Here is a 263,162-nt window from a genome sequence, read left to right on the forward strand (position 1 = left end):
TGGGAAAGGAGTGAGACAGGGTTGTAGCCTCTCCCCGATGTTATTCAATCTGTATATTGAGCAAGCAGTAAAGGAAACAAAAGAAAAATTCGGAGTAGGTATTAAAATTCATGGAGAAGAAGTAAAAACTTTGAGGTTCGCCGATGACATTGTAATTCTGTCAGAGACAGCAAAGGAGGATATAAGATGAACATCAACAAAAGCAAAACGAGGATAATGGAATGTAGTCAGATTAATTCGGGTGATGCTGAGGGGATTAGATTAGGAAATGAGACACTTAAAATAGTAAAGGAGTTTTGCTATTTAGGGAGTAAAATAACTGATGATGGTCGAAGTAGAGAGGATATAAAATGTAGACTGGCAATGGCAAGGAAAGCGTTTCTGAAGAAGAGAAATTTGTTAACATCGAGTATAGATTTAAGTGTCAGGAAGTCGTTTCTGAAAGTATTTGTATGGAGTGTAGCCATGTATGGAAGTGAAACATGGACGATAACCAGTTTGGACAAGAAGAGAATAGAAGCTTTCGAAATGTGGTGCTACAGAAGAATGCTGAAGATAAGGTGGGTAGATCACGTAACTAATGAGGAGGTATTGAATAGGATTGGGGAGAAGAGAAGTTTGTGGCACAACTTGACTAGAAGAAGGGATCGGTTGGTAGGACATGTTTTGAGGCATCAAGGGATCACAAATTTAGCATTGGAGGGCAGCGTGGAGGGTAAAAATCGTAGAGGGAGACCAAGAGATGAATACACTAAGCAGATTCAGAAGGATGTAGGTTGCAGTAGGTACTGGGAGATGAAGAAGCTTGCACAGGATAGAGTAGCATGGAGAGCTGCATCAAACCAGTCTCAGGACTGAAGACCACAACAACAACAACATGCTGATGTGATGTATCTTCAGGTACGGAGAGTTAGGTAATTGTGAAATGGACAAAATCATATAAGGCTAACTGACGGTGAAGCACAGAGGCTTACTGCAGATGCTGAATGCAGCTAATGTTCAGAAATAAAGAGATCTGTACAAGGCAGAAAGGAGGACGCCATCGAGCCACTAGAGAGATCAGTGATTGCGTACAAGCTTCCAGCGACGCACTCTATCTAAAGAGATTTGTTGCAGGGAGGCTGCCGAGACAGTGTGAGTGATGGCAGCTGTTACGAGGTCCTCCACACAAGAGACAATTACACACCAACGGCAGCGCGACAGCGCTAGAATGCGACCGATCTTCGCAGCTCGCAATAAGAAAGAATATCGCACGAGCACCACTCCCGACGTTAATTGCCACTTCGAAATCAATCGAAACAGAAATTCTTTTTAGAAGTGATGGAACATTTCCTTTCTTTATTAGAGACCAGAACGCCCTAACGATTGCTCACGTATATTTCTAGAACTTTCATCTCTGTGCTCTTGCTCCTGAGAAGAAATTTTTCTCGTGTTTTCTGCAAGTATAAAGTAAATGCATTAAGCGCTCTATCTTTTGCTTTCCACATCCGGTTTCTTTACCTCATCTCACGTGGATCCTCTGGCATCCTATCAATATCTGCCACTCTTCAATGACACTGAACACCTCCACATACTCTATATCATCCACGAATTAAAGTCCAACAACCCTATTGTTTCCCCCCTCATCACAAATCCTGGTATGCTTATGCACGCACCCCCACCCTATCCTAACGAAACTTCCAATGACTTACTCTCACAGAGAATGAAATTCCCCATGATTATCTATCCTATAGTAGTGAGTCTGTGCACATTCATGCCCAAAATTCAAGGCCACAATGTAACCCTATACCCTGCCCACACCTTTAGGGTAACTGTTTGTAGTAAATTCATAACGATGTAACCTGATACCTATCAAGCGTCAAAATACCCCCTCCCCCCTTCCATGGCTCACCTCCCCAGAGCAATATATGACCTAAAAATGAAGGACACCCATCCACTGACCACATAAGAGAACCAATTCCAAGGTCACTCTCTTCCCATTGGTCTGGGCAATAGGATGACATAAAATGGCGAAAAAATCAAGACCGCCCCTGCACCCACCTCCATCCCCCTCCCCCTTCTGTCACTACTTCAGCTGTGAGAGTCTCTTGAATCAAGCTCTCTACACCTTAGTAAAAGGATCATCATGAAGTGTCATCAGAGACCAGCTGCAGTTGAACTGCCAATGTGATTTGGTTTGGTGGGATCAGGTACACAGGGTGATTTTCCCCCCATATACAAACTCTAGGGATTGATCGATGAGAGGATATGGAACAAAAAAGGTCTAATGAGCTTATGTCCAGAAACACATGGTTTCCATGCTAGAGACCATTTATTCAATCATATTTTGTAGCAGAGATGTAGTCTAGTGCATGCTGCCACAGTTACAGTATGCATGCTTTCCTCCTAGAGGGTGGTACTGTTCCCGAAATGTTCGAACACCAGACTTATAGGATAATGTGATTAACACTGTGCAGGGTGACCGCTGTGTCATTACCAGGCACTTGGCCCACCAGTACACAGTAAGCCAGACGACCGTGTGGAACATTCTCCATGACAGTTGACACTACCCTTATCACTTAAAGCGAGTGCAGGGCTTACTAGCAACAGAATTTCCACATCGAGGGCACTTTTGTCACTCGTTGCTCCACCAGGCAACCACGGTTCTGGGATTTGTGTCACCCATCCTATTCTCAGATGAAGCCACCTTTACACAGATTGGTACTTTCAACCTTCATTAATCTGTAGGATAGTATTCAGGATCTCCATGCTAAGGTGATAATGAATCATCAGCATCGGTGCAGTCGGAATGTGTGGGCAGAGGATAATTGGCGATCATATTTTGGGACCAATCTTCCCTCAACGTTGTCTAACAGGCTGCAACTATCAGCGTTTCATGTGAGTGGCTTTACCTCTCCTGCTGGAAGAAGTGCCACTGATGATTTGAAGGGTTATATGTCTACTACATGATGGTGCTCCTGTCCACTTCGCCATTAACGTCTAGACGCATCCAAATCATGTCTTTCCTGGTTGATGGATCAGATGAGGGGGTCGAGCTGCACGGTCTGCTCGTTCACCAGATTTCAGCCCATGTGATTTCTGGTTATGGGGCCATCTCAAAAGTATCAAGTATGCTGAGCCCATTCCAGATGGGGAGACAGTGGAACAGCATATTCATGCTGCCTTTTTTCACTATTCGGATGCAGCCTAGCCAACGTGAACGTGTGAGACAGAACACGCTGCCGGTCGGTGTGACCGAGCCGTTCTAGGCGCTACAGTCTGGAACCGCGTGGCCGCTACAGGTTCGAATCCTGCCTTGGGCATGATTGTGTGTGATGTCCTTAGGTTAGTTAGGTTTAAGTAGTTCTAAGTTCTAGGGGACTAGATTAGATTAGATTAGATTAATACTAGTTCCATGGATCATGAATACGATATTTCGTAATGATGTGGAACGAGTCGAATTTTCCAATACATGACATAATTAGGTTAATTTAACAACATACTTAAGTTAATATAACGACTTTATTTTAGTGTTTTTTTTGTTTTTCTTTATTTTTTTATTTTTTTAATATTTTTTTGTTTTTTTTTCTTAATTTATATCTAAAAATTCCTCTATGGAGTAGAAGGAGTTGTCATTCAGAAATTCTTTTAATTTCTTCTTAAATACTTGTTGGTTATCTGTCAGACTTTTGATACTATTTGGTAAGTGACCAAAGACTTTAGTGCCAGTATAATTCACCCCATTCTGTGCCAAAGTTAGATTTAATCTTGAATAGTGAAGATCATCCTTTCTCCTAGTATTGTAGTTATGCACACTGCTATTACTTTTGAATTGGGTTTGGTTGTTAATAACAAATTTCATAAGAGAGTATATATACTGAGAAGCTACTGTGAATATCCCTAGATCCTTAAATAAATGTCTGCAGGATGATCTTGGGTGGACTCCAGCTATTATTCTGATTACACACTTTTGTGCAATAAATACTTTATTCCTCAGTGATGAATTACCCCAAAATATGATGTCATATGAAAGCAATGAGTGAAAATAGGCGTAGTAAGCTAATTTACTAAGATGTTTATCACCAAAATTTGCAATGACCCTTATTGCATAAGTAGCTGAACTCAAACGTTTCAGCAGATCATCAATGTGTTTCTTCCAATTTAATCTCTCATCAATGGACACACCTAAAAATTTGGAATATTCTACCTTAGCTATATGCTTCTGATTAAGGTCTATATTTATTAATGGCGTCATACCATTCACTGTACGGAACTGTATGTACTGTGTCTTATCAAGATTCAGTGAGAGTCCGTTTACAAGGAACCACTTAGTAATTTTCTGAAAGACAGTGTTGACAATTTCATCAGTTAATTCTTGTTTGTCAGGTGTGATTACTATACTTGTATCATCAGCAAAGAGAACTAACTTTGCCTCTTCATGAATATAGAATGGCAAGTCATTAATATATAATAAGAACAACAAAGGACCCAAGACTGACCCTTGTGGAACCCCATTCTTGATAGTTCCCCAGTTTGAGGAATGTGCTGATCTTTGCATGTTACGAGAACTACTTATTTCAACTTTCTGCACTCTTCCAGTTAGGTACGAATTAAACCATTTGTGCACTGTCCCACTCATGCCACAATACTTGAGCTTGTCTAGCAGAATTTCATGATGACCACAGCAGTTAACTCCCATAGTACTCAGAGCCATTTGAACCATCTGAACAGAACACGCTACACCGCATACACCCATGTGTTAAGGTGCATGGAAACCGGTTTCAACACATACTGTAGCTATGGGTGCATAGAACTGTGAGTATTAGACCACAGTCTCTGTAACAATGCATGATTGCATAAATGATCTCCACCATGGAAACCGTGCATTTCTGGATGTAAGCTCATTAAATCTTTTTTGTTCCATATCCTCTCATCGATCAGTCCCTAGAGTTTGTACATGGCGGAAAAAAATCCCCCTGTGTAAGCAAATTAATTTCAGGTTTATTTACAATATGTATATATGATATTTTCCTTGCTAACAATGTTACATGTGCTATGTGCATTTGTTTGGCAACATTTTTTTTTGTACAGAGATACCTGACAGAAACTTACACATATGTTAAGGGACACTCTCTTTACACTAATACTAGCAAAAACGATGAAAGAAAAAGAGTCTGTGTACCATGTTCCCCATGACAGTCTCCAAAGAAGTTTATGGCAGTCAGTCTTTTCTGATGCAGTCGCCACACATCTTTTGTGATACAGTTATCATCCTTTTTTACCAGTGTTTCAACATATAAACTTTTATTCTTTACGTGGGTAATGTGACATATATTAAATAATAATACTGACTGCTACAACTAGCAGCAGGTGAAAAATGTTATACAATACACACACACACACACACACACACACACACACACACACACACACACACACACACACATATATATATATATATATATATATATATATATATATATATATATATATATATAAGGAAACACATTCCACATAGGCATGCCACGCACACACATACACATCTATTTATGCTATGACAAATGATCCATACAGTTCCACTTACTCTTAAACACACAACCACTACTTATAAATAAATTAAATACCCATCCATTATCTTTCTCTCTATCAACCAAGCGAACAGTGTGAGTATGTGAGGGTTTTGATCTCATCATCATGAATGAAACGTTTATTGTCATAGAGTGACAGATCAACTTTTAGACGCAATACAGTGTGTAACACATACTCCCACATGAAACTTCCTGGCAGATTAAAACTGTGTACCAGACCGAGACTCGAACTCAGGAACTTTGCCTTTCGCAGGCAAGTGCTCTACCAACTGAGCTACCCAATCACGACTCACGCCCCGTCCTCACAGCTTTACTTCTGCCAGTACCTCGTCTCCTACCTTCCAAAATATTCTGGATACATACTCCCACAGTCAGTTTTTGGTGCACCATATGCAGAGGTCGATGCAGAGCACTGTCAAGACCACTGAGTAGGCGCTCTTTGTAAACATCAAGCATGAAAGCCTTCCAACCTAGTACCAAATTTTGGATTTATTTTTTGAAAATAGGTGAACGTAACAGAGATACTGGAAAATCAGCTCATATGATCATGAATGAAGAGGTGTCAGAAGATGTGTTAAGTCATTCAGAATATACAAATCCAAGACTTATCTAGTAATAAGGATGGAAATTGGTTACTAGATAATAGAATATTATACTGGAGTTATAATAATCAAAGGGTGTCCTGGAGAATCGGTGTCCCAGGTCATGTAATAAGTTAATGGAGTATATCCATCAACCTCCTGGCCATTTTGGAACTATGAAATGTACACAGCACATGGTAAAACATTATGACATTAATAATATGGGTAAACTGATAAAAACGTAATTCACTCTTGTCAGCTGTGTCAAAGAGTAAAAGAACTAAAAGTAAATAATAGAATGTACCCATAATCCGCAAAGGGTTATTGGATCTCGTATGTGCTGATTTGAAAGGAAGGGGTGGGTGGAGACATACATCGGTAATCATTGAATGTTGGAATACTGGTCTAAGTATGTTCGATTATATCCATTAAAAATAGCAAATGCTTGAAGTGTCTCAAACGTCTTTTATCTGACAGTGGAAACTAGTTCGATAGTCGCTATTTCAAGAGTGTATTGGAAAGGTATAATGTCAACCATTTAATGATTTCAAAGTGTCTTCCTCAAAGTAACCCAGTGCGAGGAGTGGTGAAAGAATTTGGGAGGATATGTCGTACCTATTGTTGGAGAGACATACCAGGTGGATAGACATCTTATCAGAATTTGAAACCATTCTCAATGAGACGCCTCATCACAGTCCTAGCAGCACCTTCACTTTCGGTGTTAAAGTGGCCTGAAGCTATGGATAGTCAAGTAAATCTTTCCTCTTCTACAATAGAAGTTGAAAAGAAATGTGAAAAATATATTAAAGAAATAAAATGAAGTTGCTTCAGAGTCTGAAATCAGATAGGTGATAAGGTTATGGTTCAAACCCATGAATGAAGTTCCAAGTTTCGTAAGGAGGTCGGAAAGTTTTTTATCTTTCCCAGGGGCCTCTGGAAGTGATTGATATCCCACACCCAAAAGTCTTGCTGTTGCAGGAACATGCAGCCCAGTCCAGTTAAGGATTGTCTAATAACTTGGATAGTCATATGGGACAGTATACCCCATAGAGAAGCAAGTAAGAGCCATGAGAACTGTTATAAAATATACTGGATGCCAAGTCTCACATGCAAGCTAAGCTCAGTAATGAAACTGTGATAGAGGTATGTGAATGGTAACCTGAAAGTTCAGGATTCTTCAAGTCAACGATAAAGTCTGGCCACGGTCTCAGGTAGAACACCTATGATAAAGTAATTACGGTTGTGGCCTATGCAGACACACAAAAATTGGTGCAATACAGGTTTATCGAGGACACACTGTTATTAAATTGTAGCACCTCCTGGTGCAGCATGGGGCAACTATGAGTCAGGATGGTGCGAGAAGTTGGTGAAGATGAGGTAGGAACCCAAGTGGCTCCAGAGAAAGGCAGCTGCTAATGTAACAAGTTCTTTAATTGACACATCTGCACTGCTCGGTACACTGGATTAGTGGCTGATTGGTCACTGAATTGTGCTGGGATGGCTGCCCACACACCGCACGCTGCTGACACTACATCACGTTGAAAGTTTCGTCACGTGTTCTGTCTGTAAATACTGACCCCACCCCAGAGGTGTGCGAACCCGATGCTGCAGTGGCCACTATGGCCCCTGCAGCCGCCCAGTGCCTTCATGGCGAGAGATGTCCACCTCATTGAAACGTCCATCCGGTGGCGGCAGACGGTGACTGGTGGGCATGGGAAGCGACCCATGCCTCCTGGATCAGGCGTTTGCGGTGCTGCTGGAGATAACCAAGTGGCTCTGTGTCGCTACGTCCAGGGAGGGACTTAGTGCACAGAGCTGTTGTCCTGCCATGGCCTCGAACTGTTGACCTAAACTGGCAGGTCCGTGCAGCGTCCTCATCTGGCACAGTCCCGACGTCCTGGTTAAGTTGTGAGACTGAAAACATTTCTATTACAAGAATGACCAGTACTTATAGTCACCTGCGGCGCGCTCGTTGTGTATATGCGCCACTACCAGTGACTTGTTTTAAAACTCTATTGCTGCTGTTAGTGTGGAAATCTGCCTTGCCCTAGTCGATGCAGTGCCGCTGAGTTCGCTGCTTCAGTAAGCTAACTCGCCCTGCAACAATTTGCTGGCCTCACTGTATTATTTCAGTGACAACATCCCACGATCGCCCACCTTCAGTGTTGCTGCAATACACTGCTCAGACTCGCAATAATACGCCCATGCATGGTTGTTATGCCACATTACTCCCCTCTGTGAACACCACCCAGTCCCTGGGGCCTTCAACTTTGAACTGAGGAAATTCTCTATATAAACTGTGGCGCAACATAATAGTACTAAACAGTTAGACTAAAACCAGACTCCTGAAGTGGGACAACTCTAAAACATAAAAAGTGTTTACTTGTGGCATACAAGTGCTGAAAATAATCTCAACAATGAAAACACTAAATAGGCTCTAATGTAGAATAATAAATATTGCTTACTGGAACACAAGATAACTTAAGTATAAATGTGGGAACAGGAAACAGAAGTATCACATCCGCGAGCTATCGTGTAACACAACACGTCCACACGGCTGGACTGCCCGTAGCAAACTGCAGAGCCTAAATATGGGCCAAGGGCCGGTCCTGGCATTGAGCCGGTTCCAGACTTATTTACCACAGGGCAAGCGCAGATAAGCAGTGGCCGCGTGGCCATGGTACCTACTACTACAGCAGCCCTTAAATACAGTTTTGCACAGGAATATGAGACACCAAAAATTCTAGCAATTACAACAGTATCTTAAACTCAGCAAATACACTGGCAAGATCAAAATTAATGATGACAGCTAATGTGATCCAGATACCTTAGAAAATCACGCTCAAGTACAAGAGAATGAGCAGGAAATAAGATAAAGATCCGCAAAGTCTCGGACGTGGATCACCAATAATTTTAATCGCTACTTACAATTTTACATGAGTCACTAGAACGCCACTCCCCCCTTATACAGGCTCACTAAAGCCCATATATGAAGCCACAATACACCTTTGTGGATCCAAAGCTTCCCAATAACTGAAACAGCTTAAAACAACATGTTAGTCAAGGAACAACATCACGCGTCCAAAATTTTGCGAAATAAAATGTTAATATAACATATAATAACATTAGTAATAATATCGGGAACTAAATTAACGACCTATAAATAATGTAGGCCACACAGCCGCAGTCTGGTTATAATAGTGTTTATTCGGAAAGCAAACTAATAGCAAAAGTGGTCGTATTTAGAATTACTATTACACTCGAAAAAATATCCATTTGACACAGTTCATTCATTCACAGTCTCATCGCGAAAGGCAAGTCCAATACTCCACCTCGTCATTTACACGAAAAGTTAAAGAGTTCACACCAGGCGCGCGGCTGCTCACCGCTCAGGGACTAAGTCCCGCGATACCACACTACACGACATTTTCCAAGTCATTTCACTTCGTAGCTGCCTAAAGACCGACTGTCCGCTTTCGCGTCTCAATCCGAACTGTCCACTTTGGTGTCTCCAGCCGAACTGTCCCTCTGCCCGTCCCCGGCTGCGTTTCCCGCTCGCCGAATATCGCTCAGCTGAGTAGGGCAGTTCCCTTTCCTGAGGCCGTCCATCCGATTGGCTACAGCTTATTCCACATTATTTTACATTTTAACATATTTAAATAATCAACGTTTGACCACTTTCACGATCTAAATAAAGTAACAATAATATACATTACATAATAAACGTTAAATTCTTTTACATAAAACCAATACACTTTCCTTCTTAGCTTTGAATGCCACGGCCAGTAGCCTTTCACCCATGTGTTTCCTGATAAATAAATAAAGAACAAAAGTAACTATTATGCACCACCCTTTACAACAAATAATGTATTACCTAATGATTCAATAAGATGTCATGCTGTCATCATTCAATGTGTTTTGTGTCGAGGAAATGATGATCTGATGCTTAACTGAAAATACTGATAATTTAAATTTACTGTATCTTTTAAGCAAATAAAGTTGCAGAGTTGATATTCATAGCATATGTCATTTTAATGATGCGCTCCTATATGAAATGTCGATCGTTAAGATCGATCAAAGCGTTCAGATTTTGTTTCTGATAATTTAAATTAAATGCCCTCCCTGTGAATTCTTACTATTTAATGTTGTTTGAGCTAATTATCCATCATTTTGAAATTTTTTTAAAACTGAACTTAACAAATTTTGTGTTGGCTAAAAAATTTTGAGCTGAAAATCTAACCTGGATGCCTGCTCCATTATTTTTACAGTTTAATTATTGTTCAGGCTGGTTATTCACTATTTTAAATATTCTGTAAAATTAAATTTAACAACTCGAGAATTGTGTAAAGAACTTCTTGTTGCTGAAAATCTTACCTCCATGCCCACTCCACATATTCCTTGCAATTATATTAACTGGGATAATTCGTATGTTTTGTATTTTTAAAATCTTAAGATCGTTTAAATAAATAAAGGGGAATCTGGGGCCCAATCCTTCCACCTTGATTTTCCTTAAATTTGTTTAAGTGGCTTGTGAGCGTCATCAACAGACATGACCCGAATTTGACCATGAGGCAGTGCACTGTGTAATGATAACTCTCACTTTTTACGTTTACCAAAATGCATTTCGTTAACCGATTGTGCATACAAGCTACCACACAAAAAGTATAAGTGCCTACACTGCTTAATAGAGAAAATGGTACGATACCTTTACAAGTCAACTTCGTTACGCAGTTTGCATCAAGATGGTATCTTTGCTATCATAAGCTGAATTATTATATACACTATTCCACAGCATTTTTTTAATGTTAGAACTTATAGATAATTTTGGCGCTGAGATAATGAAGATAAAGAGACGCTGTGATAATGAGTTCAGGCATTCCAGATGTGGGTGGGTGGTGTACTAGAGTCGGAACTACGAGCAACTGCAGGCCACTATCAAGACATAGGATTGTGGAATATCTAAAGGGAATAGAGACAGAGCGAGCATAGCTGTTCCATTTGAGAATTTTTTTCCATGGGTTTCATTGTCAGCAATGCTTGTGACTCAACACCGAATACGAACAGAAAATGAAGCACCAGCGTATCAGAAACCACGCCACATTCCTAGGTATTTACAGCTGATCACGGAAGATGTTATTACCCTGCAATTAGCTGACAGCATAACAAAAGAGACTCCATGGGGTGCACGAAGTGTGTTCTTAGAAAAGAGGTCTACAAATGGAGCGAGATGTGGTGTCACCGCCAGACACCACACTTGCTAGGTGGTAGCCTTTAAATCGGCCGCGGTCCGTTAGTATACGTCGGACCCGCGTGTCGCCACTATCAGTGATTCCAGACCGAGCGCCGCCACACGGCAGGTCTAGAGAGACTTCCTAGCACTCGCCCCAGTTGTACAGCCGACTTTGCTAGCGATGGTTCACTGACAAAATACGTTCTCATTTGCCGAGACGATAGCATAGCCTTCAGCTACGTCATTTGCTACGACCTAGCAAGGCGCCATTATCAGTTGCTATTGATATTGTGAAGAATGTACAGACAAGAGCTACACTCAACATTGATGGATTAAAGTTAAGTATTCCACCAAGTACCACCTTTTTTCTGAAGTCTGAATTCTTTGTCCTGTTCCAGACCTCACGCCAGCCTGTGTGAGCTTAAACGCGTGTCTTTCGGCTTCCTCCAAACCCCGTGGGTTGGCTCCTGCCAATCCACAACATTTTGGCGATGAGGTTTTCTGCGTTCTTAACTATATTGCCCTGATTTACTTGTGTAATGGCTTCGCCACAATCTCCAGATGTACTGTCCGAATTTTATCGCTTACAGAATCAGCAGACGCAGGCCTTCTTGGATGCCCTTGGACAGCTTGTCCAGGGCCAACTTGCGATGCAAAACGATGCGGCAGCCGCCGCTCCACCGCTACCGCAGCCACTACACGCAGTTGCACCACCTTTTCGTCCTTTTGATGCGGAACTGGAAAGCTGGACGGAGTGGTCACGCCAATTTGCATTCCATCTCGCCACCTACAGAATTCAAGGTAATGAGCGGCAGCCTTTTCTCCTTTCCTCCGTAGGCGTCCAAACGTACCGTATGATAGTGAAATTATTTCCCCGACGCGACGTAGCAACTCTGTCCTACGACGAAATTTTGTCTGCATTAGATGCATATTTCAAAGAATCAGTCAATGTAGTTGGAAAAAGGTATACCTTCTTTCGTACAAAACGTACGGCCGGTCAAACTAATAGGGAGTGGGTTGCAACCTTGCAAGGCCTTACTAGGGATTGTGCTTTTGAGTGTCAATGTGGACTCCCTTATTCAGATACTATGGTATGTGATGCAATTGCACAGAACGTTTCTGATGTTCATATAAGGGAACAGATTTTGAAACTACTCAATCCCTCCCTTCAACAAGTGATGGACATATTGGATCGACAGGACACACTTGACTTTGCTCAGGAATCATTTGAACCTTCACCAGCCGTGTGTCACATTAACCGGCCCGCCAGCCACGCTGCACGAAACAGTAAACAGCCCTCGTGCCCGTCCGTGCAGCTGCCACCAGGCTCTCAGCCACGTGTGCCACGCAGGCAAGCACATGCAGTGATAAAATCATGACCGCGGTGTGCTACTAGACATTCGCGTGAGAATTGCCCGTCACGCCAGGCTATTTGCTTTTTCTGTAATAAAAATGGACATGTTCAGAGTGTTTACCAGAAAAAGCTCAGATCGGACACTCACAACCATTCCAGGCCCTTTGCTTCGCGCCGGAATCGGAATCGAACCAAGGATACTCCAGCTCGTGAAACTTCGCCCATGGAAATTCATGTAGTTCATTCCACTCCGCCCTGTGCCACTCTCTCTACCAGTGACTGTGTTCGGCCCACAAATAGTGTGCGTCGACATCGCCAGAAATCCCGTCAAGTCGCAAGTGATTTTGTACCAGTGTCAGTTCACGTTGCACGAGACAGTCGCTCTTGTCGTCAGCAGGACAATAAACTTTTTGTAGACTTGGACATTAACGGCAAAGTGATACCATTTCAGCTCGATACCGGAGCTGCAGTTTTACTGATCAATCAAGACACGTACAAACAGCTGGGCACACCTCCGTTGCGCGCCGCAAATGTTAAGCTAACTGCATATTCAGGTCACGGGCTCCCTGTGTTAGGACAGTGCAGCCTTCTTGCAACATACAAAGGACAAACAAAACTTGTGTCATTGTACGTCCTTCGTTCTTCTTCTGCAGTGAACTTGTTTGGTTTAGATTTATTTCAGTTGTTTAACTTGTCTATAGTCAATCAAGTCCTCTCAGTGAACCAGACTGTGCCTTCAGACAGTGTTATCGTCTATGTGAAGAGTTTGCAGACATTTTTGCACCGGGCCTTGGTTGCGCTAAGAACTATGCAGCACATTTGGAACTGAAAGTAAAAGCGCAACCGAAATTTTTCAGAGCGCGCAACGTTCCCCACGCATTGCGTGATGAGGTCGCAAGAACATTAAACTATTTGGAATCACAAGGTGTACTTGAACGTGTGCAGGCTTCCCTCTGGGCATCACCCTTAGTAATTTTGCCGAAACCTTCTGGAAAATTGAGACTTTGTGTGGACTTCAAGGCAACAGTGAATCCACAACTAGTGATTGCAACTTTTCCTTTACCCCGCCCGGAAGATCTTTTTGACAAACTGTGCCCGGGTAAATATTTTTCGAAGTTGGACCTGGCAGATGCGTACTTGCAAATACCGGTGGACGAAGAATCCCAGCGCGTTTTGGTGGTTAACACGCATCTTGGTTTGTATCGATTCAAACGACTGCCATTCGGGTGTGCATCCGCCCCTGCATTGTTTCAGCAATATCTGCAAACTGTTTGTGCATCGGTCCCTACTGCAGCAAACTATCTGGACGATATTGTGATCTCCGGAAAGACGGAAGAAGAACATTTAGCCAATCTCAGAACATTATTTCAGGTCTTGCGACAAAATGGTCTTCGCTTGCGGAAGGACAAATGTGTGTTTTTTGCTCGTGACTTACCCTACCTGGGACATGTAATCAATGCCCAAGGCATACATCCCAGTCCCGAGCACCTCCGTGCCATACAAGACTTGCCTTCGCCGCAGAATTTGAAGCAGCTCCAGAGTGTACTGGGAAAAATTAATTATTATAACAAATATGTGCCGCACGCCTCTTCCATTTCAGCTCCGCTTCATCGCTTACGCCGTAAAGGTGTTCCGTTCGTCTGGACGACGGAATGCGAGCGCGCCTTTCGCCAGTTGAAATCGGCGTTGCTTTCCAATACTTGCCTTACGCCATTCGATCCCCAGAAACCCCTTTTGTTGATGGTGGATGCATCGGATTTCGGGATCGGTGCTGTGCTTGCGCACAAAGATGGATCGCATGATCGCCCTATTGCCTTTGCGTCCAAATTGCTCTCGTCTGCGCAAAGAAATTATTCACATATCGAGAAAGAAGCTTTGGCTCTCCTATTTGGTGTTGCAAAGTTTCATGATTTCTTGTATGGTCGTCACTTTACCATCATCACTGATCACAACCCTTTGACATCGCTTTTTCATCCGACCAAGCCTGTACCTCCACGCACAGCGCAGAAATTCATTCGCTGGTCTATTTTCCACTCGCAGTACCGCTACGATATCTTGTATCGGTCCACTGCTAAGCACGGAAACGCCGATGCGTTGTCCCGTTTGCCTCTTGCTGAGGATAGAGCATTCGATTCCTCCGAACTTGCTTGCATGTTCATTGATGCGGAAACCGATGACGTGGTCGAATCGTTTCAGATTGATTTTCGTCGTGTAGCTACAGCCACAGCTGCCGACCCTGTCCTTGCTACCATTCTGCGTTTTGTTGCTACGCAATGGCCCGTTGGTTCGCCGATTTTTTGCTCACAAGGAGAGACTTTTTGTTCGACGTGGTGTTTTGCTGTTGCGTTCTGATAATGATCAGTCCAGGGTCGTGGTCCCACGTTCGTTACAGTCCTCTGTCTTACGGCTTCTCCACCAAGGACATTGGGGTATAGTGCGAACGAAACAACTTGCTCGTCAACACTGTACTTGGTCCGGAATCGATGCTGCGATTACGAATATGTGCTCTTCTTGCATGGCGTGTGCCGAACAACAATCCGCACCACCGCGGAAATTCTTTGCATGGCCAAAAGCCACTTCTCCTTGGCAACGCTTACACATCGATTTTGCTGGTCCATTCTGGAATGCTCGATGGTTGGTTCTAGTCGATTCATTCAGTAATTTTCCTTTTGTTGTCCGGATGTCTTCCACGACGTCATCTGCCACCATCCAAGCGTTATCTGCTATCTTTTGCATGGAAGGTCTGCCACAGACTATTGTTTCCGACAATGGCCCACAATTCATGTCCTCAGAATTTCAGTCATTCTGCAAGGCCAATGGTATTCAGCATCTGACGTCCGAGCCTTTTTCGCCACAGTCAAACGGTGCCGCTGAACGATTGGTCAGGACTTTCAAGTCACAGATGTTGAAGTTGAAAGAGTCGCATTCTCGGGATGTCGCGTTATTGCTCTTTTTGTCCTCGTATCGCTCTCAGCCCTGAGATGGTCGCTCGCCGGCTGAGTTGCTGCACGGTCGTCCTCATCGAACCTTGATGTCTTTGCTGCATCCGCCGCATCAGGTTCCTGTGCAGCGGCCGACGCCTGCTTTTGCTCCAGGCGACGTTGTCTACTATCGTCACTATCGCGGTTCACGGCGTTGGCTCGCAGGGCGCATTCTTCGCTGCCTCGGCCGCGCTATGTATCTGGTTTTGGGGGCCTCTGGTGAGGTGCGCTGGCATCTCAACCAGCTGCGCCTCTGTCGTCGCACGGGATCTGCCGCTCCCCGTCTGCTTTCAGCGACGGTGCCGTCCGATCAGCGCCCTGGGGATCCATCTACTGGCTCGCCTCAGCCCCAGGTGTTACCGACGCTGCCTTCCATTTTGCCCCATGGCGACGCGCCGCCGCCGCCGCCACCGCCGCCGCCGCCTGTTCTCCGGCCGGCGACGCCCGCAGTGGACGCTTCGCTGCAGCCGCCGGACGCCTCCCTGGGTCACGCGCCGCCGATCGCTTCCCGTGACCAGTTGCCCTCCGACATGGACCTCTTGCCCGCTCCGGACCATATGTCGTCTTCGCCCGTCGGGTGCCCCGGCCCGATGGAGGTCGACCCTTCGGCCCCTCCTCTCTCTCTGCAGGCGCATACACAGCATGTTGACGTGCACCCTGGACTAGGTTTTCAGGCGTTTCCTAGCTCCCCTCGGACCGAATGGCCGGGTGCGGGTGGCACAGCCTGGCCTGTTGTTAGGCTCCCCACCTCGTCGCATACGTCAACATGGGGTCCTCCCCACGGCGGGCGGAAGCCTTATAACACAACCGTACGCCGATTTGCGGGGGAGGAATGTGGTGTCACCGCCAGACACCACACTTGCTAGGTGGTAGCCTTTAAATCGGCCGCGGTCCGTTAGTATACGTCGGATCCGCGTGTCGCCACTATCAGTGATTGCAGACCGAGCGCCACCACACGGCAGGTCTAGAGAGACTTCCTAGCACTTGCCCCAGTTGTACAGCCGACTTTGCTAGCGATGGTTCACTGACAAAATATGTTCTCATTTGCCGAGACGATAGTTAGCATAGCCTTCAGCTACGTCATTTGCTACGACCTAGCAAGGCGCCATTATCAGTTGCTATTGATATTGTGAAGAATGTACAGACAAGAGCTACGCTCAACATTGATGGGTTAAAGTTAAGTATTCCACCAAGTACACCTTTTTTCTGAAGTCTGAATTCCTTGTCCTATTCCAGACCTCAAGCCAGCCTGCGTGAGCTTAAACGCGTGCCTTTCGGCTTCCTCCAGACCCCGTGGGTTGGCTCCTGCCAATCCACAACACGAGACAATACAGGTTTGGCTGTGATTATCGTCACCTGAACAGCAAGACCATAACAGAAGCATATCCCATCCCAGATATTACTGAGAACATAGATAATTTGGAGCAATATCGGTCTTTCTCAACATGAATCTGAGGAGGGGTTAGCATCAATTGCAGGTTGTTCTTGAGATCAGTCTGAAAGCAGAATTTTTCGGTAACACAGGAGCACTATCAGTTCAAGAGAATGTCATTTGGATTAAGAAAAGCACCTGTAACATGTTCTGAGAGGTTTGAAACTGCACCAGTGTCTAGTTTACTTGGGTGATATCAGAGTACCCACAATAGACAAGGAGCAACATAGACAACTTCTGAAGGAAGTGTTTAAGAGTTTGAGGGGTGCACATCTGATGCTGATCGCAGAGAGATGTCATTTTGAATTAGGAGAGGTGAGCTATTTGGGCCAAGTTATTATTAAAGATAGAGTGAGGACATATTCAAGAAAAGTACAAGCTGTGCAGCAATTTCCAGTGCCTAAGTCGATTAAGGAACTACAATCTTTTCTGGGGATCTCAAGTCACTACAGAAAATTCATGGAAGGGTTTGTTAACACAGCAATCCATTCACTCAGTTGCTAAGGAAAGGTGTGAAATTCATACGGTTAGAGGAGTGTTAGGATGTATTTGACAGATAAAGGTGAGTTTCGACATACAGCCTGGTTCTAGCATTTCTAGACTTTCTGAAGGAGGTTACCCTTTCGTACGATGCGTCTAACCATTCTTTGCGTTGTCTTTCAAGCTAGGAGATTTACAGTGAGGAGCATCACGTAGCCTACGTATCAAGACAACTGAACGTGGTGGAGAACGACAGCGAAGGAGATATTGAGCCTCATTTATGGTGACCTGTATCTTAGCTGTTATCTTCAGAGAAAAAAATTTTGGGTAGTGACTGATCACTCTGCTTTGAAGTGGTTATTTGGATTGAAGACCTATCTGGGAAGCTGACAAGTTGGGTCCCGAGACAGCGAATTCGACTACCAAGTAGTACACAAGCAAGAGAAGAATCACAGAAATGCAGATTCGTTAAACAGGAAGGTAGCTGTGGTGAAAGTCTTGGTCATGTTTAACTGATACAGCAGCGTGCGGTTGTGTAGCATTTATAGAAAAATTTAATTCTCAGTGAAGTAACTGAAAAAATGGTTCAAATGGCTCTGAGCACTATGGGACTCAACTGCTGAGGTCATTAGTCCCCTAGAACTTAGAACTAGTTAAACCTAACTAACCTAAGGACATCACAAACATCCATGCCCGAGGATTCGAACCTGCGACCGTAGCGGTCTTGCGGTTCCAGACTGCAGTGCCTTTAACCGCACGGCCACTTCAGCCGGCTATGACGTAACTGAAGACTGAAGTATTTTTTTTAGTGTTGTGACAATTAGTGAACATGTGATGACACAACCATTACACAAAGTTTAAGTTGTGGTCTATATAAATCCAATCTCTCTCAAGTGTAATGTTTTTTTAATAATGATTTATTCTTTGCTTGAATTGTGTGTTGCATGTCTTATTATGTAAATCGTGAGTGATTTACAAGTCTGTATCTCTTATACATACTTAAGTTGTTTCTAATATGCTACACTTAATATAACAAGTTGCTTCAATTTAAAAGAAATTACGACAAAGTGATTTTTTCCCAACTTTTGCGCTCTCTAGTAGATCAGAAACAAATGTGTACCAAACTTCTATTTAAAACAGTAGCCAGCACATTGAGCATTGAACCTTCACCTCAATGCACGTTAATAATGAACTCAGATCCTGAATATTAGTGATTTATGTGTTGTGCAGTTTTGAATTGTTTTACATACTTACATAGTCTGCGATCATAAATACAAGCAGATTCAGGAGTTTCTCCTAAGGTGTTCTATGGGTTGCAGCAATGCCCCACAGTCAGTCATCTGAATGTCATGAAATAGTCAATAGCAAAGTCAACATTTCCTTCTCTACTCAACTAAAATTCTAGTTAATTATTTTTTAATGTGGTAGCATGCATGTACAATTTTTTAACAAGGTGCATTTTGGTAAATGTAATTACCAAGCAGCTACTCAACTCGAGAGTTATAATGCCACAATGCGAAGCCTCAGAGTCAGATGCAGGTCATGCCCATTAACAAAGGACTTCTGAAGAGAAACAGAACGGTAGCATTGCACATGACGACTGTGGGCGGTAGGACATCAGTCTTAAATTAGTGCCCTGAACTTTGCAAAAAATTGTTTCATCGTTTGGTTGACAAAACAAAATGCATTTTGCTCGATGGATAATCGGAAACGAAGAGTAGGAGGAGTACAAAGACTAGTAGATGACGTGGAAAACATGGATTTGTTTGGTGGGAATGCAGACAGTAACATAGTACAAGATAACCCACTAGGATTAGAACGTTACATAACTATAAAGCAGGAGTTGACAGGCTCTGACCAAGGAGATTCAGAAGAAGCAATTACGTATCAAACACATGAGGTTAAGGTAAAAATGGGCATGATACAAACTTTGACAAACAGGTCACACAACAGAATACTTTACAGAATGAATAACTGGGCGAAAAAGTTGATATATTAAATGGGTCAATGGGCGAGTCACTGGATGAAATGTTTAATTCAGTAGGAGACTCTGTAAATAAATCAAATGATAAGTCACTGAGTGGAATGGCTGATTCAGTAGGAGAATCGCTGGCCGAGAAAATCGATTGGTTAAACAAGATTATGAAAACAGCTTTGAAAGAAAATGTAAAAGAAATTCATGAAAGAATAGATCATTGAGAAGACCAATTGAGTAATTTTAAGAATAATGCCAAAGAAATAAACAGCAGAGTCGGGTCAATGTGAAAATATCTGGAAACATTTTGTCAAAATGTTAATACCAAAATAGATACTGAAATTGAAACAGTTAATGAGAAGCAAGAGGTACTACCCAAATAAATACAAACAAAATTGAAGAAGTCACGTCTACATCAGAAAATCAAATTGATTGGATACAAACAGAAACTGAAACAAAGATACAAGCATTTTAAGAGACAATAGATAAAAAATAAAGTGAGATGGTATGAGTAATAAACCAGGCTGTAGATGAGAGGAATAAATTTCTAACGTCACTTGTCCATCAAAAAACTGAATATATTGAAGTCACAGATGTGGAAGAAGTGTGGGCTGCAATTCATGAAGCTGCTGAAGGCTTGGAAAGTATAAAAAGATTAACTACCACTTTCCCATTTGGTGGGACACGTCACAGTCAAGTGGGAGCTGAACTACAAAAAATCCACCCCGTAACTTTTATGAAAGCATGTAGAAAGCTGATTCCTAAGGAATTACACTAGAAAGACAGGGTTATGGTAGCAGAAACAAAGCTTAGTGGTGATGCTAGGAATTGGGCAGGTAGAACTACAAAAGACTGTAATTATGTAGAGAAATTTTTGAGCAGATTTGAGGAGGAATTTTGCTTTTGCAGTAAACAAAGCGAAAATTATCAGGAATTTTTAAATACATTATGTCTAGACCAGCTGCCGAAAAGACTACACAAAATCTACTGTGGAAAATTCTATGAGAAAGTAGAACATGTGACTGAACATGACTGAACATGTATTACACCAGAAATTACCATGGAATATGTGGGGTTACATTAGCTTAGGAAATTGTTTTACAAGAGACATTTTAGGAGGATAGGTAATGTGGATGTGTTCAACAGAGCAAATGAGAACAGGTTCTGCAACAATCTAAATAGACCTAATTGCAATAATAATAACAGTAATAGAAATGACAGAGGTGCAGAGTATGGGGTGAGAACTGTTAGAAAGGGAAGAGATAGGAGAGGAGGAAGAGGTTTTGGAAGCAGGGGAAATTATACTTCCAGACCATACTAGAACATAGACAATGTAGAAAACAAATGTCCACAACAATAAAGGGCTGGACTAGAGCGGATAGAAGGAATAGGCCCAAACAACAGCGTAGTTACGACCAATGTTACTACAAAAATGAAAATCATGATAACAGACAGGATAATAGGCAACAAGTGAATTATTGTTTCAAGAACAGGAACGATGAATACTTTTCCTGGTGTGAAAAAGATTTGAATAAGTGAGGAAAAAAGAGAATGGGATTCTAAGTTACAGTGGACAAGATGTTTACCTGCGATATTTAGGAAAAAAGAAATCAATATATATTATGAGCTCAGAAAAGCATGTCAGGCAGATATTGATGAGATCTTGCCATTAGTTGAACATGAGAAAAGTAATACCATTGCATGTAGTAAAACAGGTATACTAAAAAACGAAAACTTTATATCTTACTAGGGTGTAGTAAGAGTAACTGACAGTAGTACTAAGGAACAGGTGAGAGACGTAATTATTGAGGCTAGTAATAATAATGAGTCATACAAGGAATATGATCACTGGGTACATGAGTTATGTAGAGTAGGAACAGATTTAATTGAGTATAAGAAACAAAGAGGAGAAGTTGCAAGGAGTACATGTGAAAAAATAGAAGGTAATGTGAGAATAGAGGAGAATATTGAAAATGTTACTGATAATTATAGGGATATGGATCAAAATATAAGTAGTTCCAGTGAGCAAAGTGAAGATAGCAGTAGTGGTAGTGAGGAATGTGAAGATAAGGCGACAGATGAAAGTGCTACTGTAAATGGTTTTAAAACATGTAATGCAAAACAAGTAATATGCAAGCAGTGTAAGATAAGATTCCAAATGAGTGTGAATTAATTAATGACAGGGGAGACCTTAGTTTCATACAAAGTAGTAATGGAAACTTAGAAATCAACAAGTAAGGAACAAACAAGGAGGATGACAGAGGTGTAGTAGAGATTCAACTAGATTAAGAACAGGAAATAAAGGTAAATACCTGCAAGTAACTATCAAAGTGGAAGTGAAAATGTAGATGTTGGTGGAGAATACAGTTATTCTTGGTACATAAAGCTGAGCATAGTAATAACAGTGATGGGGATGAAGAGATTATAGATGATAATGAAGATTCTATCTTAGACGAATTTGAAATAGGACATGGAAACAAAGATGTTCCTCAGTAGGAATATGGTACAGCAAGGTGAAAGAAAAACAGATAAATGTAATAAATTAGTCCAAGAAATCTTAACAGTTTGGACTGTTGAAGCTATAGAACAGGATCTGCTTGCCTCAATTAGGCTAGGACTAGCTTCGACTAATGTAAAGTTGTCTGGTATAAAAGAATGCACTTTTTTAGACACTGATACTGAAGTGACATGCATCACAGAGACCCTGTTGCAGCATTTAATAAGCAGAAATGAAAATGCAGAAATATCTGTGTCAGGATTAAATATAGAAAGTGCCACAAGTGAATTGAGCAAACTTGTTAGGAAAAAAATGTTTTTGACGTTTAAAAATGGTGACAGTAATGTAGAAAGTGTATTTTTCGGGATGTCAATTTTGAATGTAAATATTATTTTTGGTTCTTACTGGATGACTGAAAATTGTGTAATTATAAACTGTGACCAAGGACTAATGACATTAAAACATCTAGGAGCTGAAAAAAACGTGAATTTTGTGGGACATGTTGTAAAGGAAAGTGAACAATCAAGCTATTTGAAAATAAAAGAAGTACATTTTGTGAAGTGTTGTAAAGATGTGGAAGGGGAGAAATTTGTGGAGAGAACTAATGTATGGTTAGATATGGAAAAGCTGTTTCAGCATAGGTAGATAAAACCACTGAAATTAACGAGGGGCGGAAGTGTCAGTTATACCAACTTTTAGTGGAAAATTAACATGTCTTGCCTGAAGAAACAGGAAGAGTAACTGATTGTGAGCGTCGTTTAAAATCAAACCATGTGAACCATATCACAGGAAAACCTGTAAGAAAAGACATGATCAGAAAGGAAAACTAAATTAAATACAAGTAGGAAATATCATATTGGTCAAATCCCTTGAAAAGTCTGAAGAAATTACTGATGAAATTTCTAGATTTTGCCACATGTGCAAAGGTCCCTTTGAGGTCGCTGATATACTTCATCCCAATGCATGTTACCTTACTTTTGCTAAATGTAAAGAGAAATATCGAATAATAAATGCAGAGGTATACTGTCTCCTCGATTTTACTGACAACTACCCTCAGCAAAACCTACAGCAATGTATTAAGACATCTCCAATAAATGTAGCCAGATTTTTCTGAAAACAGAAAGCTAGTAAATCAGTCAGTGGGCTCGGTTCAGTGCAATGTAATCTAGATATAGGAACTAGCAGCTCATCGTGGAAGCTTAGAACCCTACATAGACCACGTGCTGCCAGCTCAGCTGTGGTGTCCAAGCACCTCACTGCCCATCCTAATATACTACAATGCCTTACAGACGATTAATAAAGTAAAGATTAAAAGAAATCCAGTCGCCTCACTGTTAGTCTCATGGATCTGGTTTTTATTATTATCTTCATAATATTGCAGTGTATTATTGTATCATGTCATAGAAACAATCTGTATTTCTTCTGAATAATTCCACATTAACAGAAAATAGGCTTAGGTAGATAATATCATTTCTCTCCAAGAATTATCATTACAGATATCATCTGTATGTGGTAACAGGCACCTTCTCTTACATTAAGAAATAACCCCTAGTGCATGAAGTATGTAACACAATTACATCACATTGCACAGCAACTTTAGTCTGTACAGTAACGTGTTTCCAATGTCATAAATTGTAGACTTCTTCGTTTCTCAAAGTAAAGTCCAATAGTGTATTAATTCATAAATGTTATGTTTTATAGGCACAGAATAGGAAACTTCGCTGTAGAAGCAACTTGTGATTATTTACACTCTTATAGTAGTGTTAAACTAGTGTTATCTTGGACTATATTCTTAGGTCGATAAACCCCATAAGTGATTATGTAACGCAGTGGTTGTATCTATGTGTAGATGTAATGTATGTGTAACCTACTTGTGTTGGCTACTATGTTTCTCAAGTCTGGAGTGTAATGATAAACCTGGATTATCTGTTCTGTCTCCTCATTTGGGTGCAGCTTGGAGAGAAAAAATGCAAAACCTGAGCGAGCCCTTCAGTCACAAGGACATAATTTCCAGTAAAATCCCTTGATTGACAAGGTATATTAAGATTACCAACATTAAAGGTTTTTAATTGCTCAACTGGACCTTACTTTAAGTTAAAATTATATAAACATAGACTGTGTCTAGTATCTCCACTATTCAATTTTGATGTAACTGAAATCAACGTATAGCAGACAGGTGGATGAAATGGTTGGATCAGGATAGGATCAGGACAGTCGTGGATTGACTTGTTTCTGTGGCCACATGCCCACTCATCACTGTAGTCCTCAGAACTCCTCAGAACACAGCCGACAGTCATATACGAGGGCACATGGAACAATAGAACATCTGTGTTAGACATATCCTGTCTTCTCTATTTTTCAGTAAATAATATTCTGACTGCTCATCATGAATTTAGGTTCACTCCAATAAGCAGTCAATGAGTGGTTGTATAACAGCACAACACAGATTGCATACTTTTCTTCATGTACTCTCGATCAGTAACTGGTGATAATAGTTTATATTTTTATTCCTTATGTGAGAGTCATTCAGTGTCTACACCCCTAGCTCATTACCCTAACAATTAAGCATCATTTTGCTTTCTACATAAAACTAACCACAAAATCCTTTGTCAGAATGTCTTGCATTTCAGTTTTTACTTTTCACCCACTACTTCTTGATATATTCTTTACATCTGTATTCAGGATATATACTAAGTTTTAATTCGAAACATAACCTACTTCTTGTAAAAAAAATAAACGAGGAAGTTCCACACCCAAGTCGTGACTTTACAATTGCAAATATTGGTGTTTAGCAACTATGTAATGAATACCCGTGAAAACATGCATACTATTACACACTCTCTCTCTTTGACCCATGTACAGCTACTAATTCATTATGCGGTAGGTTAATTATCTACATCTAGAGAATGAGGCAATCCTGAAACTATATTCCTCCTAAAAACTTAATCAATATGTTCCTTATTACTACTGTGAATCACAATCATTCATAATCTTATGCTTAAATAACATTTTCTATTTCATCAACTTACGTTAGTCTACTAAATAAGATAACCAATCATACTGTTCATATATATTCACTGATAATCCTTTTATCACAGCTATCAGAATTAATTACGATTACTCTTACTCTATTTATAAATTCTCCGGTATTATAAACAGTAGGTGACATTTTCTCTGTTATCCAATATCATCTCTTATCACTAATTTGTTAATTTGTTTCTGTACTTACATTCAATTTTTCTTCAAGTTTTTATGTGGGTACAACCCTTTAATTCTTCCACTGTTAGGGTACATCAATAAGTAGGCACCAGGGTATGGGATATCCACTATTTGAAATGGTCCAGTATAAATCAACTGTCCCTTATTATTTTGACATTTACACCGCGATAATCTTGGGTGATCACATAACAGGAGTTTTATTCTTGTACTACACAATTGCATTCTTGTGATATTATATACCTTGCTTTCCTTTGACTAAGTTTTGGCATTAAGGTAACTATTACTTCTCATACCTTTTGTTCCCACACCTCAGTGCTCCTGGGAATGCAGGGTTATTTATCCACTTTTATTCACTTCTCTCTCATACGTTTGTAACATTAATTCTGATGGTGTCCTATTTTTTTAGGTAGAGATTAAGTTGTAAATCTCATCAAACGGCTGCAGATACTCAAACCACGAAGTGTGCGGATGAGAACAGTAACTGGTTTAATTCCATAATGAATTGGTTAATGGGGTTGGGTTCAAGGTGGTATCTTGAGGTTAAAATTTGTTTTTCCTACAACGGAACCCTATGGATTATGGGCATTGTAACGTTACGTGTACTTAGACGAGTTATTTAAACGTTGTTTGCAAGTGCTGTTCAAAAACTATGATAATTTAGAGATGGTAAGTCACATGCGTTAGCAGACACCACAACTGAAAAGAGGCTTCTATCAAGAAATTATACATAATTGTTTAAAAGATATATCATGACAATTCGTTACAGTATCATTTAATGTGAGTGCACTTGGCCAAGAACGCTGAATTATTTATTTATGAATCAACTATTACTTATATTTATTGTAAATGGCATGAATGTAACCGAATGTTTATAACATTTCTTTTATTTAAATATTGTTATAATATATTATTTTAGTGTGGGAAAGTGGTCAAGAGAGTCAAATAATGGCTGTAGAGCTCGAAAACGTTGTAATTTTGCTGGGGAAACTATTCAGCCAATGAGAGTTGGACAGTGGCAGAACACTGCTGGAGTAAAGTGGAGACTGGTACTTTTCGAGTGAAGAGCTCAGGGGAGCGATTCTACACTTTATGTCGAGTGCGGGATGAAGGCAGACTGCCTATGGTAACATGCATGATTCTTTGGTGTGGTTGATTGGTTCTGGGCAGTGAACGGCAGCTACAATATTCTAACTTTTGAAGAGAGTCAAACTCAAGAGAGATCTACATGTGCTCCGCTTATATCACGAAACTGAGGACAGACAGAGTATGGGTCACTATTCTTTCTATCGCTTATGTTAATTTGTGAATCATCATGTTGAACTCTGAACTGTTTTAAGCTGATGAATATTTCGTGCACTGTGATCAAAAAATGGACTTAGTTTTCGTGAGTCTTTGATGACTGTTTAGTTTGGGGATTGTTTTACCAGCCTCGTAACGCTCTCGATGTAACTTTACTTCAGTTGATAAGGGTGTTTTATGTCTGTATTTTAACTGAATATTGTAGGACCACTTCCCGTTTATTTGAGATGCCTTCATTGAATAAACATTATTTAACATAATTCTCTGTCGCCTACATCAATTACAGACGTTAGAACAGAACTTTTGTTATTAAATTACTCGTTTAACGTTTACTTTGTATTTCTATGTGTTTTATTAATTCACAATTCTATCCAATGCATGGATTATTTGACTGAAGGAGCACAGCTACACGTTATTATTTTCAGCGAATTAGCTTTGGGCCACGAAAGCAGACCTGGCCGATTCGACCCTATGACTATGTGAAGATATTCTTTTGAAATAGAACCCTGCACAGCCCCAGTACCTAAAGTACAAGTAACCACAGGCAAAGACGCAACCAGTTTGCTCGTATGGTATTGTGTTTTGAAGCAACTCGGCAGCAGTAACAGTTAGGTACAGTTGCAGCATACACGTTGCAGATTTTAAAGGATCAAGTTTGATGTACTTCGAGAATAGATAATCAGATCCTACAATATATTTAACTCCTGCTCTACCACGAGGTAGAGGTCCAACTAAACCAACATACACAGTCTGTAGTGGTCTTTAGGTTATCGTTGAGTGTAGCATGTCTCAAAATCCCTGATTTTACATTGTAAATTAGGTACATAACAGTATTTTCCAATCTTATCAGCATATCAAACCACTCCATAATGTCCTTATGTGTGGTAGGCGCATGAAATCAATTTTTCCTGGTATTCAGATAGAATACAAACACACCATTGCTCTGATTTTTCATATCGTCTATGAAACAGTGCTCTTTTATATTCCCGATAGAAAAATGTTACCCTAGGTTTTGTTTCAAAGCAAATTCAAATGTTCAGAAGTGTGTGAATTCCTAAGGGACCAAACTCCTGAGGTCATCCGTCCCTACAAAGCAAATTGCTCTTGCACATAAATCCACCTTGGATGTTCCTTCTGCAATGAAGCCATGTTGTTACACGGCAATATCAAGGACCTTTCATGAGAAGAAGATGCAATTCTGACGATGGTTTGTTTATTTCGTGATTCTCGCTCAGTCCCTCAGGCAATGCTTGCAAAAGCTGAATGCTTGATGGTCGCAGTATACTTTTGTATGTGTACCTGCCAGGTAGTAATAGAACTTTTTAAAAGAGCAAACAACCAGAAAGGCTTCTAATTCAATCATGACATAAGCTTATTCACAATCTGTCAACACAAATGCGATTGTGCGGAAGGTAGGTGTACCAGATTAATAGTATTTGGAATAAACACAATCCCAATTCATACAATGAAGAATCAGTCACTAAGCAAACATCAAGATCCATGTTGGGGTGATGCAATAATGGAGCATTCATCAGTGCTTCCTTAATTTTTTCAAAGGCATCCATGCATTCAGTAGTCTGTTCCCAGTGAACATCCTTCTTCAACAAGTTCGATAATGTTTGTGCACTCACCAGTTGTATATCAAGAAATCTTCGATAGAATAATGCTAATCATAAAAATCCCTTCTCTTGTTTTGGTGTTCTTGGTGTAGGCTCATGTTAGCCCGATATGATCTTCTTTCGATCTAGTAAAATTTCAGTTGCTGTAATGAGATTTAATCTGAATGAATCCAAATTTAGGTCTCTCAAGACTGGCTGTTACACCTGCCTGATCAAAATTATTTTGTAGCAATTAACAGGTCATCCACGAATAAGAAAGCTTGGTCTTTAATCTTAGGGACCAAGATAGTGTCCACTGCTGATATAGATGCTCCGGCACTTATATTCATTCCAAAAGGCAGAACAGTAAATCGCTAGCTCTAACAGATTAAATGAATGCTGTAAATTTTCTTGGATCTTTACTAACCGGAATCTGCAAGCACAATGATCTTATACCATTACTAGTTAAGTATTTATCATACAGAAACTTTTGTATCAATTTGTCATAACTGCAGGCTCAGGTGCATACTACTAGAACAATTGTACCGATTTTCCTAGCATTCAGGACCAAGTGCACACTACCTGCTGCTTATGCCACCACTAACAGTTGAGTTCAATGTGGACTTTCCAAGCGCTCAGTTATTCCACATTGTTATATCTTCCTTACATTTTGGTCAGTGGCTATTTCAATTGTCCAAGGTATCGCATATTAGCTGTAGCAATGCGTTTTATGAGTTTTCACTTTAAAATGGCACTGATATCCCCAGTCATATCAGGTTTTTCACCAAAAACCTGTGCAGAACTCATAAAAGTTGTAATAATATATTCCTTTCCTCTTGTGACAAAGTATCTAATCCAGAAACTTTTTCTCTAATCTGTTCAAGTATACTTCATATATCATTGACAACAGGAGATGATTTTGACTTGACTCGGTGTGTATTACCAATCCATTTGATGCTCAATCCCTGGAAATATTTTGCATGTATCATCTCCTTCAGTACTAGGTCAGCTGAAGTTGAGCCATCACCATTGATAAATTTCAGCTTACTGGCAGAAAAGTAGATCGATGCATCCTTCTCTTGTAACTAGACGAGTCTGCGAATACTTTTATGACGAGATTTGACATAGCTAGGCACTTGTAATCTGTGACTTCATTATCTAGTGTCAATATCAGTCATGTCTGTATTTTTGCCAAACGTGACTGACCTCCAATATCACCTACAATACTACAATTTGTTAGAGGGCAAACCAGAAGATTTGTTCTCTTCTGAAGTTTTCTGAAGAGCGTCATTGAAACTGCACTTATAACAGCGCCTGTGTCCAAAATCACCTTTGTTATCACTCACTTAAATACAACCATCACAGCGGAGTACTTGGAACCTTCTGTCAGTTCCTCACAAATGTGCCTCCCATTATTATAGTGCAACATTAACATGTCTTTATTATGTAGCACCTAGCACAAACCTTGATCAACATATTAGGGCAAAATGTGGTTGTTCTAGTTAAATGTCAAATTTGGCAATCTATTTCCATAACTATAGGTAGATTATTATGTCATGCATTATGCACTGTTGCTGAATGAGATTGTGACCACTTATTCTGTCCATCATTGTTTCCATATCCTGGATTAAATTGCCTTTCGCATCTTCAATTTCTGAAGCAATTGTTGTTCAGTCTGTTTCCATTGCCATTAACATTATCATTATTTCAATTCCTCTGGTTACTTAACTGATTATGTTGACTTAGTGCATTATCATTACCTAATGTTCTACTCTCCCCTTAGGAACTATGTCCTCTTCCATTGCCTGAACCATTCATATTAGCTATATGTAATGAATTCGTAGCACCGTTTTTAGTGTCTTCATATAGCATCCCTATTGTGACAGGAACCGATAGGAACTTTTCCAAAATAGATTCATTCACGTCGATTAATTTTTCTTGAATGTGTATTGGTAGTTTCGCCTTTAAAATCATCATCAAATCTTAGTTCAGTATTGTTTCCATCCAATAATGTTTCTTATTAATATACATCTAAAAATACTTGTGCAAGCTTTTTGTCTTGCATTAAACGACTCTGGATTGAAAAGTTCTTTACACAACAACTCTTGAATCACATGCAACCAACACTTTGCTATGAAAGCCTTTTCAAACACCTCATACATGCGAAATGCTACTGCTGCGTCAATAGCACTTTAGACTCCATCACAGTGTGTGCATCTACTTACAAAGCCTATATTTTGCTCCTCTGTCCATATCTTTGGCAATGCTGCTTTAAACGCCTTTAGAAACATGATAGGGTTAATAGCTTTCTTTTCAGGCGTAAATACCGGCAACTGTCTTTGTTTTATAAATTTCTCTTCCATGATACTCTAAGTGCAATGAATTCCTGGGTCCTGGATGAATTTTAGGTGTGGTGAGAAATTGGGTTGCCTGCTGTTATGTTGATCTAACGAAAACGTCGGTAACAAATGTTATATATATCCGTGATCATTCTCACTCACCGTAGACAGATTGTCTTGCATTTCTCTTCTAAGGCTTGTAACTTCCCAATTCATATTATCAACACACTGGTTAATATCAGCCACCCATTGTTCAGAATACTCCCCTATTTTTAATTTTACTGTCTTTAATCATTCCAGAAGCGTTTCATTTAATTTCTGCTCATCATCCTTAATAGCTTCGACTGGTAAACTTACTTTTGAATGTTGTTGATAATTCTTCCGGGTTATATGGCCGTGGTCCATGGAATACTTCTATTCCTAACGTTTCGTCCAATACCATGTTGGACATCCTCAGAGGTATGGCTGGTCCTGTTGAGTCCTGCCGACTGACAGGACCAGCCATACCTCTGAGGTTGTCCAACGTAGTATTGGACAAAACGTTAGGAATAGAAGTATTCCATGGACCACAGCCATATAACCCGGAAGAATTATCAACAACAGTACCATCCGGTCGTGAAAGCCTTCATTGTATGATTACTTTGGAATGCACTTTTTCCGCTAACTACGTATCCCTCTGGTTAAGTCAGGACTGAAAATCTTTGTTATATTTCTCCTTTTGATCTGTTTACTGCTCAGTCATCACTCTTTCTGGTTGAAACGTAATTCTAGATACTTGTTCTACTAATCCATCCATACTGCCAGCTGATTCATGAATTTGCTTTATATGAGATACCCCTGTCTATATTTCAGTAAAAGTTTGAGACAAATTCCTATACACTTCTCTAAATTCAGCTATCTCACTGACAAAAGTTGAATGTGATTCTGTTATCTCTATTATATTTCATTGCAATACCACATGTGAATCTACTATTTCCTTAAGAAGTCTCTTTCATAATTCTTTAATTGCATTATTAAAACTCATTCATGTACCATGCATCTGTAAGGCTAATTCCTATTTCATACCACCACCTAATTTCTGTTTTACTCTCTCCTATTCGTCAAACGTTTCCTATTTAATGTTATCTTGCAATAATGGCAGCTCCTGTTTAACACTATCGTGCTGTGCCGACAACTCATGTTTAATGTTATCTTTCCGTGCCAACTACTCTTGTTCATTGTTATCTTCCCATGCAGGCAGCTACTTTATAATTTTATCCTGCTGTGCCTGCAGCTCCCGTTTAATATTATCTTGCTGTGCTGATAACTCTTGTTTAATGTTATCTTGCTGTACCAACAGCTGCTGTTCAATATTATCTTGCTACGCTGAGGCACCATACTAAGGGATCCTGCAACACTTGACTACTCGAAGCGATTTCTACGCTTCTTAGGCCTGCTCGACGTTCTATTCCGATTGCTCTGATGTTTTATATTGATGTCGAGTTTTTACCATATCATAAAGAAAATTTGTCAGTTACCCTCAAATTGTTTCTGAAAGTGACATAATTAATCTTTATATCATTAATTAAAGTCGTTCCATTTACAGCTGACTTAAATAACAAGGCTGAATTTTATTTCACAACAAACAATATTGTAGTGACTTTAGCGACATAGTCCATTCATTCCAGCAAACATAACTAATTCTAATCAAGCCTCACTAATACAACAGAAAGGAACAATTTAACACTGAGCAACCCACTTATAGACTTGCTACCAGTGGAACTTGAAAGGAATTAAGTGTGAACACATACTCACAGCCCTACTGCGACACTGTGAGCGGACTTGGATGGGCTGGATCTCATCGATTTTACACTCAATTACCAATTCCCATAGACTGGACATGAAATAAAACATACATGGGTTCTGCACTATATAATATTGTAGAAATACAAAGAACATAAATTAGTTATTGTAAGCACCATCCTGGGTGTAACTGGTTGACAGATTTTACGCTATCTCCTAGATTTTGCTGGCAACTACCCTCAGAAAAACTTACAGTAATGTATTAAGACAGTCTCTAAAAAATTTATCCAGATTTTTCTGAAAATAGAAAGCTAGTAAATCAGTCAGTGGTTTAGGTTTGGTGCAATGTGATCTAGGTATAGGAACTTGGAGCTCATTGCAGTGGCTTAGAATCGTGCATAGACTGTGTGCTGCAGGCTCAGATGTGGTGTCCAAACTCCTCACCGTCCATTCTAATGTGCTAAAATGTCTTATGTAAGATAAATAAAGTACAGAGTAAAAGAATTCCAGTTGCATCACCATCAGTCTCATGTTCTGGCTTTTTTTATTATTTTCGTAATGTTCCAGTGTATTATTATAGCACTTCATAGAAACAACCTCTATTTCTTCTGAATAATTCCATATTCATTGATCACTTAACAGAAAATAGGCTTAGCTAGATAATGAAGAACTATCCTTACAGGTACCATCTTTCTATGACAACACATACCCTCTCTTACATTAATGAGTAAAACCTAGTGCATAACAAAAGTACAGCACATTCGCATAGCATCTTTGGTCTACAAAGTAGTATTTCAGTGCCATGAATTGTAGACGTTTCAGTTTGTCAAACTAAAGTCCGATAGTCTATTAATCCATGGATATGATGTTATGGAGTATTATAACTCTATAAGAAGTGAATGCATGATTAAGTGTAGGCGATAGATTTAATATTACAACTACAGAGAGCGACTATGCTTATTGACAGCAGAAGAAAGACTGAAAAAATTGCCAGTTATTTTTAAGGACAGTCTGATGTAAAATAAATTTGAGTGTTTATTTATAAAACACTAAATAACATTTAATTTGCAACATTTCAAATTTATTAGTAAATTAAAAACATACTTGAACAGCTAGTGCTATGACACTAAAAACAACTGTGAAAAGATAAGGTTATTTTGGAAACTGTGGTGACCTGATGGTTACATAAATCTTAATGACTTTAAAATAACGATTGTGCATTATGCATGTTATTGATTGTATGAGATAAATGATTTCAACTAGACAGATATTAAAGTCTTTTGTGTTTCAGATCCTTAATACAAGGCTAAAGCGAGTATTAAATTTTCTTATTTGTTAAATGTTGGTGCTATAAAAGAAAGTGGAACTGCCGGAATGGATTATAAGATACAGAGAAAAATTAATAGAACAATCTTTGATAATAATTATGTATGAAAGTACATACATGCTTACAGTACTGAAAACTATGGTTTTGATATATTATGTGAAAAATATTGATTAGTACATGTGTTTGTGGTTCATATGTAAAAATTGACTGGCAATGGCAAGGAAAGCGTTTCTGAAGAAGAGAAATTTGTTAACATCGAGTATAGATTTAAGTTTCAGGAAGTCGTTTCTGAAAGTATTTGTATGGGGTGTAGCCATGTATGGAAGTGAAACATGGACAATAAATAGTTTTGACAAGAAGAGAATAGAAGATTTCGAAATGTGGTGCTACAGAAGAATGTTGAAGATTAGGTGGGTGGATCACGTAACTAATGAGGAGGTATTGAAAAGAATTGGGGAGAAGAGAAGTTTGTGGCACAACTTGACTAGAAGAAGGGATCGGTTGGTAGAACATGTTCTAAGGCATCAAGGCATCACAAATTTAGCAATGGAGGGAACCGGGAGGGTAAAAATCATAGAGGGAGACCAAGAGATGAATACACTAAGCGGATTCAGAAGGATGTAGGTTGCAGTAGGTACTGGGAGATGAAGAAGCTTGCACAGGATAGAGTAGCATGGAGAGCTGCATCAAACCAGTCTCAGGACTGAAGACCACAACAACAACAACATGTAAAAATTACATGATGTATTTTTTCAAGAGATTAATAGAAATGTAAAACATAGAAATGGAGGAACTTGTGTAACAACACACATATTGCTGCCATTATCGATTAATCAGAATCAGTTTTCGTTTCATGAAGTGGCAACATGTGTATTTAACATGGATGACCAGTCTGACTGCCAAGACCTGTTGGGTGTTGAGTTATGTGTACGCTTATGACATCTGGCGGCAGTAGTGCGAATTAAAGAAGCACAATGTAGTATGATTTGATGCCCTAAGAACTTTACTGCATGGTTCTGTCACCTAGCGCCAATGATGAGACATAATTAAATGTATTCTTCATTGTGTTTTACATAAAATGTGTTAATTTTAAAAGGTTTAACACTGACAATGTACTGTATGGAGAACAAACTATGTAATATTGCCCAAGTATTTATGTAGTTAACAAGAGAGCTCTGACTATTTAATATTGTTAGTTACAGAGAAATTGGGCCCATGGATGCTATGTGAGGCCCCCTTTCCATTAGTCGTTCAGAGACATGTTCGTCATACAAAAGCCAAATGTTTTAGTGGAAATATTAGAGAATTACGACACTCATCCCGGATATGTGCAACATTTTTTTTGTGAAGTAGGTTGGTTTTATTCAGGATTCCTGTACATCATATCATTTCCCACTCTTTTGGCTACAAAACTCCATTTTTGAAAATAATGTCCATTCAGTGCGATAGCCTCACACCACCTTACTGGGAAGGCCTGTATGCCCCCATGCCATTACTCTACAGGTCGACGCAGGTGTCAACATCTTGCTGCATCAACAGCCTCCCCACCATCCATATACTGCTTCCAGCGGAGTGCATCCTTCGTTGGGCCAAACAGATTGAAGTCAGTATGTGCAACATCCAGTATGAAGGGCGGATGAGGAAGAATAGTGCAGTGAATGTTTATGAGCTTCTCTCTGGTGCACTGACTTGTATGAGGCTTTGCATTGTCATGGAGAAGGCGAAGTTAGTTCGCATTTTGGTGGCGGTGGACATGCTGAGGTCGTTTCTCCAATTTCCTGAGGGTTTAACAATACCCTCCATAGTTTATCGTTGCACCATGAGGGAGGATATCAAACAGAATGACCCATTCAGTGTTCCACAAGACCATCACCATGACTTCACTTGCTGAGGGTGCAGCTTTGGACTTTTTCTTTGGGGAGAGTTGGTGTGGGGCCACTCCATGTATTGATGTTTTGTTTCTGGTTAGAAGTCATGAACCCACCTGTGACGATGTTCGACAAAAGAAATCAATCTCGTAATACGCAAGCACTTCTACACAGATTGTCCATCGTTGCTCTTTATGGCATTCTGTTAGACAAGGAGGAGCCCAGCTTGCACACACCTTTGGCTACAGCAATTGGTGGACGAGTGTGTCGGAACTACCAATGGAGACGCCAAGTTGAGCAGCTTGGCGTTTGATTGCGATGTGTTCGTCTCTGAGACTGAGAGTGTCCGCACGTTACAACACTGCAGGGGTCACAGCTCTGTGCAGCCATCTGGCGTGCAGGACATCGGACAGGTCTGCGATGATAACAAACGCCTTGCCCAACGACTCAACATGCTTTTGTTCACTGCTAGGTCTTTGTAGACATTCTGAAAGCGCCTATGAATATCTGGGATGCCATTTGGAAGGCTATGTATAGCGCTGATGCCTATTGGAAGCTCATGAAACTACACTGCCTGAGGCGAAAATATCCCACGACGCTCAAAAACAAATTCTAAATTTTCTCGACCGAAACTGGTCGAGAAAAAAGAAATGTTACATTACTTATTGAACGCACCTCGTACAGCACTTGGAAGAAAGCAGTTTTCGTCATTTTCCCTCCCCTTTTCAAAAAGTGCGTATACATGAGTCACTAATGAACTCATAATGTTTGAGAATGCCCCATATCCTGTTTAGTTACAACCTATACAGATATTATTGAAAACCCCCTAAACAATAACATGTAACAATGAAAAACAAACGTGTGATACCCCCAAATACATCAAAACAGTGAAAAAACTATTGCTAACAAGGAAAAGTTCGGCAATGGTCGCATAAATTCGGAATATTTTATTTAATTTTTTATTTTTTATTTTTAGTCGGCATATAACTCTAAATTACACATAGCTGGTGGGTTCTCACCATACAAAGCAGTGTATGGCAGAAAGATTCCCTCACATCTTCAATTAGTTAAGCCTAAATCGAGAAAGCATTTGGCAGTTGTATGACGAGCACGTTTTTAAACGACTAATGGAAAGGAGGCCTCGCATTGCACGGTCCTGCAGTATTTCCCTGTAACCAACACTATTTAATAGCCAGTGCTCTCTCCAACATCTGCTTGAACTAAACCTACTGGTTCACTCGAGAGGGCAATTGCAGTAACATATTTATTCCCAGGAATGTACTCTACTGTAAATAGTAATACTTGGAGATACAATGCCCATTGTGGCAGTCTTCCATGTGTCAACTTAGCAGGCATCAGGAATTGCAGAGCTCGTTGATTGGTAAACACCCTTGTCATCCTACAAAATTTGTAATACCGGAATTTCGTAAACGACGATGCAATTGCAAGTGCCACCAACTCAGTCACAGAATAATTTCTTTCGCAACATGTGAGCACCCAACTCGCAAAGAAGATTGTTTTCCAAGAAGACGGCTCACTGGCTTCTGCGCCTGGAATAAAATCGATCCCTATAATTGCTTCTACTTTCAGGAATGGTACAATCAAGGAATTACACTTACGTTCCTTCTCTTGAAACATAAAAATAACTCGAGCTTTCCGATTTCGAAACTCTTTCCATGGATTTCTCCCCTCACTTCCATCCATCGTAAATGAAAGCGCCTGCCTTTCCGCATTTTCAAAACGCTGTTTCATTCAGAATACTGAAGGGGCTCCCAGTGTCCAGAACACATGTCAGTGACTCTCTCTAATCGAGACTGTCACCACAGGACTCACTGCTGGAACTGTTATATTAGTAGTGTAGAAAGTAGTACACCTTCCTCGTGTCTTCGCTTGCAACAAACGGAACATCGCTGATTACTGTCACATCACGTTCTGCCACAATTCCCTCTGCATCAGTCACTCATTACTGCAGTGTCCGCGAACTATTGTTTGGTCAACTACAGCGGGGATTAGCTAACCAAATCTCAACGCCAGGTGCCGGAACAGTGTCTTGTTCATGACTGGCGTAAGTATACTGAGCTCCGTTCAGTCCATTATGCTAACCACGCCCGTAGTTTTCTGAATTACGATTCCCATCACTGGCACCGCTATGACGCCAGATGTCTTGGCATGGTCGGTGTCGGTTGGCATGCCGGTCGTCAGCAGTCCCTCCTTCTATTTCCACTCTGTCTGCGGCTGTTATCGTGATTCATCCTGAGATTCCCATCTTGATCGATACTTTCTTTCGTTTCGTTACCAACACATGGTCATGCTCTGGTTTAAGGGTTTTTTGTGCTGTGGCTTTTGTGACCTTTCTCTTATGCTGTGAATTTAAATTAAATGTTTTTGTTAGCTCATATTTTGATCTTTGTTGATGTACTTCAATGCTAATTTTCCATGTTAATTCTGCATCTCAAGATCGAGGGAGTAGCATCTCTTTGCTAGCTTTGTCTCGTCATGGAGGAGGGCCTTTGTTCTTTTCTTTTGCGTTCTGTGTAAACCTCATTAACTGCATGTGGATGTTAAGTGCTTGTATGCTTAACCCATACTTGCATTATTCTCATTCCATAACCCACGAATTTAGTAGCGGACTCAGAACGAAGGTTTAAGATTTATCAAGTATCGAACTTCATATATATCAAGTACTGACAATTGTCACATTTATTATGTTCACAAGTGTTTTAAGTAATATATGGAAGTCAATAAATGTTCATTTTATCTGTAATTAAATTCAGTCTTTACATAAATCTAGGCCATCCCATCCTCCATCCACCTCTGATCCAGGGTGTATCCTATAACACTTCCTTGCGTGATAATTAAATACAGGCCATTCTCTTTCATGAATCATGAATTATTTAAGCTAGCCGAAGGTGGGATAGGTTGGATTGTACATTCTCAAATCCCCAACCTTAAGCACCAAACCAGAGCCAAGACTATTCAGGCAGCAGCCGCAATTTTTATGTGAGCAAATTTCCGCGAAGTGCTCGAGCTGTAGGTAATGACAGACATCACTACAACTTTATTTAGTATTGCAACCCTGTTAACTCAAAAAGTAGCATCCTTTTATATGGCGACCCTGACTCTGGATTATACTCCTCCATGTGAGTTTTTTGAAAAGTATGTAGGTTTTTGTAGAATGTATAAATGTGTTTATGAATTAATTTTTTTCCCTAAGCACTTGGACAATTCCTGTGTCGTCTTAAGCAATGACCACCGTGCAAACGGCGTTGTGGTGAATTTTTCGTTGTTTCTCTCGTTTCTATTTTATATATGACTTTATTTGTGTGTTAATTTAGGCTCCGATAGTAGGATCGTGTAACTTTAGGGTAATTTGCGTCTGGAGAACTTCATGTTTGTGTAGACTAATTAATTTTCATTGTCATTTGCGTGTGGGGAAATTCGCTGGGTCGATTATATTTATTGCAATCTGCACGTAGTACTCTGCAATATTTGTATTAAAAGCTTATGAGGATATTTCGTATGTGTAGCAACGTTCTTGTGGTAGCCAATTTGCTTACCGAACCATTCCTGTGTAGACAAATTATCTGGTATAAAATTGATATGATTAGGCATTCTAAAAGTAATTCTAGACGAAACAAACCCGAGAACAACATGCCATCGAGGTAAGTTGCAGACAGAGAATCGGGAAATATGGAGAATGTCGGGAGCAATGTTCCTGCTTCTCAGACTGTTCGCAAACCAAATGAGTCCTTCGGTGTACTGAATTTTAGTGGTGCTGCAGACCAATAGGTTCTGAGGAGCGACCTGAGACACAGAGTTCTCAGAGAAGAGGCAAAATTCTTGCAGAAGCCGATAATAGCACAGCCACGAACCGGGAACCGTTTTTATTGGATTGGGTACAGTTTATGTCAAAGTTTGAGACACTGGTGGTTACGAACACCTCACGTATTGAGAGTTTAGGAGCGCAAATGGCCGCAAATAATTAACAAATTTCTGGGATCAACGCAAGAGTCGAAAGTTTAGGAGCGCAGAGGACTGCAAATAATGAGCAAATGTCCGCGGCCAACGTACGGGTTATTTATGCACAAGGCGAGTTGAGAAACATGACAATGATTAGTAAAGAAATTGTCGTCGCTGAACTTGAGTCAAGGTCTGAGTAGCGCAGTGGCTTGACACAATACAAGCGATTCAGGTACACGTGAATAGGGTGTGCGAGGATCGTAAGGATTGTCTTCAACGGGGCTTCTAGGTACTTACGGGCAAGTGTGAGCACGAGCACATAAGGATGTCAGCCTCGGCAGGGAGCTCGAGAGCTGAGGACAATAAGTGCACGAGATGTTGAAAAGCTTAAAGAGAGGGTGAAGAACTGAAATGCATCTGCGGGTAGTGAACGAACCTCGCCAACAGCAGCAAATGACAGAGAGGACGTGCAGTCCTTGCTTAGGTTTCAACAAGGGCAGGACAATAAGAGGCAAAGGGGACTACAGTAGATTTACATGATATCTATGCTTGAGAATCGGATACGTAGTAATGAAGAAAGGGATACACATTACGAAAAGGCTAGGCGAAGTAATGATAACAGGGGCTCGGGGCATAAGGATGAATTTGACCTGACAGGAGATTGGAATAGCGTGAAGGCGAGGAAAATGAGGGAATTCTTGCGAGCGTTCTCTGAGAGGGAAGAATGCGACTTCGATTAAAAGCATTTCCTCACTGCGAGACGATTCGAAGTGTTCGCTGTGCCCAGAGATGATAGGAACAGAATTCGCCCCTGGGCCTCAGTTTTCCTCGCCTCCCACATGATCCAGTGCACATAAAATTGAATTTATGTGCGGGTATCTAGAAGGAGAAACTACTCTACTAATGGGATCAGTTGTGCATGGCTGCAACACCGTGTACGAATTTTACGAGGCGTTTCTTGCGGCTCATTGGTCGGAAGCGGTGCAGGCCCAAGTAAAAGATGGCATTACAATGCCAACAAACCTACATCGGTCCAGTTCTACGAGTCTGGCGTGCCTATTCGAACAGGTGGTTCAGCGCAGTCAGTTCTTGTACAGTCCGTATGGGCCAGCAGAACTTATTCGCAAATGTATGACAAAACTACCGTCACTTCTCCGGCACGTACTTTCAGCCATCAGATGCAACGACCACATAGAAACCCTACGGCAAGAGCTGGAGTGAGTGCACACTGAACAGAGGGCAGGTCGCACAAACCCAATATAACCTTTATTTTTTACTAGCTGCACTGTAAACCAAGATGTCAGAGATATTTAGATGAGGTTACTTTAAATAAAATATCATGAAGAGGCTTCATAGATACGCCCATCGTGATGCTGTATCCAGAACCGAGACACGTCTGAATACACTACATGGTGCCGCTCCTGAGTTGAGTGTTGTCTCTGGGTGTCGGCGCGCATAAATCTGCTGCCACATCACAAGGCAGCCTCGACAATCGTCGCCATATGGACGGCCTGCAATGCTCCAGAAGACCTGGCGCTGACCAAGTGGATACTTGTCTTGCTGCAAACAACTCCACTTCCTGACTCAAGGTGTACGACGACATCTGTGACTGACTAGGGCTTCACGCAAAGGACAAGCATCCAATGGTTCAAATGGCTCTAAGGACTATGGGACTTAACCTCTGAGGTCATCAGTCCCCTAGACTGAGAACTACTTAAACCTAACTAACCTAAGGACATCACACACATCCATACTCGAGGCAGGATTCGAACCTGCGACCGTAGCAGCAGCGCGGTTCCGGACTGAAGCGCCTAGAACTGCTCGGTCACAGCGGCCGGTGAAGCATCCAATGGATCCAGAATGTTGCCTCCACCACAATACGAAATTGCTGGGCGGTAGCGCTTGTTAAATTCTATTCCAAAGTGTCTCTGACTTGTCGAAATAGTTCGCGGGTGAACTGCCGGATGTCAGTGTCCAACCGGCGCAATATTTCGCAAACGACCACGTTGCCATCATCAGATGCGCTGATGAACTGGCTGAGAACATCTGAGAGCGGTTTTCCGGAAGAAATGCTACAAGGAATGGTAGAGTGGCAGAGCCCTACATCCTACACCTTGTGTACAACCGGCAGAATCAGAAGAGCATTCACAGGAGTATGCGGCCATTGCGTTCATTCCTTTTTACAGCGCGTCATCAGGGAAGATAGGGAGAATTCTCTGGAAGCTCGAAGTGAATATGGCCTTCCGCACATCAGCCAAAACATGGGCACTGTCTGGTAGGGTAAAGACGATCTTGGACTACAGAGATCCGCGATGTATCAGATACCCTGCCAACGTGGTAAGACATACGTAAGTCAGGTGGTGCATACTGTCGAAGATCGTTGCCGAGAACACCAACGGCACACCAGATTGCAGTAGCCTAACAGGTCGGCAATCGCAGAACATTGCCTGACGGAATGACGTGGAATGGATCATGACCACACCAAGGTTCTGACACAGACTTCAAACTTCTGGGACTGCGTCATTAAGGATAGTATTGAGATTCGAGTAAGGGAACCGTTGATAAATCGTGATAGCCGTTACATTTATCGTAAAGCATGGGACCCCGCTATGAGAACGGTCAAGAACAGAAAAGAGATATAAGACATTGAACTGACTTCGGGGGCAGGTGTAGGAACAGCAGAGGTGCCCCCAACACGCACACCTGGGAGCGGATGGCCGATGGAGCGGCCGATCTGAGGGAATGGGGGGGGGGGGGGAGATAAAAGCGCGTCGCCGGTCCCCCATCAATCAGTTTATCAGCGTCACGGTGGCAACGTTATCGTCTGCGGAAATATTGTGCACGTTGGACACTGACATCCAGCAGTTCACCCATGAAATGCTCGACACGAAGTGTGCCTGGAGAAGCTAAAGAGTCGTGTCTCTGCCTTGTTGCACTTATCCTCGCTCGTGTAAACTGCATCACACAAAACGCTCTCTTGTTGTGAAGCCACCATTTTACAAAAACAGTGCTTCTGGTGGATGAGAACTGGTACGAAACTTACGAATAACCAGTTTATGAAAGATCGGCATCAATGCGTATCACTGTCGACTGAGTACGTCTTTAAAAAGACCTTGAAATTTCGTTTCTGTAGAACTCTATCAGGCTGTACGAATTTAGCTTTTTTGTTTGTAAAACCATGTACTTATATTATTGACATCACCCACTCCACAAACGCAGTAGGGGCCGATGTCCCTGTCAACCAGGTGGCCAGAACAAGTCCTCTGTTATATGTGGTACCAAGAAACACTGACGTTTCTCAGTCATTCATTTCCCATACGTCTCCCGTCTTTGTGCTCAGGATCGCATTTTTATTCTTGACAAACATCATGTAGTCACGTGACTGACACGAGCCGACCGGGGTGGCCGAGCGGTTCTAGGCGCTACAGTCTGGAACCGAGTGATCGCTACGGTCGCAGGTTCGAATCCTGCCTCGGGCATGGATGTGTCTGATGTCCTTAGGTTAGTTAGGTTTAATTAGTTCTAAGTTCTAGGCGACTGATGACCTCAGAAGTTAAGTCGCATAGCACTCAGAGACATTTGAACCATTTTTGACTGACACGATATGTTGATGAATCGCTTATAACTCTGTGGTCGCTTATTGTAACAGAGCATAGCTATTAGTCAAAACGTGAAATATCTTTTACTTACCACAATATGTGTACATTTAGTGAACTATACTGACGGAAAAAATTACTACATTCTTTTAGAGGTTTGCGATTCACTGAAGATTTATTGTTGCAACGGTGCATATAGATTACATGAAATTATTGCATTTACAGGCTAATAGCACAAGCGTTTCTGAGGTATCAGGTTTCGACTCATACTGAAACACCAGTATCAGTACGAGGTGTTGCCTCTACGGGTGGCAATGCAAACACTGACTTTGGCCTCCAGTTGCTGGTGCTGATGGCGAATATTGTCCTGGGATACGTTATGCCACGCCTGCTCGACCTGTTCGCGTGGTTCTGTAAGGGTTGTTGGTTGACGAGTCGCATGAGCCATTTCTCATCCCATCACATCCCACACGTGTCCGATTCGAGACAAGTCCCGATATTGCGCTGACCAGCGAAGTTGCTGCACGTCTTGTAGATCACGTTCAGTTTCACGGGCAGTGTGCTGCCGACCATTGTCGACTTGGAACAATACATCACCTTCCCGCTGCTAGAACGACAAAAGAACGGGTTCAACAATATTGTGCGCTTACCAAGCGCCGGTTAGCCCCCCCCCCCCCCCAGAAACACCAATGGTGAAAGTTTTTAACATCAGTCGTGATATTAAACACCTTGTCTCACGCTATCGTCACCATGGAACAAATGTGTAGACAAACAATTGTACATAATCTGAATCGACAATTAAATGCAGAGCACTTTATCTTGCATCTCAGTAGCGTCTTATCTTCCACGATGTATCATTTTTCAGAATCAAATAACTGTCGAATACTTCTAAGCTTAAAGGAATCCTTTATCTTCGTTTCATACTGAATCAACAAATTTATATTTTACTTCCATATCACCTCCCTCCCCCCTAGTCGCTACTAGAAGGTTTTGCTGGCATATGAAGGAAAAAATTATATACTCGTTCATAATAAACAAAGATATCATGAATATATCTGCGAAAAATTACTTTTCAGCAAACTTCTTAAACTGGAAAATATTTCGGTCTAAGGCGCTACAGTCATGGACTGTGCGGCTGGTCCCGGCGGAGGTTCGAGTCCTCCCTCGGGCATCAGTGTGTTTTTGTCCTTAGGATAATTTAGGTTAAGTAGTGTGTAAGCTTATGGACTGATGACCTTAGCAGTTAAGTCCCGTACGATTTCACACACATTTGAACATTTTTTTTTTTTTTGGAAAATATTTCTTGTGAAGATTATAAAAGAAATTTGCAAACAAATGTAATAGCGTCACAAAGAGTGAACCATGCGAGTACTTTCATTTTCAAAGGAAATTTTATTTAGAAACCAACACGTTTTAGTTACTGAATGGAGTTGTGTATGAACATAAAATGACATGGCAACCTTACACTTATTATCGAGAAATACATAAAAGCAGGTAAAGTTAAATTTCTGATGATATACATACGCACAGCGCGTTTTTGGCGAAGGTGTAATTTAAGAGGGCTTTACGCTTGTCTGGTACAAAGCACAACTCAACCGTCAGGGAAGAAGTGCACTCATTCGCAAGAGTGGACGGAATGCGTGCGGTGTGTGTGGTGTGGGCGACCCGTTATTTATGGTTCTAACATACGCAGCAACCAGTAGGTGCTTTGAAACTGTTACTCAGTTTAACAAGATTACCTAACAACAGAGTAATGACTTTTAATTTTGCTACATTGTTTCCCATAAACTGGAAAAAATCACAAAAACAGCAATTGCTAGGGAAAATATACACTTATGAGTAATAGCATTAAACAATGGCGGCAGTTGTCCCAGGAGAATTCAGTGGTTGTTTTATTGCTCAACGAACAAAACATTGTAGTGCCGCGTTTTACTAATTGTTAGAAAGGTTTCGTCCGAATTAGTTGTTCTACATATTTAACACTAGGATGAAGAGAAATAAAAACATCTAAACTCTTAATATACCAAGGAGACAAATACGTAAATGTAGAAGGTTACCTAGGATTCTTGCTTCCGCCGGCGTCGGCTAGTGTGCTTCGGAACAACTAATCTATACTAGTATCATAAATTATTTATTTATTTCTCAAGTAAAGACCTGTTTCCTGTTGTTATATAGCAGGTCGGACATGGTGTGATCTTTACATGTTATTTTTTATAGTTTTAACAGTTTTTATAGTTTTATCACTAGTACAGTTTTTTTGAGAATTTTACGAAAGGATAAAGTAAAAACAGTAAATAAATAATACATAAAAAAGTACAACTGCAGATACAATTTTGTTTAAACTTGTTGCTAATATTATAAATACGAAAGTAGCTCTGTTTGTTACATTTTCACGACTAAATCGCTTAACGGATTTTAATGAAATTTGGTACGGAAGTGACTGGAACGCTAAGGAAGAACACAGGCAACTCTAGAAAGTGCGTAGTACACCATTTTTATTTGGAGAACATAGCCGGAAATATGAAACAATATCTGCTCTCTGAAAAAGCTGTTTACTTTCTGCCTGTTGAACTTTTATCATATTTGTGAAAATGCTTTTATTGTTTGATATGTTCTACATAATACGATTCAACGTATCAATGCAATGCTTATACAGTCCTGTACAGGTTACATCCATACTTCCTAATTTCAGTCAGAAGTCCCGCGCATTGTAACCGTGGAGCGTCACGCGTCTCTCATAACTTCTAAGAAGGATTGCGATTTGTGTGAACAGCTCGTGGTCATGTGATTACCATTGCCGACACTCGGCCGATGCGGTCGCGGATTCGATTCCCCGGCCGTGTCATGACTGGATGTGTGTGTTTTTATCATCGACGTCCAAATCACTGAAGTGGCGTCAAATGAAAAGGCTTGCACCAAGCTCCCGAGCACCCTGACCTGGATCTCTCGGCCATTAAAGGCATACGCACATTCCGTTTCATTTTACTGATACCTGAGCGCAGCCAGGGTAACAGCTAAAACACAGTGCTTCCACAATCCTTAGCGTGTTTGATTCATATCAGTCCATAGTTCCACACTAATATTATAAATGCGAAAGTAACTCTGATACGTTTTCACGATTCTACCGCTGAATCTATTCCGATGAAATTTGCTCTTGAGATAGCTCGAACCGTGAGGCCACTTTAGAAAGTTTTATTTTTCCGAGTATTATTAACATTTTTAAATGTGGTATACGTGAGTGAGATGTGGACGACTCTGGCACCAATATCGGCGACTCTTATCGTGTTTGGAGATTATTCCAGACAGTGCTAATGCAATGTTATTGTGCGCGCGCGGTTTATCATATTGAATTGCTACTCCACCTGGCATAGCTGGAGAGCTTTTGCGGAGACACAACAATAAAATGCGACCATAAGCGCGAGAATGCTATTTAAAATTATTACGATAAGCCTCGCATATGTAAGTCTGATTAACCACGTAGTTCTAAAGGAGTTCGAGTTGCGAACGTTACTCGAATCCAGCAAACCTCAGAGCATTCTTAGGTCCGCCGGAACTTCGATAAGGAACGTTATGCGGCCTTGAGAGCTACAAAGAGAGTGGAACAATCACAAGCTGGTCGCATTTTAGAAGCTGAACGTCATGCATCTCTAACAGCTTCCGAGACGCTTAAAGACTCACGACCATATTAATCGTAAATTAGTCATCTTAGGGGGGTGGATCACGTTGAAATGGAAAGGAAAAACGGTTAGTACGTGTTCCTCTGGTAGCAAAATCTCGCATCCAGTACTAGGTGAGCCTCACAAAACCCTAAAAACTGTATTTCTGCACTGATGTAATGAATCGATGCATTTTTAAATATAATTAGAAAAGTAATGCATGCTTTAATGTCCGATATGCGGCAAAATAATAGAAACACATTCATTATCTACCTACATACCGCCATTGCACACATTTTATGTCTCTATACCACTGTATGCACAGTAATTTATAAATTACTAGCTTACTTACTCACAATCACTCATCAGAAGAAAACTACTAATAGGTGAGCGCAGCCGCTAATAAGACCTAAAGAGACACGTGGTTATGCTGAATACTGGGTCAGACTCATCGGTACTGTTGTGATAGAATGGTCGCCCCAATTCACCGACGTATTGATATGCGCTGTTGTGTTTCTTACACATTTGTTACAAAAGTTACAATACGGATAAAATGAGTTACAGCAGTTTAAATTTTAGTAATGAAGGTGGCCTTTAATAGCACGCTAGTTTCGTTATCAAGAAAGTCGAAAATCTTAAGCAAGTACTTAATCAGCGGAAAAATGCTCGTGTAGGAACACAAAATAGGCCAACATGTTCGTCTTTAAAAAGCTCTGACAGAATACTGGGCAATCAGCTGGCTCAATCCTCGTTACAACTTCCTCACCAAAAATTTTGGCATGGGATCGCATTCAAGCCGTTTTAACACAGAACATTCCAAATCCTTTTATCCAATCTCTCTTTGTCTGCCACTGCTATTGTCTTCGTGCGTCTCTCTCTCTCTCTCTCTTTCGCTGTCACTGTCTCCTAACATCACTGTGTCCTCTCTCCTTGTCTCCCATTGGCACTGCCTCCTCTCTCTTCCACCATCATTGTCTCTCTCCTACAATTTTTCAGCACAAAAACCCGAATTGTTCGTGTTCCTAAATTTTTGGTGTGGAAGGCAGAATGAGGATTGAGGCAGCTGGTTCCCCACTTTTCTGTCAGAATCTTTTAATGTGAAACGTATTTGCCTATTTTGTATTCCGACAGGGGCATTTTTCCGCTGGTTCCCTTCTTTTCCCTGCTACTGCAGGCTGTGCTGCTTACACAGCACGAATTCTAGGTCAGTAAAGTTTTGATAGGTTTTCTTATATACTTCGACACGTTCATAAACTTCGACACATGTAGACAACAAGTAGGTACGCACAATATAAGGTTAATACAGCATGCAGGAAAGGCGTTCTTTTCGTCCAAACGGGGATTTTCGTCAAAACAGAAAAAAATTGATTTTTTGACTATATTAAAAAAACTTATGGAAACACCGCCTAAGGAATAAAAAAAAAAAGATTTTAAAGCATTACTGTAAACGTATGGTGCAAAGTGACCATACACAAAACAGAAGCTTCCTCTAGCTCAGTGTGAATGCACGAACCCATCCAAGGTAAGTTCACACTACTTCGAATAAAAATGCTCAACACATTTAGCCTACACTTACAGTATTCCAAAAAGTGCTTGATTTGCAACTACAAAAAATTTCTAAGGGCAAAATGCTTTTTTGTTTGGTGCTTACGCCTCCAGGTGGAACCGTCAAATAAGTCCCAGGTCGAGACAGATTGTACAGGCGTCAAGTATCCATTATACACAGACAGCGCGTCATGAAGGTTTATTGGTGACAAAAAGCTGACTGCAAAGAAGGGCCGGCCGAAGTGGCCGTGCGGTTCTAGGCGCTGCAGTCTGGAACCGCGAGACCGCTACGGTCGCAGGTTCGAATCCTGCCTCGGGCATGGATGTGTGTGATGTCCTTAGTTTAGTTAGGTTTAACTAGTTCTAAGTTCTAGGGGACCGATGACCTCAGAAGTTGAGTCCTATAGTGCTCAGAGCCATTTGAACACTTTTTTTTTTTTTTTGAAAAGGACTGGTGACCTCAGAACCCTTGTTGTGACTCCAGAACCTTTGCAATTTGTTCAAAACGTCAGTTAAAACTGAATTTGTCCCTCAAACCGGTTATAACGTACGTATTTTACCTGCGTAAGTGCGGTAACTTTGAACCTCTGGATCTCGATGACAGATAATGATATCTAAAGGGGTTCGAAGCTTACCTGAGGACGTCATCTTAAGAACATATGAAAAGTTTCAACGATTTGCCATGAATACAAACTATAGAAGTGGCCATTCCCACAATGGAACTTTAGGTATTCAAAAGTCATGGTTTTTCGGGTGTACCTGCATAATGGATAACTTACTCACTTACTTATACTGGCCACACAGACCGCAGCCGGTCCTTGTCCTCACTCAGTCCAGTCCCCCACACTTTCCTGTCATCTCCGTCTTCATCTCCCAGACCCAGTATCTGCATGTCTACCGTGGTTTTATCGTTCCATCTCATTCTCGGCCGTCCCAGTGGTCTCTTTCCTTCAGATTCTCCATCCATTACAACCTTTATTACCGTGTTCTCCCCTCTTCTCCTCACATAACGGATAAAGATTTTCGAATACGAGAAAATAGTGTTTCTAGGCAAATGTTAAAATAATATACTGTTAAAATTTGCTCCATTAACTATTGTTAGTTATTTAGATAATTGCGACCCACCGTGCAGTAAGAAGGCCAGAAAAAGTTTTTACTGTTTTCTCAGGAACCGCCTATGAACAAATGGTGCGTTTGCAAGCCGCATGAGGCCACCCTAGACCACATGTAATTCAGATGAACCAACCGATTTGCTCAATATGCGTGGGCTGGAGGTGGTGTGGAACGTTTAAGTTTGGACCCTGTACTGCCCGATAGCCGCAGTCTGGCCGTGCTTCCGGTAGGTATACAAATGGTCACTAGACCGAAGCTATCCGAAACACTTGACTCCTTAGCTCTGTGATCAATAAAACCAGAGATATGACCCCCTGAAAAATCGCATTTTAGCGCGTGGCTTCCTGGAGCATCTTGTACCGTGCACTGTCGAGCACGGACCGTTAGGTTACAATAAAACGACTCTAACGTCATACAGCAAAGGACAAAATACAGAGCTGTATCATCCGTTTGAGACTTGGAATCCTTAATCCACTCTTGGTAGGCTGGGCTACTCTCAGGGTCACATCCTTGAAGGCGCTGCTTGATCTCTGTGCTCACCGTCGTCTAATATCATTGCAATCTTTGTCATCACTGCTCGTCTGCGTTGCTGCAGCTCTGCCATCGTCTGCCATCCGTGGCTACTCATAAGCTGCCATCGCCTGTCAGCCTCGGAGCAGCAGCCACCGCAGTCATTCTCCGTCTGTCTTGGTGGCCAACGACATCGCACATCTCTTCAGCTGTCACGTCGTTTTTGGCATCCGCCATTACCAACACCAGCTTCACGATCTGACTTTCTGCCTATTAATTTCTAAAACAACCGATCTTTCTTCTACCACAACTTGTACTGTTACCTAAAGCCACCAATATTCCATTCCTACTACCACACGTTCCTCTACCCCTCCCCCCTGTTCTTTACTGTCTCATGGATTTGACACCTTATCTTGCTATCGCGCCGACAGGGCAGTTCCTGCAATCTTTCTCCTCACATCTTCCCATTCATTATTTTACAGTATCTGTAATTCTTGGACGTCCAGAAGTTCTACTAACATAATCACCATCACACACAGCACCACAGCTACTCCATCATCATATGCAGCAGTCACAGCTGCAGCACCACCATTTGCAACAAAAACAGCCACAGCAACATCATTTCTGACTGCCAAACATGTAACATTCCCATTTGTAAACATCACAGCTCCACCACCGTAATCCACAACAAACACAGCCACAGCAATATCATATGCGACAGTCACAACTCCATTACCATCATTTGCAACAGTCGCAGTTGCACCACCACCATTTGCAACACTCACAACCGTACCACCAAAATTTGGAACAGTCATAGCTGCAGCACCAACATTTTCAACAGTCACAGTGCCACCGAAATCGTTTACAACAGTCACAACCAAACCAACATCATTCGCAACAATCAAAGGTGCACCGCCATTATCTGCAACAGTCACAGTTGCACCACCATCGTTTGCGACAATCACGGCTGCCAGAGCAACATATGCTACAGGCACTCTCATCTGCAACAGCAACTGGTGCTTGGCAACACACACAACCGCAGAAATTTCATTTCCAACTGTTACAGCCGCACCACCAGCATTTACAACAGTCATAGGCACCTTACCATTATTTGTGACAGTCACCGCTGAACCACCACCATTTTCAATAGTCACAAACACACCATCATCACAGTGCCAGTTGCTGATTGTAGTGGTGCACTTGTCTCGTGGACATGCAGCTGTGACTGGTGATGTGGCTGCAACTGTTGGCAACGATAGTGCCGTGCTCATGTTTGTTGCAAATGGTGGTAATGCAGCTGTGTCTGTTGCAAACAATAATGGTGTGCCTTTCACTGTTGCAAAACATAGTGACGTGACCATGATTGTTACAATGTTACAAGTGATTGTGGTTAGGCAATGGCTCTTGCAGATGATGAGACCTTATCTACACTACTGGCCACTAAAATTGCTACATGCAGGTGATAAACGGGTATTCATTGGACAAATACTAGAACTGACGTGTGATTACATGTTCACACAATTTGGGTGCATAGATCCTGAGAAATCAGTACCCAGAACAACCACCTCTGGCCGTAATAACGGCCTTGATACGCCTGGGCATTCAGTCAAACAGAGTTTGGATGGGGTGTACAGGTACAGCTGCCCATGCAGCTTCAACACGATACCACAGCTCATCAGGAGTAGTGACTGGCGTATTGTGACGAGCCAGTTGCTCGGCCCCACTGACCAGACGTTTTCAATTGGTGAGAGATCTGCAGAATGTGCTGGCCAGGGCAGCAGTCGAACATTTTCTGTATCCAGAAAGGCCCTACAGGACCTGCAACATGCGGTCGTGCATTATGCTGCTGAAAAGTAGGGTTTCGCAGGGATCGAATGAAGGGTAGAGGCACGGGTCGTAACACATCTGAAATTTGACGTCCACTGTTCAAAGTGCCGTCAATGCGAACAAGAGGTGACCGAGACGTGTAACCAATGACACCCCATACCATCACGCCGCGTGATACGCCAGTATGGCGATGACGAATACACGCTTCCAACGTACGTTTACCGCGATGTCGCCAAACACGGATGCGACCATCATGATGCTGCAAACAGAACCTGCATTCATCCGAAAAAAAAATTACATTTTACCATTTGTGCACCCAGGTTCGTCGTTGAGTACACCATCGCAGTCGCTCCTGTATGTGATGCAGCGTCAAGGGCAACCACAGCCACGGTCTCCAAGCTGACAGTCCATGCTGCTGCAAACGTCGTCGAACTGTTCGTGCAGATGGTTGTTGTCTTGCAAACGTCCCCATATGTTGACTCTGGGTTCGAGACGTGGCTGCACGATCCGTTACAGCCGTGCGGATAAGATGCCTGTCATCTCGACTGCTAGTGATACGAGGCCGTTGGGATCCAGCACGACGTTCCGTATTATCCTCCTGAACCCACCGATTCCATATTCTGCTAACAGTCAATGGATCTCGATCAACGCGAGGAGCAATGTGGCGATACGATAAAACGCAATCGCGATAGGCTACAATCCAACCTTTATCAAAGTCGGAAACGTGATGGTACGCATTTCTCCTCCTTACACGAGGCATCACAACAACTTTTCACCAGGCAACGCCGGTCAACTGCTGTTTGTGTACGAGAAATCGGTTGGAAACTTTCCTCATGTCAGCACGTTGTAGGTGTCGCCACCGGCGCCACCCTTGTGTGAGTGCTCTGAAAAGCTAATCATTTGCATATCACAGAATCTTCTTCCTGTCGGTTAAATTTCGCGTCTGTAGCACGTCTTCTTCGTGGTGTAGCAATTTTAATGGCCAGTAGTGTATTTGCAACAGTCATAGCCACACTATTATTATTTACAACAGCCACAACTGCAGCTAATTCATTTGCAACAGTCACAGCCACACCTCCATCATCTGCAGCAGTCACAGCTGTCCAGAATCATGTGCTACAGGCACTACTGCACCACCATCAACTACAGCATTAACTGCTGCGTCACCATCACCTGCAACAGCACAACGTAACCACCATCATTTGCAACATGGTACAATCATAGCCAGATCACCATCATTTGCAACAGCCACAGGCACACCACTATTATTTGCAACAGTCACAGCTGCATTACCATTATTTGCAACAAACACACGCACAGCTGCATCATTCCCAACAACTACAGCTGCATCACCAGCATTCGCAACAGTCACAGCTGCATGTCCTCAATACAGCTGCAGAACTACAGTTAGCAACTGTCACATCCACAATGCTGACATGAGGAAGACAATCACAGCACCACCATTTGCAACTGTCAGCTACACCACTACATTTTGCAACAATCACACATCAGTCATCATTAATTGCAGCAGTCACAGGTGCACCAATAGATTTTGCAATGGACACAGGTGAGTCATCACCATTTGCAGCAATTGCATCTTAACCACTATCAACTGCTATCATTTACAATATTCATAGCCACATTTATTTATTTCTTTATTTGTTGTTGTACATCCGACTCCACAGTCTGGTGAGTCTAAAATGAGTTGTCACTTTTTATACATTTCTTTCAGTTTGAGATGGAACACACCAAATAAAAATCTGGAACTAAATTCTACAGCCATTTTAACGGAAAAATATAAAACAAAGAAAGAAGAGTGAAGTAAAAATGAAAGAAAAACGCAACATAAAAGGACCCTCTTTCTCAATCCCTTTACGATGATAACGGGCAATCTTGGAATAGGTTAACTTTACTGACCATGAAATTTGCTGTGCTACATCTAAGTTTATCCCCATAATAAACTACTGCCAAATGATTCTGCGTTGCTTGGCAGCACTAAAGCCTTCTCATTGCCATTTGGGTTCTTATGACTAATGTTTTTGTGCAGTTTTAATAATTCTGTATAAATTAACAAACTACGTCACTGATTAGCCTACTCATCAGCACTCCATTCAAGTCGCCATTATCTCCTTCTGAACTTGGAAAGTTCGATCAAGTTTCTTCCTCAATGGTCCGTTGTTGAACTCCTTCTCGAGATTGTCCTGCTGCTGCTGTTCTTCTTGTTTGCATTCGATAAAAATCTCATTGATCTTGACCCTTTTGGTTACCATATGTACGTATTAACCTATACTTCCTCATAAATATCCCTATACTCCCTACTGTAAATGCCTTCTGCAACGGTCTTGATTTTCTACTAACAGCAGAGTTAAGTCATTTCCATCCATCATTCTCTTGACCTATTCTGCCCAAGTTCAAATCATGCAGTGTGCTCCCCCTTCCTAATTGCTGTAACTAGCAATGATGCCTTGATATTCATGTGTCCCTGTTTCTCCACAGTTACGGGGAGCTGTTGTCCATCTCCCTATTCCATGTAACTGGACAGGGTAAGAATCTTTTCCAGTCTCTTAAATGGATCGTCTAGGGTTGACTGTATTATGTCTTTAACATTTGGGAAAAAGTTATACATACGCCTACCAGTGGTCCTATCGTTCTAGTCGTACCGCCATCATTTGTTCCCGAGGCCTTGTGTTGAAATTTGTTACTGATATTTACCACTGTAAACTTTGCATTCGATCGAATCTACTTTGACCTAACCAGTAGCCCACTGCTCCATACCGGATATGTCTATGGGGCAGATCCCCAGAATCCCCAGTATAGCTTTGACAATTTTTATACCCAAGTCCCAAGTAAGCCTGAGGGGTACCCTCCTCTGTGCTCGTCTAAGTATGGGTCTGCAGCTCTCGAAATGCAGACGAGGTGCCCATCCGCCGACTCTGAAGATGAGTATGACACTGAAGAGAGCATTGTGGTACGCCCTGACGCCATGCAATAGTATCGCATAATTCATGATAAAGTTTTGCACAAACTTGTGCATAATTTTCACTGCTTTTTCTGTGGATAGATTAATATGCTTCACAAAACTGCTTCTTTCATCCAATTGGACTTCCAGACCTTGCTGCGTCATATAGAGGCGTTGTTAATTCTAATCATAGGGATTTATTTGATTGAGGTAGTTGGCTGTTGATTAGAATGTAATAGCTTTGTGTGGTGCAATGGCTAGTTTATTACTGAACACCATGACTTCATCCACTCGAGCATACCACTAGCCCTTTCCTCCAGCTTCGAGAGTCTGCAGGCACAACCACCAAGACATTGTCTACGTATGTCACTACCCCACTGACAGTGCTCTCATTGACAAGAAACAGGAAGGGTCAATAGTTAAGGCGCAGAAGATAGGACCGCTTATAGGTCTTTGTGGGCAGCCATTTGTTATCTTTTTAACAACTTTTTATTCCATTGTGCTAAACTGAACAATATGCCCATAGCAATAATCTTGAAACCTATTGTTGAGTGGTACTTAAGTAAATAAATTAGTGAAATCAAAGTGAACTAGAAATTAGAATATAAATGGAAAACTTGGTTTAGTTTAGAAAGTTTCATACTGGCATTCAGCGGGCAAAACAGCAGAACAGAAGAGACAATGACCATGAAGTCAGCGAGTTCCACATAAGTGGGCGCTGTCGATTCAGCCGTCAGGGCATCGCCCGACCGGCTCACGTGTTTCTCAGTTGTCGTATGTGAGCAAAGGCCCTCGCCTACATCCCAAGAGCCAATGACCGACGTAAAGAAGATTCTTCGAGAAGCTATTCAACGTGACAGAAGAGGCAATGACCGGCTCACGTGTTTCTCAGTCGTCACATGTGATCAAAGGCCCTCACCTACATTCCAAGAGCCAACGACCGACGTTAAGAAGATTCTTCGAGAAGCTGTGCAACGTGACAGACGAGGCAATGACCGTGAAGTCGTTCACCTCCAGTAAACTGAAGTGAATAAATACGCGAGACGCAGTGGGCCAGACAGATGCAGATGAAGTCAGATGAAGACGGAGGCGGAGACGAAGACGAAGACGAGAGACGAAGGAAGAAAAGAAGAGTAGCAGTAGTTTTCAGTCAGTTTCGGTGCTGAAGACCGTCATGCAAGAAGAGTCTGCATCATGCACAGACGAACCAAGTCCGCCGCTGTAATGGAATAGCAAGCAGCCGCCGTAGCGCCAGAAGACAGAAGTTAAAAGGTATTTGAAGTCTGATTTTGACGTACCCGGGTGACTCGTGAGGACGGGAAGGAGACGGCCTCACATCAGTAGTCACCTGTGAGCTGGGATGAAGACCTGACAGCCGAAGACGGGCAAGCGGGAGTCCGTGGTTCGAGTCCGGGACACTGGCCTTCCCCCGCCGCGCCGCTCCGCTGGTCGACGCACAACACACGCGGCCGCTTAGAGAAGAGAAACACTGGGACGCGACACCCAAGGTATCATCCGATGCACGATTTCGCTCGCAATAATTAAACGGGCCACCTCGCGCTGCGCTTCTCCAGTCAACTGAGCGAGACAGCGACACGAGATACACACCGCTACGCGTAATCAGACGCCGCCGCCGCCGCTGCCGCAGCAGAAGACTTCACAAACGACACAGCTGCCGCTCTCCGAACCAGAACATCCCGTAAGATACAGTTGTACAAATCTTCAATAAAAGTTATCTTATGTAAAAATGATGTTTCATTCGACCTCATACCCGAGCCAAGGAAGAACCCACCCTGCCCACATGTTAAGAGAGAAAAGTTAATTTATTTAATATTTTCACCCTGACAGAATGCTTTAGAATGCTCATCCTGACAATTGACTTGCATCAAAAGAGAAAACCCAGTTACATTTAGTGACAGAAGTGTCACATTTAGTAACACAATTGTTACATTTGATGTCAGAAGCCGTCATAGTTGTTACATTTGGTGTCAGAGAAAAAACCCTTGGCTCAATATGAGGTGTGAATGACAGTCACTGAAGGTCCACAGTTAGTATTGTTTAATGTGTGAAAGGATAGAGGTTTGCATAGCAGTCGTAATATTTTCTTTATTTAGAAGTGTATTCTCTCTCATAATTTTAAGAGTTTGTCGAAAATATTTAAACATCTTTTGAATTCAGTGTGGTAAGATTGTGTAACTAACAGTTTGTAAAATGATGACACGAAATCGTACAAAGTCAGAGTCAGCACCACAAGCGGTTTCTACTGATGAAGCTATTCAGATCTTAGTTAATCAAATAGCACAGCTTAAAAGTGATAATAATGCATTATTTAAACAGTTGAGTGAGGTTAGGCAAGCCAGTTCAATCCCTCCCACCCTAGATTCCTCAGCAGCAGCCTTAGTAACTCCTTTTTCAGGTAAACCTGGCGAGGACATAACAGCCTTTTTTGATGATTTAGTAGCAGCTGCAAAGTTAGGATCATGGTCAGATGAACAGCTCTTACAAATGACAAAGTTACGATTGACAGGAGAGGCTAAAGCACACGTCTTATACCATGAAAAATTAAGGAATGCTCTAACATTTGAGGAATTGAAGAAAGGATTGCTTAAACGTTTTCAAAAACAGAACAGCTGTAGATTTTATAGGGAACAGTTAAATACTATCACTCAGAGGCAAAACGAGTGGTGAGAAATTGGGTTGCCTGCTGTTATGTTGATCTAACGAAAACGTCGGTAACAAATGTTATATATATCCGTGATCATTCTCACTCACCATAGACAGATTGTCTTGCAGTTCTCTTCTAAGGCTTGTAACTTCCCAATTCATATTATCAACACACTGGTTAATATCAGCCACCCATTGTTCAGAATACTCCCCTATTTTTAATTTTACTGTCTTTAATCATTCCAGAAGCGTTTCATTTAATTTCTGCTCATCATCCTTAATAGCTTCGACTGGTAAACTTACTTTTGAATGTTGTTGATAATTCTTCCGGGTTATATGGCCGTGGTCCATGGAATACTTCTATTCCTAACGTTTCATCCAATACTACGTTGAACAAAACGTTAGGAATAGAAGTATTCCATGGACCACAGCCATATAACCCGGAAGAATTATCAACAACAGTACCATGCGGTCGTGAAAGCCTTCATTGTATGATTACTTTGGAATGCACTTTTTCCGCTAACTACGTATCCCTCTGGTTAAGTCAGGACTGAAAATCTTTGTTATATTTCTGCTTTTGATCTGTTTACTGCTCAGTCATCACTCTTTCTGGTTGAAACGTAATTCTAGATACTTGTTCTACTAATCCATCCATACTGCCAGCTAATGATTCATGAATTTGCTTTATATGAGATACCCCTGTCTATATTTCAGTAAAAGGTTGAGACAAATTCCTATACACTTCTCTAAATTCAGCTATCTCAATGACAAAATTTGAATGTGATTCTGTTATCTCTATTATATTTCATTGCAATACCACATGTGAATCTACTATTTCCTTAAGAAGTCTCTTTCATACTTCTTTAATTGCATTATTAAAACTCATTCATGTACCTTGCATCTGTAAGGCTAATTCCTATTTCATACCACCACCTAATTTCTGTTTTACTCTCTCCTATTCGTCAAACGTTTCCTATTTAATGTTATCTTGCAATAACGTCAGCTCCTGTTTAACATTATCGTGCTGTGCCGACAACTCATGTTTAATGTTATCTTTCTGTGCCAACTACTCTTGTTCATTGTTATCTTCCAATGCAGGCAGCTACTTTTTAATGTTATCCTGCTGTGCCTGCAGCTCCCGTTTAATATTATCTTGCTGTGCTGATAACTCTTGTTTAATGTTATCTTGCTGTGCCAACAGCTGCTGTTCAATATTATCTCGCTACGCTGAGGCACCATACTAAGGGATCCTGCAACACTTGACTACTCGAAGCGATTTCTACGCTTCTTAGGCCTGCTCGACGTTCTATTCCGATTGCTCTGATGTTTTATATTGATGTCGAGTTTTTACCATATCATAAAGGAAATTTGTCAGTTACCCTCAAATTATTTCTGAAAGTGACATAATTAATCTTTATATCATTAATTAAAGTCGTTCCATTTACAGCTGACTTAAATAACAAGGCTGAATTTTATTTCACAACAAACAATATTGTAGTGACTTTAGCGACATAGTCCATTCATTCCAGCAAACATAACTAATTCTAATCAAGCCTCACTAATACAACAGAAAGAAACAATTTAACACTGAGCAACCCACTTATAGACTTGCTACCAGTGGAACTTGAAAGGAATTAAATGTGAACACATACTCACAGCCCTACTGCGACACTGTGAGCGGACTTGGATGGGCTGGATCTCAGCGATTTTACACTCAATTACCAATTCCCATAGACTGGACATGAAATAAAACATACATGGGTTCTGCACTATATAATATTATAGAAATACAAAGAACATAAATTAGTTATTGTAAGCACCATCCTGGGTGTAACTGGTTGACAGATTTTACGCTGTCTCCTAGATTTTGCTGGCAACTACCCTCAGAAAAACTTACAGTAATGTATTAAGACAGTCTCTAAAAAATTTATCCAGATTTTTCTGAAAATAGAAAGCTAGTAAATCAGTCAGTGGTTTAGGTTTGGTGCAATGTGATCTAGGTATAGGAACTTGGAGCTCATTGCGGTGGCTTAGAATCGTGCATAGACCATGTGCTGCAGGCTCAGGTGTGGTGTCCAAACTCCTCACCGTCCATTCTAATATGCTAAAATGTCTTATGTAAGATAAATAAAGTACAGAGTAAAAGAATTCCAGTTGCATCACCATCAGTCTCATGTTCTGGCTTTTTTTATTATTTTCGTAATGTTCCAGTGTATTATTATAGCACTTCATAGAAACAACCTCTATTTCTTCTGAATAATTCCATATTCATTGATCACTTAACAGAAAATAGGCTTAGCTAGATAATGAAGAACTATCCTTACAGGTACCATCTTTCTATGACAACACATACCCTCTCTTACATTAATGAGTAAAACCTAGTGCATAACAAAAGTACAGCACATTCGCATAGCATCTTTGGTCTACAAAGTAGTATTTCAGTGCCATGAATTGTAGACGTTTCAGTTTGTCAAACTAAAGTCCGATAGTCTATTAATCCATGGATATGATGTTATGGAGTATTATAACTCTATAAGAAGTGAATGCATGATTAAGTGTAGGCGATAGATTTAATATTACAACTACAGAGAGCGACTATGCTTATTGACAGCAGAAGAAAGACTGAAAAAATTGCCAGTTATTTTTAAGGACAGTCTGATGTAAAATAAATTTGAGTGTTTATTTATAAAACACTAAATAACATTTAATTTGCAACATTTCAAATTTATTAGTAAATTAAAAACATACTTGAACAGCTAGTGCTATGACACTAGAAACAACTGTGAAAAGATAAGGTTATTTTGGAAACTGTGGTGACCTGATGGTTACATAAATCTTAATGACTTTAAAATAACGGTTGTGCATTATGCATGTTATTGATTGTATGAGATAAATGATTTCAACTAGACAGATATTAAAGTCTTTTGTGTTTCAGATTCTTAAAACAAGAATAAAGCGAGTATTAAATTTTCTTATTTGTTAAATGTTGGTGCTATAAAAGAAAGTGGAACTGCCGGAATGGATTATAAGATACAGAGAAAAATTAATAGAACAATCTTTGATAATAATTATGTATGGAAGTACATACATGCTTACAGTACTGAAAACTATGGTTTTGATATATTATGTGAAAAATATTGATTAGTACATGTGTTTGTGGTTCATATGTAAAAATTGACTGCCAATGGCAAGGAAAGCGTTTCTGAAGAAGAGAAATTTGTTAACATCGAGTATAGATTTAAGTGTCAGGAAGTCGTTTCTGAAAGTATTTGTATGGAGTGTAGCCATGTATGGAAGTGAAACATGGACAATAAATAGTTTGGACAAGAAGAGAATAGTAGATTTCGAAATGTGGTGCTACAGAAGAATGTTGAAGATTAGGTGGGTAGATCACGTAACTAATGAGGAGGTATTGAAAAGAATTGGGGAGAAGAGAAGTTTGTGGCACAACTTGACTAGAAGAAGGGATTGGTTGGTAGAACATGTCCTGAGGCATCAAGGCATCACAAATTTAGCAATGGAGGGCATCGGGAGGGTAAAAATCGTAGAGGGAGACCAAGAGATGAATACACTAAGCGGATTCAGAAGGATGAAGGTTGCAGTAAGTACTGGGAGATGAAAGAGCTTGCACAGGATAGAGTAGCATGGAGAGCTGCATCAAACCAGTCTCAGGAGTGAAGACCACAACAACAACAACATGTAAAAATTACATGATGTATTTTTTCAAGAGATTAATAGAAATGTAAAACTTAGGAACTTGTGTAACAACACACATATTGCTGCCATTGTCGATTAATCAGAATCAGTTTTCGTTTCATGAAGTGGCAACATGTGTATTTAACATGGATGACCAGTCTGACTGGCAAGACCAGTTGGGTGTTGAGTTATGTGTACGCTTATGACATCTGGCGGCAGTAGTGCGAATTAAAGAAGCATAATGCAGTATGATTTGATGCCCTAAGAACCTTACTGCATGGTGCTGTCACCTAGCGCCAATGATGAGACATAATTAAGTGTATTCTTCATTGTGTTTTACATAAAATGTGTTAATTACTAAAAGGTTTAACACTGACAATGTACTGTATGGAGAACAAACTACGTAATATTGCCCAAGTATTTATGTATTTAACAAGAGAGCTCTGACTATTTAATATGGTTAGTTACGGGGAAATTGGGCCCATGGATGGTATGTGAGGCCCCCTTTCCATTAGTCGTTCAGAGACATGTTCGTCATACAAAAGCCAAATGTTTTAGTGGAAATATTAGAGAAGTACGACACTCATCCCGGATATATGCAACATTTTTTTGTGAAGTGGGTTGGTTTTATTCAGGATTCCTGTACATCATATCATTTCCCACTCTTTTGGCTACAAAACTCCATTTTTGAAAATAATATCGATTCAGTGCGATAGCCTCACACCACCTTACTGGGAAGGCCTGTATGCCCCCATGCCATTACTCTACAAGTCGACGCAGGTGTCAACATCTTGCTGCATCAACAGCCTCCCCACCATCCATATACTGCTTCCAGCGGAGTGCATCCTTCGTTGGGCCAAACAGATTGAAGTCAGTATGTGCAACATCCAGTATGAAGGGCGGATGAGGAAGAATAGTGCAGTGAATGTTTATGAGCTTCTCTCTGGTGCACTGACTTGTATGAGGCTTTGCATTGTCATGGAGAAGGCGAAGTTAGTTCGCATTTTGGTGGCGGTGGACATGCTGAGGTCGTTTCTCCAATTTCCTGAGGGTTTAACAATACCCTTCAGAGTTGGTCGTTGCACCATGAGGGAGGATATCAAACAGAATGACCCATTCAGTGTTCCACAAGACCATCACCATGACTTCACTTGCTGAGGGTGCAGCTTTGGACTTTTTCTTTGGGGAAAGTTGGTGTGGGGCCACTCCATGTATTGATGTTTTGTTTCTGGTTAGAAGTCATGAACCCACCTGTGACGATGTTCGACAAAAGAAATCAACCTCGTAATACGCAAGCACTTCTGCACAGATTGTCCATCGCTGCTCTTTATGGCATTCTGTTAGACAGGGAGGAACCCAGCTTGCACACACCTTTGGCTGCAGCAACTGGTGGACGAGTGTGTCGGAACTACCAATGGAGACGCCAAGTTGAGCAGCTTGGCGTTTGATTGCGATGTGTTAGTCTCTGAGACTGAGAGTGTCCGCACGTTATAACACTGCAGGGGTCAATGCTCTGTGCAGCCTTCTGGCGTGCAGGACATCGGACAGGTCTGCGATGATAACAAACGCCTTGCCCAACGACTCAACATGCTTTTGTTCACTGCTAGGTCTTTGTAGACATTCTGAAAGCGCCTATGAATATCTGGGATGCCATTTGGAAGGCTATGTATAGCGCTGATGCCTATTGGAAGCTCATGAAACTACACTGCCTGAGGCGAAAATATCCCACGACGCTCAAAAACAAATTCTAAATTTTCTCGACCGAAACTGGTCGAGAAAAAAGAAATGTTACATTACTTATTGAACGCACCTCGCACAGCACTTGGAAGAAAGCAGTTTTCGTCATTTTCCCTCCCCTTTTCAAAAAGTGCATATACATGAGTCACTAATGAACTCGTAATGTTTGAGAATGCTCCATATCCTGTTTAGTTACAACCTATACAGATATTATTGAAAACCCCCTAAACAATAACATGTAACAATGAAAAACAAACGTGTGATACCCCCAAATACATCAAAACAGTGAAAAAACTATTGCTAACAAGGAAAACTTCGGCAATGGTCGCATAAATTCGGAATATTTTATTTAATTTTTTATTTTTTATTTTTTGTCGGCACATAACTCTAAATTACACATAGTTGGTGGGTTCTCACCATACAAAGCAGTGTATGGCAGAAAGATTCCCTCACATCTTCAACTAGTTAAGCCTAAATCGAGAAAGCATTTGGCAGTTGTATGACGAGCACGTTTTTAAACGACTAATTTAATAGCCAGTGCTCTCTCCAACATCTGCTTGAACTAAACCTACTGGTTCACTCGACAGGGCAATTGCAATAACATTTTTATTCCCAGGAATGTACTCTACTGTAAATAGTAATACTTGGAGATACAATGCCCATTGTGGCAGTCTCCCATGTGTCAACTTAGCAGGCATCAGGAATTGCAGAGGTCGTTGATTGGTAAACACCCTTGTCATCCTACAAAATTTGTAATACCGGAATTTCGTAAACGACGATGCAATTGCAAGTGCCACCAACTCAGTCACAGAATAATTTCTTTCGCAACGTGTGAGCACCCAACTCGCAAAGAAGATTGTTTTCCAAGAAGACGGCTCACTGGCTTCTGCGCCTGGAATAAAATCGATCCCTATAATTGCTTCTACTTTGAAGAATGGTACAATCAAGGAATTACACTTACGTTCCTTCTCTTGAAACATAAAAATAACTCGAGCTTTCCGATTTCGAAACTCTTTCCATGGATTTCTCCCCTCACTTCCATCCATCGTAAATGAAAGCGCCTGCCTTCCCGCATTTTCAAAACGCTGTTTCATTCAGAATACTGAAGGGGCTCCCAGTGGCCAGAACACATGTCAGTGACTCTCCCTAATCGAGACTGTCACCACAGGACTCACTGCTGGAACTGTTATATTAGTAGTGTAGAAAGTAGTACACCTTCCTCGTGTCTTCGCTTGCAACAAACGGAACATCGCTGATTACTGTCACATCACGTTCTGCCACAATGCCCTCTGCATCAGTCACTCATTACTCCAGTGTCCGCGAACTATTGTTTGGTCAACTACAGCGGGGATTAGCTAACCAAATCTCAACGCCAGGTGCCGGAACAGTGTCTTGTTATGGTTCTCACCCCACTCAGTACAGAAATGGTCATGACTGGCGTAAGTATACTGAGCTCCGTTCAGTCCATTATGCTCACCACGCCTGTAGTTTTCTGAATAACGATTCCCATCACTGGCACCGCTATGACGCCAGATGTCTTGGCATGGTCGGTGTCGGTTGGCATGCCGGTCGTCAGCAGTCCCTCCTTCTATTTCCACTCTGTCTGCGGCTGTTATCGTGATTCATCCTGAGATTCCCATCTTGATCGATACTTTCTTTCGTTTCGTTACCAACACATGGTCATGCTCTGGTTTAAGGGTTTTTTGTGCTGTGGCTTTTGTGACCTTTCTCTTACGCTGTGAATTTAAATTAAATGTTTTTGTTAGCTCATATTTTGATCTTTGTTGATGTACTTCAATGCTAATTTTCCATGTTAACTCTGCATGTCAAGATCGAGGGAGTAGCATCTCTTTGCTAGCTTTGTCTCGTCATGGAGGAGGGCCTTTGTTCTTTTCTTTTGCGTTCTGTGTAAACCTCATTAACTGCATGTGGATGTTAAGTGCTTGTATGCTTAACCCATACTTGCATTATTCTCATTCCATAACCCACGAATTTAGTAGCGGACTCAGAACGAAGGTTTAAGATTTATCAAGTATCGAACTTCATATATATCAAGTACTGACAATTGTCACATTTATTATGTTCACAAGTGTTTTAAGTAATATATGGAAGTCAATAAATGTTCATTTTATCTGTAATTAAATTCAGTCTTTACATAAATCTAGGCCAACCCATCCTCCATCCACCTCTGATCCAGGGTGTACCCTATAACACTTCCTTGCGTGATAATTAAATACAGGCCATTCTCTTTCATGAATCGTGAATTATTTAAGCTAGCCGAAGGTGGGATAGGTTGGATTGTACATTCTCAAATCCCCAACCTTAAGCACCAAACCAGAGCCAAGACTATTCAGGCAGCAGCCGCAATTTTTATGTGAGCAAATTTCCGCGAAGTGCTCGAGCTGTAGGTAATGACAGACATCACTACAACTTTATTTAGTATTGCAACCCTGTTAACTCAAAAAGTAGCATCCTTTTATATGGCGACCCTGACTCTGGATTATACTCCTCCATGTGAATTTTTTGAAAAGTATGTAGGTTTTTGTAGAATGTATAAATGTGTTTATGAATTATTTTTTTTCCCTAAGCACTTGGACAATTCCTGTGTCGTCTTAAGCAATGACCACCGTGCAAACGGCGTTGTGGTGAATTTTTCGTTGTTTCTCTCGTTTCTATTTTATATATGAGTTTATTCGTGTGTTAATTTAGGTTCCGATAGTAGGATCGTGTAACTTTATGGTAATTTGCGTCTGGAGAACTTCATGTTTGTGTAGACTAATTAATTTTCATTGTCATTTGCGTGTGGAGAAATTCGCTGGGTCGATTATATTTATTGCAATCTGCACGTAGTACTCTGCAATATTTGTATTAAAAGCTTATGAGGATATTTCGTATGTGTAGCAACGTTCTTGTGGTAGCCAATTTGCTTACAGAATCATTCCTGTGTAGACAAATTATCTGGTATAAAATTGATATGATTAGGCATTCTAAAAGTAATTCTAGACGAAACAAACCCGAGAACAACATGCCATCGAGGTAATTTGCAGACAGAGAATCGGGAAATATGGAGAATGTCGGGAGCAATGTTCCTGCTTCTCAGACTGTTCGCAAACCAAATGAGTCCTTCGGTGTACTGAATTTTAGTGGTGCTGCAGACCAATAGATTCTGAGGAGCGACCTGAGACACAGAGTTCACAGAGAAGAGGCAAAATTCTTGCAGAAGCCGATAATAGCACAGCCACGAACCGGGAACCGTTTTTATTGGATTGGGCACAGTTTATGTCAAGGTTTGAGACACTGGTGGTTACGAACACCTCACGTATTGAGAGTTTAGGAGCGCAAATGGCCGCAAATAATTAAAAAATGTCTGGGATCAACGCAAGAGTCGAAAGTTTAGGAGCGCAGATGACTGCAAATAATGAGCAAATGTCCGCGGCCAACGTACGGGTTATTTATGCACAAGGCGAGTTGAGAAACATGACAATGATTAGCAAAGAAATTGTCGTCGTTAAACTTGAGTCAAGGTCTGAGTAGCGCAGTGGCTTGACACAATACAAGCGATTCAGGTACACGTGAATAGGGTGTGCGAGGATCGTAAGGATTGTCTTCAACGGGGCTTCTGGGTACTTACGGGCAAGTGTGAGCAAGAGCACATAAGGATGTCAGCCTCGGCAGGGAGCTCGAGAGCTGAGGACAATAAGTGCACGAGATGTTGAAAAGCTTCAAGAGAGGGTGAAGAACTGAAATGCATCTGCGGGTAGTGAACGAACCTCGCCGACAGCAGCAAATGACAGAGAGGACGTGCAGTCCTTGCTTAGGTTTCAACAAGGGCAGGACAAGGACAATAAGAGGCAAAGGGGACTACAGTAGATGTACATGATATCTATGCTTGAGAATCGGATACGTAGTAATGAAGAAAGGGATACACATTACGAAAAGGCTAGGCGAAGTAATGATAACAGGGGCTCGGGGCATAAGGATGAATTTGACCTGACAGGAGATTGGAATAGCGTGAAGGCGAGGAAAATGAGGGAATTCTTGCGAGCGTTCTCTGAGAGGGAAGAATGCGACTTCGATTAAAAGCATTTCCTCACTGCGAGACGATTCGAAGTGTTCGCTGTGCCCAGAGATGACAGGAACAAAATTCACCCCTGGGCCTAAGTGGATCAATTTGAGTTCTCCTCGCCTCCCACATGATCCAGTGCACATAAAATTGAATTTATGTGCGGATATCTAGAAGGAGAAACTACTCTACTAATGGGATCAGTTGTGCATGGCTGCAACAAAATGGTTCAAATGGCTCTGAGCACTATGGGACTCAACTTCTGAGGTCATTGGTCCCCTGGAACTTAGAACTAGTTAAACCTAACTAACCTAAGGACATCACAAACATCCATGCCCGAGGCAGGATTCGAACCTGCGACCGTAGCGTGGCTGCAACACCGTGTACGAATTTTACGAGGCGTTTCTTGAGGCTCATTGGTCGGAAGCGGTGCAGGACCAAGTAAAAGATGGCATTACAATGCCAACAAACCTAAATCGGTCCAGTTTTACGAGTCTGTCGTGCCTATTCGAACAGGTGGTTCAGCGCAGTCAGTTCTTGTACAGTCCGTATGGGCCAGCAGAACTTATTCGCAAATGTATGACAAAACTACCGTCACTTCTCCGGCACGTACTTTTAGCCATCAGATGCAACGACCACATAGAAACCCTACGGCAAGAGCTGGAGTGAGTGCACACTGAACAGAGGGCAGGTCGCACAAACCCAATATAACCTTTATTTTTTACTAGCTGCACTGTAAACCAAGATGTCAGAGATATTTAGATGAGGTTACTTTAAATAAAATATCATGAAGAGGCTTCATAGATACGCCCATCGTGAAGCTGTATCCAGAACCGAGACACGTCTGAATACACTACATGGTGCCGCTCCTGAGGTGAGTGTTGTCTTTGGGTGTCGGCGCGCGTAAATCTGCTGCCACATCACAAGGCAGCCTCGACAATCGTCGCCATATGGACGGCCTGCAATGCTCCAGAAGACCTGGCGCTGCCCACGTGGATACTTGTCTTGCTGCAAACAACTCCACTTCCTGACTCAAGGTGTGCGACGACATCTGTGACTGACTAGGGCTTCACGCAAAGGACAAGCATCCAATGGTTCAAATGGCTCTAAGGACTATGGGACTTAACCTCTGAGGTCATCAGTCCCCTAGACTGAGAACTACTTAAACCTAACTAACCTAAGGACATCACACACATCCATACTCGAGGCAGGATTCGAACCTGCGACCGTAGCAGCAGCGCGGTTCCGGACTGAAGCGCCTACAACTGCTCGGTCACAGCGGCCGGTGAAGCATCCAATGGATCCAGAATGTTGCCTCCACCATAATACGAAATTGCTGGGCGGTAGCGCTTGTTAAATTCTATTCCGAAGTGTCTCTGACTTGTCGAAATAGTTCGCGGGTGAACTGCCGGATGTCAATGTCCAACCGGCGCAATATTTCGCAAACGACCACGTTGTCATCATCAGATGCGCTGATGAACTGGCTGAGAACATCTGAGAGCGGTTTTCCGGAAGAAATGCTACAAGGAATGGTAGAGTGGCAGAGCCCTACATCCTACACCTTGTGTACAACCGGCAGAATCAGAAGAGCATTCACAGGAGTATGCGGCCATTGCGTTCATTCCTTTTTACAGCGCGTCATCAGGGAAGATAGGGAGAATTCTGTGGAAGCTCGAAGTGAATATGGCCTTCCGCACATCAGCCAAAACATGGGCACTGTCTGGTAGGGTAAAGACGATCTTGGACTACAGAAATCCGCGATGTATCAGATACCCTGCCAATGTGGTAAGACATACGTAAGTCAGGTGGTGCACACTGTCGAAGATCGTTGCCGAGAACACCAACGGCACACCAGATTGCAGTAGCCTAACAGGTCGGCAATCGCAGAACATTGCCTGACGGAATGACGTGGAATGGATCATGACCACACCAAGGTTCTGACACAGACTTCAAACTTCTGGGACTGCGTCATTAAGGATAGTATTGAGATTCGAGTAAGGGAACCGTTGATAAATCGTGATAGCCGTTACATCTATCGTAAAGCATGGGACCCCGCTATGAGAACGGTCAAGAACAGAAAAGAGATATAAGACATTGAACTGACTTCGGGGGCAGGTGGAGGAACAGCAGAGGTGCCCCCAACACGCACACCTGGGAGCGGATGGCAGATGGAGCGGCCGATCTGAGGGGGGAGGGGGGGGGAGATAAAAGCGCGTCGCCGGTCCCCCATCAATCAGTTTATCAGCGTCACGGTGGCAACGTTATCGTCTGCGGAAATATTGTGCACGTTGGACACTTGACATCCAGCAGTTCACCCATGAACTGCTCGACACGAAGTGTGCCTGGGGAAGCTCAAGAGTCGTGTCTCTGCCTTGTTGCAGTTATCCTCGCTCGTGTAAACTGCATCACACAAAACGCTCTCTTGTTGTGAAGCCACCATTTTACAAAAACAGTGCTTCTGGTGGACGAGAACTGGTACGAAACCTGCGAATAACCAGTTTATGAAAGATCGGCATCAATGCGTATCACTGTTGACCGAGTACGTCTTTAAAAAGACTTTGAAATTTCGTTTCTGTAGAACTCTATCAGGCCGTACGAATTTAGCTTTTTTGTTTGTAAAACCATGTAGTTATATTATTGACATCACCCACCCCACAAACGCAGTAGGGGCCGATGTCCCTGTCAACCAGGTGGCCATAACAAGTCCTCTGTTATATGCGGTACCAAGAAACACTGACGTTTCTCAGTCATTCATTTCCCATACGTCTCCCGTCTTTGTGCTCAGGATCGCATTTTTATTCTTGACAAACATCATGTAGTCACGTGACTGACACGAGCCGACCGGGGTGGCCGAGCGGTTCTAGGCGCTACAGTCTGGAACCGAGTGATCGCTACGGTCGCAGGTTCGAATCCTGCCTCGGGCATGGATGTGTCTGATGTCCTTAGGTTAGTTAGGTTTAATTAGTTCTAAGTTCTAGGCGACTGATGACCTCAGAAGTTAAGTCGCATAGCACTCGGAGACATTTGAACCATTTTTGACTGACACGATATGTTGATGAATCGCTTATAACTCTGTGGTCGCTTATTGTAACAGAACATAGCTATTAGTCAAAACGTGAAATATCTTTTACTTACCACAATATGTGTACATTTAGTGAACTATACTGACGGAAAAAATTACTACATTCTTTTAGAGGTTTCCGATTCACTGAAGATTTATTGTTGCAACAGTGCATATAGATTACATGAAATTATTGCATTTACAGACTAATAGCACAAGCGTTTCTGAGGTATCAGGTATCGACTCGTACTGAAACACCAGTATCAGTACGAGGTGTTGCCTCTACGGGTGGCAATGCAAACACTGACTCTGGCCTCCAGTTGCTGGTGCTGATGGCGAATATCGTCCTGGGATACGTTATGCCACGCCTGCTCGACCTGTTCGCGTGGTTCTGTAAGAGTTGTTGGTTGACGAGTCGCATGAGCCATTTCTCATCCCATCACATCCCACACGTGTCCGATTCGAGACAAGTCCCGATACTGCGCTGACCAGGGAAGTTGCTGCACGTCTTGTAGATCACGTTCAGTTTCACGGGCAGTGTGTGGGCGACCATTATCGCCTTGGAACAATACATCACCTTCCCGCTGCAAGAACGACAAAAGAACGGGTTCAACAATATTGTGCGCTTACCAAGCGCCGGTTAGCGTCCCCCCCCCCCCCCCCCCAGAAACACCAATGGTGAAAGTTTTTAACATCAGTCGTGATATTAAACACCTTGTCTCACGCTATCGTCACCATGGAACAAATGTGTAGACAAACAGTTGTACATAATCTGAATCGAGAATTAAATGCAGAGCACTTTATCTTGCATCTCAGTAGCGTCTTATCTTCCACGATGTATCATTTTTCAGAATCAAATAACTGTCGAATACTTCTAAGCTTAAAGGAATCCTTTATCTTCGTTTCATACTGAATCAACAATTTTATATTTTACTTCCATATCACCTCCCTCCCCCCTAGTCGCTACTAGAAGGTTTTGCTGGCATATGAAGTATATACTCGTTCATAATAAACAAAGATATCATGAATATATCTGCGAAAAATTACTTTTCAGCAAACTTCTTAAACTGGAAAATATTTCGGTCTAAGGCGCTACAGTCATGGACTGTGCGGCTGGTCCCGGCGGAGGTTCGAGTCCTCCCTCGGGCATCGGTGTGTGTGTTTGTCCTTAGGATAATTTAGGTTAAGTAGTGTGTAAGCTTAGGGACTGATGACCTTAGCAGTTAAGTCCCGTAAGATTTCACACACATTTGAACATTTTTTTTTTGGAAAATATTTCTTGTGAAGATTATAAAAGAAATTTGCAAACAAATGTAATAGCGTCACAAAGAGTGAACCATGCGAGTACTTTCATTTTCAAAGGAAATGTTATTTAGAAACCAACACGTTTTAGTTACTGAATGGAGTTGTGTATGAACATAAAATGACATGGCAACCTTACACTTATTATCGAGAAATACATAAAACTAGGTAAAGTTAAATTTCTGATGATATACATACGCACAGCGCGTTTTTGGCGAAGGTGTAATTTTAGAGGGCTTCACGCTTGTCTGGTACAAAGCACAACTCAACCGTCAGGGAAGAAGCGCACTCATTCGCAAGAGTGGACGGAATGCGTGCGGTGTGTGTGGTGTGGGCGACCCGGTTATTTATGGTTCTAACATACGCAGCAACCAGTAGGTGCTTTGAAACTGTTACTCAGTTTAACAAGATTACCTAACAACAGAGTAATGACTTTTAATTTTGCTACATTGTTTCCCATAAACTGGCAAAAAATCACAAAAACAGCAATTGCTAGGGAAAATATACACTTAATAGTAATAGCATTAAACAATGGCGGCAGTTGTCCCAGGAGAATTCAGTGGTTGTTTTATTGCTCAACGAACAAAACATTGTAGTACCGCGTTTTACTAATTGTTAGAAAGGTTTCGTCCGAATTAGTTGTTCTACATATTTAACACTAGGATGGAGAGAAATAAAAACATCTAAACTCTTAATAATAATATACCAAGGAGACAAATACGTAAATGTAGAAGGTTACCTAGGATTCTTGCTTCCGCCGGCGTCGGCTAGTGTGCTTCGGAACAACTAATCTATACTAGTATCATAAATTATTTATTTATTTATTTATTTCTCAAGTAAAGACCTGTTTCCTGTTGTTATATAGCAGGTCGTACATGGTGTGATTTTTACATGTTATTTTTTATAGTTTTAACAGTTTTTATAGTTTTATCACTAGTACAGTTTTTTTGAGAATTTTACGAAAGGATAAAATAAAAACAGTAAATAAATAATACATAAAAAAGTACAACTGCAGATACAATTTTGTTTAAACTTGTTGCTAATATTATAAATACGAAAGTAGCTCTGTTTGTTACACTTTCACGACTAAATCGCTTAACGGATTTTAATGAAATTTGGTACGGAAGTGACTGGAACGCTAAGGAAGAACACAGGCAACTCTAGAAAGTGCGTAGTACACCATTTTTATTTGGAGAACATAGCCGGAAATATGAAACAATATCTGCTCTCTGAAAAAGCTGTTTACTTTCTGCCTGTTGAACTTTTATCATATTTGTGAAAATGCTTTTATTGTTTGATATGTTCTACATAATACGATTCAACGTATCAATGCAATGCTTATACAGTCCTGTACAGGTTACATCCATACTTCCTAATTTCAGTCAGAAGTCCTGCGCATTGTAACCGTGGAGCGTCACGCGTCTCTCATAACTTCTAAGAAGGATTGCGATTTGTGTGAACAGCTCGTGGTCATGTGATTACCATTGCCGACACTCGGCCGATGCGGTCGCGGATTCGATTCCCGGCCGTGTCATGACTGGATGTGTGTGTTTTTATCATCGACGTCCAAATCACTGAAGTGGCGTCAAATGAAAAGGCTTGCACCAAGCTCCCGAGCACCCTGACCTGGATCTCTCGGCCATTAAAGGCATACGCACATTCCGTTTCATTTTACTGATACCTGAGCGCAGCCAGGGTAACAGCTACAACACAGTGCTTCCACAATCCTTAGCGTGTTTGATTCATATCAGTCCATAGTTCCACACTAATATTATAAATACGAAAGTAACTCTGTCTGATACGTTTTCACGATTCTACCGCTGAATCTATTCCGATGAAATTTGCTCTGGAGATAGCTCGAACCGTGAGGCCACTTTAGAAAGTTTTATTTTTCCGAGTATTATTAACATTTTTAAATGTGGTATACGTGAGTGAGATGTGGACGACTCTGGCACCAATGTCGGCGACTCTTATTGTGTTTGGAGATTATTCCAGACAGTGCTAATGCAATGTTATTGTGCGCGCGCGGTTTATCATATTGAATTGCTACTCCACCTGGCATAGCTGGAGAGCTTTTGCGGAGACACAACAATAAAATGCGACCATAAGCGCGAGAATGCTATTTAAAATTATTACGATAAGCCTCGCACATGTAAGTCTGATTAACCACGTAGTTCTAAAGGAGTTCGAGTTGCGAACGTTACTCGAATCCAGCAAACCTCAGAGCATTCTTAGGTCCGCCGGAACTTCGATAAGGAACGTTATGCGGCCTTGAGAGCTACAAAGAGAGTGGAACAATCACAAGCTGGTCGCATTTTAGAAGCTGAACGTCATGCATCTCTAACAGCTTCCGAGACGCTTAAAGACTCACGACCATATTAATCGTAAATTAGTCATCTTAGGGGGGTGGATCACGTTGAAATGGAAAGGAAAAACGGTTAGTACGTGTTCCTCTGGTAGCAAAATCTCGCATCCAGTACTAGGTGAGCCTCACAAAACCCTAAAAACGGTATTTCTGCACTGATGTAATGAATCGATGCATTTTTAAATATAATTAGAAAAGTAATGCATGCTTTAATGTCCGATATGCGGCAAAATAATAGAAACACATTCATTATCTACCTACATACCGCCATTGCACACATTTTATGTCTCTATACCACTGTATGCACAGTAATTTATAAATTACTAGCTTACTTACTCACAATCACTCATCAGAAGAAAACTACTAATAGGTGAGCGCAGCCGCTAATAAGACCTAAAGAGACACGTGGTTATGCTGAATACTGGGTCAGACTCATCGGTACTGTTGTGATAGAATGGTCGCCCCAATTCACCGACGTATTGATATGCGCTGTTGTGTTTCTTACACATTTGTTACAAAAGTTACAATACGGATAAAATGAGTTACAGCAGTTTAAATTTTAGTAATCAAGGTGGCCTTTAATAGCACGCTAGTTTCGTTATCAAGAAAGTCGAAAATCTTAAGCAAGTACTTAATCAGCGGAAAAATGCTCGTGTAGGAACACAAAATAGGCCAACATGTTCGTCTTTAAAAAGCTCTGACAGAATACTGGGCAATCAGCTGGCTCAATCCTCGTTACAACTTCCTCACCAAAAATTTTGGCATGGGATCGCATTCAAGCCGTTTTAACACAGAACATTCCAAATCCTTTTATCCAATCTCTCTTTGTCTGCCACTGCTATTGTCTTCGTGCGTCTCTCTCTCTCTCTCTCTTTCGCTGTCACTGTCTCCTAACATCACTGTGTCCTCTCTCCTTGTCTCCCATTGGCACTGCCTCCTCTCTCTTCCACCATCATTGTCTCTCTCCTACAATTTTTCAGCACAAAAACCCGAATTGTTCGTGTTCCTAAATTTTTTGTGTGGAAGGCAGAATGAGGATTGAGGCAGCTGGTTCCCCACTTTTCTGTCAGAATCTTTTAATGTGAAACGTATTTGCCTATTTTGTATTCCGACAGGGGCATTTTTCCGCTGGTTCCCTTCTTTTCCCTGCTACTGCAGGCTGTGCTGCTTACACAGCACGAATTCTAGGTCAGTAAAGTTTTGATAGGTTTTCTTATATACTTCGACACGTTCATAAACTTCGACACATGTAGACAACAAGTAGGTACGCACAATATAAGGTTAATACAGCATGCAGGAAAGGCGTTCTTTTCGTCCAAACGGGGATTTTCGTCAAAACAGAAAAAAATTGATTTTTTGACTATATTAAAAAAACTTATGGAAACACCGCCTAAGGAATAAAAAAAAAAAGATTTTAAAGCATTACTGTAAACGTATGGTGCAAAGTGACCATACACAAAACAGAAGCTTCCTTTAGCTCAGTGTGAATGCACGAACCCATCCAAGGTAAGTTCACACTACTTCGAATAAAAATGCTCAACACATTTAGCCTACACTTACAGTATTCCAAAAAGTGCTTGATTTGCAACTACAAAAAATTTCTAAGGGCAAAATGCTTTTTTGTTTGGTGCTTACGCCTCCAGGTGGAACCGTCAAATAAGTCCCAGGTCGAGACAGATTGTACAGGCGTCAAGTATCCATTATACACAGACAGCGCGTCATGAAGGTTTATTGGTGACAAAAAGCTGACTGCAAAGAAGGGCCGGCCGAAGTGGCCATGCGGTTCTAGGCGCTGCAGTCTGGAACCGCGAGACCGCTACGGTCGCAGGTTCGAATCCTGCCTCGGGCATGGATGTGTGTGATGTCCTTAGTTTAGTTAGGTTTAACTAGTTCTAAGTTCTAGGGGACCGATGACCTCAGAAGTTGAGTCCTATAGTGCTCAGAGCCATTTGAACACTTTTTTTTTTTTTTTTTTTTTGAAAAGGACTGGTGACCTCAGAACCCTTGTTGTGACTCCAGAACCTTTGCAATTTGTTCAAAACGTCAGTTAAAACTGAATTTGTCCCTCAAACCGGTTATAACGTACGTATTTTACCTGCGTAAGTGCGGTAACTTTGAACCTCTGGATCTCGATGACAGATAATGATATCTAAAGGGGTTCGAAGCTTACCTGAGGACGTCATCTTAAGAACATATGAAAAGTTTCAACGATTTGCCATGAATACAAACTATAGAAGTGGCCATTCCCACAATGGAACTTTAGGTATTCAAAAGTCATGGTTTTTCGGGTGTACCTGCATAATGGATAACTTACTCACTTACTTATACTGGCCACACAGACCGCAGCCGGTCCTTGTCCTCACTCAGTCCAGTCCCCCACACTTTCCTGTCATCTCCGTCTTCATCTCCCAGACCCAGTATCTGCATGTCTACCGTGGTTTTATCGTTCCATCTCATTCTCGGCCGTCCCAGTGGTCTCTTTCCTTCAGATTCTCCATCCATTACAACCTTTATTACCGTGTTCTCCCCTCTTCTCCTCACATAACGGATAAAGATTTTCGAAAACGAGAAAATAGTGTTTCTAGGCAAATGTTAAAATAATATACTGTTAAAATTTGCTCCATTAACTATTGTTAGTTATTTAGATAATTGCGACCCACCGTGCAGTAACAAGGCCAGAAAAAGTTTTTACTGTTTTCTCAGGAACCGCCTATGAACAAATGGTGCGTTTGCAAGCCGCATGAGGCCACCCTAGACCACATGTAATTCAGATGAACCAACCGATTTGCTCAATATGCGTGGGCTGGAGGTGGTGTGGAACGTTTAAGTTTGGACCCTGTACTGCCTGATAGCCACAGTCTGTGCGTGCTTCCGGTAGGTATACAAATGGTCACTAGACCGAAGCTATCCGAAACACTTGACTCCTTAGCTCTGTGATCAATAAAACCAGAGATATGACCCCCTGAAAAATCGCATTTGAGCGCGTGGCTTCCTGGAACATCTTGTACCGTGCACTGTCGAGCACGGACCGTTAGGTTACAATAAAACGACTCTAACGTCATACAGCAAAGGACAAAATACAGAGCTGTATCATCCGTTTGAGAGTTGGAATGCTTAATCCACTCATGGTAGGCTGGGCTACTCTCAGGGTCACATCCTTGAAGGCTCTGCTTGATCTCTGTGCTCACCGTCGTCTAATATCGTTGCAATCTTTGTCATCACTGCTCGTCTGCGTTGCTGCAGCTCTGCCATCGTCTGCCATCCGTGGCTACTCATAAGCTGCCATCGCCTGTCAGTCTCGGAGCAGCAGCCACCGCAGTCATTCTCCGTCTGTCTTGGTGGCCAACGACATCGCACATCTCTTCAGCTGTCACGTAGTTTTTGGCATCCGCCATTACCAACACCAGTGCCGGCCGGAGTGGCCGAGCGGTTAAAGGCGCTACAGTCTGGAACCGCACGACCGCTACGGTCGCAGGTTCGAATCCTGCCTCGGGCATGGATGTGTATGATGTCCTTAGGTTAGTTAGGTTTAAGTAGTTCTAAGTTCTAGGGGACTTATGACCACAGCAGTTGAGTCCCATAGTGCTCAGAGCCATTTTTGAACCAACACCAGCTTCACGATCTGACTTTCTGCCTATTAATTTCTAAAACAACCGATCTTTCTTCTACCACAACTTGCACTGTTACCTAAAGCCACCAATATTCCATTCCTACTACCACACGTTCCTTTACCCCTCCCCCCTGTTCTTTACTGTCTCATGGATTTCACACCTTATCTAGCTATCGCGCCGACAGGGCAGTTCCTGCAATCTTTCTCCTCACATCTTTCCATTCATTATTTTACAGTATCTGTAATTCTTGGACGTCCAGAAGTTCTACTAACATAATCACCATCACACACAGCACCACAGCTACTCCATCATCATATGCAGCAGTCACAGCTGCAGCACCACCATTTGCAACAAACACAGCCACAGCAACATTTCTGACTGCCAAAGATGTAACATCCCCATTTGTAAACATCACAGCTCCACCACCGTAATCCACAACAAACACAGCCACAGCAATATCATATGCAACAGTCACAACTGTATTACCATCATTTGCAAGTCGCAGTTGCACCACCACCATTTGCAACACTCACAACTGTACCACCAAAATTTGGAACAGTCATAGCTGCAGCACCAACATTTTCAACAGTCACAGTGCCACCGAAATCGTTTACAACAGTCACAACCAAACCAACATCATTCGCAACAATCAAAGGTGCACCGCCATTATCTGCAACAGTCACAGTTGCACCACCATCGTTTGCGACAATCACGGCTGCCAGAGCAACATATGCTACAGGCACTCTCATCTGCAACAGCAACTGGTGCTTGGCAACACACACAACCGCAGAAATTTCATTTCCAGCTGTTACAGCCGCACCACCAGCATTTACAACAGTCATAGGCACCTTACCATTATTTGTCACAGTCACCGCTGAACCACCATCATTTTCAATAGTCACAAACACACCATCGTCACAGTGGCAGTTGCTAATTGTAGTGGTGCACTCGTCTCGTGGACATGCAGCTGTGACTGGTGACGTGGCTGTAACTGTTGGGAACCATAGTGCCGTGCTCATGTTTGTTGCAAATGCAGCTGTGTCTGTTGCAAACAATAATGGTGTGCCTGTGACTGTTGCAAAACATAGTGACGTGACCATGATTGTTACAATGTTACAAGTGATTGTGGTTAGGCAATGGCTCTTGCAGATGATGAGACCTTATCTACACTACTGGCCACTAAAATTGCTACACGCAGATGATAAACGAGTATTCACTGGACAAATATATTATACTAGAACTGACGTGTGATTAGATGTTCACACAATTTGGGTGCATAGATCCTGAGAAATCAGTACCCAGAACAACCACCTCTGGCCGTAATAACGGCATTGATACGCCTGGGCATTGAGTCAAACAGAGTTTGGATGGGGTGTACAGGTACAGCTGCCCATGCAGCTTCAACACGATACCACAGTTCATCAGGAGTAGTGACTGGCGTATTGTGACGAGCCAGTTGCTCGGCCCCACTGACCACACGTTTTCAATTGGTGAGAGATCTGGAGAATGTGCTGGCCAGGGCAGCAGTCGAACATTTTCTGTATCCAGAAAGGCCCTACAGGACCTGCAACATGCGGTCGTGCATTATGCTGCTGAAATGTAGGGTTTCGCAGGGATGGAATGAAGGGTAGAGGCACGGGTCGTAACACATCTGAAATTTAACGTCCACTGTTCAAAGTGCCGTCAATGCGAACAAGAGGTGACCGAGACGTGTAACCAATGACACCCCATACCATCACGCCGCGTGATACGCCAGTATGGCGATGACGAATACACGCTTCCAACGTACGTTCACCGCGATGTCGCCAAACACGGATGCGACCATCATGATGCTGTAAACAGAACCTGCATTCATCCGAAAAAAATGACATTTTACCATTTGTGCACCCAGGTTCGTCGTTGAGTACACCATCGCAGTCGCTCCTGTATGTGATGCAGCGTCAAGGGCAACCACAGCCACGGTCTCCAAGCTGACAGTCCATGCTGCTGCAAATGTCGTCGAACTGTTCGTGCAGATGGTTGTTGTCTTGCAAACGTCCCCATCTGTTGACTCAGGGATCGAGACGTGGCTGCACGATCCGTTACAGCCGTGCGGATAAGATGCCTGTCATCTCGACTGCTAGTGATACGAGGCCGTTGGGATCCAGCACGACGTTCCGTATTATCCTCCTGAACCCACCGATTCCATATTCTGCTAACAGTCAATGGATCTCGATCAACGCGAGGAGCAATGTGGCGATACGATAAAACGCAATCGCGATAGGCTACAATCCAACCTTTATCAAAGTCGGAAACGTGATGGTACGCATTTCTCCTCCTTACACGAGGCATCACAACAACTTTTCACCAGGCAACGCCGGTCAACTGCTGTTTGTGTACGAGAAATCGGTTGGAAACTTTCCTCATGTCAGCACGTCGTAGGTATCGCCACCGGCGCCACCCTTGTGTGAGTGCTCTGAAAAGCTAATCATTTGCATATCACAGCATCTTCTTGCTGTCGGTTAAATTTCGCGCCTGTAGCACGTCTTCTTCGTGGTGTAGCAATTTTAATGGCCAGTAGTGTATTTGCAACAGTCATAGCCACACTATTATTATTTACAACAGCCACAACTGCAGCTAATTCATTTGCAACAGTCACAGCCACACCTCCATCATCTGCAGCAGTCACAGCTGTCCAGAATCATGTGCTACAGGCACTACTGCACCACCACCAACTACAGCATTAACTGCTGCGTCACCATCACCTGCAACAGCACAACGTAACCACCATCATTTGCAACATGGTAACAATCTTAGCCAGATCACCATCATTTGCAACAGCCACGGGCACACCACTATTATTTGCAACAGTCACAGCTGCATTACCATTATTTGCAACAAACACACGCACAGCTGCATCATTCCCAACAACTACAGCTGCATCACCAGCATTCGCAACAATCACAGCTGCATGTCCTCAATACAGCTGCAGAACTACAGTTAGCAACTGTCACATCCACAATGCTGACATGAGGAAGACAATCACAGCACCACCATTTGCAACTGTCAGCTACACCACTACATTTTGCAACAATCACACATCAGTCATCATTATTTGCAGCAGTCACAGGTGCACCATTAGATTTTGCAATGGACACAGGTCAGTCATCATCATTTGCAGCAATTGCATCTGAACCACTATCAACTGCTATCATTTACAATATTCATAGCCACATTTATTTATTTCTTTATTTGTTGTTGTACATCCGACTCCACAGTCTGGTGAGTCTAAAATGAGTTGTCACTTTTTATACATTTCTTTCAGTTTGAGATGGAATACACCAAATAAAAATCTGGAACTAAATTCTACAGCCATTTTAACAGAAAAATATAAAACAAAGAAAGAAGAGTGAAGTAAAAATGAAAGAAAAACGCAACATAAAAGGACCCTCTTTCTCAATCCCTTTACGATGATAACGGGCAATCTTGGAATAGGTTAACTTTACTGACCATGAAATTTGCTGTGCTACATCTAAGTTTATCCCCATAATAAACTACTGCCAAATGATTCTGCGTTGCTTGGCAGCACTAAAGCCTTCTCATTGCCATTTGGGTTCTTATGACTAATGTTTTTGTGCAGTTTTAATAATTCTGTATAAATTAACAAACTACGTCACTGATTAGCCTACTCATCAGCACTCCATTCAAGTCGCCATTATCTCCTTCTGAACTTGGAAAGTTCGATCAAGTTTCTTCCTCAATGGTCCGTTGTTGAACTCCTTCTCGAGATTGTCCTGCTGCTGCTGTTCTTCTTGTTTGCATACGATAAAAATCTCATTGATCTTGACCCTTTTGGTTACCATATGCACACTCCTGGAAATGGAAAAAAGAACACATTGACACCGGTGTGTCAGACCCACCATACTTGCTCCGGACACTGCGAGAGGGCTGTACAAGCAATGATCACACGCACGGCACAGCGGACACACCAGGAACCGCGGTGTTGACCGTCGAATGGCGCTAGCTGCGCAGCATTTGTGCACCGCCGCCGTCAGTGTCAGCCAGTTTGCCGTGGCATACGGAGCTCCATCGCAGTCTTTAACACTGGTAGCATGCCGCGACAGCGTGGACGTGAACCGTATGTGCAGTTGACGGACTTTGAGCGAGGGCGTATAGTGGGCATGCGGGAGGCCGGGTGGACGTACCGCCGAATTGCTCAACACGTGGGGCGTGAGGTCTCCACAGTACATCGATGTTGTCGCCAGTGGTCGGCGGAAGGTGCACGTGCCCGTCGACCTGGGACCAGACCGCAGCGACGCACGGATGCACGCCAAGACCGTAGGATCCTACGCAGTGCCGTAGGGGACCGCACCGCCACTTCCCAGCAAATTAGGGACACTGTTGCTCCTGGGGTATCGGCGAGGACCATTCGCAACCGTCTCCATGAAGCTGGGCTACGGTCCCGCACACCGTTAGGCCGTCTTCCGCTCACGCCCCAACATCGTGCAGCCCGCCTCCAGTGGTGTCGCGACAGGCGTGAATGGAGGGACGAATGGAGACGTGTCGTCTTCAGCGATGAGAGTCGCTTCTGCGTTGGTGCCAGTGATGGTCGTATGCGTGTTTGGCGCCGTGCAGGTGAGCGCCACAATCAGGACTGCATACGACCGAGGCACACAGGGCCAACACCCGGCATCATGGTGTGGGGAGCGATCTCCTACACTGGCCGTACACCACTGGTGATCGTCGAGCGGACACTGAATAGTGCACGGTACATCCAAACCGTCATCGAACCCATCGTTCTACCATTCCTAGACCGGCAAGGGAACTTGCTGTTCCAACAGGACAATGCACGTCCGCATGTATCCCGTGCCACCCAACGTGCTCTAGAAGGTGTAAGTCAACTACCCTGGCCAGCAAGATCTCCGGATCTGTCCCCCATTGAGCATGTTTGGGACTGGATGAAGCGTCGTCTCACGCGGTCTGCACGTCGAGCACGAACGCTGGTCCAACTGAGGCGCCAGGTGGAAATGGCATGGCAAGCCGTTCCACAGGACTACATCCAGCATCTCTACGATCGTCTCCATGGGAGAATAGCAGCCTGCATTGCTGCGAAAGGTGGATATACACTGTACTAGTGCCGACATTGTGCATGCTCTGTTGCCTGTGTCTATGTACCTGTGGTTCTGTCAGTGTGATCATGTGATGTATCTGACCCCAGGAATGTGTCAATAAAGTTTCCCCTTCGTGGGACAATGAATTCACGGTGTTCTTATTTCAATTTCCAGGAGTGTATTAACCTATACTTCCTCATAAATATCCCTATACTCCCTACTGTAAATGCCTTCTGCAAAGGTCTTGATTTTCTACTAACAGCAGAGTTAAGTCATTTCCATCCATCATTCTCTTGACCTATTCTGCCCAAGTTCAAATCATGCAGTGTGCTCCCCCTTCCTAATTGCTGTAACTAGCAATGATGCCTTGATATTCATGTGTCCCTGTTTCTCCACAGTTACGGGGAGCTGTTGTCCATCTCCCTATTCCATGTAACTGGACAGGGTAAGAATCTTTTCCAGTCTCTTAAATGGATCGTCTAGGGTTGACTGTAGTACGTCTTTAACATTTGGGAAAAAGTTATACATACGCCTACCAGTGGTCCTATCGTTCTAGTCGTACCGCCTTTCATTTGTTCCCGAGGCCTTGTGTTGAAATTTGTTACTGATATTTACCACTGTAAAGTTTGCATTCGATCGAATCTACTTTGACCTAACCAGTAGCCCACTGCTCCATACCGGATATGTCTATGGGGCAGATCCCCAGAATCCCCAGTATAGCTTTGACAATTTTTATACCCAAGTCCCAAGTAAGCCTGAGGGGTACCCTCCTCTGTGCTCGTCTAAGTATGGGTCTGCAGCTCTCGAAATGCAGACGAGGTGCCCATCCGCCGACTGTGAAGATGAGTATGACACTGAAGAGAGCATTGTGGTACGCCCTGACGCCATGCAATAGTGTCGCACAATTCATGATAAAGTTTTGCACAAACTTGTGCATAATTTTCACTGCTTTTCCTGTGGATACATTAATATGCTTCACAAAACTGCTTCTTTCATCAAATTGGACTTCCAGACCTTGCTGCGTCATATAGAGGCGTTGTTAATTCTAACCATAGGGATTTATTTGATTGAGGTAGTTGGCTGTTGATTAGAATGTAATAGCTTTGTGTGGTGCAATGGCTAGTTTATTACTGAACACCATGACTTCATCCACTCGAGCATACCACTAGTCCTTTCCTCCAGCTTCGAGAGTCTGCAGGCACAACCACCAAGACATTGTCTACGTATGTCACTACCCCACTGACAGTGCTCTCATTGAGAAGAAACAGGAAGGGTCAATAGTTGAGGCGCAGAAGATAGGACCGCTTATAGGTCTTTGTGGGCAGCCATTTGTTATCTTTTTTAACAACTTTTTATTCCAATGTGCTAAACTGAACAATATGCCCATAGCAATAATTTTGAAACCTATTGTACAGACATTTTGGGACCCAAAGATCCTTGAGATGCTTGAACATTGTGGGCCACCAGACATTGTTGAACGCGGCTGTACTGTCACTCGTGATTGCTATTACATACTTGCTTTGGGGGCCATAGCAATATAAACGCTCTACTGATTGCGTCATTAACAGATCTTCTTTTCTGGGAGCCATGTTGCCACCGCTTAAGTCGCAGGAGCTCTCTGTGTGTCTCCAACTGATCGCACAAAAGACACTCCTGGAATTTTGCCAGACTGTTCGACAGGCTTATCGGTCTGTAGCTCTTGGAAGCAGTGGGATCCTTACCGGTACCCTTGTTCAGCCTTATGGTTCGTGACACTTCCCAGTTCACGGGAAGACTTCCCCGTGCTACAGACTCATTACGACTACAGGGTATATTCCGTCCAGACTTGGTGACATATTATTTCCTGTACAAAGGGTATTACCATAGTTGGTACGCTGGCTTCCCTGAGCCTTACATGGTCGTCATTGTCGATGTTAGCGTCATCGTCAGGTAAAAGAGGGGAAACCAGATACTGTACTGATTCTCTCCAGCCCATTATCTTATTACCATCCGCTCTTCTGATAGTGGACAGAAATATTAGACATCTAACTGTCTTCGTAATCAACCTATAGGGTTGCACTCAAGCTTTGCACCACATTATTTCCCTTATATATTTTCTCCAGTGTGTCCGTTTCGTTTCAGATAGCACTCTTCTTTAGCTCTTCTGTACAGTTCTAATGATCTTTCTTCCTGCTCTAATCAACGTTGCTACATTCTCCATGACGCCCTAAGCCTCGACTTTAAGTGCGACACCTCTATGCTCCATGGTGTTTTAGCTGGTACACTCCCTCGTTTCTTGGCCATATAGACTTTTTGGGTTTTTAGAGTGTGCTGTGTAAGCAGCAGTGCAGCTAAATCAACATTCAGGGGTATCGATCTCACAGGTGGAGCAAGATTGGCACAAATTCCTTCCCAGTCTGCTTTATGAAGATCGAGCCTTATCGACTGCACTGTATCTTACATGAAAGGAGCGCAACTAAATGTGCAAAAGAATCTCCTATAACACCTACCTGCTAAAACGCCTTTCTAGCGTAATCGCGCCACCTGTCTTAAGACAAATCTATTTTGGAATCATACTCTCCCACCTACAATATAGTAGCGAGATTTGGAATGGGGCACCAATCTAGCATGGATAGGGCTTTCAGAACCAGAAAAGAGCAATTAGCATAATAGATAATATTAGTAAACGTCAGTCCTGTAGAGAATACTTCATTACATATAACATACTAACAGTATATTCATTGTATGTTCTCAGGGCTATACTGTTTGTAAAATATGAAGCATAGTATAATCAACAATGAAATCCATGAAACTTCCTGGCAGATTAAAACTGTGTGCCCGACCGAGACTCGAACACGGGACCTTTGCCTTTCGCGGGCAAGTGCTCTACCATCTGAGCTACCGAAGCACGACTCACGCCCGGTACTCACAGCTTTACTCTGCCAGTATCTCGTCTCCTACCTTCCAAACTTTACAGAAGCTCTCCTGCGAACCTTGCAGAACTAGCACTCCTGAAAGAAAGGAAAGGTTCGCAGGAGAGCTTCTGTAAAGTTTGGAAGGTAGGAGATGAGATACTGGCAGAAGTAAAGCTGTGAGTACCGGCCGTGAGTCGTGCTTCGGTATCTCAGATGGTAGAGCACTTGCCCGCGAAAGGCAAAGGTCCCGAGTTCGAGTCTCGGTCGGGCACACAGTTTTAATCTGCCAGGAAGTTTCATATCAGCGCACACTCCGCTGCAGAGTGAAAATCTCATTCTGGAATGAAATCCATAATTATAATACAAGAAGAAGTGGGATTACCACGTTAAATTTAGCAACGAAAGAGCAACAGATCGTAGTCTATTCTCTGCTGGAAGACATTTTTATAACAGACTGCCAAATAATATAAAACTGTTAAATGGAAACATATTTAAGACAACATTAAAGCAACTGTTCATTGCTAAATGTTTGTGCTCTATCAAGGATTTTTAATGTTGTTTTGTATAATTTATCTTTATTTCTAAATGTTATGGACAAATAAACTATTTATTTATTTATTTATTTTTATTCGATACTCTAATGTCATTATTGGGAGATTGCAGCTTAGGTTCGATAGCGTTGCGTTCACTCGAAGTGCTGAAGCACCTTCGACTCTTCAGATCTCGCTGCTGCTGCTCTGTTGGCAAATGTTATATCTATAAGGTCACGCAGCTATGACTAGCCACCCCAGATATATGAATAAATGTTGGATGTCCATAACTAAAGTTCCAGTTTCAAAATGCTGTGTAAACAGAACTAGTCCTCAGAATGACGTCACATTTTTTAATTTTTGTTTATTTATTTATATCCCATAAATCCAATACTGTAAGGCATTCACATGGACGTAGGATGTGTCAGAATTATTACAAATAATACAAAGGAATACATAAGAGGATATCTGGTATAAGACAAAATACACATTAACAGGTATAGAAAAAATTACATTAAAAATATGGTAGATCTTAATAGCTAAATGAAAGACACAGTAATGTTAACAGTGATTGTATCATAATGCACAATAGCACATCAAATTAGTAAATGAAAAAATCAATTACAGTTAACTCTATTGAAATATTCTCCTACCGAATAGAAGGAATTATCTAATAAATACTGTTTGAGCTGTTGTTTAAATTTGGGAAGCTCGTGGATAAGTAATTTCAGTGATGGTGGGAGAGCATTGAACACCTTGCAGCTCATATAATGGACTCCTTTTTGTACAATAGTAAGGTTTTTTGATTCATAATGGAGGTCCATCTTCCTCCTGGTATTGTGGGTATGGTATGAATCATTGGTTTTGTACGATTGTCCATTTTTACCAATGAAACATAACAGGGAGTAGATATATTGGCATTCAGTTGTCAGTATCCCTAATTTTCTGAAAAGGTTCCTACAAGAATGTCTAGGCTGTTCTCGGCTCATTCTCCTAATAACTCTCTTTTGGGCAATGAATATTTTTTGGATAGTAGCTGATTACCCCAGAAAACTATGCCATACAACAATAATGCATGGAAATAACTAAAATAAGCAGTTTTTGTGGTGTCTCGGTCACATACAGTGGAAATAAAACGAACAGCGAATGTTTCTGAGCTGAGTTTTTTGTGGAGGTGCAAAATATGTTCAGACCATTTTAGACTGTTGTCAATGTGTACACCCAGAAACTTGGTTGACTCAATTTTGTAATAACTTACTACCATTCAATGTAATACTTAATTGATCCTCGACTTTTTTCCTTGCTTGGAAATGCACAAACTGGGTCTTATTAACATTTAGTGATAACCCATTATTTACAAACCAATTACATACTTCAAAAGACAATATTGGCCGATTCCTCAAGATTGAGGTTGGGAGTTTTGTTGATGAGGATAGAGGTGTCGTCAGCAAAAAGAGTAAAGTGAGTTATAAAGCTAGTACACAAAGGAAGGTCATTGATAAAGATGAGGAAGAGAAGGGGGCCAAGTACAGAGCCCTGAGGAACACTAGAGCCAATAGAGCCCCAGCTAGATCACACAGAGTACCCCTCAGAGTCGTTCGACATGACCTCCTGTTTTCTTCCAGCTTGGTAGGATTTAATCCATGAGCCAACTGTGCCACTTATACCATAATATTTAGCCTTTGCTAAGAGGATTTCATGATTAACACTGTCAAAGGCCTTAGAAGGGTCACAGAAGATACTAACAGGAGACAATTTATTATTAAAAGACTCTAAGATTTGATGGGTGAAGGAAAAAATAGCTTGTTCTGTTGATACACCTTGTTAAAATCCGAACTGGCTACTGTTTAATGCCTTATAATGCATGAGGTGTTCAATAAGTCTTTTCTGAACCAATTTCTCAAGAATTTTAGAAAATGTTGTTAAAAGGGAGATAGGCCGATAGATGGTAACGTCGGCTTTACCGCCTTTTTTAAAGAGAGGTTTGACAATAGCATACTTTAGTCTCTCAAGAACAACCCTATGCTGGATGGATTCATTGAATATGTGGCATAGTATTTTGCTTATCGGCTTATAGCACTCCTTCAGCATATTATTGACACAGGGGGAAACGTCATGAAACAAAAAATGTTCAATGAAAATTTTACATATAGCTGGCGCTATAAGCCTCTTAACGTGAATTGAGTCAGCTACAGATGACCGATGAATCACGATACGACCACTATTTTCTGAGTTGCACGTTACCCCACCCGTACTACTCAATGTGCATGACTGCACAAGTTCGGCTGTCAGAAGTCGGTAAGCCCATCATCTACCATGGCGAGGTCGCACCACATCAGGTCAAAAAAATTGGTTTTTAATTGTCTTGGAGCCAGAAACCGCATACAAAACAAAATGACATTGGTTTCTAACTGTCGTGAGACTGACGCAAGATATGCTCAGTTTTCTGCCACTAGGTGAAATCGAGAAACAGCATGTTCCACAACAGATTGGCATGTGACTAATTTCCTGACGTTCACAAGTAAGTTTTGATAGTTTCTAATTGGCGAATTACGAAACCGACTTTTTGTGTGATGGAACTATATACTTTTTTCTGTGGTATTTGAAGGAAGTTTCTAAGAGACCTTCACTGATATAACATGTACGGGACGTGAGCAAATAGTATCGAGGTAACAGCGCCGCAAACCTCTGTCTCGCCGTCAGAAGAAGAGGATGTTCCACAAACGCCTGACTTGTTACACCAAATGTAAGCAAATGCGTAACTCAGGTACAATTCGTTTGTTTAGTATCCGGTTGTCATACGACGTGCTGAAAATGTTGATCTTGAAAATTGCTACACGCTATAAAGTGATTCTGAAGAAACAAGATTGCTCGTTGAATTTCATCTGGAATTAACAGCACAGCATTTCATGCCTTCGGCAGTCATCGACGATTCCTGATAGAGCTCCAGTTTTAATTTTCCTCACAGATAAAAGCACAGAAGTGTTACGTTTGGTGAGTGTGCAGACCATTTTGCGTTTCCTGAACGACCGCTCCAATGTTCTCCAAATGCGCTTTTAAGGGAGTCTCTCACTACACGTACCACACTGATTGCCTTATGTCCAGTGATTGTCTTCCAAATAACTGAGGCAACAGCATTTCGTAGGAACTCGAGATACTTGAATGCATTTAGATTCTCATAAATACAACAGTAATACTGGTCTTGAAAAACAAGCACCAAACGTTGACAGACAGAAGAGCGTTGTGCCAGCCGGTGTGGCCGTGTGGTTCTAGGCGCTTCAGTCTGGAACCGCGTGACCGCTATGGTCGCAGGTTCGCATCCTGCCTCGGGCATGGATGTGTGTGATGTCCTTAGGTTAGTTAGGTTTAATTACTTCGAAGTTCTAGGCGGCTGATGACCTCAGCAGTTAAGTCGCATAGTGCTCAGAGCCAAGAGCGTTGTTTTTATCGATTCCTTTGAGTCAGTTAGAAGCGGTGGGTACCGTATACCAGTCTTCTAGCCGAGATTACATCCGTGTCGCTAGTTGGTGCCTAACGTTACACCGAGCTGTTGATAGCTTAGATGCACGTCCATTTCGAATCTCTGCTTATTCCCGGCCGCGGCTGCCACAAGTTGTCAACAGTGTAGCATTTCATTACCCACAGTACATTTATTTAAAGTGCACTTATGTCAACTAACCTCTTTTGTTTGCCTGCCCAGATTTCTATGGAGACAGATCCCTCTGTCCACCTTCCACTCATTTATCATTAGCAGCAAGAACGTAACATTTGGATCCTCTCCATATAATGTCTACCAACACGCATCGTAACAGTAGCCTCAAAGATAACACCATAGAGATGCCCATTCGATATGAATCATGACACCCAAAGATAACTTCAAGATAAAAACAACCTCAATTACAACGTTTATACTAAAGTCATAAGTAATATTTGTACAAAACAGAATAACAGTATGCGTACATTGTTACAAGCATCAATTATCAAAAACATTTTAATTTTCATGTTTTTAGTACAATAAATGTTATAAGCACATCAGTGTCCTATCTGTTTAATGTGCAATAAATGGTAATTATGTCATCTGTAACACCAACCTGTGAAATATAATTAAAACAAAAGTGCCAATAGTGTACATTATATATAATTTTGAGTACAATGTACAATTCAGTGTGCTAGCACTTGGATGGATGTTGGCAACCAGGTTGCACTCAGCTGTTGCGAGGCCAATTGAGGAGCAGCTTGACTCCAGTCAGGAAAGCTGACAATGGCCGTGAGAGCAGTGTGCTGACCACGTTTCCTTCCATATCTGCATCCAGTGACACCTGTCGGCAGAGGGTGACAATGTGGTCAGTCAGTACCATTGGGAGTTTAGATTATTATCAATTGTCCCAACAAACAGGGACTCAGGAACAAATGATTGAGGTTGGGGTTCCCAGTATATTACTAAGAGGCCATGTCATCACGGATCTAAGAAAAAAAACTAATCAGGTTTAAATGGTACATGGTACACAGTAGTAAAACTCAGCATTTTAATTAAAGTTACCTTAATGATAGTATGCAGAAGATCTGTAATAAAAGGATTATTTGCTGTTCATACATGTGGCTGAAATAATGTAGTGCACAACATCTAACTTACAATCAAACAGGAATTATATGAAATCCATTTACACTAGCGGGATCAGTGCACAATGTCAAAATGTGTGAGATCAACATGGAACATCAGACAAACAGCAAGTGGCACATAATAATTATACAGTAACAAGGGAGCACTAAGGTCATCTGGTTTAGGCAGTTGACCAGTCTATAGAATGGGACGAAGAGTGTGACCAACCAGTGAATAAGTAAAGTCTTGGATTTGGGAAGTGGTTATAAACAAAAAAAAATTTAAATCACTTCTTAACCATCACATCTTAAATAACTAATAGACAACATTGTGCGGTGCTGACAGGAGACATCATCATAGCGGAGACAAGAATGCTTCAACTCCAAAAATCCATACACCGATTATGAAGTAATCCCATTAAATATTGTAATATAAAATCCCATATTTTTCATGAGGGACCAGAAGGGATACCACAACTTATCTGTATGAACCATATGTAACAGTATTAGAGAAAATTGTAACAATAAAATTAACAGGAAATGAATAAAGTGTAAATACATACATTCTAACTGACAAGCTTGAATATCTCAAGACATTCCTTTGAAAGAGAATAATACAAAATTTCATATTTTACCAGGGGGAAACAGAAGAAGTAATGTAACTCATGGGCATATGCACATGAACCATCTACAACAGTACCAGAGTAAAAGGCAACAGAAAATTACCAAAAAAGTACAAAAGGGTAGTACACATATATGATAATGGACCAATCTAAATAACAACTATCACAATTTCCAAGAAGTGATCTGTCACATAATATGAGGCCACAACAGCTGAACAGAAAGTCCACAGAGTAAATCAATGTAAAAAAATAAAAATAAAAAAACCAGCTATCGCCCTTGAATTAAATTCAAAGTTGAAATAGAAGATAAGTCTTGATTTAAGGATTTCTGTAAATGTTGGTAGACATCACTTCCATATTTTCAGAAAACATACAACTACTGATACTATTATACATATCCAATTACGTATAAACATGCTTACAGACACTGTCTGTGGCGGATATACATCCTGAGCCAGATGAACTCATTTGTCCCATTTCAGAGGAAGACTGTCAGCCAGCAAAATTTGTTCATTCTCAGAGGGTGGGATTACGGGTAGTTGGAAGCTCCAGTGTTAGGCATGTATTGGTACCCCTTAGGAATATGGCTGCCAAGGGCGGGAAGAAGTCGAGTGTGCACTCTGTGTGCATAATAGGGAGAGTCATCTCTGATATGGAACTGATGTTTCAGGATGCCATGAAGAGCACTGGGTGCAGCCAACTGCAGCTGGTGGCTCATGTCACTCCTACTGATGTGCATCACTTTGAATTGAGAAAAATTCTCTCTCGTTTCAGACAGCTATCAGAAGTGGTAAAGACTGCCATTCTCACTTTGGAGAGAGAGCTCACCACCTGTAGCATTGTCAACAGGACCGATTACGTACCTTTGGTACAGTAACAAGTGCAGAGTCTGTATCAGTCTCAGACGGTTCTCTGACTGTGTAGGCTACGATTCCTCGACTTGTGCTGTAGGGTGGTGGGCTTTAGTGCTCTGCTTAGTAGGTTAGATGTCGATTATACCTGGGAGGCCACTGGGTGGTAGTGGAGGCTGTGTGGAATGGACTAGATGCTTTTTTAGATTAGAGGGTCTCAGTAGAAAGAGGCCAACGGCCTTATGGCAGTGGTAACACCAGTTCTCGTCAGATCACTGAAGTTAAGCGCTGTCTGGCTGGCCTAGCACTTGGATGGGTCTGCCGAGTGCTGTCGGCAAGCTGGGTGGACTCAGCCCTTGTGAGGGAAACTGAGGAGCTACTTGACTGAGAAGCAGTGGCTGCGGTCTCTTTAACTGACATACGGCCAGGAGAGCGGTGTGCTGACCACATGCCCCTCCATATCCGCATCCAGTAATGCCAGGGTGGGCTGAGGATGACACGGTCACCGCTCAGTACTGTCGGGCCTTCGTGACCTGTTTGGGTGGAGTTTAATATTTTTGTTGGGAAAGAACCAGAGCCCTAAGTTCTAATGGGGACCACTTATGCTCAAACTGTTGTAGGAACTTAAAGCTGCCTAAAGCTGTAGATAAGTTCAGCACAAATATTTACAAAGGACCTAACAGTGTCCAGAACGGATAGATTAAATACGATTGGTGGTGGCATGTTTGTTGCTGTTAGTATATCTTCTAGTGAGATTGAAATAGATAGTTCCTGTGAGTTAGAATGAATACTTCACAAGCAGAATAAATTAATAATTGATTCCTTTTACCTCCGCCCCTCCAACCTCCCCCCTCGATTCAGGGGATACAGTTGCTGAACGTTTCAAAGAAAACTTGAGTCTCATTTCAAATAGTTATCTTACTCATACAGCTTTAGTTGCTTGTGACTTCAATCTACTACCGATAAATTGGCGAAAATACATGTCTGAAGTTGTTGGTAGGCACAAAACATCGACCAACATCGTACTAAATGCTTTTTCCGAAAACTGTTTTAAACAGTTAGTTCAGGAACCGACCTGCAGTGTAAATGGTTCCGAAAACATACTTGATCTTTTAGTAATAAATAATCTTGGGCAAATAGGGAACATCATGACGCATACAGGGATTATGGTGGTTGAAAGGAGACTGAATGCTGTAACATCCAAACCTATCAAAACTAAAAACAAAATATATCTAATCAAAATATCCACGGGTGTACTGCCGGTCTACAGTGTCCAACGGGCACAATATTTCGGCGATCATACATGTCGCCATCATCAGGTGAACTGACGGACTGAGCTCCTGTGAACGTGCTGGCACGGAGATCCGTACACAATGGCTGCTCAGGTGGAACTGGGTTCGGTCGCGGCGGCGGCGGATTTAAATACCCTCCGCCCGCGGCGCGCTCACTCCGCCGTCCGCGCCCCGCGCCACGGTCGCGCGGTGGAACAGATTGCGACGGCGTCTGAGATGACGTCGGTGTGATGGCTCCGTCCGCCGTGGTCGTCACAACTATACATTTGCTCGATTTACTCTTGATTAACCCAATCGCTGGTTCCCAAGCCTTGCTAAGATTATAGCCACAGTCACGATTTATGAGGTCGTCATTGGTGCGAATTTCGATGGCCTCTCTAACAACGCTGTCCCAGTATCTCGACGTCTGTACCAGAATCCTCGTGCGTTCATACTCCATAGCGTGATTTTCCGACAAACAATGTTCAGCGACCGCCGACTTGCTCGGATACATCAGTCGAGTGTGCCTCTGGTGTTCACGGCATCGATCCTCGACGGTACGCATCGTCTGACCAATATACGACTTGCCACATTGACACGGAATCTGGTACACGCCGGCCTTCCTCAAACCGAGGTCATCTTTGGCGCTCCCCACCAGTGCACGAGTTTTATTCGGAGGAGAAAACACCGTTCCGACCCGGTGTTTCTTCAAAATGCGGGCGATCTTTCCCGAGAGTGCGCCTGTATATGGGATAAACGCAGTGCCTACCTCCTCCCTCGTGATTTTATCCATATCCACAGGTTGTGCTGTAGTGGTTGGGCGGAGATCACGTTGAATCTGCCACTCTGAGTACCCATTTTTTCGAAATACAGTTCTCAGATGTTCCAATTCCTGGGGTAGACTCTCTGCAATGGTCTCTTGGGGATTTGGCAGAGCATGTCTGCTCCTGTTTTATAGGATTTTCACAAGATCCAGGCTAGACTATGAGTTTACAATGTACAGATCAGTAAGACCTTCTGACCTGAGGATCAATGACACTCTCCACCATGAAGCTATTGGGCTAGCTACATGTTCTTATAGGACCAGCCCCACACCCAGTCTCTGCATTAAGCCTGGGTAACAGCCACTCACCATCCAGTGGCAACTCCTCATGGTACATCAAGCATACAGGATTCTTACTGCTCCCAATTCGCCAGCATACCAGCTGCTCATCCAGCTATGGAATAGCTTTTCTTAAATCGTCCACGAACAACAAGACCATTAGGGATCCACATGAAGCATGTGCTGGAGCCACTTGGTGTGGGGTAGGTACAAACCCAAATCCATGGTTGGAACCGACTGCCACTCTTGTTACTGCAGAGACCCAGAGCAATTTTCGAACTAGCGCGATACAGGAGAAGTGCGCTCCTGCATATGTTTTTCATACAGTATTTTACGACATTTTAAGTGAGCACCACAACTACATATCTGTGTTCACAGATGAGTCTAAAGAAGGAATCTCCATTCGTTTGTTTGTTGTTTCTCCTGATTATGTCCTCAGGGCCCGATTGCTTCAAAAACTCACCGTGTTTAACACAGAATTGTATGCGAACTTTGGCTTATCAGTGACTGTATCAGCTGTACTCCGAAGATGACGCTGATTTGCGAAGGCTTACGATCACCGATGTCTTCTTGCGTCAGTATCTATCTGATCTGTTCTTCATGCCAAGCCACAACTCTCCAGATTAATTCCTATTTGAGCTTTTCATATAAATTTTGGTGTGGCGGCGCAGCGATCAGGTCTTGTAGCTCTTCGGCATAGCGATGATCTAATGGGCTCGCTATGAGGACGAATTTTGTCGAGTTGATCGTAATTCCTGCGTAGTATAAACTGGCTTCGAATTGAGTGAACCGTAAGACCAGGTTGTTTGGCAAGAATCAATTACACTACCAGCCGTAATACCAGCAGCAAAATCAACAGCAGGAGCAACAGAACCATCATTAGCAACAGGAGAATGATCCACAATAGCAGCAGAATCAACTCCAACATCAGCAGAACCAGGACTGTCAACTAAAAAGCCTTCAGACAGCAGACATAAGCCAGTGCCTCCATCCCATCTAAATGGTTTTTTAATGAAAACCATAAAGAGAAGAAAGCCCACAAGAGAAACAGAGATCTGACCTTATTTAAGTTGGAAAAGCAGGGAAATCTACAACAAGGTATCTACAACTTCAAAATAATCCACCAGAATGTACAGGGCCTGAGCAATAAATATGAACAATTAGATATGTTTGTAAATGAAACTATGCCTGATGTGCTTGCCATTAGTGAACACTGGTTATCTGATGCCAAATTAGAACTTTTTAAACCTATAAACATGGTACTAGCTAATAAGTTTTGCAAATCTCCCTTCAGAGGTGGGAACATGTTACTGTATGTAAAAATCACATTTGATTTTAATTCTGTAAACGTAAGTAAATATTAATAAGAAGGGGCAATTGAATTATGTGCAGCATGTATAAAGATACCAAGTGGTAAAATTTGTTATGTTTATACAGACCACCAGATGGAAACTTAGAAGTTTTCTTAACAAAGTTTTGTGAAATGATAGAGAATGTTTTAATATCACACCTGAATAAGTTAGTAATTACAGGAGATTTCAACATAAATGTATTAGCAGATAAGTTATACACTAGACTACTCAAGTACATTCTGCTTCTATATAATGTATGATACCTGATAAATACTGCAACCAGGCAGACTGTAGCATGCCAATCTGCAGTGGATAACATAATCACTAGTATTCATCTTTGTGATCATACATTTCCTGTTATTATGAGTGCTTTGTCAGACAGCAGCATAGTGGAACTAGGTGTGAACATAAAAAACATTTCTACACACAGTTACTATAGATATATTAGGATGAATACAGGCCAAAATGTAACTCATTTGAATAACACGCTAAGCAATGTGGATTGAAACAGTATTCTAATGACACATTACAGTTATGGCAAATTCTCAAGTGAACTACCATGTACTACATTCTCAAGATGGTATGAGTATGCTATGTTATATGACTGAGCAATAAAAAATTAAAATAAGAGTTCAAAAAGTACCAGAAATGCTGTATAGACCGCCTAATTTCTGGAAAACAGAAACATTTAGAAAGTGTCATTCAAAACTCAAATAATATTTCCCAAAACATTATGGTCATTAGTCAATAGAGAAATAGGTAAATCTGGGAAACATACAACCAAAAATCACTTGCTGATAAATGGCACTATACAAAATGGTCAGAATAAGGTAGCATATCTATTTAACAATTATTTTTCTTCTGTTGGCTCCAGCATAAACAATCAGCTTACAAATCACCAATACAAATTCAAAGGAACACCAGAGTCAGGAAGAATATTTTTGACACTGACAAGTGAAGAAGAAATAATTAAAATAGAAGAATTCTCCTGCAGCAGGATATGGTGGTCTTAGTCTGGACACTTAAGAAATGTATTCATAAACTTGCATCACCTTTATCAGCAATTATGAGCTTTCATATGGAAGATGGTCTGTTTCCAGATGAGTTGAAACTTGCTCGAGTTGTGCCTATTTTTTAATAAAGGAAATAGAAATCTAGTGGAAAACTTTCTACCCATACCTGTTCTTCCAATAATATCCTAAATCTTTGAGAAAGTAATGTACATAAGAATGTGGAACATCCTGATATGCAAAAAAGTTATTTCTAAGGGGCAATATGGGTTTGTCAAGGAGTCATCCATCATTACAACAGCATCCAACTTAATCGAAGATGTCACTCAAGCAATAGACAATAAAGAGCATGTATGTGGCATCTTTCTAGTCTTACAAAAAGCATTTGCTTTTGTTGACATGACCATACTGCTGGATAGAAAGTGGAACTATGGCATTCGAGACTCAGCGCATAATCTTATTATATCCTACTTGACAAACAGGAAGCAGTTTGTGTCTATTAGCACTACTGAGGGAGAATAAAAATCAAACACCACTGACATTAATTTTGGTATTCCACAGGGCTCAATATTAGGACTATTTCTTTTTATTATTTGTGTTAATGATATTCAGTCTATAGCAAACCCCACTACATCTATCTTATATTCAGGTGATAACACATTAACACTCTGCGATCCAAGCTTATTGCAGCTCGAAATGGAAGCCAATACTGCAGCATGCATGATCTGCAGTATTTTAATGTAAACAAACTAAAATTAAATACAAATAAATATTTCTAAATTGAATTTGATCTTGGGAGCCAAAAATCTCATGAAAACTATATTTTAATGGGTGATGAATACACTAAAAAAGAATACTCAACCAAATTTCTTGGCCTGACACATGATGCAGAATTAAACTGGTCTGATCATGTAAATGATATTTGCATTTGCTATCTACTACCAGATGTGCACTAAGAAAACAGACACATTTTTGTAACATTACCACTCTGAGGCCAGTATATTTTGCACTATTTGAATCCCATCTAAGCTATGGGATAGAGTTACAGTGAGCCAACAGAAAAGATAATATGAAAAGTGTACTTATCCTACAGAAGAAGGCACTTAGAATTATGGAAAAGAAATGTTCCGGGAGTCCTGCAGAAATTGGTTTAAAGAATTTAAAACACTAACTGTTCATAACCTGTATGAACTTAAAATAATCATTATGGCAGTAAACAGTAAGAAAACGCTTGATAGAGAACTACACGATCACAGCACTAGAGGTAGAGAGAGACCCCACAGTGTCTTTCATAGAACAACACATTATGGGAAAAGTCCTCACTAAGCAGGTGTAAAACTACTGAATTACTTCCATCCTGATATCTCCAAGCTGCCCATTAAAGAACTAAAAAATAAATTAAAATTATGGCTCCTAAACAATCCTGTGTATTTAATAGATGAATTTCTCGATGTAGTACACTCGTATGGTGGAAGACCATCTATCTAAAAATATATGAATCTCAGATCTTAGACTGTGTCACAAACCGTAAATATTTGAATCTCAGATCTGAGGACTGTGTCACAAACTGTAAATTTCTTAATTACGCTTTGTAATAGCAATTTGTTTTTATGTACAATCCATATATGTAACATTGTTCTCTCAACGAAATTTAGAAAAAGGTCTGTAGATAATAAAGCCAGACAATAATATGTAACTGTATTAAGTAAGGCTCTGAGTTATCCAGAAGACTGGAACAAAAAAACTTTGTAATCAGTTGATATTGAATCAAAATAAATAAATAAATAAATAAATAAATGGAGGCAAAAGGATCGCTAGTCTACACACTGTCAGCATGTCTGTATCTTGCATGATATATAAATTCCACATTAGTCACTCAACCTTCTTGTTCAGCCCAGATCATGTCGGGGTCATCAGTTGTTGAGATTAGCATGATTTGAGTTAACTGACCTTTCTTTGGTGTGAACAAAACTGAGTCTGGAGATTCCATGGAACAATATTTTTTATTTAGGTAACAGTGTATGCCGAACGGATTGGACAACCAGTTACTCTAAGTTGAGTACGAATCCGAACGTTAAACTCTGAGGTGAAACGTTGTGAAAATGGGTATAACCCAGGAAGATGTGAAACAGAAGACGCTCATTAACACTGTATCCCTGAGAGACTGGGACTCAAGGAAACATAAAAAATAAAAACATGAAACAAACAAAATTATATAAAAATTCTTATGTTAAAGAATAGGCAATACAAAAGACCATAAAACAAATTATTGGCGCGGAAGCTGTTTGACACACACACACACACACAGCACTGCACTACTGAACACAATGACATCATCGGTTGGCACGAACGTCGTAACAGACTCTAAAACAAAATTGTTAAGGCTTTCGTGGCCACTTGTTGACAAACTGCGTATTGGCTTCTGTCTCGGGTTCTTCGGCCGACGTTCATATAATGATTTTTCTGACGTTTCGCCAGCACGAGTGGCTGGCATTGTCAAAGCTTCACCCTCCATTGCCGGTGGTGAACTCGTGCTGGCGAAACGTCAGAAAAATCATTATATGAACGTCGGCCGAAGAACCCGAGACAGAAGCCAATAGGCAGTTTGTCAGACTCTAAAACTCCTACACATTACGATAAACTCGGCAGTGAACTATCTAGAAGCCTTACGGGTATCTGTCATTGTAAAATTCACTCTGCACAAACAGATGAGAAACACCTGACTGTACAAATAACTTCCTCAAACACGTTTTAGCACCGGATTTGCAGATATCTCCTGTCCACAGCTCCGGTGTGTCTGTGCAGATGTGATTTGAACCCACAGATTTGAGCGATTTCGCTCAAACCTTCAACACCTACTTCCTGGTTTTCACATATCTCATTTATACACAAATACTCTTCATACGCAACGATCTATCTGCGCAGATATTATGTGTGCAGTCCTTTGCGCAAACAGATCGTTGCGTTTGAACGGAACTCTGCACCGCTATGTTGGTAACAGTTAATTTCGATTTCGATATGTATCGAAACCAGTGACTGTAGCTCAATTGACAATTGAACATGTTTGGTGTGCCTGAGCCTGGAATCATATGATTGTATACAAATATTTTACATGTTTATCAATCATGTGAGGTGTACATAGGGCATTACATGAAATTATGTCAGCGTAAATGACATCGGAGAAGTGATAGTTTTTTCTTACTTGTGTTGTCTAGTAAAAAACATGCAGGGTTTACTAAAGAATTTTTTTAGGAAGTTCCGGGGAAAACAGAACATTGAAACAAGAGCTATTTGTCAAACGGACCAGGACACCGGGTTCTGTAGAGAATCAGCAGCTGATTTTAATAAATGTGGCAATGATACTTTAGCTACAGAGTCGCACGCTGAAGGACATTCGCGGAAATGCGACTTGTCAAACTGTGCAGTTTATTTCGTTTTTATGCTCCTGTTTGGAATTTTCGTTATTGTTCCGGCAGTGTATTTACTACACTGTTTCGATATTCTAAATAGCAAAACACCTGCGTATGTTGATATTCCCATTCGAGGCTATCAGCCTCATCGTGCCCAAACTCTGCACCCAAAAAGCAGACCAAAGAATCTACCGGACCCGCCTGCCCCATCCGTAAGTCAATGTTCAGTTGAAAACAGTCTTAAGTTTGACTGTTATCCAGAGGACGGATCCAATAAAGAAGGTTGTCGCAAGAGGGGATGCTGCTGGAAAGGCGTGTCTGATAGAAATATCAACGAAACACGTATTTCTTTGGGGATACCATTCTGCTTTTATCCCCAAAACTATGGTAGTTATAAAATAATCAACAGTAGTGAAACTCAAACTGGAGGAGTAGTATTTTTACAGCGTATGTTTCGATCACCATATCCTAATGATGTGCCTGTTCTACGAATTGATGTAAAGCACTGGAAAGAAAATAAGTTGCGAATTAAGGTATGTTTTGTAAAAGAATTGTATATCTTAGTACTATAACTAGCCCTTGAAGTTTATTTTAATTAAGAAGATAATGTTTCAAGTCAGCTGTTCACTTAATGTGTCGTGTCTTGGTAGCTCATAGGACTGATAAGTGAACTTGAACACTGTCCATGGAGGGAACAGTAGAACATATTATGAGCTCAAACATTGTGAGCTATGTCCTCAATGTTAAACAGTATGGATTCAAACCCAACTCACACTTTTCTCACATGACGTACTGAGAGCTTTGGATCAACGCAGTTAGGTAGAAGCAGTATTTCTTTATTTCCGAAAAGCATTTGACTCAGTACCACTTGTACTCTTATTGTCAAGAGTATGATCGTGTAGGGTATCAAGTGAAATGTGTGCATGTTATCTTGGATGGAGAGTCACCATCAGATGTAGAAGTAACTTCAGGTGTGCCCCAGGGAAGTCTATTGGTACCCTTCTGTTCATGTTATGTATTAATGACCTTGCAGACAACTTTAATTGTAACCTCAGACTTTTTGCAGATGACGCAGTCATCTACAATGAAGTACTATCTGAAAGAAGGTGCACAAATATTCAGTCAGATTTTGATAAGATTTCAAAGTGGTGCAATGATTGGCAACTTGCTTTAAATGTTCAGAAGTGTAAAATTGTGCACTTCATAAAATGAAGAAACGTAGTATCCTATGAGTATAGGCCTAATATCACTGAGTCACTGTTGCAAATGGCCTACTTATACAAATATCTGTGTGGAACCCTTTGTAGGGATATGAAATGGAATGATTACATAGGCTCAAATGTGAGTAAAGCAGGCAATAGACTTCAGTTTATTGGTAGAATACTGGGGAAGTTTAATCAGTCTACAAAGGAGATTACTGACAAATCACTCCTGTAACTGTTTCTAGAATATTGATCAAGTGTGTTAACACCTGTACCAGATAAGACTAACAGGGGGTATTGAGCATACACAAAGAAGAGCAGTACAAGTGGTCACTAGTTTGTTTGATTCGTGGGAGATAGTCACTGGGATGTTGAAAGAACTTAACTGGCAGACTCTGGACAGTAGACATAAACTATCACTAGAAAGAGTACTAACAAAGCTTTTTAAGAACTCTCTTTAAATGATGACTCTAGGAATATACTACAATCCCCTGTGGAGTGCTCACATAGAGATTGTGAGGCTAAGATTAGGATAATTACTGCATGCACAGAGGCAATCATTCTTCCCGCACTCTGTATGTGAATGGAATGGGAAGAAACCCCAATAACTGGTACAGTGGGACATGCAGAGTATATATGTAAAAGTAGGGGGCTACAAGGAGGGAAAGAGAGAGGAAAAGACAAAAAAAGCAGTTAAAATTGCATTAGACATAATATCTTTGTGATGGTTGTCACGAAGACAGGTATACATAACGTGTTCACAAAGAAATTAAAATATTTTTATTGAGAAAACAGAAAGCTTTTGAGCTTGTAATTCCGTATCTGTTCATGTTTCCTAAACATCACCATTTCTTTTCCTACATCCCTCTTCCTTTCCATTCTGCCAGAAGAAGGAACCACCTGCTCCCAAAGCTTGCCCATTTCCATATCTTCTGTATGTTTTTTCTCCTACTACCATTTGGCGAGTAGACTTTCATCTACACATATTATATTAAATTTTCAAGCATTTCTTACTTCCATAGATATAATGTAGTAATGTGTTTGACTTCCATTATAAATGAAATACCATCATTATCAGTCTTAGAAAAATGTGGAACTCATTTGTTGGGCTACAAAGACGCAGAATTTTTAGAAGCAACATTTATATTGAAAACTTGGTTCTTTATGTGGAAAGTATACAGTTATTTTTTAGCCAAATGTCTTACATGAAATTTGAATTTCAGGTTTCTGATCCTAACAATATTCGGTATGAACCACCAGTGCCAGAAGTTCCTGCAGAAGAGTTGCTGTCCGTTGAGCCAAACTACAGGCTGCAGTTTAATGGAGCCACCATTGATGTGTTGCACAAGTGGACCAACAGAACATTGTAATTATGCAACGTTTATAACCATTCTGTTGCTTGCTTTTTGTTCTTGAGGAGAAGTGGTCCTGATTCGCATATCTGTGACTTTTATCTGTCCGATTTCCTGATCATCAAATGTGTAAAGTGCAGTGAATTAGCAGTCGATTGGGGGAAAATTTATGAATAGGGGCTGTGCTAATACTTGGTTATTTTATGGAACAATGTTGGCAACACTCCCCTTCAGCTGTGAGGGAAAGCAAAGGGTTGTTTTAACAGCTTGTATTAAGCTACCAATCACAGAATAGTCTGCATACACCGTGCTTTGTAGTGGGGAATTGAAACTAATCTCTCTTCTTCCACTCACAGTACAAAGACCTACACACAACATATTTGGAAAAGAAAGCCATGACCAGTAATATTTAGTAGTTTTTGCAGAACTATGAAACCCAGAATCAGATGCCTGAACTCTCATGTCCCTACAACTTCATTTCAAAATTGCAATGTCATTGAAGAGAAAAAAATGGTGGTGAGCGAACTATAGAAAGTATTGCATAAGTGTAAAATGTGATCAAAAGCATTTACCTTGCATTCCAGCCTAGTCACAAACTGAGGCTGTGCAGTGTATGAATAGAACTAAAGTAAGCAATGTGTGGCAGCTACTTCACAACTGCTAAGCCTGTCCACTTTGATGGCAGCAGTTTAAAATAAGGTCTCATGTCCCAATATTACCACAACCACAGGATATGCTGTATGTTTCAGACATTACCAATTATTTTCCATTTCAATGCTGAAAACACAGCACCTCTTCTCGTCACACGTAATTTATCTATAACTCCTCCCACTGTCTCTGTGAAATTCACTTGTTTTTATGTATGTCGTGTGGAGAAACAGTAATATGCTGTACATTGCTGTTTGTTCATCAGGTGGACTCTGAGAGCTAAGTGTTCAATGGGAGGCCAAGATGTGGTGGGCACCCTCAGGAATGTATGGGATGTGGAGACCCATAGTGGCTTCCATAGGATGGTACTAAGCAATTCTTATGTGTCAGATAGCCCAACTTTGCTCCTGCCTCTTACTTGGAAATGGTATATTGGAAGTCTTGCCTGAGGAGATTATGGACGCCACTAGCCAGTGTTACAGTAGCTTCCCTAGTTGTTTCCTGGCAGGGAAAGTTTGGAAACAGGAAAATTCATTAGGCAGTGTATTATAAAGGTCTTGCTTTGGAAAACTGAAAATCCCTACCCAAAGCTGTGCCAGGGCTAGAAGAGCATCATTTCTTGTGGAGGGCCAATATAAGAGAGATTGAGAAGCTTCTTGCAGTCTCCAAATTCCATCACATAAGCAGCAGGAAACCTTTTGATTGACTGTTCTTAACATTGCATGATGCTGTCCAGGAAAATGGCTTAAAAAAAAAAAAAAAAAAAAAAAAAAAAAAAATCAGATCTTATTCGGCAACCTTTAAAGAGATTCATATGTAGTTATGACCTTGTTTGAAGTATAAAAATTGTAACATGGCTAAATGTAAAACTGGCTGAATGACTCGTTCAGGGGAAATTGTTTCTCATGGCTCTAATAAATATATGAAAGAAGCCTGGATGCCTTATGCCATCCCACAGTATATTGTGCTATGGTAATGCATGTCCTTTTTATGGTCAGCAGTATCTATTCCTTCAGTTCCAAGGCCTAGTTCTGTCATACACCATCCTCTTGAAGATGCCCCACCATAATCGTAGCTCACAGGCGTCTCACTTGAGCTAAAATCTTCCAGATGTTGTGGTGTATCTGTACATTCAATCATCATCTCTAAGGCTGTTTCAGTGCTGGTACCCAGCCCTGTGACTTGCCAGCTGTCTTCTTCATTTCAGTATTTCTGCTGCATCCCACATCATTGACAGTCTACCTAGACCTGCCTATTCCATAGCCCCTTTAACTACATTTTGTAACACAGATCCGTGTCATAATATGTGCCCAGCTGGTCTATTCCCTGAGTTAATTATGTTCTGTATTATGAATTTTTTACTCACTAACTTGCTGCAGCCCTCTGTTACAGTATACAGGGTGATTCAAAAAGAATACCACAACTTTAAAAATGTGTATTTAATGAAAGAAACATAATATAACCTTCTGTTATACATCATTACAAAGAGTATTTAAAAAGGTTTTTTTTTACTCAAAAACAAGTTCAGAGATGTTCAATATGGCCCCCTCCAGACACTCGAGCAATATCAACCCAATACTCCAACTCGTTCTACACTCTCTGTAGCATATCAGGCGTAACAGTTTGGATAGCTGCTGTTATTTCTCGTTTCAAATCATCAATGGTGGCTGGGAGAGGTGGCCGAAACACCATATCCTTAACACAACTGTCGTCGATTCACTTCTGCCGTACTCAATAACACAAAAAGCTTTCTGTTGAGCGGTCGCCATCTTAGCATCAACTGACGCTGACGCCTAGTCAACAGCGCCTCAAGCGAACAAATGTACAACTAAATGAAACTTTATAGCTCCCTTAATTCGCCGACAGATAGTGCTTAGCTCTGCCTTTAGTCGTTGCAGAGTTTTAAATTCCTTAAGTTGTGGTATTCTTTTTGAATCACCCTGTATTTTAAATGCATTTCATTCCTGTTTCTCCATCGTCCACAGTTTTGCGTCTGTACAGAGCTGCGCGCTACATATAGCTTTTCATAAAATTTTCTGATCTCAGGACTCATATAATTCGAAGTCAGCAGCTGCTTATTTTTGTAGGTAGCCCTTTATGTCTTGTGCAGTACCTGGCACTATGTCTGTCTTTGTCTATTCCACTTCTTAGGTAATACAGTTCATCCACTACTTAAACAGCCCTGCATTCAAGAGTAAAATTTAGATGTGTACCAAGGGTTCATGTGCTACACACACTTTTACCTTAATTTACTTTTTATTTAGTGTATACTATGGGCATCAGTTAGTACACAGTCTGTTTCCTTAAGTACCTAAGTCTAATCCTGTTCACGTATGGTGAGTACTGCTGTGTCATCAGTGAAGGGTATCATCCTGATTTTCTGTCTGTGGCAAACAACTCCCTCATTGAGGTAGTCCTTTAATTCCCTAAATTCCTGTTTGTGATAGGTACTACATCTTAGATGTGGCACTTTTATTGGTGGATATTTATGGATTACAAGTTAAAGCCATTATTCTGTTAAACTAGTTAGCCAGTTAATGATTGTATTGAAAGAATGTTGACAGTTTTGACTGGGATCTTCTCCTTCTTTTCCCTAGCATTTATCCATCTAGTATGAGGTCAACTTTTTCAGGATCTGCAAATTTAAAAAAGTATTCAACTTTGTGGCCAGATGCCCTTCCTGACACTACAGCCATCAAGATATCTGAAGGGAGGTTATTTGTGTGCTTCATCTGCCTACAAATTGTGGTAGGTTGTTCTGTGTATTATCGTATTTTAACTGTTTGTGTAATGTATTCTCTGAAGCAGAGGTTGAGGGCCGACACAGCATTTGCCTAAATGAGCATGGGAAACTGTCTAAAAATCACACTCAAGCTGGCAGGTGTACCACCCCACAATCATTAATAAGCCATGCAGATTCCACCTGGATCTAGCTCCCTTTCTCGAAAGCTAGTGCGCTACACATTTCGCTGTAAAGGCAGGTCACAGTGTCGACTGGAATACACTTTGAAGTTCTGAAGATAGCAGGGATAAAATACAGAGAGCAAAAGAATATTTACAGCTTATTAAGAAACCAGAATGTAGTTACAGGAGTCAAAGAAGCAGTGATTGAGAAGGTAGTGAGACAAGATTATATTTAGCTTATCCCCAACATTATACAATCTGTTCGTTGAGCAAACAGTGCAGGAAACCTACGAGAAATTTTGAATGACTTGGAAGAGGAGTTAAATGTAATGAATGGCATATTTAATAGAGGTTATAAGATGAACATCAACTAAAGCAAAGCAAGGGCAATGGAAAGTAGTCATATTAAATCAGACAATGCTGAGTCAGTCAGATTAGGAGTTGGGTTGCTAAAAATAGTAGAGCAGTTTTGCTATTTGGACTGCAAAATAACTGTTGATGGCTAAAGCAGATAAGATATAAAACACAGACTAGCTATATCAAGAAAAGAATTCCTGAAAAAGAGGAATTTGTTGACACCTAATATTGATCTACATGTTAGGAAGTATTTACTGGAGGTATTTTTCTGAAGTGTAGCCTTGTACAGAAGTGAAACTAGAGCAATGAGCAGTTGGACAAGAAGAGAATAAAAGCTTTTGAAATGTGGTACTAAAGATTAGATGGACAGATTGAGTAACTACTGATGAAATACTGAATCAAATTGCATAAGAAAATTTATGGCACAGTTTGACTAAAAGAAGAGAGAAATTTATAGGACACACCCTGACATATCAAGGAATCTTCAATTTGATGATGTAGGGAAGTATGAGGGGTAAAAATTGAGGGAGGAGACCAAGCTTTAAGTACGGTAAGCAGATTCAGAAAGAGTAGGTCACAGTGGTTATCTGGAGATGAGGGGGCTTGCACAGGATAGACTAATTTGAAGAACTTCATTAAACCAGTCTGCAGACTGAAGACCACGACAATAACAACAACAAATTCTAAGAATGCGTACCAGCTGCCCGTCGGCAGTTGTTCCACTTGAAAATAGCCAAGGAGAGCTCGGTCAAAAGCTCATAGTATTTTAAACACTTGATGCAGCTGGAGGCCCGAGAACATTTAATTCGACAGGCGTATTCACTGTGCAATAAAAGTTATGACTACCTGTTCTACTTCATTCGCACAAGTGACTCCCTACAGTCAGTGTGCTCGACAACTGACAACTGAATGGCTCCAGCCCAGTACTAGACGATGTGGTTAGCACACTACACTTGCACTTGTGAGGACGACAGTTCAAACCCATGCCCAGCCATCCTGATTTAGGTTTTCTGTGATTTAGCACCAAGTACAAAAGGAGCTGTACAGAAAATAAATTTTTCTCCATTATACATAACTTAGGGTCCATGATACTTTCACACCTACCCAATGGTCTGTCACTGGAGAAAATAATTTGAGCAACGTTAATATTGTTAATAGAAAATTTGGAAATGTACAAGGGCGGTTTCAAAAGTTCTCGGAATCACCACGAGAGTTTAGCACTAGTGCAACGAGTTGTTCATGTGATATTCATTGGACTGTTGCATGTAAACACGTCCCATGTCAGTGCTCTCGGAAGAGAGCTGTGGCGGTGACGTGGCTCTGTTGTTCCCATGTAGTATTTGCAAAGATGCAAAAAAATCGAGATTTGAGCAGTGATTAAGTATTTCGTAATGAAAGGTATGAAAGCAAAGGACCTTCATGCCGATTTCCAGAATACACTGGGGGACTCTGCTCCTTCATATTCAACTGTTACTAAGTGGAAAAATGAATTTAAATTTGGTCGGGAGAGCTTAGGTGGGGATCCGCGGAGTGATTGCCGAGATGTGTCACTAAACCCAGGAATCATTGCAGAAGTGAACAAAATGGTCATGGATGATCACCGATTGAAAGTGCGTGAAATTGCTCACGTTTGCCAGATGTCATCTGAAAGGGTATATCACATTTTAACTGAAGAATTAGAAATGAAAAAATCTATTTACAAGATAGGTGCTGTGACTCTCGATGCTGGATTAAAAACGCATGAGAATGGACATATCGGAAAAATGTTTGGCCCGTTTTAGGAGAAACGAACAAGATTTTTGCGCCAGTTTGTGACCACAGATGAAACTTGGGTGCACTACTATACCCCAGAGAAAAAAACGATAGTCAAAGCAGTGGAAACTTGCTGATTATCTGCCACCAAAGAAAGCAAAGACAATTCCTTTGGTGGGTAAGGTCATGGCATCAGTGTTCTGGGATGCGAAGGGGATTCTGTTTGTAGATTATCTCCCTACTCGGCAAACAATTACTGGAGAATACTATGCTAACCTCCTGGACAATTTGCAACAAAAGATACGTGAAAAAAGCACAGGTTTAGCAAGAAAGAAAGTGATCTTCCATCAAGACAATGCACGCCCACTCACATGTGCCATCACCATGGAAAATTACATGAACTAAGGTATGAATTGTTGCCACACCTGCCTTGTTCACCTGATATGGCTCCATCAGCTTCCATCTCTTCCCAAAACTGAAAATTTTTCTTGGTGGACAAAGGTTCACTTCAAATGAAGAATTGATAGCCAGAGTTGACCACTATTTTGCAGGTGTGGAGTAAACTCATTTTCGAGGTGGGATCAAGGCACTGGAACATCTTTGGACCAAGTGCATTAATCTGCAAGGAGACTACATTGAAAAATAAAAAAAAAAGTTTCAGTGATGTAAGCACTTTTTTTGTCTTCCATTCCGAGAACTTTCCAAACCACCCTCGTAGTACGTCAGAAGAATGTTCAAGATTAATCGGGTATTTTAGATAAGAAGTTTATGGCACAATGTAACTAAAAAAACGGATTGATTGATGGAACATACTCTAAGGCAGAGTTAGCCATGGTGGGTCGAACCCCTTGGTAGCCAGATGGGCGGGCTGCCTGCAGACCGAGGCTCAACCAGTCTCAGCTTTGCTAAACCATTCTTGGAACTGCCTGGTACAGTGTGACATACCATTTAGTATTACAGTATGGCATTTTTTGACTTGCACAACTTTTGTCAGTTCAGCAGAATCATGGTGTCAGTGCTGTTTATCCTTTGCTATTTATGTGTGGTATGAAGGACATTCACAGGCCCAGTGGCTGTTTGCACAAAAAGAGGTAGTCTAGAAACTTGTCGTCACAGCCCTGTAAAATGAATGGGAATGGGAGAAGAGAGGCATGAGAATTCTCAATACCTATTTTGCAGCAACATAATCAACAAGTATTGCAAATGTGCTATGAAATGACATTACAATACCATGCAGAAAGAATTTAAAGATTTAGCTGACAATGAAAGAGCATAACATTCCAGTGATAGACAGACAGGATTCATCGGGGAGCACTTTGTGCTAAATTTGCAGGTATGCAGCACGTGTAGAAATAGGTGGTACAAATAGTAAAATTTCTTAAGCACCATGCGTTATTTCACTGGTGGAATTGAATGAAGAGTATGGAGATTTTATATAGTACTGCAAAGTACAATGGTTAAGTCAAAGGGCATGTCTGGAATGATTTTTTTTTTAAATTTAAAATCTGCTATTGTTGAATTTATTAAGAGGGAAAGGGAGTGCACGAACGAAAATTAGAACGCCTGGAATAGATTGCAGACCTCACATTTTAAGTGGACTTGACTGCACACTGTCTATAGTTAGACTCTACAAGATGAGAAATGAGTTATTTCTAGTTTTATGAGGATGTGTTTAAAAAGAAAATTGCAATGCAGAATGGAAAAATTGTGACAACAGTCAAGCTCCCTAAGCTCACCTTCATTAAAGAAATTGCAAGGCTTGAAGAATTCATTGTGGCCTTGAAAGAGTTGCAAGGTTAGTTTTCTAAACATTTTGAGGTCACTGTCAGTCTTACATTTGTTTTTGAGCTGTTTTGGAGACTATTTCCTGTTTAAGTTGAAAGAACCACTGTTCTGTTAACTGATGGATCTGCATTAAAACTGCCCAGGAGTCTACTTTTTTTTTTCCTCTTGCAGTTTCCGTGTCTCCTTAACAAGGTTGCAAAAGTGCTAAAATATTTTGATCGACCTATGTGAAAGACTCTTTTTTTTGGTTATGAAATCGAATAAGTCATGATTACGTGGCAACCTGAGTGTGAAAATCTCTGAAGTTGTCTGCATCTGCCCATATGCTGACAGTTTCTACTAGATAAAAATTATATTATGTCTTCAGTGCACCAAAAATAAATAATACTGAAAATTTGTTTTGTTTGTGATATATGTTATTGAGAAATATGCAATATGAAACCAAGTCATATGCAGTGTGACTGCATTGCCATCTAAATATGGTATGTTCACAGTTTCCCCCTCCTTCCACAAAGACAGGATGGCATGGCAGTAGGGGAAGTGTGCAGCTGGCTGTATGTTATGACACGTGGACCAGGGCATGGTTCATGAACTGAATTCTTGGCCACCCTGCTTTAAAGCATCAAGGAGTAACTAATTTGGTAGTGGAGGGAAGCGTTGTGGGGAGGGGGTAAAAACTGTAGAAGGAGACTATCTTACCGCAGTAAGCAGGTTCAAATAGATGTAGGGTACAGTAGCCTTACATGGTTGAATACACTTCAACAGAAGAGAGTAGCACTGTCATACCTGCAACATCACATCTTGTATGCAATGATTTTTTCGTGGAAATCCATATGGAGCTTTTCTTACATGATATCATGTGCATCAAGGTAATCAGATAAATGCAGTGTTTCTTGACATTTAAAAAACATTTAACTTGGTGCCACATCAAATTTGTTAGCAGAAATATGATGTACGTGTTATCAAATCAGATTTGTGGTTTGATTGCGGACTTCTTGATAGGGAGAGTGCAGCATGTTATCTTGGATGGAGAGTCATTCGAGAGATATAGAAGTAATTTATTTTGGGGGGAGGGGGGTGCCCTAGGGAATTTTGTTGGGATCCATGTTCTTTATATTGTATTTTAATGACTTGGCTGACAATATTAATAGAAATCTGACTTTTTGCAGGTGATGCAATTATCTATAATGAAGTACTGTCCAACAAAAGTTGCCCAGAATTCAGTCAGATTTAAATAAGATTTCAGATCATTGCAAGGACTGATAACTTACTTAAATATTCAGAAATGTAAACTATGCACTTCACAAAACAAAACAAAAATTTAACATTATATGAAGTTTTCTTTATGCTTGGCCACAGTCATACACTATTTTTGAAAGAATAAACTGCCATTTGACTATATATTAATGTATTTTTCATCTGTACTACTTAGATTTCAGCTTTTATGCCATTATCGAGTACAATGCTAAAAGTCCTTAGACCATTAACATGTCATATCTGGTACTCAGCCCAAAGCAGGTAAACGAGACTAGCACATGCCTTTAAAATGTAACTATTAAAGATTTATCAAGTATTTAATTATATATATGTATATTTATTTAATAGTTACGGCTTAAAGATATGTTCTAGTCTTGTTTACCTGATTTGGGCTGAGTACCAGATATGACATGTTGATAGTCTAAGAACTTTTAGCATCGTACTCGATAATGGCGCAAAGGCCAAAACATAGAGTGTGCAGGAAAAAAAAATACAGTAATATGCAGCCAAATGGTGGTTTATTCTTCCAAAAAAATAGTATTTTATGGTTACAGTATGAACAAGTCACAATTGTATCAGTTACTCATACAAATATCTGGTTGTAACAATTTGCGGGGTTATAAAAAGGAATGATCACATAAGCTCAGACTTAGGTAGAGTAGGTAGTACACTTAGATGGGATACTGGGAAAAATTAAGTTCATAAGAGACTGCTTATGACAAGACACTTATGTGAGCCATCCTAGAATATTTCTGAAGTTTGTGGGATTCACACCAAATAGGACTCTCAGGGGATATAGAATGTTCACCAAGAAGGGTAGTATGAATTTTTACATGATTGTCTGACCTATGGGAGATCATCATGGAGATGCTGAGAAACCTGAACTGGCAAATTCTAGAAAATGTACACCAACTAACGTACAGAAACCCATTTACAAATTTTCAAGGACCAGTGTTAAGTAAAGTAACTATGAATATACTACTGCCTTATGTATCACTCCCCTAGGGATCTCGAGGAAAAGAATGCTGAATTGGTTACAGCATGCACAGACACTTTTCAGCTATCACTCTTACTGCACTCCCTACACAAATGGAGGAAGATGATGCCCTAACATGTGATATAATTGAAAGCATCCTTTGCCCTATACTTCAGAGAGGACTGTAGAATATGTCTGTATATGTTCAAAAGTGCCAAATTGCTGAATATGTGAATTTTTTTTAACGAAAACAATCATTCTGTCCTAACTTACAGACTTGCATGGACTGCTGTGGTTCAGCTGATTTGAAACAGTTTGTAGTAAAGTCAGCCAGCAAATGGACTTGTCACTATTGCCTCTCCACCCATTGGAAATGAATTATAGTTACGTTTCAAACAATGGAAAGTCCAGGATGGAATGTAACAATATTACGAAAAGTATAGTTGCTACTCACCATATAGTGGAGGTGCTGAGTCGCAGATAGGCACAATGAAAAGACTGCCACAAAATAATCTTTTGCCAACAAGGCCTTTATCAAAAATAGACCACACACACACACACATTCACACACATACATACAAATGCAACTCTTTGTGTGTATTTTTGACAAAGGCTTTGTTGGCTGAAAGCGTATTTTGTGACAGTGTTTTTGTAGTGCCTATCTGCGACTCAGCATCTCTGCTGTATAGTGAGTAGCAGCTATGCTTTAATATTGTTATAGTTACCTCTTATATTCCAGCTTTAATGGATTTTTTTTTAATTTTTAATGATGTACTGTTGTAGAGTCAAATACTTGTGTTTCAGTTTTGCCATGTAGAGTTTGGCAGTACAAGTACTACAACAAAGTCTAATCCATCTATCAGTAAGACTACTGGCCAATGTGCGTTGATATATACAGGGTTATTACAAATGATTGAAGCGATTTCACAGCTCTACAATAACTTTATTATTTGAGATATTTTCACAATGCTTTGCACACACATACAAAAACTCAAAAAGTTTTTTTAGGCATTCACAAATATTCGATATGTGCCCCTTTAGTGATTCGGCAGACATCAAGCCGATAATCAAGTTCCTCCCACACTCGGCGCAGCATGTCCCCATCAATGAGTTCGAAAGCACCGTTGATGCGAGCTCGCAGTTCTGGCACGTTTCTTGGTAGAGGAGGTTTAAACACTGAATCTTTCACATAACCCCACAGAAATAAATTGCATGGGGTTAAGTCGGGAGAGTGTGGAGGCCCTGACATGAATTGCTGATCATGATCTCCACCACGACCGATCCATCGGTTTTCCAATCTCCTGTTTAAGAAATGCCGAACATCATGATGGAAGTGCGGTGGAGCACCATCCTGTTGAAAGATGAAGTCGGCGCTGTCGGTCTCCAGTTGTGGCATGAGCCAATTTTCCAGCATGTCCAGATACACGTGTCCTGTAACGTTTTTTTCGCACAAGAAAAAGGGGCCGTAAACTTTAAACCGTGAGATTGCACAAAACACGTTAACTTTTGATGAACTGCGAATTTGCTGCACGAATGCATGAGGATTCTCTACCGCCCAGATTCGCACATTGTGTCTGTTCACTTCACCATTAAGAAAAAATGTTGCTTCATCACTGAAAACAAGTTTCGCACTGAACGCATCCTCTTCCATGAGCTGTTGCAACCGCGCCGAAAATTCAAAGCGTTTGACTTTGTCATCGGGTGTCAGGGCTTGTAGCAATTGTAAACGGTAAGGCTTCTGCTTTAGCCTTTTCCGTAAGATTTTCCAAACCGTCGGCTGTGGTACGTTTAGCTCCCTGCTTGCTTTATTCGTCGACTTCCGCGGGCTATGTGTGAAACTTGCCCGCATGCGTTCAACCGTTTCTTCGCTCACTTCGGGCCGACCCGTTGATTTCCCCTTACAGAGGCATCCAGAAGCTTTAAACTGCGCATACCATCGCCGAATGGAGTTAGCAGTTGGTGGATCTTTGTTGAACTTCGTCCTGAAGTGTCGTTGCACTGTTATGACTGACTGATGTGAGTGCATTTCAAGCACGACATATGCTTTCTCGGCTCATGTCGCCATTTTGTCTCACTGTGCTCTCTAGCGCTCTGGCGGCAGAAACCTGAAGTGCGGCTTCAGCCGAACAAAACTTTATGAGTTTTTCTACATATCTGTAGTGTGTCGTGACCATATGTCAATGAATGGAGCTACAGTGAATTTATGAAATCGCTTCAATCATTTGTAATAGCCCTGTAAATGGTCCAATCCGTAAGAGTGGTTACTGGAGGTATGCTCTGTTTCAAAACATTGTTGTCACTGTATGAATTTTGAGCTTACATATCACATGTTTAGGTTACTAGGTTCAATATATTACTCAGCAATTTTCTTTCAGATTTAATTTTGCTCTCTGGGATATATGAAATGTATCATATACAACATACCAGTTCACACAGATAAGTAATTGATCAAACAATGGAAACTCCAGGTAGGAATATCAACAATGTAGGAAAAGACAGATTGCTACGTACTGTAAAGAAGACACGTTAAGTTGCAGACAGGCACACTTAACAGACACATACACAGAGCTTTTGGCCACAGCCTCATCAGTAAAGAGACACCCCCACACTCACACCATTCACACACACAAGCAAGCACACCTTACACACATGACTGCCAACTCCAGCACCTCAGGCTGAAATGCAACTATCACATGGGATACAAGCAGAAATGGGGCGGGGGAGGGGATAGCAGTGTGTGGGTGGGGAGAGAGATGAACAGTGTCTGGTAGAGTGTGCAGGGGCGAGAATGCCAACAGACACAGCGTCAGAAAGTTTTGGGACAGGGAGATGGGGTAAAAGGAGAGGAATGGGGAAAGATGTACAGCTACATTGGCAGAGGGCCACAAATAAGATGGGAGGTGAGAATGGGGAGGAGATAACAGGACAGATGGGGTGGAAACTTGGGTGGAGGGTGTGGGGAAAGTGTGTTTCTGTAGGTTGAGGCTGGGATAATTACCAGAGCAGAAAATGTATTGCAAGGATAACACCCATCTGCACTGTTCAGAAAAGCTGGTGGTGGAGGGAAGCATCCAGATGGCTCTGGTAGTGAAGCAGCCGTTGAAATCAAGTGTGTTATGTTCAGCTGCATGTTGTGACACGGGGTCATCTACTTTGCTCTTGGCCACAGCTCGTTGGTAGTCATACCAATACAAAAAGCTGTTCAGTGATTGCAGCAGAGCTGGTAAGTGACATGACTGCTTTCACAGGTGGCCCAGACCCTGATGTGGTAGGATAAACCTATGACTGGACCGGAACAGGAAGTGCTGGCAATGTGGATTGGGTAGGTTTTGTACCTGGGTCTTCCACAGAGATATAATCCTTGTGGCATGGTGTTGGGATTTGGTGTGGCATAGGGATGGACTGGGAGGACTAGGATGTTATGGAGGTTGGGTGGGTGATGAAAAACCACCTCATGAGCGGTAGGATGTCCCTCATTCCAGGGCGTGATGATAGGTAATCAAAGCCCTGGCGAAGGATGTGTTTCAGTTGTTCCAGTCCGGGGTGGTACTGGGCGATGAAGGGGACACTCCTTTGTGGGTGGTTCTTGGGGGTGGTGGGAGGATTCCAGGTGTCAGGGGAAATGGCATGGGAGATCTGTTTGCGGGTGAGGTTGGGAGGATAGTGCCTGTCTGTGAAGGCCTTGTTGAGACCCTCAGCATAGTGAGCAAGGTAGTTTTTGTCACTGCAGATATGCTGTCCCCAGGTGTCCAGGCTGTATGGGATGAATTTTTTAGTGTGAAAGGAATGACAGCAGTCAAAATTCATGTACTGTTGGTGTTGGTGGGTTTAATGTGGACAGAGGTGTGGACAGTACCATCAGAGAGGAGGAGGTCAACATTTAGGAAGGTGGCACGCTGGCTTGAGAAGGACCACGTGAAGTGGGTGGGAGAGAAGGTGTTGAGGTTGTGAAGGAACGAAGATAGGATTTCTTGGCCCTGAGTTCAGATCATGAAGATATCATCAATGAATAAGGATGAACAGCCACCACCAAACTGTGGCCAAGAGCAAAGTAGACCATGCTGTGGCACAACATGCAGCTGAACATAACACACTTGATTTCAATGGCTGCCTCACTACTGGAGCCATCTGGATGCTTCCCTCCACCACCAGCTTTTCTGATCACCGCAGAAGGGAGTTATCAATACAATACATTCTCTGCTTGCGTAATCATCCCAGCCTCAATCTATGGTAACAAACTGTTCCCACACCCTCCACTCAACAGTTTCCACTCCCTTTGTCCTATCATCTCCTCCCCATTCTCATCTCCCATCTTGTTTATTTGCAGCCCTCTGTGAATGCATCCTCCCGTCTTTCCCCATTCCTCTCCTTTTTCCCCAACTCCCTGTCCCAAAACTTCCTGACACTGCATCTGTTGGCATTCTGGTCCCTGCACACTCCGCCAGACACCGTTTGTCTCTCTCCCCACCCATGCACTGCTATCCCTTCCTCTTCCCCACCCCCTCCAGATTGCTGCTTGCATCCCACATGATAGATGCATTCCAGCCCGAAATGCTGGAGTTGGTGGTCATGTGCGTGAGGTGTGCTTGTTTGTGTGTGTGAATGGTGTGTGTGTGTCTCTTTACTGATGAAGGCTGTGGCTGGAAGCTCTATGTATGTGTGTTTTAAGTGTGCTTGTCTACAGCTTAACATGTCCATTTTATGGTAAGTAGCAATCTATCTGTTACTACATTGTTAAGGAATTGATCATGTACACTATCATGATTTTGAATGAATTCAGCAAAAAGTAAATATTTGAAAGGGCGAGACAGCTGCTGTTATGACTCGAAATGGCAACCGCTGTTATGAGTACCAGTCACAGTCAAACTTCCCTGACTGCCATGTCTGAAATAGTGCAAGACAAAACAGTATTTGGCTATGACCATAACACCATCAATAGTGGCACAAAAATCCCAAACAAAACATGCTCTGCTACCAGTGAAACAGTAAGAATTTAACTTACAAGAAGCAAGGAAGTGGTTGGCTGTGGTAAACACATAAAAAGAGTGCCACTGTGATCAGTCTCGCAATTGTCAAAGTTAATATAGACTATGGTTTAACTCCACTCAAGCTTTGTATTTATTAATAGGATAATCCATTTAGAGTGTGGATCCACAAAATTTATAAAAGTATAATAACATTTCAAATAAATAATTTAACATGAAATGTTTTCTGCAGTTACTTTATCCAGACATGCAAAACATAACAAACAAGTCTAGATTTACAGGTTTGAAGAAGTAAGATTACATTGAAAAGCACTCAGGTCAAGATTATGTTACAGATGATCACTAAATAACCTTACACATAAAAGGTATTGAAAACTGTATTATAAAAACTATAATTACTTATCCTCCTTTTTCATTCAGGACAATATCTCAAACTGTATTCCTGGAGTGAGCTGCTGGTTACGAAAATGGGAACACTGTACAATGTCTTATGGAAAAGTAGTAAGCCAGTTGCAAGCAGAGCAACAGGGGTGCAGTGAAGTCCACGAGAAACACCGTCTAAACTTACACTTGCTCACCGAAAGACTGCTGCAGTCGACCTTGCAATCCGTGACCAGATCACAGAATTGCATAAAAAAGGCCTACTGCATGACCACTGGAGAAATATTTATCTTGGCTCTACTGGTAATCCACAAGTTCAGCAATTTCAAAAGTTTCTTTCCTGCCCAACCGCTCAACCATCGCCCTTTGCCTGGTGCCGCTCTGCTTGCTGCTGGTAGATGCTTGCTGTACTGTCACCGAATACAGACTCTCCTGTCTTATGCTGTCATAATGATCGAGTAGCCTCAGTGACGCCAGTCAGCACTGCAACATGGCAGTGGCCGACTATTTCTAAATGCACACCATTGTTAATCTGAATTAACTGTTGCTTTAGCATAATAACAAAAATAATTAATTTTTGATAATTCAATGTGACTGGATAGATAACAAATGTACTCACCAAGCAGCAGGAGGAGACCACACATATAAAAGAGGGATGCAAGCTTTCAGAGCCAGTGGCTCCTCCTTCCGGCAGAAGGGTCGAAGGGGAAGGAAGGGGGGGGGGTGAAGGAAAAGGACTGTAGAGGTTTAGGGAAAAGGGCTGGAGTTCAGAAAAGTCACCCAGCACCTCGGGTTAAGGGAAACTTACCGGATGGTATGAGAAGGAAAGACTGATTGTTGGTGACTGCACCAGTTGAGATATGGAAACCTGAGATCTTAAAGGTGGAACAGGGTAATACACACAACAGTGATTACTGCTAAAACACTGTGCACAAGTTAATAAGAGTGAAAAGCTAACTGCGTTGTATGTAACAGAGGAGGGAGGGGGATGGCGAAAAACAGACAGGTCAGGAAGTGAAAGATGTAGAAAGCTAAAACGGAGTGAAGAAAGGAGTAGTTACTGTGAAGAAATCCCTGGTGGATGGTGAGAACCGAGGATACGTAACTCTAGTTCCCACCTGCGGAGTTCAGAGAAACTGGTTTGTGGAGGAAGAATCCAGATGGCGTGTGTGGTGAAACAGGTGCTGAGGTCACAGCTGTCTTGCTGTAGAGCACGCTCTGCAACAGGATAGTGTGTGTTGCCAGTACATATGTGGCTCTGTTATGAATCCAGTGCCACTTTCCTTCATGTTGATCTCATCCTCGCTGGAAGGCCCGCAGCACACTTCTGTCCACATTAAAACTACTAACAAACAACAGTACATACATTTGGACAGTTCCCATACTTTCCGTGTCAAACGTTCCCTCCCGTACAGCCTCGGCATTCGAGGCAAATGTATTTGTTTAGATGCAGACTCTTTATAGTCTCCCTTATTGGATGTAATTACTCCTCCAGCCTAGTTCAGTGACCTCGGTGCCTGATTCACCACACACACCATCTGGGCTCTTTCCCCAGACACCAGTTTCTCAGAACTATGCAGGTGGGAACTACCACTACAACATGCCCATGGTTCTTGCCACCCACCTGGCCTTAATTTACATTAATTTTTTCTGTCTCATCATTTCTTCACAATAACTACTCCTTTCTTCACTCTGTTTTAGTTTTCTGCATCTTTAATTTTCTGACCTGTCTAGTTTTCTCTGTCCCCCTCCCTCCTCTGTGGCATACAGTGCACTTAACACGTCACTCTTATTAACTGCTACACAACGTTTTAGCAGTAATCTCTGTTGTGCGTATTACCCTGTTCCACCTTTAAGCTCTCAGGTTTCCATATCTCAACTGGTGCAGCCCCCCAACAATCAGTCTTTTTTTCTCATCCTGTCTGTAAGTCTCCACTGACCTGGGCTTCTGGGTGATGTTCCCGAACTCTAACCCTTTTCCTAGACCCCTTCAGCCCTTTTCCTTCACCCCTCTTCTTTCCCCTTCTGCCAGAAGAAGGAGCTACTGGCTTCAAAAGCTTGCATATGTAAAACCCTTTTTTATGTGTGTGTTCTCCTGCTGTCACTTGGTGAGTATATTTATTATTTATCCAATTACATTTAACTGCTGCTTTAGGATAGAAATGCAATGCGATATTTCTTTTCTTTTTGTTTAGTAATTAGAACCAAATTCACTCTCCTGTTGCAGACTGAAATTCAGTATAAACACACTGACCTTCGCTGACCAGTTTCTGCAAGCATCAATGCTGCTGCCAGGTGGCAGCAGTATGTATGGCCTGGGTGAACACCGTTCGTCTCTGAAACTCTCCACTGATTGGCAGCGATTTACTATGTTCAACCATGACAGAATGCCTTTAGAAAATGTGAGTATTTGAGTTAAACTTCATTGTAGATTTACTTTGACTACTTTGTGTGGAATGTTATACTCAGAACTAAGAACAACAAAAACAATCAATTACTGAAAAAATTAGTTAATAGGATAGATAAAAAATCTACTCACCAAGCGGTGACAGAACACACACACAAAATATGAAAGCTGGCCAGTTACAACTGTCTTTTATGTGTGTGTTATGTTGTCGCTTGGTGAGTAGATTTTTTTTATCTATCCTATTATATAATTTTTTTCAAAACTAAGAACATTAGAGGCAGTCTTTTATACATCACTATATTGTTTCATGTGATTTTATACTTTTGTCATGTTTGTGACGGAGGTAAGTTTCATTTCACGGGATTCGTTCGTAGACAAATGTGGACCGGGAGATATATATTAGTGTAACATATTAAACAATGTGTAACACTATCTTTGCCTTCATTAACTGCATTAGTTATGTGTCGTAGTCTCCATGTGAAGGATTAATGTGCAACAACTTACCTACATGGGAAGACAGTTTCGTTTTCTACCCTGGCTGTTATACAATCACTATCCTTTATATTACAAAATCAGCTGATTTTGACATGCAGCCATTTTCAAGTGCTATTCTTAGCATCATAATTTTACCATGTCATCCTGTGTGAGTGTTGAAAATATGCATCAATCATTTTAATAAATAACCACTGTTGTAGTAGGCACAAGTGAGAACAACATTACATACTCTTTAGCACCAGCTAAGGTGGAAAATAGAATTGTATTGTGGGCTGTGACACACGACATGAAAAAATTTGTTAGATGTGAAGGTTCAGAAATTTCATTTAAGTTAATGGAGACTGGCTATTATGAATTGAATTCCTAAATTTGACTTGATGTAGAAAATTAATATACCTGCTAAGATGAATATGATCATGGAAAGTTCTGGGTAAAATACAAATAATGGAAGGAGTAAAGGTAACCAACCGTGTACCACGTAGTTGAGGTACTGAGCAGTTGACAGGCTTATTAAAAAAATAAAATAAAATAAAAGACTGAGATTATTGCTGAGCTGTTGTACAGTGTGCTTCTAGTTAATTAATAAAACACACTCAGCTACACTGTCCTGACAAAACTACGTAATCCTAAAATAAAGTTAGTCTCTCTCTCTCTCTCTCTCTCTCTCTCTCTCTCTCTCTCTCTCTCTCTCTCTCTCTCTCCACCAGTAGATAGCAATATTGTTAAAATGGAAACATTTGAAAATGTTGCTTATTAGCTCAGTTTTCAGCTTCTGATGCCATCACTTGGTAACAACTGGATGTTGCAATTACACTTAAAATAATGTGCTATTTACACAGCTGTTATTGGTACATATACAGAAGATGCATTAAATGATGAGATGTAAGAGTGTTTGCAAAGTGAAGTGTTACTTTTTTGGTTACAGGGAAGTCAGTTTGACAGGAAATGGAAAATAAAGTTGAATTTACTATTGTAATCTAAGATTTGCATAACTGAAACTATTTAACCAAGGAAGAGTTGTGTTTTGTTATTCAAAGCTAAGCTGACATTCTGTATCCTATATTTATTGATGTCAAGTTTTTCCAATCATCTTTTCACTGGTTTGATGGGGCCCCACCACAACTTCCTCTCCTGTGCCAACCTCTTCATCCAATGTCCTCAGTTATTTGTTGGATATATTCTTATCTCTGTCTTTTTCTATTTAATGCAAATTGACTAATGTGTACATAATATAAAAATGTTTTCACTTTTTGTTAAATGTAGTGTTTTCTGCATGACATAGAAAAGTAATATATTCCTTTGTAAACACTACAGCTCATCATTTTAGGTATCTTCTGTTTATTTATCAGTAATACTTGTGTTAATCACATCTGTGGTTACAACATTCAGTTGTTGATGATGGCCTAAGAGTGTTATATTGAACTTGAACTCCAAATAAGTGTTTTGTGCTAATGCCTCCTTTCTTGGTGTTGTATTTTGATGCAGCTGCCCACAGTAGTCTATCCTGTGCAACCCTCTTCATTTCTGCATAACTATTCCAATCTAAATCTGTTTCAACTTGCTTAGTCTGCTCAAGCTCTGGTCTCCTTCTGCAACCCCCCCCCCCCCCCCGCCCCACTCTTCCTTGTGTTATCAAATTGATGATTCTTTTATGCTATAGTATGTTTTATATCAACCAATCCCTTTTCTGAGTCAATTGGTGCTATACATTTCTTATCTCCTCAGTAGTTATTCTAGTTATCCATCTAACATTCAACTCTCTCCTGTACCACCACATTTAAAACTTTTCTATCCTCTTGTCTGAATTGTCTATTGCCCATGTTTTACTTCCATGCAAGGTTACACTCCAGACAGATACTTTCAGAAACAAATTCTGAACATTATATTTGGTATTGATAAATTTCTCCTTTTCAGAACTTCTTTTTACCTCTTTCAGTCCACATTTTTTGTCCCCTCTAATTTGCTCATTGTCACTTCTTTTGCTGCCCATATAAAAAAAAACTCATTTGATGTTTTTGCTAATTTAACTCCTTGATCTAATTCAACTGCATTCCATTATCTTTGTTTTTCTTTTGGTGATGTTCATATTTTAACCTCTTTTTCGAGATGCCATCCATTCTGTCAGCTGCTCTTCCAAGTCCTTTGTGATCTCTGCATGAATTGCAATGTCATTGGCAAACCTCAAAGTTTTTGCTTCTTCTCTGTGAACTATTAATTTTGAAATTTCTCCTTGGTTTCCTTCACAGCTTGCTCTGTGTACAGATTGAATTACGTTGGGGATAGGCTACAAACTTGTCCTAATTTCTTCTCAACTGCTGCTTCACTTTCATACCCTTCAGTTCCTATAACTGTAGTCTGATTTTTTAACAAGCTGTAGACAACCTTTCACTCCCTGTACTTTATCCATGCTTCCCTTATGATTTTAAAAGAGAATACTCCAGTCAGTACTTTCAAAAGCTTTCTCAAAATCTACAAATACTATACATGCAGATTTGCCTTTCTTCAGTCTATCTTCTAAGGTAAGTTGAAGTTTCAGTATTGCCACATATGTTCTTCTATTTCTCAGGAATCCAAATTTATCTTCCGTGAGATCTGTTTCTACCAATTTTTCCATTCTTCTGTAAATAATCCATGTGAGTATTTTGCAACCATGATTTATTAAGCTGAAACTTCTTTAATATTCACTCCTTGCTACACATGCCTTCATTAATATTGGAATCATTACAGTATTCTTGATCTAAGGAATGTCATCTATGCCAGGTCCTTGTTTTGACTTATATCTTCACCAATCGTCTGTGAAATACTTCTCGCAATATTGCATCCCCCATGTGATCTTCATCTACTCCCTCTTCCCTTTCTGTAAAATTCCCTTCAAGTATTTTTGCTTTATATCCCTTCTTCGTTCTGTTCTTTGCTTCATATTGGCTTTCCATCTGAGCTCTTGATAGTCATACAGCTGCTTCTCTTTTCTCCACAGGTCTCTCTAATTTTCCTATTGCCAGCACCTGTGTTTCCTCTAGTGATTCTGTTATAACGTCAAGTTTAACAAATATATTTCAGAATGACACAACACATATAAGTCACAGAGTAAGTTGACAAGCAAGACATGTGTACACGTTAGCATTCGAATGAGCACCGAGTCCCAGTCTAGCGGCCGCTGCTCGGCTAGCCGCTTAGGTGGCGCAGCTGCTGCATGGCTGGCAGACAGCGCCGCACGTAGAGGACGCGCGTAATTGCGCGGCGGCACTTTGAATGATCGGCGAGTCACAACACTTTTCCCCCTTTGAAATTGTTGCACTGGTCTTGATGGAGGTGTCCTGGAGATGGCTAACGTCCATAGGCGTTGTTTGACTCGCCGTAAAGTCTCGAGGAGGAGGCTTCCCGTACGGACGGAAGTGTCCCCGATGATAACGGGTCGAGATGACAGGAGACGTAGGGGTCGAATCTGCTGGGGCCCCATGCATCAATCTGCCCATTGCAGCATGTCCAGTTGATATGACAGGAGACATGGGCGATGTGTTGGCATCCGTTGGAGGAGGAGGCGAGTAGATTTGCTCTGACAGAGGATGGTCATCTGGTTCCTGCATGGGCACGTCTCATGGTGGCGTCCGTTCTTGTGCTGGCATCGCGATGACGCTGAGAGGGCTGCGTTGTGAGTATTGAGAGATGCCAAGATCCTGATCGACAGGTAGGGCCAAAAGTGGTGTAGCGGCATTTGGAACAGGCGTTGCTGGCACACGAGGCCGAAGCTGGTCCGAATGACGAACTGCAACACCCGTGTCCGTCTGGATTTCATACAGGCATCTGCCACGGTATCTTAAGATGCGGCCCGGGCTCCATTTTGGTCGCCTGCCATATCCCCGTACCCAGACGAGGTCGTCGGCGGTGAACCGGCCAAGGGAAGGCACCCGTGGCCGTGAGGTGGAAGGCTGCAGAAGATGAAGTAGCGTGCGGGGCTGTCAGCCATGTAAGAGCTCAGCCGGGCTGTGGTCGCCCATGGGGTGAAACGGTAAGACGCCAGAAACAGGAGAAGCGCATCATCAGCAGCAGAAGAAGTCAGAAGTTTCAGCATCTGAGCCTTAAATGTGCGGACCAGTCATTCAGCCTCACCATTGGATTGTGGATGGAACGGCGGGGCCGTGACATGCATAACGCCGTGACGAGCACAAAAATCCGCAAATTCGGAAGAGGCAAATTGCGGACCATTATCAGTAACAAGAGTAGAGGGGAGGCCTTCCAAAGAAAAAATGCGGGCGAGAGCACTGGTTGTTGCCGCGGTGGTAGGCGACGTGCAACAGACAATGAAAGGAAAGTTAGAGTAGGCGTCAATTACGAGGAGCCAATAAGTACCTAAAAAGTGTCCCGCAAAGTCAGCATGAATATGCTCCCAGGGCTTCTCAGGCGAAGGCCACGGTGACAAAGATGACTTCGGGGCAGCGGCCTGTGACGCACAAGGGCCGCAGGCAGTGACCATGTGTGCTATTTCAGAGTCGATGCCAAGCCAGTACACATGACGACGCGCCAGAGATTTTGTGCGAGAGACACCACAGTGCCCTTGGTGAAGGAGGCGCAAGACCGAAGCACGCAAAGACGCAGGTACCACGACACGCGGCGAAGCATTGTCAGTGGAGAGGAGGATAACACCATCCCTATCCGTGATGTGGTAGCGCAAAACGTAGTAGTTCCGCAACGGATCAGAAGTCTTAGTGGATGGGCGATCTGGCCAACCCTTCTGAATACAGTGTAAAACCTGGGAGAGGGTAGGGTCAGAACTCGTAGCAACCGCCAGCCTGTCCCCAGTGATGGGGAACCCGTCCACAACCCGCTGCTCGGCAACATCCAGGTGGAAACACAATAGTTCGTCCCTATTGAATGCCTGATCAGGACCCATGGGAAGGTGAGACAGAGCATCAGCATTTGCATGTTGAGCCGTTGGCCGGAAATGAATCTCATAATGGAAACGAGACAAGTAAAGAGCCCAACGCTGGAGGCGGTGTGCAGCCTTGTCGGGAAGTGACGTTGATGGATGAAACAAGGAAACAAGTGGTTTGTGATCTGTAACAAGATGAAATTTTGAGCCATAGAGAAAAACACCAAACTTATGAAGAGCATAAATAATGGCCAAAGCTTCTTTCTCAATTTGAGAATACTTTTGTTGGGCATCCGTGAGCGTTTTGGATGCATAACCAATCTGTTCATGAAATTACAGATTGCAGATTGCGCATTTACAGTGGCTTTGAAATCGCCACAGAGACGAATATCACCATTTGGCTTAGCAACGACAATGACAGGAGAGGACCACTCACTGGAAGTGACAGGAAGCAAGACCCCTGAAGTAGTGAGACGATCCAACTCCCGTTTTACCCGATCACGAAGGGCCACAGGAATGGACCGAGCCCGAAAAAACTTTGGCCGAGCAGTTGGTTTGAGCGTGATATGAGCTTCAAAGTCGTTTGCACGGCCTAACCCAGGAGAAAAAAGGGACAAAAATGTCGTCGACAAGGAATCCAGTTGAGCATAAGGAATAGCATCAGAGACAATATTGACAGTCATCTATGGAGAACCCAAAAATGCGAAAGGCATCGAAATCAAAAAGATTTTCTGCGTTGCTCTGGTCGACCACAAATATGGGAACAGTGCGAACGACGGATTTGTAAGATACCTCAGCATTAAACTGTCCCAAGAGAGAAATCTTCTGTTTATTGTACGTCCGTAATAGCCGAGTGACAGGTGACAGGAGTGGAGAACCCAACTGAAGATACGTCTGAGAATTAATTATAGTGGCAGCAGAGCCGGTATCCACCTGCATGCGAACATTCCGACCAAGGATTTGGACAGTGAGGAATAACTTCCCTGAAAGGGAAGAAGTGCAATTGACAGGCAACACAGAATCAGAATCAGCGTCATGTTCATGAACATCATGTATGTGGTTGGATTTGCAAACAGAAGACACATGACCTTTCTTTTTGCAATTGTGACACACAGCCCAACGTTGGGGACAATCCCCGCGTGAATGTTTCGTAAAACACCGCGGACATGAAGAAAGTTGCCGGGGGTTTTGCTGCAGTTTCTTAGCGGGTTGTTTACGGCTAGGCCGAGGCTGCGCGTGGGAGTGCACTGCGGCCACGTCGGCCGGCGGGGACGTGCTGCACGCGTCGTCAACAGTGCACAGAGGTTGTATTTCCCCGACATCACCCCACGCCTCTATTTGCGCCCCAGTGGCGCGAGAAATTTCAAAAGACTGCGCAATGGAGAGAACTTCATCTAGAGTCGGATTCGCCAACTGAAGGGCACGTTGCCGAACTTCTTTGTCGGGCGCCGACCGGATAATAGCATCCCGTACCATGGAATCGGCATAGGATTCTTTTTGAACGTCAGTAACAAATTGACACTTTCAACTGAGGCCGTGAAGTTCAGCAGCCCAAGCGCGATAGGATTGATGTGGCTGTTTTTGACAACGATAAAAGGCAACACGAGAGGCTACCACATGTGTTTGCTTTTGAAAATAGACAGACAGAAGTGAGCACATTTCAGCAAAGGACAAAGATGCAGGATCCTTCAAAGGAGCCAATTGCGACAACAACCGATACATTTGAGGTGAAATCCAGGAAAGGAACAGAGACATACATGGTTGTTCGTCCGTGACTTGAAATGCCAAGAAGTGCTGTCGAAGACGTTTTTCATAATCAGACCAGTCTTCCGCCATCTCGTCGTAAGGAGGAAAAGAAGGTACAGCCAACGATAAGAAACGCCCCGCATTTGACGCTGCGACGAAATCGAGAATCGCCGCTGTTAGAAGCGTTTGCTGTTCAAGGAGATTTTGCAATAGTTGCTCGACAGTAGCCATGGAACCCTGTGGGTCAACGGCGAAAAGGAAAAATCCACTACCTCGTCGCCAATTGTTATAACATCAAGTTTAACAAATATATTTCAGAATGACACAACACATATAAGTCACAGAGTAAGTTGACAAGCAAGACATGTGTACACGTTAGCATTCGAATGAGCACCGAGTCCCAGTCTAGCGGCCGCTGCTCGGCTGGCTGCTTAGGTGGCGCAGCTGCTGCATGGCTGGCAGACAGCGCCGCACGTAGAGGATGCGCGTAATTGCGCGGCGGCACTTTGAATGATCGGGGAATCACAACAGATTCATGCTTTGCCATATTGCACTTTTAGTCAATCACTGTCTGTTTCATTTGCTTCATTTTCATATTTTCTCCTTTTGCCAGTTAAATTCAGTATTTTGTAAGTTATCCAAGGATTTCTATTGGGCTTTTTCTTTTTGCCTACTTGATCCTCTGTTGCCTTTCTCTGATTTCACTCAATCTTTGACTAACCAAGCCTTTGAAACTTTTAATTATGTCTGGTCCTTTCAATTTATCCTGGTTTCATCTCCATAATTTCCCACCTTTCTGGAATTTCTTCAGTTTTAATATGCAGGTCATACCAATAAATAATGGTCAGAATCCCCACTGCACCAGTTTTTTTTTTTTTTTTTTTTTTTTTTTTTTTTAATCTGGTTCCGAAATCTCCGTCTTACTATTATGTATTCTGTTTGAAACCTGGTGTCTCCAGGTTTCTTCCACATGTATGTTGATCTTTCATGATTCTCGGAAGAACATTAAATTGTGCTCTCCGCAGAATTCTACTAGACTTCTTTCCTTTTTACTCCTTTCACTCAGTCCATGTTCTCCTCTACTTTTCCATCTCTTCTTTTTATTGCTGTTAAATTTTAGTCCCCATCACAATTGAATTTTCATCTCCTTTAACCATCAGAATAATTTCTTCTACCTCCTCATATCTGCAGCACTAAATGGAATGAACAGTTTAATTGGCACACACCATGAATTGAGATTGAAGTAAATACAGATAAAAAGTGATGAGGAGTAGCAGAAATGAAATTATCAGAAAACTTAACATCACGATTGAGGATGAGAAGTAGCTGAAATGAAGAACTTCTCTTACCTTGGAAGAAACGCAACACAACACATAATGGGCAAAGCAAGCACAATAGCACAAGGAAAGAGGGTGTTCCTGGCCAAAAGGTGTTGTGGTAGCATTAAAAATCATGTGAACTGATAAGATAAATGAGGAGGTTCTTTGCAATCAGTGAGGAAAGAAATATGTGGAAAATATGTGGAAAACAGTGACTAGATGAAGGGACAAAATGATGAGCTCTGTGTTAAGACATCATAACTTTCATAGTACTTGAGGGAGATAAAGAAGGTAAAAACTTGTGGGAGAAGACAGAGGTTGGAATCTCTCCAACAGATGATTTAGGACATTGCACGTAAATGATACCTGAGATGAAGAGGTTGGCATAGGGGAGAAGTGGAAGAAGTATGTGTAGGCCTCGTCAGACCATCCTGACTATGAAAACTACCTACTCAGGTAAGGGGTCTAAAATTCCTCATTCTGGCTTATAGCTTGCCAGGTTTGTTTTGAATTATGTCAAGATTCTCTCTCTCCCTCCCTCCTACCCCTTCCTCTTCTTCTAGTATTCCTACCCAGAGATCTGGATGTGGGACTATTTTACTTTCAAAATATTTTACACAAGTGGATGCCATCACCATTAAACAATACAGTAGAGCTGCATCTCTTTGGAAAATGTAATGGCTGTAGTTTCCACTTATTTCAACCATTCACAGTACCAATACAGCAAGGCTATGTTGACTAATGCCACAAGGCCAGATCAGTCAATCATCCAGATTGTTGCCCCTGCAGCTACTGAAAAGCCTGTATAGTAGCCCCCTGGGATCTACCGGTACACAACACAGTAATTGTGGGCCTGACAGGCTGCTGGCAACACTGTCCCGGAGATGCAGGGTAAACAGTACGAACACAAACATAAACAGACCGTATTTGTTATCGAGCGCATATCCCGCAGCTGCCACAGTAATATATGGCACCAGCTCGTCTGCTAGAGGTGCGACAGGTGTTGCAATCAGTGCCGCAAATGCAGTCACCTATTCTCTTCCGTGATCACATGCCAACCAGACCATGTAGTTGTAAAGGATGCTACCTGGCTGACCAGAGTCAGTTGGCACTGGGAGTTGCTCCAGGTCATAGCACCCATTGCCATTCCGAGTTCTTCAATCAGAGCATCCATCTGAGCAGTTCCGCCTGCTTTTTTTATTTTGTTTGTTGTCCTCGGCGTCGACATACTGCATTGCTACACTGGCTGAAAGATGGGATGTAGAAGTACAACACAGGCTACTTTAAATAATGTAGCAGACAGGTTCACAGTTGCGTTTCACCCTTCTTTAATTTCACTGTTCACAACCCCCCAATAATACACAGTTATTTGGCCAGTTCATTATTGTTTAACTTTTGATAAGCCTCATTAATAGTTTGCAGACAAACCTCCTCATATTGCTACAATAGTTTACTGTTGAACATCTACAAGCAGTAAAACCGCTACCACAAAGTTCACAGTTCTTGAAGAATAGAAAGGTACGTATGTAGCAGACACGGCCTATTGGTGTGACACTTATTTCACTGTTAAGTTGATGCATTGTTGTCATTCTAAGCAACACAGATTCCTCATCTGAAACTTGGCACCGAGTGAGGTGGCGCAGTGGTTCGCACACTGGACTCGCATTCGGGAGGACGGCGGTTCAATCCCGTTTCCAGCCATCCTGATTTAGGTTTTCCGTGATTTCCCTAAATCGCTTCAGGCAAATGCCGGGATGGTTCCTTTGAAAGGGCACGGCTGATTTCCTTCCCAATCCTTCCCTAACCCGAGCATGAGCTCCGTCTCTAATGACCTCGTTGTCGACGGGACGTTAAACACTAACCACCACCACCACCACCACCACTGAAACTCGGCCGTGGACCGACTGTCTCGTGACCAAAAATTGTGCCCTTATGTATCATCACAATAATAGGTACTGAAACTACACATTGTTCGAAGTTAAATTTTCAGACATTACAATTAAAACTTAATGAGTTAAGTTAACTGAATACATCAAAAAATTTGTTCCTTTGAACAGTTTCATCTACTACAAGGGTTAGGCCGAATTATTTGTTTAAATCATGAAATTAACAAATATAGTTATGCAAACAATACTTTTGACAAAACTGTTAACTATTTTGGAATTAACTAAGGATTGGCTTTGCTAACATGTTTTCGAATAGAGCCAAATAGGTCCTTTAAGAATGCTAGTGTTTCATCTTCCAAATGTTTATAATTAGTACAGAATTTATATTTATTTATAAATCAACAATAGAATCTAAGTTAAGAAACAATTACTGATTTCACCCTATAATAAAAGATACTAATTTGTAATAGTCAAAATAAATTAGAAAATCAATTACATACATAAAACTAAGCACAAAATTATATTCTTTCAAACTGAGGGTCAATCTTTCTCTTTTATGAAAATGGGGATTATATTCACGTATGTTAATGGTAAACATGAAAATATGAATTTAAGGAGGCAGATGGCAAAACAAGAGGGGAATCAAAATTGTCCCACCTTGCTTCATCACACATTGCCCAGCACTGCTATACACTCAGAGTCGCATCCTAGTTTTCAATCCAGGTGTCACCTGAGTTCTCCATACTGACCACTGACACCTTCACTCTGAGTCCAAGCCACCACTCCACATCTCATAAAAGTTTCTCCACGCTGGGCCTGACATCAGCTGCACCTGCGCGGTCAGTCTGTGTGCATCTCACTGTCACTCCCTCATTGTCGGCCGCATCATAGGTCCATCCGACAGAAGGATTTATTCCCAGCAGCTACATTTGTCTCCTACCAGCTACGAGTTTCCGCCTTGCGGAGACCTCTCTATTAGACCATCCTCAATTCCTACTGTGCTACACAGATATGGCTGTGCTAACATTGTCATTGTAAGAAGTCTCCTAGTGCAGTGTTAGTGACTTATCAGCAGATTGGAACCAAGTGTGTATTCATGTCCAAATGACTGTTTTGTTGTATTCAGTATGAGTGTAAATGAAGTTCATTTATTTCTTGTTAATTGGGACACATTATTTGGGGTGGCTGTCTGAGCCACGACATAAAAACCTGTTGATGAGGAGTGGATTTTGTCCAACCAATGATGGTTAGACTTTCTGCTGTGCTCTCCCAGTGAAGGTACTTATCTCTGTGCACCACTTACAATGGTTGCAATTCTTTTTTTCTCATTCAGTATACCATATTTACTCGAATCTAAGCCGCACTCGAACCTAAGCCACACCTGAAAAATGGGACTCGAAATAAAGGAAAAAAAAATTCCCGAATCTAAGCCGCACCTGCAATTTGAGACTCGAAATTCAAGGGGGGAGAAAAGTTTTAGGCCGCACCTCCAAATCGAAACAAAGTTGGTCCATTGTCATATGAGACACAATTTAGGTCGAATGAATGACGATACAGCTACAGTAGTTTGGTTCGAGTCGTAAGCTTAGCAGTTAAGCTTTGTCAGGTAGCCATTGCTATGCGTCACGCGCTCCGTCCGTATTTATACGAGTACCCTTCCTTTTTCACGTGCTTCGTCTGGTTTGAATCGATTGCTTATTTTGCTTCGATCTGATAAGTGCCGTTTTCTTTGTTATAGGTGTATACGTCACTCTAAGCTGAAAATGCATTACTGTACTGTGTTATGCATTGTTCGTCGCATTCTGATAGTGCGTGTTTACGGCCTGTCGCCGCTAGCGGCATGGCTTGCTTTTGTTCGCGCTACCACCGCTTACAATAAAAAGAAATAGAGGAATTGTCTCATTAGCGAAACAATGGCAAAAGACTGCTATTTGTTGTTACTTACACTGCTGCTTTCTTTGATAATGATCAACAAGAACCAAATAATAGACTGCGTATGATAGAACATGTTCTGAACGAGAGTTAGGCGAAAATTTTTCTCCGTTTGAAAATCTTTGCGGCCGCTTCTTTAGTACATCAAATTCTGCACAGAAATTAGTCATCTTAGATTTATAAATCTAGTCAGTTGCCGTGCTTCATTTCTGACTGTATCACTACTAGGCATAAGAATAATACGAATATAAACATGACACGATACGTATATTCTTCCGCGTTTGCTGTTGTCTCACTCTAGTTTTGTAGTTTATTGGGCAGACAGGATTTAAATGAGATAGCAGCAAACACAAAAGAATACATGGCAAAATGTTTATATTCGTATTATTCTTATGGTGAAGAGAATACTGCATGTGATTCACATTTCATCAGGTTCCTACTAGCAACCATCTCTTCTCACAGGTAGGAAAAAATTCAGAACGTAGAGTTGGCCGTATTGACAAACATCCCAAACAGTCTTGCCAGTCGGATTTTCGCAGTACATTGAAATTCTGCTACATTCGAAGATGAACAATACGGAATTTGTATTTACTTCGTTGGATAATGTATGAAAATACAGTGGTCGAAACTCGGGGCGGAGAAAAAAAAGCTTGTCTTCCACCTTTTTTTTTTTAAATTTATTTACTGACGCTGAGGTTTTGGCGCCAGTATTTATCTCTGTGCCTACAAAGCATGCCTCTGTCGCGCTACATATATTCGACGGCAGAAGTTAGTTGTGGCGGCATCTACCAATATTTTTCAGAACTTCCGCTTGCTTTGCACTCGATTCTAAGCCACAGGCGGTTTTTCGGATTACAAGAAATGGAAAAAAAGTGCGGCTTAGATTCGAGTAAATACGGTAGCTTTGTTACCTTCGACATTGTCAGCGCAGTTCCTGCTGCTCATACAATGGAAGATTGAACTTCTGTATCGCTAACTTGCTTGCTGTTCATCATCATAAGTGACGCTTTCACTGTTGCTCTCATCCGAGCCCTTCAACAACCCTGTTGACATCTCACCTGCATATCGACTGCTGGGCAAGTCCCACCTGTCCGTCACTTATAGCCACAATGTCGACACCTTTCTGACACCCACCAGTGCAGCAACATCTGATCAAGCCCATCTGCATCCTGCAGATGTCCCACTGGTGCATCAGCATCAAGCCTAGTTTGTCATTTCCCAACCATCATCCCGCAGGCCTGACATTCATCTGGCTGGGCCTATGGCTTTCGAGCCAACGTGCTATTAGCCCGTTGCTTCCCTGCCGACGTAGCCGAGCCCATTGGCATACTGCCGACATCCCACTGGCCCGACACCTGCCACGACCTTCTCCTTCACAGCCATTCCTGTCACTAGATACTTCCTCCTCCGCTACCCTTGGCACTGTCTTGGAAGATTTCTGTCATGAAGAACAGTACTTCTACTTATGGCTTGTATCGGTTAGAAAAATGCACCAATGGTGACAGATATCATTCGAAATCAATCTGCAACAAGATAAATAAATTATATTTCCGCAACTGGTTGCTACATTATTTATAATTTTACATACTAACTAGTTATTTTGTTTTAGTTGGATATTCTTTGAATGAAGATGCTTTGTAATTTTTGAAGTCTACTCCAGCACTGTAAGAAGTATGCTTGAGTATTGGAGAGGTGCTTTCTTACTTCCTGATAATATATGTTATATAGTTTGGTATAAGTGTTTAATATTTTGCAGATTATTAACATATCTTTCTTGATAAATAAAATTCAGTTGTTCACACAGTCAGTCTTGACATACATGGCACCCACAGTTGTATTTGTAACAAGTACATTAAGTAATCAAGTTGGAGAACAACCCACGAACAGGAGGAGGAAATTTTTAATTTTTTAATCATTACCCAACTCTTAATATTATTATTTGCATTTAGTAATTTAATAAAACAGTGCATATTTATACATTTCATAGATTCAGCTGCAAGAGCAGCTCTGCATTCAGCCTCTGACTACAGCTTATTCATTTATACAAATAATTAAGAATGTTGTGTTTGCACAACTAAGGCAGTGGTATTTGTTTGTATCTATGAAACCACAGATCTGGAAATTTACTTGCACTCACGTTAAGTGCTGTTGCATCTACGTGGATGTCTTTATAAAATTTCTAATTTGAATTGCAGTGCAAAACTCACTTTGCATTGGTAGAACACAAGTAAATTAGATTTATTAAACCATGTTACATTTAAAAAATTTTAGCCTATTCAGTTTAAAAATACTTTTTACCTGAGAATGGTAGCTGATTTTTCAGTGTTGATTTGTTCCACATTTTTTTACAAGAATTTTCCTTGTGTACATGCCTTTACTAAACTGATATAGAAGGATCTTCTTTGATTAAAGTAAGTTGTGTAGTCCTTGAAGCTGATTAAGTCCTAGACCACTTTCAGTTTGTAGCTTGTGCATTTGTATAGTGTATCCCATGTGACATGTACATCCTCAATATTTTACAATTTATGTATTTATTTTATTCTCTTGTGTAAAATTTACTTTTCAATATTCAATATGTAGTTCTTTGTGACAGCTTGAAACCGAATCATTTATGTAATTTATCTGTTGTTTACAGAAAAATCTGTATGGCTCTCATCCTTTCTTTTTACTTCTTGATGAGAACAATAATAGTTCTGGAGTTTTTCTTCTAAACAGCAATGCTATGGGTGAGTATGTAAATACTTTAACTACACATTTCTGGTAGTGCAGGATAATCCTTCATTCAGTACATATATTGTATGACAAGAAGTTGTGTTTGACTTCGGTTAGTATTGTTGACAGTTACTCTGCGATATTTATTCCAACTTATTTACCAGTGAAATACCAGAGACATGGTGCATAGTGAAACATAGCAATACCTTTTCATCATTATGCATGTTTTAGAAACAAATAAACCAATGCTCTAACATTGAACTCAACTGCTGAATTGATCAGTTAGTGGAACCACAACTGATTAGTAGGCTTGAGAGACATAATATAATTTTATCAAAAGTAAAATTCACTTGAGAAAATTGTAATATTGGAAGGAGACTGGCTAATACATACCTGGATGGGGTGAAATTCCAAGCAGTGCCGATAGACACAGTTATACGTAAATATTTCCTCTGTTGAAGGTAAGCACTGGCCAGCTTTTCCGTCTCCTTGTAATCATATTATTTTACACCCCTCATTTGTCAGTTTATTAATCAATTGAATTAAAAAACCTACTGGGTTGTTGTGACAGCTTTTGTTAATTTTTAGTAATAATAAATAAAATTTATCAGTATTATGTGCAGTCAAGCAAAAAGTGAAGTGGTGTATGCACACTGTTGGGTCAAGAGATTCTGGAGACAAATGAAAACAGTGAAACATTAAAGGGGTTGGAAAGACAGAATAAGTACCAGTAGTTTAATCCTGTCATTGAGAGACATAATATAATTTTATCAAAAGTAAAATTCACTTGAGAAAATTGTAATATTGGAAGGAGACTGGCTAATACATACCTGGATGGGGTGAAATTCCAAGCAGTGCCGATAGACACAGTTATACGTAAATATTTCGTCTGTTGAAGGTAAGCACTGGCCAGCTTTTCCGTCTCCTTGTAATCATATTATTTTACACCCCTCATTTGTCAGTTTATTAATCAATTGAATTAAAAAACCTACTGGGTTGTTGTGACAGCTTTTGTTAATTTTTAGTAATAATAAATAAAATTTATCAGTATTATGTGCAGTCAAGCAAAAAGTGAAGTGGTGTATGCACACTGTTGGGTCAAGAGATTCTGGAGACAAATGAAAACAGTGAAACATTAAAGGGGTTGGAAAGACAGAATAAGTACCAGTAGTTTAATCCTGTCATTTTTTAATATTTTTATCGATCTTCCTTTGTTGTTTGTAGAACAGCACTGCATATTATTTATTGGTTTATATTTGATTATTAATTGATATAGTCTGGCTAATTGGAAAATTAGGCATCGGACGTTCATAAGTAGTCAGTTTTGGAGGACGAACTTACTCCCAAGGTACCAATAACTAAAGTTCTTACTGTGTGCTTATGACCCGTGCCTATTTATTCTCCCCCATTATTTTGTAACTCATCCCGTCCAAAATTTTCTAATAATAATAAAGAGGTTGCAATATCTAAACACTTTTTTATGACACAGTAACCTTATTTCACTTTAATTTCGAGTATCACGTTCCTACTTGTTCTGATCCCCCTCACACCACGATTACAATTACTTATTTGTCACAATATTATACTAATTACCATTGCCGATTTCTTATGGTAGGGTTGCCGTATATATAAAAAATAACTTCCGCAATATGAAATTAATCTTGTGCTTCATAATTACCATTTTAACCACAATCACTTTGCTCACATACATGCAAGTCTTACTCACATGATGTCTTTGGTGCAACGCTCTCCCTTCTTTGCACCACACAATGTCCAGATGCCAACCTAGGCCTTCTAGGTCTATGGGGCATCCCCATCAGCAGTGCTGCTTTGTTGTAGCAAAGAAGCATAAGCATTCAATCTGTCAAGTAGAAGATCGATCCTGTACCTTTACAGGTTCACTTTTTTTCATTAATCCCTACTAATAATTTCCTGTCTAATTCTTGACTTGCAGTGGATTTTTATTATGTGCATTTGCTGCCCTAATTCTTACTGTGTCAATATGCCAAACACTTCTTGTTTATGTCATACATGTACTAATCAGTTTCTTTTTAAACATTTCCTGTATACGGTAGTCCTGTTTTTAATTGTAGTATTTAACTACTAACTTTTTTTTAACTTCTTTCATATTTTTTTTACAAGTTGTTTTTCTTATGTTGTGCTTTCAGATAAGGTTCTTGAAAATACTTGCGTTCTATAAGTAACTTATGCTACATTAATTAGGAGATAAATCTCAAAAACTTGTAGTTTAGCTTAATAGAGAAGACCAGAAATTGAGTGTTGCTCTTGAATAGAAGTGATGACTGTTGTTCACTAAAAGATATCACCAAATATCAGAGAGAAATCTGCATATACATTTTTGTGTTTATGATAGCAACAGTTAACAATTTATTGTAAAACGTAGCTTACTGTCTGAGGGAATGTAATAAATCCAGTATGAAATCAGCTTGAAACAGTGCAATCATCCTTATCCTCCCAACTTCCTGAGTGTGATGCATAGCAATGTCACTGTTCCATTGATTATAATTGTGTATTTATTCTGCCATCTGTTTATTTAGTATCCAACAGTGATTTGAATTCCCCTCCCAGCTTGAGTATTGATATGGAGGACAGGTCAGAGATACCCGGGCTTCATATTCTGGCTGCAGTGTGCTCCTGCGAGGGGTCTCATTGCAACTACAGAAATATCATGTGGACCATTCATTGATGCGAGTGTGCTGGTAAATACCACGGCCTGACACTTGCCAGTCAGTTTCTCGCTAGTTTATTGAAGACTTAAGTATGTGCCATTGATCAGTAAGAGTTTTGATCCTGCCTATATTGTGTTTTTTATTTGAATTGCTCCCTGGGCTGTGTGTACATGCTTAATATGACTGTACTACACTTCATGAACTCCACTGTCACCTATCTCAGGTACCGCCTGTTTGTTCCATTGGTCTCTTCGTTGTCATCAGTCTGAGTACTCATGAATTACATTCTGCCTGCCATAAGTATGACAGAAAAGTGGTGACAAGAACTTTCCTACCACACAGCTATTCCAGTGAAGCATGGATCCTGAGTTTCAAAATTTGTGGCAGCAGCTGTTGCAGTTACATCATCATTGACAGCTGCCCTCGGCCGGCGGGGACACGCCGCATGCGTCCTCAACAGGAGGTATACCTCAAACGAGGTATAGACAACAACAAGAAATGCCCCGCATTTGATGCCGTGACGAAATCGCAAATTGCCGATGTGAGAAGCGTTTGCTGTTCAATGAGACCTTGCAATAGTTGCTCTAAAGTAGCCATGGAAACCTGTGGGTCAACGATGAAAAGGAAAAATCCACTACCTCGTCGCCAATTTTTATAATGTTAAGTTGAACACATATATTTCAAAAACGACACAACACATGTAAGTCACAGAGCAAGTAGACAAAGTAAGACATGTGTACGTGGTAACATTCAAATCAGCACTAAGTCCAAGTCTAGCGGCCGCTGGCTGGCGGGCCGCTCAGGTGGCACGGCTGCTGCATGGCTGGCATACAGCGCCGAATGTAGAGGACGCGCGCAACTGCGCAGCAGCACTTTGAAAGATTGGCGAGTCACAACAGCAAATCAGTGGCACAACATTGACTAGTTCCCAGTTACAACAAGCAAATTATCAGGGGAAATGGGCCACGATCCGCTACTATACAGGTGCTGTCTGCTGTACATCGGTGTTGTCCAGAGCACCTGGCCAAGGGGACTGACTCAGAATGGTGCACCTATTTCTCATTATGGTGTTGTTTTGTTAGCTATCGATGATTCTGAATGCTGGGAATGCTGGGTGGTGGTTCATCTCACTCTCTGCCCCTGCGTACTGAAGCTACTCCACAGCACACATTGGGGAATTTGCAGGATGAAGGCAATAGCATGGCATATTGTCTATTGGCCTGGTGTTAATGCCGCCATAGGGAACATAATCAGGAACTGCTTGGCTCGTGCCCCCAGTCATGTAGCCACAGCTTGCCCTGACCACTCCTGCCAAAGAGTACATGTTGATTTCGCCAGACCATTCCAGAGAACAGTGTGGTTGCTAGTCGTCAGTGCCCTCTTTAATTTTCGATATGTGGCAATGGAAGAGACCCCTTCCACCCTGCTCACTTAGCCCTCAGCAGGGTGTATACGGCCCGGGACATCCGGGAGATCCGGGAAAAACCCGGGAATTTTTTCATCCGGGACAAATCCGGGAAAAACCCGGGAATGTTTTAGAATTCCAGGATTTTTCATTGTTTTTGATTTCAGTTAAAGTTTTGTAGGTTTGACGTGTAAGATCTGATACGCTGACAAAGAACTTTAATCCACTACTGCTGAATAATACTGCAGCAATGAAACATAATCAGAGAATAACACCAAAATAAAAGTTTAGTTGCATAGAAAATGGGTAATTTACACAATGCACAGACCAGAGTGCCAACACCGAAAAGTGTCAAAGGCTTTAGGTCGAAGATTATGCAGTACGTCCGCAACAACTAACGTGCATTCGATGTGCGTGACGTCACAATTGTTTACATTTCTAACAGATCACCAGAAAATATTACGAATAGTGGCTTGAGATGCGTTACTTTTGTAGAAACGCACTTTGCCCAGTTGAGCGAGTTCGGCCTACCTTCGTAACGTTCGCGCCGCGGCCTGTCTTTCTCGTAGGCCTCGTGCTCTGGGTAACTGCCGTCATTCCCTAGCGAGATCACGTGACATGAGCTATGACCGGTTGACAAAAGTGCATCGCTCAACGCAATCTCTATTTTAGAGTTCTGGAAGCTACCGTGCTGTAATTTGTGTATATACTTTCGCAATACGAAAATAAACTCTGTGCATATTGTCTCGCATCAAACAACTTTCCAAACGCATTGTTTTTCCTGGATTTCGTTTCCTAAAGTGCTGGGACGTCCTCCGCCGGTATAAGACCTTTACGATTCAAAGGACTGATAGGTTTTACAGCTCCGAGGGAAAGTATACTGTTACTTAACACGGATGTATTTTCACCTGCTTTATACGTAATTTCATCTGGGTGAAATTGTATTTTTAACCGTGAAATCCGGGAAAAACCCGGGAATTTTTTTTTCTTGTCCACGTAGACACCCTGCCTCAGTGAACAGCATCTGCGTTTTAGGATCTTCGTAAATGTGATGGCATTGGGAACCTGATCACTGCTCTTTCCCATCCTTCATCTAATTTGGAAGGGGAATGGATGGTCAGAACCTTAAAAATGCCAGTGCACAAGATCTTTGACAGCAACTCCAGGCTGCACTCACCAGCCTCCTCACCACCTACTGGTCCACCCCCATAAATGGACATTGTCTGGCCAAAATTTTACACGAGCTCGGATCCTAAATCCTCTTCAGTGTGCTGTGCCTGATACAGCAGGCTCACTGCCCAAGCCTGCATCCTTATAATAGGGGCTCCCACATCTGGACTTGCACTTCCTGCCTTGCCCCGGGTGCACTCAAGGTGTCATTATCAGCAATAAGTGTTTAAAGGTTGCAGCCGTCCTGGAGTATATAGTCAGGCATCGCAACCGCCGCCAACTGCAATGAGATCGATTGGTAGATAGCTGGAGCACTCTCTTACTTCTCTTTTACCAGTCCAGGTAGGCATAGTGATACTAGGTTGCCAGATTGAAGATAAACTGCCATTATCAATGATGCATTTGAAGAACAAAGTAAGAATTTCAGATCTTCTTCATTCTAATATTTTATTACTACACAATGCTTAAGACCACCTTTATTTTAATCAGTAGTACAGTGCCAGTTCTTGGGTTGCTGCACAGTAAAGCAGAACGTGGAAATTCTTCATTTCATAGGTCGGAAGTAATCTGTCCGTGGATGTAAGTTGGTAGTTGCATTCTGAAAAGGCTGGTGGCTCGCCTCTTTGATCTATATAAATTAATTAATATTTGCGGCCTAATGTTGGGGTTTTACAAGATGACAGATCTTATTCATATCATCTGTTGTATGTAGCATGTGGTGTTTCTGTGTCCTGGTGACAATTCTATGAAAGTATATTAGGTGACCCATGTTCATATGATGGTATTGTCTTTGTTTCCTGTAAAAATAACACTTCCACTTACAAGGCTGGAAATTCTGAATGGTACTTTGAAAACCACCTACTAGAAATAATTCACATCCCCTTCCCTCCACTATCACCATATTTGAATATTATCAAATGGCTGCCATCTATGTTGGAAAAACAATTACAGGTCTGTTACTAGCAGAATGCAAGAAAGGTAGAAATCTCATTGCTCACCTTTCATTAATCCCTTGAAGGATTTCAGAATTTTTTAGATGCATGGTATGTTTGACAGGTGTTTGTATTATTTTTTTACCAATTAGAGATCAAGTTTGCTGATAACAGTATTTAGTTTCACTCCTACAAAACATTTTAAATGCTTATTTGTGCTTTTTAAGCATTACTGATGGGGCAAAGTCATAGTTCAACGAAAGGCTGGGTCTCTGAATTTGAATAAATGTCTAAAAAGGTGTTTACTCTGTTTTTAGAGGTGATTCTGCAGCCAACACCAGCAGTTACTTTTCGCACAATAGGAGGAATCCTGGACTTTTTCGTGTTCATGGGTCCTTCACCGGCTGAGGTGGTACAGCAGTACCAAGATATAGTGGGCTACCCTGCCATGCCACCGTACTGGGGGCTGGGTTTCCACCTCTGCAGGTAATTAACTCACAGTATCAGTTTCCTTCAAAAATTGTGCTAAATTTTATGTAGAATCAGCTGAATACAGCTGATAATTGACATCACTGAGCCTAGTTTATATTTGGTTATTGCCTTACTGATTACTTGGACAAGCTTGCTTCGATAAATGGGCCTTCAGAGAAAACTGACACAGATTAAATTAAAAGTTTGTTTGGAAATAGTTATAAGTAGTGTGTAGTCATAATAATAGCCTGGTTATCAGGAACCAGAATTCTTGTTGTTTGTAAATGTTATTGCACTATGTCTTTGAGACTTCCTCCTCAAATGCTTTCACGAAATATGGATGATGATCTTTTTTGCTGTGATATCAATGTCGACATTCATTCATTCATTCAGCTGGAATTGCTCAGCGATTGTGGAATGAGATGACTTAACATTTAGACACAATCTGTTCACAAAGGATAGAAGGAAAATATTGGAGTTCAGGTTCCATGAAAAAATGTCACAAGCTTGCAACTACCTGATATTAATTTGGCAATTATTTGAGACCCCATGAATGTAAATATGTAGATCAACAAATCCACAAGTTTGGTCAATATAACTTACATCACTTAGCATATTTTTCATTTAGAGTTGCAGGTCCACAGCTTCTTTGAGGTTTTGTGGATTTTTGTTAGTATGTGCACTGCCGTGACAATGCTGCTACTCTACACCATTGGCATGGGCACTTCGTGGGCCAGCAATGGTTCAAGCAGAACCCCACGAGAGGAAATGAATACTGACCATGTGAGTCAATCTACATGAAGCAGAAAGTCCCAAAGTCATAAAGACTTTCATAGGGATAACTCGGCACACAAATGGCACGGGTGGCTGTCGACTGAGCACGAGATAACAATGCTTGACACAATGCTCTGTGTGAGGTCCGTGGTAGTAGGACTCGGCATAACCACTGGCCCTGCTCGGCTTGTGGCCACCCACAGGTAAACGTCTCCGTCAGTGTGTCTGCCCGTACTGAGCTCAGTGTGTGCCCTCAATGGGAGGTTTCCCCACTATTCTGCAGTGCTACCCAGCCCAGCTCATCTGCCTCCATCATGATGTCTGCTGGTGGGGATACGAAATCCTTCTTCCCTGAGAAGGCCCCAAAGTGATGAAAATGGCCAGGCATGGGAAGCAATCTCCTGCACAGAGCCAAAGAGGCTGCCAGAGAACCTGCCAGCAGGTCGACCACTGAAGGAAGGAGCACTGTCACCATTAGTTCTCAATTATTCAAAAACAGTCTTAATCGTATTTATTATTATTATTATACCGCCAGCCGGTTTCAACCCGACATAGGGGTCATCTTCTGGGCGTTTACACCATCGGTCGATTGCTGGTGGTGTCACTCCTGTTTACATAACGACAGGAAACTATCATCTCGGCCTGCTGTCATGTTCTCTGGCAGTCTCTTTGGTTTTGTTACTGATATGGATAAGGTAAATGTAAGTGGATATAAGCTCTCTGCACATGTAATGAGAGAAAATATGGAGAAAGGAGGAGTCGCCATATATGTCAAAAGTTATAATTGTGCAAAAAGTATAGAAACAAAAAAGTTTTGTGTAGAGAAACATATAGAAGCATGTGCCTGTGAGCTTAAATTAAATAAAGGCACATTTATAATTGTAACTGTATATAGGTCCCCATCAGGAAATTTTCATCTATTTCTGAAAAATTTGGACTCCTTGTTGTGCTATCTGTCAGACAGGGGGAAGCAAATTATTATTTGTGCGGACTTCAATGTATATTCTCTGAAAGAGGGTAATAGGAAAAATGACCTTGAAGTATTACTCGGTTCTTTCAATTTGACACCCGTTATTGATTTTCCTACTCGGGTGGTAAAGGATAGCAGCTCACTGATAGATAACTTCTTTATAGACCAAGATAAGTTTAACCAGATAAATGCTCAGCCTGTTGAGAATGGTCTTTCTGATCATGGTGCACAGCTAGTTACAATATATGACATAGCTCCATTCAGCAATACTAAACAGTCCTCCAAAGTAATACGTTCAGTCAACGATTTAACAATTGCAAATTTCAGGGAAAGCCTACAGCAGTTAGACTGGGATGAGGTGTACCATGAACCTGATGCCAATTTAAAATATAATTTATTTCATGACATTTTTGTAAATGCATTTGAAAACTGCTTCCCCAAGAAAACAGTTAAATATACTCGTAAGAAACCTTGTAACAAACCATGGCTTACTAAGGGTATAAAAATATCTTGTAACCGGAAAAGGGAAATGTATCTGACAGCAAGAAAGAGTAGTGACCCAGAAACTATCAAAAATTATAAAAACTACTGTGTTATATTAAGAAAAGTTATTAAAAAATCCAGGAGTATGTGTATCATGTCTGAAATCAGTAACTCTGATAATAAAATTAAAACAATTTGGAATATTATTAAAAGAGAAACAGGTCAACCAAGAGCAGAGGAAGACAGTATTACCATAAAATTGAATGAAAACTTTACGAACAAAAAGTCAGAAGTTGAAAATATTTTTAATAATCATTTTCTAAATGTTGTGGATATAGTAAGATCCAGGTGTTCATTAGAAGATGCTAGGCTGTTAATGGAAGAGGCCATACCTATGCAATTTGATACAATTGAAATCTCACCCACTTCTCCCTCTGAAATTAGGAAAATAATAAACTTGCTTAAAAGCAAAAACTCACATGGAATTGATGGCATTTCCAGCAAAATACTAAAAGCTTGTTCTCGACAGATAAGTAAGATTCTCAGCCACCTGTGTAATAGCTCTCTGGAACAGGGCATTTTCCCTGATAGACTGAAATATGCTATTGTTATACCTTTGCATAAAAAGGGGGATAGATCTGATGTCAACAATTACCATTCAATCTCCCTTCTAACAGCTTTATCCAAATTTTTTGAGAAAGTAATGTATTCAAGAGTAGCTTCACATATCTGTAAAAATGAAGTACTAACACAATGTCAGTTTGGTTTCCAGAAAGATTTTTCAACAGAAAATGCCATATATGCTTTCACCAATCAAATTTTGAATGATCTGAATAACCGAACACCACCCATTGGGATTTTTTGTGATCTCTCAAAGGCTTTTGATTGTGTAAATCATGAAATTCTGCTAGACAAGCTCAAGTATTGTGGCATGAGTGGGACAGTGCACAAATGGTTTAATTCGTACCTAACTGGAAGAGTGCAGAAAGTTGAAATAAGTAGTTCTCGTAACATGCAAAGATCAGCACATTCCTCAAACTGGGGAACTATCAAGAATGGGGTTCCACAAGGGTCAGTCTTGGGTCCTTTGTTGTTCTTAATATATATTAATGACTTGCCATTCTATATTCATGAAGAGGCAAAGTTAGTTCTCTTTGCTGATGATACAAGTATAGTAATCACACCTGACAAACAAGAATTAACTGATGAAATTGTCAATACTGTCTTTCAGAAAATTACTAAGTGGTTCCTTGTAAACGGACTCTCACTGAATTTTGATAAGACACAGTACATACAGTTCCGTACAGTGAATGGTATGATGCCATTAATAAATATAGACCTTAATCAGAAGCATATAGCTAAGGTAGAATATTCCAAATTTTTAGGTGTGTCCATTGATGAGAGATTAAATTGGAAGAAACACATTGATGATCTGCTGAAACGTTTGAGTTCAGCTACTTATGCAATAAGGGTCATTGCAAATTTTGGTGATAAACATCTTAGTAAATTAGCTTACTACGCCTATTTTCACTCATTGCTTCCATATGGCATCATATTTTGGGGTAATTCATCACTGAGGAATAAAGTATTTATTGCACAAAAGCGTGTAATCAGAATAATAGCTGGAGTCCACCCAAGATCATCCTGCAGACATTTATTTAAGGATCTAGGGATATTCACAGTAGCTTCTCAGTATATATACTCTCTTATGAAATTTGTTATTAACAACCAAACCCAATTCAAAAGTAATAGCAGTGTGCATAACTACAATACTAGGAGAAAGGATGATCTTCACTATTCAAGATTAAATCTAACTTTGGCACAGAAAGGGGTGAATTATACTGGCACTAAAGTCTTTGGTCACTTACCAAATAGTATCAAAAGTCTGACAGATAACCAACAAGTATTTAAGAAGAGATTAAAAGAATTTCTGAATGACAACTCCTTCTACTCCATAGAGGAATTTTTAGATATAAATTAAGAAAAAAAAAGAAAAAAAATATTTAAAAAATAAAAAATAAACATAAAAAATAAAGAAAACAAAAAACACAAAAAATAAAGTTGTTATATTAACTTAAGTATGTTGTTAAATTAACCTAATTATGTCTTGTATTGGAAAATTCGACTCGTTCCACATCATTACGAAATATCGTATTCATGATCCATGGAACTAGTATTAATCTAATCTAATCTAATCTGTGCAGGAGATCGATACCCGAGCCTGGCCATTTTCGTAGTTTCCTGTCGTTATGTAGACAGGAGTGACACCACCGGCAGTCGATGAATGGTGTAAACGCACAGAAGATGACCCCTACGTCGGGTTGAAACCGGTTGGCGGTATAATAATAATAAATGCGATGAAGAGTGTTTTTGAATAATCGATTAATCGTACTAATCGCTGCTTCATCTCCACAACCGTGTTGTCCAAAAACCATTAGTTCTGCTGGAAGGGTGGAAGGTGCAAAGACTGAGGGAATGGGACGTCCACTGGCAGCAGCGGAGGTGAGGCCACCTCCACTCTCGAGAGGGGGCGGAGGAGGAGGAGGAGGAGGGCAGATCAGAATCCGTGGGCTCCACCTCGGTAGGTGGACGACGAGAGGACCGTGGATGCTGCAGAAACGGGGAAGCCCCGCACTGCACCTGCACCACGTCGCGACCACTCTGTCACCCGGCAGGCCGGAAGACTGTGGCGGTGACATCCCGACAGGGAGCGACTGCAGCTGAATTGCACGACCGACGTCCACCGCGAATAACTGATAACCTTCGTAGCCCGTCACGACAACCGACAGCCACCCCTATTGCTGGCGGTAGGACAGACCCAGAAGGCAGCCTGGGGAGGAAAACGAGGTGGACCACTGTGTTCCGTGGGTTGTGACTCGGGGTGCAACAAACTGAGGAGAGCGTGCTGCTGGCCCTCGTGCAGACATTGCACCAGATTGCACCTTTTGACTAGCATCATCCGGTACGTAGCCAGAAACCTCGACAATGTGTTGTTGTGGAAGAGGCAGGCACTGCCTTTTTCATTTGAGTCCTGAATGTACATGCCCACAAAGTCAGTGAAGTACACGGCAGCGACCCATGTGGGGCTGCAGGGAAAGTCCCACAGTCCAGCAAAAATACAGGTGTCCGAAAACTGAGTGTCACAAGCAGTTTCCGTGGCTTCCACACGTGGGCAGTCTCAATAAATGTGCAACAAATGACAGTCGAGGGAGGACTGCTGGTCTACCCAATGAGCAGAAGGAGAACGATACCGATGACCCAAAAACTGTCACACGTGGGAATTACAAAGCTGCAACTAATGCAAACCCAATGAGCTTGGCACGGCATAGTTCTTCGTTGTTTCAGAGACACCATCATATAATGTCAGGTACTAAGTTCAAATAAGGAACACTACATAAGATGAAAATTCAGGACATTCCTCTATCTTCAAAGTGTGTTTGGGGACACCAGGACAATTTCTTAAAATAGGGTCTGTCACATAAAAATTGGAACAGACGATACACTAATGGGAACCATAACCATATAATTAGGACAAAGTTGAAGTGGAGCATAAACTCGGTCCAGATGTTGCTGAAATCATAAGGGTGACAAATATTTGCTCTTGATGTGGGGAGAAAATAATAGGTATGGTGAGCCTTATGACTGAAGTTGACTTCAGGAAACCACAACTCCATTGGAGATGTTAATTGATGCCTTCTGGATCTGAGAAATATTGAGTGAAAAGAAGTACACACTTTTGTTGTTTTAAAAATGATTCAATGGGATTTGCAGTTACCTGCCTGTTGTCTATTAAGAAGTGTGTGTGTGTGTGTGTGTGTGTGTGTGTGTGTGTGTGTGTCTGCGTCTACTTTTGTTTTTGACGAAGGCCTTACTGGCTGACAGCTTTATTTTTGACAGTCTCTTTGTTGTGCCTATCTGTAAATCAGCATCTCTGCTATATGGTGAGTAGCAACTTTCCTTTTCATAATATTGTTACAGTCCATCCTGGACTTCCCATTGTTTGAAGTGTATTCCTGTTATAGACTCCTGCAACAGAATAAAAAAGCTCCATTCTGAATCCTAGGTAGCAGTGCACAGTCTGTGTAAAAATTATTTTTACTCCTTGTATTGTGGTTATGAACTTCGCAGTTCAACTTAAATTCACTCTTCCTATTAACTACTGATATTTTTATGCAGTAAATGGATTGACACACAGTATGGATCCAAGGGTCCCTGAAGAGGCTCCTGCAAGACTTTTTGGTTATCTGCTTTACATTCTTACTGCATCCTTCTGTATAATAAATACTTTTTTATCTTAGCTGCATTGTTCCTGAAGTTTAAGCCAGGGGGCCGTATTCAGTGTAAGTATGCTGTGTATGCTAGAAATCCTGTCTGTAGATCCAGGCAATAAGCAGAGATTTACAAGAGTAGAGCAGGCAGGACTGAGCTTTTTGATGAACTGGCTGGTGCCAACTCAGTTTATTATCCATCTGGACACCTAGGGATATTCCACACATGGAGCCTCTTACAGTGGATCCCCATTGTCATTACTTCTGCAAGTCATTTTTATTTTTTGGGCCAGTATGTGGTGTGTGAAACTTGTAATCTTCAACTGCTAATATATGAAAGTTCCCTCTTTGCACTTGTCTCAATGAAAATTGTATTGTTTTCCATTTCATTGTCTTAGCTTCAGACAGAATCAGCTGAAGCCAACCGAGATCCTGATCAAGTGATTGTAGCTGAAACCTAACAATGGAAAGTTCAGGATGAAATGTAACAGTATTATGAAAAGGATAGTTCTTACTCACCATGTAGCGGAGAAGCTGAGTCACAAATAGGCACAAAAAAAGACTCTCACAAAAAGAGGGGAGGCTGGGTTGGGAGAGTGAAGGATAGCAGGGAAGGTCTGGGGGATGATGCACACTGCTGGAGAGTGTGCTGGAATGAGGTGGAGGGAGAGTGGGCAGCTAGGTGCAGTCGGGAGCTAAAATGGAGAGTGGGGAAGAGGTGGAGGGGGGGGGGGGGGGGGGGAGGAGCGGAAAAGGAGAGAAGTAAAACGTGCATGGGTGGAATAAAGGAATGTGTAGTGCTGGAATGGGAACACGGAAGGGGCTGATGGGTGATGACGCTGGCTAATGAAGGTTGGAGCCAAGAAGGTTACTGGAACGTAGGATATATTACAGGGAAAGTTCCCACCTGTGCAGTTCAGAAAAACATGTTGGTGAGAAGGATCCATATGGCCCCGGCTGCAAAGCAGTCATTGAAATGAAGAATGTCGCGCTCAGCAACAGATGGTCCAGTTGTTTGTCAGTGGCCATTCATGTGGGCCGACAGCTTTTTAGTTGTCGTAGCCACATAGAATGTGGCACAGTGTGTTTGCAGTAGTAGCTTTTAGATCACATCACTAGTTTCACGGGTAGCCCTGCCTTTGATGGGACAGGTGATTTTTGTGACCGGACTGGAGGAGGTGATGGTGGGAGTATGTATGGCATAGGTCTTGCATCAAGGTATATTATAGGGGTATGAGCCATGAGGTAAGGGGTTGGGAATAGGGGTTGTGTAGGGTTGGATGAGTATATTGTGTAGGTTTGGTGCACAGTGTAATACCACTGTGAGAGTGGTTGGAAGGATAACGGGCAGTACATTACTCATTTCAGGGTACGACGAGAGGTAGTTGAAACACTGGCGGGGAATGTGAGTCTGTTGCTCCAGTCCTGGGTTGTACTGAGCTACGAGGGGAATGCTCCTCTGTGCCAGATGGTGAGACTGTGGGAGGTTGTGGGGGACTTTAAAGATAAGGGATGGGAGATTTGTTTTTGTAGAAGGTTTGGAAGATAATTACGGTCTGTAACGGCCTTAGTGAAATCCTCGGTATATTTCGAGAGGGACCGCTTGTCACTGCAGAAACAGTGACCACAGGTGGCTAGGCTGATGGAAGGAACTTCTTGCCATGGAACAGGTGGCAGCTGTCGAAGTGGAGCTATTACTGGTGTTCAGTAGGTTTGATATGGACAGAGATAGTGATGCATCCATCTTTGAAGTGGAGGTCAATGTCTGAAAAGGTGGCTTGTTGGGTTGAGTAGGACCAGGTGAAGTGAATGGGTGAGAAGCCGTTGAGGTTCTGGAGGATTGTTGATAGGGTGTCCTCACCCTCGATCCAGATCACGAAGACGTCATCAATGGATCTAAACCGGGTGAGGGGTTTAGGATTCTGGGTCTGATGTCCCACATTACTCTTGCCAATTTCACTAATCCTATACCTTCAAAGAGATCACTCTTCCTGCATCACAGACCCGTATTTTCACATGCTATTTCCCTCACCTTTCTGGTGCCTCATGATCTTGTATCTCATCCTACAAACCCCTCCCCACCGTCCACTCTTTATCTGTTCTATCCTAGTTCGCACCTACTAATGTCCCCTCATCCAGTTACATCTGCCATCCCCCTTCTTCACACTTATCCACCCTCAGACCTGCAACCCACAGTAAAATATTTTTTATTTATATCTTTTCTGTGATCTCATTGTGACTTCACGACAATACCGTGGGCTTTCACCTTTTACTATTGTTGTACTCTCTCAGATTTCCTCTTGTTTTCCCCTTTTCCATCTGTTTCATTCTTTTCGTGATTTTCCCAATGTATTTGGGTGTATTTTTGCAAATTTTTTCAGATGTAATTCTAAGTTTGTTGCATATTTCTTCACATTTTTTTCAAACACCATGGATCTTTGCTTCTTCCATCTGTATCAATACAGAAAATTTTCCTTATCCCTAACCAGGACCCAGTCCCACATACTGTTCCTCCATTGTTGCTTTGCTCATGGAACCTCCCCAAATGGCCTTACCATCAAATTACCCATCTCTGGCTGGCACCCTTCCTTCCGCTATGACTTTCATCTGTTCAGATTCCACCAGACCTAACCCCTCATCAACATAGTCCTTCAAAACCAAGTCAATGGAGCACAAACCTCCTTGCAGTACCTCCTCTCCATTGGTAAAATTCTCCTGCTATGCAATCCCAAATTCCTTTATCCGATAACACAAATTGAAACTCTTGCCCTCAGGGAACTAGAGCAACATACACAACACCACCACCCCAAAAACCTCTCCACCCTGTTCACTTCCTACTACCACCTTGGAGTACCACTGTCCACCACTCTACAACCTCCAAACCTCCCCCACATCCCCTCATAGCTGACAAACCTTGTCTCACAGACCTACTAAATTTACTCCACCCTCCAAAACTCCCTCCCACCATTGCACAGAACCCAGAACCTATACAGACCCAAAACACAGTCACGAACCTTTCTTCCAAAAGCCTTAGCCCTGCAGAAATATCAGTCCTTTCCAAAGGCTTCACCTTTGCTCCACTCTCAAATTCAATCATACATGACTTGTTAAATAACTTTTCTCCTCCCAGCAGTCCCTACAGTGGAAACACTTTTCCGCCACCAACCCTACCAATCATATTCAACCAGAGACCAATGTTGAAACCTGCCTGACTCAGCTCACTCCTCCATCCAACTGTGATCCACCACCATTGCCCCCAAATCACCCCCTGTTAGCTTTCCAGAATTTCTTAACCTTGAACCTTGCCTCACCATCATACCCCGAATCCCTCAACATACAAACGAACCTTACATCTGCAGAAAGAACCACAGCCCACCATCTAAAACCTGATGCTGACCTCATAATCCTACCTTGTTTCACAACGCAAGGATTACCTGGCAGAAGGACACTGCCGGCTGTCAGATACATCCACCTACATACCTTGCCACAGTGACCCCATTCCAGAAATCCAGCAGGATCTCCAGTGTCTCCTCAAATTCTTAGGCCCTTCCCAGAACCTCCCCCCAGAGTACATCTCCCTCCTCATCCCTACCATGACCCGCACTCCTACTTTCTACATGCTTCCTGAAGTCTATAAACACAACCATCCATGACGCCTCATTGTGGCCAGTTACTGTGCTCCCACAGAGAGAATTTCTGCTCTGATAGAACAACACCTTCGGCCTATTACCTGGAACATATCCTCCCATATAAAAGATTCCAACTATTTCCTTCACTGAATCTCCACAGTTACTGTCCCTTTACCACACATAGCCCTGCTCGTCACTATTGACTCAATGCCTGTGGTCTTACTGCTATTAAATGCTACCTTTCCCAACACCCTGCAGATTCCAAACCGTCCAACTCCTTCCTGGTTGCCATGACCAACTATATTCTCAGCCACAATTACTTCTCCTTTGGAGGCATTACCTACAAACAAATTTGGGGTATGCCTATGGGCACCCGCATGGCTCCATCCTACACCAAGCTATTCATGGGCCATCTAGAGAAATCCTTCGTAAACCCCTCACCTTGTTTGGATTCGTTGATGACATCTTTGCGATCTGGATAAAGGATGAGGACACCCTATCCACATTCCTCCAGAAACTCAACAGCTTCTCACTCATTCACTTCACTTGGTCCTACTCAATGCAACAAGCCACCTTTCTAGATGTTGTCCTCTGCCTCACAAGTGGCTACATCACTACCTCTGTCCATATCAAACCTACTAACCACCAGCAGTACGTCCACTTTGACAGCTACCACCCATTCCATACCGTGAAGTCCTTTCCATACAGCCCAGCCACCTGTTGTCATCACATCAGCAATGACGAGCGGTCCCTCTCGAAATATACTGAGGGTCTCACTGAGGCTGTTACAGACCATAATTATCCTCCCAACCTTGTACAAAAACAAATCTCCCATTACTTATCTTTCCAGTCACCCACCACCTCCCAAAGTCTTATTGTCTGGCCACAGAGGAGCATTTCCCTCATATCTCAGTACCACCCAGGAGTGGAGCAACTGAATTACATTCTCTGCCAGTATTTTGACTACCTGTCATAGTGCCCTGAAATGATAAATGTCATGCCCACAATCCTTACCACCTCCTCCCCCCGCCCCCATCCCCACAGTGGTATTCCATTGTCCACCAAACCAACACAATATACTCGTCCATCCCTACGGAACCCCTGGACCCAACCCCTTACCTCATATCCCATATCCCTCTAATGGACCTGGATGCAGGACCTGTCCCATACATCCTCTCACCATCACCTACGCCAGTGCGGTCACTAACATCAACTATCCCATCTAAGGCATGGCTACCTGTAAAACCAGTCATGTCATCTACAAGCTAAGCTGCAACCATTGTGCTGCATTCTATGTGGGCATGACAACCAACAAGCTTTCTGTCAGAGTGAATGACCACCAACAAACTGTGACTAATAAACAAGTGGACCACCGTGTTGCTGAGCACACTGCCCAACACAACATTCTTCATTTCAGTGACTGCTTCACAGCCTGTGCCATATGGATCCTTCCCACCAACACCAAATTTTCTGAACTGTGCAGGTGGGAACTGTCCCTTCTCTACGTCCTACATTCCCGTAACCCTCCTGGCCTCAACCTTCATTAGTCATTGTGCTCGCCCATCTAACCCCTTCCCTGTTCCCATTCCAGCACTACACATCCCTCTAATCCATCCACACATATTTTACTTCTTTCCTTTTCTGCTAATTTTTTTCATTTAAACAATATTTTATCAAAGATCAGTAATTATGGAAAAGGCATTTTGTGTGTGTATTTAATTAGAAATAACAAGATATGCATTTTTCATAAAAATGACAGATAACATTAATTAGTATATATTTGATGAGTTTTACGTTCGAATGACATAGGTATTTGTACTAAATGAGGGGGGAGAAAAAAAAAATAAAAACCAAAAATGATATAATGAGATTCTAACCAGCGATCACCAGACTCGTGCCATACCAATTCCCCCCCCCCTCCGCCCCCCCCCTGCCCCCCCCCCCCCCCCGGCCTTTATGTATTTTACACATCATAGAATCTTTTTTTTTTTTTAATTTTCATTGGTTGGGAATCAAATAGAAGATATCCACACAGCAGTCAAGCATTCTACCAGAGAGCCATGTGACCTGTAGGAAAATCGAGCTAGCCTTAAGGACACTCAGGAAACTTTAAAGTCGATTTTCTCGATAATTTTTGACAGTTGCATTAAACTGTTATGACTGCCCCCCCCTCCCCTGCCCCCCCCTCCCCCAAGAAGACTCTCCGGAGTAGTCTATCATGTCTGTTCTCTTCATCTCTGCACAACTACCCTAAATAACTTCATCCTCCCACCTGTAAATAACAGCCCCGCCCCCCCTCCCCCTCTTTCCCTTCCCTTCCCTTCCTCCTTCAGTTACCAGATTAACAATTCCTTGATACCTCAGGATATTTACTATCTATTTATCACTTCTTTTAGCAAGTTGTCCATCAGACCTCTTGAGTCAGTTCCATACCTCTTCATCAGTTATCCAGTCTTATATCTAAAGATTTTAAATAGTGCATTGTTTTAGAATACAATACAGTACTTTTCTTTTAATATGTTCTTCAGTAACTTACCACTAATTTTTAGCTTTCAAGAAAGCATCATGTTTTGATTTCAACTTGCTTCGGATAAAAAGTTCTACTTTATTTGTTATATAAACAAAATCAAATATCTGGGAGATAATCGTGTTTATTAATTAAACTTAAGTGAAATGCTTAAATGTCATATTATGTAAAAAAAACACTAAAAGGGAGAGAAAGTTTGATAATTCTTGTGCATGTTTGGTTGCAGATTTGGCTACAAAACACTAAATTATACAAAGGAGATACTGAAGAAAACACAGGCAGCTGGTATTCCAATAGTATGTATAATTAATTTATAACTTTAAATTGAAAATGTGTTCTTGGAACTCATTTAATTCATCCATATACACATGTATTATAATAATCAGTATGTATCGTGTGTGTGTGTGTGTGTGTGTGTGTGTGTGTGTGTGTGTGTGTGTGTGTGTTTTCCACATCTTCTATACCAGTGGACTGACTTCAACCAAACTTTGTACACATATCCCTTTCTGTCAGACAACAAGCGCTGTGGGGGGTAAGAAACCACCTGCCTATCATAGTTTAGGAGATATGATGTCATAAACAGTGAGATATGTGAAAAACTGCCATATCATGCATGACATTCAGAATTTATTACTTTAGTTCTACTATCTCTGTTCACAATAAATTTTGTGGACTGTATCCACATGTGCCACTATACACACCTATAAAATTATGTCATGGCACCACACACAGTTCAAGAGAATGACGACATAAACATTGGAATGCATTAAAAACTGCCACATTATGCATCACATTTAAACTTATTACTTCTTTGCTGCCGAATCTATTCACAACATATTTTGCTAACAGTATCCGCATAAGCTGCTGAATGTATGCATACACATATATTGCTCTATGACACATAGTTCAAGAGATATGACATCACAAGCACAGAGATGTGTGAAAAATGCCACAGCGATGTTTTAATACATTTACTCTTTACTACTAAGACACTCTTACTGTCGTGTCAATTTAAGGAAATCATTGACACCTGGCAACACATTTGACAGCTTTCAATTGCGAAGTGCTACAGCTGTAGGCAAAAACAATAAGCATCTATAGAGATATGAAGAGGTGTTGCCATTGAGACGTTTTACAAAATCACATTGGTAGACATGTGAAGCAGCTGCATCCAGGGATACAGAAACTGTCTGGGATCATCTCACACCAAGTCTACTGCAGGAGTACATATAAGGTTTTGTTTCTAATAAAAAATTGGCAGAATGAATACCTAGGCAATGTTGTGTTTGTCAGCTAGTTGCACTATAAAATGTAGTTTGATTATAAGAGATAATATTAACTAGTTATTAGAAGTTGTATATGATCTTTGGTGTGTTTGTTCCTTTGGCTTTGTCACTGTTATGCATCTTCTTAAATTACTACTTTTATTTATGTTTAAGTACCTCAATCTAGTAACTGCTTGTATTTGATGTTTTAAAAATCTTTGTTGGGTTTGTTCCTTTGACTTTGTTAATGTTGTGCATCTACTTAAATTACTTTTTTTATTTATATTTAAAATCCTCATTCTAGTAACTGCTTCTGTTTGATGGTTGTACCCTGACAAGTGTTGTGCTTTTCAACACATCCTGTTTCTCTTCTCCTGCCTTAGGATGTGCAGTGGCTGGATCTGGATTACATGAATGACAGCAATGACTTCACTTATGACAAAAAAAGGGTTTGCAGGCCTGCCTAAGTTTGTTGAAGAATTACATGAGGTGAGCATACCTGTGTTTCTGTAGGTAGTTGTTCTCATTTATTGATGTTGGTTAATATATATTTTATTTTTTACCAGGCAAACATGCATTTTGTACCATTAATCGACCCAGGAATAAGTGCAGGGCAGGTGCCTGGTACATATGCTCCTTATGATATGGGTCTTCAGATGGGCATTTTTGTTAAAAATTCCTCAGGGAAACCATTTGTTGGAAAAGTAAGTCATTAATACTCGTAAGTACAAAAGTAGAAAATGAAAACTGTATTAAGATAAATGAAATTCATCTACTTAGCTTATTTAGTGAACCTGAAGCACTGGTACATGAGAGATCCTTCATGTGTTCATGACAGGAGTCTGTGCTGAAGCAAAAGCTTTATTGTCAAAACATGGAAACTCAAGAGTGTGAAATTATTTACCATTGATCTTTCAGCTAGCACAGGAAGCAACACTGCAGGTACCAAATGCAGAGTGACAATGAGGGGAAAGTGTCAATAGTGTCAATACATTACCTTTCTTGAGATGCTCTAATGGTGTGAACTATTCATGATGTAAAGTCACAGCTGCTAAGTAAACATTGGAAAAACCATCCAAGAATTTGATTTGTGTTAAATTCATGTTTTTAATTCATTTTGATGTTTGTGCTTAAGCTGTGTTAATACTAGTGTTGATCCCAATAAAAAATGCACTACAAATATCAAATTTCAAGAAATATTTCTAAAAATATATAATTTAAAAATTTTAGTGGTGGCTATGTCACAAGCACCCTGTCATATTTTGTGTTCTGTTGTGTCTCTGTATCAAAGTAGGCAGTAGTACTAACTAAAAACGGATGCCCTTGTTTAATTTGAATAACTTGAAAAACAAAAGGATTCAGTAAGGCAATGATACTGTAATTTTGTGCATTATCATTGATAAGACAAGTAATAAACAACATACTGACTTAGACTTTTAATTCTTAAATAACTGTCTTTGTTTGAAACTTACTGACAGATAAAAACTGTAGCTAACAGGGACTGAACCCCAGAACTTTCCTGTTTGCAGCTAACTCTCTTACTGAGTGAGCTATCTGGACACTTTAAAGGTTCTCTCTCTGCAAGGGATGCAGGAAAATGTCCGTAAAGTTTGGAAGGTAAGAGGGGGATATTGGGAGAAGTAAAGTTGTGAGGCCAGGTCATACATTGTTTGTGGATAGCTCACTCAGAGAGAGCATTACCTACGAAAGGCAAGGTTCCGGATTGTAGTCTCAGGTGGGCACACAGTTCTAATCTACCAGGAAGTTTCGAAACAGCACACACTCCACTGCAGAGTGAAAGATTCATTCTGTCTTTCTTGTATTTGTCTTTCTTTATGAGAAAAGGTGTGGAATCGAGTTTCAACTGTGTGGCCAGACTTCACCAACCCGATGACTACTACTTACTGGTTGAAACAACTTCAAAACATGCATGACTTATTCCCCTATGATGGTGCTTGGATTGTAAGTATTTTAAGAGTTTTGTTATCTTTGACCTATCTTACCCTAACAGCTCTGGTTTTGTTTACATGACTGCAGTTAATTTCTTTTTAATTCATAGGATATGAATGAGCCGTCTAACTTCTATTCTGGGACAGCCGCAGGGTGCCCTCTCAACAACCTGGACTATCCTCCATACTTGCCTGTTCTAGAAGGCGGAAATCTTTTCTATCACACCTTGTGTATGTCTGCCAAGCAGTATTATGGCAACCACTATAATTTGCACAACTTGTATGGCCTAACAGAAGCAATTGCAACAAATTTGTAAGTTGAATAACAAATTACCTCTTATATCTTATATATAGGTGGCATACCTTACGCCAACCGGGGTGGCTGAGCAGTTCTAGGCGCTACAGTCTAAAACCGCGTGACCGCTACAGTCGCAGGTTCGAATCCTGCCTCGGGCATGGATGTGTGTGATGTCCTTAGGTTAGTTAGGTTTAAGTAGTTCTAAGTTCTAGGGCACTGATGACCTTAGAAGTTAAGTCCCATAGTGCTCAGAGCCATTTGAACCATTTTGGCATACCTTATGTTTTTCATTTACTTTAAATTATGAAAATCTATCTATATCCGAATCCCGCTCCAGCTACTGCCGGGTCTGGGTACTGACGAGTCCTCTCCATTTGGCTCGGTCCTCCCAACACTTTTCTTCCTCCACTTGCTGCCAGGTCACACCTCTCCTTTGTACAGATATTCTCACTCCCATTTTCCACCGTGTTCTTCGACGCCCTTTAGGTCTTTTCCCATCCATCTTTAGTTCTTCCATAATTTTGGGGAGTCTCTGCCCATGCATCCTCTTAACATGCCCATACCATCTTAATCTCTTTCTTTCAATTTCTTCTCTCATACTTTCTTGTTTAAGGTCCTTTCTAATCTCTACATTCCTTACTCTGTCCATTCTTGTTTTTCCCTTAACTGCTCTGAGAAATTTCATTTCCCCTGCTTGCAGTCTGCTCCAGTCCCTTTCTGTCATTGTCCATGTTTCTCCACCATAGGTGACAATAGGGATGTAATAATTCTTATACATAAGGAGTTTTGCTCTTTCTGAAACTTCATTATTCCAAATCAGGTGTTTTATTCTTTGGTAGAAATTGCCTCCCTTCTGTAACCTCCTATTAATTTCATTAGTTATTCTTCCATCCCTAGATATTTCACTCCCTAAATAAGTGAAACTTTCTACCACTTTGAGGGGTTCACCATTCAAGATAATATTTCCGTTGATCCCTTTCTCTCTTCCAAATACCATTACTTCACTCTTATCTTTATTTATTTTTAATCCATACCTTTTCATTATTTCCTTCCACGCATCAAGCTGTAACTGTACATCTACCTCTTTATCACCCCATATTACCATATCATCTGCAAAAATCATCTTTTTGTCTTTTTCTTTTCTTTTCTTTTACTATATCTTTAACTGCCCTATTCATTCCCTCCATCACAACATTAAAAAGTGCAGGAGATAGAATACTTCCTTGCTTAAGTCCTTGTCTTATTTCGAAGTATTCAGAGTTCCCCAATGGTGTTCTAATTCTACAATTGTGTCGTCTGTACATTGTGTTTATAACATTAATGTATCCATCTTCTATATCTATCTTCTTCCCAGAGTCTTTCCCTGTCAACTGAGTAATATGCCTTTTCTATGTCTATAAAAACCATTATCACCCTTTTGTTATATTCCCAACTTTTTTCCATCAGTTGACGGATAGAAAATATCAGGTCGATCGTGCTTCTTCCTTCCCTAAACCCATGCTATTCTTCACTCAGCTCCTTTTCTATCTTTCCACTTATTCGATTTAGTACAATTCTTTCAAAAATCTTGGCTGTATGACTCATAAGGGTTATTCCTCTGTAGTTTTTACAAAGTCGCTTATTGCCTTTCTTGAAGATGGGAACAATGTCTCCTGTTCTCCAGTCGTCAGGTATTGTACTATTTCTCCACACGCTTGATAGTACTCTATGAAAATAATTATTGTAAAACAGTAAAGCAATTTTGGTTATACTGTTTTCGCAGGTCACCATAGTTAATGTGCATGAATCACAATAATCTAACTGTGTCTCATTTATATTATATGAGTGGGCTAATTTTGTGTGTGTATGGGGGAGGAGGCTAATACTTACTGCTTCCATAGCATACCTATGCTATAAATGCCCCCTGGATCATTCTAAATGGCGATCACCTCAGGTAGCAACAGTGTTAATGCCTCTGGCTGTGCAGCTCACAAGGAATGCTGCATTGTCAACTTGGCTGAATGTGCATAGACAGCAGCTGTCATATGGACAGCTGCTATAGCGGAAGTTTAACCTACCTCCTACCTTGCTACAGTCTGGTTCATTGTGCACTACAAACCATTTTATGATAAATTTACTAATGGTGCCTAACAAATATGAGATACACTTTACAGAATGGAATGTCTATTCAGTCTTTCCCACCCTTAATGACATGAAGAAAAAGCAGTGGCACTGATTCCAGCTCTGCAGAATGGATTCTATAATAAAATGCACCTGAAAGAACACATTACACTTTCTGTTGTCTCCTACTTTTTTAGCAAAACAACAAAAGAATCAATTGTAAAATATGAGCAACAGGATGAAAAGCATTTTAAGTGATGCTATGTTGTAGTCAGAATAGCGAGATAAGTAAAATAAAATTTTGATTATGGAACAGATTATGCACTGAACTACTTTCTACTGCACAGACAGCTTGATAAGAAAGCAAAGGTTCCATGAAAACTACAGAATAAATTTACATCCTATTCACATACAGTTTTATTCAGGTGTTTCCCTGTCATTGCCTTCAGAAGTGGAGTCAGTGGATGTGGGTGCCAAACTGACAATTAATGAATCTATTATTCTAACATCTTTTTTCTGGTAATCTTCTTCTTGAAGTTTGTCAGTGTGACTTATGCGAGCTTCCCAATAAGCAACAGCGATTTTGTCTATTGCTTAGTGGGTTAATCTTTCAGTGTCTGCCACATATCTCATCGCCTGTGTCCACACCAGTTCTGTTGGATTATAATCGCAATGATAAGGAGATACTCGTATCACCCTGTGATCATGTTACAGAGCTGTGGAATGAATTTCGTATTTTTTACTACTGCCTTTTGAAATCTTAACAAGTTCCAACAACTCCAATATGTTGTATATTATTATTTCACAGCCATGAAAGAATATCACTTTTTCTTCTGTTTGTAGCAGGAGGCCTGTCGATAATAGCAGAGTGATAAATTACTATGTCCATAACAGGGACAGAGCCTGGATGCAAATAAGGCACCAACTGATTCTGAAATCATTCTCGAAATGTTACTCCATTAGTTTTGGAGGGATAGTCAGAGTTTGTTTTCGATTTTGATAGGAATACAAGTTTACTTTCAGATACAAATCCAGGCATGACATATTATAAGACACCCTCGTTTACCTGCTGGAACTTTCATGCTGCCTGGCCCCTTTGTTGTTTGTCAAATAAAATTTGTAGTTTGGTTTTGATTTACCCAGGTCTTGTCAAGTAATATATAGTTGACATTGCTTTCCATCTGACTTCATGCACAGCTCTTAGAAACATCATTCTAGCAGCAGCAGCACCACTTCGCTCCATTAAAAATTCCCCATCTGTCATCAGGTTTTACATGTTTAAATATTATGTTCTTCAATATTCTCTGGATTGACCTCGCATTTGCTGCAAACCTAGTAGTTTCTTGCATAACAGTGAACAATTTCCCTGACATCGGGGAACTTGCCCCTTTTGTAGAATTCAAAAATCTTTCAATGCAAAACATCTCGATTGAAGTTGTCGATTCTTGGTACCCACTTTAGCATGCTATGTTTCTTCCCTGGGGACTGAAATTCCACATCTCCAGTTGCCTGCTGTGACAGCTTAGCTTCCTGCATAATTTGTCTCACAGTTTGTGCACCAGTATCGCCCTAGGACACTGCAGTGTGTTCCTGCACTTTGGCAACCTCGGAGATTGGCCCTTGAGTTTGAAGAACGAGTAGACTTTAAAAATAAGGTCCCTTGCCTGTTTGTTACACGTTTGGCACCTTCTAGGTGTTTCAGCCATTATGAGAAAACTCGCAGAATATCACAGAAACCAGTCACTCGTAGCTTTGCACACATACGATGGAAGTTCACGAAATACAGAACGCGGAAACCGAATGAGCGCTGATTGGCTAGCTGCACAGCTGTCTACTGCACATCCCCAGCCCAGAGGCCATCAACACTGTCACAGATTTAGATTAGATTGGATTAATTATTCACTCCATAAACCCACAAAAGAGGGGATCCTCCTGGGTGTGGAACATGTCAGATAAACACATTACAAAAATTTAATTAGAAAAACTTGAGTTTCATTAATTTTAATGATCCTCAGTCAATAAAAAGTAAAATTATGTACATTAATTAAAATTAAACTTGTAGTATTTACAGGTCTAATACTTACATCTGATTTCATTAAATCCATCATTCACACAGTAGCTAGTTACTTGGCCATTACAACCAAGTATTGTCAAAAATTAAAGTAAATTATTCATTTCAATGATCCTCAGTTAAGAACAGCCAAAGTATGAACAAGATTTAAAATTAAACTTCCACTATTTACAGACTTCAGACTTACGTCTGCTTTCCATACATCCATCATTCACACAGTAGGTAGCTACTTGGCTGTTACAACCAAGTATTGTCGAAAATTAAAGGATAATAAATTTTCATTAAAATGGTCTACTGCACTTGTTGAGAAATTCACGAATTAAATAGGAGTTGGCCACCAAAAGTTCTTTTAAATTATGTTTAAATTGTTCCTTGTCTGAAACTAAACTCTTAATGGTTGCTGGTAACTTATTGAAAATAAGCGTTGCTGAATACTGGACTCCTTTCTGGGCAAGAGTAACTGATTTTAAATCTTTATGTATATTGTTCTTATTCCTAGTATTGATACTGTATACTAAGCAGTTAGTTGGAAAAAGAGATATATTATTTACAACAAACCCCATTAAGGAATAAATATACTGAGAAGCTGTGGTTAGTATGTGCCCAAGTGTTCTTGGATTTACACTACACATTACTCTTATTGTATGCTTCTGTACTCTAAAATTTTTTTCTCAGTTTGTGGAGTTACCCCAGATTATGATACCATATGACATAATGGAGTGAAAATAAGCAAAATATGCCAGCTTTTTTTAAATATTTATATCTCCTATGTCTGACATCATTCGCTTTGCAAACACAGACTTGTTTAGGCACTTTAGCAGTTCGTTAGTATGTCGCTCCCAACTGAATTTATTATCAAATTGTAATCCCAAGAATTTTACGCTCTCAACTTCTCCTGTTTCAATATCATCATATTTTATACACACACTAGAAGGAAATGTCTTGGAAGTCTGAACTGCATATAGTGGGTCTTTTCAAAGTTTAATGACAGTGAATTGGCTATGAACCACTTATTAATGTCAGTAAAAATTTGATTAGCTACCTTTTCTAAATTTATATTTGATTTACTATTTATTGCAATGTTTGTAGCATCTGCAAATAAGACAAACTTGGCATCTGGTAATGTTACAGATGACATGTCATTAATAGACACAAGAAAAAGTAGTGGGCCTAGTATGGAACATGGGGAACACCACATGTAATTTCTTCCCAGTCAGATGATGTCTGATTGCCAACTGCTGAAGTGTTACGTAATACACCCTTTTCTATTATTAAGATATGACGGAAACCACTTTGCAGCACTACCAGTGATGCGATAATATTTTAATTTACTTAAAAGAATGCTGTGATTCACAAGGTCAGAAGCCTTTGACAGGTCACAGAATATGCCAGCTGCCTCTAATTTGCTGTCTAATGAATTAAGGACATTACGAGAGAAGGAAAGTTGCTACTCACCATATAGCGGAGATGCTGAGCTGCGATAGGCACAGTAAAAAGATTCACACAGTCATAGCTTTCGGCCATTAAGGCCTTTCTCTCGACGTATTTGTTGCTCGAACAGTCCATGGGTATACTGCGGGTTCATAGTGTCCAACAGGCACAATATTTTGGCGATCAGACATGTCGCCATCATCAGGTGCGCTGCCGAACTGAGCTCCTGAGGGCAGGCGGCCGATTTAAGTCCCCTCCCCCGCGGGCCGCTCTCTTCGCTGTCCGTGCCCATGCGTCGGCGGTCGTGAAGACGTGGGTGTTGGAATCTCTCGTAGCGTCGATGTGCTTGCTACGTCCGCCCTGGTCGCCAGTTCGTACTTCTTGCTGAGAGTCTTCTTAATTACATTCAATGTCGGGTCCCAAGCCTTGCTGAGATTGTAGCCACAGTCTCAGTTGATAAGATCTTCCCTGGTGCGAATTTCGATAGCCTCCCTTATAACGCTATCCCAATATTTAGAGGTCTGAGCCAGGATCTTGGTACGCTCATAATCCATCTTGTGTTTGTCGGACAAACGGTGCTCTGCTACCGCCGACTTATTTGTATATTTCAGTCAAGTGTGCCTTTGATGTTCTCAGCAACGATCTTTGATGGTGCGTACTGTTTGTCCGATATAAGTCTTCCCACACTCACAGGGAATTTGGTATATGCCGGCCTTCCTCAAATCTAGGTCATCTTTCACACTTCCCAGTAATGCCCGTGTTTTATTGGATGGGCAGAAGACGGATTTAACTCGGTGTTTCTTTAATATACGGCCGATTTTCCCCGGAAGTGCGCCATTGTACGGAATAAAGGCAGTGGCTACCTCTTCTTCCGTGACTTCATCTGTCTCCACAGGTTGTGCTGTGGTGGTGGGACGGAGAGCGCGTCTAATCTGCCATTCCGAGTGCCCGTTTTTTCGGAACACGGTCTTGAGGTGTTCCAATTCCTGGGGCAGATTCTATGCGTCTGAGATGCTGCGCGCCCTGTGTACTAGTGTTTTTAGTACTCCATTCCTCTGAGAAGGGTGGTGGCAGCTGTCTGCATGCAGGTACAGGTCAGTGTGTGTTTTCTTCCTGTACACACCGTGGCTCAGGGTACCATCAGCTCTTCTCCTGACCATGATGTCCAGCAGTGGTAATCTTCCTTCTGCTTTGGTCTCCATAGTGAATTTGATGTTTGGATGTATGGATTTTAGGTGTGTAAGGAAATCCAGGAGCTTGTCCCTACCATGGGGCCAGATGACGAACGTGTCATTGACATAACGGAAGAAACAAGTATGTTTCCAATTGGATGACGCCAAGGCTTCCTCCTTGAAGTACCCCATGTACAAACTCGTGACCACCGGCGAGAGGGGGCTGCCCATTGTGACTCCATCCATTTGCTCATAGTATTCCCCATTAAACGGAAAATATGTTGAGGTCAAGACATGCCTAAAGAGAGAGACCTGTGGAGACGGATGAAGTCACAGAAGAAGAGGTAGCCACTGCCTTTATTCCTTACAATGGCGCACTATCAGGGAAAATCAGACAAATATTAAAGAAACACTAAGTTAAAACTGTCTTTTGCCAGCCCAATAAAACCTGGGCGTTACTGGGAAGTGTGAAAGATGACCTCGGTTTGAAGAAGGCCGGCATATACGAAATTCCCTGTGAGTGTGGGAAGACTTATATCGAACAAACAGTACGCACCATCAAAGATTGTTGCTGAGAACATCAAAGGCACACTCGACTGAAATATACAAATAAGTCGGCGGTAGCAGAGCACTGTTTGTCCGAGAAACACGAGATGGATTATGAGCGTACCAAGATCCTGGTTCAGACCTCTAAATATTGGGACAGCGTTATAAGGGAGGCTGTCAAAATTCGCACCAGGGAAGATCTTATCAACTGAGACTGTGGCTACAATCTCAGCAAGGCTTGGGACCTCACATTGAATGTAATTAAGAAGACTCTCAGCAAGAAGTATGAACTGGCGACCAGGGCGGACGTAGCAAGCACATCGATGCTACGACAGATTCTGGGCGCGGACGGCGAAGAGAGCGGGGGGAGGGGATTTAAATCGGCCGCCCGCCCTCAGGAGCTCAGTTTGTCAGCACACCTGACGATGGCGACATGTCTGATCGCCGAAATATTGTGTCCGTTGGACGCTATGAACCGGCAGTATACCCATGGACTGTTCGAGCAGTTATAGTATAGTTTGCAGGGGTTGAGTTCTTTTACACAAACCTTTTGCTCTTTTGGCTGTGGTATATGCCAATTCATTTCCCCTGATTACCACATTGTGTGCTACCCAACAAAACTGCACAACCTTTCCTAGTACCTTCGAATGGAAGAGACCATCCTGAATGCTTTACACTGATTTCTCCACTGAGTGACCTGCAAAGGACGCAGTGAATTAGACCAGATGTGGAATTTTTCCACACAAATGTGGGTAGTGGGGGTAGATGATGGAAAGAAGGAGGCAGGCTAGGGATGTCCTTTCTACCACTCAACACCTCCCCTATGTGGTTGAGTAGCAATCTACCCAATTCATTTTGTGTGTTCATTTTGTATGCTTAACCTGAGGGCACAGTTGTGAAAAATAGAGCAGCCAACCTTGTCCCATCAGTGTGCACTAGTGCATAAATGCATACTTACTTTAAATATCTTAAAACTGGCTATTAAAAATGTAACTGTGGTGAGGGACATTATGAACTCTGTCAAATTCAAAAACAACTTGGACCTTATCAATAACCATGATGGAAATATATTCCAAGCAGAGATTGAAACTGGTCAATTTTGCCAGTCCTCTATAACTATCAGCTCTGGAAGTGTTTCTGTGACCCCTTCTTGACTGGGTAGTGGATAATTGTGATTTGTTAAAAGTGTAGATTTTGTTTTAATTGTCCAGAGTGTGAGGCTGCTAGAAATCTCTGTGAAGATGCATCAACCACAAGGTGTTCTGTGCATCAATGAGGCGGCAGAAAACATGGGGTAACTGCTGCACCACACTTGTGCGGGTGTTAGCAAAATATTCGAGTAGTTTCTATCTCCTTGTCTGATTAAATGTAATTTTTCTCCCTGGAGCTTGCTTGCTGATTTTTTGGGTATCTCTCTGAATCTGTTTGTGGGAAATATGTCAAATTTGGGGAAAATCAACTGTTTTGAACAGGAGACTGCTAGAATTACAATAGAATTATCAGGGCATTAAGGAATTACAGACATTAGCTACAAGGGGTCATCGATGTAAATCAATGAGGAAAGCTGAAAATTTGTGCCAGAACGGGATTCAAATCTGGGTCTCCTCCTTACTATTCAAATGCGCTGACCACTGTGCCATCTGTACTCAGTGGTCATTGCGACTGTACGGACTACCCTAGCACACCTCCCACCAGGCCCAATTTCTCAACTTATGCAGGCGCTACAGATGTAGTGCCACTTGCCCGTATATTACTCACAGCATTTTGTCGATTCCCATAAGAGTTCGAGCCTGGTGTGCATCTGCACTGAAGAGATCATTGCCTGTCCTCGACTTAATTATATATTTATGCGGTGTCAGTTCTTTTGGACAGGTGCAGTGGTCAGTCCATCTGCCTAGTAAGCAGGAGGCCCACATTCAAACCCAGGCCCGGCACAAACTTTCATCTTTACCTGTCGATTTATATCGGTGCCCACTCACAGCCGATGTCTGCGATTCGTCTGTATCTCGACTCGTGGTGGCTGCTGGATCAAAACAGTGTCTTCTTTTGGATGTGTCTGAAAGAACAGACACCACATGTATATAACTTAATGTATGTTTACAGAACATATTATGGATATCCTCTTTGAAGTAATCAATGCACTGTGCATACATTGTATGTTTTTTGATGCGCTACATCCTGTCAAGAATATTCAGCTCTTTCAAAATCTCCACATTCGTGTTTTCCTCCAGGAAATAGTTGGAAATTCTTGTGTGTTTTACATGTACACTGATGAGGGACTGCTCAAATTTTTTGAAAACCATTTGAGGTCAGTTGTCAGAAAGGACTCCAAATGCTACCTCAACCTGGGTCAAGTAAAATTCCTCTAAGTTTGTCAGCCAGAATTTGTGTGTTGATCTGTATGATGGGATGCAATTTTATGTACTTCATGAACTAACCTGTAAAGATTTGCATCCACTTCACTATGGGCAGGGGTGTATGGTTCCATCAAGTGAATTTGGCCTTGTGTTATGATGTTTACATCCTAAGCATCTGACAGCAATTGAGTAGCTCAGAGGAAGAAGAGTCCATCCAGTCGACAGTCTGAAATGAGTTGCACACACGGCATGTGTACTGACTCCATTTGTAATCCAGTCACTTAATATCATGTTTGCATTGAGGGGAAGTTTCTTTTGTAATACACAGTTCAGTCTATCCACACATGACTGGAAAAGGGCCCATTCTAACTCAGGGTATTTACAACATTGTTGTAGCAATTGAAATGTTGCTGCTCACAGTTAAGATGAAAACTGATTGTAATTTTCAGTTAAAAAAATGCAAAGCTTTCAGTACTGTACTTGCAAATGACAGAAAGTTTTTGGAACAAAAAATGATTCATTGACATACAAATACTTCTTTTGATGAATCAGAGGTGACAACGATTTTTGATCAAAGCATATCATTCTTGTTTGCTGCAGAAGCCCTGGGGTTGCTTTTGAATTATCCATTTCTAATGTAAGTCACGTTTCCTTTACTTTTTGAAATCACTTTTCAGTACATAGGAAGTGGTTTTTCCTTCTTTGTCAAAACTTATGGTATAATTGCAGTTTATAATCCAAGTAATTTCTCTGCAAGATACACAGTTTTTTTGTTACAAAACCTTCCACATTTGTCTTTCACTCTTCATAATTTAACACTTGGATAATCATGCTTCCAGTAGATACAGCTCTTTAAAATTGACAACTTTTTATGAAAATTATATGAATTGTGACATTAACAATGCAATGTTTAACATATCCTAATTATTGTTTGACTTTGTTAACCACTTCATCATGGAATTATGAGTATAAATAAAAGAAAAATTACAGAGAAATGATCATTGAAAAGTGCCTGTGAGGTAATACAGGGACTGAAAGGCGAACTATGAAAAACATCTTTTGTGTTCTTTACTATTTGCGTGTGTTGTATCCTACAATGTGTGAGTCTCGGTTTGTTATATTAAACAGTGAAAGACAGTTTCAGGATTTTCAGCAGCAGCTGTAGTCTGGCTGATTTCCAAATGTTCAAAGTGAATGTAATTAGTGATCTTCATAGTGGGAACAAATCTAGAAAACAAAACGTGAAATCTATGGATGGAACAAACTGGAGAATAAAATTTTGTGCAGTTATGGAAAGGAATTCATTTCTGCTTCTGCAAGTAGTACAACTTAGAAGTGGAATCCAAATGGAAAAGGACAGTAGATCTATTAGACTACTTTTGATAAGGTAGTAGGGATGCTGTCAATGTTTTCTCAAAATTTTCAGTTATTACTATCAGTTTACTTACAATAACCTTTCAGACATAATTGTTTTTGAAGAACAAACTCTACAAGATACCTACACAAATGATGTTGACAGGCAAAATAATGCTTTTCAGACAGAAGTAATTTGAGTTTAGTCATTATTCACTGAAGTTAAGTTTTGTATTTGGATGTCATCAATTAATTATTAATATTAAAGGTTCTTTGCCTGAGAAAGAGCATCGTATTTAACACAGATTTTTACTGACCCTTGCAGAAGGTTCTTCAATGTCCAGTGTGTATACTTATTTAATGCAAAAGCTAATGTTTGGCATATTTACGTGTAAAACTTCATTTTTCTGAGTGTACTGTGCATTACATTTTGTTTTGGTTTTTCAGTGCCCTGGCAGAGATCAGAGGAAAAAGGCCATTTATCATATCTCGTTCTACATTTTCTGGTATCGGTCACTTTGCAGGCCACTGGAGTGGTGACAATTTATCTGGATGGTATGACATGAAAAAGAGTATATCAGGCATGTATAAATAATTATGCATTTTTGGATATTATCATTTAAAAAGTTTTTTGTGTGTGCCTGTCAACAACTTAGCATTTCAGCTGTACTCATTTTTTAAACATTCCAGTGACACACTCACACTAATTAAATAATTCTGTGATGAATTGTGCAGATCTTCTTAGAATGTTTTCTATCTATTTCATTAATAGAGATTGGCAAGGGTTCCAGATTGGCAAACAGTACTCAAGAATTGGACAAGGGTCTTGCAAGTGACCTCTTTTGTGCAAGAATTACACATTCTTAAAATTCTACCAATAAACATTAACATTTCCAACAGATTTATGTGGTAGTTTCACCTTAAGTCGGACTCACCCAGATACTAGATAGTTGTGACTGATCACAAGGTCAAACAATATCAGATCTTTTCATCTATTTGCACACGTAATGTTACATTTATATATGTTGAGAGTCAGCTGCTGATCTATGTGCGGACTGCTGATCATCGCAAGTCTGTATGCATTTTGTAACAGGTTTATAACAATGCCTTCTTGCCAAAATCAACAACAGTGTAGGAGGATTACAATTGTGCACATTGATTTTGCAACCCTTCTTACAAACCAGAATGACCTACACCTTTTCCCAGTTACTTTCCATGCAATGCTGCTCCAGCAACCTATCGTAAACAGCTGTTAGAAGAGGGGCTAGTTTCTTCACATATTCAGTGTAGAAAAAAAAGACAGACCATCAGGTCCTATGGCCTGTCTCTACCAGTATTTTCCAGTCTACCCTACTTTATTTCTGCATCTGTAATTTTTGCATCCGTATGATAGTTGGGTGAAGGGACTGCATCATTGTCTTCTGTGGTGAAGCATTTTGTAACCAAACGTAAACATAAGACATTTTACCCATTGTGTTCCTGTGGATTGTCTTGCTATATCTTTTATCTCTCTGACTGATGGTAACTTCTCATAGACTCATGTAGCATATGTGTCACAAATATTTAATTATTCTCTTTTTATTTTGCAAGTACTTAATACATTGATGGAAAATCCAGGATGGAAATTAATATACAGGGTGTTCATTTTAACTGAAGTCATTGAAATATCTTGATAACTACCCATCAGATCAATAAAAGTTATAATTCCAATGTGTTTGTCTTGGAGGGGGACATCCTGTGATACCACACTCAACTGGAGATACCACCTGTTGCGTGGGTGGTGGGGACGGCAACTTTTAAATCTTCAATGGAAACCACAATTTTTTATTGCAGATTATGATTCTACAGCAAAATCTACATATGTTTTTTCTGAAGCATTTTGTTCATTTTCCAATGGATGGCACTGTAATTGGACAGGCCGGTATTTCGTAACTTCTAATTGGAAACCCCATTCGCGTTGTTGTATTCCCCCGAGATATCATAGGGGACTACTCGAAGCGCCACCATGGCCGTGTAGCGAACTACAACATATCATAACAGGCAGTACACAGTGGCCGGAGCTCACATATCGTGCAGACATAGGACAGATAACGACACTAAACATTACAATGCTTACACAGTGTTTATTTACTGCGTATCTGCCTATCATTTGGAGAACATACATGCAAGTGGGAGATGGCTGTTGCAACCACAGAAGAAAAAATTGAAATGATCCTGTATTATAGAGAATGTAGGAGAAATGTTGAGGCTGCTGTTGCCTTCTTTGCCGAGCATTTTCCTGAGAAATCTCACTTATGTTTGTTCTTTTACAAGGTTGTGAACACTTTTATGTATGGTGGCATTGTACAGATTGGCAAAAGGAAATGAAGCTAACATCTTACGGGAAAAGCTAATGAAATAGCTGTACTAGCGGCAGGTTACCGCAACCCACAGATTAGCATCCAACAACTACACCATGATTCTGGTATGTCCATAGGTAGTATTGTCACAATATTGCATTATCATAAGTATCACCCATAACAAGTGTCACTGATCAAGAATGTGACGGCACCGATTTCCATAAGCGGGTGTGTTTTGTAAATGAGCATGTCAACAATTGCAAACGACCCCATGTTCTTTGCCGGTGTACTATTTTCCAATGAGACTATTCATTTACCAACCATGGTAGCATTAATGAGCATAACATGCATTACTGGAATGTAGACAATCCCCAACATCCTAAGTTGGTTCAAATACGGTATGGCACCATGGAGAATAAACTCATTGGTCCAAATTTTATCAATGGAATGTTGAATGGATGCAAATATCGAATGTGTTTGTAACAGGGACTACCAGTATTACTGCAGGATGTTGGCTGGGATGTTTGTTAACATAAGTGGTTTCAGCATGAAGGTTGCCCAGTGCACTATGCAATTGAAGCATGAGCTGTATTCAGGGTTGCCACAAGTTTCCCAAAATGAAATTCCGACATTTCCCTGATTTCCAGACAAGTTTTAGAATTTTTCCCTGACAAAATTTTGAGATATCAAGGATACGTAAAGACATAAGTTGACAAAAAATTGTAAGGCCTTCTGTATTTCTCCCCTGTGTGAGCGAAACTCTTAAGTATTAACATCAACATCTTTTGTAATGAACTGATTTTAGATGGAGAAAGAAAGTCAAATGGTATATGTGTTTTATTAAGACCAATGTTGGTATTTTATTTCATCAAAACGAAACACATTTGGTGACAAAAATACACATTTCCTTGGAGTTGCAAGACAGATTTAAAATACCTTCACTGATTTCAGAAATAACCTCAGAAAAAAGTAGGCTCTTGGAAGAAGTATACAAGGCGGGGAAGGGTTGTGTAAACCAACGCTGTAGGTGACCACTAATAAAATTTTGGTTCTACTATGTTCATTATTGTCAGTTATTTATCACTGTGTCACGTCTATTATTTTACAGGTATTGTGTGATTTTTCTTCCGAGAAATATACGAGTACATAGCGTACAAACCACCAGAGACTGCCACAATTTCTTCTTCTTCTTATCATCCATACTTTCTAATATCTAAATTATTTTAGAAATGCCAAAAATGTACTAGAATAAATGACTGTCTATAAAACGCCGCACTGTACAATGTACTTGTCGTGAGACTCGCAATCCCTGAAATCCACTGGCTGTGGCCTCTGGCCTGCCAAGGAGCACCACAGTCCTGGATCCTTCTATAAACCACAAAAATCCACCACATTACGCTACACACAAACAGACCTGGCCTGCAGGCAGATCGGAGAGATTAGATCTGACGGGCAGGGCCGGCACATCAGCGGGAAACGACAGGCTTCAGGTCGGCAGGCCCGATCCGTGAGGGGTACCTGCAGAAATGACCTGCAGTGTCGGCCCGTCGTGGAAGTCCAGCCGTGTGGCCAGCTATTCGTGTGCCACGGTGACCGTGCCGATGAAATGAGAGCGCTGTGATCAATCCGTGCAACAGATAACTTGCGCAAATACTCAGAGAATCAATTCTAATAAAGGTAGGTAGCAACTCATCGTAAAGATGGTTGCTGAGCTGTGGACAGGCACGCAGAAAAGACAATCGCACTCTCACAATCAATTTTTCGGCCATAGCCTTTGTCAGAAAATGAGAGCACACACACAGTCACTCAGAAACAACTCACGCACACACGTCCGCAGTCTCTGCCCACTGCGTCAACGATCTCTGAGAATCAGATCCAAACAAACCACTCCTTACACCGCCCTGTACCTCATCTGCAGCTGCTAGGCTAGTAGCAAGAAGTGGTGGCAGCACTGACTGCAAGCTGGGGGAGTGGTAGGAAGGGGAGAAGCAGCAAGAATGAGGGAGGAGGGAAACAGCGCACGTACTCAGATGCGCCCTGCCAGCGATCATGCATGAAATCTCAGTATACAAACCATTTTGTTTACTAAGAAAAAAAAAACGAGATCTTTCCAGTTTTTTTTCCCCTTCCTATGAAGCTATGAAACGATCACAATAACTTATTATTGTGGTGGTTTCATAGCTTTGGTTACTGAAAATAACTTGCCTATGAGTTTTAATTTGTATACTACAGCACTGAACATGATCATTATGCGATTGAAAATCGATTTTGCTGTCAATAAACCATCAAAATTATGGCCAGTGCTGGCCTGCCTTCTAATTTCACGTATATGGTTGTTGTGCACACAGCACTCTATGGCGTCGCCAATCAATTGTGAATGGGGTTTCCAAGTAGAAGTTATGCAATGCTGGTGTGTCCTATCCTTGTAGCTTGGATGTGGGGTCCCAGCCTGCCATTGGATATTCGAGGGCCATTGAACAGCATGTCGTAAATTACAATTGTGTACCCATTTCTATTCCTCCGATTACAGACAAAATGGAGAAAATGTTTCAGACAAAATGTATGTAGATATTGCCATAGAATCATAATCTGGAATATAAAATGGAGGTTCCAATTGAAGATTTCAAAGTTGAACCCCCCTTCCCCGCCCTCGCCACTTACACACAGGGTGGGATGGCGAGTCGAGTGTGGTATCATTGGATGGCTCTTTCCAAGACAAACAAAGAGGAATTATAACTTTTTTGATCCGATGTGTAGTTTTTGAGATATTTCAATGTCTTCAGCTAGAATGGACAACCTGTATAAGGGGTAGTCAAATGAAAACAAGACATATGGATAAGAACTAAGTTAATGGTTTCAAATGTAATCATCATAACTGTCAATACAGTTATACCACTGTGTGAGAAGATGTGCAGTGCCTCCATGAAAGAATGTCTACAGTTGCATATGGTACTATGATTGTAACCAAGCATGCACTTCTTTGTCCTATACAAATCAGTGGCCACAAATGTCTTTTATCAGGGCTCCAAAGCAATGGATATTGCACGGGAAGAGGCTGCAACTGTATGAAGGGTTTGTATGGACTTCCCAACCAAATTTCTGTTGCATTCTGGAAGCAATCGTGGCAACATTGGGATAGCCCAGACAACTGTGCTCCAGAAGTTCCGCTGGGAAGCCCTTACACATCCTCCATTGAGAAAAGGCTTTGTGGCTGTCAATTTGCTTGAACAAATGAAGAGGTGAATGCCTGGGTACAATTACAGATCTGTAGGCTACAGCAAACATTTGTCCATGAAGGCATTGATTATCTTGTCACACAGTGGGATAAATGTGTTAACAGTTGTGGTTATTACTTTTGAAACAATAAACTGTTTACTTACTTTTTCCATATGTCTCGTTTCATTTGACTACCCCTAATATGTTTTGGTATAGATCACTAGTCATGATATAGAATAGGCACTGGGCAGTGGACACGCCTGTAAATCCTTCAGTGTGTGCTGCTCAGCACCTTCATTGTGATGAGCGTACATCAATTACTAATTGTACTTCAGATGAAGACGAAATGGGAGATAAGATACTGCGTGAAGAGTTTGACAGAGCACTGAAAGACCTGAGTCGAAACAAGGCCCCGGGAGTAGACAACATTCCATTAGAACTACTGATGTCCTTGGGAGAGCCAGTCATGACAAAACTCTACCATCTGGTGAGCAAGATGTATGAGACAGGCGAAATACCCTCAGACTTCAAGAAGAATATAATAATTCCAATCCCAAAGAAAGCAGGTGTTGACAGATGTGAAAATTACCGAACTATCACTTTAATAAGTCACAGCTGCAAAATACTAACGCGAATTCTTTACAGACGAATGGAAAAACTGGTAAAGCGGACCTCGGGGAAGATCAGTTTGGATTTCGTAGAAATGTTGGAACACGTGAGGCAATACTAACCTTACGACTTATCTTAGAAGAAAGATTAAGAAAAGGCAAACTTACGTTTCTAGCATTTGTAGACTTAGAGAAAGATTTTGACAATGTTAACTGGAATACTCTCTTTCAAATTCTGAAGGTGGCAGGGGTAAAATACAGGGAGCGAAAGGCTATTGCCGGCCGAAGTGGCCATGCGGTTAAAGGCGCTGCAGTCTGGAACCGCAAGACCGCTACGGTCGCAGGTTCGAATCCTGCCTCGGGCATGGGTGTTTGTGATGTCCTTAGGTTAGTTAGGTTTAACTAGTTCTAAGTTCTAGGGGACTAATGACCTCGGCAGTTGAGTCCCATAGTGCTCAGAGCCATTTGAACCATTTTTTGAAAGGCTATTTACAATTTGTACAGAAACCAGATGGCAGTTATAAGAGTCGAGGGGCATGAAAGAGAAGCAGTGGTTGGGATAGGAGTGAGACAGGGTTGTAGCCTCTCCCCGATGTTATTCAATCTGTATATTGAGCAAGCAGTAAAGGGAACAAAAAAAAAAAAATATGGAGTACGTATTAAAATTCATGGAGAAGAAGTAAAAACTTTGAGGTTCGGCGATGACATTGTAATTTTGTCAGAGACAGCAAAGGACTTGGAAGAGCAGTTGAACGGAATGGACAGTGTCTTGAAAGGAGGATATAAGATGAATATCAACAAAAGCAAAACGAGGATAATGGAATGTAGTCAAATTAAATCGGGTGATGCTGAGGGAATTAGATTGGGAAATGAGACACTTAAAGTAGTAAAGGAGTTTTGCTATTTAGGAAGTAAAATAACTGATGATGGTCGAAGTAGAGAGGATATAAAATGTAGACTGGCAATGGCAAGCAAATCGTTTCTGAAGAAGAGAAATTTGTTGATATCAAGTATAGATTTAAGTGTCAGGAAGTCGTTTCTGAAAGTATTTGTATGGAGTGTAGCCATGTATGGAAGTGAAACATGGACGATAACCAGTTTGGACAAGAAGAGAATAGAAGCTTTCGAAATGTGGTGCTACAGAAGAATGCTGAAGATAAGGTGGGTAGATCACGTAACTAATGAGGAGGTATTGAATAGGATTGGGGAGAAGAGAAGTTTGTGGCATAACTTGACTAGAAGAAGGGATCGGTTGGTAGGGCAGGTTTTGAGGCATCAAGGGATCACAAATTTAGCATTGGAGGGCAGCATGGAGGGTAAAAATCGTAGAGGGAGACCAAGAGATGAATACACTAAGCAGATTCAGAAGGATGTAGGTTGCAGTAGGTACTGGGAGATGAAGAAGCTTGCACAGGATAGAGTAGCATGGAGAGCTGCATCAAACCAGTCTCAGGACTGAAGACCACAACAACAACAACAACTTCATATTATATGTGGCCTCTACAAATTGTGGCAGTTTACCTCTAATGGAACTTAAAACTTCTTTCATGTTCATGAAAATTTCTGCACACCACTCATTTCTTTCATCATGTATCATCTGAGTCTCGTATTTCACTCACGCTCCTTTGGGATTGTTGAATAATCCCTGTCTAAACTGAGTATATAATTTGTTATTAAACTGAATGTACAGTTCGTTCCCATCGACCTATAATGGGGAGAGCCTTAAGGATATGAAAAATGATAGAAATTACAGACATTCTTTCATTTAGCTATTAATCCAAAAGCTCATCAGAAATGTTTAAATGTACAAATACTGAAGTATATAAGCGATTCCAAAGTTAGTATGACCAAGCATAATCAACAACAGACAGTTTGCAAGGCTAACTCACACAGATATCCTTACTGAAGCTGTGACGAAGTCAGGTATTATATTGCATCCACGCTACACATATAATTTGTAATAATCACATCAGTTGGCTCTCTTAAGTTATTCATCAATGGAGTAGGAGGAGTTGGTCAACAATAAATCCTCGACTCTTCATCAGTTGTACTTTGTTAGTAGCAGAACCCTTTATGGTTGTTGGTAAGCAATTGAAAATGTATGTTTCTGATGAGTGGTCACACTTCTGGAACAAAGTGAGGGACTTTCAGCCCTTGTGAAGGTTATTTTTACTCCCGATATTGACTCCTTCAGTTGGTTTCAACAGAGATGTTTTGAATATGACAAATTTCACCAAGGAATAAATGTACTGAGACGGAATACTTCGTATACCCACTTTCATTTGTATTGTGTACTACTAGACCTGTCTTGATGAGTTATGTCAAAATATGATGATGCATGACATTATGGAATGAAGGGAAGCAATGTACTCTAGCTACTTTTTATATTTATATAACGTGTATCTATAAATGTTTTTATTGCAAACCAAGATTTATAGGCATTTCAATGGCTCCATTGTATGCTCCTTCCAACTGTCCTCACATTTTACATGTATGTACTTGTGCAGGTTCCCAGGTGCACAAGAGATTTTTTTCAATGTTTAATGACAGTGGATTGATAACTTGCAAAGTACTATGTCCTCCAGCTCTTTTATTGTTACACACAAATTCCAAAAAAACAGTATATTTAAATACTGTGTGCCATATTTAAAATCTGATGAAAGAAGGTTTATTGTTGCTTTCGAATGATTGATAGTTGTGAGAAAAGAAAATTCTTTGAAGAGATTGATTTTTTTGCATTCCAAGAAGTGAAACACGCTCAAGTGGGGAATGTTTTCATGTAATAGTCATGCCTTCATGCTTCAGAAATATGACGTCCTCATTTAGAAGTGCTGGATCCAGTCATATGGCTAGTTTGATATTCCATGACATCTAATGTCAATTAATCATTAGAACACAGTCTACTGTCCTTCAAGGTGGTATCTCAACTAGCAATCAATAACAGGAAATCGAGGATGCGATATATAAATAAAAACGAGGAAAAGCATTGATGTACAGGATGACCTAAAAATCCATTACCATTTGAAAATTGCGTACTTCGTAGAATAATGTAGGTAGAGAGGTAAACATTGACACACATGCTTGAAATGACATGGAGTTTTATTGAAAACAAAAAAGTGCACAAAGTGACCAACAGATTGCACTTCCCATATAATATAAAAGCAATAATCAGCATCACAATTGATTTTTAACAAAGACTACGTTCTTCGTAACGGATGTTGAGCGTGTCAGCCATAATTCATTGACAGTACCTGTAGTCGAGGGACTATACTGTGAACAGCACTGTATAGCATATCAATAGGTCTGCTGAGAAATTTCTGTCGGATGTTGCCTTTTAGCATCCCTAATGATGTCAGGTGATCTTAGTAGACATGCGACTTCAGGCAACCCCACAACCAATAATCACACAAATTGAGGTCTGGAGATGTGATTCCCTCTCTCACTGTAGCTTATTTTATACAGTTCTCATGGAGCATCACTGATATGTTGCTGTTCAGTGCCATCTGTTCACTGGTTTTTACATTTGTTTTTGCTTTCAATAAAAAGCCCTCACCATTTCAGGTGTGTGTTTCAAGTTTTACCACTCTTCCTGCATTATACCATGAATTAGTGCAGTTTCAAATCTTAATGGACTTCTGGGTCACCCTGTCACTTAGTAGTCTTCGAGCTACTGCTCTTTCCCTAATGAAAGTTCTCTCTCTCTCTCTCTCTCTCTCTCTCTCTCTCTCTCTGTCTCTCTCTTAACACACACACACACACACACACACACACACACACACACACACACACACAAAGTAACAAGTAAATTTCTGAGTAACTTTGCACTGTGTTTATTGTGTGTTCTTTCCTTTGCAGAGTTACTTAGTTTCAGTTTATTTGGTATACCACTCATGGGTTCTGATATCTGTGGATTCAATGGAAATACCACAGTTTCCCTCTGCCAGAGGTGGTCCCAACTTGGAGCTTTCTATCCTTTCAGCAGGAATCACAACACAGATGATGGAATAGTGAGTATTCAGCTGAGGTAACACCAACGGCCTCTCCCATCCTTATTTTTGTCTTTGCTGTCTGTACGATAAGAGGTATAGGTATCATTTGAAACCATCAATCTTAACATGATGAACTGTTATCGTTCAAATGGCTGTGATGATAAACTTGGAATGTTTTTAATTGATTAATAGTGTTGTCTGAAAATGGGCCTCATTTCTACCAATGTGTCATTCGTTCACCATGTGCTATAGATCTCATTGGGAAGGAAAATTTTCAGGGATGTGAAATGAGTCAAGTTATACATTTAAAAAAAAAAAACAAAGAAACTCTTAAAAATTTATTTTGCGCATTGTGTTGACAATGAACTGTGACTTTACTGCTTAATACTGTTTGTCTGCATGTTTTCTAAATGTAATTAGTAAATTAGCTGGAAGGCTACTTCTGTGGGAAAAAAATGCTGTTGCCTCAATTTATTATATATTTGATGTTATTTTGTAACTATTAAATCACTGAATCTGATAAGGTAATTTGTGAAATGAGATGTTAATAAAATAAGTTTAAATTTTTGTTCTAATGTGCTGTGTCCCAAGTATCTTTTTTATGGTGCAAGGTACTTCAAAATAATCTTTAATATCCCCACCAGCGGATGTGAGGGATAGCGGAACAGAGGCATTCTCGTTAAACTCAGCCAGGTGCCACCAGATGCACGACCGCCCAGTCACATGGTCTTGACAAACAGCAGCTTGGTTCTAGAAGAGTGGCTGCATCTCAGTCTAGTATAATATGCCACATGGTCTCAGATAGAGCTCATGTAGCTGCTATTCAGGTTTTGACCCTGCTGTAGAGTTGACTTTCTGTCTTACTTTTTGGTGTCTGTATTGTGCTCTGCTCGTAACATCCATGGCCTTGTTCACAGATCACATGTTCATACTGGGTGTGGACACTTTAGTGGTAATGAGTTCTTACCTTATTACATTTACGGTGATGTGTTCACCTCTGGTTCCTGTGTTATGGATCCCAGGTTTATGGAACTTTGGCACCAACAGCTGTCACTGCAGCAGCAGCAGTTTGTGACTCGAGCAATGGCGGAAAGAGCAGCAGGTCGCTCTTCATCAACTTGTGGCTCGACAGCAACAAACATGTCAGTCAGTGGCTGCAGCTACACTCACACCACTGTTCACTGCATTCAGTGAGTCATTGGAGAACTAGGAAACGTACCTATATTTTTTTAACTCCACTGTTTTGCTTATAACATTTCTGATAGGCAGAAAAGCACTTTGCTTTTGTCTTCCAGTAGTCATTTACACGAAGTGGTTCAGAAATTGCAACCACTTTCAGAACTGAGCAAATTGTCTTTCATTGATCTCTGCACTGTTAACCGAATACTGTGGTCAGCAAACACACCTTGTTGCAACTAGGCTCCTGTTTAATCACCATCATAAACAACATGTACAGTCATAGGAAGCTAGGGCTCTCAGGTTGTTGAGTTTCACATGCAAGTGCAGTTTTATGTGGCAGAACTGTAAAAGTTTCCTACATGGAGTTCTAGATTTGAGATGTGATTGTGCAGCTTGCCCCTGGGAGGGAGGTCACAGCTCAGGTTTGGACCAAGTCTGATCCCAGTCTTGGCAAAGTGTTTAAAATTGACAAATCTTTTGAGGTTACTTTGGCAGCTTGGTATGCTTTTACAAATGAAATTTCAGCTTTCATGGTTGTTAGTCGTCGTCATAAGCAGTGGTCAGCTGATGATTCTGACTTATCAACCTCTAATTCTGTGGTAGTCAGCATGGTCCCTGCTGCCCAGTAGTTGGCATTCCAGCTTTTAAGGTGGGTAGTAGGTGGTTTGGGGTTAAAGATATTTTCATTAGATTTTCATAAAAAATCATAGAATATTGCTCTAAGAAAAAGGGCAGACGTATTGCAGCATGTCCACATGCACCAATGACCACCCAGCAGCTGTCAACATTTCTGGTATTGGAATGGAACATCCTGCCACAGGAAACCCTTACCAACTTCATGACCAGCATGGGAGCATGCTGCAGAGCATGCATTGTTCTTCGTTATGCTCACGCATGCTATTAAGACTGATGTCCCACATTTTGTAATGTGCACTGGACTAAATTGCGATGACTTCAGTGTAGTTATTGTCTTTGAATAAAAGGTCATTTCTGTTTGTCTCACTGTGTACTTCTTTCAGTTACCTTCTGTACTATACTGTAGCAATTCTTTTTATGTGTAATCCAAGTTTAATCAAACTTGGCAGTGACACATCATGCAAAATATACTTTCATCTATAAGTTTTGCAATGAGTAAAAACAGTATGTCATTTTCATAACATGTCCCTCTTGATTATAGTTTATCTGCTAATATACCATGCAACGTACATACAAAGGCTGAAAGAGATACTTTTAAACCAAATTGTATACTACTTTAAAATGCTAACATTGACCCATGTAAACAGATTCTATGTACTTTCTACATTCTTCTGCTAATGGTACCTGCCGAAATCCGTCTCTCAGATCAATACTAGTCATAATCTGTTTGCCATTAAACTCTTGAATCTGCTGCTCTAAAACCTTGATTTGTCCATCTATGAAATTAGATGGGGAAATGCTTTGCATTGGGGAGGGAGGGGGGGGGGAGGAAGGGAGAAGTATTGTGAGCAGGACAAAGGTCTGTATGAATAATATTATTGAAAGGAAAGTTGACACTCACCATATAGCAGAGATGCTGAGTCACAGATAGGCACAACAAAAAGACTGTCACAAATAACGCTTTCGACCAGTATGGCCTTTGTCAATAATAGATGACAGACACACAGTCACACACTCGTGCAAACGCAACTCTCTCACACAACTGCAGTCTCATACAACTGAAACCACACTGCAAGCAGCAGCACCAGTGCACGAGGGGAGTGGCGACTGGGTGGGGGTGAGGAGAAGGCGGTGGTGAGAGGCAGGAATAGTGTGGTAGGTGTGGCGGGCAATGAAGTGCTGCAGTTTAGACAAAGGGCAGGGGGAGGTGGGGGAGAGAAGTAGTGGAAAAGGAGAGAAGTAAAAAGACTGGGTGTGATAGTGGAATGACGGCTGTGTAGTGCTGAAATGGGAACAGGGAAGGGACTGGATGGGTGAAGACAGTGACTAACAAAGGTTGAGGCCAGGAGGGTTATGGTAATGTAGGATGTATTGCAGGGAAAGGTCCCACCTGCGCAGTTTGGAAAAGCTGATGTTGGTGGGAAGGATCCATAAGTCACAGGCTGTGAAGCAATAACTGAAGTGAAGGATGTCCTGTTTGGCAGTGTGCTCAGCAACAGGGTGGTCCACTTGCTTCTTGAACACAGTTTGTCGGTTGCCATTCAAGCAGACAGACAGCTTGTTGGTTGTCATGCTCACATAGAATGCAGCACAGTGGTTGAACCTTAGCTTGTAAATCACATGACTAGTTTCACAGGTAGCACTGCCTTTGATGGGACATGTGATTTTTGTCAGCAGACTGGAGTAGGTGGTGGTGGGAGAGTGTAAGGGATAGGTCTTGCTGCATCTAGGTCTACAACAGGGGTATGAGCCATGAGGTAAGGAGTCGTGTAAGGACGGACAAGTCTGTTGTGTAGGTTCGGTGGACGGCAGAATAGCACTGTGGGTGGGGTGGGAAGGATAGTGGGCTGGACATGTCTCATTTCAGGGCACGACGAGAGGTAGCCGAAACCCTGGCTGAGAATGTAATTCAGTTGCTTCAGTCCTGGGTGGTACTGAGTTACGAGGGGAATGCTCCTCTGTGGCCAGACAGTGGGACTTTGTGAGGTGGTGGGTAACTGGAAAGATAAGGCATGGGAGGTTTGTTTTTGTACGGTGTTGGAAGGATAATTATGACCTTCATAGACCATAATTATTTTAACAAATTTTACACTTATGATGGTAAGAAAATAAAATAAATAACAACACCTTTTTGGACTTAATAACCATAGTGTTCTTGACTACAATAGCTGACATTCGCTAACTTACCAGAGGTGAATTTGGGCTTTGTGTGTGCTGCGTACGAATTCGTGTGATCATTGATTTGAAGTCATCTCCAAGCAATGGGCTTCAGCAGCATTTGTCCTCATTGGCAGGAGACTGTCTGTCTCCAGAAGCCATAGAGCATGATGTGAGACTTTACAGTGTAAGGAGGATAGAACCAGTTTCATGATAAATTGCAGACTAGACTAGACAGCTGCAATCTTCAGAACAGTAGAACTAGGAGGATTGACAGAACATGTGTAATGGCCAGAACTACTCAATTACCTCGAAATAGAACATTAGGTCATCCTCAGCGTGTTTCAGGTGTTATAATAGCTCACTCGTGCCCCACAAATTTGTCACCGCTGTACCAGTATGTGATTTCTTTGCAGTTAGACAGGAGATCTTCTTTTTCCTCTAGTTGTGGATGTTCTTACTATGTACACATTGTGTTTTTCCACCTAGTTTTTCTCGTTGCATCTCTTCCTTCCCACAATCTTTCTCCATACTGTGGCCAATTAGGAGCCCATGTTGTTTGTATGGACCCATTATGAGTCATTGCAGATGTTCCTCAAGTTACAGGTTCTTCTCGTGGTTCACCCATTAGCAGAGTTTCTGATTACTCAGTCATAAGTGTCCATCCACTGACACTGTTAAACTTCTTTGCTCCTTGGGCGAGATTTTTGACAGAATGAAGGATTTATATACAGTTGCACAAGAAAGGGGATGACATACAAGGCGAGGCTGGAAATTGTGAGGATTACCAAATTTGAGAAAGTTTGTTTTCTGCTGGATAGTGTGGCATAGCAATCACAGTGAAGATAGCAGCTAAAAGACTTATAACTGAGTTATTGCAAATTGTTTTACTTTTAATGGAAAAGACCCTATCGTGCAATCCCACACACTTAACAGAGTCATACAGATACCAGAAGTATACACAGCGATGACACACTAAGCAAAAGTTCTGCGACTACTGTTCCTTTGTTTTCCATCCATCCATCCATCCGTTATTTGTTCATTCATCATGGTCCATAGATCCCATCAAGAAACAGCACCTACAACAATGTGGAACGAGTCAAGGTATACGTCAACGAAGGACAAGGAAATCATAGAAACTTAACCCTGTGGCACATGATTTTCATTGCAATGGACAGCTTTTAATGGTTACTTCTCTGGCATTTTTTATCAGTCATGAGGCTGCAAATGCTTGCAGGGCACGACACCAGTAAAGGGTGCCCCCTGCAATATACTCTGTGCATCCACAGCCTCGAGATTAATTGAAAACATCACAGAAGTGACCGTTGACAGCTGTGCATTGTAGTGCTGTACTAACAGTAAGCTATTACTCTACTGCTTAATACTGTTTATGCTGATGCCGTCTAAATATAATCGAGTAAATCAGAAAGGAAGCTGCTACTCTGAAAGAAAGCTGCTGGCTCCTCCATTACAATACAGAGGTGCTGTTTATCTGTTGTTAGTAGTTTAATATCTACTTGATTGTAGTGGAGTTCCTCAAAGAAAATATGTACCTATGTTTGTAGACACTAAGTCCTATTTACAGTACATTACTGCTTGTTATGTAGCTAACAGAACTTTTCAGTCTTCAAATCCAGTTATTGAAATAATCATTACAAAGTGTGACTAATGAGATATATTTTTAACTTTCTTTTGAATTGATAGAGGCTCCCAATTTCTTGCTTTGTATTGGACAGGACCTTGTTAAATATCAGTTTTGAATCCTATATAAAGAGACAATGGCTACATTAAAATTATTTTTGTCTTTTGTATATTTACAGTGTAAATCACAGTTCAGCTTTAACCGATTTTTATCATCAGCAATAGATACTATTGACAAGTAAATATATCATGAAGTGAGTGTAAGAATGGGAAGCTCTTCAAAGAGGCTTCTGTGAGATGTACAATTATCTGCATTACACAGAATTCTTACAGTTCACTTCTGCTGAACAATTTTATTTGCATTGCCCCAGAAGGTAATTCTGTAGGCCAACAGGGAGTGAAGATATGCAGATTAATACATCTCGACCAAGTGCCTGCACACACCAGCAACCTGCACAACAGATCCATCAGACAGATCCCGGACCAAGTAGGAACCAACCTGTTGGCATCAAACAGAAACCAGGGCAATCCATCTGCCACTAGGATCCACCAGATATGCCACTACAGGTTGCGATGCACACAAGCTAGTTCGTTACACATAGCCATGTGACGGAAAACAGTGCACGAAGTATTCAGCTGCATGCAGCCCATTTAAGGCTGCACACAGCCCACAGAAGGCAGTCTTCACTGAGTAACCTGCAGGACCAGGCACTGAGAACAGCAGCTCTTCCATATTCAGGGGTTTACTATGACCCATCCAGAAAGACATGTCACACTCCACAGCCAGCTGCACCACCGAATGTAATCTCGGTAGAACCATAAGGGTCTGGACCATTACCAAGTCGATGTGTGGCCTGTGACCCTGAATCAACAGATTGCACTTGTAATTAATACTGGTTACTAGTTACACTGAACTCTAATTCTTCTCACTCATTGTAGATCTTGATTATCAGTGATTGGTGTTCAACTCCAGAAACAGAAATTGACCTACTTGCTATTATGAGGGCGGACATTGACAGCCATCAGCCTAGTTTCAACTGGTTTAGGTACTTTTCAATACTGACCTTCTGCCATAACTAATTAGTTGATGTATTAACTGTTACTCTTATTAGAAAAGCCTTCAGTGCGGTTCATCACCACTATGAAGAGCTTGTGTTTATTTTCAAGAAATAAACTTTGTTTCTTTTACATCTTGAGAATCATTCCTGTCCTCTGATCACAGATGTAGTGCAAATTAACCCAACACTCATGTCCTTAGGTCAATATAATGAGAGATACATCTAAGGCCCTGATATTCTGAAACTGCAGTTCTTGGTTATCTATATGTTGACTCTATTTTAACTTGTTATCCAACTGCATGACAAGGAATTTTACACAGTGTGTTTCATTGAATATACAATTATTTCCAGATCAATAACATATTTAAAAGTAAAGTAATGTATTAATATGCACTTAGGAAAGGTAGGACAATTAAAGTTTATGATGACATATTTAGAGACAAAGCACAAACTCGGATTGTAAAAGTATTAGGAAGGAAAGCATATCCTTTTCAATGAAGCTCTCCTGGCATTTGTCTCAAGCAATTAAACCATGCAAAACCAATGCACTCAGAAGTATCTCTCATTATGTTGATTGCAAAATGGGATGCCAATGTATTTCTGCTCAGTTATTGTGATGGATAATCATCCTTTCTTGTTCCACACCCTTAGAAATACTCCACTAGAATAATAAACACAGCATTTATGTGAGACTGCTAACGCTATTATGAAGTTATATATTAAAGCATGAGACATCTTTCATTTGTATATGTTTTCTATGGGGTAACTGAGTTTTACTTAATGCCTATATGAGTTAAACACTGTAAAGAGAATGTGCAACTTAAAATTATTCCCATATTCATACGATGTCAAACATCTCACAGCCACAAGACCCCGTGTCGCTGGGCCCTGCAGTTGTGGAGTCAGCCCGCAAGGCACTCCTCACGCGGTACCGCCTGCTGCCCTACCTGTACACACTCTTCTGGAGGGCTCATGCCTTTGGTGACACTGTTGCACGGCCTTTATTCTTTGAGTAAGTTGGCACATTTTTATGCAGTATATTAAATTTCATTTTTTATTTGATTTTCAAGACTGGCTTTAAAATATAAAATTTTATTTCTATACACATTTCAGAACTATTTTAGAACTACTTTCCACCATGTAGAATTACACTTCTGTAGGAGCTCATGCAGTTGGGGAGCAGAAATGCCACATGCCACACAGTATACATGCCTAGTCTTACATTTCCCTTCAACTCGTCCAAACCCACTAAGCATTCAATGTAGAGAGATATGTTCTGTACAAGGTGCACTATGTTTTTAATTTTAGTTTTGTTTACAGAAACAAATTTTAAGAAGATACATATTTCTTGATCACATTTACAAATTTTCCAGTGAATGACATTTTCAGTGTTGAATTTAGATAAATGTGACGTCGTTGTTTTGGTCTTCGTTCAGTCTGAAGACTGGTTTGATGCAGCTCCCCATGCTACTTCATCCTGTGCAGGCCTCTTCATCTCCAAACAACTACTTCAGCCTACATCTTTTTGAATCTGCTCACCATATTCATCTCTTGGTCTCTCTTTTCAGTTTTAGCCCCCCCCCTTCCCCCCCCCCCCTGCATTTCCCTTCAGTCTTAAATGGATGATCCCTTGAGGTCTCAGAATATGTCCTATCAACTTGCGTCCCAAATTCTATTCAGTACCTCCTCATTAGTTGTGTTATCTACCTAATCTTCAGCATTTTTCTGTAGCACCATATTTCAAAAGCTTCTAGTCTCGTCTTGTCTACACTCTTGATCATCCATGTTTCACTTCCACACATGGCTACACTCCATACAAAATTTTCAGAAAAGATTTCCTGACACTTAAATCTGTATTCAGTGTTAACAAACTTCTCTTCTTCAGAAACTCTTTTTCTGGCCATTGCCAGTCTACATTTTATATCCTCTCTACTTTGGTCATAATCAGTTATTTTGCTGCCCAAATAGAAAACTCATCTACTACTTTAAGTTTCTTGTTTTCCTTAATCTATTTCCCTCAGCATCATCTATTTAATTTGACTACATTCCGTTATCCTTGTTTTGCTTTTGTTGATGTTCCTTTCAAGACACTGTCAACTGCTCTTACAAGACTTTTGCTGTCTCTGGGAGAATTACAATGTCATTGGCAAAACTTGAAATTTTTATTTCTTCTCTCTGGACTTTAATTCGTACTCCAAATTTTTCTTTGGTTTTCTTCTCTTGTTGCTCAATGTGCAAACTGAATAACATCAACAGTAAGCTACAACTCCCATTTGCTTCAACTCTTTGCCATTTAGTTTCTGTACAAGTTGTAAATAGCCTTTCACTCCTTGTATTTTACCTCTGCTAACTTTGGACTTTCAAAGATAGTATTCCAGTTGCAACGATTCATGTTGAACGTTACTTAAGCTTCTTCTCCCTGGTCCATTGATGAATGAACGCGAAATTTTAACGCTTCAAAAAATTTATTCACATTAATTGACATCCAAACTGTACACTCGTCATGAAAACAAAACACTGACAGACTTCACTGATCTCTTTGATTTCCAAAAGTAACTTCAAAACTGACTCATCACAGCATCACTCCATTGATTTATACAGAATTTTAACAATAGCTTCCAAAATAAAGCATTATTACTTTTATACAATTTTGATGTTACAATTAAAATTTAAGAAACGTAAAGAAACTGATGTTACATCTGAATAAGGTATAAAATACAATATTCAATGACAATCTTTTAAGAGTAATATCTTTAGTTTTCCACAAGAAAATCATTCTGAACTTTAATTACAATAATGTCTCTCGTATTATTTTAGTTACGTAATTAATTACAGTTTAGATTTGGTTACTAACATGTAATAGTAGTACACAGCTCGTGCTTTGTCTGATTAAATAAATAGAATGTACACAAATAATGCCACAAATTCTGAAAATTGGAAAACTGTGTTTGAACAATTGGAGAGTTAGTTAGAAATGTTATTACAAGGAATATTAATTACAGAGGAAGACATAAAAATAAATAACAAATGAAACTACATTGCTTGGTAATAACTTTTAAGCTGTTTCTCAAGATAGTGAGGTCTAAGATTACTGGATTTTTAGATTGAAATTTTGTTAATTGGAAGCATTGATTTTTCATGCTAACATCTCAGCAATCTCTAGTTATTTATTTATAAGGACTTATTACTTCAATTTCTTGATTAGTTATTTAATTTATTATATGTACATAATTTTAGAAAAAGGTGGTGTCGGACATTTCATTTGATTCCTGGGGGAGGCTGTACCGTTATACAGTTAACGTAATCAAAAGCTGGAGGAATGTGGATAGGGTGTCCTCACCTTCAATCCAGATAACATTGATGTCATCAGTGAATCTGAAATAAGGTTAGGGGTTTAGGATTCTGGGTTTTTAGGAAGGATTCCTCTACATGGCCCATGAATAGGTTGGCATAGGGTATTGCCATGCGGGTGCCCATAGCCCTACCCTGGATGTGTTTGTAGGTAATGCTCTTCCCCCCCCCCCTTTCTCGACTCAGCATCTCCGCTATAGGTAAGTAGCAACTTTCCTTCTCTAATATTGTTACATTCCATCCTGGATTTTCCATTGTTTGATAGTTCATTAATATTCACACCTGTCAGCACCTACTTTATTTGGAATTGAAGTTACTATATTCACCCTGAAGTCTGAGCGTATGTCGCCTGTCTTGTATATCTTGCATATCGGATGGAAGAGTCTTTTTGGCTCTCCCACGTTATGATGGAATGTAGTTTACTCCTGGAGCCTTAGTGTGACTTAGGTCTTTCAGTGCTCTGTCAGATTCTTCTCACAGTATTGTATCTCCTGTCTCATCTTCATCTACGTCCTCTTCCATTTCTGTAACACTGCCCTGAAGTACATCTCCCTTGTATATAGACTATCTGTGTACTCCTTCCACCTTTCAGTTTTCCCTTCCTTGCTTAGGACTGGTTTCTTATCTCAGCTCTTGATATTGATACAGCTGTTTATATTTTCTGCAAAGGCCTCTTTAATTTTCCTGTAGGTGGTATCTATCTTGCCCCTTGTGATAAATGCTCCTAAATCGTAACATTTGTCCTCTAGCCATTGCTGCTAAACCACTTTGCACTTCCTGTCAATTTCATTTTTTTAAACGTTTATACTCCCTTTCATCTGCTCCATTTACTGCATTTTTATATGTTCTCCATTCATCAGTTAAATGCAATATCTCCTGTTTTATCCAAGGATTTTTTTCTAGGCCTTGCCTTCTTACATATTCAATCTCTGCTGCCTTCACTATTTCATTTCTGAAAGCTACCCATTCATCCTCTACTGTATTCTTTTCCCCTGTTCTTGTCAATTGTTGCCTAATACTCCCTTTAAAACTCTCAACAATCTCTGGTTCTTTCAGTTTATCCAGGTCCCATCTCCTTAATTTCCTACCTTTTTGTAATTTCTTCAGTTTTAGTCTACAGTTCATAACCAGTATATTGTGGTCTAAGTCCACATCTGTCCTTTTAAATGTCTTAAAATTTAAAATCTCTTTTTTAGAGATGTTATTGTGTTTTTTTGACTCTGTAGCAAAGGGCACTACTGTCTGATTCTTATTTTGACAATGGCTTACCAATGATTTGAGCATACCTCACTTCTGAAGACGACAGTATAAACTTACGAAATCTGTAAAGTGAACCAAATAAAAGTTTTCTTGTGTAGTTGACTACTGACTTTTCATATTTGTGGATTAAATAAAGTTCTCGCAGAACTCTACCTCGTTCATTCCTGTCGCCCAGTACATATTCAGCTACAATTTTTCCTTCTCTTCCTTTTGTTACTGTAGAGTTCTAGTCTGCCATCAGTATTAAATTTTCATTGCCCTTAACTATCTGAATAATTTCTTTTATCTCATCATAATTTTTCTTCAATCTTTTCATCATCTGTGGAGCTAGTTGCATATAAACTTCTACTACTGTGGTGGCTTCATCTCCATCTTTGCTACAATAATGCATTCACTATGCTGTTCACAGTAGCTTATTTATTTATTTCATGTTCCGTGATCCAGTTAGTGATTCAATCACAAGGATATGGAAAGTGTCAAATTGTATACGTTTCAATTTAAACTTGCAATAAATACAAGGGCAATTCAATGCCAAATTGTACATAGTTTAAGTAAGACATACTATAAATACAGTAATAGATACAATGTCAGCTAGATAACATGTTGTTGTTGTGGTCTTCAGTCCTGAGACTGGTTTGATGCAGCTCTCCATGCTACTCTACCCTGTGCAAGCTTCTTCATCTCCCAGTACCTACTGCAACCTACATCCTTCTGAATCTGCTTACTGTATTCATCTCTTGGTCTCCCTCTACGATTTTTACCCTCCACGCTGCCCTCCAGTACTAAATTGGAGATCCCTTGGTGCCTCAGAACATGTCCTACGAACCGATCCCTTCTTCTAGTCAAGTTGTGCCACAAACTTCTCTTCTCCCAAATTCTATTCAATACCTCCTCATTAGTTATGTGATCTACCCATTTAATCATCAGCATTCTTCTGAAGCACCCTTTTTTGAAAGCTTCTATTCTCTTCATGTCCATACTAGTTATCGTCCATGTTTCACTTCCATACATGGCTACACTCCATACAAATACTTTCAGAAATGACTTCCTGACGCTTAAATCTATACTTGATGTTAACAAATTTCTCTTCTTCAGAAACGCTTTCCTTGCCATTGCCAGTCTACATTTTATATCCTCTCTACTTCGACAATCATCAGTTATTTTTCTCCCCAAGTAGCAAACCTCCTTGACTACTTTAAGCGTCTCATTTCCTAATCTAATACCCTCAGCATCACCCGACTTAATTCGACTACATTCCATTATCCTCGTTTTGCTTTTGTTGATGTTCATCTTATACCCTCCTTTCATGACACTGCCCATTCAGTTCAACTTCTCTTCCAAGTCCTTTACTGTCTCTGACAGAATTACAATGCCATCAGCGAACCTCAAAGTTTTTATTTCTTCTCCATGGATTTTAATACCTACTCCGAATTTTTCTTTTGTTTCCTTTACTGCTTGCTCAATATACAGATTGAATAGCGTCGGGGAGAGGCTACAACCCTGTCTCACTCCCTTCCCAACCACTGCTTCCCTTTCGTGTCCCTTGACTCTTATAACTGCCATTTGCTTTCTGTACAAATTGTAAATATCCTTTCGCTCCCTGTATTTTACCCCTGCCACCTTCAGAATTTGAAAGACAGTATTCCAGTCAATATTGTCAAAAGTAGTCTCTAAGTCTACAAATGCTAGAAACGTAGGTTTGCCTTTCCTTAATCTTTCTTCTTAGATAAGTCGTAGGGTCAGTATTGCCTCACGTGTTCCAACATTTCTACGGAATCCAAACTGATCTTCCCAGAGGTCGGCTTCTACCAGTTTTTTCCATTCGTCTGTAAGGAATTCGCGTTAGTATTTTGCAGCTGTGACTTACTAAACTGATAGTTCGGTAATTTTCACATCTGTCAGCACCTGCTTTCTTTGGGATTGGAATTACTATATTCTTCTTAAAGTCTGAGGGAATTTTGCCTGTCTCATACATCTTGCTCACCAGATGGTAGGGTTTTGTCATGACTGGCTCTCCCAAGGCCATCAGTAGTTCTAATGGAATGTTGTCTACTCCCGGGGCCTTGTTTCGACTCAGTGCTCTGTCAAACTCTTCACGCAGTATCATATCTCCCATCTTCATCTACCTGCCCCCAGGGGCTCAGCATTCATTTGCTGAGTACGGGCTTGGTGACCCCGGGGTCCTGAGCTGGGGACAGGTCAGCGCCGCTAGTCTCCTGTCACAGTAACCCCCGGACATGCTTCAGCGACCACCGTATGGCGCGGCGGTGGAATGTTGTGTGCTACGGGGAATGGTAATCTTGGCTTGGTCGCCTGGATTGCGAGGAAGGCCAACCTCTATAAAAACCGATCAATCTTACGGTGTGCTCCGCGCCTGTGAGATGCATGGCTGTTGGGGTGGAACAGTCGCAAGCGGGCATCCTCTGGGGCACCTGCCGCACCCCAGTTGTATAAGGCTTACTCAGGCACGCGATGCTCTGTCTGAGCGGACCTTTAGTTCCCTAGCTGCTCGTGAGTCCGCAATGGACCCTTCGACCTCTACATTTCCCCCTACCAGTGGCTTGGGTGGGCCGCTGGTAGGAAAACACACCCCATCGAAAAAGCGACTTCTTGCTACAAGTCCTCCAGCGCCTGGTGTTGCTAGAGATTTATCAGACTGTCGTAACAGAGCACATGCTGATAATCAGAATGTGTTTTTGATTATTAAACGGAAGGAGGGTAGCTTTGAGAGGGTTTCTCCCTTTTACATCCACAAGGGTCTTGGGGGAATTGCTGGAACACTGAAATCTGTGAAGCGACTGCGCAATGGGACTCTGTTAGTTGAGACTTCTAGTTCCCGTCAAGTCGCTTCTCTTCGGAAAGCAACCTGTCTCGGAGAGTACGCTATCGAGACCGAGCTCCACTCCACTTTGAATTATAGTAAGGGTGTCGTGACATGTAGGGACTTGGTGGATATCCCCAGAGACGAGTTAAAATCTGAGTGGGCTGACGAAGGTATTGTTGACGTGCAGCATATTATGAAACGAGTCGATGGGAACCTCGTCAAATCCGACTCGTTTATTCTCACGTTCAATTGCCCGAGACTCCCAGAGCGTGTTAAAGCAGGGGCCCTAACGTTTGCCAGTATGGCCATATTTCCCTAACCCAATGCGCTGTTTTAAATGTCAGCGCTTTGGGCATACTACGTTGGGGTGCAATGGGATAGCCACTTGTGGTAAATGTGGTCAGCCTGCCCATGAAGGAGCTGATTGTTCATCGCCTGTGAAGTGCGTGAATTGCTCTGGGAGTCACCCTGTCTGGAGCCGGGTCTGCCCCATCTACCTCGAAGAACGGAAGATACAGGAGATCAAAACATCTAAGCGCATCCCCTATGGTGAGGCCAAGAAGCTCTTTAAGGCCATGCAACCTCCTGTGTTTTCAACATCTTTCGCTTCTGCTCTGAAAAAACCGGTACAAATGGCCACTGTTGCTACGCAAACGGATGTTGCTAGTGTCAGCACTAATACCTGCATTTGCCAGTGCACTTGTGCTGCTGCGTTTGTTTTGCAACCTGCAGCTCTCCCCGCAACGTCGGACAAGGCTGTGGTTGCTGACATTGGGGTACTTCCTGCCTCTCCCCATATGGCGCCTTCTGCCCAGGCGAGTACAGCTCCAGCTGTTGACAAGGCTCTGCATTCAAAGCCCCCCAAGACAAAGACGCTGAAGGTGAAGGTTTTGCCACCTCAGGAGACTAGTCAGGGTCGGTCCGAGATGACGAGGCCATCGTACTGTCTGACATCTCCCGTGGGTTTTCATCGGAGCTGATGGACATTGATGTCGACCGGGGGTGATCTTCTCGCCCCAGGAATAAATCTCCGGCCAGTACGGGCTCTCCTCCAAATCACAGAGGCAGGGTGAAAGTTCAGCCACCCTGATCACTGGCTCCCATATTACAGTGGAACCTGAATGGGTTCAGGACGCATGTGGCCAAATTACAACTCCTTGTACGAGAGTGCCCTTTGTGCTTATGTCTCCAAGAGACACATTTTCGGGCCACTGATGCACCTTCTTTACAGGGCTATACCGTATATCGAAAAGATAATCTGACGAGGGAAAGGGCAAAGGGTGGTGTTGCAGTTTTTGTCCGTGACATGCACCCCTCATCTGAGCTCCCTCTCGTTACAGACTTGCAAGCAGTTGCAGTTGACCTTCTTGTGGGTCGGAGGCTCACAGTCTGTTCAGTTTACTTACCACCTCAGGATGCGATAGACTCTGCACCTCTCACAGACCTTATTAGCCAACTCCCCCGCCCATTTCTTCTTCTGGGGGACTTCAATGCTCATAATGTCTTATGGGGCTCTTCGACTACTTGCCCCAGGGGTCGCATTCTGGAAAGCCTCGTGATGTCTGAAGAACTGTGCATCCTCAACTATGGTGCTCCCACTCATTTCTGTACTGCTTCTGGGTCGTCATCAGCTATTGACCTTTTCTCCAGCACTTGCAGATTCTGCTCTGTGGGAGGTTGCTGCTGACCTCCATTCTAGTGACCACTTCCACCTTTGGATTCGCCTCCTGGATGAGGCTGTGGCATTACCAGTGCCACCCCGGTGGCACCTCTGCAGAGCTGACTGGACACTTTTCAGCCAAATGGCTGTTTTGGAACACCGTGCCAGCGTCCACGAATGGGTAGACCATGTTACAGCCGTGATCTCCCATGCTGATGAATTGTCAATCTCACGGTCATCCGGTCATCCCAAGAGGCGTCCTGTCCCTTGGTGGACCACTGAGTGCCGCTCAGCCATCCGAGCCCGCCGTGCAGCTCTGCACCAAGTGCCGTCCCTCAGCTGACAATCTTGCGGCCTTTCGGGTGGCAAGGGCCAAAGCGCAGCAAGTGATTAAAGAGAGCAAACGACGGTCATGGCAATCGTTCTTGAACTGCATCTCCCACTCCACTAGTTCTATGAAAGTATGGGAAGCCATCAGGAGGATTTCCGGGAAACTCAGCCAGCTACCTGTCACGTCATTGCTGCATTGAGGATGTCTCCTCACGTCGCCGAGAGACATTGCCCAGACACTGGCCATGCATTTTGCGGAATCTACCGCCACTATTAACTGTGATCCAGATTCCTGCCGCTACCGCACTGCCATCGAGAGGGTCAATTGGACTTCCGGTCTCCAAATTCTGAACCCTACAACTGCCCCTTCACAATGTGGGAACTGGATTCGGCGCTGTCTGTGGCTCGTGATACTGCACCTGGTCATGATCAAATCCGGTACAGCATGCTGCAGCACTTGTTGCTGCCATCCAAGGAAGTTCTCCTGAATTGTTTTAATATGATATGGTCATCCGGCACGTTCCCTGACTCGTGGAGGGAGGCGATTTTGATTCCCCTCCTCAAACCGGGGAAGGACCGAACGCATCCCAGTAGTTATCGTAGTATTGCTTTGACGAGCTGTGTCGGGAAGACGTTGGAACGCATGGTCAACCGTCGCCTGGTTTGGCTGCTCGAGACCAGGCAGCTCCTTAGCCCCTCTCAGTGTGGCTTTCGGAGATGTCGTTCCACTATAGACAACTTGACCCTGCTTGAGGTGGCCATCCAGCAGACCTTCCTACATAACCAGCATTGTCTAGGTGTATTATTTGATATTAATAAGGCGTATGACACTACTTGGCGCCGCCTTATCCTCAATCAACTCTATGAGTGGGGCTTTCATGGCTGTCTCCCCATCTTCATTCGGTCCTTTCTTTCCCACCGCCTCTTTCGATATCGGGTTGGTAATGTGCTATCTGATTTGTCCGTGCAGAAGAATGGTGTTCCTCAGGGAAGCATTTTAAGTGTCACCCTCTTTGCCGTCGCCATTAACAGTATCACGTCCACTATCCGGAGTCCTGCCCAGTGCTCCTTGTTTGTGGACGATTTTGCTGTTTTCTGTTTTTCCCTCCAGTCTTGTCACTGCTAGTCGGCAGTTGCAGCTTACGATAAAGCGCTTAGAGGCATGGACTGCGAAGACGGGTTTTACCTTTTCTGCAGACAAATGTGTGTGTGTGTGTTCATTTTAATCGTTCTCAACGTCTTTTTACTTCCCCTGAATTGCGTCTGAGGGACACCGTTCTTCCTTTTAGAGACACTGTGAGGTTCCTGGGCCTCACTTTTGATTCCAAGTTGTCGTGGTTGCCTCACCTTAAAGACCTAAAGGTGCGGGCCCTGAAGGCACTGAATATTTTGAAGTGTCTGAGCCATCGGTCCTGGGGAGCAGATCAGGCGCGTCTGCTGCAGTTTTATAGGGCTTTCGTCCGATCGCGTCTTGATTATGGTTGCACCTTGTATGGGTCAGCAAGGCCTTCGTATCTGCAGATTCTTGACGCAGTACACCATGAGGGTATCAGGCTGGCCACTGGTGCCTTCCGTACCAGTCCCATCCCCAGCCTGTGTGCTGAGGCAGGGGGACCGCCGGTCGCCATCCGGCGGAAACTCCTCATGGTGCGACGGGTGTGTCAATTCCTTGCCTGTCCTACCTCCCCGTACCCTACCGTTGTCCGACCGCCTATGGAACGTCTCTTTTCCAGTCGTCCCAGGGCAACGAGACCATTTGGGATTTGTGCCAAGCATTTGCTTGAGTCCCTTGGTGTGGAGCGTGTGGCCCCCCAACGACAAGGTTTTACCCACCTGCCTCCCAGGTTGCTCCAGAGGCCCAGCGTCCTTTTGGACTTGTCGGAGTACCGGAGGAGCTGCACTCCTGTGTTTGTTTTTACCTCCTTATTTTCCGATATTTTACACCAGCATCCCGACCATGTACCGGTATTTACGGATGGCTCTAAACAGGGGGACTCTGTTAGTTGTGCTGTTGTTTTCCCTGATCGAGTCGTCAAGTTACGGCTTCCTGCGGCGTTTACCATCTTTGACGCCGAATTGTTTGCGATCTTGCGGGCATTGGAGCAGATGAGATGTGTTCCCAGTCTTAAGTTCCTCATCTGTTCTGACTCCCTGAGTGCCCTTCAGACCATGCAACACTTGTACCCAGCGGATACGGTCGTCCAGAACATCCACGATGCCCTACTCCACCTGCAACGGCAGGGGAAGGAGGTTTCTTTCTGCTGGGTGCCGGGGCACGTGGGTATTAGGGGAAACGAACTGGCGGATGTGGCTGCCAAAGATGCATGTTCCCTCCCTCACGTTGTTGACTGTGCCGTCCCCCTCCATGCTGTTACGTCCTTCCTGCGTTTTCGTGTTATGCATCAGTGGGAAGAGGAGTGGCTGGCAGTCGGTGAAAATAAGCTGCGTCTGGTCAAGGCCACCACGCGGCCATGGTGTACGTCCCGCCAGTCATGCAGGCGGGATGAGGTTCTCCTCACTCGCCTCCGGATCGGGCACAGTCCCTCAACGCATGGTTTTTTACTCCGGCGGGAGGACCCCCCAATCTGCAGTGCTTGTGGCATCCAGATTACTGTCCGCCACATTTTACTTGACTGTCTTTTATTCTCTGACCAGAGGGCGGTGGTTTCTTTGCCACCGGATTTGCCCTCTATTTTGCAAGACGACGCAACGACTGTGGCTAAGGTCTTACGGTTATGTGTCCTGTCCAATTTGTTGCCTCGGATTTTAGGGAGAGGGCTTTAATGTGCTGCTGGGTGACTGGCTCACCCAGGTTTTAGGTAAGAGGTCCGCCAGTCACGAATACCTCCTTGTTTCCCTTCGGTTTCTGTCCTCCTTTCCTTGTGTTTCCTATCCTTTTTTAGTGCGTTTCTTCTCCTCTTGTTTTGCCTCTGTATGTGAGGATTTGGAACTGCGTCAGGTGTGTGTCTTTTAGCCGTTCTTGTTCGCTGTCCGTCTTAGTCCCTTCACTGCATGTGTTCCTGTTTTTATGCGTTTGGGCGCTGATGACCACGCTGTTTAGCGCCCGTAAACCTCTAACACACACACACACACACACACACACACACACACACACACACTTCATCTACCTCCTCTTCCATTTCCATAATATTGTCCTCAAGAACATTGCCCCTGTATAGACCCTCTATATACTCCTTCCACCTTTCTGCTTTCCCTTCTTTGCTTAGAACTGGGTTTACATCTGAGGTCTTTGATATTCATGCAAGTGGTTCTCTTTTCTCCAAAGGTCTCTTTAATTTTCCTGTAGGCAGTATCTATCTTACCCCTCATGAGATAAGCCTCTACATCCTTACATTTGTCCTCTAGCCATCCCTGCTTAGCCGTTTGCACTTCCTGTCGATCTCATTTTTGAGACGTTTGTATTCCTTTTTACCTGCTTCACTTGCTGCATTTTTGTATTTTCTCCTTTTGTCAATTAAATTCAGTATCTCTTCTGTTACCCAAGGATTTCTACTAGCCCTCATCCTTTAACCTACTTGATCCTCTGCTGCCTTCACTATTTTATTCCTCAAAGCTACCCATTCTTCTTCTACTGTATTTCTTTCCCCCATTCCTGTCAATTGTTCCCTTATGCTCTCCCTGAAAGTCTGTACAATCTCTGGTTCTTTCAGTTTAGATAATATAACAACCATTTAACAGAAAAAGGAGTTTCAAATAAAGGTTATAAATAAGAGCACAATGTTAAATCAGATATTAGGCCTACAAGAGTAAATACAGGTACAGCCAATCTGTTGTCACAAAAAGTTTGATAATGCTCAAATGCTCAATAAAATCAATTGAACTAGTTCCAGACACAATAAGTTTAGTGATGGTATACATTTTCTTTCAAATATTCGTCCACGGTATCAAAGGATTTCTCTGTCAGGTAATCTTTGAGAACTTGTGTAAATTTTGGCAGTTCTGTATGAACACATTTGATATGTAGTGGGAGAGCAATGAACAGCTTAATGCTGGAGTGGTAAACTCCTTTTTTTACCAGGGTGAGACGTTTCATTTTGACATGTAGATTGTTTTTGTTTCTGGTGTTGTCTTGGTAGATAGAATAATTTTTGCACACAAAGGTCAGCAAGGAAAAAATATACTGCGAGGCAGTTGTTAGGATACCTGTCTTTGATGGACCCCACACATTATTCTGATTGCTTTTTTTTTTTCTTTTTTCTTTTTTTCTTTTTTTGGACGGTGAGAACTTTTTCTCTGCAAGGGTTGGTTTCTCCCAGAATATGATAGCATATGACATCAATGAGTGGAACTAGCCAAAGTAGGCAACCTTAATGGCATCAACTTCAGCCACTGAAGAAATTACCTGTAATGCAAATGTTGCTGAGCTAAGTTTTCTACGTAGATGAAGAATGTGAACTGACCACTTACATTTGCTGTCTATATAAGCACCCAGGAATTTTGCATCTTCAATTTTCTGTATTGTTTGATCTCTACATTTTATGTTAATTTCGTCGAGATTACTTTGTGATGTATGGAACCTCATATAATGAGTTTTATTTGCATTGAATGAGAGACCATTTGAGGAGAACCAATTTAAGATGTCATTAAAAACAGTATTTGTAGTTTGTTCAAGATTGTGATCTATCAAATCATCAATTAGAATTATGGTATCATCAGCAAACAGGGTAAATTTGCTGTTTGTCTCAGAACAAAGAGGAAGATCATTAATGAAGATGAGGAATAGCAGTGGGCCCAAAACGGAGCCTTGAGGCACACCACACATTATCGTGCCCTATTCAGATGAGGCAGGTTCTCCAGAAGAGCCATTTAGCATTACAGTCTGCTTCCGATCCTTTAGATATGATTGTAGCCGCAAGCCAACAGTACCACCTAAAGCACAGTATTCTGCCATTTTCAAAAGAATTTGGTGGTTTACACAGTCAAAGGCTTTCGTAAGATCACAAAAAATACTCACTGGAGACATTTTTTTGTTAATGGCTTCCAAAACTTGGTTGCTGAAAGAGAATATTGCCCGTTCAGTACAAAGACCAGCACGAAAACCAAACTGATTTTTGCTTAAGATACTGTGGAAGTTGAGATGATCTACAATCCTCGTGTGCATGAGTTTTTCAAGAATTGTCGAGAAGGTAGTTAATAGGGATATAGGGTGATAGTTTGTAACATTTTTTTATCACCTTTTTAGAGAGAGGAATCACTACAACCAATTTTATCCACATTCTTATTTTCTTATTCATTATTAAACCTACTCCTTCATTACTCTATTTGATTTTGTATTTATGATCATTTATTCACCTGACCAAACTTCACTAATTCCCACTACATGTAACTTTAACCTACCCATTCCCCGTTTTAAATTTTCTATTGCCCGATTAAGGGATCTGACATTCCACACTCCAATCTGTAGAACGCCAGTTTTGCTTCTCCTGATGATGACATCCTCCTGAGTAGGCCCTGCCCAGGGATCTGTGTAGGGGACTATTTTACCTACATAATATTTTACTCAAGAGAGTACCATCATTATTTAACCATACAGAAGAATTACATGCTCTGGAGAGAAATTACGACTATAGTTTCCCCTTACTTACAGCTGTTCGCAGTACCATTGCAGCAAGACAACTTCTGCCTCCTTCAGGAACCACATGTCTGTCTGACTCTCCCCACCAACAGCAAGGTCCATGGTTCATGGTGGGCGAGGAGGTGGGGGGGGGGGGGGGGGGGATGAACGTGATATAAAACAAAATCAAAAGAATAAGACATATTTTTATTTGATCCAAACTCAGACTTACTCACAGATATCTGACACAAAATAATTTGAGTTACATGTGTTGCATAATGCTTCGATCAAGTGCTAAGAGCTGTCCTATCGCCTGCGTTGCAAAGTTTGTCTCTAATTAAATTATTGCCCTGATCAGCCTACATATTTCTAACGCAGTACAAGAAATAATGCATGTTAATCAAGATGTGAAAACATATCTTAAATAAGGCAAGTGGGGTTGGGATAAAAGACAGCAATGATACAAAAACAGTATTTCCTTATTGGAGAATTTATATTGCAAATTTATTTATTTAGTCATTCATTGTGTTCCATAGAGCCCATCAAGAAGGAGAACATTCAGAGATGTGGAACAAGACAAGATATACACTCCTGGAAATGGAAAAAAGAACACATTGACACCGGTGTGTCAGACCCACCATACTTGCTCCGGACACTGCGAGAGGGCTGTACAAGCAATGATCACACGCACGGCACAGCGGACACACCGGGAACCGCGGTGTTGGCCGTCGAATGGCACTAGCTGCGCAGCATTTGTGCACCGCCGCCGTCAGTGTCAGCCAGTTTGCCGTGGCATACGGAGCTCCATCGCAGTCTTTAACACTGGTAGCATGCCGCGGCAGCGTGGACGTGAACCGTATGTGCAGTTGACGGACTTTGAGCGAGGGCGTATAGTGGGCATGCGGGAGGCCGGGTGGACGTACCGCCGAATTGCTCAACACGTGGGGCGTGAGGTCTCCACAGTACATCGATGTTGTCGCCAGTGGTCGGCGGAAGGTGCACGTGCCCGTCGACCTGGGACCGGACCGCAGCGACGCACGGATGCACGCCAAGACCGTAGGATCCTACGCAGTGCCGTAGGGGACCGCACCTCCACCTCCCAGCAAATTAGGGACACTGTTGCTCCTGGGGTATCGGCGAGGACCATTCGCAACCGTCTCCATGAAGCTGGGCTACGGTCCCGCACACCGTTAGGCCGTCTTCCGCTCACGCCCCAACATCGTGCAGCCCGCCTCCAGTGGTGTCGCGACAGGCGTGAATGGAGGGACGAATGGAGACGTGTCGTCTTCAGCGATGAGAGTCGCTTCTGCCTTGGTGCCAATGATGGTCGTATGCGTGTTTGGCGCCGTGCAGGTGAGCGCCACAATCAGGACTGCATACAACCGAGGCACACAGGGCCAACACCCGGCATTATGGTGTGGGGAGCGATCTCCTACACTGGCCGTACACCACTGGTGATCGTCGAGGGGACACTGAATAGTGCACGGTACATCCAAACCGTCATCGAACCCATCGTTCTACCATTCCTAGACCGGCAAGGGAACTTGCTGTTCCAACAGGACAATGCTCGTCCGCATGTATCCCGTGCCACCCAACGTGCTCTAGAAGGTGTAAGTCAACTACCCTGGCCAGCAAGATCTCCAGATCTGTCCCCCATTGAGCATGTTTGGGACTGGATGAAGCGTCGTCTCACGCGGTCTGCACGTCCAGCACGAACGCTGGTCCAACTGAGGCGCCAGGTGGAAATGGCATGGCAAGCCGTTCCACAGGACTACATCCAGCATCTCTACGATCGTCTCCATGGGAGAATAGCAGCCTGCATTGCTGCGAAAGGTGGATATACACTGTACTAGTGCCGACTTGTGCATGCTCTGTTGCCTGTGTCTATGTGCCTGTGGTTCTGTCAGTGTGATCATGTGATGTATCTGACCCCAGGAATGTGTCAATAAAGTTTGCCCTTCCTGGGACAATGAATTCACGGTGTTCTTATTTCAATTTCCAGGAGTGTATGTTGACAAAAGACAGAGAAATTATAGAGATTTAATCTTATGGTGCTGAACTCAAGAGACCACACATAGGTAGGAAATTAAGGAGACTAGGCCCTAGTAAGTTAAAAAAACCAGAGGTTGTTGAGGGTTTCAGAGGGAGTTTTAGGTGACTATTCCAAGGGAAATACAGAAATACCAATAAAAAATTTTCATATGCCTATTCAAAACAAAATCAATTACACTATTTATACAACACTTGCAAGTTTAGTGATTATATGCATTTTCTTTCACATATTCATCAATTGTATAAAATGATTTCTCTATCAGGTACTCCTTGAGAGTTTGTTTGAATGCTGGCAATCTATTGTTAAGGCATTTGATGTGTGGTGGGAGAGCATTAAACAGCTTAATACTGGAGTAGTAAGCTCCTTTTTGAACCATAGTGAGACTTTTCAATTCAATGTGCAGACTGGTTTTGGTCCTTGTGTTATAGTTATGAAATTGACTGTTATCTTTGTTGATAGAAGGGTTATTACAGACAAAGGTCAACAAAGAAAAGATATACTGTGAAGCGGTGGTATGGATCCCCATATTTCGAAACAAGCATCTACAAGAGTGTCTGTGATGGACACCACTCATTATTCTGATGGCTTTTTTTTTTGTGCAGTGAAATTTTTTTTTTTGCGAGAGGTTGGTTCCCCCAGAATATAATAGCATATGCCATTAATGAATGAAAATAGCCGAAGTAAGAAGCGTTAATGGTATCTACGTCAGCCACTGAAGCAATAACCCGTAGTGCAAATATTGCTGAGCTAAGTGTTTTGTAAAGATGAAGAATGTGTGTCGACCAATTACATTTGCTGTCTATATAAGCACCCGAGAATTTTGTAACCTCAACTTTTTGTATTGCTTGATCTCTACACTTAATGTTAATTTCTTCCAGATTTCTTTGCGGAGTATGGAATCTCATATAAAGGGTTTTATCTGTATTGAGTGAGAGGCCATTTGAATAAAACCAATTTACTATATAATTGAAAACTTCGTTTGTAGTTTGTTCAAGATTGTTGTCTGTAAAATCACAATTAGAATTGTAGTGTCATCTGCAAAAAGAATAAATTTATTCTTTGTATCAGAATAAAGTGGGAGATCATTAATGAAGATGAGAAACAGCAATGGACCCAAAACAGAGACTTGTGGCACACCACAACTTACTGTGCCCCACTCAGATGAGGCAGGTTCTCCAGATGTGCCATTCAGCATTACAGTCTGCTTTCGGTCCTTTAGGTATGACCTGATCCACGAACCAATGGTACCACCCAAACCATAATATTCAGCTTTCCCCCCCCCCCCCAAAAAAAAAGAATTAGATGGTTTACACAATCAAAGGCTTTAGAGAGGTCACAAAAAATACCTACTGGAGACATCTTTTTGTTCATGGCTTCCAGTATTTGATTGGTGAAAGAGAATATTGCTTGTTCTGTACTAAAAATATTGTAGAAGCTGAGAGGATTGACAATCAACCTGTGCATCCGTGTTTCAAGAATTTTTGAAAAGATAGTTAAAAGGGAGATTGGGCGATAATTTGTAACATTGTCTTTCTCACCTTTTTTAAAGAGCTACAGCTAGTTTTAGCCTGTCAGGGGCAATTCCTTCTTGCAGCGAAGCATTGAATATGTTGCATAAGACTTGACTTATATATTTATAGCAACATTTCAATATTTTACAGGAAATATTGTCCACACCGACAGATTTTTTATTTTTTAATGGGGTAATAATTCTTTCAATCTCTTTTACTGTAACATGAGATAAGGATACCTGTGAGGGTCTATTACTGATAGCTTTCTGTAGAAGAGCCAATGACTCATCTACAGAACCTTTACAGCCTGTCTTCTCTGCTGCTGACAAAAAGTGCCTGTTGAAGATCTGTGCCACCATTTCAGGTTTCTTTACAATATTGGTACCTTGTTTAAGTTCTATGGGTGTCCTGTTCCCCGTCTTTTTGACAGTTTCCCACTTTATTACATTCCAAATTGTTTTTATTTTGTTTTCACACTTTCAATTTCAGACTTAATGCACATATTTTTTGACGTATTTATTGCCTTCTTTAGGATGCTGTAGTAAAGTTTGTAGTGCTGACGTTTTTGTGGATCATTAAAAGTTCTGAGGGAATTGTATAGCACCCTCTTTGTTCTGCAGGATGTTTTTATCCCTGCAGTGATCCATGACTTATTGATAGTGCTTACATGACTGTTTCTAATTATATATTTTTTATTTTGTTTAGGAAAAGTGGCTTCAAAAATGGACATAAATTCATTTAGAAATGTATTATACTTTTTGTTCACATCTGCTTCATTGAAAACTGGACTCCAATCTACACACAGGCTTTTGTTGAAATTTTTGATGGTTTCATCATTTATTATCCTAAAAGATTTCCAAGAATTCTCAGAACTGTTGCACATATTGATGTCAGTGAAAGTAAGCAGCTGACCTCCATGATCAGAAAGGCCAAGAATTGGATGTACACTGATATTGTTGACTCTTGTCTTATCTATAAATATATTGTCAATCAGACTTCGGCAGTTCTCGGTAACTCTAGTTGGAGAATTTACTACTGTCATCAGATTAGAAGAATCAACTAGATGTTCTAAATCTGCTTTAGCATTGCTTTCATTTAGGAAATCTACATCGAAATCACCTGTAATTATTAAATCCTTAGATTTTGAGTAAACTTGGGATAAGACAGAATCTAAGTGCCTCAGGAACACATTAGTGTTCCCTGAGGGAGCTCTGTATAGTGCTAACACTACAACTGTACAGTCACTTATAGTAATTTCTACACCACATATTTCAATATCTCGTTCAATACAGTGACTCTTTAAATCTAATGTGGTATATGATATGTTATTTTTTAAGTATATTACTACTCCACCATTCTTCATGATAGACCTACAGTAATGTGCTGCTAGACGGTAACCACTGAGCTGTAACATTTCGGCATCTCTCATATAGTGTTCACTAAAGCATAGAACATCAGCATCCTTTATCTCTTGTGGGTCATCTAAAAGAACAGAAATTTTGTCAACTTTGTTTGTAAGTCCTCCTACGTTATGGTGAAAAATTGTTACATTCACAGATGCTATTATTATTATCCTTTAATAGTCTGACAAGACATTCCTATCTTTCAATTTCATTCCACTAGTTCCTCCAGAGTCTAGCCTGTCTCTTCAACTCTCTTTTTCAGATTCTCCAATTTCCTTACAATATTCAGAGACCTAACTTTCCAACATCTGATTTTGTAGAGCATTAACGTTATCCATCCTCCTCAACACCACCCAGGGCAGTCCAACCCATAGATCCAAACAGGAGAAATACCGAATTCTTTGCAAAGTAAATGGTCACCTTGGGCTTGTTTTCTGAAGTCTGCATGTCCTACAGATACACATTTTCTTTTGTTAATGAATTTGTTTCCATTGCCTCTTGTGTCCTCATGTTGCTGATTGTTACTGATTCTTCCACCTTTAAAGACAGTTTACCACCCTGAGGGCAAGAGGATGTCCTTAACCACTATCCATTTCTCTATCCTTTTTTGACAAGACTGTTGGCAGAATGACGGTGACTCCTTGTACTGCAGGTGTTTGCCATAACTGATTATTTTTAGACCATGGTCTTTATGTACAGTATTACTGTAGTTTTGCATGTATGAATATGTGTGTGTGTGTGTGTGTGTGTGTGTGTGTGTGTGTGTGTGTGTTTTCTACATCTGAAGAACAACTTTGTCCAATAGCTTATAATTTCCAATGTCTTCTTTCAATGTATCTATCTACCTCTCAATACCTCTCCTGTGTGGTGACTAGCAATCTATCCTATTTCATAAATGTAAATAGTTTAGGAATAAAGGTAACAAATCACATACAACAGGCACATAAATGAGTCTGAAAATGTTGCTAGCTTTCGGACAAATTATAGGGAGGAAACACACACCCAGATGGTGTTGGGGATGGGTTGCTGATGCAGGTGTGTGGTAAAGGAATATGGTAGGGGGAGCAACAGATGCACAGAGTAGGAATGTAGGTGGAAGTGATAGGAATGCGATACACCAGCACTTGCACCAATGAGTTCATGCAGTATGCAGTGACTGGGGGAGTGGATTGGGAAGAGGCAACAGAACAGAGGAAGGGGAGACTATTGGGTAGAGGGCATGAGTGCAGTGTGAGTAAAGTTATGCTCCTGGGGCAGGTTGAGGTGGGTGTGGGGCAGAGGTTTAGTGGAGATTTAAGCGAGAAGAATTACTGTAGAATACCCTCACATGGTGTGGAAGCAAATAATCAGAAAGAATATTACCATGCAATCATTGTGAATCAAGATTAATATTGTATATTATTTAAATTCCACTGTAAGTGTGTTATACTATAATATTCTGGATTACTTATCTTTCACTGGCAACAGTCATTTAGGGGCTGTAATAATTCATCCCAGATTTTCGTTATTCAGGTTCAGACTGAAATAAACTCTTTTATTTTGATTTTTTGATTTATTACAATGTTTCATCAAAAACCCTTGTGACTTACCTGTTTCCAGTCACAAAGAAAGGTTTACATATATTGCACTCAAACCTCCAACAGTTATATCAAACAGCGTACCATGACTGATTCAGAACACTATATTTGTCTGTCTTGGCACAATCACGTGACCAAAGATGTTAATGTATAACAGTGTAATTTTGATCTCCTTGTAAATATAGAGGTATATATTGTGTTATTTATTGCATACAATAAAAATAGAACTTGTGCATCAATATGTGATGCAAAATTATTTTAGTGCTCAAAAGTTGTGATTTTATTTATTTTTATTTAAATTACAAGTAGTATCAGGATGTTAATTTTCTGAACTTTTCATTTTGTGGCAGTGTGAGTATACAAAATGTCCCCATTAGCTTCAAACATAAAGCAAAGTTGCAACAGCTGAAAAGTATATTAAAATACCAGGCTCCCCTGTAAAAACTGAGAATTGTGCAAATACGCCAAAATTGGCACTGGAATATTCTTGCGAAAAGATGGTGTCGATAGATTCCATTTAGATAAGATATTATCAACCTAGGATCATTCCCATGGGAACAAAGGACATGTTGTAAAGGTAACTCACATCTAGGTTGTTCAGAAAAGCTGGTGTGGGGGGAAGGAGCCAGATGTCTTGCATTGTAAAGCAGCCATTGAAATCGAGCTTGTTGTGCATAGCAGTGTGTTACACCCCTTGGCGGTCAACTCTGCTCTTGGGCACAAAATTGAAGTTTGGTGTGCAGTTCTGGTTGTCAAATCATCAGTTCAATGTTCTTTGAAACCACTGCCAATACATTCTAATATCTTCAAATTAATATCCTCAGTTAAATGAATATGAAAGCAAAGTGAAACTACATGTCACATATCTTGTCAGTCACTGTCTTGTATTTGTGAAGCCTTCCCAAAAGAATGCACTACGAGCAAAGCTTTGGGGGAACGTAGCTTGCTCGATTTGTCTGCTTGCGATTTTTATCTGTGGAGCTATTTAAAAGATAAAAGTGAGTAAAAATAACTCTAAATCTGTAAACCAGCTGAAAGAAAACAATGGTGCTGTAGACTTTAGTTTGAAGACTGGTTTAATGCAGCTCTCCATTCTAGTCTGTCCTGTGCAAGTCTCTTCACCTCTGCATAACTAATGCAGCCTAAATTCATTTGAAACTGCTTACATTATTCAAGCTTTGGTCTCCCTCTACAATATTTACTCTCCATAATTCCCTTCATAAACAAACTGATTATTCCTCGATGATACCTCGGGATATTTCCTACCAATCAATCCCTTCTCTTAGTCAAGTTGTACCATAACATTCTCTTCTCAACAGTGCAGTTGAGTATCTCTCTGTGGGGCAAACATACACTTGAGTATTGAAACAATCGATATTACAGTAGTTCTAACCGAATTTGATGTGATTTCATGAGCATAAAAATTCATAGAGTAGAAGAGTAACCATTTTAAAAGCATTTTCAAATTTTAAGTAAATTATGTTTTCCCATGACTGAATGTGAATTGTTAACAAGAGGGCATGTTTATTTTGAGCATATGTATAATAACAACTATTGACAAGGAATTACTTCCTATGTTTCCACATGTCAAGAGCACAAGGCCAATTTTGTGTAATAACTTTGAGCAAGAAAATGAAGTAATTCCAGTTCAATTTAATATTAATATATGGTTAGGTTATATTCAGTTTTTATGTTCAAAGTTAATATGTAACGTCATCGTGGTGCTTTTGGAATGTGATAATGAAGAAAGTAATGGCTTGTAATTAATTCCTAATATACCATGCACTGAATTATTATGCTTATAGAGACTGCAGGTTTAACTGGCTCAGTCATTTGTTCCAAACAGCTGCCACTGTCCAAGTATAATTCAAGGCTGGTAGTTTATCCTTTGCTATGGGATTGTAATTATCCACTTTAGAGTAAGTTATAATTTTGGGGAAAATATTGTAATGTTACAGTATTAATTTGAGATGTTTTATGGCTGGATTGTTTCAATAATGTAATTCTGTTTGAACGATGCTTCAACATGGAGAATTAATCTTCCAAAACTGATAGTGTTGTTAATAAATGACATTGTGGTATAGGTGGAATTTTGTTTACTGCTCATTTTACACCTTTTTTTCATTGCACAGGAGATCCTTTTGATTTTTTACAAAACAATTAAAGGATACAATTTTCTTGTAAAAATGGTTTTATTGTTTGTCAAGATAGTTACTGTTAAAATTTATGTGCTATTCCATCTGTTGAAGCCAGTTCTAGAAAACATGATTTGAAAGCCAGTGTTTACAATGAAAAATGATGCAACATTTTTGCTTGTTGTCCCTGACCTCTTTGGTGTCTTGTGGCAAACAAATTGTTGTATACAATTCAGTGTTAGCTGTTCTTCAATCTTCTAAAGCAGTGATTGCAACATCTCCAGTGTAACCAAGGATACAAACAACCATTTTGTTGGTTTTGGTGAATTGTGAAACATTCAGACAGTTAACTGCCATTTAGTTCCCAGCTTGTATGAATACATAGTTCCAGCTTGAATGAATACATCCAGACTTTGCCTCCTGCTATGATCTTGTATACAGATATCGGTCTTAAAATCTCTAAAAGACATTCACACAAAATTTTCATATTTTCTCCAACACTGTGTCTGTAAATGCTCACTATAAACATATTATTCAGCCAGTTTATGAGCTTCTATTGTTTTTGCAATAACAAATGACAAATTGTTAAACAGTAACAATGTTTTACATACCAGTAGTGCCATCTAGTAGCTGCCTGTAAAAATGTGTGAAATCTGGGTTGTTTTTTGCAGATTTGTGCAGGATGCAGCTACCCATAGTTTGGATGAGCAGTTTCTGTGGGGTTCAAGTCTAATGATTGTTCCTGTTCTGGAAGAGGTAAATATGCTAATTTAATTTGTCCTAATTTGAATCTGATTCAAAAGCAAAAACTGATCTTAACAGATTTCCACTAACATACAAAGGAAGGCCTTAATTTCAAACAATTAATTTTTGTAAAGTAACTGAACAGAAAAGTAATTCTGAATTTTCTTTTCAGTCTCTGGGGGCATGAATTTCAGTTAAGAAAAGCACATTAAAAGAAACTTCCTGGCAGATTAAAACTGTGAGCCCGACCGAGACTCGAACTCGGGACCTTTGCAAAGGTCCTGAGTTCGAGTCTCGGTCGGGCACACAGTTTTAATCTGCCAGGAAGTTTCATATCAGTGCACACTCCGCTGCAGAGTGAAAATCTCATTCTGGACACATTAAAAGAAATTGTAGAAAGAAGGAGATTTCACTTCCCTTTTTTGGAAGTGATAAATAAACTGAAAATAATGTCTATTCTTGAAGCTTATTGTCAAGCTACATGGAAGTACATTTGACACATCTCCATCAAAAAATAACCTTACAATGGGTTCACGCAACTTAGAGTGAAGTATAATGCTACTTTGAGTAGTTATAAGGGTTGTATTAAACCAAAAACTGAATTTAGAAGTAATTTTTAATTGACATTTAACATACATAATGTGGGAAACATGAAAATTGCATTCAGTGTTTATAAACACAAGAGTAACTTACTAACAATTTTTCTGAGAATTAAATACATAAGCTCGCGAAAATGGTCATGAAATTTCTGACATGAGAAGGTATATAGGTAAGTGTGTGGCTGAGACTTGAGAATGTGTAAAACGCATCTCCCAATGCTCCAGAGCAACAGAAAAAGATTTAAAGCGACTTCCAACGTACAAGTAGCCCAAAAATTATATCTGACATGATAACAGCATGCCCTGAAGAACTGTATGGAAAGAGTTATACACACATGTTGCATCAGCCGTGGCTGAGGCCTTAACACTGAACATGGTTTTGCTGTCCGTTAAGCATGAAAGTAGTGGTAGTAGTAGTAGTAGTAGTAGTAGTAGTAGTAGTATCAGCATCAGCAGCTTTATTCATCCATATATCTCTTTTTACAAGGATATAGGACATGTCAAAGTATTTACAAATTTAGATCAATTTAAAATAAGCTAATTTGTATACACATATATTTACAGACTTGTAGTTAGAGACAATCAATAGATTTACTCCTGGTATACAATACTTATTTTTACAAATAACTTATTAAATAATGTAATTCCACATTGTTCACTCATATCTCACTATCAGTCACTGCACACACTATACACACATTGTTTCATAATACTTCACTCACTCACCACACACACACACACACACACACACACACACACACACACACACACACACACACACACACAGGTGATCTCTGTGCCATTTTCTGTACTGCAACTTACCATTTGCTATTCTGAAATGGTGGGTCAGCATCCCTCCATAATGAGCGAGATGTTTTGCTCAGAAAGAGGAAGAGATGTTAGTATTGTGCTATTCACAGCTTGGGGGTAAGTATTTCTAGAAAGGAAAAAAAGAAGGAAAAAGCATAAAGTGAAGGTGTTATGTGAAATGTTGAATATTTTATAATCATTGTTATTATTATTTATTTGTATAACATTTTTTTATCAAACCCCTACTCTGTTTTAGCTAAGTAATCCTTCAATGTATAAAATGTATTGCATAACAGGTACTTTTTAGCTACCTTTTTAAATAAGTGTAATTTTGCAATTTCTTTAATCTCTTTTGGTAATTTATTGTACAGTTTTATTCCTTGGTAGAAAATGCTGTTTTGAGTTTTATGTTTATTTTTTATTGGTAAATGGAAGTTGAGTCTATCTCTTGTTGCATGGTCATGGACAGAGCTGTTTGTGCAGAAATTACTAATGTTGAAACTTCCTGGCAGATTAAAACTGTGTGCCCGACCGAGACTCGAACTCGGGACCTTTGCCTTTCACGGGCAAGTGCTCTACCGTCTGAGCTACTGAAGCACGACTCACGCCCGGTCCTCACAGCTTCACTTCTGCCAGTATCTTGTCTCCTACTTTCCAAACTTTACAGAAGCTCTCCTGCTTCTGTAAAGTTTGGAAGGTAGGAGACGAGATACTGGCAGAAGTGAAGCTGTGAGGACCGGGCGTGAGTCGTGCTTCGGTAGCTCAGATGGTAGAGCACTTGCCCGCGAAAGGCAAAGGTCCCGAGTTCGAGTCTCGGTCGGGCACACAGTTTTAATCTGCCAGGAAGTTTCATATCAGTGCACACTCTGCTGCAGAGTGAAAATCTCATTCTGATTACTAATGTTATTTTTGATGTATATAACTGACTGGTAAATATGTTCACATGGAGCAGTTAAAATCCCCATTGTTTTGAACAGACCTTTACAATAAGCTCAACTACCATTTTTGGTTATGGTTCTTATGGCTCTTTTCTGGAGTTTGAAAATTGTGTTCATATTTTGTGCATTTGTTCCCCAAAAATGAATGCCATAGCTAAGAATTGAGTGTACATATGAATAATACGTAACTAAAAGAGACTGCGTGTTACACACTGATGATAGGATTCTAAGGGCATAACATGCTGATGACATTCTGTTTGCAAGTATCTTTGTGTGCCCACACCACTTCAGCTGAGAATCAATATTCATTCCTAGAAATTTTGCATTTGTAACACAGCCTATAGAGGTGCCATCTACATTTAATTTAACATTGTCATTTTTCCTCTTCAAACTGAAATTCATGGCATTAGTTTTCTTTATGTTCAATGTCACTTTATTACTTATTGACCAATCATAAATTTCCTTGAGAGTTTCATTTGCTTTCTCGGCAAGGAGTTCTCTTGTTTTCTCAGTGACCATAATATTGCTGTCATCAGCGAAGAGGATTTTTTCACCATGAGTAACACTACTGGGAAAGTCATTGATGTATATTAGGAACAGTATTGGTCCTAATATGCTACCTTGCGGAACCCCTATATTAATGTATTTTGGTTCTGATAAGTTTTTACTAAATGTTTAGAACTATTTGAACTATGTGTTATCTCTACTCTTTGTACCCTATCTGTGAGGTATGATTGAAACCAGTCATTAGCTACTCTTCTTATTCCTAATGCTTCTAATTTATTTAATAGAATCTTGTGGTCGACTGTATCAAACACCTTAGAAAGAGCCAAAAATATGCCTGTGACACACTCATCTTTATCAAGAGCATCAAGTACAACTTTTGTGAATTCTACTATGGCTGACTCCACATTTTTTCCACTTCGGAAACCAAACTGTGATTTGCTTAAAAGATTGTATTTTTTCAGGTAACTCATTAATCTGTCTTTCATAATTGCTTCTATTATTTTTGAGAATGCTGGCAGCAGGGAAATGGGCCAGTAATTTTCTATGTCTTCTGCATTACCTTTCTTAATCGAAGGTACTACTCTTGCCTGTTGTAACTCCCCTGTAAATGCCCCTGATGTGAAGGATTCATTTATTATATTTGTTAAAGAGTCTTGTATAATCCCTATGCATTGTTTCAGTACACACATTGGTACTTCATCTAAGCCTACTATTTTTTAGTTCTTAAATGTTTTACTGACTTCATTCTCTGTGGTTGGAAGTAACATCATTGTATTTAGTGCAACATTATTTACAGGTGTTAAATTTGTTTGGGGGAATTTTTGCTGTACCTTCTCTGCAATACTTGAAAAATGCTCATTTACATAGTTTGCTAAGTGTTGCGGATCATTTATTACTTTATCCCCCTCCCATAGCAGTATGTTATTCTGTGTTTGTTTGCCTCTCCCCATTTCGTTTTTTATAGCATCCCAGACTGCTTTGCTTGTATTCTCTGCATTATATATTACTTTGTCATTAAATGACTTTTTTGCAGCAATTGGCACCTTCCTATAGATATTTTTGTATCTATGATAGAAATTTAAGAATTCTGGATCATTGCAAATCTTTTTCATGGAACAGAGGTGTTTAAGTGTTCAGGAGGACTTCTTAATACCTGCTGTTATCCATCTGTTTTTGTGAGATGTTGATACAGACATGCAAACTTTTGGAAATGCTTTTTCAAAGTTCAATTTAAAGAGAATTTCATATTCACATTGGTTTCCTTATACACTTCATCCCAGCTTTGTTTTCTAGTTCTTTTGAAAAATCTTTTATTTTGATTTCTGATAGATGTCATTTGTAGGCTTGTAGTTAGGGAATGATTCGATGCCTGATTTTACTGTTGTTATTTGACAGAGATGGTCTGACAGTCCGAGATGTTTTACAGCTACATCACATTTTTCCCTGTCCGTATTTGTGGCCACATGGTCAATTACTGATGAAGTCGTTGTGGTAACCCTTGTTGCACTATTGACCAATAGGGACATGCCCAAAATTTGAAGGATGTTTATGAAGGTGCTGCTGGATTCATTTGTGATGTTAGTGTTGATGTTAATATCCCCACACAGAATTTTGTTGACCTTTGTTCTTGAGACTTTATGTAGAACTTCTGTTAACTTATTGAAAAAAGTGTCCACACTACAACTGGGAGATCTATACACACACAAAATGATTAATTCCTTGGTGATATCGAGCCCTGTTAATTCAATACCTGATATTTCAAAGTGTTTCTCTCCACTTACGGTACTGAGGTCATGTCTTGATTTGAACTATGTTCCTTTTCTGATATAAATGCATGATCCTCCACCCCTTGATGTAGTTCTGCAGTAAGAGTTTGCCTTTGATAAATCTACATGTTGGATTTCTGTGTCTACACCAGTGCTCAGTAATACAAACTACTGTGCAGTTCAGAGATTGGAGCTCAACTTCTAATAGTTGTATTTTTATTTTTTATTGATTGCATTTTTGATGGAGGATTGTTAAGTCTGTGAAATGCCCCATGTTACTATTTCCAGTGGTTTGTTTTTCTTTGTGACGTCCGGTATATGTGATATTTGAGGTGTTAAAATCTGTCTTGTGAGTGTTTCAGTATTTTTTAAAGTGCTGGATATACTCGTTAGGCAGGGGAACCTGTTGTCTGGATTTTTCCTACTATGACAACAGGTATTTGACCACGTGTGGCCCGAGATCCAGCCCCTATACTTTCATGAATCAGCTGTACCAATCTTCCCTTCCCAGTCCTGCTTAGGTGTAGGCCATGCCTAGTGAAACCCCATCTGTTGATAGTCCCAACGGACACCAGAGAAACACGAGCAAAGTTGGTTGCCCTCAGAGCCATCCCTAACCCCACATTGATTTGCCTCTCAGCTGCATCAAGGTGTGGTTGATCATGACACCAGAACAGATCAACAAAGTGTACGTTGGTGCCATGAGTCAGGGAAGCTATCTTGTCCAGGTCACCACCTATGTCATATGCCCCATTCCTGTCCAATCTGTTTCCAGCCCCACCCTCTATCACTACATCATCCTCTTTTGTAGAGTCCTCACATAAAGACCCTAGATCCTCCATCACATAACTAAGCCCTGCATTTGGCTTGAAGATACTGGTGGCCTGGTATGCTGCCCCTAAACTTTCCTGTAACTGAGGGCCTAAACCTTGCCCATGGCTACTACCTAGCAGCAGCACTTTCTTCTTCCCAACACTTTGTACATTCCTAGGCTTCTTGGCCTCGGTTGAAGTGTGCTGCACATTTCCTGCTCCTCGTTCTACCTGATGCTCATCTCCACTTAACTCTGGCACTGGTAGATACCTGTTTTTGGTGTTGATGATAAAACTGTCAGATCGCGTTCTCTTTCTTCCTCTCCTCCTACCAGCTGCCAGTTCCCAACCACCCTCCTCCCCCCTATCTCCCTTGATTCGTATGAGGTCCTTCCTTGCTTCCTCCAACTTTTCCTGAAGGGCACAGATTTTCCTTTCCTGTTCCCCAATCAAAATGTTCCTACTGCGTACTCTGCAGTTCCAAGTGAGAGCCTCTTTTGTTCTCGCAACATTCTCCCCACTGCATCCCCCCCAGTGAAAATATTTCCTACAAGATTGGCAACAAATCCCTCTACTCACTATAACAGCTCCCACATTTCTCACTCATGGTCAATTTCGAAAAAATAAAGAATGTTTTAAATTTGTCAAGGACGCGAGATTGGCTGTGTGTAAACAAAAAACGACAGAGGTCTTATTTGCGTTGGGTGTTTTTTTGTACTGATTTAAAGGTACAATGACAGAAGAATGAATTTGTAATTAATTTGGTTTTAGAGAATTACGTTATCAGGCGTGTTTGGTCACGTTTTTAAACGTTTATAACTCGGAAAATTTAGGCCTAGATCGCGTCTGTCTAACTAGTAAACAATACGAAATGTGTTAGTTAAATATGATTTAGAAACGTTTAGTTACACTTGTATTGTGACAATAGACAATGATGAAACTAGTAGCAGTCTTTTTTAAATGAATTTTGCACTATCAAGAAAACTTGAATATAATTTTTTGTGTTTGTCACACACAATTTCGGATTATGTCATGATTATCGGAACTTCAGCTGAAGAACAAGTTTTTTCAAGAACAAGCACTGCTGGGACGCTAATATTCAGTTGTGTGACAAGAAAGGACACTACAGCAAGTATACGAAACAAAGAAAATTTAAATTTGACACTATTACCTCTTAAATAAGTTCTTTTAGCAGACGAAGAAAATACCTGTGATCTTACTCGGTGGCCATCTTGGTTCTGATTAGCTACACAAAAAGTGACAAGTGTATGGTTTTGTTCCGTACTTCCTGTTAATTTGTATAATTCTTGAATGGTGCTGTGTATAGTGTAGTGGACATTTGTTTAGTGGATGTCATTCAATAAAATGTGAATGATCACAAGATATCTTCCAGTGAGAGGAAATATAAGCAAAGATAATCATTATTTTGGACCTCAAGACAGAAATCTCTGTGATGACAGTGCATCAAATATAAAACAATAATTTGCGCGAAACATAAATTTCAAACTTCGAAGATAATAATGGGACCCACAATTAGCACCTGTCAGTCTGTTTTCCAACACGATTTTAATGTAACAGTGTTGTTCAGTAATGACTAAACCTACTTCTCACAATCATGGAGAAATGATATTGGGGAGAAAAGAGCTTTACAGTGCATTTTGAGTAAGTGTGTTGTTATGATGTGAGCAGTGGAGTGAATGCCGCAAGTGTTACTGTATTGGCTATGCTGTTATTCTGGTGGACTCCAGTTGTAACATACGGAGCTCTGATGTGACTTGGACTGTTTTTTGTGTGGAAATGTGAATTTAAGAAAGTGTGTACTGTTCCTAGTAGCATCTTGTATTTACCTTTTGTTACGAATAAACTGTGTTGTTTCTGTTGAGTAGATCACCTTTCTACAGAAGTGGTGGAGACTTGGGACCTGTGACATGTGAAATCAGACTTTGAAAAATTTTGTAATTAGGCAAGAATGTAGATTTTCAATTCTGGAACATGTACAACAACTCCTAACACAAACCATGCAGGGTTAACATAAGCTAATGGCACTTATATAACAAGCAGTCCAAGCAATAGTGAATGGAACAGGAACAAATCCTGCACCATCTTGTCCATTGTTTTATGAACAACATGAAGAGTGTTTTGCACCCTGCTGACAATTGCAGTTATATGTTTTGGCTTGTCACATTTCTGACTCAGAAGGACAAAAGATGTGGTTTTACTTATCGCTCTGTTAGGGTGATGTGTAACCCTATGTCTACCTAGCTGACGAATGACTGTTGAAATTATTAACCTGTATAATAGTTTAATAGTTAAGAATAGCTGTTTGTAGGTTCTTAGGATGTGTTTTGCATGTGACACTTAACGTGGATGGACACCATGCAGCTTTAAGGTGGGGAGGCAACCACAGTATCATCACAAGTTGTGTTACGTGTGAGTGCTTTATACTTACAATTTTTGTTGTTGTCATGCCAGGCTTGGAGCAGTGTGGTGCATCATAAAGTAAAACAAAAAAAGATCTTTCGTCGGGACAATGGAACTGCTCATAAAAGTGCTCAGGTTATGGAAAACCTCAGAGATTTGAAGTATGAGTTCATGACCAAATGTGACACACTCTGATTATGACCTGCTTTCATTTCTAAAGAAATTTATGGCTGATAAATATTTTTAATCCAAAGAAGAGATTACTGCCACTGTAATTGGGTATACTGCAGGCCTTTCCTAAGGACTGAATCTACACTCTGATGAAACATGGAGCAAACTGTATTCATCTGCATCTACAAACATACTCCATAATCGACTGTACAGTGCATGGCAGATAGTACCTTGTACCTCTACTGTCATTCCCTTTCCTGATGCACTAACAAATTGAGCAAGGGAAAAATACCCCGTAATGCAGGTCCAGAAATCTGCAACTAAGATCATCACAGAATTGACGGAGCCTCTGGTTGAGACTCTCCTCTCGGCTCCAGATCGAAGGACCCCCATCGATTCTGTGTATAGTTCTGCTTGTACCCCTCGAGTGAGACTAGCAGTTTTTTTTCTGCTACCTGAAAGAGACTGAGAAATACTTCTGGGCTGATAATACTGTATTTCACTACCTCACTGAGAACTTCCCACATACTACTTCATTTGACATTTTTTTCTGTTTCTCATTTCCATTGTGGTGCTTGTGAGGAAGACAAGAAAATAGCTATACTGTGTAGATTGATTTGCATTGTTGTTGTTGTGGTCTTCAGTCCTCAAACTGGTTTGATGCAGCTCTCCATGCTACTCTATCCTGTGCAAGCTTCTTCATCTCCCAGTACCTACTGCAACCTACATCCTTCTGAATCTGCTTAGTGTATTCATCTCTTGGTCTCCCTCTACGATTTTTACCCTCCACGCTGCCCTCCAGTACTAAATTGGTGATCCCTTGATGCCTCAAAACATGTCCTACCAACCGATCCCTTCTTCTAGTCAAGTTGTGCCACAAACTTCTCTTCTCCCCAATCCTATTCAATACCTCCTCATTAGTTACGTGATCTACCCACCTTATCTTCAGCATTCTTCTGTAGCACCACATTTCGAAAGCTTCTATTCTCTTCTTGTCCAAACTATTTTGCTCTCCAAATAGCAAAATTCTTTTACTACTTTAAGTGTCTCATTTACTAATCTAATTCTCTCAGCATCACCCGATTTAATTCGACTACATTCCATTATCCTCTTTTTGCTTTTGTTGATACTCATCTTATATCCTCCTTTCAAGACACTGTCCATTCCATTAAGCTGCTCTTCCAGGTCCTTTGCTGTCTCTGACAGAATTACAATGTCATCAGCGAACCTTAAAGTTTTTATTTCTTCTCCATGGATTTTAATACCTACTTCGAATTTTTCTTTTGTTTCCGTTATTGGGGATAGGCTACAACCCTGTCTCACTCCCTTCCCAACCACTGCTTCCCTTTCATGCCCCTCAGCTCTTATAACTGCCATCTGTTTTCTGTACAAATTGTAAATAGCCTTTCGCTCCCTGTATTTTACCCCTGCCACCTTCAGAATTTGAAAGAGAGTATTCCAGTCAACATTCTCAAACGCGTTCTCTAAGTCTACAAATGCTAGAAATGTAGGTTTGCCTTTTCTTAATCTTTCTTCTAAGATAAGTCTTAGGGTTAGTATTGCCTCACATTTTTCAATATTTCAACGGAATCCAAACTGATCTTTGCCGAGGTCAGCTTCTACCAATTTTTTCATTCGTCTGTAAAGAATTCGCGTTAGTATTTTGCAGCTGTGACTTATTACACTGATAGTTCGGTAATTTTCACATCTGTCAACACCTGCTTTCTTTAGGATTGGAATTATTATATTCTTCTTGAAGTCCGAAGGTATTTCGCCTGTCTCATACATCTTGCTCACCAGATGGTAGAGTTTTGTCAGGACTGGCTCTCCCAAGGCTGTCAGTAGTTCTAATGGAATGTTGTCTACTCCCGGGGTCTTGTTTTGACTCAGGTCTTTCAGTGCTCTGTCAAACTCTTCATCCAGTATCGTATCTCCCATTTCATCTTCATCTACATCCTCTTCCATTTCCATAATATTGTCCTCAAGTACATCACCCTTTTATAGACCCTCTATATACTCCTTCCACCTTTCTGATTTCCCTTCTTTGCTTAGAACTGGGTTTCCATCTGAGCTCTTGATATTCATACAAGTTGTTCTCCTTTCTCCAAAGGTCTCTTTAATTTTCCTGTAGGCAGTATCTATCTTACCCCTAGTGAGATAAGCCTCTATATCCTTACATTTGTCCTCTAGCCATCCCTGCTTAGCCATTTTGCACTATCTGTCGATCTCATTTTTGAGACGTTTGTATTCCTTTTTGCCTGCTTCATTTACTGCATTTTTATATTTTCTCCTTTCATCAATTAAATACAATATTTCTTTTTTTTTTTTTTTTTACCCAAGGATTTCTACCAGCCCTCGTCTTTTTACCTACTTGATCCTCTGCTGCCTTCACTACTTCATCCCTCAAAGCTACCCATTCTTCTTCTACTGTATTTCTTTCCCCCATTCCTGTCAATTGTTCCCTTATGCTCTCCCTGAAACTCTCTACAACCTCTGGTTCTTTCAGTTTATCCAGGTCCCATCTCCTTAAATTCCCACCTTTTTGCAATTTCTTCAGTATTAATCTACATGTCATAACCAATAGATTGTGGTCAGAGTCCACATCTGCCCCTGGAAATGTCTTACAATTTAAAACCTGGTTCCTAAATCTCTGTCTTACCATTATACAATCTATCTGATACCTTTTAGTATCTCCAGGATTCTTCCATGTATACAACCTTCTTTCATGATTCTTAAACCAAGTGTTAGCTATGATTAAATTATGCTCTGTGCAAAATTCTACCAGGCGGCTTCCTCTTTCATTTCTTAGCCCCAATCCATATTCACCTACTACGTTTCCTTCTCTCCCTTTTCCTGCTATCGAATTCCAATCACCCATGACTATTAAATTTTTGTGTTCCTTCACTATCTGAATAATTTCTTTTATCTCATCGTACATTTCATCAATTTCTTCGTCATCTGCAGAGCTAGTTGGCATATAAACTTGTACTACTGTGGGGCTTTGTGTCTATCTTAGCCACAATAATGTGTTCACTGTGCTGTTTGTAGTAGCTTACCCACACTTCTATTTTTTTATTCATTATTAAACCTACTCCTGCATTACCCCTATTGGATTTTGTATTTATAACCCTTTAATCACCTGACCAAAAGTCTTGATCCTCCTGCCACCGAACTTCACTAATTCGCACTATATTTAACTTTAACCTATCCATTTCCCTTTTTAAATTTTCTAGCCTACCTGGCCGATAAATGGATCTGACACTCCACACTCCGATCCGTAGAATGCCAGTTTTTCTTTCTCCTGATAACGACGTCCTCTTGAGTAGTCCCCGCCCAGAGACCCGAATGGGGAACTGTTTTACCTCCGGAATATTTTACCCAAGAGGACGCCATCATCATTTAATCATACAGTAAAGCTGCATACCCTCGGGAAAAACTACGGCTATAGTTTCCCCTTGCTTTCAGCCGTTCACAGTCCCAGCACAGCAAGGCCATTTTGGTTAGTGTTACAAGGCCAGTTCAGTCAATCATCCAGACTGTTGCCCCCTGCAACTACTGAGACGGCTGCTGCCCCTCTTCAGGAACCACACATTTGTCTGGCCTCTCGACAGATACCCCTCCGTTGTGTTTGTACCTACGGTACGGCTATCTGTATCGCTGTGGCACGCAAGCCTCCTCACCACGGCAAGGTCCATGGTTCATTGGGTGGGGGGATTTGTATTGACAAAATAAATTTTCCTAGAAAGTGTTGTGTTTGACTTTTTTCCCTTATACTTCCAGTACACAAAAACATTTTGCTGTAGATGATTGTTTTAATTATTAACATTTCTTTCAGGGTGCAACTACAGTAGATGCCTATCTGCCAGCAGCGCTTTGGTATGATTCACACACCTTGACAAGTGTGGAATCGAGTGGTAAATGGTACACCTTCAATGCCCCTTTAGATACAATACCAATTTTTATTCGAGGTGGCAGCATTCTACCAACACAGGCTCCTAACAGGACAACCATAGATAGGTAATGTATTTTTCTCTTTCTTTTTGTGACTACCATCAGAGTTATTAAATGAGTCGAATAACCTGAAGTTATAATTTTTGTCATATCATTATTTTAGCACAGAAAGAAATATCTCTGTCTCTTTACAGAATTTCCTCTTTATTTCTATGAATTTACTGCACAAAATGGACAGCAGTTCAAATTGTTTAAAAACATATTTTTTTACACTAAATGTTTTGACCCGTAAGTCATTATCAAGTACTCAGTTATCTCTCCTGTACATAAAAACAAACTAGAAGTGTCTTTAAACAAGACAGTAGTAGCCACACATGCATAGCTATTTGTCATAAGTAAAATTTATTTTGAGATATTGTATAATAGGAATCATGTTGTGACTCCACAAGTATTCAGGATATGCTGGAGGAGCAGGAGAAGCTGCTGTAGTTATCAGGCAGAGAGTGTATAAGAGCAAACCAGCAGAAGTTGGGAAGGTTGGACTGATCAGCAGTTGACTGCAAATAAAATCCTGAAAACTGCAGTTTAAAACCAAATGGTGATACACTAATATACATTGCTAGGTTTTTATTTGCATTCAAGCACTGTTGAATCTTCATTCCCTGCCCTGCTCTGCTGGCTCCCAGTTCTTGATAAAGATCTAAGGGAACAACCTAGTTGTGTAAATAAATATATTTTGATGCATCTAGGACTGCCATTTAAGAAAACTGCAAGGAATGCTTTCCTTCATGAAAGTCTTGACCAGAAATATTGGATTTTGACTCCAATCAGTCCTTATCAGTCCTTTAAGAATGAGTTCATGTGCTCATTGACAAACCCTTTTTCCGTTACCTGTTGAAAAAGCACTGCCAGAAATAAAAAAAAAAAAAATAGTACTACACCTGGAAAGATGACATTGATTTAGATCTGATGACAGCTTATGCTTCGAGGGTGATAGTAGATGTATGGATTAGTGGTTTCAACATTGTCTGCCTACAGGTAGCACAGTGGCATAGCTACCAGAACACCATCTGCATGTATGCTCACAACCAGAAGGCTTAATGTGGAGTAATATGTGAAGCAAGCAGGTAACCATACCGTGGAGACACACTTGTACTTCCTACAGTCAACTTAGTGAGTTTGAAAGGGGTCAAATTGTGGCCTTCGCAGTGGCAGGATGGTCGTCTAAGAAAACTGCCACACGAGTTGGACGTGCTGTGTCAGTTGTGCAACAATACTGGTATCAGTGGCCACGTGAGCATCCTCACACCCGTAGGTGAGGTTCTGGACATCCACGCAGCACAGGCACCCGTCACGGAATTGTCGTATTATAAGGACAGCAGTGGCAGACTGTGCAGATATCACGGCACAGATAAGAGGGGTTGTGAGCCCAGACGTGTCTACGTGAAATGTTGCAGACTGGTTGTTAGCAGTGGGACTGCAGGCACGAACGCCTCTAGCACTACTTCTACTCACACCTTTTTGCCATTCTTGCAACAGGAAGGTGATGTGGTGCTCCAAGAAGGTAATGCTCACCCACACACTGCCTGTGAAACTCGTTGTGCTGTGCAACACGTGCAGCAACTTCCCTGGCCAGCACAATCTCCGGACTTGTCTCCAGTCCGGCACGTGTGGGATGTGATGGGACGGGAACTGACTCGTGCAGCTCGTCAGTCAACAACTCTTACAGAACTATGAGATCAGGTCGATCAGGCGTGACACTAATGTGTCCCAGGACAGTACTTTCCATCTGTACGATCGAGTGGATGCCGGTGTCGGCACCTGTGCTACTGCCCGTGGTGGCTGCACCGTGTACTAAAATGAGAGTTTCAGCATGGGTCGATACCTGGACCTCAGAACTGCTCGTGCTATTGATCTGTAAATGTACTAATTTCATGTACTCGATATGCACTGTTGCAACAATAATCTAGAATGAATTGGAAACCTCGAAAAGTATGTATTACTTTTTTTTTCCTGGCTGTGTATTTTAATTTTTGACCAGTTTAATTTTCTCATCTTGTTCTGAACTAAATAAAAGTATTCCAGATTTCTTTTGTTGATTTTAGCATTTAACTGAATGACTTTTCTAGAGATATCATTCATAAAAGTGAGAAGATACAAGCACTGAAACATGCTACATCAAATAACTCTTTCACTCTTCTATTTGATGGTTTAGTGAAAAGTTATGAATGTTTTTCTTTTATGCAAAATATACACGAATCTGAATTGATGTTCATCCAATTTGGTCCATCGGGCATTTTTTCCTCGAAGAAATGCTTGCTTACACGATTTAAATGTCCCAGTCTTAGATTGAATTTGATACGAGACGACAGTTCCATACACTCTAGAACAAACGGAGTTACGGAGAGCGTGAATTCCATCATCACTGAAAAAGAGAGACTGATGTTGACAGATCCAAGACGAAGGAAACAGTTTTGGTTTGAAGCTAATATTGAATAAGAAACTTATGTGTGGTTTTGAGTGTATTTTACCCTCTCGATTACAACCCTTGAAAAACAACGATCCATTTGCTGAGGATGGATTTATGTAGAGATCATTGTTTGTGAAAAGTTAATGCTTTGTGGTGAAATTTGCATATAAATCTGAATTTACACTCTGCAAGCCACCATATGGTGTGTAGCATAGCATACATAACAAACCAGTATTCTTTTTCCCTCCTTTCTTTTTCATTTGTGGGGAGAAAGATTGTCAATTTTAGTGCGTACAATACTGGAATTTTGTGATGAGAATTGGTGTCTTTATGCTATCATAATGAAAAGAAAGGCATGGTTGAGCCCAAACACAGCAGCAACTCCTCGTATAAAGACCTGCGCACATCCACGAAAAATAATGTTTTGTATCTGGTGGAACAGCGACAGTGTGGTGTTTCCCTGAGGTGTAACCATCACTGCCGTAATTTATCCACAACAACTGAGACATCTTGCAGACGCAATCCAAGAACAGCAGCAAGAAGATTGTGTGAAGTGATGCTATGCCACGATCGCACTCAGCCACATTCTCGTAGACTGACAAAAAAAACACTGTACAAAAGTTGAGTTGGGAACATTCTGCACCTACCTTCTTCACCTGGTCTTGTGCCTGCAGATTTTTCACATTTTCCTCTCTCTATTGAACAATCTTCAAGGAACTGCCTTTCCAGATGAAAATATGCTGTGAGGATAGTTCAATGAGTTCTTCACCTCAAAACCACATAATTTCTACAGTCACAGAATGGAAAAGTTACCCCTGCATTGGCAGCCTCTTGTAAATAGTGAAGGATAATATATTATGTATGGCTAAAGTCTCATTTTATCTGTTGCATTTATTAAACTTATGGGAAAATGCAACAAATTTATGCTGTAACCTAATAAGTTATTAAGAGTAGATGTCACTTTCAACAACTGTGTAGATATGCAGTTGAAAGGTTTGTTTAGAAATTGCAGTCATATGTACTATTGGCCCAATCTTAAACTTGTAGTCAGTATTTGATATTAATGTACGAGATGCTTACTGCGTACTAAATTATGCTTGGTAGCTTAAGGAATGTTTTGACAGTTTTCCTTATTGTCCATAACAATATTCATCAAGAGCTGATACATGGTTGACACAGGGTCATGTGAATAAAAAGGAGAATGCACTTTATAGTCTCCGAATTTCAGAGAATATACCTCACCTGAGGAATGTTCTGAGCTCGAGTAAAAGGGTGGGAGAAGTTCCCGAATGCAAAAACCTTGGTCTATTTTGTATGAATGAAACTAAAGGGCTCTCTCACAAGTGGAGAATCTTATCTGTTCTGATTTTTTTTTTTTTTTTTTTTTTTTTTGGTAAAAATGGCAGAATTCAAGTTGCACTGAGGGGAGAAAAAAAAATACATATTCCAAATAAATATTTTGAAGAGAGGAGCCATAGAAATGTCTACAGGTTTTGGTTGGTGAATCACTCTACCCAAAACATCATGAAGGAAGAGGGGGTGCCCTTCAAACAAAGCAAAAACATTTTTGCTGGCAAACCCAAGTTTTCAGACTGGTATAGGAAAAGGCTTATGTATACACCAGACATTGTATCACTGACATTCTCAGAAGTTCTTGACCATTTTATCCAAAAAGCACCTTCTTGGATCCAACATCCCAGAAGTGTAGGAGAATTAGAAACAGTTAAGTGGCAATCAAGCTCTCAGTTTATGTTTGGGGTGGGGTCCCTCAATTGCTCACACATACCGATAATGAAACCTCCTGTATTTGGAGTCCAATTTAGTAATGAAATGGATTTCCAAGTATTAGTGCATAGGTGATGTGTGATTGTATTGTATTTTATTTATTGGTCTTTTTGTCTACAAAAGCATCTTTTGCATAAGACATTGGAAAAGTCAGGTTATAGGTACACTCCTGGAAGTGATTTCTAGGCATACTTACTTAAAGTTACAATAAAACACATTATGCAGTAAGTATTTATATAACACACTTCATAATTTAAATAAGTAAATGTGATTAGATGTTAAAGTGAAATGTTTGCTAATGTCGATGCTTAATGCCTTTTGTCAGAAGTTTTGAAATTCTAATAAGAAGCCCTTACCAGTAACTAATTCCAAGTGCAGTTCATCTCAGGAATTCAGTCTGTATCACACAAAACAAATGTTGCAGCAGTAACAAAATGCTGTTTTTGTATCACTTTTGTTCTTCCTCCCAATATTGGGTGGCATATTTAAGGTACGTTTACTCACAGCATATATCTTTTTCTTTTTTAGAAATAAGTAGATAGATCATAAAAATTACTAAAACATGTAGAGATTGTTTCTCGTAACAAAAGTGCCCAGGAGACCATTCAGTACTTGATGCATGAGCAGACCATTGCATGTCGTACTTAACTGAAATTATTTCCTGTTAGAAAACTGTAACAGACTTCCTGTTTGGAGTAAATGAATATTTCGCAAAAGTGCTCATCTAACTTCAATAACAAAAATGTTTATTGCATCTCAAAAATTGGGAAACATCATCAGAAATTGCATTTTCGTAAACTGTCCATATATTGTTTTAATAATCTGTTGCTGCACATAAAACTAAAATCAAAACATAGAACAACTCTTCCAGAATCTGTTGATGCCAGTTTCATATTTGTACATTATATAGTTTGTGTGTTTGAGTGAGGTGAATGGAATGTAAAATTCTGCATGTGTTCTGTCCCGGATATGGCAACACAACACACACCGAGAACTTTCTTAAGAAGAATGGAAGGTAGTGAGAAAGAAGTCCCTGGACTTGAGTAATGCACAACCTCCAGGCATGCTGAAAACCACCTTCCTTGCATCCTCAAATGTGGTATGACACAACAAACATTTGCGTGGCTTTTTGACTGCGTGCGTCCAACCTCTTCAGTTTGGTACCAGCAAAATACACTTATTGCAAATGTTCAAAGTCACTTCCTACACGAATGTAACTCAGACAACATTACTCACTCGGGATGGACATCAACATTTTGATCGAGAGCCACTTTCACGCGTATGTCCGAGTTGAGCAGTGCACCGTGTCTCCCCTTCTAACAGTGGCCATGCATCCCTCTTCTCACCTCTGGACACTGAGAGTGATGTCAGCCATGATCATTTATTGGATATCTAATGTATTTGCAGCTCTCACCTTCTCCTTTATGAATGTGCACAGAGCAGAACATGAAACTGAATTTTAGTGAAGGTGGGCAGTCTCCCACCGTCCAGCACGACAGACCTTTTAAGGGGCTACTTTTCCTCCAAAATGTGACACCTCATGGACTCAGCCATCCAAAGCCAAGTAAAGGGGTGTTGTCCCTCTAAAACTACATTTTATCTTTCTGCTTTGGGCCTCCTTCCGTATCCATGCGCATCTGTCTGCCAGCTGTGAGCCCTGTGGTCACCAGCCGCCACGCTGATTTTGAACATTGAGAGCTGGCCCCCACGCTGTGCCATCAGCACACTGCAGCTGATATCGCTGCCCAAATTCTGGCACAACCACAGAATTAAACTGAGAATTTTTCTTTCACCGTTTAATTGGGTCGGGTTGGGTTGTGGGGGAGGAGACCAGACAGCGATGTCATCTGTCTCGTCGGATTAGGGAAGGAAGTCGGCCGTGCCCTTTCGAAGGAACCGTCCTGGCATTGACCTGGAGCGATGGAGGGAAATCGCGGAAAACCTAAATCAGGATGGCCGCACGCGGGATTGAACTGTCGTCGTCCTGAATGCGAGTCCAGTGTGCTAACCGCTGCGCCACCTCGCTCGGTCACCGTTAGACTTCTCAGAATTTACTACTGTACCGAGAAGGGTTTTTAACTAGCTTACTCTCATGATTCAATACATACAGTGTTGTATTTCTTTTATCTAGGATTTGATTGTGCATAATCATATGACAATACACTGCCACATCTCAAGCAGAAAAGAATGAATTGATGAAAATGTAAATGACACCTGTAGTAAGAAGCATGATTATTAGAATGAAAGTAAGAAATATTAACATACAGAGAAGGATGGTAAAGCAAAAATCATAAACCCAGCAGAGGTTTTTCTGTAGACAGTTTTTTTTTTTTTTTTTTTTTTTTTTTTTTTTTTTTTTTTACAGATATTTCAAGGACTTGTTCTACATAGTTCGATCAGGCAGGGTACATTCCTGGAATGACAAAACATTTTTGGACCAAATCTTCATAGACAGCATAGGCAGCTGCATTTAAGATTCCTTGATGCTCTCAGCATCAGATTTGCCATAGCATTGTGAGAATTCTCGCTTGTAGCCAAGCTCAGATTCCACACATTGTTGTCATTGTGCACTGGGTGAGAAATTTTATGCAGCATATTGCTTCAAAGAATTACTAGGAACCATTCATCTATTATTGGATCAAGGTCAGTTTTCTGCACTGCTACACTTATAAAGTCAATCAAAGTAAGGACACCAGATGCATTTTGACACAGGAAATAGGATTCAACTTGTCAGTGCTCAAAAGTCGATAATTAATGCCCTATAACTATGTAGCTGCATTATGAAAGATTCTGAGATTTTACCACTGGATGCGAAAACATCCACCACTAACAGTTCGTACACTGCCCCCAGCTCGCTTGCAGCAACTTCCATCAATAATCTCCACAAATGAAACAGGGTAACAGCTAAAGGTCAAAAAGTAATTAGTCCCACAAAAAGTCACATTTGCCATAGAAACAAATTTGGGCATCAATCGAGCTTCACCAAGTAAGTCATTGATAATAAATACCACATCCTGCTAACTAGTGGTTCCAAGCTCCAAGATCAGGTTCCTTCTTACCGAGCATATGTATGCTCAGTAAATTGCAATCCCTATCAAAAAACTGGAGAATCACTAAGCAGAATTCCACACCTGCACAAGTGGATGAGCTTCTGAATTCTGGCAGTCTTTCTGTAGTACTAACAACATAACTTCATTGATTATAAAAGATCACTAACTCTCAACTACAGAAATGCATAACAGTTTGCAACACCTCCTCTATCTCAGAGTCATCTGACTTGCTTCCTACATCCACTAGGGCTGTCTGCCATTTCCTCGATTTTGTGAGCTCTGCGCAGCTCCGTGGAACTGTTTTAACATTCTACCTTTTAGCCAGCTGGTAAAAGTGGACTTACAGTGTCTGCAGATTTTACGAGAAGTGCAGCAGTTAGTAACTCGGTAATGAACCGTGGGAAATCTAGACAACCAGTCACGAGTGTGGTGTCGATAGCCATTCGAGACATGCCGGACGGAGGAGGAGCGGGAGAGAGGAGAGAAGGAGAAAGGACTTGTTGGTGTATTGGGGAGATTGAAAAGATGTGTAGTATTGGTGTGGGAGCTGGAAAGGGGATAGGTAGATGGGAGACAGTGACTACCAAAGGTTTAGACCAGAGAGGTTACCAGAATGAAGAATATGTTGAGGTTACCAGAATGAAGAATATGTTGTAGGGAGAGTTCCTACCTGCACAGTAGAGACAAGCTGGTGTTAGTAGGAAGAATACAGATTGCTTGAGCAGTGAAGTAGTCATTAAAGTGAAGCGTGTCATGTAGGGCAGCATGTTCAGCAACTGGGTGGTCCAGCTGTCTCTCGATCACAGTCTGATGGTGGCTCTTCATGCAATGTGGACAGAAAGTTTGTTAGTTGCCGTGCCCACGTAGAGAGTGGCGTAGTGGTTGCAGCTTAATTGGTAGATCACATGCCTCCTTTCATGGGTGGCCCTCCTTTGATGGAGTAGGAGATGCTATCAACAGGACTAGAGTAGATAACGGTGGGAGGATATACGGTACAAGTCTTGCATCTGGGTCTAATGCAGGGCTATGAGCCGGGGGCAAGGGGTTCTTAGCAGAGGATGAAGTAGGGACAGAGAGGGATATTGTGTAGGTCCAGCAGGTGACAGAATATCACTGTGCGATGAGTGGGGAAGATATTTCTCATTTCATAGCATAATGACAGGTAGTGGACATCGTAGCAGAGAATGTGACTCACTTGCTCCAGTCCGGGGGGGGGGGGGGGGGGGTACTGAGTCGTGAGAAGAGTGCTCATTTGTGGCTTTCGGACAGTGGGCATGTGGGAGGTGACTGGAGACTCGAGGCACAAGAGATCTGTTTCTGGACCAGGTTTGGAGGATAATTTCAGTCTCTGAAAGCCTAAATGAGACCCTTCGTATTTTTGGAGACAGACTTCCCATCACTATAGATGTGGTGACCATGTGTGGTATGCTGTATGGAAGTGTCTTCCTGGTATAGTATGGGTGGCAACAATTGAAATGGAGCTATTGTTGGTCATTGATTGGTTTGAAGTGAATTATCACCACACTGTCTTTTTGTTGTGAGTTTTGAACAATCTTCGTTAACACTTTTAACCACATTGTCAAAACTGGCACTTTACAATGCCTGAGATTTGAACATTGTTATTTACACTGTTTCTCAAGAGTTCCCGTATGTTGCGGCCGTGACTGTCGCCGAATATTTTCGCCTTCTTCTTCTGTTGTATCTTCTTTGTAAAATCGTTTTTACATGACGCTGAGAAGTACCTCCGCGCCACATATACACTTATTCTACAGAGTTGCATATTTGTTGTTTAGAGTAAGTAAATCACTCTGAAGTACTCTGATTTTTTCGTCATTTTCCTTGATGGTGTTTCTACATTTGTTTTCCACAGCACCACTAACACATGTGAAACAAGTCCATATGTAGTACTCGTTTACAAATTTTAAGCTTAATTTAGCGCACTTCTCGTGGAACCGGCGGTGACAGCCTCTACACCGAATACCTTTAATCACTTTTTTGTCACACATCTTACTAGGCAGACATTCCATTCACCTGAGCTGTACATTATCTTGTTCTGTGAGATTCTAGACACTGAAATAATATATCATCACTTGCATGCTTTATAAGTAGTTTCATGTATTAACAAACTTGTATACTCATAAAACATGTACATCTTATTATTTTACATGTGCAGTCGCAAAAATGACTTTGAGCTCATTGTAGCAGCTGATGAAGATGGTCATGCTGAGGGCTCTTTGTACTGGGATGATGGAGATTCTATGAGTAAGTTTAAATCTTTCATAAAATTATATGAATTTTAAATCATATATAAATTCAGTCCTTACATTATCTGATGAAAAGTACCGGGATACCCCTATGTAATGCATAATTGACCACTAGATGGCCCAAGAGGTTGACCCACTGATGTAAAAGAAAGTGAGGAGTATGGTGTTGTAGGTAGAGAATCAGCAACAGCAGAATGGATCAGTCAGGAGAGCTGGTGACTTAAAATGTGGAGTAGTCATTGGGACATTTCAACCCTTCTGAACCTGACCAGCCATGTGTCGGTGATGTGATTTCGAAGTTTGAGATGCGAAGGAGCAACCGGGTTCAACAGAGACCAGGCAGGCCACGTGTACAGATGGATGGGGACTTTCAAGCATTGCAGAGGTTAGTCATAAAAAACCACAGGATATCAGTGAAAGAAACCACGTACGAGTTCGTGAGTGCTACCAGCAGTCCGTGCACACAGAATTAGAAAGAATGGGATACAATGGCCAAGTGGCTCCACACATTGCTGTAGAGGTAAAGAGTGATGGCGCTTGACAGGGGATGATTGGAAACAAGGGATTTAGAGGAGTGACCAGTGCTGTACCGTGGTGCAGTCCAATTAAAGCTTTTGTGTTTGGCGAATTCCTGTAGAACTTTAGCTTTCATCAAGTATTGTGCCAGTAGTAAAGTATGGAGTCGGTGGTGCTGCAGTGATGTGTGCATTTTCTGGTTAGGTTGTGGTCCCCTATTGCGTTTAAGAAAATGCTAAATGCAGAAGGAATATGAACACAGTTCACAGTATTGCGTACTGTGTGCAGTAGAGAAACTGCTCTGAGATGATGGTTTTTCGTGTCAGCATGACAATGCACTCTGTCACAAAACAGCATCCATGAAACAATGGTTTGTGGACAACATTATGAAATGGACTGGCCTACCTAGAATCCCGACCTGAACCCGTTGGAACATCTTTGGGATAAGTTAGAATATTGACTTCACTCCAGACCCCAGCAGCCGTAATCACTACTGTCTCTGGTTTCAACTCTCAAGGAAGAATGCGCCGGCACTCCTCCGGAGGCATTCAAACACCTCACTGAAAGTGTCCTCAGCAGAATTCAAACTGTCGTAAAGGCAAATGGAGGACACACCCCACATTAATGCCCACAATAGGTGTCTGGATGCTTTTGATGATATACTAGTAGTAGAAGTAGAGGTTTGTTGTCTCATAACATACAATTTCAAGCCATTGACTTAAAAGTACAGGAGACTCGTCAAAACACAAAAACTGGTTTACAATTTTCCTTATAATACCAGTAATATAATGTACAGTACTGAATAATTACTTAGTTAAGCAATTAATAATTTTTCTTCAAATGTAACAAACTTTTAAGATGAACAGTTCTAAGTACTTGCTCTCTCCTGCTCAAATTTTCTGGTTGTCATTTATGACTTCTTCTACTGAATAGTAACATTTCTGCACTAATTTCTCATATAAGGATTTTTTCAGTGTTTCTAAATTTATACTGAGTAATTCTCTTCCTTTCACTTTGTTGTAAATTTTCATACTCATATAATGTGGAGTTTGAGCATAAAGTTTTAAACGTTTGGTGGACAGCATAAAATTATTTTCATTTCTGGTGTTGTAATCATGTTGAAAATGATTTGCTACAAATAAATCAGGGTTACTGTTTACAAAGATAATCGGATCATGTATGTACAGTGAGGGAACACTTAGTACACTCAGATTTTTTTAGGAGTGGGTGACATGATTTTCTTCGCCCTACATTGTGCATATTTCTAATGATGGTTTTCTGAAGTTTTAGTATTCAACACATATGGTTTGGGGTACCCAAAACACAACTCCGTACCTTATTACTGACTCAAAGTAGCTGTGATATACTACTTTTCTTATGCCGATACTGGTAGCATTGTACAATATTCTCATTGCATATGGTAGGCTATTTAATTTATTTGCAAGGTGCTGTATGTGTGACCCCCCATGATAGATTTTTATCTAGTTGCATTCCTAGGAATTTCACACAGCTTGCTTCCTGCAAATCCTGGTTTCTGTGACTGACCTGAATATCATTTAATTGTGCTTGTTTTGTTTTAAATTGCATTAACTGGATCTTTTCCATGTTTAATTTTAACCCATTTAAATCAAACCAGGTATCTAAGTTTTCTAAAGTATTTAATACAGCTTGTGGAATTTGATCTGTAATGTTACTTTCAACAATTAAAGATGTGTCATCTACAAATAAAACTGAGTGACACTCAAAATTAAGTGGCAGATCATTTATGTACAACAAAAACAGAATGGGACCTAAGACAGAACCTTGGGGTACTCCTTGTGAAATGGTTTTCCATTTTGAAGTATAAGTTCCTCTCTCTGATGTTATGACCACTCTTTGTCTTCGGTTGGTTAGATAAGATTTAAACCATTCTAATACCGCGCCCTTAATGCCATACTTTTCCAGTTTACAGAGTAGCAAGGAGTGATTCACACTATCAAAGGCCTTTGATAGGTCACAAAAAATTCCTGTGGCATGCAGTGAGTTGTCTAGAGACGTGCTAATTTTATCAACAAAATTATTTGTAGCCGATATTGTGGTTTTGCCTTTTTGAAATCCATACTGATTTTTTTGAGGTTATTTTAAGTTTTTCTATGAAATTTTGAATTTGTATGGTGACTACCTTCTCAAATATTTTTGACAGTGCTGGAAGAAGAGAGACTGGATGATAGTTTCCCATGTGTTCTTTTGTGCCTTTTTTGAATAGTGGCTTAACTACTACATACTTCAGTGTTCCTGGAAAATAACCTTCTTGAAGGGACTGGTTGACTATTGTAGTTAGTGGCTGCACAATTATTTTAGAGACTGTTTTTAACACTTTTGTTGGTAACCCATCCCATCCTGCTGATGTTTTACTTTTTAGTGACAATATCACATTTTCTATATCTTTTACTGTAGTTTTTGTAAATGTACTGAAAAATTCACCATCAAGTTGCTCACTGTTGAAGAAATTTACCGTGTCTGGATACTCTGCTACATTGACATTAGGTTTGTTTACATTTATAAAGTATTCATTAAACAATTCAGAAATTTGAGCAGGATTTACAATAGTTATATCCTCTATCTTGATTTCAGAAATATTATGGCCTCTACCTGTGGCACCTGTTTCAGCTTTGATCACTGACCATAATGCCTTCGATTTGTTTTCACTATCCATTATAAATCTATTATTTGCCAGTTCTTTGGCTGCTTTTACAACTTTTTTAAAAATATTTTTGTAATCTTTTACATAGGTAACAAAATCAGGACTTTTATTATGTTTTAGTTCCCTATGTAGCCGTCTTTTTCTTGCACTCCAGATTTTTATTCCTTCAGTAATCCACTTTACTTTATTTCCTACTTTTTTATGATATACAGTAAGGGTGAAAGTTTCATTAAAAACGAGCAGGAATTTTTCCACGAAAGTAGCAAAATTTTCAGAGCATGAAATATTATGTTCTATAGACCAGTCCACTTTATTTAATCTATGATAGAATAAGTTTATATTTTCTTTGCTGAACTGGCATTTGGTGGTTTTTTCCGAGCAAGGTTCTATTGTTTTTGGTAACTCCATAAACAGAACGCAATGATCAGAAAGTCCTAAATCAAAACAAAACTTATTTGCCTCATTATAAGTGTAAATAGTTAAAATATTATATCTAAAAACAAAGATGATGTGACTTACCGAACGAAAGTGCTGGCAGGTCGATAGATACACAAACACACACACAAAATTCAAGCTTTCGCAACAAACTGTTGCCTCATCAGGAAAGAGGGGAAGGAGAGGGAAAGACGAAAGGATGTGGGTTTTAAGGGAGAGGGTAAGGAGTCATTCCAATCCCGGGAGTGGAAAGACTTACGTGTGTGGATGGATATGTGTGTGTGTGCGAGTGTATACCTGTCCTTTTTTCCCCCTAACGTAAGTCTTTCCGCTCCCGGGATTGGAATGACTCCTTACCCTCTCCCTTAAAACCCACATCCTTTCGTCTTTCCCTCTCCTTCCCCTCTTTCCTGATGAGGCAACAGTTTGTTGCGAAAGCTTGAATTTTGTGTGTGTGTTTGTGTATCTATCGACCTGCCAGCGCTTTCGTTCGGTAAGTCACATCATCTTTGTTTTTAGATATATTTTTCCCACGTGGAATGTTTCCCTCTATTATATTGGTTAAAATATTATCTATACATGTTGCAGACACTTTGTTTACTTGAGTGAAATCAGTGAAATTGGTGCTGAAACCCAATTTTTGAATCACATCAATGAATTTTGTCGAGTTATTGGCTTCACTTGCTAGATCTATGTTGAAATCAGCGGTTATTATGACTCTTTTCTTGGTTTCTTTTTGAAGTTTTTGTAATAGACACTGGAACAAAAAATGTTTCGTTATTTCTGCGCCCGGAATTCTGTACACAGATAAAATTAAAATATTTTGCCCTAACTTTACGCAGCAGCTTTCAAATATACATTCTTCATTAAGGGAATCGAAATCAGGTCTTGCTTTATATTCCATTGCTCTTTCCACTAGCATGGAAAGTGTATACATATTTTATTTAAGTAAAAAAATTTAAGATTAAATTCATATGGCACATTAGAGAGCTATTTAAATACAGAAAGATAAAGAAAAGGAAGGAGTAAAAGAGCTTTTAGAATTTACAGAATGGGAAGTGAAACCTGTTTGTAGTTCCTGGAGCAGGGAAGCTAGTTATTAACACTCTATAACAATCTCGTAGTTTCCTTTTGTAGAAAAAATATTTTTCAAGTTTTGGTGCAATTGGCCCAAAAAAATTCAACACAGCAACAACAGTTGAAAATGGGCACTGTTTGCAAGGATTAAGAGGTGAGTTTCAAAATCTTTTAATTTAATCAAAGAGATGTGTCTTCTGAAATATAAATGATAGGGAACACAGTGTGCCAAAAGCACTGAATAAAGTTTTTCCAAGTTTGTTTGCCATCTGTCTAAAGTCTTGTTTATTTACATTCAACGTTCTTTGCAATATTCTAGGAAATTTGTGTTAAGGAAGCTCTTGAACTGCTTCTGTTACATCTGTTACAAGCAAAATGCTGAGAATAATGTGCACATGTTTGCAGATACATATGAAAGTGGGCAGTACACTTTACTGAATTTTACTCTGGATACGTCAGTGCTGAGCAGTAATGTAGTACACTACGGTTACCGCACGCCGATGATTCTTGATGGTGTGCTCATTATGGGAGTGCCAGGTCCAGTTAACACAGTTATTATCAGTGATGAGAAATGGCCTTTTTCATATGATACAACTAATAAGGTGAGTACATTGAATGGTAATTTTTGTCACTCATTTATATTCTGCTTGTAACTAAAGAAGTATTTTGGTGTGGAAGGTTTGGCTAGCAGCAGTGCACAAATTGTGAACTCAAATCTTTATTTCCAATTCGAGCAGTTTCTCCTGTGGAAACTAAATTGAGTGAGAAGTGTATGAAAGTGCACGGTTGTCATGAGACTAGGACCTTTGTGGTGCAGTACAGATTCTTGTGATATGGTGTTTTGAGTAATATGTCTTCTGTACAAGTTGTATCAACTACTTACATAATTTCTCTCTCAATGTCTGGAAAATACCTCAATCAAAAATCAAAAGGCCACCACAACATTCTAGGTGTTACTCTGAGGTGGAATCAGAGCTCAACATTTGTAGCACCCTCTTGAGGACCCACTGCAATTTTCTAGTTTGTACCTAGGTGGCAGGCATAAACAAGAGACTCCATTGGTTATTTGATTATCTCAATTTCAGCTTTCTTGACCTGTGTGATAAGATGGAGAATTCCCCCTCCCCTCTTTAAACCTCTGCCGCATACAACTAATAGGTCAGGGATAAAATATATCCAAGAAACAGGTACTTGGATAGCAGAGACTGTGGCATAGCTGTGAAGGAGAGTGGAGAATGTCTAACACAAATTTAGACATATTGTAGGCTTTCTCTTAGATAGTGTATGCTGTGGAAGATACCGGAAGTGGAAAGACCCATCCATAGTTTAGTAACATTATTATGTAATTATTTTGAAAACAGAGACAGCTGCATAGCAGATTCAAACAAAAACAGATCCTTGCTGGCAGTACAAAAGCTGAACAAAGTTAAAATAAGCTTAATGATAGCTACACGAGAAATATTCATTAACTTCCATAGCAAGACCACTGAGTTGACATGAAAAACTAAAAATGTTTGTTACTACATAAAATCAGTTGATAGAATGAAGTCATCTGTCCATTTGCTCACTGATTATGATCACACTGCAACAAAAGATTATAAAAAGTCTTGACTACTGAACTATCATCAAAATGGCTTTACTGAAAAGACCAAAACACAGTTCCTTTTTAATTGTTGCATAGATGCAAAAAAAGACAAAGATAGTAATAAGTGACAATAAAATTGAAAACTAGCTCAAGTCATTTGATGCAGTGGGAGAGTGTCATATAGATACTGAAGAAACTGAACTGGAAGACTCTTGAAGACAGACATAAACTATCCCAAGAAAATCTATTAACAGAGCTTCAAGAACTGTCTATAAATGATTACTCTAGGAATATACTACAACCCCCTATGTATCGTTCACACAGTGATCGTGAGGATGAGGTTAGAATAATTAATGCATGCACGAAGGCATTCAATCGTTCTTCCTGTGCTCCATGTGCAAATAGAACAGGAAGAAACCATAATAACTGGTACAATGGAACATACACTCTGCCAAGTGACTCACTGTGGTTTTGCAGAGTGTATATGTAGATGAAGATATATGTACAGCCACTGGACCTTATGGTGATGCACGTTACATTCTGTATTGTGAAAGAACCGACCACTCCTTTAGCTTCAGTCTACTGTTGATCACTGCATCAGTGGAGTGTGCCACACTATTGGGTACAGGTGTAGGTCATTCCAGTCTTTATTCAATTGAAAGTAATTCAGTATTCTTTGTTTGTTCACAACCTACTAAGGTTGATGCTGTGTGTTTTTTCTTCCAGGAAGCCTTTGGTATTTTTTTCTATCATCACTTTGTATACATGGTATGTGCATGTGGAATATCAGATCAGGCATGTGATTGGATTGAAGACTTCCTAACTAATAGAACCGAGAAAATTTTTCTTAGTGGGAAGACATCATCAGAAGTGAATATAATAAATAGCCTTTGTACTCCTACGATGTGTAGTAGCACCATTGTTGCTCACAATGTGGAATGAACTGTTTGCAGATAATACAGCTGTATACAGGAACTCACTTTCTTAGAATACTGTTAGGAAATCTAGGAAGAATTGAAGACAACTGGTGCCTGGTTAAAAGATTGTCGGTTCACCCTCAACATAAATAAACATAATTTAATTTTACATGTAATTTTTTAATACTCTGTGTACAGGGTAAACATTAATAAAACTGGCAAACTACAGGGTTGGATTCCTGAATGGAAATGAAGGGGAAAAAGTCCTATGAACATGTGACTGGAAATGAACATTGTGCGTGCAATGACAACAGATAGTACCAGAACACAGTACAGAGTTGCATCGCATCCAGCTCACAACAGATGTTCATAGTGGCCTCCACTGGACTGCAGATGGTGGGGGTAGTGGCACAGCGACCGTAGACTATAAGGAAGTAGTGGCTTTCATGCAAGATACACTTAATTGTACATGTTGGCAGGCAGCTGACCTGGAGCTTGTACAATGGTTCGTCTCACATCCTTTAGAACCTGGTCCTCCAGATCTGATTTGCAACACAATTACATCTTACTGCTAGAATTGGTCCATAAGGTGGGAGGGAGCTACAGAAGTATTCAGTACGTCCCAATAGGAGACACTATGAGAAAGGCAATGTGCATCACAGAAAGTCTTATTCTCAAATTTGTGGGTACCCATATTCCAATATGAGTAAAGATTCGTATTCCTTCATTCAAACTGCATCTCACATATAGATCATGGGGGCAAACTTAAAGAAATTTGGGCTAATTCTGCGTGGTGCCAACAGTCTTTCTCCCCATGCACTGTTCACAGGTACTGTGTGCATTCACACAAAAACTATGAACTTGTACTGCTTCTCAACATCTCCCTCCAGCCCCACACATTTATCAAAACTTCTATGTCATGATTTCATGACTGCTGCAAATGCTTCTTTAGCATTCTTGTCTAGTTACTGGAAAATCAGTGATGCATTAGTGGGCATGACTAGTAAATGTGCAACAATGGTGAGTGTCTTTCATTGTGCAAAATGTATCTCTTTTTTCCAAATTTTGTATTAAAGTAATGTATAAAATAACACAGTTATCTTCTTCAAACTTGTGTTTTTTAATGTCACTGTTGCTAATTCATTTTCAGTATCTACTCATAAAGGACATGAAAATCTCATTACACAATAATTTCTCAGTCCACTGGTCATAAAACACATTTAGAGACTGAGCGTAGAAGAGTCAAGAGGCTGCTGCTTTTTCCAATAGACTAATCATTGCTTCTTAGTCTTAGTGATTCTTCATTATCGTGTCTACATTTTATGTACCATTCTATAATAAACTTGGATAGGACAATACTGATGCATTGTATTAATTTATATATCTTATTATTGTGTTTATCATTTACTGTATTCTAGCAGTCTGAGTTATTTGTGGCTTATGCATCATAATTTTTATTTCAAGTGCACTATTGTATTAGTGTTTGATTCCCAAATGTACAGATCTTATTTTTCTTTGATTTCTTCGTTATACAGTTTGCCAAACTGAAAAAGAATTCCCTGATAATTGCTCTAATTTATAATAGTTTTGATTATTTATGTTCGCACACCCTGAAACAAACTGTAACAAAACTGGTAACCATTCATTTCAAACTAACTGTCGTATGCATGTTTAATTGTATCATGTATCTACAAGAAATGTACCACTTTACATTAGTGTTAAGACACCATTTTCATTTTGACACAAAGTAGATCACTTTTACAGAGACAAGCATGATATTACCATGTAAATAAAAACTTAAGTGTTTGGCTTCTGTCAGCCAAATTTTCTTGATCATTGTAAAAGGGAAGACTGAGTCTAATAATACCTTTCAGTGAAACTGTCAGTGTTTTTGCCTACTATTGTATTTAGTCATTCTGTGTGATTTGTCAGATAAAGATTATGTATACCAGACTGACTCTTTTCTGTGATTAAATTAAAAAAGAGAATATTATGCTCTCTGCATGGATAACTCTACAGTGGATGTTCCTATTTTTAATTAGATTGTCTGTGATGTTGTATGAAGTGATTTTAGAATTTTTTCTTAGTTGTGGAATAATTGTTCCCACCGTACAAACTCTGTGTGACAAATGTTGTAATCAAGAACATTGTGATATATGCATTAAAGAATAAAAATTGTTACCATATCATTATTTAATTCCATCCGGAGTTTTCCATTATTGTTTTAATTAGGATTATTACACCTTTGAGTAACTGGTACAATCTTTCTGTGTTTTATTGCTTCCATGGAATAATGGTGCACTTCCAGGTGTTCTGTCGAGTTGTTGTTTCCATTTTACGCACAGTATTTTGATGGCCAACCCAGCCGTGTTCTTTAGGTGCTACAAGTTTTTCTGTTATGTGTACTCTCTGCCTGCACTCCAACAAGATTTTAAGTACTGTTGGTATTGCACTGCTTGTGATGAAGCAAGCTGGGATAAATTTTACTTCCCCTCTTGTTTTGCCATCTGCCTCTTTAAATTTGTTTTTTTCAATTTGATCTAATTACCATTAACATACATGAGTATAATCTGCATTTTCATAAAAGAGAAAGGTTGGCCCTCAGTTTTAAGGAATATAACACCAAATCTAATTTTGTGCTTAGTTTTATTTATGTAATTGATTTTCTTGTTTATTTTGACTGTTCCTAGTGAGTATCGTTTGTTATAGGGTGAAATCAGTAATTGTTTAGTAACTTAAATTCTGTTGTTGACATATAAACAAATATAAATTCTGTACTAAGTATAAACATTTGGTAGACAAAACAATAACACTCTTAAAGGATCTATTTGGCTCTATTAGAAATCATCTTAGCAAAACCAAGCCTTAATTAATTCCAAAGTAATTAACAGTTTTGTCAAAAGCATTGTTTGCATAACTATATTTGTTAATTTCAGAGTTTAAACAAATAATTTGGCCTAAACCTTGTAGTAGAAGAAACTGTTAAAAAGGAAAGAATTTTTCAATGTATTCTGTTAACAACATCGAACAATGTGTAGTTTCAGGGCCTGTTTTGTGATGAAATACAAGGGCCCGATTTTTGGTCACGGGGCAGTCAGTCCATGGCTGAGTTTCAGACGAGGAACCTGTGTTGATTAGAACGACAACAATGTATTGACTTAACAGTGAAATAAATGTTACACCAATAGGCTGTGTGTAAAAACAATGACATCTGTTTCCATATGTACCTGTTTATTCTTGAAGAACTGTGAACTTTGTGATTAGGTTTTTACTGCTTGTAGATGTTCAACAGGAAACTATTGTAGCATTATGTGGATGTTCACCTGCAAACTATTAATGAGGCTTACGGAAAGTTAAACAATAGTGCATTGGCCATATGAAATGGGGGGTTGTGAGAAGTGAAAGTAAACATCTGTGAAACGCAACTGTGCACCTGTCAGTGTCCAAATTACAAGTCCCATTTTTCAGCCAGTGTAGCAATGCAGTATGTCGACACAGAGGACAACAAATGAAGAAACAAAGCAGGCGAATCTACACGTATCTTAATGAACTTTTGTTTTTCGGAGGTCGTGCCTACATTCCGTGAAATACAAATTCTCTCAGTGTTTTCCCAGTCTTGTGGCTCTGATGGCCAATGAGATTTTAATAAAGTGTGTACCAGAACCCAAGCATTATTTAAATTGAAATCTGACATCTTTATTTCAGTAGATTCCTTTATTATGCTGTCCCAGAAATTTGGCATTTCCACCGAAATACTGGTCACATTATATTCCATTTTAGGACTATATTTGAGGCAGTGCTTGAAAATGGCTGATTTGCTTGGTTATTTTAGTCAGTAGAACAGGAGGGAACTAACTGACAGACATGTGACATGTGTGGTCACTACCTGCACTTAAGCAGATTTTTAACTGTTGTTGGTATTGCACCGCTGTTTATAGCAGTTCGATTCCTGCTGTGCACCTTACACTTTAATGCTCTTTTGTTTTTTGGAGGTTGTGCTGATATTCTGTGAAATACAAATTCTCTCCGTGTTTTCCCACCCTTGATCATGCATTTCTCTAAAATATATATATAAAACAAATCAATATGTATTCTCATCAGGTTACCTTCCATTAGGAAAGGGGGTGCACTCAGCGACCGTTATGTAATTTATAAATGATAGAGTGCAGCAATCAGTCGTCCTTTTTTTGCAGGTTTTATTATGCAAATCCAGATTTTGGCTAGTGCCTAGCCATTACACAGGCCAACTTTTTTATTTTTTTTTATTTTTTTGATAGCTGATCTTTATAGATTTTTATGAGCTGAATCCAAATCTAGCCTTAGTTTTTCTGTATCACCCATAGTTTTCGAGCAATATGCTTTTTGTTATATAGTATAAAAATCCAATGCTATACGGTAAATGGGGAAATTAATGAAACACTTTGTTACAACATAAGCATAGTTTGTATTTACAGTAAGCTACTTAAAACAATGATATGTGTTAATAGAGGTTTCACTTGTCACCTGGAACTGGTTTGTATTTTCTTTTTCTTTTTTCTTTGAAGCTTCTTTCATAGCTTTTTCTACAATGAGTCACTTGCTGAACTTCTCGGTGACGTGACCAACAGTGGCAGATACTTAAAATGTTGTCCATCTCTAGGCAAAGCCTTTACAAACTGTTTCATTAGGCCTAACTTTATATGTAGAGGTGGTAGGAATATGTTTTTTGGATCTATGAGGTTTTTGCGTAAAATGTTCTCACCAGGTTTTAAAGACTCCCTCACAGTCCAGTTCTTTCTGCACCAGTGTTGATCCCAAGCCCTACTGTCCCATTCACACAAGAAACATGGAAATTTGGTAAAGCAACCTTGCTGACCAAGGAGCATGAATGTTAACTTTTAGATCGCCACATATCGTACAACCACGAGCAGAATAGCCTATTTTATTTAGCACTATTTCTAGGTTTTCATAGCTTTCTTTCATATGTACAGAATGTCCAACAGGTATAAATGCATACATGTTACCATTGTATAGTAAAACAGCCTTTAAACTAGTTTTGGATGAATCAATAAACAGCCTCCAGTCTTCCTTTTTGCATTCAGTACGAAACTCATTCACATACCGGGAATGTCTGAGCAGTATACTAAATCACCTTCTTGTTGGAAAAAACTTGGAAAATTGCTGCTCTCTCTTTCTATACATGGTTCCAACTGCCAATAAGTTCTTTTTTTTTTTTTTAAATCTAGAGCCAAGCAATCCAGCTTTTTCTTTCGTTAAGCCCAGATCCCTACCCAAATCGTTAAGCTCGGTCTGAGTAAACAATTTGGGCTCTAGACTTTCTGTATTACAATGGAATTCACCATCATATAGTTCATCTATATCACACTGTACATCACAAAATACACTCTTGGAAATGGAAAAAAGAACACATTGACACCGGTGTGTCAGACCCACCATACTTGCTCCGGACACTGCGAGAGGGCTGTACAAGCAATGATCACACGCACGGCACAGCGGACACACCAGGAACCGCGGTGTTGGCCGTCGAATGGCGCTAGCTGCGCAGCATTTGTGCACCGCCGCCATCAGTGTCAGCCGTTTGCCGTGGCATACGGAGCTCCATCGCAGTCTTTAACACTGGTAGCATGCCGCGACAGCGTGGACGTGAACCGTATGTGCAGTTGACGGACTTTGAGCGAGGGCGTATAGTGGGCATGCAGGAGGCCGGGTGGACGTACCGCCGAATTGCTCAACACGTGGGGCGTGAGGTCTCCACAGTACATCGATGTTGTCGCCAGTGGTCGGCGGAAGGTGCACGTGCCCGTTGACCTGGGACCGGACCGCAGCGACGCACGGATGCACGCCAAGACCGTAGGATCCTACGCAGTGCCATAGGGGACCGCACCGCCACTTCCCAGCAAATTAGGGACACTGTTGCTCCTGGGGTATCGGCGAGGACCATTCGCAACCGTCTCCATGAAGCTGGGCTACGGTCCCGCACACCGTTAGGCCGTCTTCCGCTCACGCTCCAACATCGTGCAGCCCGCCTCCAGTGGTGTCGCGACAGGCGTGAATGGAGGGACAAATGGAGATGTGTCGTCTTCAGCGATGAGAGTCGCTTCTGCCTTGGTGCCAATGATGGTCGTATGCGTGTTTGGCGCCGTGCAGGTGAGCGCCACAATCAGGACTGCATACGACCGAGGCACACAGGGCCAACACCCGGCATCATGGTGTGGGGAGCCATCTCCTACACTGGCCGTACACCACTGGTGATCGTCGAGGGGACACTGAATAGTGCACGGTACATCCAAACCGTCATCGAACCCATCGTTCTACCATTCCTAGACCGGCAAGGGAACTTGCTGTTCCAACAGGACAATGCACGTCCGCATGTATCCCGTGCCACCCAACGTGCTCTAGAAGGTGTAAGTCAACTACCCTGGCCAGCAAGATCTCCGGATCTGTCCCCCATTGAGCATGTTTGGGACTGGATGAAGCGTCGTCTCACGCGGTCTGCACGTCCAGCACGAACGCTGGTCCAACTGAGGCGCCAGGTGGAAATGGCATGGCAAGCCGTTCCACAGGACTACATCCAGCATCTCTACGATCGTCTCCATGGGAGAATAGCAGCCTGCATTGCTGCGAAAGGTGGATATACACTGTACTAGTGCCGACATTGTGCATGCTCTGTTGCCTGTGTCTATGTGCCTGTGGTTCTGTCAGTGTGATCATGTGATGTATCTGACCCCAAGAATGTGTCAATAAAGTTTCCCCTTCCTGGGACAATGAATTCACGGTGTTCTTATTTCAATTTCCAGGAGTGTACTTCCGTTGGAATAGAATGTAAATCATCTGATTGTTCAGGAACTGGCAAATCTGCACCATGCCCTACTGGTCGGATGGTGGACGAAAAGTTAGGGTAGCTTATTACCTTCTTGTTTTTCGAATTATGACCAGTAACATCAACACTGCAAAAGTGAACAGCAAATCTGAAGGCCTTTTTCTCCTTTTTGGACCATTTTCTCAGATCTTCAACATACACGTAACATACCTTATGTGGTACCCAAGATTTATCTTGATCACCAAGTTTAGATCCAAAGTATCATAGATAAACCTTTTTCACAAAGTCTGTAATGTTTCTTTGGTGTTTTTTAATCACAAATTCACCACGAATATAACAAAAACTGTCAGCAGAGTTTTTACAACCACAATTAGACATTGTGCTGAGCACATGTCCAGGAAACAGGAAAATGAGGTTAGCTTGTCAGTAAACAAAACACCATCTGTTTACACAAAAATAGAAACGACCTTTTTTTGCCAGCAATTGTTTTTCAGCAGTGCTACCAACGTCATTTACATTCATTAAACCTCCTTTTTAAATTATTTTAACTATGTAAAATCTGTTAAATTCTTTAAAAAAATCTCTTAATTTAATACATTTAACTGCAAAATGTGAAAAATGGTGGGTGATACAGCTTTTTAAGTATCATATTTGGATTTCTCACCCTAAAAACCATAGGTATAAGGTATTTTAGCAAAAAAGTTATTCCATTGTTGGCCTGTGTTATCAATGCACTATTTTTTAAACTCAATGCATGTTAGTTCCGTGATGTTCTGTGACTGACGCTCGCACAACAGGGAACAAACACGCATTGAGTTTAAAAAATAGTGCATTGATAATGGCTAGGCACTAGCCGAAATCTGGATTTGTGTTATAAAACCTGTAAAAAAAGGACAACTGATTGCTGCACTCTATCATTTATAAATATGTGTTCTGCTTCAGAGAAAGGCACCTGTTATTTCAGTAGATGCAGTATGTCAGTAAAGTCTTCTCAGCTCCTTGTGTATTTTTATACTTGTCAACAGACAATTTGTAACAGTGACTGACTGATAGGCACCTTCTTTTCAACTATAGTCATCTGGAGTGAGAGCAGGGAAGAGGGTAGGCAGGAGAAGGACAGGGATTGGCGAAGGTTGAGGCCAGGCAGTTATGGAAATGTAGGACATATTGCAGGAAGAATGCTCACCTACACAGTTCAGCAGAGCTGGTGTGGTAGGAAGAATACAGATGGTACAGGCTGTGAAGCAGTTATTGAAGTGAAGCACATTGTGTTGGGCAGCATGGTCAGCAACTGGGTTGTCCAGCTGTCTCTTGGCTAGGTTGTTGGTGGCCATTCATGCAGGTAGGCAGTTTGTTGGTTGTCATGCCCATAGCTGTTTTCCCAGGTATCCCTGCCTTTGACAGGTTAGGTGATGCTTGTTACCGGACTGAAGTGGGTGGTTGTCGGAGATAAATTGGACAGTTCTTGCATATGGATCTGTTGCAGGGATATGAGCCTTGAGGGAAGGGCTTGGGAATATGGGTGGGTTGAGGATTGACAATGATATTGTGTAGGCTCAGGGGGTGGCAGAATGCCACTGTGGGGTGTGTGGGAAGGATGGTGATTAGGATATTCCTCATTTGAACACACAAGAGATAGTCAAAATCCTGGTAAAGAAATTGATTCGGTTCCTCCAGGCCCGGGTGGTATTGATTCATGAGAGGAGAGCTCCTTTGCGGTCAGCTGGCGGGAATGTGGGAGGTGGTAGGTGATTGGAGAGACAAAGCATGGGCAATCTGTTACTTGACAAGGTTTGGGAGAATAATTTCGGTCCTTGAAGGCCTCAGTGAGACCCTCGGTATGTTCGGAGAGAGGATGTTTGTCACTCACTACAGACGTGATGGTCACAGGTGGCTAGGCTGTATGATATTCTTGGTATATAGAATGAGTGACAGCTCTCAGACTGTGATATAGCCATTTTTGAGATGGAGGTCAACATTGAGGAAGGTGGCTTGTTGGGTTGAGGGGGACTATGTGAAGTGAAGAGGGAGAAGGCTATAGGATATGGATTCCGCCTTTTTCAAAGGCACTGCTTTTTCTTTTTATCCAAACAACCTGGGTGTAAAAATTACGAACAACTTCAGTTGGAAAGACCACATACATAATATTGTGGGGAAGGCGAGCCAAAGGTTGCATTTCATTGGCAGGACACTTAGAAGATGCAACAAGTCCACTAAAGAGACAGCTTACACTACACTCGTTCGTCCCCTGTTAGAATATTGCTGCGCGGTGTGGGATCCTTACCAGGTGGGATTGACGGAGGACATCGAAAGGGTGCAAAAAAGGGCAGCTCGTTTTGTATTATCATGTAATAGGGGAGAGAGTGTGGCAGATATGATACGCGAGTTCGGATGGAAGTCATTAAAGCAAAGACGTTTTTCGTCGCGGCAAGATCTATTTACGAAATTTCAGTCACCAACTTTCTCTTCCGAATGTGAAAATATTTTTGTGCCCAACCTACATAGGTAGGAATGATCATCAAAATAAAATAAGAGAAATCAGAGCTCGAACAGAAAGGTTTAGGTGTTCATTTTTCCTGCGCGCTGTTCGGGAGTGGAATGGTAGGGAGATAGTATGATTGTGGTTCGATGAACCCTCTGCCAAGCACTTAAATGTGAATTGCAGAGTAATCATGTAGATGTAGATGAAACATGTTTCAGCACCTCTGCGCCATCATCAGTGGGTTTTTTGTTTACTGAAAAACTGTAAAAAGTGAAAATATTTTATGTTATATTTGGTTTAACAAATTGAGGCCTAAAGGAAGGCACACTGGACTCGCATTCGGAAGGACGATGGTCCAATCCCACGTCCGGCCATCCTGATTTAGGTTTTCCACGATTTCCCTAAATCGCTCCAGGCAAATGCTGGGATGGTTCCTTTGAAAAGGCACGGCCACCTTCCTTCCCCATTCTTCCCTAATCCGATGAGACCGATAACCTCGCTGTTTGGTCTCTTCCCCTAACCAATCCTAAAGAAAGTTTTGCTCCTTACTGGGATTTTACATTATGTGGTTTTGCAGTCTATAGTATCCTGCACTGATAGCTTGTCATCTGCAAACCAAACAATATAAACGTAAATTTCATCAGCAATTTATCACATCCCTTGATGTTTAAAAATGTGATTTTTGGCGTGTCAAAATGTATTGCGTCTGTATTTGTTACTACATCATGTGCATTAGGGGCGTTAGTGTAGAGGGATGTGACATCAGCAGTAATAAGCAAGGTGCCATTTGGTAAAGGAACAGAAGCTGTGTAGAGTCAATAGAGAATAGAACACTAACATTGCTAATGCTCATGGTCTTGCTACTACTGAACACTAAATTTCCCAATGCTTGACTGACTCCAAGCCGACAACCCTCTTCCTGGTTGCCACGAACAATGGTATCGTCGCCCACAGTCACTTTTTCTTTGAAGGTAACACATACAAACAAATCCATGGTACAGCAATGGGCACCTGCCCATCCTGTGTCAACCAATTCATGGGCCGCAGGAGGAATCCTTCCTAATCACCCAGAACACCAAACCCCTAACCTGGTTCAGATTTATTGAAGACATCTTTGGATCTACATCTACATTTATACTCCGCAAGCCACCCAACGGTGTGTGGCGGAGGGCACTTTACGTGCCACTGTCATTACCTCCCTTTCCTGTTCAAGTCGCGTATGGTTCGTGGGAAGAACGACTGCCGGAAAGCCTCCGTGCGTGCTCGAATCTCTCTAATTTTACATTCGTGATCATCTCGGGAGGTATAAGTAGGGGGAAGCAATATATTTGATACCTCATCCAGAAACGCACCCTCTCAAAACCTGGACAGCAAGCTACACTGCGATACAGAGAGTATCTCTTGCAGAGTCTGCCACTTAGTTTGCTAAACATCTCTGTAACACTATCACACTTACCAAATAACCCTGTGACAAAACTTGCTGTTCTTCTTTGGATCTTCTGTATCTCCTCTGTCAGCCTGACCTGGTATGGATCCCACACTGATGAGCTATACTCAAGTATAGGTCAAACCGATGTTTTGTAAGCCACCTCCTTTGTTGATGGACTACATTTTCTAAGGACTCTCCCAATGAATCTCAACCTGGCACCTGCCTTACCAACAAATAATTTTATATGATCATTCCACTTCAAATCGTTCTGTACGCATACTCCCAGATATTTTACAGAAGTAACTGCTACTAGTGTTTGTTCAGCTATGATATAATCATACAATAAAGGATCCTTCTTTCTATGTATTCGCAATACATTACATTTATCTATGTTAAGGGTCAGTTGCCACTCCCTGCACCAAGTGCCTATCCGCTGCAGATCTTCCTGCATTTCGCTACAATTGTGTAATGCTGCAACTTCTCTGTATACTACAGCATCATCCGCAAAAAGCCGCATGGAACTGCCAACACTATGTGCTAGGTCATTTATATATATTGTGAAAAGCAATCTGGACTGAGGGTGAGGACACCCTATCCAAATTCTGCCAGAACCTCAACACCTTCTCCCCTATTCAATTCACATGGTCCTCAACTCAACGATCCTCCTTCCTCTGTGTTGACCACAATCTCAAGAACGGCTACATCAGTATTTCCTTCAATATCAGACCCATCAACAACCAACATTACCTCCACTTCGACGGCTGCCACTCATTCCATACTAAGTAGGCCCTTCCATACATCTGCATCTGTAGTAATCACCCATCCTATCTTCTCCAGAAACAGATCTCCCGCACCATATCTCTCCAGTCACCTGTCTGGTCCACATTCTCACTGTGTGGCCACAAAGGAGCACTCCCCCCTCCCATGACTCAGTATCACCCAGAACTGGAGCAACTGAGTCATATTCTCTGTCAGGATATCAACTACCTCTCATCATGCCCCGAATCGAGGAATATCGCACTTCTTATCCTTTCCACCTCTCCCATAGTAGTATTCCACCACCCACCAAACCTACACAATATGTCTATCCATCACTGTCCCATCTTCATGCCTCATGGCTCATGTCCCTGCAATAGAAATGGATGCAAGACCTGTCCCATACAGCCTCCCACTACCACCTACTCCATTCTGGTCGCAGGTATCTCACTAAATGCAGGACTGTCTGTGAAAACAGTCGTATGATTTACAAACCGAGTTGCTTTGTACGTGACAACCAACAGTCTCTCTGTCCACATTAATGGCCACTGACGAAGTGTGGCAGAGAGAGAGCGGGACCACTCTGGTGCTGGACATGCTGCCCAACACAATGTGCTTCACTTCAGTGACCGCTTCACAGCCTGTGGCATCTGGATCCTTTTTACCACAGCCAGCTTTTCTGAACTGCGCAGTTGGCAACTCTCTCTGCAATATATCCCATGTTTCCGTAGCCTCCTGACCTCGACATTCGCTAGTCCCTGTCTTTCACCTACCCGTCCCCTTCCCTGGTCCCACACCAATTCTACAGGCCCTTCTATTCCACCAACGCAGCCACTAGTATAAAATGAAATAAAAAGCAACCAGTTGCATAAAAGAAATTTAATTTCTTTACAATTTTCGGGCTCTTAGTGCCCTTCTTCAGAAGGTCATTCCTTTCATGTTATTTGCGAGTGGTAATTATAATGTGCATACAGCAAAATATCGTGGTCCTAAAAAATATGCAGAAGCAATAAGTAACACAATACTGAATCCATTAATACAATAAGACATCTTAGATGCCTACATGTAGTTCACAGTATCTACACAAAACTTGTACTGGTACTAGTACTGCTCGATGAACTGCTTTCCAATGTATTTTTGCGGTGCGTTGCGGGAATATATGGGCATTGTTGACCTTTGGTGGTGTCACACCTAGAATGAATATCTCCTTTAATTTGCAATTGGAGCTATCATTGTATAATAACATTTGTAATTCTGGATCTGTGTGCTTTGCATTCATGACATCTGGTGGTGACATTCCACTGATTGCATTTCATGTCCGTGAGAGACAATCCGCGACAATGTTTTCGGAACCATTTATATGACAGATGACTGTAGTAAATTGTCCTATATATTCTAGGTGTCTTACACAACGAGGCAGGCTTTGCTGGTTAATTATTGGGAAGGCAGTGATGAGACGGTAATAACTGGTGAAGAGGGTGAAAGTCTTTGCCTCTGGTTCAGTGGAGAAGTATTTTACTGGTTCGTACATTGCAAGTAGCTCTCGGTCTATTGCTGACCGATGGCTTTGAGCTGTAGTAAGTTTGTGTGAAAAACCTTTAATGGCTGCCAAGTTCTCAACACACAGAGTTGTTATGCTCCATCAGTGACTGTTTGCTAGTGGTATTTTCTCCCACTAGAATGGCACTGAGAGGGACCTGGGTTTGTGCTACTTTCGGCAAGTGTTGTCAATAAAAGTTTATAGTGCCAAAAAAATTCTTAACTCTTGGTAAATTTTGGTTTGGGGCATATTCTGAATTGTTTGCACATGGTTGGGGAGGGGTTTCATACCCTCTGCTGACTCTCTGTATCCTAAAAAATTAATAGATGGCTTCCCTAATGGGCATTTGTTTGCATTTTGGAGGACAGCATGCTCCTGAAGGTGTTGCACAATGGCTATAAGTGCTCTCCGTGCTCTTAGGAGAAAAAAGAAACAGGATGTCATCTATACCGGCAAAACAAAAATTTAGACCTCTCAAAACTTCATGTATAACAAAACTTCATATGTAAAGCACTGCCACATCTGGATTACATTGCGTAAACCGTACGGCATGAATTGAAACTCAAACAGTTTGAAGGGGGTAATAGCGGCAGTCTTAAGACTGTCACAGGGGCCCACTGGAATTTGTGTCTAGGTCTTGTCACAGTTGAGGAAACATGTAATGAACTTGTAAAGTTATGGATACTTGAATGGTGTAATGATCTGGGACAGTCCTAGCATTCAAGGTCCTAAAATCACCAGAAGTTTGGTAAGTACCATCTTTTTTATTAACCAAATGAAGCAGTGACAACCAGAGGCTGACCTGTCTGCATACAAGACCTGCATCCAACCACTCGTTGAAATGCTGTTTGGCTGCCGCACGAGGTTCTGGAGCCAAGTGGCAGGTAAAGGTGAATACGAGCAGTCCAAGTATTGTCTGAACGTAGTGCGCCATTGAATGTAACACTTCTTTTCGGGACATTGTCGGTGTGAGGAATCCTGGAGACTCTAAAGAAGTTACAGAAATGGATCTTTGTCCTCACTGGCAGCGGCAGTTCTATCTGAGCCTGTCATACTTCCAGGGATTGTGTACTGAAGATCCATCATAATCAGCTGATGATTGTTTATGCAGACTAAAAGCATAAAATCATTTTAAAAATCCACTCCTAAGACGGAGTGAAGAGAGTGTGGCAATTATGAAAGTCCATTTTTCAAATATTTGGCGGACAAGGATAACTGGAAGGTGAGTTGTACCACAGATAGGATGGCTGTATTATTTGCTGCTTTTAATGTGCAGTGTTGCAGATGATGTGTTGGCTTGGGGCACTGAAGGGACAAGATACTAATGCCTGCACCACTTTCAATTAAGTATTTGATACAGTTCACTGTGCCTTTTACAAAAATGTGTTTCATTGAAGAACTTGAGTCTTCTGGATACTGGAATTGTAATTCACTTTTGTTTAACATATGTGGGGTACATGAAATGTTGTTTGTAGGTGATAATGACCCCTATTGGTCACATTTGGTGTGTGGTTTGCTCTTCTTACACGATCTCCAAATTTAACACAATACCAGCATCATGTGGAAGTCTGACTTTAGTTGACCTCTTACTTGTGGCTATGGTGTTAAAAAAGATTGAACACCATTTGTGTGTGCTGTTGCAGTAATTTATTCTTCTAGAATACTGAAATGGCACTGAGAGATGAAGAAAAGTTTATCATCTTCTCGATCTGCTTCAGCACGAGTGGCATCGATCTGAAGTCCCAGTGTATTGCTTTCAATAATATCGCCATGAACTAGAGCATCTGCCACTATGTTTGTTGTAGCACACTTATTTTGAGTAAGTGCCTTAGGAGAAAAATGGAAAATTGTGTCCACCTTCTCTGCTAAAGTAGGTAATGGTGAATTGTCTTTTCTCACCAAAAACATACTTATTGTTGATGGGAGGCAGTTGAACCATATAATATGTAACGCATCTCCTGAAGACAGATTCTGATGTACCACATTGTGAAAGTGTCATAACAATTCTGATGTGCTTCAATTTCCAATGGCCTCTCTGTACATACATTGCTCCTTAGGTACTGACAGGTGCCTTATGACTGTATCTTTAAAGTTCTGATATGATTGCCTGGAGATACTAAATCTTGCATACTTTAACTAATTCTTGACCAGTGTTGGCGAAGATAAGTTATAATTTGCCTTTGTTGTCGCACACACGCCGTGCTGCTGAAAATTGCACTCCATTAGAAATGAACAAATCTGTTGGAAGAGCTGTCCAGAAAGTCAATATCCATATTGCAGATGATGATGATGATGATGATGTAGCTGAATTGCCCATTTGCGATGAAGCCATCAGCAAAACTGAGGAACTGCAATTGTACTAACGCTGATCTTGTTATGCGAAGGTAAGCGACTGCTGATCTCCCTTTGTCATGGTGGCGAGGTATGTTACACGACGTGGAAGAAATAATTCCTATAAATTGGGGTCACCAGTGTGTTACTCCCTTTACAGTACTATGAAAGATGAATAAACAGAAATACGAAAGATTTTAATGAAGAACTACTACTGTGAGACATACGCAAAATGCAGGTGATTGTCACAGAGTCATGAACCACATTGCAGTTCTCACATGAAAAGAAACACTATCACTCGTGTCGACTCCTCGCACTATTGATGTGTGACAAACGATACGTCACCACACAATCACTAACTAAAAAAGAGTTAATTGCACTAAACATATCCTTCAGAAATACAAGATGTACCATGAAATGTACTAAAAAGTAAACTTATTTTAAGACATTTCACTGAAATTTCACATAGAAAAAACGATATTACTTGTCTTGTTTGCTGTTGAAGATGTTGGCATTTTTAGGTTTCAAATCAAATTTTTAAAATATTTTGTGCTGCTAGACATAGTATTGTATATCAGAAGGTAGTAATTAAAATAAGGATTTGATTAAAAGACTAACTTTGATTAATGCAAAGTTTATATTCATTTGAGTTTACTTAATCGTTTACAGTGTTGCCACTTTCAAACAGTTTGTCTCACAACTGACTTCATGCTGCTTATTCTTAGTATAACGCAATTGCAACTTGACTGCCTCACTGTGAGCAAAGTCTGTACTTAGACTGTAGTGCTCTGTTGCACAATGAAACATCTTACATTGTTCATTTACTGTCTGTGAGTGTTTACAAGATAAGAGATGGTTTTATGTTTGCACAGTATGAATTGTCTCTATGGGACAGTTTCACAACATAGTGGTAGCTTCCTCTTGAAAAGTGAGTTTAGCTCATCAAAACCTGTCCAGCCATTTTAAAAATTGTGTTTATTTCTTTTCTTGTCCATCCAGTAATCTTCAACTGATCTAAATACAAAAACCCAACTATTGGTTCTATGACTTCATTCTTAATTTGTACCTTTTTTTGCTGTGTGTTCATTGCAGTTATTATAAATTACATTATAATTGATTTTTAGACGTACTTTCAAACTTGTTCTATAAGTTTTTCCAGTTGTTGTTGAAGTTTATCTTCACTTGTGGCAAACCATTCTATGTCATCTGCAAAATTAAGATTGTTCAGATATTTTCCATATGTTCCTTCATTTTCCCAGTTTAGAGATTGGAGAATTTCCTTTATAGCTCCTGAGAATAGGTTTAATGATATGGAAGCCCCTTCCTAACTCATAATTCCATTCTGAATTTCACTCTATCTTGATGAAGTATAATGGGAACTGTGGCATTGATTTATCAATTCGTCAGTATAATTACATAGACTGATTCATTGACTTATTTCTCAAGGGCTGTTATTATAGATTTTGTTGAAAATCAAAAAATCTTTAAATCCCAGAGAGTTCTTTACCATTACTTACTCTGTTCCTGACTTCCAAATTATGCGTGCACTATACCCAATTCAAACTGTAGCACATTTCTTTGCTTGATTAATATTCAAAGTATATTTTGTGTGCTTGGTGATATTTAGGGGAGAAGTTTTGTATGTTATGAATAGGAAGCAATTCGGTCTAAAGGATTTTTTATTTTAAAATTCTATGTGTTAAATAAAATATTTAAAGCACCAATTGAGATTTTCCTCATACCTGTGAGATCTTTTGCTATTTAGTTAAGTGCCTCTATTACACAACTGTTCACTGGACATTGTGTCTATATCTCCACCTTTCATGATGCTGAACTTGCTTAATTTAATGTTCATCCCTACTTTTAAACAAATTTTCATAATCTTCATGATGTTATCTCCATTGGCAAAAGGTCTGGAGTAGTCCCCCATTCAGATCTCCAGTAGGGAACTGCCAGCTGAAGGTAACCACAATAAAAATATTGAAAAAGATTGAATAACAATTGAAAGGATAACATTCTACGAGTTACAGAATGAAATGTCACAAATATGAATGTAGTATGGAAGCTATAAAATCTGAAAAGAGAAATGCAGTCTCTGTCGAGATACAGTGTTCTTCAATGAAGAGAAATGGAAAATTAAGTTAATAATTTCTAGTCAGACAAATATACAATAATACCAACAGCAGCAGAAAATGGTATAATGGAAGTAGGATTCATTGTGAATAAGAAGGTAGGGCTGCCAGTGGACAGTTCAGTGATAGGGTTGTTCTCATCAGAACTGATAGCAAACCAACAGCAACAATAATAGTTCAAGTCTACTTCCAAAACAGAAGACGAAGAGACAGAAAGGTTGTGAGGATATTGAACAGGTAACTCAGAATGTAAAGGGAGATGATAAACATGTGAGACTGGAACACAGTAGCAGGGGAACAAACAGAAGAAAGAGTTACAGGAGAATATGGGCTTGGTAGTAGGAATGAGAGAAGAGGAAAGACTACTCAAGCTCTGTAATAAATTTCTACTAGTAATAGCAAATACACTGTTCAAGAATTGCAGGAGAAGGAGGTAGTCTTGGAAAAGGCTTGGTGGTATGGGAAGATTCCAATTGGATTACCTCATGGTCAAACAGAGATTCTAAAATCCAATATTGGATTGTAAGACACACTGGAGCAGATGTTAAAGGGAGTTTCAGTTGTATCAACTTGTTTTGCAGCATTAAAATTCTTGCGATCAGACTCGTCTGCCAAGGATATGACATTTTGCCCAATATCATCAATATGCAGGCACGCGTTTTAGTTGGACAGCTGTCTGCTATGAAACATATTACATCCAATAGGTCAGCATTGGCCTGAATATCACTTTCTGCATGCCCATACGAAGTGTGTGGATGGTGCTTGATGGTGTTCAAGACTTATTGTTGTCATGTTCAAGAATTTTGTGCCATTCTCTACTTCACATAGAAATTTTTTTACTTATATGTCTTATTTTCTTTGGTATCTCACTTACTTGGTCACCATTCTGGAAAAGATGTGAACAAGATGAAAGTAAAAGAGTACCTTAAATTTTTAAATACTCAGTTTAAAGATAATTAGTTATCTACTAATTATGAAAAGTCTGAACATTTGATATTCAGTGCATACTGTTTAAGTTCTTGATATATATACTGTATATAGATTTAAAATCAACTTGGGACAGTCATACAGAACATGTATGTTAAAAAGTTGTCACATGCTATTTTTGTCTGTTGAGTAAACGACTCACATGTTTCTGAAAAACTGTTGCTTAGTTCCTATTTAGCTTTCTTTTACTGCTGTTTAAGATACATTTTTTGTGGAGTAATTCTTCTGGAGCCAGAAAAAAAAAATTACATGCAGAAGAAATACATCAAGTGCATATCTGGAATTTCTAAAATCAGAATGTCTTGTATCCCTTATCTTAAATAGTTAAATTTATTAACAGTCCCATCTCTCTGCATATACAATTGCAATTTCCATAAAAAAGAAAACACTTAATAGGTATGTTGTTGTTGTTGTGGTCTTCAGTCCTGAGACTGGTTTGATGCAGCTCTCCATGCTACTCTATCCTGTGCAAGCTTTTTCATCTCCCAGTACCTACTGCAACCTACATCCTTCTGAATTTGCTTAGTGTATTCATCTCTTGGTCTCCCTCTACGGTTTTTACCCTCCACGCTGCCCTCCAATACTAAATTGGTGATCCCTTGATGCCTCAAAACATGTCCTACCAACCGATCCCTTCTTCTGGTCAAGTTGTGCCACAAACTTCTCTTCTCCCCAATCCTATTCAATACTTCCTCATTAGTTACGTGATCTACCCATCTAATCTTCAGCATTCTTCTGTAGCACCACATTTCAAAAGCTTCTAGTCTCTTCTTGTCCAAACTATTTATCGTCCATGTTTCACTTCCATACATGGCTACACTGCATACAAATACTTTCAGAAATGACTTTCTGACACTTAAATCTATACTCGATGTTAACAAATTTCTCTTCTTCAGAAACGCTTTCCTTGCCATTCCCAGTCTACATTTTATATCCTCTCTACTTCGACCATCATCAGTTATTTTGCTCCCCAAATAGCAAAACTCCTTTACTACTTTAAGTGTCTCATTTCCTAATCTAATTCCCTCAGCATCACCCGACTTAATTAGACTACATTCCATTATCCTTGTTTTGCTTTTGTTGATGTTCATCTTATATCCTCCTTTCAAGTCACTGTCCATTCCATTCAACTTCTCTTCCAAGTCCTTTGCTGTCTCTGACAGAATTACAATGTCATCGGCGAACCTCAAAGTTTTTATTTCTCCTCCATGAATTTTAATACCTACTCCGAATTTTTCTTTTGTTTCCTTTACTGCTTGCTCAATATACAGATTGATCAACATCGGGGAGAGGCTATGACCCTGTCTTACTCCCTTCCCAACCACTGCTTCCCTTTCATGTCCCTCGACTCTTATAACTGCCATCTGGTTTCTGTACAAATTGTAAATAGCCTTTCGCCCCCTGTATTTTACCCCTGCCACCTTCAGAATTTGAAAGAGAGTATTCCAGTCAACATTGTCAAAAGCTTTCTCTAAGTCTACAAATGCTAGAAACGTAGGTTTGCCTTTCCTTAATCTTTCTTCTAAGATAAGTCGTAAGGTCAGTATTGCCTCACGTGTTCCAATGTTTCTACGGAATCCAAACTGATCTTCCCCGAGGTTGGCTTCTACTAGTTTTTCCATTCATCTGTAAAGAATTCGTGTTAGTATTTTGCAGCTGGGACTTATTAAACTGATAGTTCGGTAATTTTCACATCTGTCAACACCTGCTTTCTTTGGGATTGGAATTATTATATTCTTCTTGAAGTCTGAGGGTATTTCACCTGTTTCATACATCTTGCTCACCAGATGGTAGAGTTTTGTCAGGACTGGCTCTCCCAAGGCCGTCAGTAGTTCCAATGGAATGTTGTCTACTCCGGGGGCCTTGTTTCGACTCAGGTCTTTCAGTGCTCTGTCAAACTCTTCACGCAGTATCATATCTCCCATTTCATCTTCATCTACATCCTCTTACATTTCCATAATATTGTCCTCAAGTACATCGCCCTTGTATAGACCCTCTATATACTCCTTCCACCTTTCTGCTTTCCCTTCTTTGCTTAGAACTGGGTTTCCATCTGAGCTCTTGATATTCATACAAGTCGTTCTCTTATCTCCAAAGGTCTCTTTAATTTTCCTGTAGGCAGTATCTATCTTACCCCTAGTGAGATAGGCCTCTACATCCTTACATTTGTCCTCTAGCCATCCCTGCTTAGCCATTTTGCACTTCCTGTCGATCTCATTTTTGAGACGTTTGTATTCCTTTTTGCCTGCTTCATTTACTGCATTTTTATATTTTCCCCTTTCATCAATTAAATTCAATATTTCTTCTGTTACCCAACAATTTCTACTAGCCCTCATCTTTTTACCTACTTGATCCTCTGCTGCCTTCGCTACTTCATCCCTCAAAGCTACCCATTCTTCTTGTACTGTAGTTCTTTCCCCCATTCCTGTCAATCGTTCCCTTATGCTCTCCTTGAAACTCTGTACAACCTCTGGTTCTTTCAGTTTATCCAGGTCCCATCTCCTTAAATTCCCACCTTTTTGCAGTTTCTTCAGTTTTAATCTACAGATTGTGGTAGTCCACATCTGCCCCTGGAAATGTCTTACAATTTAAAACCTGGTTCCTAAATCTCTGTCTTACCATTATATAATCTATCTGATACCTTTTAGTATCTCCAGGGTTCTTCCATGCATACAACCTTCTTTCATGATTCTTAAACCAAGTGTTAGGTATGATTATGTTGTGCTCTGTGCAAAATTCTACCAGACGGCTTCCTCTTTCATTTCTTAGCCCCAATCCATATTCACCTACTATGTTTCCTTCTCTCCCTTTTCCTACACTCGAATTCCAGTCACCCATGACTATTAAATTTTCGTCTCCCTTCACAATCTGAATAATTTGTTTTATTTCATCATACATTTCTTCAATTTCTTCGTCATCTGCAGAGCTAGTTGGCATATAAATTTGTAATACTGTAGTAGGTGTGGGCTTCGTATCTATCTTGGCCACAATAATGCGTTCACTATGCTGTTTGTAGTAGCTTACCCGCATTCCTATTTTCCTATTCATTATTAAACCTACTCCTGCATTACCCCTATTTGATTTTGTGTTTATAACCCTGTAGTCACCTGACCAGAAGTCTTGTTCCTCCTGCCACCGAACTTCACTAATTCCCACTATATCTAACTTCAACCTATCCATTTCCCTTTTTAAATTTTCTAACCTACCTGCCCGATTAAGGGATCTGACATTCCACGCTCCGATCCGTAGAACGCCAGTTTTCTTTCTCCTGATAATGACATCCTCTTGAGTAGTCCCCGCCTGGAGATCCGAATGGGGGACTATTTTACCTCCGGAATATTTTACCCAAGAGGACGCCATCATCATTTAATCATACAGTAAATCCGAGGCATTCTGTATATCAACATGATACCAGGCATTAAAGATGGATGCTCCTTTAACAAGGCTCAGCAGAACAATGTTGTTATGGATATTCAGGTAAAATGTTGTTTAATACATTACCTTCACAGTCACATCACATCTTACTAAATGTGTTCAAATATAAAACAAAAATAGCTGAAAGAACTGCTTTTTACAAATCTGGAGAATTTTAAGATATACAGGGTGTCTCAAAATTACACTGACAAACTTTCCAACAATGCTGCAGAGTGTCAGTGTTATAGGCGCCAACGCCTGCTGCTGAGCCTCTCGTATGGCAGCAGGCATGACGTTGTATGCGAACTGCTTGTGGGCAGGTTGAGACCCGTGGTGATCACAGCTGATTGCCACAATCACCAGAGTTCTTCAGGACACCTGATAATCTGGAAAGAGAAATGCAGACTCAGTCGAGATATAGTGTTGTTGAGTGAAGAGAAATTGAAAAATAAGTTTAACGATTTCTAGTTAGCTGGTGCATAGACAGGCCTGTCTCCTTTGAATGCGATGCTGACGGTGTCGGACACAGGCTCATCTCCCGGCACCCTCTACGCAATATCTGATGTTTTGTGGCATAGTATACAGGATGTAATAGACAGGGAATGACTGTGTGCAAATTATGGAGCCGAACATTGGCCTACGTAACAGCTATTGCTGTCTACTCCATTGGAGTGGGTGGCAATTGGTCACATTATACGAGTAACGGGAGACATTCTGAGATGTCGGTACCTTTATTGAATTTAAAGGACAAAGTCGGGGGCCATTAGTGCCTGTGTCTTCTGCAGACTGGCTGAATGCCTTCCCCCCTCACATAGCACCCACCAAACCTAGTGACTGGGAGCTTTCCACTGCATACGCCACAGCACGACTGCTCGCGGATGGGGCTGCATCAAACCTGTCTAGTACGTCCTCTGCAAATCCTGGGGTATATACGCTTCGTGCGTGATCTCTATCGTGTCGGTGCCCTGTGAAATCACCCATTTCACTCAGATGCCAATGGATGGTCACAAACCTAGAGTGGTGCAGCTGATGCCTATTGGGATATTGTTGCCCGTAGGTGAGCGACATTGTGTGTCCACTGCCTCTCGCCTCGCCGTATGGGGAATGCGTGTCACGTTGCTCAGCCCAGGTGAATGTCTTCAACACCAGCACGTGACAACTACAACTTAGCATTATGTTTATATTGCATACGTTCATCATTCCCATCTGCCACTACTGCTGTTAGTGGCCTGTACAGTGTTGGTGTAACTGGGGGGAGGGGGGGGGGGGCTGAGTTCAGCACCATATAACGTCCACACTGCTATCAGGCACATTGTGAGATGTTATGCCCGTGGTCTGTTTCAGTAAAAAGCCACACTTGCTGCCACAAAGGAGACCTAGTAGCAGGTGCCAATATCAATAACTTTGACACTGTACAGTGACATTGGATGACATTTCCTCATTTTGTTCCATAAGACATCCTGTGTATGCATTTGTTATTCGATTGTGTATAGTTTAATATGTATTAATGTACAATATAGGACAATATTTTTCTGACACATCAATCTCTAATGTAAAATTGTTTCAAAAATTGCTCCTGAAGACATCAATTAAAGATGAATGAAAACAAAATTATACAGACACAAGCATGTGTGCTCTCTCTCTCTCTCTCTCTTACACACACACACACACACACAAATAAAAAGAAGGAAATGGACATTATTAGGTGTAAATCTGAGGAATGAAACCTTGGTCCCATCATCACAAGTTGAAATACACAGAATATGATGTTGATTTAAATGAAGACAACTATGACATTCTACTTTATAGTGTAGATTTAAACATTCACACTCTACAGAATGTACAATGCATTTTAGGCAGCTCATTGCAGAATGGCTGTTGATCTGTGGTTCTATAGCTTGGTTTTCAGAAAATACTTCAAGAAGCCTTAATTTCATCGCCCCTGTTGAGATACCTACAGGAAACATATCACACTGTGGTGTTCAAAACAATCTTCAGATTGATAACTAATATCTCTGTTCAATGCTTATTGCATGACAAGCCACCTAACATGCTTCGAGATACTGAAGAGTGTGCATGTTTTAATCTGGACTAAAGAATATAATTTCTTAGTTGACTTGTGTTGTGAATAATATAGCACACTGGACTCGCATTCAGGAGGATGCCGGTTCAATCCCGCGTCCGGGCATCCCGATTTAGGTTTTCCGTGATTTCCCTAATTCGCTCTATGCAAATGCCGTAATGGTTCCTTTGAAAGGGTACGGCCAACTTCCTTCCCCATCCTTCCCTAATCTGATGAGACAGATGATCTCACTGTCTGGTCTCCTCCCCCACAACAATCCAATGTGAATAATAACTTTCTTTTGTTGGGAAAGAGGAACTGTTAGCTCTGTTTAAATCATCATCATATTCCACGTATTTCAACTTGTGATGGTGAGACTAAGATTTCACTCCTCAGAGGTTTTCATTAATGATGCCCACTCTCCTTTTTCTTTCTGTGTTAACTGCCAGAGAG

General features: G+C 40.9%; 1 protein-coding gene across 1 annotated transcript; it reads left to right on the top strand.

The window, feature by feature from the left end:
* The first annotated feature begins 99,564 nt into the window (after positions 1-99,564).
* LOC126253697 (lysosomal alpha-glucosidase-like) lies at positions 99,565-241,255 on the top strand. The gene is given in 19 exon segments (XM_049955224.1): positions 99,565-100,459; positions 102,352-102,494; positions 119,753-119,927; positions 134,816-134,906; positions 141,407-141,575; positions 154,438-154,507; positions 155,860-155,922; positions 155,924-155,965; positions 156,043-156,180; positions 157,322-157,438; positions 157,536-157,738; positions 169,201-169,334; positions 178,772-178,923; positions 186,440-186,588; positions 209,927-210,011; positions 221,859-222,040; positions 231,453-231,541; positions 236,660-236,856; positions 239,907-241,255. Coding segments are annotated over 19 exon segments (2,982 nt in total). The 5' UTR covers positions 99,565-99,739; the 3' UTR covers positions 239,970-241,255.
* Positions 241,256-263,162: the final 21,907 nt, after the last annotated feature.

Source organism: Schistocerca nitens, chromosome 4 (assembly GCF_023898315.1).
Source record: "Schistocerca nitens isolate TAMUIC-IGC-003100 chromosome 4, iqSchNite1.1, whole genome shotgun sequence".
NCBI classification, from domain to species: Eukaryota; Metazoa; Arthropoda; class Insecta; order Orthoptera; family Acrididae; genus Schistocerca; species Schistocerca nitens.